Genomic DNA, 249,114 nt, shown 5'->3' with positions numbered 1-249,114 from the left:
AGTTACACGTGTGGACAGCGGAGTCACTGGCCTCTAGAGCTGCTCGCACAAAGGACTAGGGCTCGTGAGGACACCTCCAAATCCTGGCGTCATCAGCGCTGGCTTGGAAATAGAAGACAACCATTGAGAAACATAGGTTAGATGAGGATTTCCATGGAAACACTTCAAGGAAGTCAGCCTTGAAGTCAGGTGCAGGTTCAGCTCCTGGCGCTCCCCAGCGTGAAGGGCACCACCACCCCACAAGGCTGGAGCAGCACACGTCATCCCCGCCCTCAGGATGGGCGAGCCTGAGGTTGTGCGAGGTTGGCGACCTGCACGAGGACATGCAGCTGGTAAGGCTGAGACCTCGGGTCTCCTTGCAGGGGGCGTGCCTGGCTGTGAACTTGAAACTTGACCTCTGGTGCGAATGTGCGAGCACACTTAGTCATGTCCAACTCTGGGCAACCCCATGGACTGCAGCCCGCCAGGCTCCTGTGTCCATGGGGATTCTCCAGGCAAGAATACTGGAGTGGGTTGCCGTGCCCTCCTCCAGGGGATCTTCCCAACCCAGTGATCAAACCCCCATCTCCTGTGTCTCCTGTATGGCAGGCGGATTATTTACCACTGAGCCATCGGGGAAGCCCTAGTCACATATGGGTGGTCATCTCCCTGGGCCTCCTCGCTTGTTCCCATTCTCATCCCCACCACCTCTTTCTAGCTCCTCCCTAGTATGCCAGCCCCAGCAGCAGCCCTTCACGCTCACCAGGACCTCCAGCCCATTGGTGAGCTCGTCTCACAGTGCCTCACCCCTGGTGTACCAGTCCACCTCCTTCCCGGCTGTACCCCATGGGCCGACGTGCTCTGGTCTGCCCTCCAGCCTCTCTGTCCAGCTTCCCTGCTGAGCCCTGCCCTCTGCTCCTGCACACGGGGCACGGAGCCTGGCTGGCGAGGAGCAGCCACCCTCTGGTTTCTAACACAGCTCGCTCCTGGTGAGGTCGGAGTCCGTCTGGCCTCCTTCCTCAGTGATCGAGGCCCTGTGCTCTCCTGGACAACTTTTCCTCCAACTTCATGGTGCTCTCCAGCCTCTGCCCCTCCCTGCCCCATCCTCAAGGCCCAAAGAATAAGATTTGCCTTGGCCAAGGTAGGGCTTCCCTGGGGGCTCAGCGGGTAAAGAATCCACCTGCAATGCAGGAGACCCAGCTTCAGTTCCCAGGTCGGGAAGATCCCCTGCCAAAGGGAATGGCAACCCACTCCAGTATTCTTGCCTGGAGAATCCCATGGACCGAGGAGCCTGGTGAGCTACAGTCCATGGGATCTCAGAGTCGGAGGCGACTGAGTCCAATGTAGCCATCCTTGAATAAATCTGCATGACTGGGACAATAATTTGACCTTAATAAAAGTTTAGGGAAAAAATGAAAACCAAATCTTTAAAATTCGTATTTCCTGCCTCTTTCTCCCCTTATTACTCTGCCCCAAAGTCTTAACCTAAATAAGGAAGAACTTAGGAGTGGTGAAATGTTTGGAAGGGTGCTAGTGTGTCCATGAGTGGGGTACTGCGTTTCATTGCGCCAGGCCTTGACTTTGTGGTGCACACATAAGATGGCCATCCACAGCATGAATGAATGCCTCTGTGTGTGTGTGTGTGTGTGTGTACATGTGCACATGCGCATCACTGGCCCCAGAGTCAGGAGGCCTGGACTGTGTTCTCAGCTCCATCACCAGCGTGTGACAAGTGCCCTCCCTTCTCTGGACTTCAGTATCCTGACGGCAGGATGAGGTCTCCATGGTTTTGTTGCTCTGTGAACACTCTAGATGGCTCATGACTAGGCTCCTGTAGATCCTTCCAGGGCCAAGAACAGCCTTTCATTACAAAGTTGGAGTGCAGAGGCCAAGAGATTGGGCAGGTCTTCAGAAGCACCCCAGCATCTTAGAGCTGGACGGGATCTTAGGAATCATATCCTGTTTCCATACGGGTCTCCGGGTTCTGTGAGGTCAACGGGAAGTCTTGTTAACAATGCAGATCTTTATCATTTTGCTCCTATCAGAATCAAATGGACCAAATCTGACTCTTGGTCAGGGCCAAGGCCTAGGAACTGCATTTTATCAAGTTTCCCAGGTGATTCTCAGGCAGCTGATGTCAGGACAGTAGATGAAGAGTCTCTGCTGAAGAGTCTCTGCTGTAGTCTGCATCCCTCATCGGACAGACGCCCTGAGCTGGGAAGGGGATGTGCCCAGGCATAACAGCAGCTTCATGTTCGTCCTGTGCCAGGGACGATGGAAACGCTTTACCAGTGTCAACTCTTTTAAACTCCATGACACCCTCAAGGAGATCCTGCGATCCTCCCCATCTACAGATGAGGAAAGGGACCCCCTTGGGAGGTCAAGGAACTTGCCCAGTTCCACTCAGCCAGGAGGTTGCGTCCCAAGGTTCCGGGTGAGTTACTGACCCCAAAACTAGGATCAGACCCAGCCCAGAATGCAGGGCTCATCTGCCAGGAGGTTGATGGGTTTCCAGAGACCAACCTGCTCCTGAAACAAAACTCACCTCTGCCGGGGCTCATCCCACCCTCTTCTTTTTAATTTTTTCTTTTTTCTAAGTGAACGAAACAGAAACATCAGAAAATACAAGAAGTGAAAAGGAAATATATTTCCGTCACCCAGAGGTGACAATGATGTTGATAATGATGACAGATGTGACTCTAGTCCTGACCACAACTGACAGCTGCTGAACACCCCAGCCTTTGCTCTGCACCTCACATGCATTTTCTCATTAAGCCCCTTCAACACCCGAGGAAGCTGAGCACTGTTTACACCTGGATTTGTTTCCTCTGTGGTCAGATACAACATAACTTCGACACATTAACATTTTAAAGATCTGTTTGTACCATACACTCTTCTTTTTGCCTTGTCACAAAACAAATTGTCATAAGCATCAGTTCAGTCATTCAGTTGTGTCCGACTCTTTGCAACCCTGTGGACTGTAGCACGCCTGGCTTCCCTATCCCATCACCAACTCCCAGAGCTCGCTCAAACTCATGTCCATCAAGTTGGTGATGCCATCCAACCATCTCATCCTCCGTCGTCCCCTTCTCCTGCCTTCAATCTTTCCCAGCACCATGGTCTTTTCCAGTGAGTCATAAGCATCATTCCTTGTCAAAAAATGTGTTGACCCCACCTCTCTGAGTCCCCATTTCATATCACACCCACTGCAGTTTGAGGCTGTTTGTGAAGGGTCCAGCATAGTTCTGGGCAGAAGGCAGGTGCTCCACATAAAAAGCTGTCTCTTCCGGAGGAGCCTCGTGGGCTACAGTCCACGGGGTCGCAAAGAGTTGGACACGACTGAGTGACTTCACTTCACTTCACTTCACTTCCATGTAGTTACAAGGAAATCTACAGGCCACCCAGGCTGTTTCATGTCAGGTTTGCTTCTGGCCACCAGATGGCGGTATAGCCCCTCAGAATAAGCTGAGGCTGCAGCTGGGAGAACCTCAAACGCTAAGGCTGCCCCCGGAGACTGCCAGGGCCCCTTGCACCCACCTGAGTCCCTGCCCCTGCCGCCCACCCCACACCACATGGAAGCCTGTTGGTGACCTAACATTCTTCTTCCCCAGTTTGGAGGGATGTGTCCCAGAAAGGAGAGTCGTTTGCTCATTTATTTTTCAACCTTGCTGAGTGCTGACAATGTCCCCCGACTCCAGGGTTCAGGCTTTAAGAGACGTTGTGGTTCACTGGGTTCTCAGTCTCCTCTGTACAAATGGGCTCTAAAAATAGCTCAGACTCAGGGGTGACCTGTGAAAACCTGATGCTGTGTAAAGGAAGCCAGACACAGAAGATCACATGTCTGGCATGGTTCCATTTATATGAAATGCCCAGAATAGGCGAATTCATAGAGAAAGAAAGCGGATGAGCGGTTGCCAGGGCCTGGGGGAGGGCGGGATGGGGAGTGACTGCTAATGAGTCTGGGATTCCCACCTGGGATGATGAAAAGATTCTAGAACTAGATAGTGGTTATTAAGGGCCAAATTGTGTCTCCCTCCCCCCAAAATAAGACCGTAAGTCTGGGACCTGATCCCATAGAACCATGTCCTTAGAAGAAGGGACCCCAGAGGTGATCAGGAGGTGGGGACCAGGCTCCCCTGGCTCCTAAGGGGTGGCCTCAGTGAGCTCACCTGCAGGATCCCTGGACATGTGAATCGGACGCTGATACTGTCTGCCCTCCTCCTTGTGCCTTCAGGACAAAAAATATCCTGTGTTCTGAGCGCCAGAGCCGGCCTCACCATCTCCTGAGAACCCTCTAAGCCGCCTGGGCCTGGCCCAAGATGTGCTGACAGAGAAGAGAAAGGAATTGTGAAAATCCCGTCTCTCTCACAAAACCCTGGCTTTTGAATCTATTGTCTGACTGCAGGATTCATTCTGCATGCCAGAGTCAAAACAGGACCTGGAGCCTTTTTTCTTCGCTTCCTCTGTGACATTCCTAACCCCACCCCCATCCCCATCCCCACCCAAGGCAGATGGATGTTTTTGATCATCAGGGAGGAAGTTCTCAGAGGCAAACAGAAACAAAATGAATAATTTTCCGAATAATATCTTTTAAACATACATCATGCAAAAGTATAAACGTGGTTCAGTCTGGGGCCAACAGCAGTGCAAAATAATTGTTGTCTATAGACAGACCCTCTCCTGTCCAGCAGAGGCCCAGCTGGCTTCTCCCCTGATGTAAAAAGCCAGTCCTGTCTCCATTTCATTTCAATATTCCTGACCTGAAAATAGGTCTGTTCTTTGGATTCTCTGTTGAACCAGCTAGGACATCTGCCCAGCTCCCTCCCTGATTAACGTGTTAAATAAAATCTTCAACACGTATTCATTCTCACCTCTCTGTGAGAGGTATGATTTTTCCATTTTTTTTTTTCTTTTGGAAATTATTTCTGACAGACTTCAGAAAGTAAAGCTTGGTCCAGACATAGACAAAATTTTCTCTTCTTTATTTCGTGCCTGAATTTGGTAGATTTCCAAGCCTAGAGTGTTATTAGTTTGCCAGAGCTGCCAAAACACAGTACTGCAGACTGGGCACTCAAACAGCAAAAATTGGTTTTCTCACAGTTCTAGAGGCTGGGAGGCTGAGATCAAGGGCTTGGTTGATCCCTTCTGAGGCCTCTCCCCTTGGCTTGAAGATGGCCATCTTCTCCCTGGGTCCTCACAAAGTCATTCTTCTGTGGTTATCTCTGTCCTGAATGCCTCTTCTCATAAGGACACCAGTTCTATTGGATCAAGGCCCACCCATATGACCTCATTTTACCTTAATCTCCTGTATAAAAGCCCTGCCTCCAAATACAGTCACATTCTGAAGTCCTAGAGGTTAGAACTTCAACATGGATTTGGAGGAGAAGGGGTCGTAATTCAGCCCATAACATAGAGCAAGAAACAGAACAGGCTGGAGTGCATGGCGCGGAATCGTGCTGGGTGACCCAGCGGAGGGAGCTGGGCCCTTGCCCCCAGGGGCCACAGACAGAATAGTGCTGAGGTACCCACTCCACTCGTCTGCCTGTGATTCCCAGAGACGACAGCAGCAAGGCCAGTGGCAGACCGGTGCTACTGCTAAAGGAGGTGGGTCATTTTACTTTTGGTCCCTGAGATTCTCCAGTTCCTTGGCTGTAGACTGCCTGACCCTTCAACTGTAGGGAAAAGAGAAATGGGACTATGGGCTTTGAGCACTGACGCTGCTTCCCGCCTGCTGACCTGCTGGGGCTGGTTTGGCTTCAGGGTTTCAAGCAGGCTTGGCCATGAGATCTTTAATCCATCACATGGCAGGTGGATGCCCAACCCACAGAGCCGAAGAAACCAAAACGCTTTGATTCATGCAGGGTGGAGCCAGAACCCTGTGTGCTCAGCGTCTCATCCTTCTATGCCCCACCAGCCTTGACCCTGAGGGGGCTCCGTGAGATCCCCAGGGACTCCAAGAAGCACACTGTGGAGATGCCTGCCCTTGGGGACACTGCTGGGCGTGCCACCACATTTCCTGCCTCCTGACCTCTGCAAATCAGCACAGGGTGGTTCCATTACCTCATTAGTTATTAAGACTTGCCTTGCTCCAAGAAGACTACAGAAACACAAATAAATTTCTAAAATATCCAAGGAGACTGAGACAAAGAGAAAATAGAGGCAGGAGATACGTGTATATGTGTTCAGTTCCATTCAGTCACTCAGTCGTGTCCGACTCTTTGCGACCCCATGAATCGCAGCACGCCAGGCCTCCCTGTCCATCACCCACTCCCGGAGTTCACTCAGATTCACGTCCATCGAGTCAGTGATGACATCCAGCCATCTCATCCTCGGTCATCCCCTTCTCCTCCTGCCCCCAATCCCTCCCAGCATCAAAGTCTTTTCCAATGAGTCAACTCTTCGCATGATGTGGCCAAAATACTGGAGTTTCAGCTTTAGCATCATTCCTTCCAAAGAACACCCAGGGCTGATCTCCTTCAGAATGGACTGGTTGGATCTCCTTGCAGTCTAAGGGATTCTCAAGAGTCTTCTCCAACACCACAGTTCAAAAGCATCAATTCTTCGGTGCTCAGCCTTCTTCGCAGTCCAACTCTCACATCCATACATGACCACTGGAAAAACCATAGCCTTGACGAGACAGACCTTAGTCGGCAAAGTAATGTCTTTGCTTTTGAATATGCTATCTAGGTTAATCATAACTTTTGTTCCAAGGAGTGTCTTTTAATTTCATGGCTGCAGTCACCATCTGCAGTATATATGTTACATACATAGAAAGTGAAAGTGAAGTCGCTCAGTCGTGTCCGACTCTTTTCGACCCCATGGACTGTAGCCTGTCAGGGTCTTCTGTCCATGGGATTTTCCAGGCAAGAGTGCTAGAGTGGATTGCTATTTCCTTCTCCAGGGGATCTTCCTGACCCAGGAATTGAACCCAGGTCTCCCGCATTGTGGATAGACACTTTACCGTCTGAGCCATCAGGGAAGCAGACATACCTAGAAGTGTATACCATATAGCATAGAATGTATAACATAACATGTAGTGTATAATGTATATATGTAATATAACAGATAATGTATAATGTTAAGAGGTGTTATGAACTGAATGTTCATGGAAGTGAAAAGTGAAAGTCACTCAGTTGTGTCCAAGTCTTTACAACCCCAAGGACTATACAGTCCATGGAATTCTCCAGGCCAGGATACTAGAGTGGGTAGCCTTTCCTTTCTCCAGGGGATCTTCCCAACCCAGGAATCGAACCCAGGTCTCCTGCTTTGCAGGCGGATTCTTTACCAGCTGAGCCACAAAATGCCCCCTCCCAATTCATATAATGAAGCCCTGGCACCTAATGTGGTTGTATTTGGGGATGGGGCCTCTAATGAGTTGATTAAGGCTAAATAAGGTCACAAGGGAGGGGCCCTCATCCAATGGGATTAGCATCCTCATGAGAGAAGAGACAGCAGAGAGCTCTCATCCATGGAAAGGCCATGTAAGGACACGTCAAGAAGACAGCTACATCCCACCAAAATTCTTATGCTGAAGTCCTGACCCCCAGGACCTCATATATGACCCTCTTTGGAAATACGGTCATTCAGACATAATCAGTCAATTTAAATCAGATCATACTGGTGTTAGGTAGGCCCTAATCCAATGTGACTGATATCCTTATAAAAGGAGAAATTTGTAAACAGACACACAGGAAGAGTGCCATGTGAAGATTACAGTTCTTTTCTTTTTTTTTTTTTTCAGTATTTATTTATTCATTTGGCTATGCCGCATCTTACTTGTAGCACATGGGATCTTTAGTTGCAACACTCACAATCTTCACTGTGGCATGTGGGATCTAGTCCCTGGACTAGGGAGCCAACCCAGGCCCTCTGCATTGGGAGTGCAGAGTCTTAGCCACTGGACCACCAAGGAAATTCTGAAGATTACAGTTCTGCTGCCACAGCTGAGAAGCTAGGAGAGAGATCTGGATTCTTCCTTAGCACCTTCAGAGGGGCCATAGTCCTGCCAATACCTTGCTTTTGACTGTGGTCTCCAGAACTGGGAGGCAATAAATGTCTGTTGTTTAAGCCCCTGGGTGGTAGTTCTTTGTTATGACGACCCTTGCAAACTCTCAATATACACACGGTGCTGCGCTGCCAGTTTACACACGTGAGTGTCACCTTCAGCCATGAGATTCCTGGCGGCCAAAGGAAAGAGGGAATCTGCTACTGGAATCTCAGCATTTCTTATGGGCTAAGAACTGCCGGGGCCAGGACACTCAGCACAGTGCCTGGAAGCCAGGCGGTGCTCAAAGATATATGTTACCTGGCATTTTTATTTTTAATTTTTCTTATTTTTAATTTATTAGCCACCAATTTCCTTGAAATCATCACTTTGGGAAGCAATAGACTAGAATCTAAGCTTCTCTCCAGCTCTGTGGTTTTAAGGTTTTACAGTCCTCTTGCAGCGGTTGGTGTTGGTTTTCATGGCAAGACGAAGAGCTGGTGTAGGAATCCACAGGCTGTGGGCTCAGGCCAAACCACAGGGCCGGGCCAGCCAGGTACTGGCAGGGAGGAGCCCTGTCCCCAGGCATGTGCCCTGGCCAGGCCAGAGTGTTTGCCTCTGCTTGCCCGCTCCACCTGCCTCCCCGCACCTGCACTGGTCTACACATCCCAGCATTCTCTCACTAAGCCGATTTCAGGATCTTCTCAACACCATGTTCTAGGCAAACCGGGCCAACCAGACCAGCTGCACCGAAGAGGAAGGCTGAAATGATCCCAAAGCCCCTGGAGGAGTGAATGTTCTAGAATTCCATCATCTATGTCATGGACGTCCAGACCGTGCTTCTTTAGCCTTTATGCTTTCATTCACGGTCTGGTGGGTCTTAGAGCTGGTCTCCGAGTGTCTGTCTTGCACTAGTTCGTGCCCTCCTCAGAGTGGACGTATGAAGGCACCTCACGGTCCCTGACACCGTCCCCCACTCGCTGTATACCCATGGCCCCCCGGCCTCTGTGGGGCACACGCTTTCACCGTGAAACCCACTGCGGTGTTCCCTTCTCTCCTCCAGCCACCCTGCATGATCCCAAGGGGCTTGGAGCATAGTAAGTGCTCAAAAATATTAATACTTAATGATTTCGTCAAATAGAAAACAAACCTGACCTTACACCCATGAGGATAGCTACTACCAAAAAAAAAAAAAAAGACAAACGTTGGCAAGAAGTGAAGAAATCGAAACCTTTATTCGACGCAGGCAGGACAACCACTAGGGAAAACAGCATGGAGACCCCTCAAAACTTTTTCAATGCATTTAAAAAATTTTAATTAAAAAAAATTTAAAATCGACCTAGCCAACCCACTTGTGGGTATATATCCAAGAGAATTCAAAGTAGACAAGATATTTTGCACATTCATGCTCATAGCAATGTTACTCACGAGAGCTAAGAAGTATAAATGACCCCAAGAGTCCAACAACAGAAGAGCGAATCAATAGTGTGGTCTAGATCTTCCTAGGCCATGGGATATTATTCGGCCCTAAACAGGAAGAGGGTTCCGGTATATGTTACAACACGGATGGACATTGAGGACGTTATGCTGAATGAAATTAGCCAGAATGAAAGGACAAACTCAGTAGTCTTCCACTAGCACAGGTGCTTGGAGGAGACAAGTTCCTAGAAACAGAAGGCAGAATGGTGTCATCAGAGGCTGGGGGAGGGATGACGGGGAGTCGCTTAGTAGGGACAGAGTTTCAGTTTTGCAAAATGCAAAAGGGCCAGCGATCGATGGTGGTTGAGGTTGCCCAACGACGTGAGTGCACTCAATGCAATCGAAGCAGATACTTCAAAATGGTTAAGACGGTCAATCTTATGTGTTTTTACTACAATTTTTAAAAAGAGAAGCACATATTTTTTTAAAAAATCTGATGTCAGGTAAAAGGGGACTTTTTCAGATAGGATCTTGGCAACAGCAGGAGAGACAATCACACGAGCCAGGCAAGTCGCCCAAGGCCAGGCTGGGTCCTCTCCAGGGAAGTGCCAGCATGCCTGGGAAGAGCCGGGTGGGTGGGCTGGGGTGGAGTGATGGGCAATAGATCAGAAGATGTCTTTCCTGCCACCAGCCCAAGGGTCCTTGGGAGGACGTTGGCAGGCATCATTGTACCCTGGCCCCAGGCCAAGGGCAGCCAGACTTCAGGAGCCCAGGGGGAAGGGAGAATCTTCATGGAGGTTCGGTCAAGTCAGATGAATGGACATGTCCAGGGGGGTCAGTGGGAACAAACCATTCAGCTATTTTTTTTGGCCTCACTATCTGGCAGGGAGATGGTCAGGGATGGAACTCATGCTCCCTGCACTGGAATCATGGGGTCCTAACCACTAGACCACCAGGGAATTCCTCAGGTAATCGTTCAGGAGCAAAGGATGAGAATTTGGAAGGTCTGACCATGTCACTGGTAAACTGGGGTGGGGAGAGGATCTGTGAGTCGTACCCGAGTCACCTGGGACGACGGCAGGGGCTTTGCAGTTAGCTGCCTCTGCAGAACACAAAAGGGGGAAAGTCTCTGGATGTTCTCTGTTTTCCGGGAGCAGGTAAAATTCAACATCAATTTGCGTGGGATGGAAGTGGTCAGCGCTGGGGAGGACCTGCTTTTCTGGCATAGAGCAGACCCTCAATAGACACTTCAGTGAACGAATGAGTGAGTTTAGTGGATGAACGAGTTGGTAGAAGGGAGTAAGTGCTGTGGGCTGCTGGGGTCTGAGGAGGCCCCCAGAGAAGGGGAGACCCGAAGCGAGTGTGTAAGATGCACAGGACATTGGTCACCTTGAAAGTGCTAGTCGCTCAGGCATGTCTGACTCTTTGTGACCCCGTGGACTGTAGCCCACCAGGCTCCTCTGTCCATGGGATTCTCCAGGCAAGGATACTGGAGTGGGTTGCCACGCCTTCCTCCAGCAGATCTGCCCAACTCACGGATCGAACCCGGGTCCCCTGCACTGCAGGCAGATTCTTAACCCTCTGAGCCACAAGGGCAGCCTGGTCACCTTGAGAGTCACAGCAACAAAGCAGTTTTAAGGGACAGGAAGGCAAGACCATGGTTCATTATATGTTATACGTGAGGCCCTAGGCAGTTCGGTCAGGAAAACAGAAACCTCCCTGGTTATTTCAAGCAGAAAAGACAAGGAATCGACTGCTTACAGAGCCAGAGGACCAAGCTTCTAGGTCAAAAACCAAGAGCCCTTCCAGAAATGGACACATTTGCCCGAGGTCCAGCTGTCTGCCCAGCGCGTTTATTGCCACTGGTACAGGTAGAGCCTCCTTGAGTACAAGATTCATATGATACAGATTAAGAGGACCAGGCCCCTTGCTGCTGTTGTTCACTAGACCGGATTTCCTAGGCTCAGCTTGCTTGTAATAGAAGCCCAGGCCGGAAAGGAAGATTCCTCTGGATTCCTCACTCCAGTAAGGGGGTGCTGACCTACAGAGCCCTTCCAGGAAAGAGGAAGACAGCGAAACCAGTTTATTGAACAAGAGGCCCCACAAAGGGCAATGGAAGAGAGAATTTGCTTTCTCGTGTCTGCCCCTTTCAGCCTGGTCCCCGGAAGTGGTCCTGGCAGATCCCAGGCTCCCCCCTCCCCCACCCCATCACCCTCTGAGGACGCTCCGTGTGCCATTACCTGGCTGTTAAAGGGCCAGTCCCATCGGCTCTCAAGGCTCCAATCTGACATCTAACTTATAAACTCCACTGCCCCAGGTCTCAGGTGTGGAGCCGTGACCCCAACTTGCCCACTGCTCCTCTCCCCTGTTGCAGGTCTCTGCACCCCAGAAGGCATGTGCGGCTCCCCCAGCAGGTGTGTTGGGCGTGCTGGAGAGAAGACAGGACAGTGTTCCGTAGCTGGTGGAGCTGGAGTTCACTCTCAGCTGTGAAAATCCCTGGGCTGTGGCAGATACCAGGCCTGCAGTGGTTCCATGCCCACTTGTGTGGCTTCTTCAGAACCTGCTCATTCCCGCTGCCTGTCACCGGAACCAATAGCTGCTGGCAACACCTGATGCCTTCTGTGTGCGAGGCCTGGGGGTCAGCTCAGCCATGCCCAGGAAGCCTCCAGATCCTCACCCCTGAACCCTGGAAATGCCACCTTACACAGCAGAAGGGACTTTGCAGGTCTGATTAAGGAACTTTAGATGGGAGCTTAGCCTGGATTTTCTGGATCCATGTCATCAGGAGGGTCTTTATAAGGAGACAGGGGGGGTTGACGCAAAAGAAGGAGGCAATGTGATGACAGAAACAGAGAGATTTGAAGCTGCCGGACACGCCAGGCCCAGCTTGGTGACCGGGACTCAGGTCTCCGGGAGATTACCTTATAGTGGGAGGAGACAAGCAGGAAAACGATTGTCGAGACGGTTTTCAGAGAAGGGTGAATGCTTCGAGGGTCATAGACTGGGGTGGCACGTTACCCACGCTGGAGGGGCCGATGTGGGAGGGAGGCACTTGAATGAGATATCAACATTCCCGGGTCCTGAGCCCCTGCGTGTGGTAAGTCCTCGAGTTCGCCTTAGCTAAATTCAAACGTGAAACGCAGGCAGGGAACAAAGTGCAGGCTTGCCCCAGGGGCCTGGAACACTCGTGCGAGGATCCTGAGTGGTTTCCTGCCTTTCCCAGGGTGCTGATGTTCGCTGTCCATCCATTCTTCACTCAGTCATTCAGTAAACAATGGGCTTCCCTTGTGGTTTAGCTGGGAAAGAATCTGCCTGCAGTGCAGGAGACCTGGGTTCGATCCCTTGATTGGGAAGATCCCCTGGGGGAAGGGAAAGGCTACCCACTCCAGTATTCTGGCCTGGAGAATTCCATGGACTGTATAGTCCAGGGGGTCCCAAAGAGTCAGACATGACTGAGCAACTTTCACTCTTTAAACAATTATCTCTTAAACACTCCTCACCCACTCTGATTGTATGCTAGGCATTGTGCCCTCTGTCCCCTTATTCCAGCTCTGTAGCCTCACCCCAGGCCACCTCTCCCACCAGCCACAGAACTAACAGTATCAGCAAAATGCCTGCCTTCACTTCCTAAGTCTGGCTGTATACCTCCCCACCAACACACACCCACTTCCCACAGGAGAGCCCCACCCTCTCAGGGAAGCTTAGTTGCTAGGTGCGTTCCAGGTCCCGCCCCCTGGACTCTGTCTCCCCAGGTCCAGGTTGAGCATCTAGGAACCTGCAGTCATAACCCACTGGATGCCTGCGTCCTCAGGCGCCTCAGTCACGTCTGACTCTGTGACACTATGGACTGTAGTCCGCCAGGCTCCTCTGTCCATGGGATTCTCCAGGCAAGAGTACTAGAGTGGGTTACCATGCCCTCCTCCAGGGGATCTTCCCAACCCAGGGATCAAACCCCAAACCTGCATCTATTATATCCGCCCTGGCGGGTGGGTTCTTTACCACTAGCGCCACCTAGGAAGCCTGTTGCCAGAGTGCGCCTCGTTTCAATCGAGCCTCCATTATTTGCCTTGCCGCAGGGCTGGGAGGTGGTGGTTAAATGAGATTCTGGTTCAGCAGCAGCTGGGGGAGGGTGGGAGCCTACCTTTCTCACCGGCCCCCTCGCTGATGCCCACACGGCTGGATCTCAGACCAGTGTTGAGGAGCTAAGGGTTACCAGACTATAGCACTTCACCCTAGAGCCCTTCCAACGTGTGGAATAACACATGTAACAGCTCTTTTCTACAGACCCTTCCTGGGAATCTGGGAATGTGCGAAGGGCTTTGCATCAACCCTTCCTTTGATCTAGTAAAAGCCCACTTTTACAAACATAGGAAACAGGCACAGGAGGTTAGAGACTTGCCAAGTCATGGAGCTGAGTAACGCAAAGCTGGAGCCTGGACCCAGGAGATCTGAGGCCAACTCTAAGGTGGCCAAGGAGAGAGAACATTTCTGGGCAGCTGTGTGCATCAGGCCTATGCTGTTTGCTTGTCACCAACTCTGATCCTTACAGAGTCATGTGGTGGACTTGTGGATGTCCTCAACTTACCAAAAAGGAAACCGAGGCCCGGGACGGCTCATAACCAGCCCAGCGTGCCAAGTGGCAGAGCTGGGACTGAGCCCAGCCCCTGATGTCCACGCTGGGACCACTCAGGCCGCCCACCCAGGGTAACCTCTGAGCTGAGCACAGAGCTGGAGCTGCTCAGTGACCTGGCCCACGGCCCGCCTGTCACCCCGCCAGCTGTCCCTGCCCAGCCGTAGCCCTGTGCTCCTTTCCTGCTGCGGCTGGGACAAATTCCCACCACTGGCTGGCTTGAAACAACAGCGCTGTATTCTCTTACAGTCCTGGAGGCCAGAAGTCTGAAGTCAAGGTGTCCCAGGGGCCCTTCCGGCTTCTGGTGGCTCCTTGGCTGAGGTCCCATCACAGTCCCTGCCTCTATCGTCAGGTGCCTTCTGTGTCCAGGTCTATGTCTCTTCTCCTCTTAGAAGGGATTGGGTCAGGGCCCAGCCCAGTCAGCATCGTCTCCTCCTAACTAATGACATTGCAAAGACCCTATTACCAAACAATAGGTTCCGAGGATCCGGGTGATTCACCAGGGTTCCTGGCCTTAACTAGAGCCAGACAAGAAGTTCAGGCAAGGCTTTACTGGGGCCCCTGCTGCCGTAGGGGGCAATGAGCACAGCTAACAGGTTCCCTGGCTTGCTGGTTCCAACACGGGGCGGGTGGAGCTGGTTCCTTATTTGGGGTGAAGGTAGGGGTGGGTCAAGGGGTCGGGCCAAAAGGGTGGCTTAGGTGATTTGCCCCCGCCTCTGTGGTGTTATGTGCAGAGAAGGGGATGCACAATACTGTAACGCTGAGTTGGGGGTGGGGAGCCTAATCCAATACCTGGCTCACTACTGTTTTTTCCCCTGACCCCTTGCTTTTGCTCCTGGCTCTTCAGAAGTGACAGTGGGGCTTTTTTGGGGTTTTTCTTGGTATCTTTTGTCCAGAATCTGCCCCAACTGCTCACGCACACAGATATTTTTAGTCCCATTTTTAGTCTTTGTGTTTTGCTGCTCGAGGAGAGGTGTGTCAGGTGCAAGCATCGTGGCTCTGTGGCAAAGGTCCCCACCTGTCTCGCGGGGAGATGGGAATCCGGGGGACTGTTACTCAATCCAGTACAAGCCCACCATCTGCCCTCAGCCCCAGGCTGCAGCACAAAACCAGGAGACCAGAGAGGCTGGGGGAGCCACTGGCGGTCCCTGCAGCGCCCAGAGCTCCGTCACATGTGGGGCCAGCTGTGCTTTTCCCATCCTGACAAAACGAGGACTTTTGCTCTGGTTTGGTTTGTTGTCCTTTCTAGAATTTCCCCTCCAGGTCTTTTTCCCCTGCCTGTGGTTGGGAGCTGCCAGGCTGTTGCTGTGTTTGTAAGAGGTCAGAAGCAAAGGATATGGACAAGCGACATGGGGCGGGGGTTGGGGGCGATGGGAGGCAGGGGCAGGGCAAGAATGTCACCCACAGGAGGAAATGTCACTAGCTAACAAGCCGGGAAATGCATTCGTCCCCTCTGGGGGTCAAACAAATGCAAACAGACACAGGATACCATTTCTTGTCCTTGAAGTTAGGGAAAGTTTCTTGGGTTTGTTTTTCAATGATAATTGTCAATGCTGACAATGATGTGTTTGAAGCAGTCACTTTCAAGCAAGGCTTTTAGCCCCTTTTGGAAAGTCATGTGATAGTACTCCCCAAGAACTGCCAAGAGTCATGCCATTCTATTCAGTGATTCCACTTCTAATCATCTCTCCTAAGGAAATAATCAGAGATGTGGTCAAGTTTTTTGTACCAAGTGTTATTACAATGTTTTTTAAAAATCATGGTTAAAAAAATGAATTGGAAATAGCTTAAATGTCTAACCATAGGGGATTGACTGAGTAAACAATGGCATATCAGCTTGATAGAAAAGTGTTTACAGAGTTTGTACTAACTTGGAAGAATGCGATGCTAAGTGAAACAGGATACACAATTGTATATCCACAGGACCACAAATGTGTACAAAATTGTGCAGAAAGAAACGATTTGATGTGCTTGTGATAATGAATGTCTTCAGGGAGTCTACGAAGAGAGGGGGAAAAAAGCGAGTTGGCAAGGGGACTGCCTCTGGGACAGAGATGGGCCCTGGGGGAGGGGAGGGAGGTCACAGCCCAGAAATTATCCCCCATGACAAGCAGTGTATGAATGGACATGAGATTTTGAAGCATTCTGAGCAGGTACCAGCCCACCTCGGCCCCATCTCCCCACTAATCTCCTGCAGCTCCACATCCTTCCATCCTGCACCCCAAAGGCAGAGTGATTTTCCAAAACACAAATCTAGTCAGCTCATTCCCATGCCATGAACCCTTCAACAGCTCCCCATTGACTAAAGAATAAATCCAGGCCCAAGTTGGAAGGCCAGGTGCTTGCCAATCAGCTCACCCATCTTCCCAGCCTCACCTTTCTCCCCACCAGTCATAAGCCATGCTCTTCCATCCCTCTGCGCATTTGCTCATAGTCTCCCCTCTGCTCCCAATCCACTTCTCTTTCATTTCCTCCTAGTTAACTCCTACACATCCTTCAAAACCCTAATCAGTTGCCACCTCCTCTCTGACCCTTTCTCTGGCTGTCCCCAGGTGAGCTGGAATTTCCCTCCTCTGCTCCCACAGTCTCTGAAGCTCCCACTTCTCACTTGCTTTTACACTCTAAAGATTCATTTGGCATCCAGTCTCCTCCTCCAGGCTGTGAATTCCTTAAGGGAAAGGGCGGCACTTCTTCATCTAGAATCTTCAGAGCCCAACCGAGGAGCCAGACCACAATAAAGACCCATTGATCATTTGTTGAGTAGTGATTACATGTCATGGCTGACCAAGAAAAAAAGGTTCCAGATGAATTTACTCACTGGAACAACTGTCAGAAATAGGAATTAGGATCCTCATTTAATACCCAGGGAAACTAAGACTTACAGTGCTTAGGGAATTCAGCCAAGACAGCAAGAGGCAGAGCTATCTGAATCCAAGTATCTTGTGTTCTTTCTAAGACACCTGTATCAGTTTTCCTGGGGCTGCTGTAACAAAGTACCACAAACCAGCTGACTTAGAACAACTGAAAGTTGTCCTCCCACAGTTTCCGAGATCGGAAGTCCAAAGTCAAGGTGTCAGCAGCGCCAAGCTCCAGGCTCGGGTATTCCTGCATCGCTCTGGTCTCTGCCTCCATCTGCACGGCCTTGTCTCTGTCTCTCCTCTGGGTGTCTCTTAAAAGGACACCATCGTTGGATTTAGGGCCCACCCAGGTAATTCCATCTGCAAAGGCCCTTTTCCCAAAGAAGTTCACATTCCCAGGTTCTAAAGATTAGTGGGGACATGGAAATCTTGGGGAAGAGTCAGCTTTCACTAATTCAATTCAGTTCAGTTCAGTTGCTTAGTCGTATCCGACTCTTTGAGACCCCATGAACTGCAGCATGCCAGGCCTCCCTGTCCATCACCAACTCCTGGAGTTCACCCAAACCCATGTCCATTGAGTCGGTGATGCCATCCAACCATCTCATCCTCTGTTGTCTCCTTCTCCTCCTGCCCCCAATCCCTCCCAGCATCAGAGTCTTTTCCAATGAGTCAACTCTTTGCATGAGGTGGCCAAAGTACTGCAGTTTCAGCTTTAGCATCATTCCTTCCAATGAATATTCAGGACTGATTTCCTTCAGGATGGATTGGTTGGATCTCCTTGCAGTCCAAGGGACTCTCAAGAGTCTTCTCCAACACCACAGTTCAAAGGCATCAATTCTTCGGCGCTCAGCCTTCTTCACAGTCCAACTCTCACATCCATACATGACTACTGGAAACCATAGCCTTGACTAGATGGACCTTTGTGACAAAATGATGTCTCTGCTTTTTAATGGGCTTCCCTGGTGGCTCAGAGGTTAAAGCATCTGCCTGCAATGTGGGAGACCTGGGTTCGATCCCTGGGTCGGGAAGATCCCCTGGAGAAGGAAATGGCAACCCACTCCAGTACTCTTGCCTGGAGAATCCCATGGGTGGAGGAGCCAGGTGGGCTACAGTCCACAGGGTCGCAAAGAGTCGGACACAACTGAGCGACTTCACTTTCACTTTCACTTCTGCTTTTTAATATGCTATCTAGGTTGGTCACAACTTTCCTTCCAAGGAGTAAGCATCTTTTAATTTCACGGCTGCAATCACCATCTGCAGTGATTTTGGAGCCCCCAAAAATAAAGTCTGACACTGTTTCCACTGTTTCCCCATTTATTTCCCATGAAGTGATGGGACCGGATGCCATGATCTTAGTTTTCTGAATGTTGAGCTTTAAGCCAATTTTTTCACGCTCTTCTTTCACTTTCAGCAAGAGGCTCTTTAGTTCTTCTTCACTTTCTGCCATAAGGGTGGTGTCATCTGCATATCTGAGGTTATTGATATTTCTTACTGCAATCTTGATTCCAGTTTGTGCTTCCTCCAGCCCAGCGTTTCTCGTAATGTACTCTGCATATAAGTTAAATAAGCAGAGTGACAATATACAGCCTTGACGTACTCCTTTTCCTATTTGGAGCCAATCTGTTATTCCACGTCCAGTTCTAACTGTTACTTCCTGACCTGCATACAGGTTTCTCAAGAGGCAGGTCAGGTGGTCTGGTATTCCCATCTCTTTCAGAATTTTCCACAGTTTGTTGTGATTATATACACCCATAATGAGTATATTTATGTCTGGTTTTAATTAGTTTCATTTCTACGCAAAGGGTTTCATCATAATCCAGTCAGTGCTGGCTGGACAGCTGCCATGGACCAAGGTTGGTGAAATTCCATAGATGAAGGATGTGGTCCTCATAAAGGGTCCCTACTTAACAAGGGAGCTGTAATGGGAGAGGGTACAGCTAACTCTCTCTGTAGGCCTGGGGTCGGAGTGGGAGTGCCAGAAAAAAAACCTCTTAGGCCCAGTTGAGTGGTTATTTAGGAACAGCCAAGGGACCAGCTTGTCAAGAGCAAAGCATTGTAAGGGACCTGGGATGATCATCCACGAGGTGGGAGTTGGGGTGGGGGTGTCCGGTCAGCCTGCAGTGGAGGAGGCTGGGAGAGGTGCCAGGCAACCCGGCTGGAGATCTGGGCCAGCCTTGGTCACGGAGGGCCCTGGGGGCTGGGGGAGCTGGACTCTGTGAACTGGACGCAGCCTCCCCAAGGCCTCAGCTCCTCCCATGCCTGCCCTTCAAGGGCTGCCTGGGTCCAACTCTCTGTGGGGCTCAGCTTTCTCTTGACCTAACTGATGCCCTCAGCTGTGCTGGCTGGTGACATCCTTGGGGCCTCCCCAGAAAAATGACGCTGGGTGCCCCGGCTCCCTCTTTACAATAAAGAGAAATGAGTGCTCAGCCCTCAGCATCTTATTACCAAGATTGAAGGGGGGATGTCGCTAAAAGCCTGCCCCAATGGCCTTGGTTCACACTTGAGCTACTGTGAAGGTCTTCTCTGTTCTTCCCCCTCCAGCCCTCCCTCCCCAGCTTTGTGAATCAGAAAAGACAATCTGTAGAGCCGAAGGGCAAACACATAAATATCCCTCCTTCCCTGCCTTTGGACGAATCCCAAAATGTTCCCTGTGTCTAAATTGAGTCCCTTCCACAAGAGCCACATTCTGTCAGGGTCTCCCTCCCATCCCATACCCCACCCCACCCCCCCAGAGCTCCTGGGGTCTGTTTGTTGCTGGAAGCCAGAAGCCCCCGGCTCCCACACTCTGTAACTTTGGACCTTGTCCCTCCCCCCATTCCCTCCCATCCCAGACCTGCACAGATCTTTCTAACCCGGACAGGTGTACTCTGCAGGGCCCCGAGCTCTGACTCTGCCCCTTCCCTTCTGTGGGGCCCCTTGCTCATTTGTGAAATGGGGATAAGAGTCACTTTTACTCCACTGGTTTTTTTTCATTGAGGTAGGGCTTCCCAGGTGGCTCAGTGGTAAAGAACCTGCCTGCCAGTGTGGGTTCGCTCCCTGAATGGGGAAGATCCCCTGGAGAAGGAAACAGTCAACTCACTCCAGTATTCTTGCCTGGAAAACCCTATGGACAGAGGAGCCTGGCAGAGTACAGTTCATGGGGTCACAAAAGAGTTGGACATGACTCAGTACCCGAGCACCCGAGCAGTAACAACAGCAAAGTATATTTAGCGTGGAATTGACCATTTTAACCATTTTAAAGGTGTGAGGGACATTCACACTGTTGTGTAACCATCACCACCATCCATCCCTAGAACTTCGTCATCTTCCTAAACTGAAACTCAGTCCCCATTAAACACTCAATCCCCTGCCCTTCCCTGAGCCTCTGGGCCCACCTCTCTGCCTTCTGTCTCTATGAACTTGTCTCTGCTGGACGCCTCATATAAGTGGGATCATGCAGGGTTTGTCCTTTGTGACAGGCTTATTTTATTTCACATAACATCTCTGAGGGTCATCCGTGTTGTAGCCTGTGCCCAATTTTCTCTTTTAAGGCTGAACACCAGTCCATTGCACAGATAGACCCTGGTTTGTTTGTCCATTCATCTGTCGATGTGAGCATGAATGTTTGAGTCAGATCTGTTGAGACTCATATCTGTTTGAGTCTTCACTTTCAATTCTTTTGAGTATACACTGAGAGGTAGTGTTGAAAATATATCCAGAGGTGGGATTGCTGGGTTATATGCTGACTCCATGTAAATTGTCACGGGACAACCAGAGTATGTTCCCAGCCATTTTTACCTTCACTGCACAGGGCTTTGTGTGCAAATTGAAAGTGAGAGCAACGCTTAGCAAGAACCAGAGGTTGAGAAACGTTGACTGTGGGCCCCGCAACCTGCCCTGCCTGTTACCTTCCAGATGTAACAGACAGGGTGGAGCCTTTGGCTCAGGGTGGAGCTGAACTCCTTTACCTGCATCTAAGACCCCCATGGACTGGCCTTCAGCTTCCCCAGCACCACTTTCTCTGGCCCTTCCTAAACCCTGGCTCTAGCAATTGGGACTGGCTGACCAGTTGGGGTGACCCTGACTGGGGCTCCTTGGGTCTTGGAGCCTTGGGTCTTGGTTTGTGTCAGTTCCTTTGCCTGACCCTCCTGCTTTGCCAGTAGCCAATATTCAATTTGTCAATATTCAGTTATGAATGTTCATATTCAATATGAATTTGAATGAAATTCATTTGAAATTGAAAATGAATTTGAAATTCATTGAAAATGATTTTGAAATGGCATATTCAAGTCAATTCATAATCAATATTCAATTATGGATATTTAATAATATATCAATTATTCAATTAAAATATTCAATTCAATTTGTCAATACTGGATTATGTGCCACCTCCTCCAGGGAGACTTCCTAGTTGTTCACTGTTATGCCCTTCAAGTGAATTCTTGAAGGTCCAAGAGATGCAGGAAGGATGAAGAAGGTCTCAGACCCTGGCACTAGAGACCCTGGGTATCCTGCTCATCTCTTGACGCTGCCAAAAACTGTGTGGGCACAGGGCTGCATCTGGCCCTTCTGTCTGGAAGCCCTTGATGGGCTGCCTCGTGGCGTGAGTCCAGTGAATGAATGAACGGATGAATGACTGAATGAACACATGCAGCCGTGGGCACTCGCTCCAGGCAGAGGTCCCATCCCCATGCATGGAGGCTGGGCAGGAAGGCAGCCTGTTGGGGAGGCTTGGCATGAGGAGTCAGCATTCTGACCTCAGGAAGGTGACCTGCCCTCTCAGAAGCTCACACACCTACCGAGATCTTGTGGGTACCAGAGGTCATGCATGTGACCTCCTGCCCGGGTGGTGCCCTGAGGAAAGGCCTGGGATCTTGTACCTTGCAGATCTCATAGGGGCAGACCATCCCAGGGGCCACTGCCTGTCTCCTTCCAGCACACACAGAGCATGCCTCTCTTACCTAGAGAACATCACCCACGGGGGACAGACTACAAACCCAGAGATCGCAAAAAAAGGAAAAAAAAATGATCTGGGTCTGAGCCCCCAAACGAATGCCACAGTCTGTGGGCGCTGCTGGGGGAACACAGCTCCCTAGTTCCTCATAAGGAGGACCTTGATTCTGTAGGCCCGGGTATCATGATCTGGTCCAGACTTCAACAGATGGGGAGTAGTGAGCGCTACCATTTTCTGGAGTTTTCATTTTCCCCGAGGCAGGATTCCAAGTTATTTCACATTTGTTGCCCATTTAAGCCTTCTCACAACCGCAGGAAGTACATAATTTTCTTAGCTTCTCTATTTGACGCACAGAGAGGTCAATGAACTTGCTCAAGGTCACACAGCTGAGAAGAGCAGAGCTAGGATTTGAACCCAGGCAGGCTGGCTCTAAACCTTACACTTTGACCACTGTGTTCTGGTGAAATAGACGCTAAGGAAGCAGATTTGAGAGCAGCAGGATGTGACAGCGGCAGCTGGGGGACAGAAAAGGTATAAAAAGAAAACGCAAGAACTCAGAAGGTTGGCAGTATGGGGGTCTTTGGTGGAAGGGCCTAGAAACATGAAATCAGGCAGGGTTACAGCTTCTTCCTCTCCCATCCCCACCCCCATCCCCCTCTCCTTGCTGCTCAGAAGGCTCCCCTTGCGCTGACAAGGTGGCCTCCAGCCTTGCCCCCCCAGGCCCTTTCCAGCAGCCCCAGACACTCTCTCTTGCGGTCTCCATGGCCCGAGATGGATGCTACCCAGGGAGCCGGGGTCCCTGCAGCTGTAGGTCAGGGGGTGGGTGCAGGTGGGAGGGGGGCTACTGGCATCTTGGCATCATCACCAAGCAGGGCTCAGCGGGCCTCAGTGTCCTGTGTTAGAGAGGCCAGGGGAGCTGCAGCTATTAAGACGGCAGATCTGGTGCTTGTTTCCCGGGTCCACACTGGCTACCTGGACTCCTTGGCACGAATATCTCAATAAGGAGGATTGCCGCCTTCCCTCAGGATGCAGCCTGGAGGCTTTGCCAAGCAAGGCCCATCTTGCCGGGATGCTCTGACATGGACCACTGGTTCTTCAGCCACATTGGGTCGCTGTGAGATCTCAGTCTTCTAAGCACGTGCCAAGAGCCTTACCAGCCTTACCAGGGAAACAAGGGTAGTAAACCAGGTTCTTCCTGTGTGTCCTGCATCCTCCCTGAAGTAGACCTACGCAGGGAAACTGGGGTTCAGTCTGTGTGTGCTTGTGGGGTTCGGTCACTCCCTGGGCATTGGGCCCAGAGATTCTATGGGACACCCTGTTCCCCTGTGCTCCTCGGGGTCTGGCAGGAGCCTCCCCATCCCACGGGGGGGGGGGGGGTCCCAGCTCCAGATCGTAGATGTGGAAGTCCCCCAGAAACTGCCCTGTGCCCCTTCTGGTCTCAGTGCCCCCAAGACCCCAAAGGTGCTGGGACTGCAGCACCACCCCACTGGGAGAGGGCACCAGGAAAGGTCGTCATTCCACCTCCTTGCCTCCTGCCATGCTGTGCCTGCCCCCCAGAAGCCCTCCAGCCCCACTCTCAGGGGCCTGGTTAACCCCTACATCTGCAGGACCGACAGTGCACATCCTCCTCTCTGAAGTGTTCCCTGACTCAGCAGTTCACGTGTCCTCAGGTAACACACCAGTGAAACAGACACTGGGGTCCTAGGACTCAGGGGGCATCTCTGCACCCCACCAGCCAGAAACACTGCCTGGAATACACAGGCACTCGGTAAGCGCCAGACGAGTGGAGAGTGAAGCCACGGGGTAGGCAAACAGTGGGCTTGGGATCTCCCCTTATCTAGAGTTTGAACCCCAGCTCTGCCACTTGCCAGCCAAGTGGATGTAGATTCGTGGTGTTACCTCTGTGAGCCTCTGTTTTCCCATCTGGGAAATGGGTGCAGTGACCCTTCCTTACGGGTTGGTGGAAGGAGGAATAGAGTAACAAGCATAAAGCGTGAGGCACAGAGCAGAGCTGAGGAAGCGCTGGTCCCCATTCCATGCAGAGAATTGGGGCATTTTGTAATGTCACCTCTCTATACCTCTAAGAAAAACGTCACAAAATGAGGAGGCCACTTAGCGAAAGTTCAGAGCAGGGCCTCTGACACCAGGCTGCCTGGGTCCCTGGGTGGCCACTTATAATCTTAGGCAGATAACTTCTGTGTGCCTACCTCAGTTTGTTTGCAGTAAAAATGGGTCGATGATGGTCCCTCCTCACAGGAGGGTCAGAGGGTCAGATGAACTCATCTTAAATTAGGGGTGGCATGAGCTAAGTTTTGTAGAGCACACAGGACAGCACCTGGTTGAAGGAAGCCCCTCAGAGTGTCAGAGAACCAAGCTTACTTCCTGGGCCTTTGTGGTCTGGGGTTTGGACCTCACTCTGTGTTTCCCTCTGCAAGGGGAGAAAGACCTCGGTTACTCTTAACAGAGGACCTTTGTTTCGCAGATAGAGTCCGGACGCTGATTTTATGTGAAGGCATCCTTTACGGTCTGTGAGGCCGTCACACCATGGGTACCACACAAAGGGGAGGACAGATCTGCAGCACTTGAAGCTAGGTCGGCCAGGCCAGCCCATTACGCAGGATTCATGTGATCCTTCTCTAGGAGTGTGGATGTTGAGCAGCTTCGAAGTAAACTCCTAAATACAGGCTGCAGCCCAGCCCAAGGGCCCTGAGCAATCTGAATCTTCTAGCTCTGTACAGTTCCCACCTTCTCCATGGCAGTTTTCTCAGACTTCTGTCCACTCACCTACCGTCCCCCCAACAGAGAAAAGAATCCAGAGGATATGGGTTCGAAAACCACTTTCCCTGCTCACTGCTGTGTGACCTTGACCAAGTTACTTACCCTCTCTGAGCAGCTCTCATTTTCCTTAAAGTGGGGATAATGCATCATGCTTTTCATGGAGGAGAACCGAGGGGACTCAGTGAGGTTAGGAAGGAAACGGAACTCAGGTCCTTTCTCTGCTTCATCACCTGGAACCTCTCTTTTCTGAGCCGGCCACCTCTGCCTCCGATTGTGGTTAATTTCATGGGAGCTGAGCACCTCCACTTGCAAGTGAGGTCCCCGAGTCAGGATTCAGTGGCCTCCTCCTTGCATCCCCCACACCCAGCCGTGCCTGGGAAATGCTTGCCTCTAGGATGTGCCCCCAAGGGACCCACAAACACCTATCAACATGGATCCTCCCACGAGTGGCTTTTAGACATCTTTGTTAAGAAGTGAATGTTTATCTCTCAGCTTGTTTTATGCTGAAAATGTGAGAGGAGTCAGAAAATCCTCCTGGGACCCCATGGCGGAGCTGGGGGAGAAACATGGAGAAGAGTAGGGCCAGGCTAACGGGTGATGTGGGTCTGGGTCTAGGACCACAGCCGTGCAGTGCATGGGGCTGGGTGGGTGTTCCACGAGCACAGCTGGAGCCCGGCAGGGAGGTGGTGACAACGTGGGTTCTAAGCCAGTGCCAGTACGATGGCTGGGAGCCTGGACACGGCATTCCACACCCAAGGACACTGCTTGTGAGCAGGCTGTGGGCTGAACGGTAGCCTCCATCAAATGTGTCCACATCCCAGTCCCTGGACTCTCTGTTGTCGCTGTCTTTTTGCTCAGTCGTGTCTGACTCTTCGCAGCCCCGTAGACTGTAGCCCACCAGGCTCCTCTGTCCCTGGGGTTTTCCCGGCCAGAATGCTGGAATCGGTTGCCATGCCCTCTTCCAAGGGATCTTCCCGACCCAGGGATCGAACCCCTGTCTCCTGCACTGGCGGGTGGATTCTGTACCACTGAGCCGCCTGGGAAGCCCTCTGAATGCTCTCTTATCTGGCAAAGGCCTTTACAGATGTGATTAATCAAGGACCTCCAGAGGGGATAATCCCGTATTAATGAGGTGGGCCCTGAATCTGACAAGTGTCCATATAGGAGGGAGATTTGAGACAGGAGAAAAAGGCATGTGAGGGAGGGCCAGAGACTGGAGCCACGAGCCAAGGAAGCCCCCAGACACTGGGAGAGAGAGAACACGCCACACCCCCACCCTGAATTCCGACTTCTGGCCTCCGGAACTGTGAAAGAATAATAAATTCTGCTGAGTACAGCTGCTGTGTGTGTTCCCGCAGCTTCCAGAAACTAACACATGAGCTTTGTGACTTTGCGGGAATTCCTTAATCTTTTAAATTTCAGCATCTTCGCTTGTAAATAGCACCTAATTTATACAATTTGTAAAGGATGAACCGAAGTATTGGGCTTCCCTGGTGGCTCAGATGATAAAGAATCTGCTTGCCCTGTGGGAGACCCAGGTTCCATCTCTGGGTTGGGAGGATCCCCTGGAGAAGGAAATGGCAACCCATTCAGTATTGGTGCCTAGAGAATTCCATGGACAGAGGAGCCTGGTGGGTCATGGGGCTACAGTCCATGGGGTCATAAAGAGTTAGACATGACTGAGCCACTAACGCTGATGCTGACTGAACTGAGGTATTTAGGTTGAATCATGTTAAATTGCCATTTTTGCAAGTCAGAAATAATTGGATGCTGGCAGTTTTATTTGCGTCAACCCAGTAATCTATGCAAAGCTCTTAGACTAGCATGTGGCCCACAGAAAGTGTGTACAACTACGGAAACACACTCCCAGGGCCAGGAGAGATGACTCCTCAACTGGGGTTGATAGCTTTCGGTGAAGGGGCATTCACACTGGGCTCTGAGGGATGCATAGGAGGTCATGTGGCAGGAAATGGGGATGCTGAGGGTGGGGGAACACTTCAAAAGGTGGGCCAAGAGGGAAAGGGGGCTTTGGTAGGTAATGGTAGGAGACAGAGGAGCTCCCCTAGGGGGAGGGGTACAGGGATGATGTAGGCACCTACTGAATACAGAACCCCCTGTGCCTGCCCAGCCACCAAAGTGGACTCTCCTCCATCCTATCACAGCATGCTGCTGCTAAATCACTTCAGTCGTGTCTGACTCTGTGCGACCCCAGAGACGGCAGCCCACCAGGCTCCCCCGTCCCTGGGATTCTCTAGGCAAGAACACTGGAGTGGGTTGCCATTTCCTTCTCCAATGCATGAAAGTGAAAAGTGAAAGTGAAGTTGCTCAGTCGTATCCGACTCTTCGTGACCCCATGGACTGCAGCCTACCAGGCTCCTCCGTCCATGGGATTTTCCAGGGAAGAGTACTGGAGTGGGGTGCCATCGCCTTCTCCATATCACAGCATAACTTTCTTAAAATACCTGAGTGAGCCACATCCCTGCTCACACTTTTCACAGAGGAATGTGACCCTGGGGAAGAAAACTTAAATCTCTTTAGCCTACATAGGAGTTTCCTGTGGTTGCTGTAATAGATAACCCAAGACTGGAAGGCTTAAAATAACAGATATTAATTTTCTGACAGTTCTGGGACTCAGAAGTCCAAAATCATGTTCACTGGGCTGAAATCGAGGTCAGTAGGGCCACATCCCATCTAGAAGTTTCCTTGCATTTTCCAGCTTCCGTGGCTGGTCTTCACCAAATGTCTTGGCTGGCAGCCCCTTCCTCCATCTTCAAGGCCAGCAGCTTAACATCTTACTTCCTTGTCACATGGCTTTCTTTCATGTCAAATCTCCTTCAGTGGCTCAGTCAGTGAAGAATCTGCCTGCAATGCGGGAGACCTGGGTTTGATCCCTGGGTGGGGAAGATCCCCTGGAGAAGGGAATGGCAACTCACTCAGTATTCCATGGACAGAGGAGCCTGGCGAGCTATACAGTCCATGGGGTCCTGAAGTGTCCAATTAATTAGAGTTGTTCTGTTAGTCTGAACTACAAACACTAACACTCCCTCTTCAAGGACACCTGTGATTCCATGTAAAGTCTGCCTGTATAATTGAGGATAATCTCTCCTATCCCAAGATCGTTGATGCAATCAAATTTGCAAAGTTCCTTTGCCACACAAAGTCACAAGCAGAGGTTCCGGGAACTGAGACCCACATGCCCATGGGGACTGTTATTCAGCCAGCCTGACTGGCATTAGAAGTCCCGCCTTTTGTTTGGCCTCTGATCCTCGTCTTCCCGCCTGCTCCACCGAGCCCTGCTCAGACACGCCAGGACCTGCTCCCGCTGGAACACTCTCCCTGCCCCTCCGCAGGGTTCCTCTGTCTGGAGATCTCCTTAGTAACACCCATGGTGCTTCCGTCACTGCCCGCCCCCCGGTGCCCCTGGAGGAGTGCCTCTGCACCCATCTCTGGCAGCATCTGAGTCCCAGGCCAGTTCTGGACCGACTCAATGGACATGAATTGGAGCAAACTCTGGGGGATAGTGAAGGATGGGGAAGCCATCACTTCACAGACCTGGAGTGCGGCAGTTCACGGGGCTGCAGAGTCAGACACGACTGAGCGACAGCATGGGAGGGGACAGCAGAACAAGCGCATCCTGGGAGGACCTGCATGCGATCTCAGAGAAAGGAAGGGACAGGTCGGGTGAGAACAGGTGGGGCACTGAGAATGCCCGGAACACAGACACGCCAGGGACTCTCTGCCACCCGTGAGCTGTAGCACGCGAGGCTCCTCTGTCCTTGGAATTCTCCAGGCAAGGATACTGGGGTGGGTTGCCATTTCCTTCTCCAGGGGATCTTCCCTACCCAGGGAATCGAACCCAGGTCTCCTACATTGTGGGCAGATTCTTTACTGTCTGAGCCACAAGGGAAGCCCCGATCGGGCTCTTACTGTTAATACAGCCCAGCCACGCGACAGCGCTCACAGCATCTCCACGAGGGAGAAACTCTCATCAGATCTATTCCAAGGATGAGGAAGTTGAGGCACAGAGAGCTTCAATGACTTCCACAAGGTCACACAGCTGGATCCTTGATCTTGGACTCTAGCTCAACTGTGAGAAAATGCATTTCTGTGGTTTAAGCCACCCAGTCTGTAGTGTTCTTGCTACGGCAGCCCAAGCTGACAAGGACACTCTGTGATTCCATTCATATAACCTTCCGGAAAAAGCATAGCTGTAAGGACAGAGAAGAGACTGGAAGTCACCAAGGGCAGAGGCGGGAGGATTTCACTGCGAAGGGATAAACAGAGGGAATTTGCGGGGGAGGGGGGATGATGGAACTATTTATTCTCTGTGCTCTGAGAGTGATGATGATCACATAGCTCCTAGAACTCTGCTGCTGCTGCTGCTAAGTCGCTTCAGTTGTGTCCGACTCTGTGCGACCCCACAGATGGCAGCCCACCAGGCTCCCCCATCCCTGGGATTCTCTACTCCCTTATAAAACAAATTTTTCTGTGTATAAATTTTAATTTTTAAAAAGTTTATGGCATGCTGGATCTTAATTCCCCAACCAGGTGTTGAACCCATGCTCCCTGCAGTCGATGCATCGTGTCTTAACCAATGGACCACCAGTGAAGTTCTTGTGTATAAATTTTAAAAGAAATAAAAGGTATGCTTTGCTTCACAGACAGAAGGCTGAGCACCGAAGAACTGATGCTTTTGAACTGTGGTGCTGGAGAAGACTTTTGAGAATCCCTTGGATAGCAAGGAAATCCAACCAATCAATCTGAAAGGAAATCAACCCTGGATATTCACTGGAAGGACTGATGCTGAAGCTGAAGCTCTAATACTTTGTCTACCTGATTCGAAGAGCTGACTCATTGGAAAAGACCCTGATGCTGGGAAAGATTGAGGGCAGGAGGAGAAGGGAGTGACAGAGGATGAGATGGTTGGATGGCATCATAGACTCAATAGACATGAATCTGAGCAAATTCCAGGAGATAGTGAAGGACAGGGAATCCTGGTGTGTGAAGAGTTGGACATGGCTAAACAACTGAACAACAACAACATCACAGATAAAAAGAACCCTCTGACTGCTGCTTGGAGAATGGACTAGGGGGGCAAGAGTTGGAGGAGGTTGGACATCAGACAGCAGTAGTGATGGTGAGGCTGAGGGGTAGCCAGGGAGGAGGGGAGATGCGGTCAGACTAGGGCTGTGTTTGGAGGTAGAAGTGACAAGAATTGCTGATGGACTGGCTGGGGACTGGTCAGGAATGGAGCAGAATCAGTGATGACTTCTAGGTGTTGGCTGTGAGTCTGCCTTGGTGGAGAGGATTGGGGGTAGGGTTCCAATAGCAGCCCCAGTGTCATTAGATTGGGTTGGTTCCGGTAGACGCTGCTTTAGTAGCGAACACTGGATTCCAGCTGGAAGCTATGGCCTATGCTCAGAGTTAGCCATGAGTGAAATGATGCTTTATAAGCAATAAATATCCCTGAGCATGTTAAGCATTTCCAAGAGGCTGGTAGGTGTCTCCCTGTGAATTGATCTGGATAAGCCTCACGGCATCCCTCGCTTTCCCTACCACTCAATGAGTTATTGTAAGTGTCTGTCTTCTTGACCATTTGGGAACTCACAGATTGTCATCCATGCTTCCCACTGACTCAGGATACATCTGGGTGAGTCCTCTTATTTAAACCTCATAGCTTGAAAGGAGACTAGAATCCAAACCTTCCTTCCTAGCCCCAAAGTTGTGGTTGAAGTTCAGGGCTTGTCCCCTCACAGGTCCTGCCAGTCCCCCGACCCTGGATCGAGCCATCATCAACTGGAAACTCCTTGGTTTGGAAACATTGTTCCTACAGTCACTGGGAGCTGGCACAGGCCTGCAGGGAACCCCTGTGGGCCTCGGTATCCTCATCTGTAAAGTGGAGACACTCATAGTCATCCCCTAATGTGTGTGTTAGTTGCTCAGTCATGTCCAACTCTTGCGGCTTCATGGACTCTAGCCTGCCAGGCTCGTCTCTCCATGGTCTCCAGGCAAGAACACTGTTGTGGGTTGCTAGGCCCTTCTCCAGAGGATCTTCCCGATTCAGGGATCGAACCTGGGTCTCCTACACTGCAGGCAGATTCTTTACTGTCTGAGCCACCAGGGAAGCCCTTCATTACCTCGTGGGAGGTAGTGAAAATCAGGAGAATCCAAATGAGACACCAAGGACAGGGCCTGACCCATGATCTGGGCTCAAAATAGGCTAAGATATTCTATTGCTGTGCTCAGATGCTCAGTCGTGTCTGACTCTTTGCGACCCCATGGACTGTAGCCCGCCAGGCTCTTCTGTCCCTGGGATTTCCCAGGCAAGAATACAGGAGTGCGTTGCCATTTTCTCCTCCAGGGGATCTTCCCGACCCAGGGGATTGAACCCGCATCATCTGCATTCACAGGTGGACTGGAGAATCCCGTGGACAGAGGAGCCTGCTGGGCTATGGTCCATAGGGTTGCAAAGAGTCAGACATAACTGAAGTGACTTAGCACGCACGCACAAGTACCACCTAGGAAGCCCAAGACATGCAATTACCGTCCAGAAAAAAATCATGCTCCTTCCAGCGGACACAGTGCTTTCGAGTTTGCAAAGAGCTAAATAGATAGCATTTCATTCCCGCTGCGTGGCAAGCCCGTGAAGGCAGATCGCACAGCAGTGTGGCCTCTGATTTGGGGAGCAGGGAGTAGAGCTCTCAGCCCCACGGCAGGGTGCAGGCGGATGGCCAGGGCTCCAGCCTGGAGGCCTGAGATCTTTTCACACTTCTCTGTGGGAGAGACTGGCCAGCTCCTTGGAGACGGAAAGTGGGTCTCTGTGACAGCACTCGGAAAGCAGTGCCTGCACGGACTCACCTCTTTGTTCTTTTTTTTTTTTTTTGTATTATTTATTTATCTTTGGCTGCGCTGGGTCTTCGTGGCTGCTTGTGCTTTTCTCTAGCTGCAGCAAGCGGGGGCTGCTCTCCGGCTGTGGTGTGCGGGCTTCTCATTGCGGTCACTTCTGTTGTGGAGCGCAGGCTCTAGGGAGTGTGGGCTTCAGGGGCTGTGGCACGTGGGCTCGGTACTTGTGGTTTCTGGGCTCCAAAGCACAAGCCCAGTCGCTGTGGCACACGGGCTTAGTTGCTCCGTGGCTTGTGGAAGCTTCCCAGATCAGGGATTGAACCTGTGTCCTGCACTGGCAGGTTCCATTGAGCCACGAGGGAAGTGCTCATCTCTGTGTTCTGATACCACGTGCCGTGCCTGGCTCCAAGCGGAGACCCTCGGTTAGGTTGTTGTTGTTTGTTCTTAACTTTTTAATTCTTCTTTAAAAAATTAATTTATTTTAATTGGAGGCTAATTACTTTACAATATTGTAGTGGCTTTTGCCATACATTGACATGAATCCGCCACAGTGTACATGTGTTCCCCATCCTGAACCCCCTTCCCACCTCCCTTCCCATCCCATCCCTCAGGGTCATCCCAGTGCACCAGCCTTGAGCGCCCTGCCTCATGCATGGAACCTGGACTAGCGATCTATTTCACATATGATAATATACACGATTCAATGCTATTCTCTGTTCTTAATTTTTATTGAAATATAGTTGATTTACCATGTTGTGTTAGTTTCAGCATACAGCAAAGTGATTCACTTACACACACACACACACACACATACACACACATATTCTTTTCCATTATAGGTTATTGCGAGATACTGAGTATGCAGTTCCCTGCGCTAGACAGTAGAGTCTCGTTACCTATTTTATATATAGTAGTTTGTCTATGTTAATCCCAAACTCTTCATTTACCTCTTCCTGCCTCTTTCCCCTTTGGTAACCATAAGTTTGTTTTCTATGTCTGTGAGTCTGTTCTGTTTTAGAAATAATTTCATTTATATCTTTTTTCATATTCCACATATAAGTGATATCATATGATATTTGCCTTTGTCTGACTTCACTTATTATGACAATCTCTAGGTTCATCCATGCTGCTGCAAATGGCATTATTTCATTCCTTATATGGCTGAGTAATATTCCATTGTGTGTACACACACACACACACACACACACACACACACACAGCCATGTGTGTATATATATGGGCTTTCCTGGTAGCTCAAACAGTAAAGAATCCACCTGTAATGCAGGATACCTGGGTTTGATCCCTGGGTTGGGAAGATCCCCTGGAGAAGGGCATGGCAACCCACTCCAGTATTCTTGCCTAGAGAATCCCATGGACAGAGGAGCCTGGTGGGCTACAGTCCAGGGGTTACAAAGAGTCAGACACGACTGAGCGACTAAGCACACACATGTATATACACACCACATCTTCTTTATCCATTCATCTATCAATGGACATTTAAATTGCTTCCATGTCTTGGCTACTATAAATACTGCTGCTACGAACACTGGGGTGCAGGTATCTTTTTGAATTAGAGTTTTCTCTGGATATACGCCCAGGAGTGGAATCACCATGGTGGATTTGTTAAGTGAATGAGCAAATGAATGAGGGCTCTGTATGGTGATTGAGTCAGGGGTGTGAACCATGAATACTGAGGGGCCTGCTTCATAACACTTACTCTAAGCCTGGTGAATGCTGAGCCAGCCTTCACAACAATCCACCACCATTAGTCCCATCTTACAGATGAGAAAACTAACACTCAGAGAGCTTAAGCCACCTGCCAACCATCACTAGGCCAGTGAGTGGTCCAGCCAGAGTAAAATTTAGGCCTAACCGATGCCTGTTACCCTTCCCAAACACCTTCACCCAGGGGTAGGTGAGGGGAGAGCATAGACTTTCAAATCAAGGCCCTATTTTCCATATGAATGCAATCATCCAACTCTTACAAGCTAAAAGCTTATACTACTTATACCAAAATTGCAACCACCTCAACTTTTTCAAAGCCTAGGATACTGGTTTCCCAGGGCTGCCCTCAGGAAGGACCATGGACAGAAGTGTCTTCTCGCGGTTCTAGAGGGGCTCCAGGTCTGCATTACAGGACTGGCTTTGCTGATGAAATGTGACTGGAGGGATGTGCGTCCCTTCCGAGGAGGCACTTTAAGGGTCACCATGTGATCTGGGCAGCTCTCTTTCCCCTCTGCTCCAAGATCAGCAAGTCCCTGAGATGGGCTGCTGCTGTTCTGTGGTCTGGGATGCAGGAGATGAAGGACAGGACCACAGAGGCCCGCAGTAGACATGGATGGGAGTGTTCCTGCTGATGCTGCTGGGATCTCAGCGTTCCTTGTTACAGCAGCATGACTTGACCTCAGCTGACGCTACACACTGCAGACGTCATTTTATGAATTTTAGGGTGTTCAGTGTAGCTCTTCACAGAGATGGAGGGAACCCCTCAGTCCTCAGACCCCTGCGATTAAACTCTACTCACTGCAGTGTTCAGGTTTCCCTGGCGGCTCAGATGATAAAGAGTCTACCTGTCAATGCAGGAGACCCAGCTTCGATCCTTGGGTAGGGAAGATCCCCTGGAGAAGGGCACGGCAACCCGCTCCAGTATTCTTTCCTGGAGAATCACTTGGACAGAGAAGCCTGGTGGGCTATAGTTCACGGGGTTGCAAACAATCGGACACGACTAAGCAGCTAACACTTCCACTTTTCACTTCACTGCAGTGTTCATCTGTTTGTCTTTGACAATATAACTTGGCAGCTGAATCTCTGAAACACCAAGTGGTGCCCAGGCCTCAGCATTCATCAGGATGCCACTTGCCCCATGGCCTGACGGCAATCAGAGGCTGGCCGCTGCAGGCTGGGCTTTGGAAAGAGACGCAAATTCCCGCCTTTGTTCTTCCTACCAACCAGATGGCTATGAGCCAGTTACCAAATTGGTGGGTGAGTGTGTTAGTCTGCTTGGGCTGCTATCATAAAATTCCATAAACTGGGTGGCTTAAATAATAAAAATTTATTTCTCACAGTTCTGGAGGCCAGGTGTCCCAGATCAAGGTCCAGCAAGATCAGTTTCTGGTGAGGGCTCTGGTCCTGCCTTGCAGGCGGCCGCCTCCTCACTACCTCCTCACGTGGTAGAGAGAAAGAGAGCTCTCTAGGGTCCTTTCCTCTTCTGATAAGGTCACCAGCCCTATAGGATAAGCCCTACCCTTATGACCTCAGTTAAACTTTATCACCTCCTCAAAGGGTCACATTGGGGGTCAGAGCTTCAACATTTGGGGGAGAGAGACATAGCATTCAGTCCATAATGGTGTGGTAGGCTGAGTAAAATCCTTCCAAATCCTTCCATGACCTAATTTCTGGAATCTGTGAATGTCACCTTAAATGGGAAAAGAGACTTTGCAGGTGTGATTAAGTTAAGAGTCTTGAGGTGGGCAGTCGCCCTGAATCATCAAGATGGCCTCATGCAATCATGCTGGTCCAAGCGGGAGGAGATGGGAAGAAGAGAGGAAAAAGTGATGATGGAAGCAGAAACTTCAAGAGATGCTCTGAAGGAGGAGGAAGGGGCCATGAACACAGGAGGCCGGGAAGGTGAAAGAGGCAAGGAAACACATTCTCCTCCAGAGCCTCCCGAAAGAACCAGCTCCGCCAACCCAGTGAGGCTGACTTCAGACTTCCGATTTGCAAAACCCTAAGAGAGGAAGTTTGTATTGTTTTGCAACATGTCCTTTGTTGGAAGGACTGATGTTGAAGCTGAAACTCCAATACTCTGGCCACCTGATGCAAAGAGCTGACTCACTTGAAAAGACCCTGATGCTGGGAAAGATTGAGGGCAGGAGGAGAAGGGGACCACAGAGGATGAGATGGTTGGATGGCGTCACCGACTCAATGGACATGGGTTTGGGTGGACTCCGGGAGTTGGTGATGGACAGGGAGGCCTGGCGTGTTGCAGTTCATGGGGTTGGACACAACTGAGCGACTAAACTGAACTGAAGCCAATGAGCGTATGATACCTTGTTACAGCAACCACAGAAAACGAATGCAGCTGCTTTGGGTTTGACTGTGACAGAAAATGCCACCTAAGAGTAGCTCAAAGAAGAGAGCTGGGCACAAAGCCTGGAGACAAGTGGGTCAGGGCTGGGGGCAGGGCTCAGCCGCAAGGTCCTTCGAGCAGGTCCCAGCTCCTTTTAGCTTCCTGCTGCACCAACCTGGCCAGGGCCCTTATCTTCGTGGTCCATGGTGACATCCACAAAGCAGGCAGCGGGGGGAAGGAAGGGGCAAAGGCAACAGAGGCAAGGAGTGGGCACCAGCTGTCCCGAGGGAAGGTTACGAGGAGCTTCCACACAACACTTCCTCCCTTTTTTCTTCCTGCCAGGACTTACCTATGGGCCACACCTCTCCACGAGGGAGGTGAGACAATTGTTCTTACTCTAAGCAGACACGTGCCTGGAGGGAACTTCCAGTGCAACAGAAGCAGGGGAGAATGGGTATGGGAATGGTCCGCATCTGGCACGCTGAACCTGCCTGTGAGTCAGGAATGCGCTCCCCTGAAGGATCAGAAGTCCTGCCCTAATAAGGCTTCAGCAAATTAAGCTTTGCTTTTCCTGAACAACAAGGAGCGTTTGGTTGCTCATGCAGTGCAACCATTGCAAAGATGACCACGCTTTGAGGGTTGGTTTCCATCCTCAGACTTGGAGCCTCATGGACAGAAAAGGGCTGCTGTGGCCCCAAACATCACTTTTATGTTTAAGGCAGGAAGAAGGATGAGGAGTACTGCAGTCTGTGTGTCCCTCTTCAGCAGGAAAACGAAAGCTTCTTATAGGCACTCCCAGAAGACTTTGTATCACAGTCATTGGGCAGGACTGGGGTTCATGGCCTCTCTAGCTCCAAAGGGGTGTGGAAAACCAAGCAGTCAGCTTTTCAGCATATTAGGCAATAGATCTGTCATGCCAATTGTTATTCCATGCAATTGTCATACCAATTGTTATTATCATTATTGTGCACAGACCTGTATATGCCCAAAGATGTTCACTACAAGTGTTATTTATCACTGTGAAAAATCATAAACATCTCACATGTTCAACTGTATAGTTTGGGTCCCAATCGATGAGTTGATCATTCAGTGTCTGGCCCCACCACCTGTGTTACTTCATCTGGAAAACAGAAGAAAATAGGATTATGGATTTTGGAGAAGGATTATTATTTTAGGATTATGGAGAAGAGCAAGGATGGGCACGGAGCTTGTCTGGCACTTAGCTGGTGCTCTGTTGTTGTTCAGTTGCTAAGTCACGTTCAACTCTTTCCTGCCCCATGACCTGCAGTATGCTAGGCTTCCCTGTCCTCCACTATCTCCCGAAGTTTGCTCAAACTCATGTCCATTGATTCAGTGATGTTATCTAATCATCTCATCTTCTGCTACCTTCTTCTCCTCCTGCTCTCAATCTTTCCTAGCATCAGGGTCTTTTCCAAAGAGCTGGTGCTTAGTCAATGGTGCGGAGAAGGCAGTGGCACCCCACTCCGGTACTCTTGCCCAGAAAATCCCATGGATGGAGGAGCCTGGTGGGCTGCAGTCCATGGGGTCACTAAGAGTCAGACACGACTGAGTGACTTCACTTTCACTTTTCACTTTCATGCATTGGAGAAGGAAATGGCAACCCACTCCAGTGTCCTTGCCTGGAGAATTCCAGGGAGGGAGGAGCCTGGTGGGCTGCTGTCTATAGGGTCGCACAGAGTCGGACACGACTGAAGCGACTTAGCAGCAGCAGCAGCAGTCAATGGTAATGTATCCTAACCTCCAGCCCTTCCACCATCTGCCCCTCACCTCAATGGTGAGTGCAGCCATGAAATTAAAGATGCTTGCTCCTTGGAAGAAAAGCTATGACAAACCTAGACAGTTTATTAAAAACCAGAGATATCACTTTGCTGACAAAGGTCCATCTAGTCAAAGCTATAGTTTTTCCAGGAGTCATGTACGGATGTGAGAGTTGGACCATAAATAAAACTGAGCACTGAAGAATTAATGCTTTTGAATTGTGCTGCTGGAGATGACTCTTGAGAGTCCTTTGGACTGCAAGGAGAACAAACCAGTCAATTCTAAAGGAAATTAACCCTGAATATACATTAGACAGTCTGATGCTGAAGCTAAAGCCCAATACATTGGCCGCCTGATGCAAAGAACCAACTCTAGAAAAGACCCTGATGCTGGGAGAGACTGAGGGCAGGAGGAGAAGGGGACGACAGAGGATGAGATTGGTTGGATGGCATCACCGACTCAATGGACATGAGTTTGAGCAAGCTCTGGGAGATAGTGAACGACAGGGAAGCCTGGCATGCTGCAGTCCATGGGGTAGCAAAGAATCGGACACGGCTGAGTGACTGAACAAAAACAACTCCCCAAATGGAGAAATAATCAGTTTCAATGTTTTAAGCATCTTGTTAGAACCATTTCTGGTGGGTTTAGCTTGTTGATCTCAAGAGAGTGAAACTCCACCCTCCGACTCTCTAAACTCTGGAGGGAGAGGTGCCTGTGTGGCATGGGGCTGCGGGGGTGGATGGCACCCGCTTGGGAGCAAGCTGTGCCTTCCTGTGAGGATGGCTTTCACTCTCCTATCAAGAGGAATAGTGCTGACCTCCCAGGCTGTTGTGAGGTTTCACAGGACAAACTACCCCTGGTTACAGTGTCTACAGTCTAGCAAACCCCAAACAAGTGCTAGTCCCCTGCTCCCGACATTAGGCGTTAGAGGAAGCCTGTTGTTCCCAGGCTCTGGGGCATCCTGACATTGGCAGTGGGAACACTGCAGCACGCCAGGGGCTTCTAATCGAGTTTAAGTCTCCCCGGCCTGGCCCATCCAGGGCTCCTGGCTAAAAGGTGACCTAATTATTAACGAAAGCCCCAGAGATGAAAGCTCAGACATAATCCACCCCTGAATGGATTCAGAAGGAGCAGATAATGGGACAATAAAATTAATCTAGTAGAAAAACACAATTAGCTGTATCGTTTATAAATCTCCTCTCCTTCCTCACGGGGTGAAGTGGGGAACAGTGTAGCCTGAGCTGTTCACAGCCCAGCGTCCCGTTTCACTTGGACGGAGGCATCTTTGGCTGGGAAAATATTTCCAATTCACATTCGCAGCACCTTGTTAGAGGTTTGAAAACAGTCTTCAGAAGCCAGGATGACCCAGAGGACAAAGTCAACGTGACGGTCTGTCATCACTCCCATCCCTTCTCTTGCCTGTTTCAAGTCATTTCAGTACAACTGAAGCTCCGTTTATGGAGAATATACCCACAAGGGGCCCATGCCAGGCATGAGGGCGTTAAATGGATGAGCCCCAGCTTCCATCTCCTCAGGGTTCACGGGAGACACAGACCCCAGCTCCCCACCCCCACCACCCAGTGTGTGACCTTGGACAGGTACTTCACCTTAGCAAGACTCCGTTTCCGTACAGGTAACGCACAGAAAATGAGGGTGCCTCCTTCCTCCCGTGGCCTGCCGAGGATCAGGCGGACATCAGCAGAGCCCTCGCCCAGGACTGGCCCACAGCAGCCTCAGCAACCGGAAGCTGGGATGACTCCCACGGCGGGAAGTGTCATTTATTGAGCACGTGCTGTGTGCCAGGCACCGGTAGCTGCAGAGACCTAAGGACTCGGCCCTGGACTCTCACGAGGCCCCCTCGTGGTTCAGAGGAGGGAACTGGGGCTTGGAAAGGGAAAATGACCTTAGATCTACAAAGTGAGCAAATCCAGGTTTGAGTCCAGCTCATCAGGCTTGGAAGCCTAAGCTATTTTCTGAAACATTACTCTATGTGGAGGCGGGTTGTGAGTTGAAGTCTGTCCCCCACATTTCATATGTTGGAGCCCGAACCCACAGTGCCTCAAAATGTGGCTGCATTGGGAGAAAATGCCTTGAAGGAGGTGATTAAGGTAGAATGAGGTCACTAAGGTGGGCCCTGAGCCAATGTGACTGGCGTCCTTATAAGAAGGGGAGATTAGGATACAGACACACACAGAGGGAAGCCCACTGAGGATGGAGGGGGGACCACTGAGGATGGAGGGAAGACCACTGAGGATGGAGGGAGGACCACTGAGGATGGAGGGAGCACCACTGAGGGTGGAGGGAGGACCACTGGGAAAGGAGGGAGGACCACTGAGGATGGAGGGAGACCACTGAGGATGGAGGGAGGACCACTGAGGGTGGAGGGAGGATCACTGGGAAAGGAGGGAGGACTACTGAGAGTGGAGGGAGGATCACTGAGGATGGAGGGAAGACCACTGAGGATGGAGGGAGGACCATGTGAGAATGGAGGGAGGATCACTGAGGATGGAGGGAGGATCACTGAAGACGGAGGGGGACAACTGAGGATGGAGGGAGGACTACATGAGGATGGAGGGAAGACCACTGAGGATGGAGGAAGGACCACTGAGGATGGATGGAGGACCACTGAGGGTGGAGGGAGGATCACTGAGGATGGAGGGAAGACCACTGAGGATGGAGGGAGGACCATGTGAGAATGGAGGGAGGATCACTGAGGGTGGAGGGAGGATCACTGGGGAAGGAGGGAGGACCACTGAGGATGGAGGGAGACCACTGAGTATGGAGGGAGGACCACGTGAGGACATGGGGAGAAGGTGGGCACCCACAAGCCAAGGAGAGTGGCCTCAGGAGAGACCATCCGTGCCCACATCTCATCCCTGGCTGCAGCCTCCAGGACTGAGAACACAGTGTCTGTTGTTTAAGCCCCAGGCTGTGGTGCTTTGTCCAGTGGCTGAGAGGAAGGAGAGAGTGAGCCTCAACCTGGGGAGTGGGGTCGGGTGGTAGCAGAGCTGCCCCTGGGAAGGTGGTCTCGAAGTTCACTAGGAGGGGCCGGCAAAGGCAGCGCTGCTTCTGGTCCGAAGGCCCAGCATCTGTCGGTCCTTCGGGCCCTTAGGCACAGACTGACTTCCTCAGGAGATTTTCTTCTCTCAACCCAGTTCCATCTCGCCCTGGGAAAGGACCCAACCAGGAGAGAGAAGGGCTCCCTCACAGGCCCTCAAGTTCCTCTCATGGGTGTGCAAGATACACACACAAAATACTCACATGCAAACAGGCATGCATGCGTGTGCATCCCCAGGTAGACATGCAAACACACATGTGCATATGCACACATGGACACATGCACACACACACATGTGCATAGATGGGCTCGTGCACAAATAACACACACCTGCACACAGCCGCAGTGTCACAAGCCAGCTGACAGAGTGGTGGAGTGGGTGACTCCTTGGGTTTGAGTCTTGGCCCTGCCTCGGTTTGACATCTGCAAATGGGCTCTAACCACAGTAGCTGCACATACTTCACTGCAAGTACAGTATTTAACTAAGTCAGTGTACAAGGCAATGTATAAAAAGTCTTAATACAGTGCCTGTTGTGTAAACGCTTTGAAAGTGTCAGCAATTAACAGCATTGTGCTTGGAATCATTCTGTCCCCACCCCAACTGCTGATTCACCAACCATTTTGTGACCTGAGCATTCCCTCCCTATTTTAAAATCTAATTCACACACCATAAAGTTTGCCATTTTTTTCCTTTTCTTCCTTTTTTTTTTTTTTTTTTGCTGTGTGTTATGCAGGATCCTAGTTCCCCAGCCAGGGATCAAACCTGCATCCCCTGCAGTAGAAGCATGGAATTCCAACCACTGGACTGCCAGGGAAGTCCCAAGTTAGCCATTTAAAGTGTACAAGTCACAGGTTTTCAGAATGTCCACAAAGTAGTGCGACTACTCAGCTGGTAAAGAATCTGCCTGCAGTGAAGGAGGCCCCGGTTCGATCCCTGGGTCAGGAAGATGCCCTGGAGGAGGATAGGCTGCCCGCTCCAGTGTTCCTGGGCTTTCCTGGCGGCTCAGTCTGTGAAGAATCCGCCTGCAATGCGGGAGACCTGGTTTCCATCCCTAGGTTGGGAAGACCCCCTGGAGGAGGGCATGGCAGCCCACTTCAGTATCCTTGCCTGGAGAATCCCCAGGGACAGAGAGCCTGGTGGGCTACATCCATGGGGTCACAGAGAGTTGGACCTGACTGAGCTACTAAGCACAGAACACAGCACAGAACAATGCAGCTCTCACCACTGCCTAATTTCAGAATATTCTCATCACTGCAGAAAGAAACTGCATTCTGTTAACAGCCACCTTCTATTCTCTCTTCCTTTCCCCATCCCCAGGCAACCACTAATCTTCCTATGTGAACACTGTCTACCAATGGGATGATACCAATTGGTAAGATACCAATGGGATCATACAATATGTGGGTTTTTGTGACCAATTTCCTTCATTCCACATCATAATATTTTCATCCATGCTGTAGCCTGCCTCAGTGCATCATTCCTTTTTGAGATTGAGTCATGTTCCATTCTATGGGAGAGACCACGTTTTGTTTACCTGTTTGTCAGTTAATGGATGTTTGGGTGGCTTCCACTTTCAGCTTTTATGATTCGTGTTAGAATGAACATGGGTGTACTCATTTTTGTGTGAGCATGTGCTGGGTGCATTCCTAGGCCTGGAATTGCTGGACCCTCTGTTCATTCTACATTTAAATTCTGGAGGAACCATCATGCTGTTTTCCATGGCGGCTGCACCATTCGACATTCCCATTGGCAGTGTAGAGGGGTTTCCATTTCTTCGCAACCTTGTCAGCACTTGTTACTGTCTTTTGTAGTAGTAGTAGTTGCTGTTATAGCCAGCCCCCCACCATCTCTGCGTCTCTCTCCATGACCTCGCCCTCATCCCACCTTCACCTTCCCCACGTGGCCCAGTGTGCCACCGAGGGTTTCTAATAGTAGGGCTGACTGCCAGGACTGTAGTTTTTCCCAGGTGCCCCTGATGAACCTCTGTGTTTGCCTAAGTACCTGCAAAGTCTTCCAAGCTGCCCAGGTCACCCAGCAAATATGTTGGAAAGTGCTCTTTCCTTTGTCTGTTCCTCAGTGTCCCCACGTGTAAAATGAGGTCTTAGCGTCTCAAACTCTAGCGCCTCCAAGAGCCAAGTAGGCGAGGTAGTGGAGGTGTAAGGAGGAAGGGGGCATGGTGCGGGGGACAGGCGTTATTTGCACATAGCTGATTTCTGTCATGTAGGAATGCCTCTACTCTTAGCTCCCTCAATTTTCCAAAAGAAAGCAGGAAATTTGGATATTTTGCAAAATCTCCTGGGTTTCCAATATTTCCAACGAAAGCATTTTTTAAAAGGGCACACAATCAAAACATATCTGTGTATCTAGCCTAGCCCAGCCTGCAGAATTCCAGTTTACAAAGCTGGAAGCAATGATTCTGGAACCTGCGTGTACCTGGGAGTCACCTGGAAGGCTTGTTAAGCCAGCATGTCCGGGGGGTGGGGGGAACCCGAATATTTGCACGTGTAACCCGTTCCCAGGTGAGGCCCATGCTGCTGGTCCCAGGACCCCACCTTGGGAATCGCAGCTTTGGACTAATGCTAAGCTCCATCCCAGGTCTGAAAGGCAGGTTCAGGATTCTACACCCCACAGTGCAGGGTCTCCCCTCAAGGGGAGGAAGTGCCACGTCGTGGATGGGACTGTGGACAGGAGTTAGCAAGCTCCTGTGATGACCACCCGGCAAGGACAGCAGCACAGAGCAGGTACCTCCCTTCTGTCAAGCTTTTGTTGTTCGGTCGATCAGGCACGTCTGACTCTTTGCGACCCCATGGACTGCAGCACACCAGGCTTCCCTGTCCATCACCAACTCCCGTTGTGGAAGTTCTTCCCCATGAAATGCTTTGAAAACTCTAAATCAGGGATCCCCCAACCTCCAAGCCAAGGACCAGTACCTCCTGTCAGATCAGCAGTGGTGTCATATTAGAAATGAAGTGTATAATAAATAGAAAACGCTTGAATCATCTAAAAACCACCCCCCTGCCCTGGTCCGTGGAAAAAGTGTCTTCCACAAAACCAATCCCTGGTGCCAAAAAAGTCGGGGACTGTTGTTCAAAAGGGCTTTTTAAAAAATTTATATAGCGCTAGTGGTGAAGAACCTGTCTGCAAATGCAGGGGATGTAAGAGACCAGGGTTCGATCCCTGGATCGGGAAGATTCCCTGGATAGGGAAGATTCCCTGGATCGGGAAGATTCCCTGGATAGGGAAATGGCAACCCACTCCAGTTTTCTTGCCTGGAGAATCCCATGGACAGAGGAGCCGGGCAAGAGTCCACTGAGTCGGACATGAATGAGCGCACACTCCCACAGTCCTGTTTCTCTCTTTTTTAAAAAATTTGTTCTAATAAATTTGACATTTCAGATATTTTGCTCACAGCAAGTTGGATAGAGATAACGGGGTGAATGGTAAGGAGGGCTACCAGCAGCCCCCTGACTGGGACAGAGGCCACAGAGGTGTCAATAATTAGCCCTACACAAGCCCAGGAGCCTGGAGACACCCAGTGTGGGAAGGTTCCTGACTCTGTACCCCCGGTCCAGTTCGTGTAGAAAGCTGACCCCATTCTTCTAGAAGCGGTACAATTCTTTTCAGCATCCTGTGTTTTGGAACACAGGGTAACATACTATCCACATTAGAGTCACGGTGGTCCAAAATGAGCAAAATCTCAATCTTTGGGAAAACCCACCCCCATTTCCCAGCTGGACCAGAGAAACAGGGGAGCCTGTCTGACATAGAAAGGGTTACAAATTATGGATGTAAAAAAATAAAATCACACCACAGCCAGAAGTCCTAGGTCAGCTCAGAGCCTGGGATCGGCTCTGTGCTAATTTCACTGGGCTGCAACTACCCAGCCTCAGGAAGGGAGAGATTCTGGACAGAACAGCCCCACCAGGTCATAGCTGAGCTGCCTGCAATGCAGCTGAGCCTGGCACTGCGTAATCTCCAGCACACTCTGAGGATGCTGTGAATTTTAGACACTCTCCCAGGGACCTGGCTCCACAGAGCGTGGAATGCGTTGCACTCAGCCATCTGTGGGCTTTTTAAAAATTCAATAATTAATTCCAGTATATGGTGGTCTTACTGCTATTAGGATTTGGTCTTTTTGTGGTTCTTTTCTTCGGTAAAGGGCTTTTCTAATCATTTACCAGCTAAATAATTTAATATGAGTTATTGCTACAGGCTGCAAACCTGGCACTTAGCCGGTGCTGGGTGATACGAAAATGCCTCTGAAAGGAGCAGGGGAAGAGCTGAATGGAATTATGTGGCCCTGGTAATTTATTCCCCAGGTCGAGCGCAGTACCTTGCTTGACCTCACCATGCCCTTAGTAATTTTGCTTCTGATTTATCCCGGGGCATTCTTGTCATGGGAAGAGTGAACCCAGTTGGGGCGGAGGTGTCTTTGAAGCAGGAAGGGAATTCCGTTCTAGTCCAGGAAGGGGAAACTGAGGCCCAGGCAGGTTGGTGGTTTGCTCAAGGCCATGTTGCTGGGATGACTGCTGGCCAATGAGGAAAGGGAGTGATGGCGCGTAGCCTCTGGGCCACAGTGTAGGGTTTCAGATTTAGGGGATTTGTCCTCCCCTATTTCAGGTCCTAAGTGGAAACTGAAGGGGGTTAGGGGAGAGCAGAGATGAGCAGCTGGGCAGGGGCTGGGCCTGGAGCACGGGCGGGCTGCAGTTCCGCCGCGCTCGGTCGCTTCAGTCCTGTCCCACTCTTTGTGACCCCATGGACTGTAGCCCACCAGGCTCCTGTGTCCATGGGGTTCTCCAGGCAAGAAAATACTGGAGTGGGTTGCCATTTCCTTCCTCCTGGAGGAGGAAGTGGTAGTTTTGGTGGAAAGTCTACATTTTCACTAGGTTCTTCTGAGCTTTGTCTTTTTTTATTTCTTTCAGCTTAGCTTCTCCTAATTTTATTAAATTATTATTATTATTAAAAATTTTACAGCTATACTGCAAGGCATGTGGGATCTTAGTTCCCAGGCCAGGGGTGGAACCCACACCCCATGCAGTGCAAGGGCAGAGCTTTAACCACTGGACCACCAGGGAAATTCTCTGAGCTTGTCTTAATGACCACATCTCGTCTCAGACCCAGTGGTTTTGTCTGAGAGGTGGAATAATAGAACTGCACACAGTGGTTTGCAGGGATTGATCGCATTCACTGCCTGTTGGCTCTGGTTGATACAGTATTTCTTTTCTCTGTAAAATGGGTATACTTTGAGACTCAACAACAATGACTGCCCCCACCACTTTGGTATTGATGCTTTCAAATGGTAGTGCTGGAGAAGACTCTTGTGAGTCCCTTAGATAGCAAGGAGATCTAACCACTCAATTCAAAAGGAAGTCAACCCTGAATACTCCATGGAAGGACTGATGCTGAAGCTGAAGCTCCAATACTTTGGCTTCCTGATGCAAAGAGCTGACTTATTGGAAAAGACCCTGATGACTGGGAAAGACTGAAGGCAGGAAGAGAGGGGGCGACAGAGGATGAGATGGTTGGATGGTATCACTGACTCAATGGACATGAGTTTGAGCAAACTTCTGGAGATGGTGAAGGACAGGGAGCCCGGAGTGCTGCAGTCCATGGGGGCGCAAAGAGTCAGACATGACTGAGCGATTGAACACACAACAACTTTGGAAATTTTGAGTAGTGAGAATGAAAAGGATAATGGCACACAGTTCTTCACCCAAGAGGTGGTCAGGGCAGGACATGGTGGGTATTTCTGGAGGCTCCAGGAAGGGTCTAGGCAGGAGCAAAAACTTTCTCCATTACCAATTGTATCATGAGTCAAGACGACTAGAGGTAGCAGGTGGCCTGCTAAATGGGATTGTTTGAAGGGGACTTGTCTGCAAAGGTGTGGCCGAGGTCTGGGGCCCAGAAGGTGTGGTCCAGTAGCCTGAGCCGAGGTTGGGGAGCATGAAGGCAGGGCAGGGGACGGGGCTTCTCCTGAGTGACCTCCTGTTAGGGACAGGGACACAGGATCCCATTGGTCAGAGTGCAGGATGATGTCTGCAGGATTAGAGACAGGATGGGACAGTGGGAATGGGTCTGGAGGAAAAAGGGCAGGGGGAGGGGTGCCTAGCACATCCCTGGGGGTGCCCTCCGTGCAGTGGGGGTGCCTGGGAGGTGAAGGGAAGGGATGGGGGCTGGAGTCCGCCTGGTCTGTGAGTTCACTGCGAGGGCTCCCAGGGAAGATGAGCTGCGGAAAGCCCCAGGGACGGGTTCTCCTTCTCGGAGAGGCTGGTGACAGTGTGTGCGACTCCCCCTGGGCCTCGGCTTCCCTGGATGAAAAATGTAAAACCAGGGTGTGGAACTAGAGATGATTCAACCTCTGAAAAGCCCTTGATCCTAAGTTACATTGTCACTTGATCTGTATTTCCTCCCCCGTCAGGACTGTGGAGATGCGTGTTCTGAACTTGCTCCCCTCAAAAAGCAACCACATTGGATGTTCTTAGAATGCGCTGCTCCCCGCCCCCCAGCCCCTTATGTGTGGGGGGTAAGGATGGGCAGGGTGGGGGGGACGGGGGTTATGGGGAGAGCATAGGGTGATGTGGAGGTGCTGCTGCTCCTCCTTCCCCCTCCCTCCCTGCAAACACGGAAAACCTTGGGGTGGGGGATGGAGGGGTCAGTGCATGTTGTTTTAAGTCCCCTCTGCTAGACAGTGACAGGCCTTGTCCTCAGCATCTTTCTACTCTACTGTCTTTGATTTCAGGGTTGGACAGGTTTGAACATTTGAAAGCAGCCTGGGTTGTGCAAACCATAGGAATTTGGAGCTCCCAGCATTTCTTGGAGACAATTGAGTGAGTGAAAGTCACTCAGTCGTGTCTGACTCTTTGCGACCCCATAGACTATACAGTCCATGGAATTCTCCAGGCCAGAATATTGGAGTGGGTAGCCTTTCCTGTCTCCAGGGGATCTTCCCATCTCAGGGATCAAACTCAGGTCTCCCACGTTGCAGGTGGATTCTTTACCAGCCTAGCCACCAGGCAAGCTCAACTGGAGGCTCAACCAGGGAAGGCTACTGGAGTGGGTAACCCATCCCTTCTCCAGAGGATTTTCCCAACCCAAGAATCGAACCGGGGTCTCCTGCATTGTAAGCAGATTCTTTACCAACTGAGCTATCAAGGAAGCCCCAACAGGAAAAAATCAACTTCTGCTGACTTTATGCCCATCAGTCACCCAAAATTGCAATTCTGTGATGGAAAATGCAAAAATTTGCGGGACTCAAGTAGGAAGCATTTTAAAAATCGTATTTTTGGGACTTCCTTGGTGGTCCAGTGGTTAACACTCCATGCTTCCACTGCAGGGGGCATGGGTTCCCTCCTTGGTTCGGGAGTTGAGTTCCCTCATGCCACAAGGTGTGGCCAAAAAATTAAAAAAAATTTTTTTAAATTAAAAAAATGCAGAATAAAAAAATTTTTTTCTTTTATTATATCCCAAATCAGGATGAAAACAAGAAACCTCTGTGATCACTGCCATCATTTTAGATGAGGACACTGAGGATGGAGGGAATCACTCCCCAGATCGCTGTGTCTTTCTTGCTCACAGCCCCCCAGCCCTGCAGCCCTGCCAAGGCCGAGGACCTCAGGGCCAAAGTGAAGTGGATCTAAGAAACATGTGGGGAAGATCAGGAATTGTTGAGCAGTTTACTAAGGCTATACAGGCAACAACAAACAAACAACCCCCCAACTTTCCCTGGAGACTTCTAAAACCCCAAATACCATAGTTCTGTTTAAAATGTAACAGGTCACCTAATGACTTGGAGCCCCTTTAGTCCTGTTTAGTTTCTACAAGTACAGAGAACGGAACAAAAGTATCGCTCATTCATTTCTCAACCATTCACAGAGTCCCTAGTGTGTGCCGAGGGCTGGGGACTACAAACGTGAATGAAACATCGAAACCATCAAAATGACCATATTTATGATTTTGTCTACACAGCATATATTTTAAAACAAGGTCTGACATTTTCCAGAAATGAGCATTGGCAGCAGGGTTAAACCTAGGAGGCGGAATGATGCTACAGGCCAGCCTGCTTTCAGCTTGAATTAGACTGTGAATTTTCTCACGACACACTTGAGCTTGGCTTTACAAACCTGACATTAGGATGTCTGAATCTACTGTGAATGTGAGATGAGTGGGTGCCTATTTCATTTAACATCTGGCTCCTATGCAGTTGCAGTGCGCCAGGCCTTGTTCTAGGCACGGGGGCTGGAGAGATGAGAAACTGAGTTCTTTTGCAGGATTTGCTCCTATGCTGGGGACCAGGCTGGTATGGGAAGCCAGCCCAGTGAGCCTGGGACTTGCCCCACATTTGCGCAGAGCTCTGTGGCCTGGGACTAGGCATTTACTTCCCTGAGCTGCAAAGAGGCTCATCAGGACCCTGGAAGAGTCTTCTTAGTTATTCTGAGCCCTCATCCTACACCCTTGACAAGCCTCTACCTTAGCACACACTACCAAGTACAGAGACCACCTAATGAGAGGTCAACGCTGTAATAAGAGTCGAAGAAGGCACTGTGGGTTTTTAAAATAATGGCTCATTTGATCCTCACGAGACAGTGATGGAGAGACTATTATTATCCTCCCCATTTTATAGAGGGGAAACTGAAGCACAGAGAAGTTACGCAACTTGTCCAAAGTCACACAGCTAGAAATGGGAGAGACAGGACTGGAAATCAGACTGGCTCAGCCTGCCTCCTGCTGTGGCAGTCTGGGCTCCAACAAAGTGGGACCAAAAAAGTTGCTGAGAGGCTAGAACCTGGGGACAGGGTCTCGAGGGGTGGGGAGCAGTAGCTGGCAGCCCTGCCCCATGGAAGGTGGGTGGGTTACTGCAGTCACCTGCAAAGTGAAGGGTCTGTCCCTAGAAGGGAATGCAGCCCTAGAAACGTCCCTGCAAAAGTCATCTGGAAAAACCAAATCCTTGTCAAATATCCTGAGAGGCACCAGGAATTATAGACTGTTGGTGTGAAGATGAAACTGGGGTCCCAGTGAAGAACACGGTGTATTCCATACAGATTTCATTCTGTGTGGACTGTAAAAACACCTTAAATCCATTTGCCTTAAAACTACCAACACAGTGTCACTGATCCCCAGTTCTGTGACTGTGGCCTCTTCAATTGACTCTCTAGCCCAGACCCTGCCCCTCCCAGAAAGCATCTGAGACCCTGAGTTCCCCAATTCCCTGCACCCCTAAAGGCTTGAAGCTTATGGTGGGCTCCATGGTCTTCCCCCCAAACACGTCCAAATCTAACTCTTGGAACCTGCGGATGTTATCGTATAGGGCAAATGATATGATTGAGGATTTTGCAAGAACATTAATTTGGATCACCCCAGTGGCCCTGAAATCCAGTGACGAGTGCCCTAGGAGGAGACACACACAAGAGGGGAAGGGGCGGTGTGACCGTGGAGGCGGAGACTGGAGGGATGTGGCCATAGGTCAAGAAACGGGGGCCACCAAAGAGCTGGCAGGGGCAGAAGAGATTTCCCCCCACAACTTCTGCAGGGAGAGAGACTGGCTGACACCTTGATGTCAGACCCTGGCCTCTAGAGCTGTGAGACCAAACATTTCTGCTGTTTTGAGCCCCCCAGTTTGAGGTAATTTGTTACAGCAGCCCCAGGAACTGATGCCTGCACCTCCACCCCTACTTGTGAGGCCTTCCGCCCGCTCTGCTTTCCCTCCCACCCCCTTCCAGGATTTCACACGTTGTCCACAGTCTCTTGTGCCACCCCCCAGCAGAGGACGTGGTCTCTTACTCCCGTGGGCGCTCTGCTCTGTCCAAAGGCTATTTCATTTCCCTCATCTGTCAGCTGCTGACGGGTGGGCTATGTCTTGTGTGCTGCCCTGCCCGTGTGTGTGCCCTTCCCAGGGCCTAGTATGGCCTGCTAGTGCTAAGTCGTTTGAGTCGTCTCCGACTCTTTGCAACCCCATGGACTGTAGCCTGCCAGGTTTCTCCATCCATGGGATTTTTTTTCAAGCAAACACACTGGAGTGGGTTGCCATGCTCTCTTCCAGGGGGTCCTCCCCACCCAGGGATGGAACCTGCGTCTCCTACGTCTGCGGCACTGGCAGGTTCTTTACCACTAGTGCCACCTGGGAAGCCCTGGGCACCCAACAAAAAACCCACAGAACAAAACTGCAGAGACCCAATGACCGGCGCCAGCCAAAATCCTTGACAAAATGAGAAAGCAAGCAAACGCATGGCAACTGTCCACTGCTGTCTCTGGGACAACCATGAGTTCTTGTCTTTGTCCTTCATAGGTGACAAAGCCTTGAAGGGGCTTTCGTCACACGGGGTGCAGGAGGCCCACCCGGCAGCTCCCTGTGTGAGATTCTGACTGGTGTGTGTGTGTGTATGTGTGTGTGTTGGGGTTTGTAAAATGCTGGTACCTAAGATGGGGCAAAGCTATGCCCTTGCTTAAGCCCACAAAGTTTCTCATGATCTGTAAGCTTAATCTGCACCTAAACCAGGACCTGAGCAGATTCCCACCACTCTTCCTCACCTGCGGCAGGAGGAAACAAAGTGTCAGGAAGGAGGCTGCCCCGGTTCCACGGAAGACCCTGGACCACACACAGGTGCCTTATCGTGCCACCAGTCCTGCATTCTAAAGCCCTTTGCCAAAAGGATGCTAAGGTCAGGCCCCCAAGGCCAGTGGCAGGGGCCAGTACCTGGGACACCTGCCCCCACCTCTGGGGTCTGCCCAGGGGTATGTGTACGCCAAGAGCCTGGACCCTTTCAGGCTACACTGTGGTCAAAGGCCCACTTGGACCCTGGTGAGGACTTGGAGCCATGTAAGAGGTACCTCATCTGCTGGTACCCTCCAGGGGATTCTGGAACCAAGGTGCCCATGGCCAGGTTCCTAGATTGAGCCGGTGGCTCAAGGCTTGGCAGGCAGAGATTGCTCCTATTCTAGAGGTAGACTGGGGACCAGGAGGTTTTGCGGGGCTGGTTTGCAGGCAGCTGATGGAAAACGCTGGGCTTTAGGCCACAGTCAAGCAAAGCAGAGGCAGGCAAAGTGTGCTAAAGTAAGACTTTAGGGAACACCTACTCTGGGTCCTAGCAGGGCCCCAAGCAGGACACAGGGGCCTGGGAAAAGCCCTTTTTTCCTTGAGCCCCCTTCCTCGGCTCTTGCTCCCACACCCCCGCAATTTCTCTCTGGGGAAGTCCTAAAGCCAGGGTTGGTTGGACGTCTGTAAAATGGGGGCCCTAATCTGGGCAGCTGCGACAGTGGTCCCGCTGCGGAGAGGGTGGGCCAACGGATCGGGTTAGAAACCCTCTCTTTCTTTCCAGGACGACCCCTTTCTGCACCCTGGAGGCGTGAGGCTGAGCTGCCTGGAGCGTCCGGAGCTTTCTCTTCGGATCGGGACCGGAGAAACCCTCCGACGCGGCACGCAGCGCTCTCTCTGCCCTGAATTCCTTCCCTCCAGCTACCCTGGGCGTCCCCCCAAATCCAGGCCCTCTCCCCGGCTCTGGAGAGCGCCCCCCAATTCCTGCACCCCCGAAAACTCCCCCCGCTCCGTACTCCCGCCTCGATTCCCATCCATGCCTCCTTCCACCAGGGACACGCCCTCTCCCGCACCCAGCCACGCACACTAACTGGACGCTCCGGTCTCTGCCGCCCTCTACCGCCTCCTGGAACCCTCCCCGTCGGCCCCTTCCCCATTCTTCAGGACTCCCAGATCGGCTCGACTGCAAGGTGGGGGTGGTGGTGGGAGCACCTTTTCCACTACTTTTGGGCACTGCTTCATCCTTAGCATCGCCCCCCGCCCCTCTCTGGCTTCCAATTGCCTCGCGCCCGGGCCGCCGCCCCGGGATTGCGCAGCCAGCACCTCTCTTGGCCGCCCGCCTCCTCCCCATCCCCGGCTTCCAGCCCTGTGGGCGCCCTCCCGCCGCTCGGAGCCTCCCATCCGGGGTGCGATCCCACCCCTCCCCGGTTCCCCCGCCCCCAGGTCCTAGCGATCGCGGGGTCCCCCGGGGAGTGCTCCCCCCTGCGCCCGGCCCGCGCTCCTTTGTGCGGCCGGTGCGCGCGCTGCGTCAAGGCTGCTGCCGCCACACGCACGCACTCACCGCGCTCAATTAACCCCCGGGAGCGGCAGGAAGGGAGGCGGCGAGCGGGAGGAGGGAGCCCAATCGCACGGTGCCCCCGCCCCGGCCCCGCGCGGCGCCGCCTCCGCCATTGCTGCGAGCGGGAGCGGGCGACGCGGAGGCTCGGAGCGCGGCCGGAGCCCAGACCTGCCGGAGCCGGGCGTGGGGTGAGTGCCGGCCGGAGGGACCGCGGGGCGCCCGGGCTGGACCCTCCCGCCCGGGAGCCGGGTCCAGGGCCGCGCATCACCCTTAGGTGGGAGGGCCGGGGGTGGGGGTCCCCGGGCAGGTCTCCGGCGCAGCGGCGCCAGGACCGGGGACGCGTCTAGACCTCGCGGGCAGGGGCGGCGCCCCCTCCCCGGCGGCTGTGTGCCCCTGCACTGGGCGCTTTTGTCCAGCGGGTGGGAGTCCGTAAATACACCGCGCTCGCCCCCCACCCCTAGAGCCGCGACCTCTGCATCCTCACGACCCCTCCCCGGAGACCAGGCGGGGGGCCGGAGAGCTCGCCGACGCCCGGGACAGCGGGTGGGTCCGGCTCGCGGTGACTCCCGCCCGGCCCTCGCTCCGCAGGCTGGCAGCCTCGGGTCTCCCGGAACCATGGTGAAGTTGGGGAACAATTTCGCGGAGAAGGGCACCAAGCAGCAGCTGCTGGAGGATGGCTTCGACACCATCCCCCTGATGACGCCCCTCGATGTCAATCAGCTGCAGTTCCCGCCCCCGGATAAGGTGAGAGGCCCCCCCACCCCGGCACCCCGCACGGCCCGGTGCGCACCCCCAAATCTCGGGTGGCGGCCGAAACAAAAGGATCGCGCCTCGCATGTGCTGGGGACGGGCTTGGGCGGGGTGGAGGACGCGGCTCGGGGGACAACGTATCCCCGAGGGATTCTGGAGCGGTTGGTCTGCGCCCCCCATCACCCCACCCTCCGCGCCCCGCCTTAGATGACAGCTTCGTGCTGACCCAGGAACTGCGCGGTCCGGGAAAGATCCTTTGATTTTCGTGGGACCCTGATCCGAGAGAGGTCCCTGACCCCTCCGCCGCCAGCCCAGCTCTGCGCCTGCCTGCCACGGGATACCAGGGGCTCTGCTTTGGGGGTGAGCCCAGGAGCGGCTCGGCGGCCCCTCGCGCCTTCCCGGGTGGTGCAGTTTCCGATTTGCCCCTTTGCGGCGGGGAGACCCCTCTCCTTGGCCAGATGGACCCTCCCTGGGGGCCTCCTCCTCTCCCCCCTCACAGACACACCGGTGGTAGCTGCGGCAGGATGCGCGCTCCTTCGCCGCCACCTTCCTCTCTTTGTTCCTTTTGTGAAAATCTCCAAATAAGCTGAACACTCGTGCTCCTCAGTGTTAGTGTAACCGGGGACAGCCATTCATCATCCTCTTCTGGAAGTGGGATTTGTGTGTGTGCGCTGAATTTAAAGAATCCCCTCTTTTCTTAAATACAGTCTGCAATCGAGTGCTTTCTGTCCGTTAAGAGCAGTCTTTACAAGAGTTAACGCTTAGAAAACGTTTAAAAGCCTAGAAAACTCTATCGTGAAACGGAGACCTAAAATTGGGCACTCGCATCCTTTCTGCATGCCTTGCTGCTCTTTAGAAGTCACCCCAGCCACCAGGAAGCGCTCTCTCTTCCCTGAAGTGTGCAGGCATTTCTTGTTTCATTGAATGCCTGGCGGGGTGGTTCTGACTCAGGACTTGTCCTTTATTCCAGCCTGTTGACGATGATGGGTGCCGGGGCACGGGTGGGGATGGGGGGAATATCCCTGCCATGGATCCATCCTCTCTGGAGGATTCCTTTATTCACATGGTGGGCCCTTTGATAGGCTTACTCAGCTCCTCAAGGTGGTTCTGATCCTCCCAACTCTTGTGTTTGGGTAGGTAGAGGGGCAGGGGCTGGAGGGAGGCTGAAACAAGTGTTTCATTTCAAAGAAAAGGATCAGCTGATCTCACCTGTGCGCCTGGGCCATGTGGCACCACTCTGGGGCATTGATGGTCCAAAAGAGGCTTTGAGGGAGGGGCAGGACTGCCTGAGGCCTTGGCTCCCACCTCCCTTTTGCCGTGCAGGTTAGCACAGCCTGGCGCCACCATCCCCACCTTCCCCTGCTGCCTCAGCCCAGGAGCCATGGCAGCCTGTGCCAGGAACACTGCGTGCCCGGGCAGCACCCCTGTCAGGCCCTTCCCTCCACTCGGCCTCCTCTTGCGTCCTAAGTCTGTTCCATTTTGGAAGCGTCTGGCACACGGTTGGCTTATAGCAGGGAGGAGGTTTCAGGCAGGTATGAAGTCTTGACCAACCAATTGGGCCGACAAGGAGTAGCTTTGTTCTTAAGTCACTCAATTGTGTTCGACTCTTTGTGACCTCTTGGACTGCAGCATGCCAGGCTTCCCTGTCCTTCACTATCTCCCGGAGTTTGCTCAAACTTATGTCCATCGAGTCAGGGATGCCATCCAACCATCTCATCCTCTGCCACCCCTTTCTCCTGCCCTCAATCTTTCCTAAAATCAGGGTCTTTTCCAATGAGTCGGCTCTTTGCATCAGGTGGCCAAAGTATTGAAGTAACCTAGGCTGCTCTGAAAGGTGATGAATCTCCCATGCCTGCTCCCAGTTGGGGATTCTAGCAGGAAGTGATGGTTGGGCCAGAAGATTTCTAAGGTCCACAGATGAAGAAACCGAGTCTCCAGGAGTTTACAGGACATGCCCAAGGTCACTCAACTGATGGCCACCACCCTCCAGGATGTGAAGCTCCAGCAAGACCTCTTGCTCTGCCCTCTTGGAGCTAGACCGTGCTCACATGGGATGTCTCTTAACCCAAGCAGTGGCACCGTGTTGCTCCCAGCCCAGGTTCAGGGAGGTGATGTCACCTGTCCCACAGGACACATGTCTGAGGGCGGATAGTGCAGATAGGGTTGTCAATGGACTGTGTGCCGCGTGCCGAGGTTCTAGAGGTGCGACAGTGCGGGTAGTCACAGAGTTGGCAGCCGCGTCAGGGCCAGTCTCTGCTGACGTGTGTTGAATGCTTATTATGCACCAAGCCCTTGTCTGTGTGGTTTACAGCTTTCACTTCCTTTCGTGTTGCTGACATTAGACAGTAACCACCACTGTTGCCCCATTTTACAGGTGTGGAAATGAAGGGAAAGAGAGTAAGGAACTTGGCTGAGGTCAGCCTCGTAGTGGCAGAGGCAGACTGAATCTGGGCCAGTGGGCTACTGAGCAGGTCCCCACTGGGCTGAGGGTCCCAGGGATTCCCTCCTCCTTGCAGTAGCCCAACCAGATGGACCTTGTTCCCATTTCACAGGCCAGTATTCTTGCCTGGAGAATCCCATGGACAGAGGAGCCTGGCGGGCTACAGTTCATGGGGTCGCAAAGAGTCAAACACAGCTGAAGCAACTGAGCACGCAGAGACAGGGGAGAGAGGAGGATGGTGGGGGTTAGACAGACTCCCCAAAAGTGATTTGCTTGAAGGCTGGTTTCCTGTTCCTTCCTAATCCTGGAGGGACACTTGGTGCCCTTGAATCTTCTCATTTTACCCCTGGCAGCATATAAAAAATAAATGTATCCTTCCTCCCACTACCCAGACCCTGAAGCTCTGGGCAGTGATCAGTCAGTTCAGTCTCTCAGTCATGTCTGACTATTTGCGACCCCATGGACTGCAGTGTGCCAGGCTTCCCTGTCCATCACCAACTCCTGGAGCTTGTTTAAACCCATGCCCATTGAGTCGGTGATACCATCCAACCATCTCATCTTCTGTCGTCCCCTTCTCCTCTTGCCTTCAGTCTTTCCCAGCATCAGGGTCTTTCCCAATGAGTCAGTTCTTCTCATCAGGTGGCCAAAGTATTGGAGCTTCAGCTTCAGTATCAGTCCTTCCAATAAATATTCAGGACTGATTTCCTCTAGGATGGACTGGTTGGATCTCCTTGCAGTCTAAGAGATTCTCAAGAATCTCCTGCAGCACCACAGTGAAGGGAGTTCACTGTGAAGGGAGCACCAGGTATGGAGGCGGGAGCCCCAGATACGGAGGCGGGAGCCCCAGGTGCTGGGTGTGCACTGCATCAGGAGTCTGGGGCCCTGCTGACCCCTAATAGGCCTGCTGCCTATTAGCCTTGGCTTCGGAGCTTAGCTTCTCTGACTCTCTGTTGTCATATTTCCCTTCTGGTGCTGCTCCCAGGATTATCAGTGCGTAATTTCTCACTAGTCTTGGCACAGAGGAGAGTTGTAATAAGTGGTGACTGTACTCATTCATTTTGTGAAATACTTCCTGGCAAAATGGTGACTTTGAACACTAGAGTCCCCCCCGACAACCTGTCCTCTTTGGACAGGTGTGTCGGAATGCATGTGGCCATACTCCTAACTGTTTGCTTCTGTTTCCTGAACAAGGTGGTCGTGAAAACTAAGACTGAATATGAACCGGACCGCAAGAAAGGCAAAGTGCGTCCTCCCAAGATAGCAGAGTTCACCGTCAGCATCACTGAGGGCGTCACCGAGAGGTTCAAGGTGAGTGGCCCCGGAGACAGGTGAGATGCTGCTTTTGCCCCCAGGACAGGTCCACTGAGCTCCAGAGCTGACCTGTGGAATGATGGGAACAGAATGAGACACTAATATGGGCTGACTCCAGATATGCAAAATTGACCGTGTGGTTTTCAAAATTTCTTCTTTCTTTTATTTTCAGAAAATGATCAGTATTACCAAGTTTTAATAATAGGGACAACCCAGTCCTCAACTTTCTTTTAGACAGAGGTATATATAGCTTCCTGGGCAGCTCAAATAGTAAAGAATCTGCCTGCAATGCGAGACGCCTGGGTTCAGTTCTTGAGTCTGGAAGATCCCCTGGAGAACGGAATGGCAACCCACTCTAGTATTCTTGCCTGGAGAATTCCATGGACAGAGAAGCCTGGTGGTCTACAGTCCATAGGGTCACAAAGAATTGGACATGACTGAGCAGCTAACACTTTATAAACAGTAAAATCTTTACCTTAAGTGCAGAAGAGGGGCAAACAATAACAAAAAGGCAACCATTGTCCTTAGTTGGTGCAAGACCCAGTCTGAGCCTTTGCGTTGCAGGCTCTTCTGAGCATCGCTCTCCAGGGAGTCAATACTCTCCATGTAACCTGTTTTGCAGATGGGTAACCTGTTTTGCAGATGGGAAGTTGAGGCACAGGGCAGTCAGGGCCAGGAGTCAGAGGTGGTCCACTCTGGAGCCCTTGTGTTCACACTTCACCTATCACCATCCTTGACAGGTGCGGAAGTGTGGGGCCTGATCAGCTCTATACAGTTTGCTGGAAGTGCTCACTTTGGGGAAAGAAACTGCTCCAGACCATTCTTTAGGGAGAGACAGCTACTGAAAGGGTCAGGGTTCCAGCCAAGCCTGGGGACAAAGCCTTCTCCACGGAGTCTGTGTGGCCTCTGAGGGTGGAAGCAGCTGTGATTTTGAGGAACAAGTTAGGATATTGATATTCTGGAAACTTTGTTTCTTTGGCAAACATGAAAGATGGTGAAATGGAGGCCCTCACCTAGAGTCAAAGGAATGATTTAGGAGACATAAGGCATAAGTCACCCAGACCCTGAAGGGTGGCCTTGACTGGCCACCCTGGTTGTCACCCACGTGGATGTGTGAGCAGTGTCTTTATGCTGGGTGCATAGACACCTGCCCACCCCCATGCTCTGCAGTTTCCAAAGCCCCTTTGCATATTGCATCCTGTTCTGTCAACCCTGTGAACTGGTTAAGAGATGAAAGTCAACCCCAAAGGAGTGAGCGGCTTTGTGGGGTGATTGGGTATGCCAGGACATAATTTGGCTTTAAGTCCTTCTTCCCATGCCTTGGTGCTTCCGTCCTGGGCTGGAGGAAGACCATCCGGGGGCTTGCCTAAAAACCGTACAGCAGGTCCCATCAGAGTCGCCGTGTCTTTTGTGTCTGTGGGGCTGTTACTGGTGTCAGCTCATCTAACCCTCCTATCAACCTTCCCAGAGAAGCAAGTACCATTAGTGCAACTCAGTTTACAGATGGAGAAGTCGAGGCACAGACAGGCCTGCGTCTGTGGTTTCTGCTGGTGTCCAGGAGGGTGTACAGGTGGAGATGCTCTTCTGGTGGTTCCTGGCTTGGTGGTTCATCTGTGTTGCGAGGTTCGTGGGGGACCAGGTCAGACTGACCTAAGGTCACCATCTGTCTCCTGCTCTGGCCAGCCGCTTGGCGTGTGCCTCTTCTGGGGCCAGTCGCTCATCCTGTCCTGTCCATACCTGGGGCTCAGCCCTGGCTGAGGCAGAGGTGACCTCATTTTCAAGGTCATGATAACCATCACCATCTGGATCTCTGAGCATGGCTGGGTTTGTTATCCCTGCTTTGAACCCTGCCTCTTCTGGCCCTGGCATTTTGTGTCCCTACAAGGCAGTACACTTTGTGGCCCTTGAACGGCCATCCCTTCGTCTGTGAGTTGCCTGCCAGCTCTGACCCCACGTCTGGGGTCCTTTGCTTGTGCTTTTCCCTCACCTGATGCAGGTCCCCAGGTCCCTTATTTAAGGTGTGGATGACGCACCAGAGCCTCCAGGGCTCTCAGCCTTGGCTGGGCCTTTGTGTGGTTACCAGGCTCCGGTTGCCAAGAACCTGGGCCCAGAAGATCGGTGCTATCCCAGGGGGTGGGCTATGGTGGCAGAGGTCCTGCCTTCTCTGCTCCCACCTCCCAGGGATGTCTAAGAGGTGTTGTCCACAGGTGGTGCTCAGTGGATTTTTTTGCACTGCAGTGGCCTGTTTCCCCAGTTCTATGCGTAAACCAGGCATGTCTGTACACTTAGATTTGTGGCCTTCCTGTGATTCCTGGCCATCCTGAAGGGAGGATCACAGCCCCTTTTGCAGCTGAGGCCATTGAGTCCCAGGAGGTCACCAGGGGGGCTGGGGTCCTCCCCACGACTGTCTGCCTCCGAGTCCAATGCCCTTGCATCACCCCTCCTGCCACACACACTGCTCTGTGGGCCCCGCTTCCAATTTCTAGGCCCGGTTCCCCTTCTGTCACCTTCCAGTGCCAGCTCAGATATCACCTCTGCCGTGAAGCCTCCCAGGATTAACCTCACCCTCCTTGTAGTTCCACTGCCCTTTTTAATGAGGCAATGACAGCCTCTCACAGTAATGGAGTGCCCCCAGGAGCCAGACTCTGGGTCAGGCTAGTTATGTTTATGATCTCATTTTATACTCAGAAACCTCAGGGGGCAGGCACTGTTATTATCTGCATTTTGCACTCGAGGGGGAATTGAGGTAGAAATCTTGAACCTGAGCAGCCTATTCTTGGCTGTAACACCTGAGGTCCAGGCGGCTTCTCCTGCAGGACACATTTGCAGAGGATGCTCTGAGCCCCAGGTGACCCATGTGCTGCTGGACTGACTTGCTTCTAAGAAGCCTTTTCCTTTGTTGATTCAGAACCCTTCCCAGTGCCTGCCGCCCTGTGGCCTCTGTCCGAACACCAGTCACCCTCCTTTCCAGCAGCCTTCGGATATGGGGGCGCCCGTGTACCTCGAGTCCTCCCCATGTGAGCCTCGAATTTCAGCTTTTTATGTTGCGGTGCCCTTTCCCTGGCCCATGCTTCTCTTCGGGTGTGAGGCCTGTGACCTGGTGCCCCAGTGAGTGGGGTGAGTCTGTCCAGTGGGGTGACCCTGCTAATAAGCAAAGGCCCCTTGACCTGAGTTGGTGACCTGGGGGAGGCGGCCGGAGTGTAGTGCCCCCAAGCCACTGTCAGGCATAGTGAAGGTGTAGGGCTCTGGGTGCAGACAGAACTTCGCAGCCCCTCTGTGTCAGGTGGGAGAGGAGCTCCCCGATGCCTTCCGTGGTGCTGGACACACAGGGTGACAGCTCGGGGAAACAGACCAGGCTGCCGGCCCCAGGTGGCGAAGTCTCCAAGGACCCTGGCTTGTTGGGTACATTTGGTGGTAGCTCCCCAGGAAGCTCCTCTCTGGGCCGGGTGGGGATGTGAGTCCCTTATAGGTGACCACGCAGTCAGCAGGTGACACGCCCAGGGCCCCACAGTCAGTGTGAAGCGACCTGGCCAGCTTGACCCAGAGGCCTGTGATCCCAACTCGCTCAGCTCAGTGACCTGTATCCTGCACACTTCCTGCTTTTGCTCCCAAACAGGAAGCAAGTGTAGCTGGTTCCCTGCCTGCCTGCCTGGGGGTCTGGGTGTGGAATGTAGCCTCCTGGTATGGCCTGGGGCCACCTGTGTTGGAATCACCTGAGGTTTGATTGTAGCAGTGAGACCTTGGACCCTAGGGTATTGTGACAACCTCTCCAGATGATTCTTTTGGGTTCGTGACCTTTTGTGGGTGGGGCTGCGTTCTAGCACACGAGCAGGGCAGGCTTAGGAAAGCGGGTGCCTTTTGAAGATGCTGAGAGTTTTAGCCCTTCTAGAATGTTCTCTCGGCCTTTTCCTACCCACTTATGTTTCTCGAATCTCTGAATGCATGCAGACAGTGGGGCGTGCTTCTCTGGTGGGTGGTGTCAGCTGGCTGAGGGCGGGGGGCTCTCTTTTGGCAAATTGGGGTACATGTGGGCAGCAGAGAGGAGGACCTGCATGCGCCCCCCCCCCCCTCCCCAATCACCTTGAAGGTCAGTCACGGCTCTCCTGGGACAGAACGTCTTCCTCGTCCTGCTGGTGAGCGGGCAGCTTCCATGTGGCTCCCCAGCCCAGCCGTCTCTTCATTCTTTCCGGCCCCGTGTGTGAAGGGCCAGAATGAAACCATGCCTTTCAGCTGTTGAAGCAACCAGTAAATAACATGGGCCCTTTTTGTCTGTAACTTGTGTAGTTCAGGAGCGGGAGGCCGCTGCTCTAAGCCTCATCTTTATATACCTTTGGATGGCATCCTCAAGACGAGATGTCTTTTTGGATGTTGCTTTATGATTATCACCCAGGGATTAATCTCTTGGCTATGAGGTTGCTAGGCTGGTTGCTAGGTAACCGCTGGCTGGGGAGAGGGTTTTCTGAGGCTCCTCCACATGGGATTGCTGGATGAGCCACCCAGCGGTGGCCCAGAGTCTAGGCTTCCGAAGAGGTTGGTGTCAACAAGGAAAGCGGCCGCTTAATTAATTGGAGGTGTGTTTATGCCGAGAATAAACATGGGCCTGAGCTGTTTCTCCAATGAACTAAACCTAAACACTGTTCTAATTGCGTGGTCCTGCTCACCCATGCAGAGCAGCATGTCATGGTGTTGTGTGGGATTCTGGAGGGCGGAGGGGCCATAATGAGGCAGATTAAAGGAATATTTCTGCTTGCGACTGCCATGAGGAGGGCTGTTGACACCTCTGACATCCACATGCATTCTACTTGTAAGTTCAGGGTTCGGGTGAACAGGCTGCATCCCAGCCCCTGCTGCCACGTTGCCTTCGGGCCTTTCAGAGATTCCAAGGTCAGCCTCGCCCAGATGGCGCAGGGCTGGGAGAACGTCCTGGGAGGAGAGACTGGATTTGTTTGTATGGGCCCTGGGTGCTGCACTGGAGGGTCCCTTTGCCTTCTGTCCACAAGTGAATCTGTGGGTAGGGACTTCCCTGGTGGTCCAGCAGTTAAGACTCTACGCTCCCAAATGCAGGGGGCAATGAGGGGGTGTTGTGTGTGACCAGTTAGATCCTTGGTTTGGGAAATAAGATCCTGCATGCCACACAGTGTGGCCAAAACAAGAGAGCAAACCAAATGAATCTGTGGGTGGTTTGCATCTTTTCTCGCATCCTTAATGACCTTGAGCTTCCTGTGCTGTCAGTCAGTCTGTTTTTCCACCCTCTCCAATAATCCCCTGGTGTGTTTCAGGATGCATTTGTTAAATATTTATGAATGGTGACATCGTTTCCTTGGCACTCACTGGTGGGGGCGGTCTTCACGAGTTGGCACTGGGGATCCTAGAAATACTTCAGCAGCTTCAGCACCCTGTCACCTCCAGCAGAGCGTCAGGTGGGGTTCCCCTGCCCTGTTTTGCAGTTTCCTGGCCCAGCTGTACAGTGGGGGCTTCACCCAGAATCGAATAATTATGTGGATTGAATCATCTGGGGGTGTGTCTGTGTGTTCACTTTGTGTGGGTTACCTAAAATATTTAAGTGCTGTAAATGCTTGGAGATATCAGGATTCATCTTCTGTTTCCAAGATTCTTTTTTTTTTTTTTAACTGCATTACTCAGCAGAAAAGCACATTTCTCTACCCGCCCCACCCCCTCCCAGCCTCAAGGGTGGGAGGGCAGAGACAGCAGAGAAAGAATGACCCAGCTACCATTGACCCAGTGCTGCCTGCCTGCGCTCTTACTGTCTTGAAGGTTGATCTTCTGTCCTGGTTTTGAAGGTGGGGAATTAAGGTCAGAGAGGACCCCGGCCCAAGGTCAGCCAGCTAACTGGTGGGTAGCAGTAGGATTCAGACCCATGTCCACCTGACACGGAGCCTGCCAAGCTCTGTTTTCCATACTGGCAGCTACATGGGGTTCATGGAATGACTCTACCCTGCTACAGACTCCCTAGTTCCCACCCTAGTTGAGCAGTGACCTCTGGGAGGCCCCCAGCAAGAGAGGAGACCCCAACCAGAAAGAGCAGGTAGGAACACAGCATATTCAAATGCCCTTCAAGCCCCTCGTCTGTGAAATAGGGTGAACTGCCAGTTCCCAGCTCATGGTGAACATTTAGAGAACTGGTACAGCGTCCAGGGCCTTGTAAGTTGCGTGGCTGTGTAATTAATCGCCCAGAGTGGGATACTTTCGGGAGTGGCAGTGGGCCCTGTGCGTTTGGGATGCTGAGGCAGGAACCGTTGTCAGGACTGTCCCGAGCAGGTCCGGCATATGATCCTCTCCTTATAAATTCCTGATAAAGTTCACCCTGAGGCCCATAGCCTATTTGCTGTCCATTCCTGGCTGTTCTTTCCAGAACACACACCTGGGACCCCTCTGGTCTCTGGGGTAAGGCTGCTCTGGCTTGGGATTCCCATCTGTCTCTCTAAGGCCCCTGCCATAGTCTGGCCTCCTGTCTCTGCCTCACCACCCCCCTCACCTTTTATTTGGAGCAAACTGTGTTGGAAGGACTGATGCTGAAGCTGAAACTCCAATACTTTGGCCACCTGATATGAAGGGCTGATTCATTAGAAAAGACCCTGATGCTGGGAAAGATTGAAGGCAGGAGGAGAAGGGGGTGACAGAGGATGAGATGGTTGGATGGCATCACCGACTTGATGGATATGAGTTTGAGCAAGCTCCAGGAGTTGGTGATGGACAGGAAAGCTTGGCATGCTGCAGTCCATGGGGGTCGCAAAGGACAGGGTTGAGCGACTGAACTGATACATAAAATACAATTTACAACTTTAAAGTGTTCAATTTAGTGATATTTATTACATTCACAGTGTTGTCCAACCATCACCACTATCTCCTTTCAGAACATTTTCAGTCGCCTCCAGAGGAGACCCCATACACACTGGCAGTTACTCCCTGATTCCGTCTGCCCTTAGCTCTAAGCAATCACTCATCTCTTTCCTGTCTCTGTGGATTTTCCTATTCTGGACGCTTCATAGAAATGGAATCATAGACTACGTGGTCCACGTTGCGTTTACCTCCTCATCTTATCGATGGGCGTTTGTGTCGTTCCCTCCTTTTGGTTAAGTGTGAATAGTACTGGGATGAACATTTCTGTACAAGCTTCTGTTTGAGCGCCTGTTTTGCATTCTCTTGGGTTTGTACCCAGGAGTGGAATTGCTGGTTCATGTGCTGATGTTTTGTTTAACATGCTGAGGAGCTGCTGTTTTCCACAGTAGCTGCACCATTTTACATTTTCACCCACAGTGTGCAAGGTTTCATTTTGTATCCTCACCAACACCCATTATTTACTTTTATTGTAGCCATTCTCATAGGTGTGAGGCGGCATCTCCTTGTGGCTTTGGTTTACATTTCCTCATAATGGAGAACGATCTTGACTATCTCTTCCTGTACCTGTTCACTATTTGTTTATCTTCTTCGGAGTGATGTCTGTTCCAGTCCTTTTCCATTTTTAATTGGGTTGTTTGTCTTTCTGTTGTTGAGTTGTAAGAGGTTTTTATATATACTCTGGGTACTAGGTCCTTACCAGATGTATCAGTCTCAGATATTTTCTACCATTTTGTGGGTCGGTCTCATCATTTTTTTGCTTGTGTTCTTCAATGCACAAAATTTTAAAATTTCAGTCAAGTACAAATTATTTTTGTTGATTGTGCTTTTGGTGTTATATCTAAGATATCATTGCCAAATGCAGAGTCATAAAGATTTACCTCTTATGTTTTCTTTTAAGAATTTTAAGGCTTTAGCTTTTATATTCAGGTTTTTATTCTATTTCGAATTAGTTTTTTTATATGGGGTGTGGTCAGGGTCCAGCTCGATTCTTTCACGTGCAGACAGCTAGTTGTCCTGACGCCGCTTATTGAAGAGACTCTTCTTGCCCCATTAAATGGTCTTGGCACCCTTAGAGAAAAGTCAGTTGACCATGAACACATGGTTATAGTTCTGGACTCCTCCATTCTATACCATTGATTTATGTACCTATTCTTACGCTAGTCCCATACTGTTTTGATTACTGTAGCTTTGTAGTACGTTTTGAAATTGGGAAGCCTGAGTCCTCCAGCTTATTCTTCATTTTAAAGATTGTTTTGGCCATTCACAAACCCTTGTAATTTCCATTTCTAAGGAGAAAGTCTATTGGGATTTTGATAGGGATTGTATTGAGTGTAGGTCAGTCTGGGAAGGATTCTCATCTTAGCACTAGTGTCTGTCCATCCGTGGTGTCATTCCATTTATTTGGGTCTTACTTTAATTTCTTTCAGCAGCGTGTTATATAGTCTGCAGTGGACCCATTCTTTCACTTTGTGCAATCAGCTGTGGAAGTAGAAGTCATACTTGTGATTCACCAACACGAATCACCGGTGTTCTGTGTATCACGCTGCAAGTGACATTGAGATTTCGGGAAGTGTTCAGTCTCATCATTCGTTTGAAATCATAGTATTGTAAGAGCTTGTTGTTTGATGTATTATATCACAAATCTACATTTTGGCAATGTTTTCATATTAGTATTTCAGTATCCTTGGTTTTCTTTCCTGTGTATTGTGTCTTATGCACTTTTAAGCATGAGCCTGAGGATTGATACGTTCCATGTGACTGCCAGGGGCACAAACGTGATGGAAACCCTGCAGCAGGCTGTTCCCCAACCCCTGCTGTTCCCATATGCTGTCCCTTAAAGCCACAGCCCACATCGGGGGGTAAGGGCCACCATGGGGGGCATCTGGCAGAGAACACGGGGCGATGAGTGGAACCACGCACAGTAGCTCTAATTTCATCCCACTGTCTCCTGCTTTCGAGCTTTCATTGACAGCTGCACGAAAGTGATGTCAGTTTAAGGAACATGTAGAATCTGCTCTAACACACACACACACCACACACACGTGTAAACTGATGGCAAACATCTGTCCTTCAGGCAGCTGGTGACACCTCCCAGGGCTGTGAGAAACGCTAATTTGGGGTATAATAGAGGGGCAGCCACCTCCTGGAATCCTGCAATACCCAGGATGCATCTGGGCTTCCTCCTCTTGGTATGACGGGCTTCCCAGGTGATAAGGAACCTGCCCGCCAATGCAGGAGACGTAAGAGATGCGAGTTTTGATTCCTGGGTTGGGAAGATCCCCTGGAGGAGGGCACAGCACGCACTCCAGTATTCTTGCCTGGAGAATCCCATGGACAGAGGAGCCTGGTGGGCTACAGTCCATGGGGTTGCAAAGAGTCGGATGCAGCTGAGCGGCTTAGTGTGCACGCACCCTTGGTATGACGCAGGGGGTCCTTTGTCACCCAGCCCGTGGCCCCTCTCCTGCAGGACATGTGATGCTGCGGGCACACCAGCTGAACTCGCTGTGTCTGGGGCCTCCGGACTTTGGCACAACCTCTTTCCGTCTGAGAATAACCCTCTTTGCCGAGTTGTCTTTGGTCAGCTCCTTGTCCTTCAAGCCTAGACCCCTTTCCTGGACATCTGCCCTCCTGGGTGTGTCTGCTCCTACCTTTCCCCTCCTGGTTCTCACCCTGCACTGTAACGAGTTAACACCACTCTGCAGAGACCAGGGCCGACCCTGCTGGCCAAGCTCACTCCAAGGTGGCCGCTGTCAGGCCTCCCAGAAACATCCGCCAGCCACTGGGGAAGCTGATGACCAAGGAGGGCAGGGTCAGGGGGCCCAAGGTGCTTTTCTACCTTAAAAAAAAAAGTCTTATGATTGCCTTGGACCAAAGATGAATATAATCCAGGCTGGGTGCATTATTGTTTATTCATTATTTTTTATTTTCTGTTTTTTTAAAAAAACAAAAGTTAAAACCATTTTCTGGGGTCACTAAAAGCATTGTGGGCCCCAGCACTGGGTTTCTGCACCCGATAAAGTCATCGACCCTGAAAGAAAGGCCCCGTCTTTGAGGAAACACCCTTCCACCAGCCAAGGGACTCCCTGGCCTCCATCCCTGGCCTGCAGCCCACCCCAGAGAGGACACCTTGGGTGCTGCCCATCCACCTGGGTCTCAGAGCCACCTGGGGTCCTGCCTCCTTCCCATGCACCATCATTTCTATAGTAAAACCCAGGCAGACAGTGCCTCCACAGGCTGCATTTATGTTGTTTGATGTGTAGACACTCTGGCTTGGCTCCAGGTCCCCAAGGGTTGCCCTGTGACTCCTCACTGGGGGACAGGCCACCTGCACCCGCTCACTCATTGTTCGCTGAGTTTGGGAGGCTCCTCTGTCTGCCTGGTGCTTGGGTTTCAGCCTTCCCTGCAGGGGCTCGGTCTGTGGAAGTGGATGGGCTTGAAAGGAGGTGAATTTGTTTCCTGGGGAGGCTGTGACAAGGACCGGCAGCTGAGAGGCTGGTAGCCACGCATATCTGGAGGCCAGAAGTCCTGAGTCAGCCCTCCTGGCTGCGCTTCCTCTGGGGTGCAGTCTCCTTGCCTCCGCAGCCCCTGGAGCTGTGCTGCTCACATTCCTTGCCCTTCAGCCCCTTGTCCGTCTCCATAGCCTGCAGCACAGCCTCTCCAGTGTCCCATTGCCTTCTCGTCTGTAGCCGAATCTCTCGGTCTCCCTCTCGGAAGTTCACTTGCCTGTGACTCCACTCCTGGAAAGTCCAGGAGAATCTTCTGTCTCAAGATCCTTGACTTGATCCCACCTGCAGAGTCCCTTCGTGCATGTGAAGTGGAAGTGTGGAAGTGCTAGTCACCCCCAGATGTGCCCCTAGAGGAGGGGCCTTCCTTGCCTCTTCTGGGCCTGGGGGGCGGGGACCGGGGCTTGCCAGCCGTCCTTGGCTTGTGGCTGCACCACCTCCATCCTCCGTCTTCATGTGGCCGCCTCCCTGAGCGTGTGCCTCTGTGTCCAACGGTCCCCTTTTCACGACCCAGTCATCCTGGATTAGGGCTCACGCAAATGACCTCAATTAATGTAATCACACCTGCAAGGACCCCTATTCTAAATAAGGTCACATTCACAAGTACCTGGCTTAGGAGGGCACAGTTCAGCCTTGACAGGGGCCCAGCACGTGGGGCTGGCCACGTGCTCTCAAGCCCTTGAGCGCTTACCGTCTTGGTAAACCTGTCAAAGCGTGGGGCCTTGTTCCCTGCTTCAGAGGAGAGATGCACAGGGGACCTGCTGTCACGCAGGTGGTGGGTGGCAGAGCCGGGTCCAGTTCTGAGCCAGGTGGGGATCTTCCCAGAGAGGCCCATGGTTCTCTTCTTGGTCATTGGTGACCACGGGGTGGGCACCATGCCCAAGTAGTGAAATGTGAACTGAGTTGTGAAATGTGAACTGGAGTAGTGAAACGTGAACCTTTATTGCTGCCCCCACCCGCCCCATACGGTGCTTCCCAGGTCTGAGCAGATTCTGGGGCCCAGGAGAGGTTCAGGGTTCACAGAGGCATGGCGGGGGTGGGGGGTGCGGAGTGAGACAGCCTATGGGTGTGGGAGGCTTTGCCATGCCCCACGCCTCCTGCTTCCCTTGTAGCTCAGTCAGTAAAGAATCTCTCTGCAGTGCAGGAGACACGGGTTCGATCCCTGGGTCGGGACCATCCCCTGGAGACAGGAATGACAACCCACTCCAGTATTCTTGCCTGGAGAATCCCATGGCCAGAGGAGCCTGGCGGGCTACAGTCTATGGGGTCACCAGAGTTGGACACGACTTAGCGACTGAACCACCACCACGCCCCCTGCTGACGCTCCGGGGATTTATCCCTTTGCCCTCTTCATTGGCTGCTTCGGGGACTGTGGTGTTTTCATTTAGTGCTGAGAGCACCTTGGCCATCGAGCCCAGGAATCCTGGGTGAAAGGTCCAGGCGTCCTCTTTCCTCGGAGGAGAGCCCTTAGGAGGTGCTTCCCCACGGCCCCGCGGAGAAGGGGTTATTTTTACACCTAAACAGATGGGGTGCTGTGAACCAGACTCCATGTGGCTTCCAATCCAAGGGACAGGATTCAGAATGTGTGTCTTTCCAAGACTTATCATCATCTTCTTTTTTTTTTTTAAAAAAAATTGAGATGTAATTGACATAGAGCATATTAGTTTCAAGTGTGCAACAGACTGATTCAATATTTGTGTGTATTGAGAAATGATCACACTCTAAGTCTAGTTAGCGTCTGTCACCACACACAGCGAAACATTTTTGCCCTTGTGATGAGAACTTATAAGAACGCCTGTCTCAGCAACTTTCAGATATGCACCGTAGTGTTTTTAACTACAGTCACTGTACTGTATACCACATCCTCTTGACTTCATTTTGGTTCAGTTCAGTTGCTCAGTTGTGTCCGACTCTTTGTGATCCCATGGACTGCAGCACGCCAGGCTTCCTGTCCATCACCAACTCCCGTAGCTTACTCAAACTCATGTCCATCGAGTCGGTGATGCCATCCAACCATCTCATCCTCTGTCGTCCCCTTCTCCTCCTGCTTTCAATCTTTCCCAGCATCAGGGTCTTTTCCAGTGAGTCAGTTCTTCACATCAGGTAGCCAAAGTATTGGAGTTTCAGTTTCAGCATCAGTCCTTCCAATGAATATTCAGGACTGATTTCCTTTAGGATTGACTAGTTTGATCTCCTTGCAGTCCAAGGGACTCTCAAGAGTCTTCTCTAACACCACTGTTCAAAAGCATCAATTCTTTGGTTCTCAGCTTTCTTTATGGTCCAACTCCCACATGCGTACATGACTGCTGGAAAAACCATAGCTTTGACTGGACAGACCTTTCAGCAGAGTAATGTCTCTGCTTTTTAATATGCTGTCTAGGTTGACTTATCTATCTTTAATTGAAAGTTTGTATCTTTTGACCTCCTTCATCCATTTCTCCCACCCCAGCCCCCTGCCTCTGGCACCACTAGTCTGTTCTCTGTATCTTTGAGGTCAGTTTTTTTCCTGTTTGTTTTTTAAGATTCCACACTTAAGTGAGTTCAGAGCACTGTTTGTCTTTCTTGGTCTGACCTATTTCACTTAGCGTAAGGCCCTCAGGGTTTACCCGTGTTGTTGCAGATGGCGAGATTTCCTTCTTTGTGCGGCTGAATTATACTTCATTGAATACATATGCCACGTCTTTATCCATTCACCCATCAATGGACACTTCGGTTGCTTCTGTACCTTGGCTGTTGTAAACAATGCAGCAGTAGACATGGGTACAGATGTCTTTCCAAGCAAGTATCTCCATTTCCCTCAGATAAATACCCAGAAGCAGGATTGCTGGACCATATGATAGCCCTATTTTTAATTTTTTGAGGACTCTCCATACTTTTTCCATAATGGCTGCACCAGTTGACATTCCCACTAATAGTGTAGGAGAGTTCCCTTTTTCCCGTGTCCTTGCCAACCATTATTTCCTGTCTTTTTGAAAATTGCCATTTTAATAGGTGGGCGGTGATATCTCATTGTGATTTTGATTTGCATTTTCCTGACGAGCGATGTTGAGCACTTTCTCATTTACCTGTTGGCCATCTGTATGTCTTCCTTGGAAAAATGCCTATTCAGTTCCTCTACCCATTTTTGTTGGATTGTTTGGCTTTTGGCTCTAGAGTCATATGAGTTTTTATATATTTTGTATATTAGCCCCTTATCAGATACATGATTTACAGACATTTCCTCCCTTTTAGTAGGTTGCTTCTTAGTTTTGTTGATGGTTTCCTTTGCTGCACAGAAGCGTTTTAGTTTGATGTTGTCCCACTTGTTTATTTTTGCCTTTGTTGCTTTTGCTTTGTGGGCCAAATGCAACAAATCATTGCCAAGACCAACGTCAAGGGCTTATCACCTATGCTTTTTTCCTAAGAAAACTCACGTTCAAGATTTTAATCCATCTTGGGTTAATGTTTGTATATGGTATTAGGTAGTGGTTGAATTTTATTCTTTTGCTCAAGGCTCTCCAGTTTCTCTTCTTTATTGAAGAGACTGTCCTTCCCCATTTTATATTCTTGGCTCCATTGTCATAAATTAATTGATCATATATGTGTGGGTTTATTTCTGGGCTCTCTTTGCTGTCTATTGGTCTATTTGTTTCTGTGCCAATACCATACTGTTTTGATTACTATAACTTTGTAATATTGTTTGAAACCAGGGAGCATGATACCTCCAGCTTTGTTGTTCTTTCTCAAGATTGCTTTATTTATTTGGAGGCTTTTGTGGTTCCATACAAACTTGAGGATTGTTTGTTCCATTTCTGTGAAAAATGGAATTAGAATTGTGATAGGGATTGTATTGAATCTGTAGGTTTCTTTGGGTAGTGATAGTATGGACATATTAACAATATTAATTCTTCTGATGCATGAGAACAGAATCTTTCCATTTATTTGTATCTTCAGTTTCTTTTATCAATGTCGTTTTTAGTGTGTAGACCTTTCACCTCCTTTGTTAAATTTATTCTTGGATATTTTATTCTTTGGGATGCAATTATAAGTGGGATTGTTTTCTTAACTCTTCTGATAGTTCATTTACTAGTGTATAGAAATGCAAAAGATTTTTGTATGTTGATTTTTTATTCTCCAACTTTAATTTGTTGATAACTTCTAACAATTATTTGGTGGAGTCTTTAGGGCTTTCCATAGAAAATTTGTCATTTGCAAATAGCAACAGTTTTACTTCTTCCTTTTTTAATTTGGATGCCTGTTTTTTTTCCTTGCCTAATTGCTCTGGCTAGGATTTGTAATACTATGTTGAATAAAATTAGCAAGAGTGGGCATCCTTTTCTGTTACTGATCTTGGAGTTTAAGTTTTCAGTGTTTCACCATTTGAGTATGCTATTAGCTTGGGCTTATCATATTTGGCCTTTATTATGTATGTTCCCTCTATACCCACTTTATTGAGAATTTTTATCATGAATACATGTTAAATTTTGTCAAATGCTTTTTATGCATCTATTGGGATGGTCATATAATTTTTATCCTTCCCTTGGTTAATGTGATATATCACATCTGCGGATGTCGAACCATCCTTGCAACCATGGGATAAATTCCACTTGATCGTGGTGTATGTAGTTAACGTGTAGTTGAATTCAGTGGGGTGATATTTTATGGAGAACAGTCTAACAACGCTTGTTAACCTGTTGTATGCCATAGACCTTTTGGAAAAATTTCAAGTGCTCCAAAAGAGAATATAAAGGGTTACGGAGGACAGTTACTTTAGATACAGCTCTCCCTACGGACAACCCTGCTGTTCTAGACTGTGGGAAGAGCTGCCCTCGCTGCTCCCAGGGGCCGCCAGCAGGTAGCCGGGTCCCAGGCGGGGCAGATTTGGGTGAGCAGTAGCCAGGTGGATGTGGGGAGGAGGGCTCAGGGAGGATCAGACATCGGGCCTGGGTGGGGGGCTGTGTGTCTGGCCTGAGAGCCCAGCTCCGCATCTGCTGGCCGCGGTGGCAGCTGCAGCAGCAGTAGCAAACGCCTCCTTCCGGAGTACCCACTGTGTCCAGTTCTGTCCTCTCATCATTGCACTGAGTCAGTCCTCCACCGTCCCACCAGCCCTGGGTGTGGGTCCTCCCACTGCTATTGGCTGGCAGGAGCCTGGGCCCAGAGGAGCTGGGTGACTTACCCAGGGTCTGGCCGCCCCTCCCGGGCACTGTAGGCAGGCTGGGTTGCCGCTCCTGTTGGAAAGCCCTGTACATGCCCCATTGCTGCCTCTGCTGACACATGTCCCAGGGCCACTGCGCCCACCTCTTCCCACCTCCTTCATCATCCAGCTCCATGCTCGGCCGCCTCCGCTGTCCCCCTAGGCTGCCCTCCTGAGCCAGGTGGTCTCGTCCTTGCCTGTGTGTAGCTGCCACCAGGATCCCCGATGGCACCTTCCCTGTGGCTACTTTGGGTCCCGAGGCAGCCATGGCTCCACCCTGTGTTGGAGGTGGGGACTCGTGGCTGGGGCCCGCATGGCCAGTGGCCAGGGTGGCCGTGTGGGGTGAAGGGAGAAAGCAGTGGGTCTGGGCCGGGGACCTGGGCACGGCTCCTGGTCACACCTCCTGACCTGACATACAGTGCCTTTGCATGCCCTTTCTGCCCAGGATGGACGCTCGCCCTGCCCAGCGGCTCCCTGGCCTCCAGGGTGTGCCTTTGAGGTCCAGAGGCAGCATCATTTTGTCTCCCGATCCCTAGACCCTGCAGCAGGGGACGTCTCATCACCTGGCCCAGTCTGCTCAGGGACTGTCACGTGTCCACCTGCAGACATCCCTGGGCCCATCCCGCGGTCCGGCCAAGCTGCGCTGGGTGCTCCACAGATGGCGGTGCAAAAAGCCAAGTCCCATGCTTATGGGGACCACCCTCCAGGGAGGGGCAGGCTCTCCCTGAATACTCTTGTCCAGGGTGGAGGTGATGGGGGCCCTGGAGGGTCTGCCCTGCTCAGCTGGTCCCAGCTCAGGGGTGGGGTTGGCATCTGGGACTCAGGGGCATCTGTGAGACAGCTGATTAGCCAGTGACTGGTGCATCACCAGGGTGACTGGCAGTGTCAGAAGGGCAGCTGCACCCACAGCTCCATGGCATGTCCAGCGTCCCTGAGGCCCAGTCATAGGTGTACCCAGGCTGTCTATACTGGGCCCAGAATACAACAAGTGGCCAGTTTACAAAGAAGGTGATACGTGGATGTGACAAAAAATGAACATGGTACAGAAATTGTCCAGTGTGGAGAGGCTGTGCTGACCTTCATCCCCAGAGGCCTCCTGCGTCCGTGTTCTATGCCTTCCAGACACAGCGCCTGTGTGCCCTGGCGTGGGCTCGTGTGTGTGCATCTGTGTGTATGTGTCTGTGTATGTGTCTGTGTGTGTGTCTGTGTATATGCTACTGTGTGTGTGTCCATGTCTGTGTGCATGTTACTGTGTGTGTGCCCATTTCTGTGTATATGTTACTCTGTGTGTATGTCCATGTCTGTGTGTATGTTACTGTATGTGTATGTTACTCTGTGTCAATGTGTTACTGTGTGTGTCTGTGTGTTTGTTACTGTGTGTATGTCCATGTCTGTATGTGTACGTGTCTATGTGCATATTACTGTGTGTGTGTCTCTTTGTTACTGTGTGTGTATGTGTCAGTGGGCTTCCCTAGTAAAGAGTCCACCTGCAACGCAGGAGATCCTGGTTTGATTCCTGGGTTAGGAAGATCCCCTGGAGAAGGGATAGGCTACCCGCTCCAATTTTCTTGGGCTTCCCTGGTGGCTCAGACAGTAAAGAATCCACCTGCAATGCGGGAGACCCGGGTCTGATCCCTGGGTCAGGAAGATCCTCTGGAGGAGGGCATTGCAACCCACTCCAATATTCTTGCCTGGAGGATCCCATGGACAGAGAAGCCTGTTGGGCTACAGTCCATGGGGTTGCAAAGAGCTGGACACAACTGAGTGACTAAGCATAGCACATGTGTATGTTTATTACTGTGTGTGTATATCTGTGTGTATGTGTCTGTCTGTTTCTGTGTGTATCTGTTTGTATGTTTCTCTGTATGTATCTCTATATATGTTTCTCGCTGTGTATCTGTGTGTATGTATGTTTCTCTCTGTGTGTGTATCTGTGTATGTGTCTGTATGTTTCTGTGTGTCTCTCTGTGTGTATGTTTCTCTATGTGTCTGTATGTTTCTGTGTGTCTGTCTGTTTCTCTGTGTATGTGTATGTATGTTTCTATATGTGTCTCTGTGTCTGCATGTTTCTCTGTGTATGTGTGGGTATGTTTCTCTATGTGTCTGTATGTTTCTCTGTGTATCTCTGTGTATGTATGTTTCTCTGTGTATCTGTGTATGTATGTTTCTCTATGTGTCTGTATGTTTCTGTGTGTATCTGTGTGTCTGTTTCTCTGTGTATGTGTATGTATGTTTCTATATGTGTCTCTGTATGTTTCTCTGTGTATGTGTGTTTCTCTATGTGTCTGTATGTTTCTCCGTGTCTGTATGTATGTTACTGTGTATGTATGTATGTGTCTGTATGTTTCTGTGTGTCTCTGTGTATGTATGTTTCTCTATGTGTCTGTATGTTTCTGTGTGTGTCTGTTTCTCTGTGTACGTGTATGTATGTTTCTATATGTGTCTCTGTGTCTGCATGTTTCTCTGTGTATGTGTGTGTATGTTTCTCTATGTGTCTGTATGTTTCTCTGTGTATCTCTGTGTATGTATGTTTCTCTGTGTATCTCTGTGTATGTATGTTTCTCTGTGTATCTCTGTATGTATGTTTCTCTATGTGTATGTATGTTTCTCTGTGTGTCTGTGTTTCTCTGTGTATGTGTATGTATGTTTCTATGTGTGTCTCTGTGTCTGCATGTTTCTCTGTGTATGTGTGTGTATGTTTCTCTATGTGTATGTATGTTTCTCTGTGTATCTCTGTGTCTGTATGTTTCTCTGTGTATCTCTGTGTGTGTATGTTTCTCTATGTGTATGTATGTTTCTCTGTGTGTCTGTGTCTGTATGTTTCTCTGTGTATGTGTATGTATGTTTCTATATGTGTCTCTGTGTCTGCATGTTTCTCTGTGTATGTGTGTGTATGTTTCTCTATGTGTATGTTTCTCTGTGTATCTATGTGTATGTATGTTTCTCTGTGTATCTCTATGTATGTATGTTTCTCTGTGTATCTCTGTGTCTGTATGTTTCTCTGTGTATCTCTGTGTCTGTATGTTTCTCTGTGTATCTCTGTGTGTGTATGTTTCTCTATGTGTATGTATGTTTCTCTGTGTGTCTGTGTCTGTATGTTTCTCTGTGTATGTGCATGTATGTTTCTATGTGTGTCTCTGTGTGTCTGTAGGTTTCCATGTGTGTCTGTGTGTGTTATTGTGCACACGCACTACCTCATCAGCGGCCCTCATCCCCGGCCCCCTGCTGCCCACAGGTGTCCGTGCTGGTCCTCTTTGCCCTGGCCTTCCTCACCTGTGTCGTCTTCCTGGTCGTCTACAAGGTGTACAAGTATGACCGCGCCTGCCCTGACGGCTTCGTCCTCAAGGTAAGCCCCCAGCCCCTGGGGCCCCCAGTGTGTTTGCATCTTACCCCCCTGCTTTAGTCGCGGCTCCCAAGGGATGGGCCTAGAGTGGTGGGAGCTCCCGGTGGGGGCCCTGCGGGCAGGGCATGGAGTGCGGTGGGGATGTGGGGTGAGCCTCCTGCCCGGCAGGCCCAGTGCAGCCCCTGGGGGTCTAGTGAGGGAGGGAGGGACATCCGTGGAAGTGGAGGTCCTGGGAGAGGAAGACCTGCACTGCCACGCGGGGGTCGGGAGCCTAGCCCCCCTTAATGCACGTCCCTGCTCTGCCCACCGCAAAACACAGCTGGTCTCTCTTTGGACAGACGCGATGCTCGCTTTGCTGAGCTGTGTGACGCCTCTTTCTGCAGAGGCTGCACGGAAAAGCAGACGCAGGAGACTGCAGGACTAAAGGGAGAACAAGGGTGGGGCTGGGGTGAGGGGACACGCAGGAGGTGGTAACGCGCACTGGCCGCGGGCTTGCTCCCGAGTCCCCCACAGTCGGATCTGGGCCCTGTTTGGTTCTGAACTTCCTGGAGCCAGTATGAGGAAGACCCCGTGGGTTCCAGGACTTGGTGCTGCTGGAATGAGGCAGGACCCGGTACTGAGCAGGGGCTGACCCAGCCTGGTCGCCACCGTCACTAGGCGCCCTTGCTTTGGCCGATGCTAATGTGAGGGCCGCTGGGCTCTTGTATGTGCTCCTCCTCTCACAGCTCCAGAGCTCCTGACATTCTGTGCCCACCACGTGGGAGGTCTGTGAGGGCGCCCTGCAGGTCCCTAGGGAAGGACTCCAGGCTGGCGAAGCCCCCCTGCCCCTTCCACCAGCCCCTGTGCACACTCTGGGTGGGGCCCAGGCTGGAGGAGTTGATGGTTTGTTTGTAGGCTCAGAAGATGCTGGGGTTTAAAGGAGGCGGATCCAGAGGGCTGGGGTCCAGCAGGGCAGAGCCAGGTGGGTCGGTGGGGTGGTGGGTAGCTCCCAGGTACCTGCTGGCTGGTCCATTCATGGCCCACCTGGTGGGGCAGCCAGCCGTGGCTAGACTAGAGTGTCGACCAGAGACCCCCGGGGGATGGGGGAAGTGATGGGACAGTCACTCGGGTGGCTGTGGATTCTGTGGGTTGGAAGGGAGTGACAGGGGGCCAGTGAGATGGCCCAGGAGGCTAGTAGAGGGGAGCAGGGGAGAGATGGGGGACTGGACAGGTTGGGGTTCTGAGGATGGAGCAGGAGTGACTCTGGGAGGCAGGGGCAGCAGGGCAGGAGGGGCGGACCCGGGGGTCATGGAGGAGCCAGGGTGACATGGGAGCTGTGCCCTGATGGAACCTGGGTGCGCGGAGCACGGCTTCCTGGGGACCAGCGCCCTCGTCCAGGTGGACTGCTCACACATATCTGTGGCCACAGCCCCCCTTGGGGCTTCCTTCTGGCTCATTCTCTGTGACCCCGAGTGCAGAAGAGGGCGGGTCCGAGCTATTTTCTCCATCTTGCATGGCCGGGTTCTGCTAGATTCGCTGGTCCAGGTGGGGTTGGGGAGATGAGGGCCAGTCCGTGGGCTCACCGCAGCACTGGACGGGGCAAGCGTGTGCCCGTTTAATAGATACTGTAGGTTGATGCTGGGGCTCAGCTAGCCTTGGGGATTTAGAGCCCCAGGGAGATTGTTCTGAATCTTCATCCGCTGGGACTTGGCAGTCTCCCCTGGCATCTGAGGGGTGGTGTTTTTCCTGGAGAAGGGGAGCCTGGAGGGCCAGGGAGCTGCTGACCTGTTTCCACTGCCCTCGGGCTACGGCTGGAGCAAGGAAGGTGTGAGTGTGTCTCCTTCCTCCCTTTCTGTGTGTTCATGCATATGATCAAATGCCACCACCCAACAGTTTACAAGGGGCTTTTAACTCAGATTTTTGATGCTCCCAGAAACCCTGTAGGGTAGGTCTCATTAGACCCCATTATACCAACAGGAAATTGAGCTCAGACATGTCCGTGGTACCCAAGGTTACGCCCTGCCCTTCATTCATTACTCAGTGCATTTGAAGGGCCCCCTTCTGTGTGCGTGGTGGGGTGCTGGGTGTGCTATGGGGCAGATAGGCAGTGCTGGGTGCCTGCCCTTGAGCTCCCGTTCTAGCAGCAAGCCAGCAGACAGATGCCCAGACAATGTGCATGCTGCCAAGAGTTAGGAAACAAGGAATACAGGGTGACTGAGCATCTGTGGCCACCTCTTCCAGTAAGACCACAGGGCTTGTCTGGCAGGGATCTAAATGAGGAGGGGGCATTGGTGTGGACCAGCTGTGGGCAATGCTTGTGCTGGGGGACAGAGTGGCCTGGGCCCCCAGGGAAGGGCTGATGGGCACAGGTGCCCAACTTCTGGGATGCGTGGAGGGGCGGGGACCAGCCCCTTGCTGAGGCTGGCCCCAAACTGAGGAGTGTCACAGGAGATTTCAAAGGGCAGATGTGCACTGCAGAGGACCCTAGGTTTCTGGCTTTTTTAAAAAAATCATGAAGTCAGCGTACGAGCACTATAGAAAGAGGAAGAGATAGGGAAGCTACCTGATAAAGAATTCCGAATAATGACAGTGAAAATGATCTAAAATCTTGAAATCAAAATGGAATCACAGATAAATAACCTGGAGACAAGGGTTGAGAAGATGCAAGAAAGGTTTAACAAGGACCTAGAAGAAATAAAAAAGAGCCAATATATAATGAATAATGCAATAAATGAGATAAAAAACACTCTGGAGGCAACAAATAGTAGAATAATTGAGGCAGAAGATAGGATTAGTGAAGTAGAAGATAGAATTGTAGAAATAAATGAAGCAGAGAGGAAAAAAGAAAAACGAATTAAAAGAAATGAGGACAATCTCAGAGACCTCCAGGACAATACTAAATGCTCCAACATTCAAATCATAGGAGTCCCAGAAGAAGAAGACAAAAAGAAAGATCATGAGAAAATACTTGAGGAGATAATAGTTGAAAACTTCCCTAAAATGGGGAAGGAAATAATCACCCAAGTCCAAGAAACCCAGAGAGTCCCAAACAGGATAAACCCAAGGAGAAACACCCCAAGACACATATTAATCAAATTAACAAAGATCAAACACAAAGAACAAATATTAAAAGCAGCAAGGGAAAAACAACAAATAACACACAAGGGGATTCCCATAAGGATAACAGCTGATCTTTCAATAGAAACTCTTCAGGCCAGGAGGGAATGGCAAGACATACTTAAAGTGATGAAAGAAAATAACCTATAGCCCAGATTACTGTACCCAGCAAGGATCTCATTCAAATATGAAGGAGAAATCAAAAGCTTTACAGATAAATATAATGGGAACCGCCCCAGACCCCCATGAGGTGTTTACGCTTGGGCGTTCCTTGTACACTTCCTCTCGGGGAGCCTCCATGTGAGGTTTAATAGCTGACCAGGGCTGTTGGGACACTTTTCCTGGGCCCCCTCACCCATCTGGTTGTCGTTTCATGTTTAGAGGCTCCATGACCTCCCCACACTCACCCCTGACAGACACGTGGCTCTGCTAGGGTCTCTCTGGCCCAAGAGGGCCAGGTCACAGCTTCCTGGGAGCCCTGGCCCTGGCCCCATCCCACTCCCATGTGGCTCCCACGTGCCCCCCAGGGTCTTGCCTGCCACCGGCTCGCCCCCTTCCCGCCCCTGTGGCGCCTTCTGAGCATCCCTGTCTTGCTGCCTTGCTGTGTTGGCGGCAGCAGGACCGTCTCGTTTTCTTTGGCCTGGGCACCTGGAGAAGCAGGAGTACCTTGTCCTGTTTGGAGGCCCATCTCAGCCTGGAACAAAGTCACTCGCTGCCCACCAGGTGCTGGAGACTTCAGAAGGTTGCGGCCAGACCCTGTGCTGGTGGCGTGGACAGAGTGGAGGCGAGGTGGCAGTGCAGGTGGGGGCGGAGGATGGCTGCTGGCTCTCTGGATGGGGGCCAGTTCACCTGCAGCCTGGCCTGGGAGTGAACAAATGGTTCACCCCTGCAAAGCGTCCCTGCTCCAAGACACCCAGGTGTAGCTGGAGGTCAGGACACCGGTGAGAGGTCAAGACATCAGAATCTGCCTGCAATGTAGGAGACCCAGGTTTGGTCCTTGGGTTGGGAAGGTCCCCTGGAGGAGGGCATGGCAACCCACTCCAGTATTCTTGCCTGGAGAATCCCATGGACAGAGGAGCCTGTACAGTCCATGGAGTTGCAAACAGTCAGACATGACTGGGCAACTAATGCTATACACAATGAGCACAGCTGTTCTGATAAAAGTTTTGGGCTTCCCTGATAGCTCAGTTGGTCAAGAATCCGCCTGCAATGCAGGAGACCTGGGTTCGATCCTTGGGTTGGGAAGGTCCCCTGGAGGAAGGCATGGCAACCCACTCCAGTATGCTCGCCTGGAGAATCCCATGGACGGAGGAGCCTGTACAGTCCATGGAGTTGCACAGTCAGACACGACTGAGCAACTAATACACACAGTGAGCCCAGCTGTTCTGGTAAACTTGTAGGGCTTCCCTGATAACTCAGTTGGTCTAGAATCTGCCTGCAATGCAGGAGACCCCAGTTCGATCCCTGGGTTGGGAAGATCCCCTAGAGAAGGGATAGGCTACCCACTCCAGTATTCCTGGGCTTCCTTTGTGGCTCAGCTGGCAAAGAATCTGCCTACAATGTGGGAGATTTGGGTTCAGTCCCTGGGTTGGGAAGATCCCCTGGAGAAGGGAAAGGCTACCCACTCCACTATTCTGGCCTAGAGAATTCCATGGACCATATAGTCCGTGGGGTCGCGGACTCAGACACGACTCAGACACAGAGCGATGTTCACTTCACTGCACTCCATCTTCACTAAACCAGCAACAGTGAGTCTCGCATCTCTGAGGCGAGGCAGTAGCTACAGCAGCCGCAGCAGGGAAAACACCCATGGAGGCTGCCTGGGCCTCACAGGGTCCTGGCTGGGGAAGAGGTGGCTGGATCTGCTGTCAGAGTCAACTTATTTACACAGCTCCACCAGACCCCAGAGCTCTCTAGACCCCCTGCCCCCAACCACGTCCCATCCTTCACCCCCAGCCCTCTTCCCAGACCAGGAGTGATGAAGCTGCAGCTTGGCAGTTGCAGCTGGACCAGGTGTGGTGCCCTCCCTCTGCCGAGAGCCCATGCCCACCCCTTCTTAGTGTAGGCGGCAGAGAGGAGGCCTTGGGACAGGCATGGGGCTGCAGGCCCGGGCTCGGCAGGTCTGTGGATCCCCAGTGCCTGGCCCAGAACTGGCGTGGTGGCTCTGCACCCTATGGGCAGCCTGCACCATGGGAGAGCCCCCGACCCTTGGGCTGACACGCCGCTTCGCAGACAAGGTTGGTGTCCTCTGTAAGAACCGTTCAACGTGGAGAGGGAGCCCCGGGTCACGCTCCTTCAGGCTTCTAAATGGGCTCAAATGGGAGCCTTTCTAAGACCCGGATGTGGTCCCTTTCCCCCCACAAATCACTTGTTGAGCCCTCTATGACTGCTCCTGACACCAGGCAGTGGTCCTGCACAGTGGGAAGGCCTCCGGGTCCTGAGGGTGGCGTGACCGCCTGGTGCCCAGAGAGGGCCTCGTGAAGGCTGTGGCATTCGCCAGGTTCCCGTGGTTCTGGCTATAGGAGCAGCTCCTCCCGCCAAGCCCTGTAGACAGAGCACCACCATCCCCACCTCTGAGGCAGCCGCGGGCCCAGCGGGGACCAGGCCAATGGGCTGCTGGGGCCCGATGAATGCTGGCGGAACGTGAGGCTGCCGAGGGTACAGCCCTGCCCTGGTGCCCTGGGGACCTCGCTGCCTTGTTTCTCATTGTTCTGCCTTTGGGCAGAGTGTTCACCGTCGGCGGCTTTGCGGGTAGAGTCCAGAGTGCTCTGAGCAGAGGCCCTGGGCTGGAGCTGGCTTCTCACCCAGGTGGGTCTTGCTGGCCACATCTATGAAATGGCACTAACGGATCCCAGCTCATGGGGAGATCCTGTGCCCACAGGGTGCTTGGCCGCTTGCTCAGAAGGAACCAGTTTGGTGGCCAGGCCGAGGTCTGGTGATGGGCCTTGGGTCTGTAGGATAGACCCCCCCAAAGAACAGCCCCTTAACAGGGAGGCAGAGCTAACCTGCCTTTAGCTTCTGGAGGCTGAGGAAGCCTGCGTTGGGCAGGGACGAGGCTCTCAGAGGAGGTTCCCCTTGTGTGTCCCCGGATGGCGCTCACGTCCACCGGGAGCAGCTGCCACCTGCCATGCAGGGGACCATCGGAGATCCATTGTGGTCTCCACGCTGGGCCCATGCAGGGAGGCACAGGAGCGCTTTGAACAGCTGGGGTCTTGCTGGGTGGGCCCTAGGGGATCCCGCTGGTGCGCTTGCCCGTGAGTTGGTTGAGGTTGAGACGCTACTTCAGGGTTATCTGACCGCTGGATCCTGCGGGCGGGGCTGGGAATCCAGTTTAAAACTCCCTGGTGACCGTGATGTGGCCGAGTCTGGGACCCCCGTCACTTCACGCTCCCTTCACCATGTGGCAAGGAGACGGTGGCGGTGCTGTGATGCTTCTGTCGTTTGGAGACACAGATGGTGTATCCCGCCAGATGGAAGGCTCCTCCCTTGTTAAAGCCGCAGCTGGCAGGCAGTGGGGCTCCAGGAAGACCTCCTGTTCTGTCTTGGGCAGCGCTGCCAGCCCCTGGGGGTGTTGCCCCATTCCTGGCAGGGACCAGTCTAAGAGGTCAAAGCGGCTGAGAAGGGGCCGCAGGAGCCGTGGAGGGCAGGCAGCTTCCCTGTTGGCTCCCCTTCCAACCTGCCTCTGCCACACCCCTCACACCCATTGGTCAGAAGTTAGTCCCGTGGAGGGACACACCCCTCACATCCCATTGGCCAGAAGTTGGTGCTGGGGGCTGGGAAATGTCCTGAGCGGGGCGCTCTGTACCTGCTGAGCTCTGGGAGCCCGCCACCCTTCCTCCAGGGCTTGTGTGTGTATTTGGGGGGGGGGTGGGGGGTGGGGGGGAGGTGACAGTGGGTGGTGGCTTAGCCCGGCTTCTGGATGGACGAAGAAAGGCAGCTTTTGGCGGGGGTGCGGTGGGAGGTGGGGGGTGGTGGTGCTAGACTCCGGGTGAGCTGAAGAGAGCCAGGGATTCATGTCTCCACTCCCAGCCTGCCCCGGTTCCGTGGTCGGTAGGGAAGCGCTTCTTCCCTAGAGGACAGCTTCCCCGGGAGAGCCTCCCTCTCAAGTGCCCTGGTGGGATCCCCGTGGCTTCCTGCTGCTCTCTGGTTCTCAGGGTCACACCAGTCCCTCCCGACTCCCTGACCCTTGCCTTCTTCTCCAGGCGTTTGTGTCCTGAGGCTCTTCGCTCTCTGCTGTGGCCAAGGGGCCTCTTTCCAGCCTGTGTTCCGGGTCCTCCTGCCCCCAGGCCCAGCTCACGTGCCCTCCAGTGTGCCTCCCCCAAACCCCCTGGCGCCAACTGGTTCACAGAAGCCTTTCTTCACTGTTGCATCTGGTGGACATGTCAGAAGTTCCATTGTTTTCTAGATTTAAAATGGGCTTCCCTGATAGCTCAGATGGTAAAGACTCCACCGGCAATGCAGGAGACCCTGGTTCGATTTAAAATAAATCGCGAGTGTAAGATCTTTAGAGCAATAGGAAGGACTGCTAAGTCCCATCACTGTGGCCTTACAGACGCCCCACCTGTTATGATGCCATCAGCACCAGGCGGTCAGCTCAGCATTGAGTCTCCCCCAAACCTAGGGAGGTACTTGGTGACCACGTGTGTTACCTGGAGACTCACGGGCCGCCTCCTGCGTCAGTGTGTGTGTCTCAGGGGGCTGCTTGTCTTGCAGAACACCCAGTGCATCCCAGAAGGCTTGGAGAGCTACTATGCTGAGCAAGACTCCAATGCCCGGGAGAAATTTTACACCGTCATTAACCACTACAACCTGGCCAAGCAGAGCATCACCCGCTCCGTGTCGCCATGGATGTCCGTTCTGTCAGAAGAGAAGCTCTCGGAGCAGGAGACGGAGGCCGCCGAGAAATCCGCTTAGCGAGATGGACAAGTTCCTTAACGGTGTCGCTTGAAGGTAACAAGGGGACTTTGAGGGACATTTCATCAAATATAATTACTGATAATTTATAGAGGTTACTCATGTATGGTGCAACTGCTTCTGTTTGCTAATTGCTGCTTTGCAAATACAACTTGCTGCGGACCATTCACGGGCATAAAGTCAAGTGCATATCAGCACTGCTTAGGGAGCTCTGCCACCACTTTCCATGTTAGGGAATCTTAATTTAGTGACTTTCCTGGGATTTATTGGATGCTGTCCAAAAAAAAAATTTTACACTGGATATGCAAGGGATTTGAACTTCAGATAAATAATAATGCATTTTATGGAATTTTTTTTTCGTTTAAACCACCTTGCTGTTTTGCAAACCCGACTCCACAGCCGTATCTAGAGTGATCCTGCTGTGCTAAGGGCAAGCTGTACTTCACATTTCTTCCCACCTCCCAGAAGGGTACTCCGATAGGCCAAGAAGCCCATGCCCCATAGTGAGTGGTGGAGGACGGTGGGAAGGAAGCAGAGAGGCCCCGGGTTGAGGGGGTGGCGGGGGAGGCTGTGCCCTCCTCCCCCGCGCTCACTGTGGAGTGCGCCGGCGCTGCAGCAAGGAGGTGGCTGCCTCTCTGTACAGAGGGCGCTGGCCGGGCAGCGGAGCCAGTGTGGCCCCTCAGTACCTGTGAATTGGGTCAGAGCACGTGAGGTGGGGACTCTGGGAGGAGGGGACCCCGGGCCACAGGCTGCAGATTCCCGTCTCCCTGTAGGTAGTCTGTTCTGTGATGGGCAGAGTAGGAATGAAACCCAACCAGCCCTTTTGTCCACGTCTATTATGAACAAGTTTGCACCGACATGCCCGTGATAGCAGGTTAGTTTTGAAACACTTAGTTGGGTGGGAAAAGTGAAAAGTGTAATTGCTGGTATAAGTCAAGGCTATGTTGATTTTTATTTTGTGGGACAGATGTAACTCCTTTGATGTAAGAAACAGGCTGGAAAGGCTGGGAGGGGGTGCTGCAAGTCCAGTTATGACATTTCCATTCACAATCTTTGTAAGACAATTACATTTCAGCCTGAATCTTGACATTAAAAGTATATGTTTACAGAATTACCAGTTAGATAAACCAAGTGTGTAAGATGATTAAATAGAAAGAAAGACATTCACAGACATCTTCTTCCGTGTTATTTGAATGTGTTGTTCCTGGTGGACATGTCAGAAGTTTCACTGTTTGTTTTTTTAGATCAAAAATAAATGACAATAGTGCAAGCTGTGTTGTGAACAAGCATGGTGGTCATGGCCATCTCCGTTCCTGTTCCCTGAAATGTGCTTCCGAAACATACAGTGTATTTTAGTATCAAGGGTGCGTGCAAACAATGACCATGACCTTGGGGCATGGGTGGGCACGTACAGTTGTGGACATGGTGAGGCTGTGGGGACGCAAAAGAGCAGTAACTGTGCCAGAACTCCTCCTGTGTAGAGAGGATCCATCAGCCAATTCCAGCCCATGTCAACGCAGTGCCAAGGCAACTTTGTGTTTTCTAGTAGATGTGTACTTTATTGACTGTAAACTCGCTCACGTGTAACTTTGGACATTCTCACTCTGTGCAAATAAAGAACACAAGGATCCCTGTGGTGCCCCTGGACTGTCTTGTGCAGAGCCCTTGACCATACCTTGGGGCCCACAAGTACCTGGGACTTTCTGCACAGATGTGGTTGCAGATGCCTCACTCATCTGTACCAGTGGCTCTTCCCGACTCCTGCAGCCTGGGTGGGAGGAGAGGCCCAGGCCCTTCTCTGGACGCAGCTTCTGGGGGGCCCCAGGGGCAGGAAGTCAGGCCTCCCCTGCCTGCCCCCCCTGCCACAGGAAAAGTGCTGTGAGGAGCCAGGCCCCTGCCCACATTTCTTCCCTGACAGGAGGCAGCTGGCCCGCAGTGACATCCTAACCTTGGACCCACCAGTAAGACAGTAAATGGCTGCGGTTTTATTACTAGTTTTCCAGGGTGAATGAAGGTGAGCCGTTTTTCCCTCTGCTCGGGAGTCTGTGCATCAGTTGCTCAGGCACACAGGAAACCACAGGGAGCACAGGTCCTCTGCCCTGAGGAGCTACTGACCGGCGTTCTTCCTGCCAGGGTGGGGCATGGCTGCTGCCTCCTCTGAATCGGACACGTTCGTGGAGCAGGAAGCCCACCAGGCCCCCTCCCTGGGGCAGCCCCTACCCCCCAGCAGCCCTATCAGGTGCAGGAACCACCCCCCAGCTCCTCCCCTCTGGCCTCAGGATTGCAGCACAGACCAGTTTCAGTTCTGTGGTTTTCTTTTTCGTTACTGAATGCTTAAGCCACAGGTCTGGTGTCCCTTCTGTGAGCACACGTCTCAGCCCCGCTCCCGTCAGTGGCTCCGGTGCTGGGCGCCGTCCGCCAGGCCGCCTAGCTGTCGTACCAGTCAAGGAAGAGCAGGGAGAAGGAGCACATCACCAAGAAGAAGAGCACCCATACCCGGAAGCCGGCGTTGTTCTTGATGGCCTGGGGGAAGAGGGGAGGGGGGTTGGTCCGAAAGGCCCGAGTGTGTCAGCTCGCGCTCCCCCTGCAGGGCTGTGACTGTGAGGGCAGCTCCAGCCTGTGCCTACCTTGCACGGATGGCTTAGTTTTTAAGCAAAACCGAAAGGCGGGTTTAAGATCTATTAGAAGACAGACGGGGTGTCTTGCCCTTGCTGGTTAGCCACCATGTGGCGCCTCTGCATGAGTCCCCCAGGAGAAACGGCTCACATCCACCCACACAGGCAGGCTCATTGTGCATGTCTGCTACCCTGGCCTGTGTTTCCTGGCAGTGCGATGGCAGTGGTGGCCCAAGAGTGGTCCCACATCAACCCAAACCTGAGGACTGCACCCAGAAAATAAAGTCCACTCGACAGAGTTGACTCTGGTGGTCCCATCAAAGACCAGGGCTCTGGTCCAACAAGCTTCTCCAGTGGCACCCAGCCTGGACTTAGGGAGTGGCCCCTGCACCCTAGAACGGCTCCTCTGCAGAGCAATGAGCAGGCCCTGGGCTGGGCAGGATGAAACTATGGAACTGGTCCATCCACTGCATGGTCTCGTGACCCCTCTGTGTGTGCGGCCCTGACAAGGTGACCACCACCCTGGACTCAGTGCCTCCGAGTCAGACTCAGGGCCTAGAGTACCCACCTCTCTTATGTCTTCATTGCCCTCCTTGATATTTTCAGTTGCTCCAACTACTAACTGGTGAATACTGTCAATCTCGGCTTCCTGTGGAGGACAACAGCAGATAAATATAACTGTCCTCCTTCCCCAAGTGTCTGTCACAGTAGGAACAGCAGCTGCTGCATGCAAAGGGCAGGGGCTTTACACACATGAACTCACAGGTTTTCACAGCACCCGGGAGGTAGGCAACACTCACATTTTACCAAAGGGAAACTTCCGGCTCAGAGAAGCTTAGTAACTTTCCCGGAGACACACAGCACCCAAGTGGCAGGACTGGGACTGGACAGAGGCCTGTGCTCCCTCCACCCCCACTTGCCGCCTTCCTGTCCACTCACTGGACAGGAAGGGACGAACATACGAGCTCAGTCAGAGAGTGGCTGCCACATGCCAGGGCGTTCAAGGTGCACGTGGCTTTAAAACACACACAGTAGCTTCAAAATGGTGCTTTGGTTTGCAAAATTTTAGTCAGAATACTCGGAAAGCTTACATGTGGGCTCCTGGGCTTACACAGAAGCGTCTGGCTAATAACCCACCCTGCACCCCAACACTGCCCTCTAAGGGGTAGGGCTGGCTGTCCTTCCCTTCCCTCTTCCTCTGGGGGGGGGGGTGGGAATGTAAACAAGCTCGGGTTTTAGGGAAACCAGACTGACATGGAACTGGTACCGCAGAGAGGAAAGTGACCTTCAGCCACCTGCTTCCCAGCAGTGAGAGCCACACAGTGTAAGACCCAAGGGCCAGGGACTGCCTTGTTCTCTAACTGTGTCTTGGAGACGCTCCCGCTGGGGGCAGGTGCTCCCATGAGTGTGTTGTGAGAGCCACTTTGCAACACAGATGAGAAACCCCAGACACACTCAACTCTTTTCGTCTTAGAAATCCTGAGAAGCCAGGTGCAGCTCAGTCTGTGCTCTGCAAGCCCCTCCCAGGTCAAGCCCCGGAGCCCTGGGTGTGATGCAGGCTGGGCCTTGCTCCCACCCCACGGGGTGCCTGTCCAGAACTCCAGGACAGCTGCTTTGTGTCTGAGAAGCAGCCCCCTAACCAGAAACAACTGAATGGCAGTCAGTGCTCCTCGGGGGCTGGGCTAAGAAGCAGACACAATGGTTGTGGAAGTAAGAGCTTCTAGTGCACTCAGCCATTCAAGACCTGAGTGTTTCTCGCTGCACGTAGGCTCCGCCCACTGGTGAAGCTCTGGCTGTGCCAGTGAAACAGGGCATCATCCACGTTGGCCGCAGCCACACCCACAAATAACAACGGTTCCCAGTTCAGTTCAGATCGAGAGCCCAGGGTGGGCCGGGCACGTCCTATTCTCTAGCCGAGAGGGACACGCATGACCTGGGCCCATGTGCAGAGGGGGAGGGGGCTAGGGAGTACCGCAGGTCATACAGTGAGCAACGGGGAACCAGGTTGGGGCTGGCTGTCTGGCTCTGCTGGGGCTCAGAGAGGGAGACATCTGGTTGAGCTGTCTTCTGTGTTAGGTGGCTGAACTGATGACCATTAGGCTTCTAAATGGAGGCTTAACATATATGGACTAGAATAGTCCCTGCAATATGCTCGTAAAAAGAGCAACTCCTGCAAACCTGAACAACCTCATGTGCCCAGTCTGCAATGATCTGACTCTGGCTGTGTGGTTTAGGGGACATTTTGTGAGTGGAGTCTCTTAAGTCAAGTGGCCCAGTTTAACACAGTGGAGAAAAATGATTTGTCTTTCAAACCCTTCCAGTCTGTGGATGCTGAATACAAACGGGACATTTTACCAGGTGTTTTCTAAAAACTTGGTCAGTTAGTGGCTAGAAGAACTTCCGAACAGTAGGCAGGTAGAAATGTCATGAAAATCCACTTATGAGAACAGTCACACTTGCTGTGAGGATGAGACACCCGAGGTGGCAGGGACCTGGCATCTGTCTGGGAGGGCTGAGCCTGAGCCTGCAGCACTGCTGACTGTAAAGCTACTACCCATCAGGCACTGTGCTGGGCACTTTCCGTGGGTTATGTCTGTGCCTTACGACAACCATACAAAGGCTGCTCCCTTTTATAGATGGAAAAATACTGTGGCTCAGAAAGGCTCCCAAGCTTTCCCAAGGGTATCCAGAATCGTAACCTAGCTGCCTCCCTTGCCCACGGGCTCTGCTGCATGGGGCTGGGGTGCGTGGAAAGTTGTCCCACAGTCCATGGAATTCTCTAGGCCGGAATACTGGAGTGGTAGCTGTTCCCTTCTCCAGAGGGTCTTCCCAACCCAGGGATTCAACTCCTGCACTGAAGGCGGATTCTTTACCAGCTGAGCCATCAAAGAAGCCCAAGAATATTGGAGTGGGTAGCCTATCCCTTCTCCAGGGGATCTTCCCAACCTAGGAATCGAACTGTGGTCTCCTATCCCTTCTCCAGCAAATCTTCCCAAGCCAGGAATCGAACCCAGGTCTCCTGCACTGAAGGCATATTCTTTACCAGCTAAGCCACAAGGAAACAGTTGCGGAGGCCTGATGACTTCAGGAGAAATGTCCCAAGTTCTGAGTAGATGTCCCTTTAAGTTAAAACTGAAAACATTATTTTTTCTTACTTGCTGTAAAACCTTCTCTGTGAAGATCTCTTGGAGTCTGGAGATTTCAACCACTTTCCCTTCAATTTGCCTTCATTAAAAAAAAAAAAACCAGATATACATTAACTGTTAGTATGTGGTGATCTTAACAGCAACGTCACACATTTCTAAAGAAGTCATCTCTTCTAAGTGAAGGCATGGGAGGGAGGGAACACCATGGTGACTCACGGTGGCCTGCTCAGGACGCAGGCTCAGGAGGGCAGAGGCTCACGCTCCTTACTGGTTCCCCTTTAACACCCTTCAGCTTTCTGGGTGTACTGGATGGTTTGGAAGCCCACCCCTACCACTTCATAAGCTGACCCCCAGGAACCCTGACTCCCAAGTCAGTGTGGGGTCAGGAGCACGTGGCTGTACCGAGTAGTTACAAAAGGCAGAGTCTCCTTTAATGCTGAGCCCTGTCCTGGCAACACAGTCACACGTGGTGAGGATTCAGAAGAAAACGCCAGAATACGCTGTCACCCAAAACTCTGTTACCACTCAGCAGGTTAGAGGAAAGGGTACATTCACCATTCAAACCAACTCTGTGGAAGGGAAACCTCCTTTGATTCCGGCTGAAAATATCCCATCTGGGTTCAGCACCAGAGCATGTGGGCCTCTCCTGGTTGCCTGGGCAGCACGGGTGACCCTGGGGTGGTCTAGCGGGTGTGCGTCTAGAGGCCGAGTTCCCAGCCCAGGAGGAAGCGATGTTCGGTGGGGAGATGACTCCCCCAGGCCAGGTGAGGGAAGCAGAGGAGAGGAGAGACGAGTGAGGAGGAGCCGGGGCGGGAAGAGCACCGTCTTGAAGAAGGACTGGGAGGCCTGCCTGTGAGGGCAGAGGCCGCGGAAGAGCCCAGGGCGGCGGTCAGGGGAAACCCTGTACTCAGTCTCCAGGGCTGCAAGGCTGACCCGTCAGGAAGCCTCTTCTTTTGGGAAGTGGCCACGATGCAACATGAGTTTCAGCACGTCTTTCCAGAACACGCCTGGCACTCCCAGGGCAGCAGGCCCGAGCGCTTTCACCGGAGGGCTGGATCGCAGCCCTATGTGTGCGGGCCATGGCCACGGGCCTTCTGCGTGGCTGATAGCCTGGTCAGGGAGCAGCCAGACCCCAGTGGAGCCCCCTGCAGGGCTTCCCTCTGCCAGCCGTCCCTGTTGCTGCTAAGTCGCTTCAGTCGTGTCTGACTCTGTGTGACCCCATTGACGGCAGCCCACCAGGCTCCCCCGTCCCTGGGATTCTCCAGGCAAGAACACTGGAGTGGGTTGCCATTTCCTTCTCCAATGCATGAAAGTGAAAAGTGAAAGTGAAGTCACTCAGACGTGTCCGACTCTTAGTGACCCCATGGACTGCAGCCTACCAGGCTCCTCCGTCCATGGGATTTTCCAGGCAAGAGTACTGGAGTGGGGTGCCATTGCCTTCTCCGGGCAGCCGTCCCTATCTACACTTAATTAACCCCTTTCATCTTAGGGTAGCTAGATGCAGACAGTCCCCTCCTGGCAGCCGTCATGACACGTGCCATCATGACCTCTCAGATGGGGCTGCAGCACCTGGGAGCCTGGTAGCGGCCCACAGAGGGTACCTTGCAGGCCCACAAGTTGAGGGGCAGTGAATTCGGGCAGCTTCCTTACAGAGGGCGGGAGCCTGAGGGCAGGGGTAGCTACATTTGGCCCAAGGGCTACATGTGGATGCCTGAGCACCACACTAAATGAATAAAGTTTCTACTTTCTGGGAAAGTTGTAAACTAGGCCATTTGCTCACCCAGGAACCCCATACACATACCTCACTTCATCAAACAGGCTGTTCATTTCACCAATCAGGCGCTGATTTTCTTGTTCAAACTGTAAGGAAACACACACATTAAAGATAATGTCACACTGAACTTGAGTCTCAAAGCAACCCAGCCAAAGGCAAGTGTCTAGCACAGCGAGTCTGTGCAGAACTCTCTGATCCGCCCTCTGAGAATCACGCCAGAGCCCCTCTTTCCAGCACGGAGTGAGTCAGCGTTGCTGGAAGACCTTGAGCATTCACGTGAGGATAGCCAGGCTGCAGGAAGAAAATGAAACCCCGCAGTACAGCGGGGCTGCCTGAGGCCAGACTTCTCATCTCACTCGTTTGAACCGCAAGCATACAAGCTGACTTTAATGACTGATGGCGAGCGTGGAGAAGTGTGGGTCATCCCCGTGATGCGTGTACCACGTTGTGTGTGTCTCCACCCTTCTGTTTGACTGTGAGCTGCCTGAGGGTGGGAACCGTACTGGACCCACACACCTGTTCCAGCTGCAGTCACACCTGCAAATGTTCTCTGAGGCACCTCTGTGCCGGGCACCGTGCAGGGAAGAGAAGGGAGCTCTTGGCCTGCAGAGGCTGGAAATGCAGCTGAGGACCCTGCCTTAGTACAGCAACAGGGATGAGGAAGATGAGGGGTGGGGGCTCGGCTCACCTGGGCGCGCTGTGCTCTGCCTCTGCCGGGGAGCAGCCGTGCTATCCTGGCTGGCGCCTCCCCGCGCTGCTCTGCCAGGTTTCCTCTGCACCCTTGCTGGCTTCATGCCTTCCCTGCCATCTAAGGCCCGCCCTCACATCTCTCTCCCTGGGTCTGCCCTCCCTCCCTTTTGGTCTAGGTGATCTGGTCCGTTCCACCCCTGTACCATGAGCATGGAGCCGCTCCACACACAGGCCTCCACTCCAGCCCAGACCCACCGGGTCAGAAGATGGAGAGGGGGTGGCAAGGGGTTGGGGGAGTGCTGGGGAAGCCCCCCCAAAGGGCCACCCCAACCACAGCAGGCTGCCTTGCCAGCTGCTGACATGGTACTGAGATGGCCCTCCTAACTGTGCATCAAAAAGGCGATTTAAGAGACTGTAACTTCACTCCTGAGTCTGAAAGAATCAGCTCCATTAATTGTCAGCAGTCTAGTATTTAAGAAAAAAAATACAATTACTTCAGCATGTGGGTGCTAATTTGACTAATTCTCTCAGGTACTTTATTCAGGTTTTGGATTTTTCCTTTTGGCAGGGGGCATTTTCTTTGAATTTTTCTAATGACAAAATATGGGCCTAACCTTTTAAATCTACAGTCCTTTCATGCTTTTGAACTATTCCTTAACAAAATTAACTAGTGGTTTGAGGTGGTTTAACACTGGAATGTTCCCTGGGAACAAAGCTTGCTTCTTCTCCCTCCCCAGCTGAAGGGCATGTGGCTTCCATTCAGGCCTTTGTGTTACTGTTCCTTCTGCAGGGCTCCCGGTTAGCTGTGTCAGGAGTGGATCACATTCTGGCTCTGACTTCCTGCCAGATGGGTTCTTAAAGTTACCTGAGAAATGCCCCGTCCCTGGAGGAAGTGAGAGAAACAAAGGCCTGAAGGGAGCAAGCAGTAAGGTGGGATGAGGGGAGAGGTGTGCTTATGGCCAGCTTTAAGGAGAGCAGGCTCCATTCACAGGGCGGGAGTTACAATGAAACTGCATTTACAAAAAACAACAGAACCTGCTTCCCACAGCCCAGTGCCCGGGAGCCTTTTATCTCGATCTGGCCGGTCGATGAGGCAGTGGCCAGGCTGCTGCCCACAGTCCCCTGCACAGGCAGGGTGGTTTCCGAGGCTGTCTGGGCACCAAACCTGTACACCTCCTCTCTCATGTGCTGAGTGAGGCAGGGAGCCACCAACACCAGGGGAGGTGGGGGATATGCCAGGGGCTCCAGTGACCCATTTCCTGTGTCCTCAGGGGGACTCCCTCGCTGACCCTGGACCGGCCACTGGCCTTCTGTGTGGCGGTCAGTTTCTCTTTGTGAACAGACATGGTGGGTAATTCGCATCCTTTCTGCCTGATCCTGAGGGTGGGGAGGGAAGACTCCTCTATCTTCTAAGCTGTTTGCCCTTGGGCGGGTAACACCCTCTCAGTGCCTCTGTCTTCATCACTAGACTAGGGGTAACTGGAGTACTAAATAGAGTTGGTAACAACTTTACCTCTATGAGTGTTAATTCTTGTTACGTCATCTCTCCAGGACTCAGATTCTGGATATGCAAAATGAGTCATTAAAAGCTTTAGAGGCCCCGCCCTGGGCTTCCCTGGTGGCTCAGTCGGTAAAGAATCCGCCTGCAACGTGGGAGACGTGGGTTCAATCCCTGGGTTGGGAAGATTCCTTGGAGGAGGGCATGGCAACCCAGTCCAGTCTTCTTCCCTGGAGAATCCCCATGGACAGAGGAGCCTGGTGGGCTACGATCTACGATCCATGGGGTCGCACAGAGTTGGACACGACTGAGTGACTAAGCATGCAGCACCGCAGCCCGGTCTCAAGTTCGAGAGGACCACATGGCTCCGGGTCCCTCCAGTCTCTCAGGCGTGAGGAGTCCACGCACAGCACTCACAGCGGGGCTCCCGGGCACCACACAGGCACCGTGCAGCCACAGCCCCACAATCAGCACCAAGGACAGGCAGACCTCCAAGCCCTGGGAAGACAAACCTGCCGGTGTCTTCCTCCATCTCTGTGTCCCTGAAAAGGGGGCCGAGGGGCCTAGATGACGGGGAGGTGGGCAGGCCCAGCCCGGGGAGAAATGACAGCAGCCCGCTTGCCTTTCTGGGCCTTTCCACTCTATACTGTTTAGGTCTCACCCCAGAATACAGCGCTTTCCCTCAGTGCAGACCCCCAGCAACTCTCAACAACAGTGGGTGGTATCGCGGTTACAAGTCCCTACCACATGGGGCGTCTAAACTAATAAATGCTCAAGTGCTCAGACACTGCTGGGCATAGCAGGTGATACGACTTAACTGCTTTATTCCATTTAGAAGTCGGTCAGACTTTCCAACAGGACCTCCCAAAAGGGTTTATAGTCTGGTTTAAAGGCTGCAGATCCACACTGTGCATACGTTGTTACAGAAATCCTTTTCTAATCCAGAAAAAGAAAATCACTCCTCCCAAGGCCTCTGAGTGTCAAATGAGGAGAAATATCTGCGCTGCAAAGACCTAAGAAGAGTTCACTAGAGCAACATGGTGGACCCACGGGGGGCTTGGCCCAGAGGGCAGCCTGCTCCCTCAGCTTGGAGCCCACTCCCCAGACCTGCTCGGGGCTCTTCCAGTTACATTTTGTCTGTGCCAGACACCTTCACACCTATGGCTCCGTGCCCCTCACCCTGACCTCCACCTGGGCCCCAGTGAACCTTCCCAGGGTCTAGACCCCAGCTTTCACCCGTGTGGCGCTCAGATTCTATAAACAATGCTCATGTTCCCAGTGTGTAAGCTGAGTATGGCTACAGGCCACAGGCCCTGCAGCCACCCACCTGGGGCTTCCAGGCGCCTGCCTCATGGCACAGGGGCAAGGGGCACTTTTCAGGCAAACTGAAGAGCAGAAGTCACTCTCATTTCTTTAAAACTTACCCCAAAGAAATATATTACTAAGTGCAGTGGTTTCACTGGAGGTAAGTGAAATGAAGGTGGGCTCAAAAAGGAGGTATTTTTCTCTGTGCAAGAACAGAAAACAATTTGGTTCCACTCAGCCTGACCACAAAACATCTGCTTATAGTAACCCAGGGGTATTAATATACCTGTACCACGAGTGATGAATGGAAATGTGTGAAGAATTACATAATGCTCCGCAGCCATTCTGGAACGAGTATCAACAGCTCATGTGGGTGAAATAATGGATTTAATTGCTATTATAGAGCTTAATTCATTATTTTACCCTGAGGAAAAATTCCAAAACAGTGACTATGAATTATGACCACAAGTTGCTATAACACTTTCCAATTTAAAACCAATAGTGTGGCATTTCTTTTCCTTCATTTTTCAGGGTTGAGCCTTTTAAATAAGATTCGGGTCAGTCGGACTGTAAGGTATGGTACTTGGCTATGAGCCCCCATTAAGAAAGGAGTGAAGTGAACATCAAACAGCCTGTCATAACAGTGCTGAATGGAACAGCCTTCTGCCCCATCCTCTTGCAATAACGCAATAAAAATTAGGGAGGGAGGCCCTGCTGGCTCTGATCGCTGGGGTCACTGATCTCGTGACGCTGAGGTAGTTTGAATGGTCGCTGGCACATTTTTGGACAATACTTCCGTCAAGACAGCACAAGGAAAGGCACGCATGGTGCTCCAGCCGTCATTATGGAAAGACGAGCCTCACAATGTGAACGTGTTTCTCATACGCATCAGTTACATCACCCTCTGAACATGCAGGGAACGCAGAACCTCATGGGCCCAGCAATAATCTCTCACTGTTGGCGAGGAAATATCCGCTGAAGCAGCTGCTCTGTGCCCTGCACTCCGCTGGGCGCTCATATATACATGACCCCATTCCTGACAACCCTGTCATCCTCCCAGGCTCAGGTGCGGTGAGGCTCAGCCTCTTGCCCCAAAATTACAGAGGCAGTAAGTGATACAGAGGATTCAACACTTGCTCTGTCTCACAGCTCACGTTGCTGCCTCATCTCTCCCTGGGGCCGAGCATCTGCTGATCACAGATATCCTAGCTGCCAGCCCTCCTCTGGTCCAGCCCCTGTGCAGCCAACAACTTCTGAGCCCACACCTGTGGACGTTAACAAGCCGCTGCTGCTCACCACTGCCTGGTGAGGGTGGGGGGAAGGCAACAACTGGCAAACAACTGCCTGCCATTCCTCTAGCTACTTCCTTTATGAAGTGGGGCAGCATATTTAAAAAAATAAACCCTGAAATAGAAGCTAAGTTCTGCCTAAACACATATGTATTCTTTCTTAATGAAGGGACAGTGCTGTACATATTTTTATCTCTAGCAAAGATAGGGTGGTCATGTTACATGATCTGGGGGAACACACGACATCATTTTCAGTTATAAACTTATTTTGTATAAACTGAAGAGGAACTATGAGGTTTCAGACAATTTGGCCATCATCTAGCTATAGGGGAGCATGATCAAACTGCCCTTTAGTCTGCTGGCTTCTCCGCCTTGACCTGCTCCAGCCCTGTGTCCCAGGTGGCGTGTGTCTCTCTCCATTGTGGATGTGCTTTCAAACACCTGCTCTCGGGGGTCTCCCACGGTCACGTCTCCAGCCGGAGCCCCAGGCCCGGGATCCCAGCGCCCACCAGACACCTCCCAGGACCCAAACCTGCCCCCGACAGAGGGCATCACCCCTTGACTGCTGGCATCCTGCGTCCCCAGGCTAGAAACCTCCCGGCTCTCTCCTCCCTCTCTCTCTCATGCCCAGCTGCCCTCCTCGGATCACCAAGTCCTGCCCATTTCCCGTTTCTCATCTCTGCCCTCACTGCCCGCCCTGGCCGTCACCCTCAACCTCTCCCAACTGGACTGGCTAGCGAGGACTGCGGCTTGGAGTCGTGTGCAGGCCTCTGGGTGGCATGCTTGCTGTACTGGGGAGCAACGAGCATGTACCCCACACTGGAGGTGCATTTGGACCATGACAGAAGCAGGGGCCTGGCAGGCTGCTTTAAGGCATCCAAGTTACTTCCTGAGCTCAGAATTATTTTTGTCTATCAAGGACACAAGGAGCTCTGCCTTTTGTTCCAAAGAAAGTCCCACAGCCTCTGAGGGAGTGCCCCCAGAGCAAGTCCCAGAAAAGTCGAGGCTAATGGTATCACTGGAATCAGTGTCACACTTCTGAGATGATTTAAAGGGAAACTGCTCATCCAAGAGAACAAATGTTTGTCAAACAGCCCCGAGTACAAAGCATGTATGAGGCTCCAGTGAGCAGCAGCTACCATCCAATGTGGCCCTCTGATCCTGCCATGAGTACAGCACGCACACCACAGCTCTTCTTCTGCATGCACGCGCGTGTGCACGGACGCACGCACACACACGCACACACGCACACACACGAGGGCACGGCCCAGCTCCTCCTCCCCTGCCCCGGGCCCTGCTGTAAACGGACTAGACTGAGGCTCTGACCAGGTCTATCACTTTTCTTCTGAAATTCAACCAGAGATGATAAGCTGCAGTTGGCAGCTAGGGGATGGGTAACTAAAAGGTGATATTAGCAGCTAAAGTGGTACTTGTCATTTGCAGTCATTACTTATGCTTTCTTCACATTATCATATACCAGCAGTTCAAACAATTAAAAAGCACCACAGCAATGATTATAAAAGATTCATTTAGAAGACTATTTTACTGCTGCCAAAAAGACATCTAATATTAGTAATGTTATTCTAAGGCAATTTCTTCCTTAATTATGCTATTGCAAATTTAAAGCATATGAAAAGTATACTAAGAATTAGGAAATCAAGTGGAAAATTGTATCTAAACTATAATTTTTAAAACTCAGCATAAAAGTAAGGGTAAGAGCATTTAGGATGACCTTCTATTCAATGAAATATTCTTCCTAAAACTAGTTAAAAACACAAGATTAGGAAGAGAATAGCATTACCATTTGTATTTCCTCTGGGGATAATTCATCTTCACCTTTGCCATCTCCCCAGCTTCCCAATTCAGGTTGTGCTTCGACTGGAACCTTTTCTGTTTAAAAAATAAATAAATAGATAGAAAGTAAAATAGTCACTTTAGAACAGGTTGGCTTAGGAGGCAAGCATATTAAAAAACCTGAGATGAAGCAAAATCGTAGAGCTTTGTCCATCCATATTCGATTATCTCTCGGTTAATATTCAAGTACTGTGGCGCGATCCTTTACAATGTTTGGGCCTGTGCTGTGTCTGTGCGTGCGTGTGTGTGTGTGTGTGTGTGTGTGTGTGTGTGTACGTGTGTCAAAAGGGGACCCACATACAGTTTCAGTATTGCCGTGATCTCAGCAATGGTCACAAACCATATGGATGTTTTTCAGGACCAGTTTTCAAGTGGACTTTACTTCAAAACACATACTCACACACTTACATCCTTCCCTCTGCTTTTTAAAGACTGTCAAATGTATGGGCAATTTCATTAAAATGTTTCCTGTATTTCACTAAAATACAGGAAATGACATACCATCCCTCATGCCCTTCCCTCCCAGAAGTAATCACTCATTGGTGCTGTGATGTGGCCTCGCAGGCTGTCTCTGGCATGTTCACATACCAATAGATAAGCAATTCCCTGCCTCCCCTGCCTCCACGCCAGCCCAGAAATAATTTACAGTTCTGCGAGTGTGGTATTAATAATTTGCTTTTCACAGGTATATCAATGGTAACATACTGTTCTAAAACTTGCTTTTTATAAATTCACAGTGCATCTTGGTGATTTTCCTATGTCACTCCACATAGATCTCCCTTGTTCTTTAACTTTTAAATATTTATTTATTTAGCTGCACCAGGTCTTAGCTGCAGCCTGTGGGATCTTTAGCTGCAGCATGCAAAGTCTTGGTTCTGACACCTGGGGGTCTAGTTCGCTGACCAGGGATGGAACCTGAACGCCCTGCACTGGGAACATGCAGTCTTAGCCACTGAACCACCAGGGAAGTTTCTACTTCATTTTGTTAAATTGCTGCATAATATCCCACTGTAAGGAATTCTCTGTGTAACTAACTCCACTGGTAATCCTCGTACTTCTGCTAGTACGTGTGCCAGTCCATGCTTTGGTGCAGTCTGATGTATTCCAGGACAGGAACCTGGTAACAGACTGCTGACTGGTGGTGTAGGAACATTTTAACCTAGAGAACGTTTTCATCATGATCACATAGACATGGACCAGACCTCTGAGGCAGCAGACCAATAGCACAGCTCCCAGAAGGAGTTGTCTGCTGTCTCAGCAGTGCTTCTGGGCTTATGAGCGGGTTGCCAAGTACTTAAAAGGCAAATACTGCTTCTTTCCCTCCCCGATCTCAGTAAAATTCCCATGGCTGCTCTCAGTCCCATAAGACAGGCAGAAGTCCAGAGTTTTTGTCTGGAGACTGATAAAGGAAAAGAATATAATGATGGCGTCAGTTTACAGAAAGCAGATGAGGCAGATCTGTGTACAAAGTACAGTTATTATTCTGGATATGTCATCACAAAAAAAGAAAATTAAATGTGCATTAATTTTTTTTAACACTATCCTTATAGAGAAGGGGGAAAAAAAGAAGCAAATGAGAAAAATATGGGAAACCTACTGAAAATATGTCCATGACTTTGTGCATGTTTTTAGAAAATGGCTGTTTTTTTCTTTTTTTGCCAGAACTATCATCGTATTTATAAATGACACATGTACATCCCACCCCCACCAGAGCCCAGGCTTCCCTGTCCATGGAATTCTCCAGTCAAGAACACTGGAGCAGACTGCCATTCCCTTCTCCAGCCTCTACCTTGTACTTGACCTCATTATGGTATCCATCTTGAGCTTTTACTTCTATGTGTTTTAAGGATAAGAACGCCAAAATTAGAAACAGAAACATCACTCACATCAGAATCAGGTATAAACCATTCTGAGCTAGAATGGGAAGTCTGTTAAGAGAACTCACGCTCTCTTTTGCACCCACCTGGAGCCATCCTGACCTGTAGCAGTTAAGAATCAACTTGAAGCATGGCACCCCAAACACCAGTGCTTTGCCCAGACCTCCCGCCTGTCCTGATGCCGAGAGACTCAAGTCCCGGTTCTGTGGTCCAGCACTCAAGGCCCCCTGCATTCTGGCCCCCCTGACCTCAAGGCCCACTCCTCCTCCCCTTTTTGTGACTTTTACTGACCCAGAAGTGCTCTCCTCCACTGACTGCATTCCACACCTCCCCTGTGCTTTGTGGCCTCTGAGTATTTACTCATGCTGTTCCCTCTGCCTGGAACATTCTAAGCTTCCCCCTTTTTCAGGTCCAGACTCATTTCTCAGGACCACCACCACCTCTTGAAGTCCACTTTGCCCATTTAAAAACTGGGTTATCATTTTCTTACTGACTTATAAAAGTCCTTTCCATGTTCTAGATACAGATCCCTTATTAGGTCTGTGATTTTCAAATATTTTCTCCCATTCCACGGGCTTTTTTCACTTTCTTTCCTTGTTAATAGATACAGATCCCTTATTAGGTCTGTGATTTTCAAATATTTTCTCCCATTCCACGGGCTTTTTTCACTTTCTTTCCTTGTTAATAGATACAGATCCCTTATTAGGTCTGTGATTTTCAAATATTTTCTCCCATTCCACGGGCTTTTTTCACTTTCTTTCCTTGTTAATAGATACAGATCCCTTATTAGGTCTGTGATTTTCAAATATTTTCTCCCATTCCACAGGCTTTTTTCACTTTCTTTCCTTGTTAATTCTTTGTCAAATCTGAGATCAGGACGATTTAGCCCTGGTTTTTGTTGTTGTTGTTTTGTTTTTAACAAGTTTTAGGGTTTTAGCTCTGTAAAGGCCTTTGGTCTATTCTGAGTTAGCTTTAATGAATGGTGTGACTCAAGTGTCAATCTTTGTTCTTCTGCATGTAGGTATCCAACTTTCCCAGCACCAATTGTTAAAGAGACTGTTTCTGCCCACTTGAAGGAAATCAACTGGCCAGAGCCACATGGCGTTATTTCTGGATTCTCAGTTCTGTCCCCATTCATCCATGCTCATCCCTGTGCAGGCATCCCTGACCTGATTACTGTTGCCCTGTTGTCTGTTTTGAAACTGGGAAGTGTGAGACCTCCTATTTTGTTCCTTTTCATGACAGTTTGGTTTTCTTGAGTTCCTTACTCTTCCTCATGATTTTAGAATCAACTTGTCAATTTTCACAAATAAATCAGCTGGGATTCTGATAAGGAATGCACTGAAATTACGGATCATTTTGGGATGTTCTACCATCTTAACAACATTAATTCTTCTGATTCATTAACTTGAGATGCTTTTCTGTTTGCGTGTGAGTCGCTCAGTCATATTCGACTCTCTGCGGCCCCATGGACTGCAATCCTCCAGGCTTCTCTGTCCAAGGGACACTCCAAGCAAGAACACTGGAGTAGGTTGCCATTGCCTTCTCCAGGGGATCTTCCCAACCCAGGGATTGAACCCGTGTCTCCTGCGTTGAAGGCAGATTCGTTACCGTCTGAGCCACCAGGGAAGCCCCTTTCTATTTGTTTCGGTTTAGTTCAGTCGCTCATTCTTGTCCAGACTCTCTGCGACCCCATGGACGCCAGGTTTCCCTGTCTATCACCCACTCCCAGAGTTTACTCAAACTAATTTCCACTGAGTCAGTGATGCTATCTAACCATCTGATCCTGTTGTCCCCTTCTCCTCCCACCTTCAATCTTTCCCAGCATCAGGGTCTTTTCCAATGAGTCAGTTCCTTGCATCAGGTGGCCAAAGTACTGGAGTTTCAGCTTCAGCATCAGTCCTTCCAATGAATACTCAGGACTGATTTCCTCTAGGATTGACTGGTTGGATCTCCTTGAAGTCCAAGGGACTCTCAAGAGTCTTTTCCAATACCACACAGTTCAAAAGCATCAATTCTTTAGCATCAATTTCTTATAGTCTAACTCTCACATCCATACATGACTACTGGAAAACCCATAGCTTTGATTAGACAGACCTTTGTTAGCAAAGTAATGTCTCTGCTTTTTAATATGCTGTCTAGGTTGGTCATAGCTTTTCTTCTAAGGAGCAAGCGTCTTTTAATTTCATGGCTGCAGTTACCATCTGCAGTGATTTTGGAGCCCAAGAAAATAAAGTCTCTCACTGTTTCCCCATCTATTTGCCATGAAGTGATAGGATTCAATGCTGCGATCTTATTTTCTGAATGTTGAGTTTTAAGCCAACTTTTTCACTCTCCTCTTTCACTTTCATCAAGAGGCTCTTTAGTTCTTCTTTGCTTTCTACTATAAGGGTGGTGTCATCTGAATATCTGAAGTTATTGTTATTTCTTCCGGCAATCTTGATTCCAGCTTGTGCTACATTCAGCCCAACATTTCTCATGATGAACTCTCCATATAAGTTACATAAGCAGGGTGACGGTATACAGCCTTGAGGTACTCCTTTCCCTATTTGGAACCAGTCTGTTGTTCCATGTGCATTTCTAACTGTTGCTTCCTGACCTGCATACAGATTTCTCAGGAGGCAGGTCAGGTGGTCTGGTATTTCCATCTCTTGAAGAATTTTCCAGTTTGTTGTGATCCACATAGTCAAAGGCTTTGGCGTAGTCAATAAAGCAGAAGTAGATGTTTTGCTGGAACTCTCTTTCTTTTTTCTTTGATCCAACGGATGTTGGCCATTTTATCTCCGGTTCCTCTGCTTTTTCTAAATCCAGCTTGAACATCTGGAAGTTCACAGTTCACGTACTGATGAAGCCTGGCTTCAAGAATTTTGAGCATTACTTTGGTAGCGTGTGAGATGAGTGCAATTGTGTGGCAGTTTGAGCATTCTTTGGCATTGCCTTTCTTTGGGACTGGAATGAAATCTGACCTTTTCCAGTCCTGTGGCCACTGCTGAGGTTTCCAAATTTGCTGGCATATTGAGTGCAGCACTTTCACTGCATCATCTTTTAGGATTTGAAATAGCTCAACTGGAATTTCATCACCTCCAATAGCTTTGTTTATAGTGATGCTTTCTAAGGCCCACTTGACTTTGCATTCCAGGATGTCTGGCTCTAGGCTGGTGATCACACCATCGTGGTTAAATGGGTCATGAAGATCTTTTTTGTATAGTTCTTCTGTATATTCTTGCCACCTCTTCTTAATATCTTCTGCTTCTGTTAGGTGTATTTGGATCATGTTAAATTTCTTTCAACAATGATTTGTAGCTTTCAAAGTATAAGCCTTACACTTCCGTTTAGTTTATCCTTTTTGATATTATCATAAGGGAGTTCCTGCTTTTTACATTTCATTTCTGGATTGTTCACTGAGTATATAGAAATGAAATTTTTGTTTAATGGTGGTTTTGTATCCCACAACCTTGCTGAAACTCATTTACTACTTGTCTTTACTGGTGGAGCTCTTGAAATTTTCTGTATACAATACCAGGCTATTTATTAATAGAAAAAACTTCCTTCCTAATTGCCTCTGCTATCTTGGTCAGCCTATTAATCCACTTTCAATGTTCATCCGATAAAGAATCCTGCCAAACCTCAGTGTCAAGCAATGGATCGCTTCATAGCTGGCTCCACAAACCAATGTGCCAGACACTGCTTAGCCCTTTATACTAGGCTCCTGAAGTGCTCACAACAAACCGTGGCTATGTGATACTGTAAAAAAGTGGTGGCTCAGAGTTCAAGTAACCTGTCCACGTGCAGGACAGCGGCCAGACTGAAAGCAAGGTTCACAGTCCTTCCATGACATCATGCTGCAACCAAATGCTTCCCCTTCTCTCACTCAGAAGGAAGGATGGCACATCTCCACGCACAGGAAATAGATAAAGGTGGGGTGCAGCAATGGTAAAGTTTTCTTTCAGGAGAAACAGACAAAATGAAGCAGAGAAAGCTTGTTATACATGCAGCAACTTGTACATAAAGTGCGCACATTTTTAATGAGCACCAACTCAGATTTTATGACCCTTCGGGACTCTAAGGGTCATAAAATCTGAATCTACAGAGAAGGCAATGGCAACCCACTCTAGGACTCTTGCCTGGAAAATCCCATGGACGGAGAAGCCTGGTAGGCTGCAGTCCATGGGGTTGCAAAGAATCCGACACGTCTGAGAGACTTCACTTTCACTTTTCACTTTCATGCATTGGAGAAGGAAATAGCAACCCAGTGTTCTTGCCTGGAGAATCCCAGGGACGGGGGTGCCTGGTGGGCTGCCGTCTATGGGTTGCACAGAGTCGGACACGACTGAAGTGACTTAGCAGCAGTAGCAGGGACTCTATGTAACCAGGAAAGTGATGACTGTGAAATAAGCATCAGCTAACGACCATGGATGAAAGGGTGGCCGGGTGGAGCTGTGGGGACGGTGAGGCCAGCAGAAGCAGGGGCCGGGATGCCTGGGGAGAGAGAGAGGCCTGACCAAGTGGTGGTGGAGGTGGAGAGGGGAGAGTCCTGAGATGCAGGGGTCTTCATTTAGCAAATGGGGGAACTGGTGCTTGGCAGTGCCACTAACTGCTGCAGCTTGGATGCTGACGGCCTCCAGGGAGACACTCTTCACACCACTCGGCTCCTACATGTGCTGGTCAAAAGCCAAATGGGAGCGCGCGCTCTGAATATTTTGTGGGGACGGCTTAGTCAGGAGATAACTGCATGATTATAAAGTATCCAAATAGTGAGTGTAAGATAAAGACATAAACTGTGAGGAATGACGCTCTTTCACTCTGACCATTTGTTTTCTACCACCCAGAGGCATTAAGTTCCTTTTGCTTCAGGAAATAGTTCCGCAGCAACTAAAAGCAGTCAGTGTTCCAGACAGAGGCTTCATTCATTCTTTCAGTTGCTCACTTGTTCATTCATTCTTTTCAACAAAGATTTAACGAGCACCTCCTATGTGCTAGGTATTGTTCTGGGTACCAGTGTTACAGCAGTGAGCAAAGCACATACAGAAATTTCTGTCCTCGTGGGACTCAGGTTTAGCTCGGAAGACAGACCATAAAGAGTATAAATGAGAAAAACATGTAGAAGGGTAGAGACAAGTGCCGGGGAGAAACAGCAGGGAGGATCCCAAGTGGCAGGAGGCACAGCCCTTCATCTTCCTTCTACCAACCCTCATTCCTTGGGGCATCCCAGCCTGTCTCATGTGATCTACAGACCTGGCCCCTGGCCTCCAGCTGCAAAGACCCACCTCCCTGTTCAACCTATGGGCCGGGCAGCCCCTACCCTGTCCCTCCTCAGCCTCTCACATCTCAGTGAAGGGCAGCCACCTTCTTCCTGCTGCGAACAACCACGGCACCCTTCCTTGACCTGTCTCCTCCTCATGCCCCACATCCAGGAAGCAGATTCTGTGCTCGACTTTCAAAATATATCCAGAACTCTACCCCTTCTCCCCCAGGCCCTGGCTACCCATGCTTGGTGTAATCCACCATCATCTTGTTTCTGGGAGACTTTAGCAGCCTCTTGCTGCTGCTGCTAAGTCACTTCAGTCGTGTCCAACTCTGTGCGACCTCATAGACGGCAGCCCACCAGGCTCCCCTGTCCCTGGGATTTGAGTACTGGAGTGAGCCATTGCCTTCTCTGTTAGCAGCCTCTTAACTATCCCTCTTTTGCTTCCTGAGCCCCTGAACAATCTGTTTCTACAGAGCACCTGGAGGGACCCTGTCCAAACGTAGCCCTCTGTGCAATGGTCCTCTCAGAGCCTTTTGGAAGGCTCATCTTAAGAAAAAACAAGTTCATGAAATCCATCTGAGAGGGCTGCTGTAAGGATGGTGGTGACGTCTATGAAGGTTCAGGACAGCACCTAGGTAGCACCTGGGAGGTGTGCAGTAACCAAGTGCCACTGTGAGAGTACAGGAGGGGAGGCAAGAAGGGGAGGTGGGGAGACTCGTGGGCCTCAGCATCCTGGGATCCACGCACAACAAGAGCTCACCCCGCTGCCCAGTGCCGAGGTATGGAGCACACTAAGCATGCATCCCCTACACATGCTGCCACCCCTACAGACACAGGGACTTAAGATGTCCCCAACGGCGCTCTGTACACTCGCCTGTGTTACAGGCTGTACAGAGACACTGCGTTTATCCAGCATCCCGTGTGTGTCAGGAGGTGCTCTAAGTTACAGGCTGGCCAGCAAACATGAAGACACGAAGCATATAAACCCAGACGTGCGTTACACTGGCTCAGTTGGCTGATGGAGCCTGCTGACATCACACACCCCACCCGAGACAGGATGGTCAGGTCCACATAAGGTCAGCGCTGACACGGGCGCAGGGGAGGCAGCGCCCTACCGTTCCTGAGACTGACAAGCAGAGATCTCTGATGTTCCTCTGGGTTCTAAGGCTCCAGTCCCCACCCCACTGGTGCGTGGAGACTCAGGCCCTTTCTTTAGACCCTGCCAGCACCCAGGTGTCCGGGGGGCCCCTCCCGTCCCACCCTTGAAGTGGTCATTAAGATCCAGCTGTGACCAGAAAATGGCTGCCGCTGCCACGTTTCCTTGCCTTCATGCAAACGCAAGCACCACAAGAGGTTCGGGGCTGTGGTCCTTCTTGTTCTGCTTTGTATTTTTGCCCATACGTCATAAGGAATAGATGCAAGGCGTGATTTTGATTTTAATTCATACCTGGATATTCTTCAGGGATAGGTTTTTCTTCAGAGTCTTTTGATGGACTCTGTGAAACTTTCTCAGAAGACATGGATTCTCTTGTCTTTGCGTTTGGTTCTGGTTCCAGCTTAGACCTAAAGATGAAAAATCAGCAGTTATATCATTTACTTACACAGCACGATTTCGCCTGAAAACAGAGAGGAGTCACAGAGGAGCCCTGCACCCTTGCCTGCACCCTCAGCTGGAGAGCAGAACCATGGCGTTGGGCCCAGCAACCATCCTGACACAGTCCAATGGGGGTGCTTATCAAAGGGCAGTCGGCACACCCCCACGACAGCCCGCACCCGGAGGAGTGCCGTCAGCAGGCGTCAAAGGAAAGGACGCAGGAACCCACCCTACCTCCTGACCCCACACTCAAGATGTGGCAGCAAGGGCCAGCCCACTGCTCCAAGTTCAACAAACCCAAGAGCTGGTCGTGCACCAATGCAGAAGTGGGGCTGAATAAATACACGCACATGTTACATAACACACGATACCCAAGTATCATCTTAAAACTGAACTGTAGAAGCACGAGTCTTCACACACCCACAGGGAGCAAGGCCTTGTCTCAGGTCTCTCAGCCTCATCGCCAGCCCTGACCCAGGGCTTGCTCCCACAGTGTATTCTCTTCCATCCCCAGGGCCAGGAGACATCCCGCCCACCTTGTCTCACTCTCCTGCCTGCAGAAGGCCTCCTCTGGCCACTCCGTGCCCCAGCGCCTGTCTGTCTTTTTCCCAGCAGTCACTGCGGGCTGGGGTGACCTTGCCCTTTCATTTGGTTACTGTCTGTCTTGTTCCACTGGAATATATGCTCTGGGAGCAGGGCCCCTGACTATGTTAAGTCGTGGCTGTTGTGCGGCCCTGGGTTCGAGATGAGTGTGTGGCGTTCAGGGTTTAATAAACATAGGGTGAATGAATGGATGCTTTATAATTCTCAGTGCATTGTTCATAAGAGGAAAAAAAAATTGGTTATGAGATAAGGGGCCTTGTATTGGAACTCATACAACACTATGAAAATTGTAGGCAGATTGCTAAAAACGATCTATGATAACTTCCATGTTATGAGGCAGAAAGACTCAAAAAGAACAATGCAAATGCGTATCAGGATGATATGATTAATGCCAGTTAACATTTATTGAGGGCTTCTCAGGTACTGGGCACTCTTCTAAGCACCTTTATATGCATAAACTTAAGTTAATGCCATACATCCCTATGAAAGTGAAGTCGCTCAGTCGTGTCCGACTCTTTGCAACCCGTGGACTGTAGCTCACCAAGCTCCTCCATCCATGGGATTCTCCAGGCAAGAATACTGGAGTGCGTTGCCACTTCCTTCTCCAGGGGATCTTCCCAGCCCAGGGATTGAACCTAGGTCTCCCACACTGCCGGCAGACGCTTTAACCTCTGCACCACCAGGGAAGCGGCAGTTACTAATATTAACAGTCTTTTCACAGAGGAGGAAAGTGAGGTGCGGGGAAGTCAGGAAACTTGCCCGGGCCAAACAGTGAGTACATGGTGGGGCTGGGATGTGGCCTCAGGGAACCCATCTTGGAGGCCACACTCTGAACAACTAACTGCCCTGTGAAGAGGAGGTTCTATCCACCAGGTTTTGTAAGAAGGGACTGCAGTGACCAAGAGAGGCTGAGAGAGTGGACTCAAAGCCGGATGGGTACTTGACTCTGCAACTTTCCAGAGCTGTATATATTAAAATACACACTGAATTTCCAAAAAGGATGTCTCTTCCAAATAACCTGACCACAGAGGCCATTTTCATTGTTTTTTTTTTTTTCCCAAAAGACTAGTGTTCTAAGAAAGGCTGTTTATAGGAACTGCTCCTCTACAACAGTAACAAAAGAATTGTCGAGTAATTATATGATCAGTCACGCTAAGGGCTCCAGTTACTGAGGCTGAGTAACAGCTACTCTAAAATGTATGCACCTTGAAACAGTAACAACCACTTGACGTGGCTCAGTGGTAAAGAATCTGCCTGCAGTGCAGGAGACCTGGGTTCAGTCCCTGGGTCAGGAAGATCCCCTAGAGAAGGAAACACCACACACTCCAGTATTCTTATCAGGATAATCCCATGGACAGAGGAGCCTGGTGGGTCACAGTCCACGGGACTGCCAAGAGTCAGACATGACTGAGAGACTAACATTTTCACTTTCACCATCTATTGCTGTTTCTGGGGTCAGGAATTTGGGAGCAGCTTGGCCGGGCGGTTCTGACTCATGAGGGAACTGCTATAGGGTAGAGGGCCCCACCACCTGAAGGCTTGCCTGGGGTTAGAGGAGTCCCTTCCAAGGAGGCTCATTCTCACGGCTGTGAGACAGTGCTGGCAGGAGCCTGGTCCCTTCCTCGTGGGCACGTCAGTGTGTCACTGGGCATGGTAGCTGGCTTCCCCCAGAGCAAGCAGTCTCAGAGACCATGGCAGAAGCTTCAGTGCTTCTTTATAACAGTCTCAGCCTCCGTTTACAGCAAACTGTCATTTCCGTCATATCCCACTGTCTAGGCAGTTGTGACGGTCCACTCAGGTTCAAGGAGAGGGAACACAGACCACACATCTCCCTCTCAGTGAAGCAAGAACAAAATCACATTTTAAATAAGACCATGTGGGATGGGATGTTTGGGTTCAACCGTCTTAGAAAAATACATTTGACATTCTAAGTATCACAGATATGTACAAAGATGAACAGAATTTCACAGAAGACATAAAAAAGGTCAATAAAGCAGAGGAAAAGGTGTCCAACAACATGGAGTAACAAAACGATAGTCAGATACTGTGACATTGCCACTAGAATGGCTCAAAAAAGTTACCATCTCCAAACCCTGGTGAATACAGGGAGCAACACTAACTCTCACACATTGCTGGGAGGAGGGTGAAATAATAAGCCCACTTTGGAAAACCTAAAACAGCTTAAGGAACATCTCCACATTGACAGAACAGCTCCACTTTTAGGTATTTACACAAGAAAAATGAAAAGATATATCCACACACAGATCTATCCAAGAATGTTCATGGCATCCTTATCCATAACAGCCAAAACAGTAGAAGCAACTCGAATGTCCACCAACAGGTGAATGGGTAAACCAACTGTGTGGATAGAACGGAGAGACCACCAATTCATGCAGTACAATGCTATTCATTAATAAAGAAGAAAAAGCTTTGGATAAACACAACATGGATAAAAAATTGGTTAAGCAAAAAAGCCAGTTGAAACCATAACTGAAAAGAAAAACACAAAACAAGGGCCTATCTTGTTTAACATTAAATGTATAAATATGATTATTTATTACTTATTTCCTAACATTTTACCTCAAAGATGAGTTCTGGGATTTAGTATGTGGCAACCTGACACCCTGGGCTGCCCAGGCGATGAGACTGGAAACACGCCTGCAAATGCAGGAGACATACGAGACGTGGGTTCAATCCTTGGGTCAGGAAGATCTCCTGGAGCAGGAAACAGCAATGCTCTCCGGTATTCTTGCCTGGGAAGTTCCAAGGACAGAGGAGCCTGGCGGGCTAGAGTCCATGGGGTCGCAAAGAGTGGGACACGACTGAGCTACTGGGCACGCATGCATCCAACCTGACACCTTAGCCATGTTCAAACTAGTATAGCATGAATAAGACATCCATTTGTCAGAATTTTCAGATTTTTTTTTTCAGTAACTAAACAACAAGTGACAGCATTTCTTAGCCTGTTTTCTCCTCTGTAAAATGGGACTGTAAAAGCATCTTTCTACTGGTTTACATGTAAATCTTTAGCACAGTCTAGGGCAAGGGATGAAAAAATTAGCTATTACTACCACTCTTGCTACTGCTACTTGAATCACTGTGTAACGAGAAAAGGCAAAGGGGTTAGATAGTCTTGAGAAACCCTAAAGAAATAAACATTTTTTTTAAAAGATTCTGTCAAGATACAAATCAATGGAGGAAAAGAAGGAAGCAGCTGGCACAAGCCATCAATAATTCAAAAATCTCAAGAGATGGGAGAACACTGCTGCTATCAATGTAAGGGACTCAGTAGGGTCTTCAGTCATGGGCCAACTAGTGCTCATCTTCCAGGCTGGTGCTGTGGAGAGGGAAGGATCTGAGGAGTCTTGGTAGATCAGCAGAGAGGAGGTCTCGGGGTGGTGGCCATGCCTCAGTGGCAAGGCAGCCTTGTCCTCGGCCACGTTCCTTGGTAGGACTGGCCTGATGTCCTCTTGGATGGTTTCGGTTGACAGGCTACTCCAGTAATTCCACAAATCTACGGCGGATGGGGACACAGTCCTTAAACTATTGGCTGACTGCCCATCTGTCTGAGAAAGATATGCTCAGAAATCTGTTTGGAGACAAAAAGTGGGTTTGGATTCTGGTCTGCCACTTGTCTGCAATGTGACACTTTCCTGTTGTTGTTTTTTTCAATCCCCTGAGATTTCTTCATCTGCAAAGCACTTTTCTACAAAGAAGAATCTTGCAAACACTGCATGAGGTCACCTGTGACAATGTACTTAGCACAGAGGTTGGCGTGAAGCACGTACTGCTCTGACTGCTCTGGCTGCTCTGGCTCACCTTCTAAGTACTGGGCCTCAGTTTCTGCATTTGTAAAGTCGCTTCCGGTATCTTTTGTTCTGACCAATAAAACAAGGTTCATTCTGCCTTTCTCCTTTCACTTCTTTGAGAATGAGAAACCTGGCTTTTGGTACCTTTCCAATATTAATACTCAAAATCACTGCAAAGACCAAATGATGCACTAGACCAAAGAAAAACAAACAAACAGTATTACATCAAAGGTAAGTACTTTAAAAATATAACTGCTATTAATTCAAAGAGTAGAAATACCCAGGGGCTTCTCAGGGGAGGTATCACTTAGGCAAGCTCTTAAAAGAGGAGTAAAGTTTTGCCAGGCACAGAAGAGCAGAAAAAATATTCTAGGCATAAAGAACAAAGGTGTGGAATTGCTGGGTCATCAGATGGTCATTTAACTTTGGAGAACTATTTGGGTGTTTAGACGGTCAACACCAAAATCAGATTGATTATATTCTATGCAGCCAAAGATGGAGAAGCTCTACACAGTCAACAAAAACAAGATCAGGCGCTGACTGTGGCTCAGATCATGAACTCCTTATCACCAAATTCAGACTTAAGTTGAAGAAAGTAGGGAAAACCGCTAGACCATTCAGGTATGACCTAAATCAAATCCCTTATGATTATACAGTGGAACTGAGAAATAGATTTAAGGGCCTAGATCTGATAGATAGAGTGCCTGATGAACTATGGAATGAGGTTCGTGACATTGTACAGGAGACAGGGATCAAGACCATCTCCGTGGAAAAGAAGTGCAAAAAAGCAAAATGGCTGTCTGGAGAGGCCTTACAAATAGCTGTGAAAAGAAGAGAGGCGAAAAGCAAAGGAGAAAAGGAAAGATATAAGCATCTGAATGCAGAGTTCCAAAGAATAGCAAGAAGAGATAAGAAAGCCTTCTTCAGTGATCAATGCAAAGAAATAGAGGAAAACAACAGAATGGGAAAGACTAGAGATCTCTTCAAGAAACTTAAGAGATACCAAGGGAACATTTCATGCAAGGATGGGCTCGATAAAGGACAGATATGGTATGGACCTAACAGAAGCAGAAGATATTAAAAAGAGGTGGCAAGAATACACAGAAGAACTGCACAAAAAAAGATCTTCACAACCCAGATAATCATGATGATGTGATCAGTAATCTAGAGCCAGACATCTTGGAAAGTATAATCAAGTGGGCCTTAGAAACCATCACTACGAACAAAGCTAGTGGAGGGGATGGAATTCCAGTTGAGCTATTTCAAATCCTGAAAGATGATGCTGTGAAAGTGCTGCACTCAATATGCCAGCAAATTTGGAAAACTCAGCAGTGGCCACAGGACTGGAAAAGGTCAGTTTTCATTCCAATTCCAAAGAAAGGCAGTGCCAAAGAATGCTCAAACTACCGCACAATTGCACTCATCTCACATGCTAGTAAAGTAACGCTCAAAATTCACCAAGCCAGGCTTCAGCAATATGTAAACCGTGAACTCCCTGATGTTCAAGCTGGTTTTAGAAAAGGCAGAGGAACCAGAGATCAAATTGCCAACATCTGCTGGATCACTGAAGAAGCAAGAGAGTTCCAGAAAAACATCTATTTCTGCTTTATTGACTATGCCAAAGCTTTTGGCTGTGTGGATCACAATAAACTGTGGAAAATTCTGAAAGAGATCGGAATACCAGACCACCTGACCTGCCTCCTGAGAAATCTGTATGCAGGTCAGGAAGCAACAGTTAGAACTGGACATGAAACAACAGACTGGTTCCAAATAGGAAAAGGAGTACGTCAAGGCTGTATATTGTCACCCTGCTTATTTAACTTACATGCAGAGTACATCATGAGAAACGCTGGACTGGAAGAAACAAGCTGGAATCAAGACTGCCAGGAGAAAGATCAATAACCTCAGATATGCAGATGACACCACCCTTATGGCAGAAAGTGAAGAGGAGCTAAAAAAGCCTCTTGATGAAAGTGAAAGAGGAGAGTGAAAAAGTTGATTTAAAGCTCAACATTCAGAAAATGAAGACCATGGCATCCAGTCCCATCACTCCATGGGAAATAGATGGGGAAACAGTGGAAACAGTGTCAGACTTTATTTTTGGGGGCTCCAAAATCACTGCAGATGGTGATTGCAGCCATGAAATTAAAAGACACTTACTCCTTGGAAGAAAAGTTATCACCAACCTAGATAGTATATTCAAAAGCAGAGACATTACTTTGCCGACTAAGGCCCGGCTAGTCAAGGCTATGGTTTTTCCTGTGGTCATGTATGGATGTGAGAGTTGGACTGTGAAGAAGGCTGAGCGCCGAAGAATTGATGTGTTTGAACTGTGGTGTTGGAGAAGACTCTTGAGAATCCCTTGGAAGGATTGATGCTAAAGCTGAAACTCCAGTACTTTGGACACCTCATGCGAAGAGTTGACTCATTGGAAAAGACTCTGATGCTGGGAGGGATTGGGGGCAGGAGGAGTAGGGGACGGCCGAGGACGAGATGGCTGGATGGCATCACGGACTCGATGGATGTGAGTCTGAGTGAACTCTGGGAGTTGGTGATGAACAGGAGGCCTGGCATGCTGCAATTCATGGGGTCGCGAAGAGTTGGACACGACTGAGCGACTGAACTGAACTGAATACAAGGCTTCCCTGGTGGCTCAGATGGTCAAGGATCTGCTTTCAATGGAGGAGACCCAGGATCAATCCCTGGGTCCAAGATCCCTTGGAGAAGGGAATGGCTATCCACTCCAGCATTCTTGCCTAGAGAATCCCATGAACAGAGGGGCCTGGCGGGCTACAGTCTGTGGGGCTGCAAAGAGTCAGACACGACTGAGTGACTAGGCGTGCACGCAATACACAGTTACTTTATACTGCCACCAGTCATAAACGAGAGTTCCAGCTGCTGCACACCCTCCCTGAAGTGTCACTTTTCTTTTAGCCTTTCTAACATCTGTGAGACGGGATCTTTTAGCATTTTATTTTCTTGTGAAATAAATATAGTCACAGGCATAGTAATCTGAAGGACAGTATCGAGAATGCTTTTCACTGAACCACTGGAGAGTAATATGCCAACCTGATGCCCCTTCACCTCTGAATATTTTAGTATTTCCTAAAGATGAAAGTTGAATATTCATTGGAAGGACTGATGCTGAAACTCCAATACTTTGGCCACCTAATGCAAACAGTCGACTCACTGGAAAAGAACTGATGCTGGGAAAGACTGAAGGCAGGAGAAGGGGTGGCGGAGGATGAGATGGTCAGATGGCATCACTAACTTAATGGACATGAGTTTGAACAAACTCCAGGAGATGGCGAAGGACAGGGAAGCCTGTCCTTTGTCTTTAATTTGGTCACCGGCAGCTTTCAAACTGGTTTATGTCCTTTTTGCAGTCCCCATCACTCTCTGAGCCTTCCCTTGCTTTCTGGTACAACAATATGCTCCAAGTTCATTTTATACTTTCCCTGACCTAGCCCCAGACTCAGTCATTTCTGCAAGGAGCCCAGTTCCTGGAAGCTGAAATTGCTACTTAGAAGCCAAGATCTGAGTGCTAAACATGCTTATTACCTCTGGGATGTCAGTGTGTCCAGGCTCTGTCAGCCAGACAGAGCCAGAAAAATTGGTCTGCTTTTGCAGAACTAGATATGCACACACGTTTACGACCACATTTCATTTCTATGTCCACCTATGTAAACTGGAAACCATGAGTTCACACCAGTCCTTTTCATTCTAATCCAACTTCCCTTTCACTCCCCTGAGAGTCTGAACCTGGCTTCCATTATCCTTCTGTGTTTATTATTTGATCGATCCCCCTGCATAAAACCAATCTGCCTCTTCCACCGCCTCTCCTCCCGTCGCGGCGCAGGCTCTTGCTGCCCATGCTGAGCCAGACCTCCTCAGCTCGCTCAGGCTCTGAGCTGCCCCGGGAAACGTCCCCATAGCTGTGGACACCCCCCCCTCACTCTGACCCACTCCATGGCTGCAGGACTTAATTGTTCAGGAAGGAGAGGGGCTTAACTGACTTTTAAATAAAGGTTTCCATTAATATCTGTCACCCTTTGTGTCCAGAGTATGCTAATGTGCCAGTTTTTAATTTAAAATGAACAAAGGACTGCAATGCAGCAGACTTAGACGAAGTTGAGCGCTTTTTTCGCCTTTTTTTTAAGTGATAAAAACAGATCTAATTATACACAGAATGTCTACTGAAATCCTCAGGGAAATTACAAATTAACTAGTTGAAGGCAATTTGAAAAAAGCAATTTTTTAAAAAAGTCATCAGAAAGATCAGTTTATGCTCCATGATTTACTTTAATTGATTTCTCTAACTGAAAGCTGAGCATTTCATAACTGCAATCAAAACAGTTTCCACCTGGCCAACATCTGTTTCCAGGTCCCTTATTTGAAAAACTCTGGGATTTTATATAAAATTTGGGAAGAACAGAAGGATAGAGAGGAGAGGGAGAGAAACACTTTTTCCAGGTCTGAAACAAGAAACTACATGGAAGAAGTTCTTTGAAATCCTTAGATAAAGCCCTACACAAATATTAGAGAAAAGTGATAACTATTTCAGAGTGCAAGGAGATCAAAACAGTCAATCTTAAAGGAAATCAGTCCTGAATATTCATTAGAAGGACTGATGCTGAAGCTGAAGCTCCAGTACTTTGGCCACCTGATGCGAAGAACTGACTCATTGGAAAAGACCCTGATGCTGGGAAAGACTGAAGGAGGAAAAGGGGACGACAGAGGATGAGATGGTTGGATGGCATCACTGACTCGACGGACATGAATTTGAGCAAGCTCTGGGAGTTGGTGATGGAGAGGGAAGCTTGGTGTGCTGCAGTCCATGGGGTTGCAAAGAGTTGGACGAGACTGAGTGTTGTTGTGAAAAACAACAATCTCTCAACAAAGGCTCTAGGTAGAAAGGAGAAAACCCACACTGATCCTTAGTACTGTAGTACTCTCGTTTCAAGGATGGCTGTCGGACTAAGGTGTCCACCAGGGCACAGGTCTCCTGGACTCCCCTGGACTCCCCCAGAGCAGGAAATGCATCATATCATCTAAGCCATCTTCACACTTACAGATATTTACTGGGCATGTACTTCATACTGAGTGATTTTCAGGCCAGTGCTACTCAAGTGTGATCCACAGACCAGTATGAGACTATGAACTGTTTGTTACTGGCCTGCTATGAGTAAGTACAAAAATGAAGAATAACTATTTAGAAACATCTATGGCAATTTGATACTGCTGTTTGATCAGGGGACTCCTGTCTGCAAACAGGGTCTAGACCAGTTCAGGTGTTATCAAACTACAGTGGTGGGTCACCTGATTGGGGGAAGAGGGACAGAGAATATAAGTGTGTATGTATGAAGGGCATTCTAGGCAAAGAAATCAGAAAGGATGAAGGCACAAGAATGTCAAAGGACACAAGTAGTCAGCTTTGGTCAGAGCATAAATCCATGGGGACCAACTGAAAAAACAAAGCATTATAGGCCTGGAATGTCACGCTATGACGGTGAGCTCTGTAAGACACTGGAGAAAGGGAGTGCTACAAGTATACACGTTTTAGGCAGGTGCCTTCTGGGGTAAGGAGAGGAAAGAACTAGAAGGGAGGGCTGGACCACGCTGAGGCGGCTCACACAGTTATCTCCCTCAAGGTCCTCTGCTCAAAGTAATTGGCACAGGGCAGCTATCTGACAGGAGATGAGGCTGAACTTCACAGCCTAAATGAGAACAATTCCCATCTGACTGATCTTAATTTGTCCAAACCTCTGCTGAGAACCAGGAACTGAGGAGGCAGCAGCAAGAGCCCCCCATCTTACCTTACTCAAGGGACCTGCTAGGTCTCAAGGGTCAGGGACCGCCTGGGATCAGGAAGCAGAAGTTAGCATCTCTTTCTGGTGGGTGTGAGACCCAGTGACCACACCCCATCTCGACAGCACACAGAACACTGTCAGAGCCCTTGTTTCTTCTCCCAGGACCTGCTTTGGGCAAATACTGCCTGCCCTCCTGCCTGAGCCATTCTTCCTTTCTGATCCTTTTTTTAAAAATATAAATTTATTTATTTTAATTGGAGGCTAATTACTTTACAATATTGTATTGGTTTTGCCATATATCAACATGAATCCACCACAGGTGTACACCTTTTCTGATCCTTTACCCAGATTATTTTCATTCAACCTCCAACACAAAGCCCATTGTTTGAGATAACCCTGGTTAATCTGACGTTCAAATCTGGGTTCAGCTGTGTGACACTGGGCAAGTAACCCAAATTTCTTGAGTCTCAATTTCCTCTATAAAATGAGATACTAGTAGTTACTAACAAAGTGGCTGTGAGGATTAAATGAAATAAACAACACTGCCTGACACATGGCAAATGCTTAACAGCAGACAACAGTACAAGTTAACATGTGTTAACCACTCACTCCTCCTTGGAAGAAAAGCCATGACAAACCTAGACGGCATATTAAAAAAAAGAGACGTGACTTTGCCAACAAAGGTCCATGTAGTCAAAGTGACGGTTTTTCTGGTAGTCATGGACAGATGTGACAGTTGGAGCATGAAGAAGGCTAAGCACCAAAGAACTGAGGCTTTCCAACTGCGGTGTTGGAGAAGACTTCTGAGAGTCCCTTGGACTGCAAGAAGATCAAACTAGTCAATCCTAAAGGAAATCAACCCTGAATATTCATTGGAAGGACTGATGTTAAAACTGAAGCTCCAATACTTTGGCCACACTGACTCATTGCAAAAAACCCTGACGCTGGCATTCAGAAAACGAAGATCATGGCATCTGGTCCCATCACTTCATGGCAAATAGATGGGGAAACAGTAGAAACAGTGTCAGACTTTATTTTTTGGGGCTCCAAAATCACTGCAGATGGTGACTGCAGCCATGAAATTAAAAGACACTTACTCCTTGGAAGAAAAGTTATCACTAACCTAGATAGGATATTCAAAAGCAGAGACATTACTTTGCCAACTAAGGTCCGCCTAGTCAAGGCTATGGTTTTTCCAGTGGTCATATATGGATGTGAGAGTTGGACTGTGAAGAAGGCTGAGCGCCGAAGAATTGATGTGTTTGAACTGTGGTGTTGGAGAAGACTCTTGACAGTCCCTTGGACTGCAAGGAGATCCAACCAGTCCATTCTGAAGGAGATCAGCCCTGGGATTTCTTTGGAAGGAATGATGCTAAAGGTGAAGCCCCAGTACTTTGGCCACCTCATGCGAAGAGTTGACTCATTGGAAAAGACTCTGATGCTGGGAGGGATTGGGGTCAGGAGGAGAAGGGGACGACCCAGGATGAGATGGCTGGATGGCATCACAGACTCAATGGACGTGAGTCTGAGTGAACTCCGGGAGATGGTGATGGACAGGGAGGCCTGGCGTGCTGCGATTCATGGGGTCGCAAAGAGTCGGACACGACTGAGCGAATGAACTGAACTGGGAAAGACTGAGGGTAGGAGGAGAAAGGGGTGACAGAAGATGAGATGGTTGGATGGCATCACTGACTCAATGGACATGAGTTTGAACAAATTCTGGGAGATGGTGAAGGACAGGGAAGCCTGGCGTGCTGCAGTCCATGGGGTCACAGAGTTGGACATGACTGAGGGACTGCACAACAACAACAAAGGATATCCAATGGTTCCAGCACTCATGTTAAAGAAGACCATCCTTGTTCCACTAAAATTGCTTTGTACCTTGGTGGAAAATCAACTGACCAATATATGTATGTCTCTCTATATGGACTCAAATTCCAGTTCTGCCACCTCCTGGCTAAGGGACATGGGTGAGTCACCCCACTTCCCAAGCCTCAGCCTCCCCATAAAGTACCTGCCTCCTGGGGCTGCTGTGAGCTAGAAAAGTGTCCAGCACAGAACGTGCCCAGGGAATCCTGGTCACAGCAGTTCGTGAGGAAATTGAAGCTTTACAAGAATCAAGCTCTATAAACTTTGGGCTTCCCTCGTAGCTCAGTTGGTAAAGAATCTGCCTGCAGTGCAGGAGACCCAGGTTCGATCCCTGGGTCGGGAAGATCCCCTTGAGAAGGAAATGGCAACCCACACCATTCTCTTGCCTGGAGAATTCCATGGACAGAGGACCCCGGTGGGCTACAGTCCATGGAGTCACCAAGAGTTGGACACAACTTAGCAACTAAATCATCATCATCTACAAACTTTAGCTGCTATTATTATCATTACTTTTGTTAATTAAAGAACACCAATGAAGACAATACTCACAATCTTTTCTTGTCCACCACTCGCTTGACTCGGATGGCTCTTTGTTCTGAGTAAAGTTTACACACTCCTGTCCAGGGAAAAATACCAGAGACCATTTAAAACTGCTTCTCAGGCAAAGGTATCATTATATGCAGTGAGACATTACAGTCTTCAGCTAGCAAAGCTAAAGGTTGCATCCCACCTATTGTGAAATGCCACATGTGACCTTTAAGATAAAATGAAATACTTTTTAAGTAATCTTCAATGAAATCCAAAACGGCAGTCCTGTGCTCCTTCACTTGCTGAGAGTGTATCTCCTTGTGGGCTGAAAGAGAAAAGGACAATATTCAGGGCTCTGTATTCAATTACACTGAAGAACAATTCATCAGCTTCCTTACAACAGCTTCTTTATTAGATGTATTCTTAAAAACACAGCTATAAAACAAGTCCTGTGTCAAGTGACATTTCATTTTTAAAAGAGTGCGATTTATGAGGTTTTGCGAGAGTAAAAGATTAAACCTGCAGAAAAACTACAGTCAAATAATTTACGGTTTATTACGAAGGGATCGTGCTTGACGTGGGCCATTTCTTGAGAGCTGACCCCGTGCGTGTTAACAGGATCCAATGCTCAAGCTGACCTTCAAGGACCATTTTAAATCAAACTCAGAGCACACACTCCCCTCTGCCTGCCCGGTTGCCTGTCAGCTTGGGCTGCCCTGTCCTCTTCCCTCAGCCACTCACATTCACCTCCGACACTGAGTGAAACCTTCCTTCTCTGGGAAACCTTGACTCTCTGAGCCATGAGGACGCCTTTCTCCTGTGAATCATCACTTCTTCTTAGAGTCTGTGCCAGTTATATTTTGGTAGAGGCTGGGTACCTACAGTGTGAGGCACCCTGCCAGTACTTTACACAAAATACTGCTAATGGCCCAAACAATGCAGAAGGCGATTATGATTATGCCTGTTTTACACATGAGGAATTTGGAAGGAGCCCAGGGTCACATGGTTTGGTACTTATTTCTCATTGTATTAATGTGCATGTATTTTCAAGGTATCTCAACGAATGTCCTTAAGGGTAGGGGACGTGATCTGTTTCACCACAGGGCTGCTGCTGAACCTGACGTTCACATGGGGAATTCAACGGATCCATAAAATTATACACAAAAGTTGATGCACCTGCATATTTTTTTGAGGCAGGAAAGTCTACAGTTTTTATCACTCTCCAGGTGTCCATCAGGGTTCAAATGGAAGCTACCCAAACAAAAGTCTGGGTAGAGCACAGCAGCATCTGACCACTTGAATTCCACGCTATGTAATGTAATCTGCATCTGCTTAAGGAAATTAAAAGAGAATCAAGGTAGACACCTAACTTGGGAAGTCGACTCAGTGCCCCAGTAAAAATTCAACATCAATGAAAGTGAGATGATGGTAGTAACCCTAAGGCTAGCTGTTGTTCTCAGGGTGCTAGGAGAATTTAGTTCTCATGGTGACGCCAAGAATGGGCTTCCCCGGTGGCTCAGATGGTAAAGAGTCTGCCTGCAATGCAGGAGGCTTGGGGTCAATCCCTGGGTTGACCCCAAGAAATATGCCATATAATTGTCTCCATTTTATAGATGAAGAAACTGAGACCCAGGGCGACTAAGTGACTTGCCCAAGGCCACATGGCCTGAACACGTGAAGCCAGCCTGGGTGCAGAAGCAGCCAAGGCTCCAGAGCCGTCCTCTTTACCAAGAGAGTCTGTCACTACAGTAGACGCTCCAAGTGGAGAGCTGAGCCCCTTCGTGCGTCCTCGTTCACATGCCGTCAACTGCTGCCCTACTCAACGCTGCCCAGAGCACAGGCACGCCCGCACACACCTCCACACTCGAGTCATCTTCTCTGACCCTGGCCCAAGGTAAACTCTTGCTTCTGTCTGGAGAGGTCCTTTCCACCTCCCTCTTCCCATCCGTTTAACTTGAATCATGGCCTTTGCATGATTTTTTAACAGCTTAGGTTAAAACACTACTGACGAAAAAGACGACTTTGAAAGCTCTGAGACCGAAACCTAAATAAGAGCACAAGAGAGAGCTTTAACTGGCTGTGCCACACGCGTTCTGTGAGTACTTAATCGTGAAGAGGCTGCCGGCTGCCCCTTTCAGGGCACGCACCTTGTGTTCTCAGCTGCTGGATCGCTTCTGAGCAGGTCCTCATGAACGTCTGAGCGTCTTGGTCTATCTGGTCTCGTTCTGTGTCCGTCATTCTCCCATATTCAGACATGACATGACTGACGGAGAGAGAGAGGACAGAATGAAGGGGCAGCAGCAAATGCCCACACCTGGAGTCTGGATGGGGTGTGAAGGGGAGCGCAAAGCTCCCTGCTGAAATGACTGCTAAGCTGAGACTTAAAGGATGAGGAGGAGCTGGCCAGGCTAAGAGGTGGGAGATTGTTCTAGATGGTGGAACCAATGCATCTGAAGCTTACAGCCCCAACTCCATTTTCCTGACCAAACAGCCTTTTGCCCTGATACCCCAAATGTGGTCTTTACTCTCCAAGGTCACCACTGGGGTCATCCTTCCCCCCAAGGTACTTTCCACCCACTGGACAGTGCTGATAGCTCCCCTTCCCTGATCTGCTCTCTCCTGTCTCCTGACTACATTCTCTCCTGGTTCCCTCCCACCTCCTTGGCTGCTGGTTTTCAGGTTTTTTGTTGACACCTTTTACCCATGGGTTTCCCTGGTGGCTCCAACAGTAAATAATTCACCTGCAATGCAGAAGACCTGGTTTCCATCCTTGGGTTGGGAAGATCCCCTGGAGGAGGGCGTGGCAATCCATGAGAAATCCCATGGACAGAGGAGCCTGGTGGGCTATAGTCCATGGGGTTTCAAAGAGTCGGACACGACTGAGTGGCTAAGCATAGCACACCCTTAGTCCCTGAATATCTCTGTTGTCCACACTGCTCTCTTGGTGAGTATGGCTAGGCTAGTGGGTTTTTTTTTTTTGTTAGTTTAACACTTATAAGTCCCAAATTTATATCTTTAGCCTGAACCTCTCCTTGAACTTGAGAAGGATATATCTAACTGCTGGTTCAGTATCTCTATTCAGATGTTTAATCTGTATTGCAAATACGCCCCACACTGAGCCTGCAGCCACTCCCAAGCCCACTTCCCACTTGTGTCGCGGGCAATTCCATTCCTTCTAGCTGCTCAGCCTCAAACCTGGGGTCATCCTGGCACCTCTTTTTCTCTCAGTTCACAACTAATCTATTAACAAATTTCATTGGCTCCACCTTCAGAACACTTCCAGAATCTGATCTCTTGTTATCCCACCCACTGCTAACCCCTCTGGGCCATGTCACTGGGATCCCAAGGCTAGACCGTTAACTGCCACCGCCCAGCTGGTCTGCTGTGTCTGGCGAGCTCCTCCTCCGATGACTCAAATGCACCAGCCTTACCATTCCTCTTACACAGTCAGTCAGATCCTATCAATCCTCCATACAGATGTCCAGTGCTTCCCACCTAAAAGCAGAAGCCAAGGCCCTTACAAGAGCTGCACGAGCCTTAAGGTGACTCACAAGCTCTGGCTCCTGCCCTCTCTGGGCTTATCTTCAGTTGCCCACCTCCCCCTGCTCCAGCCGCCTTGGCCTCTGAGCACTTCCTGGAACACTACAGCTGTACCCCTGCACCAGGACGTACACTAGCTGGCTGTCTTCCTCTTCGGGGATGTCCTTTCCCTGGTTGAGATCTCTATGAACTGAATGCTTACTTCTTGCAGGTGTTTACTCAAAGACCCTGCATCTTAATAAGTACTTCCCTAAGCTACCTTTATTGGAGAAGGCAATGGGCATCCCACTCCAGTCCTTTAGCCTGGAAAATCCCATGGGTGGAGGAGCCTGGTAGGCTGCAATCCATGGGGTCGCTAGAGTCAGACACAACTGAGCAACTTCACTTTCACTTTTCACTTTCATGCATTGGAGAGGGAAATGGCAACCCACTCCAGTGTTCTTGCCTGGAGAATCCCAGGGACGGGGAAGCCTGCTGGGCTGCCGTCTACGGGGTCGCACAGAGTCATACACGACTGAAGCGACTTAGCAGCAGCAGCAAGCTACCTTTAAACACTTGTATCCACCCTGACAGTTTCTATTTTCCCTTCTTCACTTCCTCTAAAAACATTTACTGAACTCCAACATTCTATGTTTTAATCATTTTGTTTCTTTTCTATCTTCCCCTCCAAAATACACATTCCATAAAGGTGGGGGCATTTGTCTGCCTGTTCACTGCTGTATCCCCATCATCACCAGCAATCCTAGGATTTAGTAGGCTGATAAATCAATGGAGCAATAACCAACTGCTTTCAGAATGACCTCACTTAGTGCGTGAGGCCCATGTGAGAAGTTTGACACACAGCTACAGCTGTGCTCCTTAACAGGTCCCTCCTGGTCTGATTGCACCCCTTCCCCTGAGACCTGCAGACATCCCACTTCCAGAGCCTCCCCTGGAAATATGGAGATACAGAGGCCCCAGGAATGTGTCCCTCCTAGGACAGGCCCCCAAGAGAAGAGGGAGGAGTAAGGCTGGGGCTCTCCTCAGGGCCAAGCAGGAGGCCAGTCTCCTCTCCTCTCCTCCTTCAGTACCGGCAAACCCCCAAACCCTCTCCAAGCCCAGCGTCCACACTTTCTGGGCGAGCACTGGAAGGAGGAAGGCAGCCCGTAGGTTCCAGGGGAAGGGATGGTCTCCAGCCCTTCGCAGGGTCTTATTTCCTTAACTAATTTGGCTTAACACGGTAATCCTGACAGAAATGTGCTCTGAGCAGGAAGACCCCAGGGAGGGGAAGGGGGGCAAGGGCCGGGCAGGCAGGCTCATCAACCCTCCCCACAACTCCCCAGTCTGGCACAGGAGGACAGAGGGCTGGGAGGACGAAGAGCTGTGAGCACACGGGCGCAGTCTGTACCACCCCTCAAGAAACTGGCTCAAGGAAAACCGGAAACGGAAATGGAGGCTAACGGGGTTGGGGCGGATAAATGAGACCAGTGCTCACTTCCGAGTGACGAGGCACCCCATGGACGGAGTCGATCTATAAAATGACCAATTTCAGGAACGTGAGGTTAACGTCCTCCTTCTCTATTTTGACTTAATGGAAACTCAGTTCAGTGAAACTGAAAAAGTCTAAAGGTTAATTTGATAAAACTGATTATACTCAATTAAAAGGTGCTGTTCATTTATGATACATTATATATTAACCTTTTAAATTGGAAATTGCCAGTATGGTCATTCTAGTAGTAGTAACGACAGAAACCAAGAAAGTTTCTCCCCCCAGGTGGTACTGTTGTGTCGTCAGGATATTAAGGGAAAGGTCTATCTACCAGAGGTGGAGAAATTATTTTTAATTAAAATCATTCAAGAGATCTAGCCAGAGGCTACTTAGGTTGCTTGCTGTTCTGCTTTAGTAAAATGTCATTATTATTTTTTTTAATTAAATGGGTCAATAAAGTCTGAGTTCTACATTATGGGAAAAATTATAGCTTCCTAATTATGTCAAACCAACATAGCCTTCTGGGTCTGAAGGCAATATTTCTCTCAATTCCATGATCGCCCTCTATCCAAAATGTTCCCAGTGAGGCAGGAGATAGATGGGCCCACCAGGGTGAATAGCTGGAGTCCTTTCCCGACACTTCAAGATGAAAATAGCAGGACAATAGGGAGAGGAGGCTGGGCACTGCCCAGATGAAAGACAAGAAACCACAGATTTCTCATTCTCAAAGTCAAGGAGACCTTCCCGACTAGAAAGCTCCTTAGTGGTCAAAAGGGGAGGCCTATGGGTCAAGGTTACCCACAGGCCTCTTTGCTGGAATCCCCCTTGGCTGTGAGATGCACGTGCATACATGGGAGGATGTGGAGATGCACCAAAGGTAGACTCAGAACCAAAGGAAAATTACTGGCCAAAGGAAATCTGGAAGAAATGCCCCACATAAGTGATTTAAACCACCTCAAGGGTGGGACACTCTCTGAGTCCACCCATGTGTCTACTATCCACAGGTACTGTACTCTTCTCCCTCCTAATAAACACTTTCCTTGTTTCACTACTTCCGCCTTTGTGGGAATTCTTTCCTGCAAAGCCAAAGGGCCAGGGCTTTGTCATTGGCCACTGGTCTAGTGGCTAGGATTTGGCGTTCTCAATGCTACGGCCTGACCTCAGTCTCTGGCTGGAAACCCAAACTTTGCTTCAAGCCAATGAAGAGCAGGAGGGGAAGGGGACGACAGAGGATGAGATGGTTGGATGGCATCACTGACTCAATGGACATGGGTTTGAGTAAACTCCGGGAATTGGTGATGGACAGGGAGGCCTGGTGTGCTGCAGTTCACGGGGTCGCAAAAAGTTGGACAGGACTGAGTGACTGGACGGAACCGAACTGAAGAGCAAGGCCACCAGAGATCACTAGGAACAGGCCAAGGCCAGCACCCTGCACTGGGAGGCACAACAGTAAAACAAAGAAAAGACTTTAAATAGTCTACCACCTTTGGGAGGGAGAGTGTGATGGGAGAAGATAAGGGTGGCCCTTCTCCCTCTGGAGAGAATGTTGGGTGTGTGTGTGGGGGGGGAAATGCTTATTCCCTGGTCCTCCTATTTCTACCAGAGAATCCACACCTCTCATGACACCCTCCCTCCCTCCTCAGTCTCCTCCCTCCTGCCCCTCCCTTGGGGCAGGGACTTCTCTGACTGGCAGCCTGGCAGAAGGACCTGAGCAGTGAACAGGCCTCCAGCCATGGCTCTGCTCTCTCCTCTCCTCTGGGATCTCCCTGTTTAGTGGCAGTGGAGGTTCTGTTCTGCTCCTTCTCTCATGCACTCTCAGGGGCCTCTGTGCTCTCTGTGCTCTGGGGCTGTGACCGCTCCGTGGCACTAACGGCTGAGTGCACCTGTCTAATTCAGGAGCCTTCAGCAAGGCCACTCGCCCGCAGATCTCACCTACGCTGCTACCCCAGATTTCACTGGTGAGCGAGCTTTGACTATGTCTATCTGTGTCACGTTGGCTTGACTTCGGCATCCTCTCTCCCTCCCTCCTCTCTCTGGCAGGAAACAGAGGTGCTTTCCTTCTTTTTTTAAAAATAAGCTTACTTCCTTAAGGCTGTGCTGGGTCTTCACTGTTGCTTGAGCTTTTCTCCGGGTGAGGTGCTCAGGCCTCTCATTGTGGCTTCAGCTGTTGCAGAGCACAGGCTCCAGGGTTCACGGGCTTCAGCAGCTGCAGCACACGGGCTCAGCGGGCTCAGCAGTTATGGCTCCTGGACGCTACAGCACAGGCTTAGCAGTTGTGGCACATGGGCTTAGTTGCTCCGCATCACGTGGAATCTTTTTGGATCAGGGATCGAATCCATGTCTCCTGCATTGGCAGGTGGATTCTTTACCACTGAGCCCCCAGAAGCCCTGAGAGGTGCTTTCTTTATCAAATGGCCACTGACTCACCTGCACCACAGGTTAAATGGGGTTCCAATTCAATAACCATTCACCAAGGGACTTACATGTGACAGGAACTCTCACACACATCTCATTCAGTCCTCATAAGAACACTGCACGTGAGTGAGCTCAGTCATGTCTGACTCATTTCGATCTATTGACTGTAGCCCACCAGGCTCCTCTGTCCATGGGATTCTCCAGGCAAGAATACTGGACTGGGTTGCCATTTTCTCCTCCAGGAGATCTTCCTGACCCAGGGATCAAACCTGCATCTCCTGTGCCTCCTGCACTGGCAGGAGGATTCTTTACCCACTGAGCCACCTGGGAAACCCCTTATCCACATTATCCATACTTTATTTAAAACCAAATGAAAACTAAAGCACAAATATCTGAAGTGAGTTGTGTATACTTAATGACTAATACTTGGTGGAGCTGGGACTAGAACTCAGGTGACTGACTTCCAAAGCCCTGCTCTTTCAGAGGAGCCAAAACAGGGGCAGGAGCGGAACTTGGAGTCCTCTGGGTACTGATGAAGTGCAACTGGGAGGAGGACTCAGTGGGGTGATGACCCGTCAAGACTCAGGAAGCCTCAGGAGCGCTAGTTGAGCTGACACTGTAGCCATACAACCACTGCGTAGACAAGAGTGGAATGGGCCCTGGGGACCTCGTGCTCCCTCCCAGCGTGTGCTGCCACAGTGGCTGGGAAACGGGGAAGCCGAGGCCAGCTACCCGCTGTCCTGAGAAACATGAGGACTTGGAGTAAGTCCACGCTGTGCTGCTCTGGGAACACTGACAGGCAGTGTTGTGAGCTGATCTGTGCTGTTTGAGGAGAAGTTTAAAACTACTGCAAAGTTACAGAATAGCTGCCTTATACAATAATCTTTTTATAAATCCACTGCTTTTTTTCTTTTCTGCACAGCATTTCAGCTGCACCGTCTTGTCTGAATCTAACTAATAGGCAACTGAGCATCACTCTCGTTATTTAGAGCAGGACTCCTCAAAGGTTTTCTGAAAAGGGCCAGAGTGTAAATATTAGACTCTGAGGGCCATACAGCCTGGGCACAGCCGCTCAGCTCTGCTGCTGAGGTGTAAAAGCAGCCATCCATACATAACATGGAAATGAATGGGCATGCTGGTGTTCCAATAAACTTTCTTTATGACACCAAAAATTTAACTTCATTTAATTTTCTTATGAGGTAAAATACTATGATTATTGGCTAAGATGGTAAAGTGTCTGCCTGCAATGCGGCAGATTCCTGGGTCAGGAAGATACCCTGGAGAAGGAAATGGCAATCCACTCCATCACTCTTGCCTGGAAAATCGCATGGACGGAGGAGCCTGATAGGCTACAGTCCATGCGGACGCAAAGAGTCGGACACAACTGAGCAACTTCACTTCACTTCATGATGATGATTACGCTCCCCATAGCCATTAAAAAATGCGAGAACTATTCTCAGCTCACAGGCTGTACAAAAACAGGCAGTGAGCTGGACTTGGCTTATGGTTTAGAGGAAGACATTGCCTTCTACAAGTTAAGTGAATTTCTCAGGTTCGCATGGCTAATAAGGAGACAGAGTAGCTTGAACTAAACCAACGTTTAAAGCATTCACTTTAGCTGGATGCCTTTTGAAGGCAAAGGGAAGTTAATAATGGATTTCCATGAGAGATCTCCATGACCACTTATGTAACCTGAGATGTCAAGTACTAAACAAAGGAGCTGGAAAATGATAGGCTTACACCAGTTTTGTTAAGTTTTCCAAAACAACAGTCACTTCCATCTGTACAGACTATAAAATTAGCATCTGATGTACATACATACCTTTAGAAATAAAATTTATACTGCCATCTAGTGTTGACCAACTATTTTAACTGAGAACTTTAAAATAAGGTTTACTTGGTATGAAGCACTAGAATAATAATTTTACTATATTCCAAAACTATGTAAATGAAATACACTTAAAAGCATAAAGTAGACAAAGTGGTAGAGATTATTTAAAACCCACCTGGGGCATAATTTTTTTCTCTGTTAAAAAACTGATATGAAATATTTCCATTTTTGCACATATTGATTAAAGTCCTTTTATAAATTCAGAAGATTTATTCCATATTTTCTAACTGTGTGATAGGAAGGCTTCCAAAGGGCAAAACCCCTTATTCTATAATGATGGAATCCTGAACAGATGCTTCTAATGATGTCGTTTCCTGTATCTAGTCCAACTTTTCCACTGCTTAGGCACTACAGTTGAAGCTGAATCCTATGGGAGATATGCCACACGAAAGCCGGGTGCAAACAGAGGTCAAGGAAGAGCAGGAGGCATGACATTTGCACTGCAGTACAGTCCTGAGTTTATTGAGAGCCGGAGCCCATTCTAGAAGTGCTTTTGGAGGTCGCAATCAAAATGCTTTTCTTTTTAAAAATCAACCTAACAAAAACCCTCAGGGAAGCAAGAGTTCTCATCTCTCCAAATGGCATTTTTATGTGTCTGGCACGATCTCTTCATTTGCTCAGCAGTAATGCATTCAGTGAGACACTGCCCCATCCTCTCTGCATGCTTCAGAACATATATGGCACGTACAGAGCTGCAAACACGTGTGCGCCTCAGGGGACACTGCTGTGGGGCTGTGGTGACTTTAAGGATGTGGGATATGGCTACACTTACCCTGGCTGGAGGAGCCCCATTCTGCTCTGCAGGTTTTCTTTTACTGTCAAACTGATCTTCCCCATTAAAACCCGGAGTTAGTATACAGTGAGGACGAAAACCTCACAAGGAATATAAGGCAAAGAACAGTCACCAAAATCATGATCTAAAAAACAGACACTTACCTATAAGCATTAATATAATCTTTTCTATGTTCCAGAAGAAAATCTCTCAGCTTGCCAATGTGTGAAATCTGTCATAGAAAGAAAGCAAAAGGTTTATATGGATAAATATGTTACACTCATATGCAACAAATTTTAAATTAGTAGAGAGAGAGAGTGGCATGCTCTCTCTTCAAGTCTTCAAAGGATTCTGAAGCTCCAAACCGGACACTTCTGATTTTAGACTCCTGTATAATCACTGACTTGTCAAAGTCACCCACATTCCTGGGCCTAGGTCTCCTGCTTAAATCACAGATCGCAACAATTAAAGGAAGAAGGAAAGAACCAACAGCAGTGAAGAGGTGACTCGAAGGGACTTTGAGATTCTATGAGATAATGCATATGTCTAGTAACTGCACAGCATATGCTTAATAAAGGCCAGTTCCCTTCCTTCAGCATTTTCTACCTAAAATTTTATAGACAAACATTCCTTCTTCCAAGTGTTCTAGGGGATGGATTCTAAGGCTGGAGCTATTAAGTTTATAAACAGGGTCCATGCAGAGCAGCAGAATTAAACAGAAGATTCGGGAGCAGTGACATATCCCTACACAGCACATCTCCATCTTCTCCACTTCTGTGGATGAACAAGAGAGGACACAAAAGCACAGGGGACTGAACTCCTGATGGCTCATTTCTCGTGCGAAAGCCCCTACCATGTGTCAGGTGCTATGTGTGGAAGGAGGGATTAAGAAACAAAACAACAAGAGGTAGGAAGAAGACTGGGAACATGGTCGACATGGACAACAGCGCTTCCAGGAGAGAATGATTAGCTAAGCTGGGGGCCTGCGAGGTTCTGTGACCACAGCTCACGCTTGCTTCCTCCTAATGCCCTTTGTATTTATTCCAAACACACTCAGCCCCAGTCTCAAAGGATCTGCTGAACTTTCATCTTTTGCATGAAAGTTTTTCTGTCAAGGCCAACTCAGGCCAATTTTCACTTCACTCTGAACTTAAAAGCATGTCTGCATCCCACCCACTGGGCACTCAGCTACACACAGCCACATCCACTGGCTTCACTTTTGCGCACATGCCTCTCTCAGGGGTTAGGAACCATGTGAGGAGGGGGCTGCCCAGCTTCTCCCACAGCCCCACGCACAACATGGAGCCCGGCATAGGGTCAGTCAGTACTTGCAGACAGAGTAAACGTCTAAATACAAAAACAGTATTTACCACTAAAGAAACATTCAGCAATTGTCTGGGGATAGGTCAGTCGGGGTTCAGTTACATTTCCCAGGGTCTAGACTAAGAAAAAATACGGTTCAGAAAAGCACCCTCAGGCATCTTAAGAGCATGAATTAAAGAAAAAAATGAACTGTGGCCACATATTCATTTATTTACCAGATTACAAAGATTACTGAGACTGTTCGGCAACCCCGGCTCCATAAGGAACCTCCACACACACACACACATGACCTCCTTCTTCCCCAGTGGCCCGTTGAGGGCACTGACGTCACTGTGCTTACAACCAGGCTGGGAATGTGAAGCTTGCAGAGGCTACGTGACTCGCCCACAGTTACATGGTTAGTGTCTGGTGGGGGTTGGAGGCAAGCTCAGGACTCTCGAGTTCATTTGGCCTGTCTTCCACTAAACCACAGCTGCCTGCTTCATCCTCTTATTCCAATTTTCCACTTACGCTGCATTTTAAAATCTGACTTTTAAGACTGTTGGGAAAAAAAAATTTAGATCTGCAAACTAGGTGCTTACTATACCACATATGAGATATAATCAAATTAACTCTCCTGTTTAATATGCTTCAGTGGTTCCGAGCATCAGGGTCAGAGTCCTTGATGCTAGGAAGATTTAAGGGCAGGAGGAGAAGGGGGCGACAGAGGATGAAATGATTGGATGGCATCACTGACTCAATGGACAGGAGTTTGAGCAAACTCTGGGAGATACTGAAGGAGAGGGAAGCCTGGCATGCTGCAGTCCACAGGGTCACAAAGACTTGGACACGACTGAGCAACTGAACGACAACAACAAAGAACAATGGTTCCCATTCCCTTCCCCAACCCCTGTCTACAAGGGGCCAGGCAAGCAGTGAGAGTAAGGCAGTGGGAGCAGAGGGGACAGGGCACTCCGGAGGCGTGAATTCTGGTTATGGAACACCCTGCAGTCAAAGGAAGCATCTCTCCCAGACGACTTGCCAGAGAGCAGCTAATTGTCATCTCTGCGCCTAATCAGCGGGGTCAAGCCCAAGCCCCAAACGCAGCACTCGAGGCCCTTCACAGTGCAGCTCCAGAAGTCCCGAGGGGCCTCAGTCCTGCCACGCTCCCCACCGACCACAAAGACCACAATGACTCCTTACCGATTAGCCTCCCTTCACCAGAGCGCCACAAGCTCCTAGAGGGTAAAGGGTCCTCCCCTTCCCCCAGAGCCTGTCAGGCACAAAAACTTTCACTGCCTGTTGAATAGATAGTGGGCACTGAATAATGCAGGCTTCCCACGTGGCTCAGTGGTAAAGAACCCACCTGCCAATGCAGGAGACGCAAGAGATGCAGGTTGGATTCCTGGGTCTGGAAGATCCCCTGGAGGAAGAAATGGCAACCCACTGCGGTATTCTTGCCTGAAAAAGCCTATGGACAGAGGATGGGCCCCAGTCTCATGGGATCACAAAGAGCTGGGCATGACTAAGTGATTAAGCACACATGCACTGAATAATACCCTAAGGATTATACCTACTGTGGTAGGCAAGGGAATGCTATACACCCTCCTCCCAAAGATGTCCAAGTCTTATCCCCAGAACCTGTGAATTTATTATGTTACATGGCAAAGGGGAATCACTGTGGCAAGAAGGTAATAAGATGCTCATCAGCTGAGCTTAAAATAGGGAGATTACCCTGGATTTACGCTGGAGTATCCGGGGAGGTCCATGAATGGAGAATAAGGAAGCAGAAGAGAGAGTCAGAACGATGCAACGCGAGGACTCGATCCAACACTGCTGGCTTTCAAGACAGAGGAAGGGAGCCCAGGGATGAACGCCACGTCTGCATGCTGGAAAAGGCAACTTAGTGGGACCTCCCCTAGCGGCTCCAGAAGAGAACAGAACCCTGCCCACACCTTGATCTCAACCTAGGGAGTCCCATTGTGGACTTCAGACCCACAGAACAAGAACACAATACATTTTTGTCATTTTAAGCCACTAAATTGATGGTAACTTGTTACAGCAGCAACAAGAAACTAACATACTGTGTCTCAGTTTGGGCTGCTATAACAAAACACCACAGGTTGGGTAGCTTACACAACCAACGCCTATTTCTCTTGGTTCTGGAGGCGGGCAGGTCCTGGCCAACGTGGCGGCATATCTGGGGCCTGGGGAGGGCTCTCACCCTAATTTTAGACAGCTGCCTTCTTGACGAGTCGTCACGTGGTGGTCTCGAATCTCTTCCTCTAAGGACACCAATCCCATTCAAGGGGGCCCCGCCCTCATGATCTAATTAGGCACCGAAGGCCTCACCTCCATACCATCCCGTTGGCTATCAGGGCTTCAATTCTGGGATGACACAAACATTCAGTCATAGTGTATCTGACATAGCAGAAAGCCTTATATGAAACAGCCTTTTTTTTTTTTTTAAAGGAGTCATAATGTTTTCAATAAAGCTTTAAACGTCCAAGGGAATCCACTGCACAGTCTAGACACAGAAGCTCCCCTCTTTAAGTTCCCCCTCCCGCATCTTTAGCTAGGTTCAGTCTGCCAGGGTGGAATGGTGTGTGGGGGTGAGTGCCAAGAACAAGAAGCCCCTCAGAAAACTTGATTACAAGAAGTTTCACTTAAAGTATAACAAATGTGATCCCTATTTCTTATGATACCTGGGATTTGCTTGAATATAACATGGATGGACAGTAACACCTGAAAGAGGATCAGTCACGAGTTGACAGCTGAGTGGGGGTAGGGGCGGACTCCTTATAAATACTGTCTACTTCAATACACACTTGATAGCTTTCTTAACGAAACATTATTTTTTAAAATTTCCCATTTTTCGCTCTCTTTTAACATGTTTGGTGATTCTGAAGTACAGATTTTCTGCTGCCAAACTAGTAATAACCCATACTTGAACAAGCAACCCAAGCCACCTCAGATCTCTAGCTAGTTTATTTCTAAATAGACTTTAGCAAGTTTTTGCTTAAAATTCCACTTAAGACGATCAATACCACTTAAAAAAAAAAACAAACACCCTACCAACCCCAAAACCTTCACCAAGAGTTTACTATGTGCCAGGCTCTATTCCAAGATCTCTGCATGAAATGCGTTAGCTCATGGAACTCTCCCAGCAATCCCGAGATGAGTAACATCATCACACCTGTTTTAACAGATAAGGAAACTGAGTCAGAGAGCTGGTAAGTAATCTGCTCAGGGACACATGGGGTGAAGCCTGGATGGAACCCAGTATTCTAAGTTATCAGACTGGAGTTCTTAATGTATGCACAGATTCTTGGCAGGTGGCAAGTTCAGTTTTTCAGCATAGTAGTCACGAAGGGGGATGCTTGGGAATTCAGAAAAACACCCAGCGAGCAACATCAGGCTGTTTCTTCATGCATCTGTATTCAACAGTGCGCTGCACATCTGACGTCACCCCACAGTGATGGGCACTTACAGAGCGCCCGCTGTGTGTGCCAGGAAGCTAGCGAAATGCTTGCTTCGTGCTGGCATTGGCTCCCCAAAACCAATCGGATGAATTAGACGTTGCCCCCATTTCTATTTTATAAACATGGAAACTGAGGCCCACGTGAGCTAACAGGCTAATAAGGGGCAGGACTGGCATGGATCACAGGTCTATATGACTCAAAGGCTAAGTTATTTATGTCATCAAAAGGTCAATGAACTGTTACTACTTATCTTATTTAATTTTGGCTTTTTTTTTCACAGAAATATAAACTGGGTTTCATGTGAGAGTTATTTATAGACACTGATTTTTAAAATGTTTTCAACTATAGTGGATACAGAAAGCTCTACAAGAGAGATTTTTTTGAATGTTTCCACACAGAGCACTCATTTTAAAAGTCACTCAAAGTGGGAACATGCACATATATATCCAAAGCGACTGTTTTCCCCACTGAAGTCTCCTCCTCCAAGCCCATCTGTTATTCCCAGTGTTGTCAACACAGGAGGCTTGGAATTGCTAAGTACTGTCGGGATGCTGGGAGGAAGGCCCACAGATGTGTGCCAGGAACCAGGACGGTCATAGAGACTGGTGGTGCCACGGTAACTGTTCACCCTGAGTACCAACCATCAAACTGCCATCAAAACAAGGTTTAAACAAGGAATGAAGGCAACCTCCAGGGCTGGGTCTCTTCCCCCTGTCTGAGTTCATCTACCTCCACCCATAGTGCAGGGCAGGATATCAGCAGAGGAGCAGACTCCTGGCAAAAGACTGTGGAGTTTGGGTGGAGCAGGGCAGACAGCAGAGAAATGGGTAAGAAATCCAGGGAGTTGGCTGAGCTTCTTGGGTCTCATCTCTGCTCAGTCTCTGCTACTTCCTCTGAAAGGGACACTGATGCCCGCCTCGTTAGGCTTTGAGGGACCCCAGCTGGATGAACTTCCTCTTCTGTTTCTCAACCCCTCCCTCCCATTTCCGAGGGACGAGGACTGGCTGGGGTAGGGTCTGGAGAGGGCAGGGAGCAGGCTCCGCTCGCTCTCGCAGCCAGGCAGCAGAGGGTGTCTGCTCCAGCTCCACCCACATCTGGCCACAAAGCTACAGCCTGGTTCTCCGTTTGGCTTTTTCACGTTCTGACTGCTTATTTCTTTCAGGTAGCTCCAAAACTTGCTGGGGGAAAATGGGTGTTTTTAATAAAATCCCTAAACTCTTAACCTTTGCCAACTGAAATTTTGAGCAAGTTGCTTAATCTCTCTGAGCTTTACTACAAAGGGAGGGCAATAAACATGCTTCTTTAAAAGCAGAAGCAGCAGCACGAGTTGACAGAGAACTCTCATTACGTGCATGCTGTGTGGCAGGCACCAGCCGAACGCTGTCTGTCCACCAGCGCATTTGTTCGCTCCTCCTGATAACCTCTTGGGACAGGTTTCGCTATAATCCCACTTCACAGATGAGAAGACACTGAAGTAACGCATTTCATATAAATGGTTCAAAATAAACGGGGGACTGTGATGCCCAACCCAAGGACCTGTGTGCTTTCAGCCTCTACAAGTCCACCCATGAAGACAGCCCTACCGTCCCATCCAAGCACAGGGCATCTCTGAGGGCCGCTTTCATCACAGGGCACACAGAACGTTTTGAGATCAAAAGTACTCAACGCTGAGATGCCCTGTTCAGGTCAAACGCAATGTCAACAGCTACGGGTCAGTGCAGAGCCAACAGCCACCCTCCAAGGCCTGCTGGGATCTGGCTTCTCCACAAAGCTGATACTCAACCAAGCAATTGTTTAAACTCCATTCTAAAATGACAGGCATTCATCTGGCCCATCCTTTTCTTTCTCTGAAGATAAATCAAGTTCATTCTTAAGTGACTGAATTTTAATAAGGCTCATTTCAAAAGTCATGAAGACATTGGACTTCCCCACACAGCACATCTACCATACACACAGAGTGATTATAAAACAGTAGCCAGTGGTCCCAGTGCATCTGACAGGGAAAAACATGCTCACATTACCTGATATCACACATAAAGCTTTTACCAGGAGAGACCAAGCAACAGTTAGAACTGGACATGGAACAACAGACTGGTTCCAAATAGGAAAAGGAGTACGTCAAGGCTGTATATTTTCACCTTGCTTATTTAACTTCTATGCAGAGTACATCCTGAGAAACGCTGGGCTGGAATAAGCACAAGCTGGAATCAAGATTGCCGGGAGAAATATCAATCACCTCAGATATGCAGATGACACCACCCTTATGGCAGAAAGTGAAGAGGAACTAAAAAAGCCTCTTGATGAAAGTGAAAGAGGAGAGTGAAAAAGTTGGCTTACAGCTCAACATTCAGAAAACGAAGATCATGGCATCTGGTCCCATCACTTCATGGCAAATAGATGGGGAAACAGTGGAAACAGTGTCAGACTTTATTTTTTGGGGCTCCAAGATCACTGCAGATGGTGACTGCAGCCATGAAATTAAAAGACGCTTACTCCTTGGAAGAAAAGTTATGACCAACCTAGATAGGATATTCAAAAGCAGAGACATTACTTTGCCAACAAAGGTCCGTCTAGTCAAGGCTATGGTTTTTCCAGTGGTCATGTATGGATGTGAGAGTTGGACTGTGAAGGAAGCTGTTCAGTTCAGTTCAGTTGCTCAGTCATGTTTGATTCTTTGCAACCCCATGAATCACAGCAAGCCAGGCCTCCCTGTCCATCACCAACTCCCAGAGTTCTCTCAGACTCAACGTCCATCGAGTCAGTGATGCCATCCAGCCATCTCATCTTCTGTCATCCCCTTCTCCTCCTGCGCCCAATCCCCCCCAGCATCAGAGTCTTTTCCAATGAGTCAACTCTTTGCATGAGGCGGCCAAAGTACTAGAGTTTCAGCTTTAGCATCATTCCTTCCAATGAACACCCAGGACTGATTTCCTTTAGGATGAACTGGTTGGATCTCTTTGCAGTCCAAGGGACTCTCAAGAGTCTTCTCCAATACCACAGTTCAAAAGCATCAATTCTTCGGTGCTCAGCTTTCTTCACAGTCCAACTCTCACATCCATACATGACCACTGGAAAAACCATAGCCTTGACTAGACGGACCTTCGTTGGCAAAGTAATGTCTCTGCTTTTCAACATGCTATCTAGGTTGGTCATAACTTTTCTTCCAAGGAGTCAGCGTCTTTTAATTTCATGGCTGCAGTCACCATCTGCAGTGATTTTGGAGCCCCCAAAAAACAAAGTCTGACACTGTTTCCACTGTTTCCCCATCTATTTGCCATGAAGTGATGGGACCAGATGCCATGATCTTCGTTTTCTGAATGTTGAGCTGTAAGCCAACTTTTTCACTCTCCTCTTTCACTTTCATCAAGAGGTTTTTTTAGTTTCTCTTCACTTTCTGCCATAAGGGTGGTGTCATCTGCATATCTGAGGTTATTGATATTTCTCCCAGCAATCTTGATTCCAGCTTGTGTTTCTTCCAGCCCAGCGTTTCTCACGATGTACTCTGCATATAAGTTAAATAAGTAGGGTGACAATATACAGCCTTGACATATTCCTTTTTCTATTTGGAACCAGTCTGTTGTTTCATGTCCAGTTCTAACTGTTGCTTCCTGACCTGCATATAGGTTTCTCAAGAGGCAGGTCAGGTGGTCTGGTATTCCGATCTCTTTCAGAATTTTCCACAGTTTATTGTGATCCACACAGTCAAAGGCTTTGGCATAGTCAATAAAGCAGAAATAGAAGTTTTTCTGGAACTCTCTTGCTTTTTCGATGATTCAGCAGATGTTGGCAATTTGATCTCTGGTTCCTCTGCCTTTTCTAAAACCAGCTTGAACATCTGGAAGTTCACGGTTCACGTATTGCTGAAGCCTGGCTTGGAGATTTTTGAGCATTACTTTTGTAGCGAGTGAGATGAATGCAGTTGTGCGGCAGTTTGAGCATTATTTGGCATTGCCTTTCTTTGGGATTGGAATGAGAACTGACTTTTTTCAGTCCTGAGGCCACTGCTGAGTTTTCCAAATTTGCTGGCATATTGAGTGCAGCACTTTCACAACATCATCTTTCAGGATTTGAAATAGCTCAACTGGAATTCCATCACTTCCACTAGCTTTGTTCGTAGTGATGCTTTCTAAGGCCCACTTGACTTCACATTCCAGGATGTCTGACTCTAGGTGAGTGATCACACCATCATGATTATCTTGGTCGTGAAGATCTTTTTTGTAGAGTTCTTCTGTGTATTCTTGCCACCTCTTCTTAATATCTTCTGCTTCTGTTAGGTCCATAGCGTTTCTGGAAGAAAGCCGAGCAGCGAAGAATTGATGCTTTTGAACTGTGGTGTTGGAGAAGACTCTTGAGAGTCCCTTGGACTGCAAGGAGATCCAACCAGTCCATTCTGAAGGAGATCAGCCCTGGGATTTCTTTGGAGGGAATGATGCTAAAGCTGAAACTCCAGTACTTTGGCCACCTCATACGAAGAGTTGACTCATTGGAAAAGACTCTGATGCTGGGAGGGATTGGGGGCAGGAGGAGAAGGGGACGACTGAGGATGAGATGGCTGGATGGCATCACTGACTCGATGGACGTTGAGTCTGAGAGAACTCTGGGAGTTGGGATGGACAGGGAGGCCTGGCGTGCTGCAATTCATGGGGTTGCAGTCGGACACGAGTGAGCAACTGAACTGAACCAAACAAAAACACCCCAATATGTGCAGCCTTGAGACCGGCTCCCGCGGGTGAATGTGTTCTATTGACATGGACTCGGCTCCGGGGACTCAACCCCATGGTTGGTTGCCCACAAGCATGCCGGTGAATGGGGTTGGAAAACCAAGGTTGCCCTCAGCATGTACTTATGTAAAATATGTAAAATGCAGACTTAAAGCTGTATCCATACAGAGAGAGGCATCTAAAAGACTGCTCATCAAAATATTGATGGTTGGGTGGTAAGATTTAGAGACTGTGCTTTTTCCTATTTATAAGACCTTTTCATACCTTAACATCTTTCTACAATTTGTATGTATAATCCTTGTATCCGACAGAAAAGTATTTTTAAACAAAAATGTAAATCTTCCTACATCCTTCCCTGACTAAGAGTGTATACGGACCCCTGAGACCCCTACAGGACCAAGTCCAGTTCTGTGAGCCCAGGGCATCACCGACTCGATGAACATGAGTTTGAGCAAGCTCCGGGAGTCGGTGATGGACAGGGAAGCCTGGCGTGCTGCAGTACATGGGGTCGCAAAGAGTCAGATACAACTGAGTAACTGAACTGAACTGATGAAGGGCCCACCAGTGTCCCTGTCCCTCCTGACTTCTCGGGGTTCAGAGCCCTCTCCGATCCTCCCAATCCCGGTTTCCTGACTCACTCCTACTCTGCTCATGGGGTATACCTCCCAGAAGTCTTCTCTGCCATTTTAGGCCAGGCTAACAACCCCTTGCAAGCACAACCCTCTTTCAGTGATGTCAGCCTCTTGTTTTGAAATGTTTTCATGTCTCTCTGACACAAGCTGCTCAGGCATAAGCTTAGCCCAAAGCAGCTCTTAAAAGACGACTTAGTGCTCCTAATGCAGGAAGTGGGCCACATTTTGCATCACCCACTAGATGGCAACACCCAAGTCTTGCAGGAGTAGAAATATTAGGAACTCTCAGAAATAGCAGTCTGGTCTTTTTGTCCCCAAGGGCTTTACAATATTCTCTGGTTCTGTACTTCTGATCTGGAATTAAAGGATTATTAAAGGTTAATTGCGTTGCTCAGGCTGAAGCTGAAATGACATTGTTTTGAAATAGACATGTGCACTTGGACAAGACTAAGGTTTTATTTTTTTTATTTTTTTTTAATTTTTATTTTTACTTTATTTTACTTTACAATACTGTACTGGTTTTGCCAAGACTAAGGTTTTAAAACACTGCGTTCCCAGCAGGATGGACACACAGGCAGCTCCCAGGCATGGCTGCCATCTGCCACCCCCAGCTTTGCTTACGTGTGTCACCCAGAGCACAGACCTGGGTGATTTGTGAATCACCCAGAGCAAGGTAAGACTGTAAAACAAAAAACTCTGGTATAAAATGGAAGACGACTGCATGTTCACAGTAGGGGCAGTTCGGAGCAGTCACCGGTGTCTTTGGCAGATCACAGCAGCGGTTGGACTTGCACACGCCTCCCCGCCCCCCGCAACCCCCATGATAGGAATTCTCTGCTGGCACTCACAACACGTCCAACAAAGACCTGATTGAGTAGGAAACACTGAGTACCCATTTGCATAATGTGCCTCTGCAAGAAACAGCCATTGTTCAAGATTAAAGAGACTCCAGTACGGCCTCTGGCATATTGTAAAAAGGTCCATGTAACACAGAATCATTATTTTTTTTTAGTTCAATCAGTGGACACAGCTTACTGTTCAGTTTAAGTAGGCAGCCAAAGGCACAGTCGGAACAACCGCCGCTGTATAAATGTTTGCCAACCACTGATAAGCTGACATGACTTTTCACAGGGGTCATGTTCCCAAGTCTGATTTGGAGGCCCGCTAAACTAAATTCCGAATCCACTCTCTCAGTCATGATTGCAAAGGGCCTCAACACCAATTACGGCGGAAGGTTCAGAACGGCTCGCAGCTCTGGAGTGCGATGACCCCACTGAAGTCACAGTGGGCGCTGTCTGAGTCCTTGTGCTAGGGAAGTTCCCCGTGACCAGTCACCCACAAAAGAGCCTGGCACAGCCACAGGCATTCCTTTGGCTTTGGGGTCACAGCAGGGAGGGTGTTAAGGGATTACACGTATGAACTGTGCCTTCTCGCTTTGTCTCCTTTCAGCAATTGTTTAGTCATAAGCTGAGCCTCCTCCCATCGCTCCCTCCCTAATTCCTACTGCTGGAGGCCGCCCTTCAGCGGGCACAGGGCCTGCCGTGGGCAGCCCTGCTCTCCAGTCCTCGCATGAGCCCCTCCTGGAAGCACAGTCCTGCCAGAATCTCTTCCTAAACCTCTGACAACTCTGTGTCACCTTCTTTCCTTGCCTCCTCCCACCTCTGCAAACCTCTGAAACTTCAGGAATCTCAGCCCTGACCCACTCCTCCTACCCATAACTTAATGTACCATCTACAGAAAACTTGTCCACTGGCCCCCTGCTTCACTCCTGTGTCCTGAGGGTGAATTCAACTGTCCACTGTGTGTCCCACAGGTGTCTTAAAAGCCACATGTCCCAAAGCCTGAGTCATCCAACCACTCTCACTCACCCCCCTCTCCCTGCCATGCTGACTTACTAGGTGTGACTTATAGGGAGAACTTCCAGGGGTCCCTGTCCCTGCAAAGAAAAAGAGCCTCTCTCTTCTGATTCCCAAGTTAGAGAACCCCAGAGCATGCGGACTCTCTTTTTCACTCCACAAATGAAACTGGTCAGCCAGGCCTGTCCACTCCACTGGTTGAACAGCTGCCAGAGGAATGGGCACCCACGGACCAGCTTCTCCTCCTGTTTACCCATGTCCACCCAGGAGTCCAGACCCTCAAGAAAGAGCAAAAACCTAACCTGTTCTCAACCTTTTCCTCTTCAATCCTTCTGCCACAGCTTTCTCTTTCCATCTCATGGTCTTCATGCTCAGACTTTAACCTCAGGGCTTCCCTTGTAGCTCAGTTGGTAAAAAATCTGCCTACAATGCAGGAGAATGGGTTCGATTCCTAGATTGGGAAGATCCCCTGGAGAAGGAAATGGCAACCCACGCCAGTACTCTTGCCTGGAGAATCCCATGGACTGTAGCCTGCCAGGCTCCTCCGTCCATGGGATCGCAAGAGTTGGACATGACATAAGTGACTAAACCACCAACCACCACCACCACCAAACACATTCTCTGGCTCCCCCAAATGGCACTGGGGTTGCTTCGCTGGAGCACAACCTCCGTTCCCAAAGCTGGGTCCACTCCCGGCCTATCTGACTCTCCTGTTTGCTCACTGACGCTGAGTATAACCCTGCTCCACGTGCATGGAGGGAGCCCCTGCATCTTCCAGACCCTGGACTCCACTTCATAGGACACAGTTCTTTTTCACTCTGCTCGAGTGCAGCTGTTGTGTGGCCCCTGTGAGGAGGGTCTTCTCACTTCTGTAAGCTACATGTCTTCAATCCCTTCCGGAATTCTTCACATGAAATGCACTTGTGGCTGCTGGTCATACTTATTAGTTTCTGAATGCAGGAATTTATTGGCCTCAAAAAATCAAATGTGGTTCCGAGAATGGACTCAATGCTCCTTTCAACAGGAGGTGGAGAGCAGGCAGAACTTTCAGCTACACTCTTTCAGCCTCTGGGCTTCTAGTAATGCCACCTAAGAGGGTGTTCAGGCTTCCCAGGGGGGCCCAGTGGTAAAGAACCCGCCTGCCAATGCAGGAGACATAAGAGACACGGGTTCGATCCCTGGATTGGGAAGACCCCTTGGAGGAGGGTATGACAACCCACTCCAGTATTCTTGCCTAGAGAATCCCATGGACAGAGGAGCCTGGCGGGCTACAGTCCATGGCGTCACAAAGAGTCGGACGTGACTGAGCGACTGAGGAAGGCACAGCAGCAAGAGGGTGTTCACTTTCAAGTCACTGAGTCAAACTGACTTACCATCGACTACAATTATTTTTTTCATGAAGACCTATGTCTTCACTATATTCATATTCCCCCCTTAGCCTCTTGCCATTTGCCATTCTGATCATTCTGCCTCTAAAGACATCTGTTAACTAAAAATTATCAGTTTAAAAAATAGAATGAATATTGGGCTGAAAAAGAAGCATAGAGTTACAGACCCCTCCCAGTGGACAGCCAGCTTAATGAGCCACAGACATCCCTGCAATCCAAATAATCAGTCCATTAAAAAAAATGTTTCCTTGGGACTTCCCTGGTGGCTCAGCGGTTAAGACTCTGAGCGTCCACTGCAGGTGATGTAGGTCTGATCCCTGCTCAGGGAACTAAGATCCCACATGCTGTGTGGCACAGCCAAAAGTAAATAAACAAATAACAACATTGTAAATCAACTATACTCCAATAAAATTAAAAAAAATTAAAAAAAAGTTCATCCACAAAAGCAACACAGTGAGATCTGCTAACTACCCTGTGAAATCAGGTCTCCTCGCCTGCAATGATTCAAAAGTGCACAAGACTGGGGGGCTGGGGGGGTAGGGGTCGTGCTTCGGGAATGTACTGGTTCACTATCACTCCTTTCTTTCCTGTGGGCTTGGAAACCTTCCTTTTATTTGTTTTCAGTGAACAGATTAAGAGCAGGTACGGGGCAAGCACATCAAGGAGGGAGGTAATGAGGCAGAAGGGAGGGGAGGTGGGTGGACAGACAGGGAGTTCTGACCCGGGGCCGGCGTGGCTTTGCACTGCTTTTCAGACCCCAACCCAAGCCCAGCTGGTCTGGAGGCTGTGTGCAGAGCGTGTGTGTGGAGAGGGCACGTATCTTGTCTCTCTCCACACTCTCTCCGCGGGGTAGTGCAAAGCATGAACTCCAGAGTCACAGAGACCTGTGTTCAGATCCCGGCGCCATCCCTGATTACTGCAACTCATTTAACTTCTCTGAGCTTTAACCTCTGATTTGTAAACTTGAGACGGTAACTCTGAAGGTGACTACAAGTCTTCAGTGAAACGCTGACAGTCTGACACTGTATCTGGCACAGGACAGGTGCTCAGGGAGTCGAGTGCCCCGACTCCCCTTCATCACTGTCTGGATCTTACCCATGAGGCCAGGTCTTCCTGGATGGGGGGCTGTCCTGGGGCAGCAGATGGAAAGGTAGATGGAGGGACCTGGGCTGTGCTAAAGGGCTGTGACCTTTAAGGTCATTCACAAGATCATAGTGCTGAGGAAAGCAGAGAGCTACGGAGTCAGACAAAGAAAAGAAACTGGATTTGGCACAAATCCAGCACACGTGGAGGACAGGTGGTGGCAACACTAGGTAATATTTATTGACTGCTTACTTACTACATGCCAGGCACTGTTCTAGGAGCTTTATGTATATCTAACAATGAAGGCAGGAGGAGAAGGGGACGACAGAGGATGAGGTGGTTGGATGGCATCACCAACTCAATGGACATGAGTTTGCACAAGCTCCAGGAACTGGTGATGGACAGGGAGGCCTGGCGTGCTGCAGTCCATGGGGTTGCAAAGAGTCAGACACAACTGACCGACTGAACTGAGCTTATTTAACTCTCCTGATGACCATATGAGACAGGTACTGTTACTACCCTCTATGAAAAGAAGCTGAGGCCCAGAGGGGTTATTTCACTGCCAAAGGCCCCACAGTGAGCCTATGACTTATCACTATCTGGACCCAGAGGGTCTGGCTGCGGAGCCCAACTTAAACTGCCACGGTGGCAACAGGAGGCCCCCACGGGTACCGAGGTCAAAAGCAGAGAGTGGAGAGAGGAGTGGCAGGGACCCCCTGATGCAGGTTCAACCCCAGGGCGGTGGGGCACCTGGAAGGTCTTTCTCGAAAGCAGCTTGGAAACAAGTCCCGCCCTTCCTCAGGCACAACCAGCTCCTATAAAGGGCTGGCCGTGGACAAGCACTCTTTGCTTGTCCTTGGTACTTGTGCCTCCAAAGTGGAGTGCACCTCATGGCGGCCTAACTTCTGAGCACAGGGTGAACCTCATACACACCCACCCACACCCACAATCTACACAGCATTTACAAAGCCCACCCTGAATCCCAACATAGGCTCTTACACTAAGTTCAAGACTGCTCGTTCCGCCAGAGCTGGAACAGGTGCTGTCTCTTCAGCTGTGCATCAGAGGATGTGGCTGGTTTGAGTTTTTAAGAGCCACAGTGAGAGCAAAAATGCTTCTTCTTAGATGCTAGACTCACAGGCAGGACTCTTGTTGCAAAAGGCCCCAGGAAACCACAGAGGAGAGAGCAGCAATGCCCTCCCACCCTCACTGGGGCTTGCACGTGCAGAATGGACAACAGGCACTGGTGAAATCGTCTCTTCCCTGCCAAGCACACGGAGCTAACTCCTGCCAGTTCGGTATCTGTGATATGCGCCTTGAGGTTGCGGGCAGCTCCATCATCCCACCCATTCTCCTCTGCATCTTCTCTCTGCTCTGTGATCAAAGAAATTAACTGCGGCCCCAGAGCTCACCTCCATGGCTGAAGAGGGAGCCTCCAACTGCACATCGCTGGACCAGGTCTTGACGCACTGGCCTTGAGTGTGAGGGAGGGTCCCCCTCCTCCCTTCCATCCACCTATCAAACACTAACTGGGAAGTCAGTACTCTACTTAAAATTTACCTACCACCTCTCTGACCTTGACAAGTAATAAACAATGCGTGGGTGCTCAGTTGCTAAGTAGTCTCCAACTCTTTGCAACACCATGGACTGTAGCCCACCAGGGTCCTCTGTCCATGAGGTGGGTTGCCATGCCCTCCTCCAGAGGATCTTCCCAACCAAGAGATTGAACCCAGTCTCCCACATTGCAGGTGGATTCTTTACTGTCTGAGCTGCCAGGGAAGCCCAGGAATACTGGAGTGGGTTCAGTTCAGTTCAGTCACTCAGTCAAGTCCTACTCTTTGCAACCGCATGGACTGCAGCATGCCAGGCTTCCCTGCCCATCACCAACTCTCGGAGTTGCTCAAACTCATGTCCATCGAGTCGGTGATGCCATCCAACCATCTCATCCTCTGTTATCCCCTTCTCCTCCTGCCTTCAATGCTTCCCAGCATCAGGGTCTTTTCCAATGAGTCAGTTCTTCGCACCAGGTGGCCAAAGTATTGGAGCTTTAGCATCAGTCCTTCCAATGAGTATTCAGGGTTGATCTCCTTTAAAATTGGCTGGTTTGATCTCCTTGCTATCCAAGGGACTCTCAAGAGTCTTCTCTAACACCACAGTTCAAAAGCATCAATTCTTCGGCACTCAGCTTTCTTTATGGTCCAACTCTCACATCCATACAGGACTACTGGAAAAACCATAGCTTTGACCAGACAGGCCTTTGTCGGCAAAGTAATGTCTCTGAGTTTTAACATGCTGTCTAGGTTGGTCATAGCTTTTCTTCCAAGGAGCAAGTGTCTTTTAATTTCATGGCTGCAGTCATCACCTGCAGTGATTTTGGAGCCCAAGAAAATAAAGTCTGTCATTGTTTCCATTGTTTATCTATCTATTTGCCATGAAGTGATGAGACTGGATGCTATGATCTTAGTTTTATGAATGTTGAGCTTCAAGCCAGCTTTTTCACTCTCCTCTTTCACTTTCATCAAGAGGCTCTTTAGTTCCTCTTTATTTTTTGCCACAAGGTTGGTGCAATCTCTGTTTGTTTCCAACTGGAGTGGGTAGCCTAATCCCTTCTCCAGGGGAATCTTCCTGACCCAGGAATCGAACTGGGGTCTCCTGCATCGCAGGCGGATTCTTTACCCGCTAAGCTACCAGGGAAGCCCGGGAGGCCCTTACATAGTACTTAGTACATGCCAAGAAGAGCCCCAGGGCTTTGTCCAGATGACTCCATTCATCCCCGGTACAGCCCTCCAGGGGAGGCACCATCATTAGTTCCCTTTATGGGAGGGAGGCTCACCGACTGGCTCAAGGTTTCTTTAGCAGGCGACAGTGCAGGATCTGAAGCCAGGGGCTCTACGCCAGAGCCCGAACTCCTAATGTTTCCTTGCTCTTATTGTTCTTCAGAACTTTGACAAGATGAGTGAAGGGGAAAATGGTCCATCTATATTTGAGTTCCTCAAATTAAAATCTCAACTCTATCTTTAACATTCCAATTTGAGTTTCATTTTATAGGAGGGAGTTATAGTATCTTTCATTTCATAAGTGGGCTTCCAGAAAGAATTGTGAATTTCAAAGGTACAGGTCTCGCTTTCAGGGGGCATAGATGCCTTTGAGACACTAACCAAAGCTACGTATCTGATCTGTTCCCTTAAGAAAATGAATTTTCCCACAGATGCAAAAGAAAACTTCCTGCCCACTGTTCTGAGCTTCAGAGGCTCTTGGCTCACTGGAGCTCAGGTTAAAATGTAATTCAACAAACAAATAGACAAACACAGGAGGGCACAACTTTTCTGTAAACCTTCTGTGCATAAGAAAGCGCTTCTAGCTGGACACCTGGGGGCAGCTGCCGCCTTCCGTCAGCAGACTCTGTCTGCATGGTGGTAACAGTAACCCGGGAAGGGTGGGGGCGGCAGGGGAGTGAGGCCTGCAGGCATCAGGGAGAGACCGAGTGTACTGTCATAACCACACACACGCTGTCTGCCTTACAGCATGGAGCAAAGGCAAGATGGAAGAGAAGAACCGACTGAGCACGGCCACCGTCGGATGAATCGCCATCATCATCAGTGTTTACCGTTGACTATGCTGTTGCATGGACGATCTCATCTAATTCTCCTAACACGTGAGAAAACAGAAACTGAAGCACAGAGCGGTTAAGCAACTTGCTCAAGGTCACACAGCGAGCACGCTGAAAAGCCAAGGTCCGTTACTTCAAAACAGGTTCCACAACCTGTGATCTATGTCTCCAAGCTTAGGCTTTTCGAGCAAAAAAAAATGTGAGCTGAACATCCAAACCAAGGAAGAGTTACCAGCATCTTTCGACAACCTCCCACACACCGAGCTCATTAAAAGAAAAGCCATCGGTTTTATTTATCAGCTCCTCCAAAAGTCCTTGTTACATATCTTTTAAATTCTTCTTCCAGTCACAGCAGAAAATACCAAGCAAATAAACACATTGATACCCCATCGTAGTACATGCCACATCTCAGGAATATGTTCCCTCTCTTCTGTTGTAAAGAATTAAAAGAATTATGTTGTATTTGTTTCAGATTCCCAAAGTCTGGCAAGGATCCTAACTCAACAAGTGTCTGTAGAACAAGTGAGGCATTTTATTACGAATTTGTCATTCTGAAATAAACATTAAGGAAGGAACAGCTGCATCTCAAACAGGTGGTTATGACGGATTAAAAAGTGTTTTTTTTCAACACAGATTTTTCTCACACTGATTTTACAGATGTGTTAGTACACTCTGAAGGCACACACTCTCTGTAACAGACAGGCCATGAATTAGGAGCCAGCTGATAATCAGCAGCAACTCCTCTCCTCCTGCTGCTGCTGCTAAGTCACTTCAGTCGTGTCCGACTCTGTGCGACCCCATAGACGGCAGCCCACCAGGCTCCCCAGTCCCTGGGATTCTCCAGGCAAGAACACTGGAGTGGGTTGCCATTTCCTTCTCCAATGCATGAAAGTGAAAAGTGAAAGTGAAGTCACTCAGTCGTGTCCAACCCTCAGCGACCCCATGAACTGTAGCCCCCAGGCTCCTCCGTCCATGGGAGTTTCCAGGCAAGAGTACTGGAGTGGGTGCCATCACCTTCTCCCCTCTCCTCCTAAGGTGAACCAATTCTATCCAACCAGTTCCAGCCAAAGGGAGACTCCTATCACTAAGGTTAAACACATACACTCCAAAACACAAACTCTCCAAAGACTGACTGCTGCCCTAGTGACATTTTTTAAAAAATGATCTTTATTTCATAAAAACATCAACTATGAGGAGGGACTATGTTTGTGACGATGGCAAAGATTAGCACGTACACCTACACGTGTAGGGAACCACAAATAAAACCGACATGTCACAGCTTCTCCCAATGTCATTCTCCTGGGATCCTTGCCCTGGGTAGAAATTATGAGCTGGGAACAACATAAAACCTCACTTATTTGCAAACCAAGGTCAAGAGTCACGTCAACACAGACTCGCTCTCTAAACTCTGTACCCAGAGCAGCAAGTGCACGTCCCGTCCACTAGGTGGTGCTCTCTACCACACTGTGCCTCACAAACAATACCGTATATCAAAATGACAACAGCCTGGCTTTAAGATGATTTGTCTCTTGAGGATATACATTTGGTTTAAGTTTCCACTGCAACGTTAAAGTTCTTAAGATAGGTCATGCAGATCAATTGCTCCTGTAATCTGAAACTCAAAAGAGCAAGTAATATCTAAACAAGGGGAGGGGGCAGCCCTGAGCTTATAAGGTTCTCTAAAAGCCAGGAGACAGTCAGCCTGGCTACCTCTAATCTCATCATCAAAACTGTTACCTTGTCCAGTTTCTGCTTCACATCAGCAGAGAGAAGAGTGAAATCAACTGTGGGCGGTACAAAGGGAAAACATACATTCAACTTCCATACTGCTTGATAGATGCCAATAATTTACACTCAACAGAAAACACTGCTTGATAACATTTGAACCCGCAAAGTGTAAGTGCTTTGCTCTATTAAAACACATTCCTCTCCCCCCATCCCCCGCTTTATTAGTGAAAACAAAAGCAAAGGAATCGATGTGCGTTTTATCACGAAGCTCTGGGAAAGACAGCTTGGTAACAAGATACACAACGTTGCCTCCAATGTCATCTTTCAACTGAGTGATGGGAATAAAATGCAGAGCATGCCGGCCTCGAGCAATAACACAAGTGTTCAAATTCCAAGCAAAACCCAGGGCCTGTTTCATCATTCCCAGTCCTGCCCAAAATATAGATTCTTTCCCCTCATTATGGTCCTCTTTGGAGTCAATAAGGCATAAAACTGAAAGTGAAAAAAAGGCAAAAATATTATTTCAAGGAATAAGATACAAAACATTCTAACAATCTCTTTGCTTGAAAAAAAAGAAAGTAAAATTGAGTTGTTTTCAGGATTTAAAAGAACTGTAGCAAATTAGCTAACTGCTAAGTTTTATAAAATGGGGACGAGCCTGATAAAAATTGATTAAACTTACATGTTCAAAATAGCAGAAAATATGTAAGTTTCTAACATTGGGCTGGCCAAAAAGTTCATTAAGGTTTTTCCATAACGTGTTATGGAAAAATTTGAATGAATTTTTTTGCCAACTCAATACAACATTTGCTAGAGAAAAATCTGTGTGTAATAATAACTAGAAAAATAATGGTTAGATCTTGAGCTGTATATATAGATCTTGATTTTGAGAATCAAATTATACCTTTTCAGTCTACTTTTAAGATTTATTTACTGTTTTATACTCAGACACCTAAATATTTAAAAGCTATACTTGAATTTTACATTGAGAACTCAGTTGAAAGCTTTAAAAGTAAAACAAGTATACATAATTTAAATTCCTTTTAAACAGTTTTTCAGATCATTAGGTAAAGCATTTGAAACACTATGCAGAAAGAATTTTCCATTCTTATCCTAGCAACAAGTTTCAGTTAAAATCACATATCAATTTGTAAGCAATAAAATTGTCATCAAAATGTAATACTAACCATTCCCCACCCAAACACATATACTTTTAAGGGATATATATAGCAGTGCATCAAAGAAAGGAAAGCAAAAATGTCTATATATAATAGGTGCTAAAGTGATATCTTTTTACACTTATTGTACCATTACATTAAAAAACGGACAAATTTCCCCAAGAATTCGTATGAACTAAAAAATATTATAAAATGCCAATATGCAATTGTGAAGTTAATGTGATGACAATGAAATTTAAATCAAATCTTAGACTAAGGTTTTTAAATTTTATTTGTATTTATACTGCATATTGTGATATATCTCAATAATTAAAAGAACTAAGACATTTTTCCGCCTTTCAAAATTAGGAATCGTAGTATATACTAAAATTTAATGCTTCTTTTGTAAAAATTAGTTTAAATTTTCCTGGCAACTACGTATGCACTTTGTGTTTTAAACAAAAATACATATGTAGGTTTGGTGCCCATAATTGGAGGGGGACATTTTGGGGACTCAAACAATCAGTATGGCTCTTAAAAAAGAAAAAAAAAACCCAAGATTTCATACAGATTGAAGAATTCATATTTAGGCCTTATTTTCAATTATAGCCAAAGTCTTTATTCTAGAGCACATAATAACCACCCTTCTCCCTGAAAATGAGTTTTCAGAGACAACATTATTAAATGTTACATCTGACTTTAATAGAGTTTCCCAATTTGCTTTTGCATGTTTATTATCAAACTCCAATCATGACTTTCCCAAACTTATTTATACTTTCACACAAACTTCCAAAGTTTTCCAAACTTAAATAAAAGCCCACAAGAACTGTGGGAAATGTTTTGCTTGAAAGATAAAAGGAAGTTGGTTCAAATGTACATTTGCAATAATCAATGTTTACTCTCATTGCTCAAACATTCAGCTTACGGCCCTTTCAATATCTGCATTCAACTTATTTTTTTTGTCTCGTTAAAAAAAGTGGGGGAGGGAAAGTAGTTTTCTTTCCTCTTATTTTGCTCTCAAAATATAAAGTCATTTAATGCAAAGCATTCCTGAATCAGGCACGTTTTATACTAAAAGCATATCTAGTCCCAACAGCATTCATATTACATATGAAACACTATTTCTCTCAAAACTTGTCTGAATATTTTATAAGCCTAATTTCACCTTTCTTAATAAAGTGAAGACATTTTACTATGTAAAACCTTAAAATTTTTAGTAAATGAAAATACCAAAAGAGCGGATACTATAATACTAAAGTAGAAGGAAGATAAGTATTAATTCATTTACTTGGAAAGGTGAAGGGTTTTTCTTTAAGTGTTCCTACTATAGATTTTGCACTATATTTATTAAAATAGGACAAATCTTTAACCTGGGAACAATTTACCAGTTAACATTATCTGCTGAAAGAGGAAGTATACTTTGGATAAGTAAAACACTGGAAACTATTTGTGCTGCCCTGTTTAAAGTTGCTTAGAAAACTGGGCTATATACTTTTAAAAATAATCATTAAAAAGAGCTTAAAGAGTAACTGTGATACAGTTAATCCACAAGCCAACTGAAGCCACCTAATTCTAGAGACAGAAGTCTGTCTTTCAAGGGGGATCTAAGACACCCATCCATGTGATGAAACCATACACACTTCCTAATAGAATGAACATATTTTAAAGTCTGTATGACCGGCAATAGAAAAGTTTTGGGTTTTTTTTAACCATTAAAAAAAAAAAATCCAGACAAGAGAATCTGGTTTTGAAGTATGTCACACCTCAGTTCCCCAACCACGAATCCAAGTTCATTTTTTAAAATGAGGTCTATTTCCTGTAATTTTAGATATTTTAGAGCACAATTATTTTACATTTTTATGATGCCTTTGGGGTATCATTACAAATATTTTTATATGTTTAAACTTAGGAAAGTAAAATTAAGTAATAGCTTCTCTTAAAGGGAGCTGTCAACTCTCTCCTAAACAAAAATCTTTGTTTTAAAGCAATCTAGAGATTTATATCCCCAGTAACCATAGAAATTAATCTTAAGCTTTAGGAAAAAAAACTGCATAAAATGCTCTTTAATTAAAATCAGAGCTCTGCTCTTAGAAATAAGGACCCTCTTTTAAAAGGAAAGAACTTTCCACAGAGTAGAATTGTTTTTACTCAAGGTGGCACTCTTTGTGATAAATTAATCAAACATGTTTAACTGACTCATGAATCCGTGTGCACAGAAAGTTAAACACTTTGTTGGAAAGGAAAGGATTTGCTGAAAACTTTTAGCTAAGAAGAGAAAATGAAACACACAGGATCCAAACAGTATTTGCAGATTATCTAAGTGTGAGCAGGAAAAGAGACAGCAGAGCAAAAGAATTTAACAATAACAATTAGGAGAATCACTCAGAACGGAACTCAACTTTGTTTTCATAAGGAAACTGAAAGTATCATTTATGGTGCCTTAATATGAAGATCCATCAACACATCATAACTCAAATTTCACTCTTGTGAGCACGATCACTTTCTATCTCACATGTGCTAAAATAGAGACGCGTTCTGAATTCTGCTTATCACACAAGACTGAGAAGTTTCTTTCAGTTTTAGAAACCAGTCAGGGCTGCCTCGGGGAGTCGGCAACGCTCTTCCGTGCACTTTCTTCCTGAGTGGTCTGAAAGAATGCGTGCGTTTGAGGATGGGAAAGGCAAACTCCTCAAACATTTTTAAAACATCAGAGTCTTCAAGGCTTATGAAATTCAGGTTTTGATGAAGGCTGTGCACAACCAAATCTGATTAACTTTCATGAGATTTACATTTTATAGCTTCGGGTTTTTCTCTGTATAATGAATCATTTTAAAAGCTAAGCCACATTGTTTCCATTACATTTTTAAAAATCCACCCATTTGGACTTTTCTAAAAAAGAAGACAAAGACAAAAAAGGATCAGAGCTTCATATAGAATCAGGAAACAAAGATAACAATTATCATGTCAAAAAACAAACATTAAGTATTTGTAAAGTGCTCATACAGTAGTATATTGTAAATCCTAAGTAAAGTCCAAACTACAAATGTTTCTGCTTTTAGACAACCGAAGTCTTTGAAGGGGCCTGAAATAGGTATTTTTCTGCATGAGTTTTGGCACTGCTAAGAATGCTAAACATTTATCACCATCTTCTCTAAGCAAACCCACTTTTTGGAAAAGTCACAGGCATCTCCTCCCCCCACTGTCCACGGCTAATTTCAGGGTCCTACAAAGAAAAACTTTCCCAAGCATTTAAGGGAATCAAGACCTCTTGGCGTATGTAGTAAGCTGCAAAACAGGGCAGAAAATGAGGAAATGTAAATGATTTGACACCACAGTGTGCTCACCTTGGTTGTTCCAAAAACTATCCCAACAACAACAACAAATGTGTTTTTGCAGGAGGTGGAGGGGGAGATGACAGGAGTCAAGAATTTGAGTTCAGATACTAGAAAATGACACATCTTATTATCTTCCTGTCTTCACTACAGGCTGGATACTTCCCTAGCAATTACATCCCAACTTAAACAAGACATATTATATGTCAGCGAGCTGAAGGACTTTTAATTCAATCTGTAATAATCAACATTAATAGAAATCTAAAACATCTATTCTAAGGCATCAATAGGAGATGATATTTATAATGGTTTAAACATTATATCAAAGCATGATGCCATTTTTTTTTTCATGATGCCATTTTGAAGCTTTTACAACCTGATGTTGAGTAAAAACAAAATACCAACATTCTACCAAGCATAGTTGGAATAACTTCATTCCCCTCCAATATCAACCTTATACATGCAAGAACTGATGAAAGATAAAAGAGCCCCATTTTCCTGGAAAACAGAGGAAGTGGAAAGAGGTTCATGGGCTTTCAGCCATTTGCTATTTGTATATTTTTAACTCTTCTCCTTCTTGTTCAAAAACATCAAGGTAAATACATACTCTTTCCTTGTACCCCCTTAACCCCGTACATGGTGGCTTGTTTAGGACTTTATCCAACAGGCAAAGCCTTCCGCTGGAGTCAGGCGCTGGAGGCCCAGGGAGTTGCTTTGAGGGGTCCGTAACATACACAAGAGTGCACTGAGGTGACCGTGCAAACACTAGGAAGCAGAGGCGATGCCAGTCACAGCGGTAAGACAGCGTCTGGACTGCATCTGGGCTCACAGTGTGCCCCTGGCCCAGTCCTTTCTTTATGCTCCCATTTCCTCACTTGTATTTCAAATTAAGGGGCTGCATTCCCTGATCCCGAAGGTCTATTTGAGCTCCAAAAACTTCATGACTTCTTGCATCTGACTGAAAGCTGAACAGCACATTTTCAAGTGATTTTTCCTATTCAAACTGTGCTTACTTTACAAAGAAATAATTCAGCATTTATTTCTGATTTCCTACTACAGGGCTTCCCTAGTGGCTCAGATGGTAAAGAATCTGCCTGCAACGTGGGAGACCTGGGTTCGATCCCTGGGTTGGGAAGATCCCCTGGAGGAGCGCATGACAACCCACTCCAGTCTTCTTGCCTGGAGAATCCCATGGACACAGGAGTCTGGTGGGCTACAGTCCATGGGGTCGCCAAGAGTCGGACACAGCTGAGCGACTAAGCGCAGCACAGCACTACAGGACAGAGCAATTCCATATTTTCACATATCTCATTTCATCTTTACAGAAGTCTTCTGACAGTATCACCTTTACAATTTTAGAGGTAAAAAAACTGAGGCTCTGATATACTAGAGCTGGCCAAATTAGATCTGCCCAGTTAACTATCCATACTCTTTCCATACATCCCAGGATCTCCCCTGATGTGATAACAATGATAAATAAAGTGATGTGATGAGGTGATAACAGTACGTTGAAGCATCCCCTGAGGGATTAACACTCAAGTCCTGTGTATGTCTATATCGCTGTGCTGGGCACCGGGCCAGATATACACAGGGAGAAAGGATGTCCCTGTCCCCTTGGGCCCTACCTTACAGAGTCAAACCACAGAGCTCTATGCCCTTCATTGTAAAAGGCCATTAAAAACCCTACTAAGTGTTAGTCATGTCCGACTCTTTGTGACCCCATGGATTGTGGCCCTGCCAGGCTCCTCTGTCCATGGGATTCTCCAGGCAAGAATACTGGAGTGGGTAGCCATTCTCTTCTCCGGGGGATCTACCTGACCCAGGGATCAAACCCAGGTCTCCCACATTGCAGGCAGATTCTTTACCATCTATATGTCATGAAATGGGGAAAAGGAAAGAGTCTAATGGATTAGAAAAACAGGGAGAGAGTGATCTTTTTTTCTAAAAAAGGGAGAAGATGGAAGATTTGATTGGGTCTCAGGTAGGGCCAGGTAAAATGTCTCTCTCTGTCCTCGGCCCTCTTGGCAAGCTCTCCAGATGAGTCTAACGGACAAGCAGGCTAAGAACCAGCAATGAGGAGGGGGCACTGGGGAGCAGAGTCTGCACTCAGACTGCCTGGATCCAATACCAGCTCTGACAGTCACCAGGTGGGAGGCTCTGCCCAGATTACTTAACCTATCTTTGCCTCAGTTTCTCCTTTTGTAAAAATGGGGAAAATAATATTATTAGTACACACCACACATATATGAGAGTGAAATGCATTATTTTCTGCTCAGAAAAGAACGTGGCATATGAGAAGTCCTATGCAAAGATTGGAAGGCCTTTAACGCCCAGTGAAGGAACTTCTGGAACCCAACAGGGTTAAGATTCTCTCATACTGCCAAGGCAAATTAGCCTGTATCTGAGAGGACCTCATAGCCCCTAGAAGAACCAAGACACAGAAATGAATTCCATAAAACCAGCAATTGAGCCAACGCAGGGCTGTGTCAGTTTCTGAGGACTGAGGTCGGCCCTGCCATCCCAGATACAGGACTGAGGAGGTTGGCAAGGGGAGTGGATGATCACAGACGTGCAAGTGGACCACTCACTGCCCTGGCACCCCCTCAGGCTCCCCAGAGCCAGGGGAGCCACAAGGTCGACAAGACCCCTCCAACCCCCGCCCCCAGTACCTGCACCAGGCGGCCAGCTCGAGGCTTTCAGAGGGCGTGACCTCTGATTAGCTCCCAGGGGCTCAGGCCGAATTCCCGGGATTACTGCACAATATGCCAATAAAGAGCACAGACTTCCAGTTTCTAAGATGTTTATAATGAACCATCAGTGCAGAAAAACTGGGGCGCTGCAGGGGATGGGAGTAGGACGAAGGAAAACCAGAAAAAGCTACATCGCCATTCAACTCACGCAGCGTCAGCCACCCAGGCCCCGGACCTATAAAGGGCATCTTATAATTCAGAAACATCAACCGGTATCAAGACACCTATCACACACTCACTACTGCCCATGCAGCGCTCCGCACCAGGCATGGTTTTATTCTACAGGTATTAACTCACTTAATTCTCCTTAATCTATGAGGTGAAAAGTAGTAGTATCCCTATTTTACACATGAGGAAAAGGAGGCGCAGCAAGGTTGAACACCGTGCCCACGGTCACTTGGCTAATAAAGCATAACAAGATTAAAACCTGGGTAACGTGGCTCCAGATCCTTTGCTCTTAACTAACATCTATACTTCCTACTGTGTGAGAATTTGTAAGATCTGTCAATGAGAAATGAGTTCACCGGCCCTCAGAATCACCCTGTCATAGCTTCCTGAGATACCTAGAACAAAATGTATACTGTGCCTGCTGAGTTAAACGAAGACTAATTTTGGGAGACAATATGCTGTGGTCTGAACTGAACTGATGCTATGGTTAGGAAAAAATGTACTCCTAGGTGTTCACATCTGAGGGTCTATGGTATGTGTCAAAGAGAGGTGTGATCACTGGTTGCTGTAAATGAACAGATGTCTTCTATGAATTAAAATAAGTCACATAAAACTTCAGTAACAATATGAACCGGGAAAATCAAACTTAATCACTCTTTTCTATAAAACGAGAAATCTTGTTCCATAGAACCTCATATTGTTTTCACCACATAAATTTACAACTCATTTATATACATCTTCCCTAAATTTGCAAGCTTTTTTTAGAATGATTTTTCTCTGGAGGGAAACACTTCTGGGTTTGGGGGGGTGGGGCAAAAAGCAAATAGATCGGAAGCCACTTTTCAACTTCTCTGCAAAATAATACTGGAAAATAAACCCATTAACAACAATAAACCCCAAATAATGAATGATACTATCACTGCCAATATATCGGAAAGGTCTTCCTACTAGACTTGCTGTATTCTGAAGCACTTAATCTCATCCTTTTTTGTGGGGGAGAGGTGGGGAGTGGACAGTATCTTCAGCCACCAGTACAACGACTGACACACAGTCCTGGTATCACACAAATATCTAGTAAATTGCTAAATAAATGTAAGTTTATGTGTCTGGACTATTTAAATCATTGGCCCAATCCATTATCAAAGACTTCCTAACCTTTCCAAGAAAAACAGTTGTGTGATAGCAGTTCACTGGTACATAATGCTGTTGTTAGGACAAAACAATCAGGTAATATACAGTCAGTCAGAACATTCAGGGAGGATAATAAAAATAATTTGTTTATATCCATACAGATATAGATTAGTACTCCAAAATATGGGGAAAATAGCAAAAGAGCTTAAGTTTAAAGAAAAAGATCTATGTTTCACACCAGATGGAAAAAAAGGAGAGAGAAAAAGATAATGGTCAATCAGAAACACAAAGCACTGGAAAGACTGCGAGACACATCCTTCTCTGAAGGCCTTTAAGAAAAGACACTCATCAAAGGGCTTCAGGTTATTTTTGCAAAAGACAGAAAGCTCACCGAAGCAGCTTATTCCAGCTCTAGAGTTCCTTGGCTATTGCAAATGTGGCAAAGTAGACAACTAGGCCGAACAGGCAAATGAGGGAAAAAAAGACGCCACTTCTTCGCAGGAGAATAACAAATTGAAGCTATCATGAACTTACATACAACAAACATCTAAAAAATGAATCCCAGGGCCTAACAAACTTTCTTTAAGAGATCTTTTCTTTTAAATTAAAAACAGTAGCTTTATTAATGCTCAACCCATTGCGAACTTGAAACACAACTCTAAGCCATACCTTGTGGACTGGAAAGCCATAATTGTAATGTGGAATGAGACCAACTGAAATCAATATAAGAAATTTGAAGTAAGTAAATACTTTCCCCCCCCCCACCCAGGGGGGTTAGTATGAAACGTATGAAATTACAGTAGTAAGAAGTTATTAATTTTAAATTATAAAGTGGAATCGAAGACTTCAAAATATTCATAGATTTTTTTCAAAGAATTCTGGAAGCAAAGAAAGCCATACCATGCCTTAGGAAAGCTTACCTTTCAGACAAACAGCATTTAATTCGCCCTGCTGCTCGACTATGTTGCATGTACAGCCACTGTAACATGGATCCCACCAAGACATGCACTGATTATAAAGTGGTGTTTTCAAGTTCACAGGCATTAAACTGACTGGCTTCTCCACAAACATGCATCATTTAATAGCTAACCCCATTTAATTATTAACCCTGAACCAGGTAAGAACAGGAACTGTGCCAAGTTACCTGTGCACCACAAGACTCTGGCAGAGAGAATTAGCAACATTTCAACAATCACTGGGCAAAGAGTCACTAGCAGCAGAATGTTACCTTCAAGTCAGAAGAACTAACTAGTGGGTACTCAAAAATGTTTGCTAATGAAAGAATAAAGGAATGTTCGTTCGACAGGGGAAATGGCTTTTCAAATTTTTTTCCAAATAAAATGACCGCTGATTAAAACAGCAGTTACTTGTGGATTCCACCCCATTGCCCGCATTCCAGATGGGTCACTACCCCTGCCATTAGGATTCCAGCCATGGGGATGGGGATGAGGGTGGGGCAGCTGTATGTGACTTAACACAGCCCAAGCACCAGAGACTCTCAATGAGCCTGTCCTCAGTGGGATTTTAAAGTGGGTTTTTCCAGCACTTGGCATTTGAAAAAAAAAATTGCCTCTTCAACTACATTTTAAACTCCTTTTTTAATAATCTGATTCTCTGCTAATCATGGAGTTGGTGAAATAAGCAAAATAAAAAGACAATAAAATCAACTCATCATCACCTAGAAATACAAACTCCTTTGTCACTTTGATGTATGATCCATTTTATAAATAAATTTCCTTTACGTAAGGAATCATATTATATATACAATCTTATATTCTACTGATTTTCAATGACACTACAAATAAGCACCTTTCCACATAGTTAAAAAATCTTCTAAAAATTACTTCGATGTCTATATAATATTTCATTGTTTAAATATACCATAATCTCACTATTTCTCTACCACTGGATAACTGAACTGCTCCTTCTGATTTTCCACAGGATAAATTATGCTGTAAAGAACATCTTTCTGCTAAACCATACCAGGCTATTTTTGTACACTGAATCTTTATCTGATTTTGTAATTCCTTAAGACAAAGTCTTAAAAGAGGAACCGAGAGCTTGACAGTTACAAAATCTTTTAAAATCTTGACGCATCTCGCCAAATGGTTTCCCAGGCAGGGAAAGGAATTATTGGCCTCACGTGGCACCCCAGTCCTAGGCTCGGCACACAGCAGTCCACCAGCAGGCCTGCTGAGACCCCCCTCCTTTGGTTCCCTTGTTCAGAATGACTGCCTTTTAAAACACTAAACAACACGATTATCTTAATACCATTAAACCTGATTTCTTCTGCCTCAGGTCAGTGATCATTTTCTATATATAGGGCAAAATAGGACCTCGGTGTCCTCATCTAGAAACTACAGAGTCAAAACTAACCCATCTGTAAGGTGCTTGCTGAGCACCAACAGTTCTTATTTTGCAGTTCTTATCTGTCCTTGGGCAGACACCATGTGCATAGGTTCACGGGACACTGAGAGAAGAATAAAACATAACCTACTCACTTAAAGCTGTTCAGCTGTTCAGTCTTGTTTCTCTTGGAGCAAATCACGAACAATAACGCTGCAAATTGGAAATACTTAAATACAATTGCCATACTGTTTTAGAAAAAGAAAGATAACATTCACTTCTGGTATTTAAATACATAACCTAGTTTTTGATTTTCAATTCAGGCTCCATAAAACAAGATGCCAACAGCTGGAAATTCTGATTCAAAATTATGACTTCACAGAAAACCAGATGCTATAGCAAAGATAAGGTTTCCTGGAGAAGTGTAGCATTTTAAGAGGCAATCGAAAATCTGTATTAGATTTTCTGCAGAAAAGCAGAAACCTCCAGGATACTAAGCATTAAGAATCTGCACATTAACAGAAAGGTGAAGCTGCCAATCTGCGGTTCGTATTTCTTAGCAGCAATACAGCCTATTTGCATGACGCAGGCACACAGACCTCTACTGCCCTATAGGTGTAATATGCCTAAAAGTATCTCCCAGATACCTCAAAATCACTGCAGGTAAAAAGGAAACAAATGACAATTATTTTTTCCTAAGGTTTGAAAATTACATTAGGATTAAAAGCACCCCAAAAAATTATTTCCATGGAGAATTCAAGCAGAACCTTATTACTTGAAGAACAGTAAAAGTTCCTTTTAACAACAGTGTAATTGGGAAAATAGAGAAAAGGGATTTAGGGTAAGTAGTATAATCATCGCTAGCAGGACAGCTACTGAGTCAAAAGCTTTACTTGTAAAAGAACATTTTATTCTTGAAAATTAAAAATGAGTTCCAAAGCATACAATATTACTCAGGAATAAAAACATTTTCCCTTTGTATCTTTTCAAAGAAAGTATAAAAGATGAACAAGTTCAGATTTTACACAAAAATTTTACATCAAAATTTTACATGAAAAAAAAATTTTTTTTCCTGGATCAGTGAGAAAATATATATTAAGTTCTTCTTAATAGGAGTTCTGCGTTGAGGAGATGGAGGTTGGTTCTTTGCCTGACGAATGCTGAAGCAATCGTCCACGTGGCAGACGGATGCATACTAGGAAACACAGGATGGACTGCTAAGGTGCATCAGGCACACATGATTTTAAGGAAGGCGATTTCTGGAGCTTCGACATCTATGTACACTCTTTCCTGAAGCGACTCTTCCTGCGAATCTGTTGCTGATCCACATCCTGCTGGTCTACTTTCCCACAAGCCCTTCACAAGTACATTTTCTGCTTCTTAAAGTCAGAGCTCTACCATACCTGAAGCTTACTATGGTGCCCAGTCTTAGACATAAAAACCTCTAACAAGGGACACTTAGAAATCCTGGGAATGAGACTTATGACTGAACAACAAACCCTTTCACAAGCTTGGGGGTGGCAGGATGGGGGGGTTCCAACATTTTCCACTCAACAAAATTAACGGAGGATCTAACTCAGTTTTCATCTGGCAGATCATTTTTAAAAGTTTTGATGACAGTTTGGGCTTATAATGCAGAGGAAGTTCAAACAGAGAGGAGTGGCGGCGCTAACACAAAACTCCTTCCATTCATGTCCGTTACGTGTGCAAACAAGGTTTCCAAGGTTCTTAGCTCTTATGTCACAAGAAAGGAAAACTAAGAATGCAGCTGATATGGAATAACTGTTATGATCTAGAAAAAAGAAACATTCATCTACTTGCACATAATCCAGTTAAAAAAAAATCTGTTTCCTTAAGAGTCTTTTCATGTCAAATAACATATTTTTTTGTTTTAATACATGTACACTGATAATAACTACCAAAGTAACTAAACACAGAATAAAATTCAATACAATAATTCAACAGAGAACAATTACAGCCTTTTGGTTATCACTAGAAATACTTTTAAAATTAAATTTCTACTTGCATACCTATTTCTGTTGCAAAGAAGTAGAAGAGAATGAACAATAAAAGATTTCAGCAATAACCAAGGAAAATGAGATGGAGTTTATGAAGAAAAAGAAAGACTGTAAAATTTATGACTAAAAAAAGGAATTTTTAGGGATTTTTTTTTTCCCAATAAATGATGGTGAGCATCATATGCAGTATTTAGATTCCATGGGATACATTTAAAAGAGTGACCAAAAGTTTAACTTTAAAATGTCAAGTTTTATAGCATGCTGGAAATTATATCCTTTGCAACTATTTAAATTTATAAAGAAAAAAAGTGTACATGTCAGCTTGAAATATATGTACAAGGTTACTTGGCTTTGTCCAAAATTCTTTTAAGAGACAAATAAACAAAAATATTTAAAGGTCATTGGTTTATGGGTTGGTATGGTGAACACACTTAATTATAAATAATTAAAGTTTTGTTAAGTAAAAACACAGGTACACTATGAAACAGAGGCACCCAACCTAAACTGGGGCAAGGGGGAGAGGGTTTCTCTCACGAAAGGTAAGCCTCAAGAGGATAAGGGATTGTGTTTGTCTTATTTATTCTCATATTCCCCGAGTCTAGAATGAATGAGCAAAGGCAATGCTTGAACTAGGAAATAAATAAATTAGCCTGGCAGAGAGAGTGGGAGGAAAAGTGCTTGAGACAGAAGGAACAGCACCTGTAAAGGTTATAAGGCTGAGGAGAACAGGAAATGTTCAAGGAATCAAGCTGTATCATGACTGGCTTTACCATCTATATTAGAGATTTTTTTTTTTAAGAGTATGTATAGGAAGGAAATATTTTAATCAGGTTTACTTTCAATATATTATTTTCTTTCAGGAAAAAAAAACTTGTTGCTAATCAGTAAGAAGAGGGAACTCATTCATTCATCCATCAAATATTAACTGCATATCTGTTTTATGCCAGATATTAAGCACTGAGGGTACAGGAGTAATCAGACAATGAAACCCTGAGAACTTGGAATTCATCAAGAAGTACTGAAGAAAGTAAAAAGACGAGCTAATCAGGAGAGGAAGAGAAAATACTTGCAAACCACATACCTGACAAAGGACTTGTATTCAAAACATATCAAGAACTCTCGATCTTCACACTAAGAAAACAAACAACTCAATCATAAAATGAGCTCAAGACACGTACAGATTCCTCACTAAAGAAAGCAGATAGGCATATGAAAATTATTCCATATCATTAACTAGGCAAATGCAAATGAGTAGTGAAATATCACTACACACCTATTAAAAGTAGCTAAAATAAAAAATACTGACAATACCAAGTGCTGGTAAGGTTTATGTGAACACCTAGACCTCCCACGCTTTGCTGGTGAGAATACAAAAATGTAGAGCCACTGTGGAAAAGAAGTTAGCAGTTTATTATTTTTTTAAACAGCTTGTGTGTTCAGTTGCTAAGTCAAGTCTGATTCTTTGCAACCCCACAGACTACAGCCCCCCAGGCTCAGACTCTGTCCATGGGATTTCCTACGCAAGAATGCTGGAGTGGGTTGCCATTAAACAGCCTTACCAAGATATAATTCATATAGTATACAATTCACTCATTTAAACTGTGCTATTCAATGGTTTCTAGTATATCTACAAGTGAGGCAGCCATCACTTAAATCAATTTTAGAATGTTTTTATCACTCTGAAGATGCAATATCCATCAGCAGTCACTTCCCGTATCTACCCAATCTCCCAGCCCCAGGCAACCATACTATGTTCTGTCTCCACAGATACCTCTCTTCTGGACATTTCATAGAAATGGAATCATACAAGTGGTCCTTTGTGACGGGTTTCTTCCATTTAGCATATTCTCAAAGTATATCCTTGTTGTAATAAATATCAGTACATTTCTTTTTACTGCCAAATAATACTGACTGTATAGATACATCAGATTTTATTTACCCATTCCTCAAGTTGATGGACATTTGGGCTATTTTCACTTTTTCCTCATTATAAATAATGCTGCTAAGAACATTTGTACACAGGCAGTTTTTTATAACATATAGTTATCATATGACCTATCAGTCCCACTTCTGGCCATCTGCCCTAGAGAAACAAAAATTTATTCTCACTCAAAAACCTGTAGACAAATACGCAGCAGCTCTACTCATAATCGCCAAAAACAGGAAACAACCTCAATGTCCTCAAGAAGTGATGATCATGGTGCCTCCAGATACTACTGCTCAGCAATAAAGAAAGAGCTATGAATAAACACAGCTTAAAGGAATCTCAAAGGCTTTATATTAGGATTGAAGGCTTTGTACTTGAGAAAAGAAGTCAGTATCAAAGGATTACATACTACATGATTCCATTTACATAAAATTCTCAAAAAACCAAAACTATAGAAGAAAGAACCTGTTATGGCTGGAGGGGGCTGGCTACAAAGGGATAACATGAGGGAGATTTTAGAGGTAATTGTTCTGTATTCTGATTAAAATGGTTATACCAAAAGAGAATACATATGTATGTATATATACATTTATGTTGGTAAAACATATATGCATGTGTATTAAAATTAGAACTGAACAGTATAAAAGTCAAATTATTGTATGTTAATATTAAACTAAAATTAAGAAAAAAAGAAGGCAACTAGAAAGATACACAGACTCTCCTAGCACGTTATGCTCCAGTCCCCAAAGTAAGCATTGGTGGCTCAGATGGTAAAGCGTCTGCCTGCAGCGCGGGAGACCGGGGTTCCATCCCTGGGTTGGGAAGATCCCCTGGAGAAGGAAATGGCAACCCACTCCAGTACTCTTGCCTGGAAAATTCCGTGGACTGAGGAGCCTGGTAGGCTACAGTCCACGGGGTCACAAAGAGTCGGACACGACTGAGCGACTTCACTTCACTTCACTTCCCGTCTATCAGCCCATGCCAGAGAGCCGATCACAGAACAAAAACTTTGGCCATCTGAACACAGATATAGAAGTCCAAATGGGGGGTGTATTTTAAATACTAGCTGGCCTCCCATGACTGCTTAGGAGAATTATGAATTATCATCAAATAAATGTGTCACAGCTGACATGCCTTCTAGACTATAAGATGTAGAAATGCTCAAGTGAAAAGCACCTGCTCCTCGGACTTTCAACTTGGGGCTCAAATCCCAAACCACCGTTGTCTTTGTTTTTGTTTTCTGTATGTTCATGGTGTCTTAAGAGTCTGTCATTTGGGTCTCTCCATTCCCCACTGAAGCAGCTCTGGAAGAAAACTGCCTCTTCTGACTGCACGTTCTCATCTCTCATTTATGCTACATAGCCTGTACTTCCCTTTAGATCATCCCAAACAAAGCCTCCAAATTCGGTGAAAATCCAAGAGGTTTTGGTGTTGCAGTCAGAAACAAATGTCACTTTAATTATGTAGGCTATACAGGCTTCCCTGGTGGCTCAAATGGTAAAGAATCTGCCAGCAATGTGGGAGACCTGGGTTTGATCCCTGGGTTGGGAAGATCCCTGGAGAAGAGCATGGTAACCCACTCCATTATTCTTGTCTGGAGAATCCCCATGGACAGAGGAGCCTGGCGGGCTACAGTCCATGGAGTCACAAAGAGTAGGACACAACTGAGTGACTAAGCACAGCACAGCACATATACAAAATTAATTATTTTGAAACAAAGACTTAAGCCCAACACTTCAGGAGACCAGAAATATCAAGGCCATTCTGAAGTCAAAACAAAGAAGCTGATTTGTAACAAAAACTGAATTAAACTTGGGAGTCAAAAGATCCCAGTATGAATGATCTTGGCTCTGGTTACAATTGAGCCAGAGTCTAAACAGGTAATAAACAACAAATATAATAAATATATTAAAATTAACATATAAAAATAGGTTTGTCAATAAAGTATATTAGTTGTTTAGTCACTGAGTAGTGCCCAACTCATTTGCGACCCCATGGACTACAGCATGCCAGGCTCCTCTGTCCAGGATTTTCCAGGCAAGAATACTGGAGTGGGGTGCCATTTCCTTGTCCAGGGGGATCTTCCCGATCCAGGGATCAAACCCTTGTCTCCTGCAGTTGCAGGCAAATGTTTTATCCCTGAGCCACCGGGAAGCCCCAGTAAAGTATATCAGATGGTGATGAGTGTTATGGGGAAAAACAAGAAAAAGTAGAGTAAAGGAAGAGAAATCTAGGTAGAGTGTGGGGGAAGAGGTGAATTATAATTTTTAAATAGAGGGGTTAGGATGGCCCCATTGACAAGATAACATATAAGGACATGCTTAAAGGAGGGGAGCTAAGAATTCTCCTGACAGATATTCTGGGGGAAAGCATTACAAGTAGAGTGAACAAGTACAAAGCCCCTAAGACAGGAGTAAGACAGGGGTAGACCTAGCATTTGCGATGAAGAGCAAGGACACCAAGGGTCTATTGGACCTCCGAGCAAACATGTCAAATAGGCAGCAGAATGTAGTGTCTGAAGAGAAGTCTGAGCTGGAAATAAAAATTTAGAAGTTAGCAGAATTCAAAAACAGATATGCATTGTTCTTCGAGCAAACATTTAATGAGTCAACTATGTGCCAGGAAGAGTGGGAGAGGGAGAGAGACAGAGAAACTAGCCTCACAAAATGCTCCGCAGTTCAACCCCAGCTTAACCAGAGCGATGAGGGAGGCCAAGGAGAAAGAAACTGAGGGCAAATTTCCAGTCTCGGTTTTTAGAAGACATTAGTCAAAGAAACATTTAGTGAAAAATGTAAGAAATATTAAGTCTGATTCCTAATCTACAAGATGAACTGGAGGACTGTGAATTCTCGCAGCGAAGTCATTACTAACATTCTTTTCATCGAGTTGTCATTAAGAAACTCCTGTATATGAGTCTGAAGATGAATTGGAGGGTACCTTACTTTGCAATAGTTTCAAAGAGGGAACTTCGCTTGCCCCACCCATGTTAATACAGATGCTGTAGCTCCCTGTATTCAACAAGCACGATCAAGGCCCTTGTAAGACAGTGTTTTGTTCCACATAGTTACTCCTAAGAATGGATATCTCATCCCTTACATGGGCTGAATATAAATCTCAAAAGGAATCTTAGGGAGGACAGCATAATTTTCATGCAATCCTAGCAGCAATTTATATGAATAGGTTATGCATCAAAAGTTTTCAAGTTTAGAATATATGTTGCTTGGGTACACAAGAGAGGCTATAAGTGTCCATCTGAACCCCTGTGGTAGGTGAATCAACAGTCCCCCTAAGTCTGAGTGATAGGGTTCATCAGGTTACCTGTGTACCGAAAAATCTTAAATATGGGACTAAAATGTGTACTGATAACAAACAACACTCACAATTAGTTCACATATACCCCTAGATTAGCTAAGGGTCTCTTCAACAGAAACTAGTTCTAGCTAGCATTCCAAAAATGGGGAGTGGGGACTGAATGGATACCAATGTTATCCAACATGTTTGAAAGAAGGATTAAAATTCAGGGTTTATCACCCTAAGCTCTACTGACATTTTGAGCCAGATAACTCTTTGTTGTAGGGAAATTATTTGGGGAATAGGAGCCGTCCTGTACACTGTAGGACAGTTTAGCAGCATCCCCCAAGCAACATCTCTAGACATTGCCAAATATCCCCAGGAGGCTGAATTGCCACCCGTTAAGGACAACCGTTAAGGCACAGGGAGGGCAAAGCCACAGCTGGCCCTGAGACAACTGGAAGCAGGTATTTAAAAACTTTTCTGTGAGTCTGCCTGAAGGTTTATCTTAAAAAAACAAACAAAAAACACCAAAACAAAAGGAAAAAAAAAAAACAGCTCATAGTTTAACCAATCTTTTCTATTGTTTGTTTTGGTGTCTATTTCATTTATTTCTGCTCTGATCTGTATTATTTCTTTCCTTCTACTGACTCGAGGTTTACTTTGTTCCTTTTCTAGTCCCTCTAGCTGTAAAGTTGGGTTGCTCATTTGAGACTTTTCTTGTTTCTTGAAATAAGGGCTGTACTGCTATAAACTCCCCTCTTAGAACTGCTTTTGCTGCACCCCACCGATTTTGGAAAGCTGTGTTTGTACTTTCATTTGCCTCCAGCTACTCTGTGACCTCCTCTTTGATTTCTTTGTTGACTCACTGGTGCTTTTGGTAGCATGCTGCTTAGCCTCCATGTCTCTGTGTTTACTCCAGTTGTCTTCCTATAACTGATTTCTAGTCTCATGCTGTTGTGGTCAGAAAAATGCTTCAAACGGACTCTTCTTAAATTTATTGAGACTTCTGTGGCCCAACACGTGGTCTATCCTGGGGAAGGTTCCGTGTGCACTTGAAAGGAACGTGTATTCTTCTGTTTGGGGATGGAATGATGCTTATTATCAGGGAAATGACAAGCAAACCCCAGGAAGATGTCACTTCACACCAGTCAAAATGACTGTCATCAAAAAGACAAGAAATAACAAGTGGCCCTAAGGATGTGGAGAAAAGGTAACCCTCAGGCACATCTGATGGGGATGTAAATTGGTTGCAGTCACTGTGAAAAATAGTATGGAGGTTCCTCAGAAAATTAAAAATAAAACTACCACATACTCCAACAATTCACTTCTGGGTATTTATCCAAAGAAAACAAAAACAGTAATTCAAAAAGACACATGCGCCCCGATGTTCGCTGCAGCATTATTTATAAAAGCCAAGACATGGAAGCAACCTAAGTGTACCCATCAACAGATGAATAAATAAAGATGTGATACACACCTACACACAATGGAATAATACTCAGTTATAAAGAAGAATGAAATCTTGCCATCTGTGACAACACGGAAGGACCTAAAGGGTTTCGCACGCTAAGTGAAATAACTCTGACAGAGAAAACAAATACTGTATGTTTCCACTTATAGGTGGAGTCTAAAAAACAAAACACACAAATACAATAAAAAAGAAACAGACTCACAGATGCAGACAACAAGGTAGTGGTGGCCAGAGGGAAGGAGGCGGGTAGGGGTGAAATAGGTGAGGGAGATTGAGAGGTACAAACTACCCACCAATTATAAAGTAAAGAAGCCAGGGGATGTACAGGACAGGGGAACACAGTCAATAATACTATAGAAACTTTGCATGATGTGAAATCTATAAAGATACCAAATCACTGTGTTGTATATCTGAAATTAATATTATAAGTCAACCATACTTCAATTAAAAATAAATTAGTTTAAATAAAAAAAAAAATCCCTCGAGAGCTCCCTTGATTTCTAACCCCTTTTCCCCCCTCTGTATTTCAGCTTCAATTCTCTCACTGCAATTCAGCAATGGGAACATGGTCAACAGCTCCTTTTATTTGTTAAAATTCAGGCCTCTGGACAAAGAATGACTCTTTTCTCAAAATCCAATTTTTAAGAAATGTTTGTTGTTGTTTGTTTTAATCGCTCAGTCATGCCTGAGTCTTTGCGACCCCAGGGACTGTAGTTCGCCAGACTCCTCTGTCCGTGGGATTTCCCAGGCAAGAATACTGGAGTGGGTTGCCATTTCCTTCTCCAGGGGATCTTCCCGACCCAAGGATTGAACTTGCATCTCCTGCACTGCAGGTGGATTCTTTACCACTGAGCCACCAGGGAAGCCCAGGAAATCTTAGGGAATGAGTCTTATTGTCCTGACTGGAGCCTGACCCCTGCCTATGGTGTGTGACCTGAAGGATGGAGGATGTTACATGGAAGGACAGCAGCTTCTGCTGAAACTACATTTGAAGTCAGAGGCAGTATCAGCTTCCAAAAGGAGGAAGGTGCTATTGTTGATAGAAGAGTGGTCTGGGAACAAAAACCAAAGAAACAAACCAGGCATCCACCACAACCACTTAATAATGAATAATAAGCATATCATAGGGCAAACAGTCAGCAAATTAATATTTCCTCATTATATTGAACTAGGTTTCCTTTACTACATTTGGGCACGTTTGTGAGCTGAGTATTCTGGGAAGCATCTGAATCCACCGGGAGATGAGTAGGATTTTTAGGTAGGTGGGGAGGCACAACATCTATGCCTGGCTATTTTGTCACTAATGTATTTTAGAGTGAGTTTCTAGATGACATATTTAAGTAATCCACAGATGAAATTCTGGAATATTACTACTGCTGTAAGATTACTGCCCACAGGCAGACATGACAAAGGACTGACAGTTGGTGTGCTTTGTGGGTTACTAGCAAAATATACTTTTAACATGTGACTGCCTAAGTCAACGGCAGACCATAATTGAACAACCATTGCCCAATTTGTGGGCTAACAGAAAACCAAATGTTTGCCTTGAAACTTTCCAACTCGGTTCAAGAATAAAATCCAAGAATATGATAATATACACATCAAATGGACATGAATGCATTCAACTCAAAATTTAAGGAAGGATGCAGTGTAAGTTTAAAATTTTTCAGAAGTTTCCCAAATACTAAGAGGAGATAGGAGACAGGAAACCTTTCCCTAGTTCTCCCATTAGCAAATCCCAGAAATTACATTCCATGTTAATTCAGAAGCACTGTACCTTGAGAGTAAGATCAGAAAGAACCTAGATGCCAAATCCCAGCTGTAGGCACGCCACCCTCTCAGGGCCTCCCATTCAGCTGTGATCTCACAGAAAGTAGACTCAAAGACCTGACCGCAACATTACCCTAGAAAAAGCAACCCTGCATAGAGCCACAGGCCAATCCTAGTCAAAGGAAGGACAGAGAAAAAGGTTGAAGTGATGGAGGAGCGTGGGGGACTTCAACCTGCAGAATCGTCTCAGTCAGCTTTCTGGGAGATGGGACCTCTCTCCTCAGTTCCTGAACTTACTGTGTTAGCGCTGACTTTAGGGGCTACATTTGCCAGCAGAACACAGGAATGCTGACATTAATATTTTCAAAGTCCATCAGTAGATTACTTAAACATGGCACCTTGAAAATCTCTTAAAAATTCCAAGGTCAATAAAAAATCACATTTCTACATTTTATAACAGGCACCCAACAGAAAGGAACAACTGATGAGATTCTTAATCCTCTGATGAGTAAAAAGTACCCCAGCACTCACCACAAAGCCAGAGGTCTGCGGTGTCTCCTTGCTAGCACAGGAATAACATGCTGGTTGGCTGCGATGAGACAACCATAAACTTCTATCTTTTCTTAGAAAAGACGGGTGTTCAATCAATGCTTTTATAGATGACATAAATTTTTTTTTAATTTTTAATGTCAATCTGAGGGCAGGGCTATGATGAAAACATTGAGGACCTGGAAGAAAACCATCCAGATACGTAATGGTTCACTACTGGAGGGAGAACTGTGAGATTCCAGCTCCCACTGAGGGAGAGTAGGGGCCTGAAGGAGACATGGTGATCAAAGGAGCTGTGGTCAGCCCTCAGCCTTCACGGCCCATGAGGCCAGGAGCTGTCCATTATGACGTCTCTGCTTCGAGCAGCACCTTGAAAGTGCTCAGGAACTCTTTACTGAGTGGTCAAGGAAAAGCTTCAAGGCTTCTCTACAAATCAGGAGGACTTGTATCATACACAAATCAAAGAAACGTTTCTCAGTCTTTTCACGGCAGATGAGGAAAGCAGTTGCATAAACATTATCATAAGTTAAGCAATCAGTTTGTCGAACACAGCCACAGACAGTGCAGTCTGAATGCAAAGCAAATTTTGTGAATGAAATTCATCCTATCATTGTTCTCATTTTTAAAATATTAGAGTAAAAACAAAGTTCTTTCAGCCATTTGGTTATGGCAGAAAGAGAGAGTTTCAGAGTTAGATATGATTTCTATGAGCTTTTAAAGCTCTTTCACTCCTGTCTTTCAATACTAAGAACCCTGAATGGATGGTTCACTTTGCCCTGATTTTTCAAGACACTGGTTTATTTATTCTTAAGCTCTCTGACCTGTCTTCTTTCAACGAAGTCTTCAACGAAACTATTCTCTACATGATAACCAATTAATACAGACAACCCTCCTGGTCTTCCCTCTGTTGCATGGTACTTAACCAATTATTTAATCAAAATTCTCTCCTCCTCGGGAACCAGGATATTCTGATCCATATCCTTTACTCTCTGAGGGCATGGCCCAGGCACTGCCCTTCGCTCCTGTCTAAAGGAGCACCTAGCACCCTTCTCCTCTGAACTTGACATGCAGAATATGCAAACATCATACACATCCACGTGGCAGAGTGCACAGACAACACTGGGCATGTTTTGCTGCGTGAACATTCTCCTGCACACCAATGCTCGGCTCCTCCACTCAGCGTTCTCAAGCTGCCTTCATGCAATGTGAGCTGCTCAAATTACGCAGCATCTCCTTAAGAGTTTTCCACTATTTTTACTGACAGGAGAAGGAAATAGCAACCCACTCCAGTATTCTTGCCTGGAGAATCCCATAGACAGAGGAGCGTGGTGGGGACTACAGTCCATGGGGTCGCAAAGAGTCAGACAGGACTGAGTGACTAACATACACACAACAATCTCAATTATATTTATATGTGTATTATATTTATATTTATGAATGCCTGTCACCAGTGGTCCTATGTAGTCTGTTTAAACTAAAGCTAATATTTATTGAGCATTACTATGAGTCAGATACTATTCCGAATGTGTGTGTGTATAAACATCCCTACAAGGCAGGTAGGATTATAATCCCCTATAATTATAATCATATAATTTCAGATGAGAAAATTGATGCGCACAGAGGCCAAGTAATTTGCTTGGGTCACATAGCGAGAAAGTGCCACAGCCAGGGCTTGAAATCTGGGCAAACTGGATTCTAGCCTCTCTGGTGTTTACCACCACGCCATACTGCCTTTGTAGCAGAATGTTTTAGATATTATCTACCTCAGTTAAGGATTTATTTTTGATTGCATTCCTCACACTTGATACACTATGCACGCTACATCACTTCAGTCGTGTCCAACTCCTTGCAACCCTATGGACTGCAGCCCACCAGGCTCCTCTGTCCATGGGACTCTCCAGGCAAGAACACTGGAGTGGGTTGCCATGCCCTCCTCCAGAGGATCTTCCCGACCCAGGGATCGAACCTGCATTTCCTGCAACTCCTGCACTGCACGTGGATCCTTTACCTCCGAGCTACCAGGGAAGCCCTGATACTCTATATTCGCTCAACAAATGTTCTTTGCCTTTCTACTATGACTGCACATTGTGGACTGAAAACAGAATAAGATGAGGCCAGTGCCCTTAAAAAGCAAAAGTCAGGGAGACAGTCACCCAGCTGCAGTGAGCTCAATAAGTAATACAACAGACACAACTATGGGCTGCATCAATTCAGTCAATGAACAAACCAACAGTTTCCTATGTGTAAAGAATGTCTGCAAAGATAGAACATATTTTCAAATAATCTTGATGTTCCAGAAAGAGTTTATAGAGTGACAAAACCCTGACCTGAATCCTTGTCCTGCAGCTTTGGGGTTTATGAGTCAACCTGGGTTCTCTGACTCGTATCTCTGAAAGAGGGAGGACTTCCTTAAAGGATTGTGAGAATTGAGTGAAAACAACCAGTAAACTGGAATGCTGTAAAGAAATACTGGGTATTATTCACACTTAGACCTCATGTGGGCCCCATAACAACACAGCCCAACACAGACTAACTGCTCTGTATCAACAGATCATAAAGAAATGTCCTCAACCATAAAAATAACTTTTCCAAGGCTATGTTCAATCAAGTGTAAATACCAGGCAAGTACAAGTATATAAGAGGAGGTGTAACTTGGAGCAACAGTGCTTCTGAGGAGTGGATCACCTTGTAAAAAGAAGAGTAATTGGTTGGCTGAAAGGAAAATGGTGAGGAGTTTTTCAGGGCAGGGCACCAGTGTGGCCAGAGTTATTTGCTAAGAGAAACAAGATCTATATGTGGAAATGACACAAAAAGAAAAGGAGAGAAGATTAACACTGGGTTAAGAGACGCTTGGGTGATCTGAAAAAGAGTGTGGATATGGTGACTAAGTCAGGGAGAATGGGATGAAAGAGAGGCAGACGGTGCATTCACCCATCACTCGGCCAACAAGAAGCGAATGTCTGCCACAAGCAACACTGTGCTTGGTGCTGGGAGACAACAGAACATAGCACACGTCCAGCCTTTGATCTGAAAGAGCTTACAGTCCAGTGGGAGCTGCATAAAACAGGTTAGTAAACAAACACAAAAATCCAAGTCAGGCTAAATGCCATGAAGGAGGGCACTTCAGTGGCCCAAAAAGCACATAAGGAAGCAGCAACTAGGAGGGAGTGCTGGTCTAGGAAAATCTGGGTGGAGATAGGAACATTTTAAGTAGGATCAGATCAGGGAGGAAATGAGACAGGATCCAAAGGGTATCTCTGTTAAGTTCCTACTTAGAAAGACTAATCTTTAACCTTCTCTGTGAGGACCCTAAGAAGCATGGGGACTGGAAGAAGGTAAAAGATATCACACTGTTCTAGAGTAACTGAGCAAATGTCTTACGGAATTATTAAGCATACGGTATTTGAAATTCTCTTCAAGTTTCATTTTCCTATATAATTCTCAGAAAGTTCATTCATGCAACCAAATAAAACTATTTCCCTCCCCTACGACAGAATCTTTAAAAACGTCCCAAGAATGGTAAGACCTAAATAAACTTAAAAAAAAAAAACCCACACTAAGAACGGTCATAAAGTTTCTAGAAAAATTCACGATACAATATGCAATGATGACTCCAATAAATACCTCAGAACATTGGTTTCCAATGCTAACTGGAATGTGAATGACTTGATTACTAAATAATGGGGGGGGGGGGGCAGGGGTTGGAAAGAGCTAGGACTATTGCATAAGCATTCTAAAACCTGTGGTGATCTTTTGTTTGTCTTGTGTTTTCTGAAAAACTTTAAGTGCCAAAATTCCTGGATAAAATTTGAATATTTTGAACTAGCTGTGGCAGCTCATGGTTAATTCTCACACAAAGATTCATCAAATGATAAACTGACTTGAAAAGAAATGGTCTGAATGGATTTTGAAATCTGTACAATGTCTTATAATAGATACCTGCCTGATGGGCAAATGCAATAAAAATGTATAAAGAGAAAAACAATTGTAAAATACCTTTGATAAAAGAAAGACAGATTTTAGCAGTTTACATGTATTTTTAAAAACATCTTACTAATTGTATATAACAATTTAAAATGATCTCAACTATAGTTTTCTAAGAGGAAAATAAATTATCTTTTCCTAGCACATAAAAAAAGTTAGAGTCAGCAGCAACATTTTAACGGCTACTTTAAAAAAATACTGCTCTCGAGTATAACTCTCTCCCTCAACCCCCATGCAGTCTTTTCTCCAGTGCAAATTATTAATTTCCAGACAAAAGTATTCAGAAAACACATATCTGACTATAGCATAAGCTAGCGATGGTACACAAGCTTTTGTGATGAGAAAAGGCAATATCTCAAATCTAAGAAGGTAGAACACCAAGTAGCAAAAACGAATCCTTTAAGAACTATCAAACCAAACAAAAAATAAAATTAGATATAAATCCAAGTTTTAGACTGTGGTCAATTGAGGTCTAGACAAAACCCTATGTTTGTTCACTGCCTAGTCTCCAGTCTGCTCCAAGTTTGAAAAGGTAATTGAACACAGTCTATAATTACTGGATTAGACACAGATGGGCTCTGTACATTTCAGGGGGAAAAAAGCACTGTTTCGATTGATTTTATGATTGCCTGTAAGGTCAGACTTTTCAAAATGTACTTTCATCTGTTAAATGGTTTCTCAAATTCCCTAGGGTAGATCTTCAATAACTGTGATGTTTTAAGCAATTTGGGCCTATCAGACCCTGTCTTTGAATGTAACTAGCTGCCCATTCTCTAGTATTATAAACGTGCATGGAGGTTAATTGCTACATCTCTTTCATATTTTCTGAAGTTGCAGTTTTGGGGAAAAAAATGAAAACATTGTGCCCCTTCTCTGACAGGAACTGGTCACATTGATGAGGATTTGCACCTAAGAAAAAAAGAAAATTCAGCTATTTAATAACAAATCGTTTACTGTCATCTAAAGTCCATGAAAAATATTTTCTGATTCAAGTGAAAAACAGAAACAAGGACTTCCACATTTTGGACCAAAGTCGTAAGCAAAGTGTAAGGTTAGATTCCTTCCAACCGAGTAATTTGTAAAACAAGATAACACACAGTTGCCTCTTCTTATGCATTTTTATTTTAATAACTGTAAATGACTAGGAAGTATGCTGTCTGTGCAAACACACACACAGACAAGGAAAATCGATTTCCTAATCTAAAAAAAGAAAACTCCTAAAGATAGCAAATCTTTATCACTTACGGTAATAATGATGCCATGATACAGCAACGTATCATCAGTTCACAGAGGAAAATAATATCTAACTTGGAGAAGCCAGTATTTGGTCCTTTCAGCGTCCTGCCTATCCTATTCCCAACCATCTCACGTTAAAACAATTTAGTCAATAGAGCTAGACACAAGGTTTTTAATTATAAAATTTGTGGCATAACCAATAGCTTCAGTTAAAATGCCACAAAAAGTCCTCCTTGCTTAGTGCACTGAACCACAGAAGACAGATTCTCAGGCTAAAGACTTGGTCACAGGGGCTCCCAAGTCTACCACAGGAGCCCCAGTCCCGACAAGAGCTGGAAGGCCGAGGGCAGTCCTGTGGCAGCGGCAGCGAGGCTACAGGCCTGTCAGGACAGCCTTCATCTAGTTCCCACCTTGCACGGTATCACATTAGACTCTCCTGTTTCTTATTAAAATCTCCTTCATTTTCTATTTCCCAAACTCATCTTAGTTGGCCACTCTGCAGCCTAGATAGTATAGAAACACCTCAATAATAGAAAAAAAATTTTTTTTAAAGAAAGAGGGTAGAGTAAGAAATAATTCCAAATAGTTTTGACATGTTTTAGGAAGTTGGTTTTGTGTATGTTTTAACACACATGAAAAAGAAGAATTTACAGTCACCTAATAAAACCTAAGTTGATATTCTTCATGAAATTGTACATGCAAATAGCAAGTATTTATACTTACAGAAAGATTTACAGCCATGCTCAAGAGAATTTAGCAATTTTCTGATGCTCTCTTCAAGATGCATAGATATAATCCACTTATAACCTCCTCTTGTCACAAAACCAAGGAGTTTCTAAACCACCGAGATAATCTTGGGTTTTTTTTTTTAAAACACACTAAAATAAACAGAAAATTTTGCAGAAGCAAATGTTTATGTGACTATTTACATGAACACAGTAATCATCATTTCATTTATAAGTGTTCCCATAAATGTTGTTGCAACTGTAACAACCTCACATGCACTAAGGAAGTGGTTTTTAAAATTAAATCTATTCTATACTTGTTCTATCTTCATGCAAAATGAACAGCTGCCTCTATTTTATATTTCACATATGCATGGATTTTCTTACCAAAATTTCCTAAACATAAGATATATCTGTATTAAGTGACTAGAAGCTCAGAGTACCATGTAAATGCTGTAGAAAATTATTAACAATTTCCGTCCTTGCTCTCCATCGAGCTCATACACAAAACCAAGATAATATCGGCATAAGGCATTTGTACAGAAAACCATGACAGAACTTTGGCCCTGTTACCGTGCTGTTCTATGCTTTCTTCGCAAGGGTGTATATAAATTGAGTGCAACAAGCCAACCGAAATGGTGAAACTGCCAAGGAGGGAAGTTTCTCTAGGTAAATCTGTTTGTGAAATTAAATATGTGTTTCACAAGACTGGTTACCAAAAACTGTGCCTTAATGTCGACCACAGACACACAGCTACTTAAGAGAACACAAGGGTTTTTTAAAAAAAGATGTACATGCGGTGAGTTAATTCCGTCCTTCCTCCCCTCCCTGCTTCCTTCCTCCCTCTCTCTTTTCCCTTCTTCCTTAATTTCATTTCCAAAGTCACATGAAACACATTTTAAAATATTACAGTGTATTTGGTACATCTTATTCTGCATCAACACCCGGTTTTAGCCCAGCCCTAGCTCACAACCATCTTTACTCACACACTCATGCATTTTATTTTTTAACATTAATGCTTTAAATAAACTGAGCTTAAAATCATGAAGCTAACTATAAGAAACAAAGCCTGGAAAGACTTCTTCTTAGCCTTTCTCAAAAAAGGCCTTTCCCTTTTTAAACAATTTACATGATGTTTTATGGTCCTTTTAGAAGAGATTATAGTGAATGGCACTCCAAGTGGGTTGTGTGAACCCACAAACCACTCCTCATAAAAACTGCTATAATTTTCCAGGACAGGGACAATAAAATATCATACATAAGCCAAAGCTAAATCACGGTGTGACCACAGTAACAAACACATTATTTTCATGAAAATTAAGCATGATAAAGCTAACAAAGAAATGACAAAGAGAAAGCTTCTGACAGATCCTTCTCAATCTAGCACTTATACAAGCGTTTACAGAATTTTCCTCCATTTCCTAAGTGGCTTGAAATGCAGGTGCTAATTCAGTTCCCAAGTTTTTGTATGTAGTTCATCTATTTTCAATGAGATTAAGAAAATAAGTAACTACAACTATAGCTCAAAGAACACTATAAATAAGTCAATCAACCTACCTAAAATTATTAACATTTTTGTTTCTGATGAAATGTTAAGCTTTGTGGAAAGTTCATATGAAATTTTCCAGGGATGCATTTCTCATTTCAGACCACTAGGGACCAATGAGGGTCTTCCATTTCCCAATCAGTAACTTCACACAGTTAAGAGAATGAAGGCTGCAAACACTAGCAATGTACTCTGTCTCCCGAACAGAACCAAATTCATTATCTGCGAAACGGCTGAGAAGATCCAATCACTATACAGAGAAAAAGGGGTGATCGAATGAAATGTTCAAAAGACGGAAGGAATTCAAACAGTGTAATTCTTTCATCATCACCTATCTTGAAAAGCTTCCCACTTTCCTTTTTCCTAAGACAGAGTTATTAAACATTAAAACTGAAAAACAATATGAAGATCATGCTTTTCTACCTCAGGGGTGGGAGAAACTGCAATACCACACTGCCACAGAAAATAAAGCCTGCCTAATACAATTCACTGTAGCTGATCATAGCAGCTTATTGCTAAGTCAGGCATAATACTGAAATTAGGATCGGCGAGCCAGGCCAAAATATCTATAAAAGAATATCATTTACAGAGAGTTAGCTTATGATGCAGTAAGAATAGTAAAACGAAACAGCATTTTCTACGTATATCTGGTGGTATTAATTCTGGTTAGACAGAACTATTTAAAATATTTACAACTCCCCTTCACAGAAAAATATTGGAAGAGAATTGGAATGAAATAATACAAAGCTCTGAAACAAGCTAACTGACAGAAACCTTAACAGATACGTTTTACTGCTTTTCAGAGTCTTATGATAAAAAGGATGGCTCTAAAATAACCAATTATGCTAAATTTATATAGTACTTGTGCATATAGCTCCAAAGTTCCCAACTCTTTCCAAAAGGGTACTGTTAATTAGCATCACAAATTTCTAGGAGAATACGGCAATGATTCAATTAAATCTGCTAAGACATCAAACACAGAGATTTGCTCTCCTTTCTTCTACACACAAAACAGAAAATACTACTTCCAAAACAGCGATCCAAAAAACAAAAGGCGAACACCTGAAACACATACTTGTCAAGTCCTTTCATATAAAAAATGCACTTTTTTATAAGAAGAAAATTATTGCTTCTAAATCAAACTTTAACAAATAGAACATTTAAAAATGACTTACAGTTAGATATTGAGAACAAACAGTCATGTTTAAATAGTTTGCTATTAAAGCTAAATTCACTATTTTTGAGGTTAAAGTTTTGTATGCTAAAATATGTCATTATATTTGTTCAGACAGTCTAGTGAGCCTTTGTGTTTATTGGAAATGCCTTCCAAATACTAGGCCCCAAAACAGAGCTTCCCAAATGGAATCTGCAAAGAAAAAACACTGATTCCAAAATGAAGACTGTGCAAACAATACATAGTTCCAAGATAAATAATTCTACCCAAACCAACTAGACTGTTCTCCAGGTTAATCAGAGACTCCTGCCCTGTGACATGTATCCTTCAGAAAACTTAAGCTGTCCACATGTCAGACTTATCAATTAAAATGATCTTCAGAACTAAAAAATTTCATCGGCCCAAACAAAATGAACGATTTATCTAATCGTGCAAATAGATATGAAGAAGCTTTGAAGATACAAAACATCTTCACCTCATCCTGCAAAATCTGACCTGACTCCTCCTCCATTTACCAAAGTCCACTCACCTACCCAATCCACCCTTTCACCTCAGCCCACCCCATCCACTGCCCCTACTACATTCTAGGTTATACGGTGAAATCCTTGTAAGCAGAAAGAGGAGTGTACTGTATCTCATTTCGCTCCACGGCCTTGTTGCCTTTAGGTCCCCTCACTGACATGTCTTTGGCCCCACAGCACGGGGGTACGGCCGGATCTGCGTGGCTGGCTCTACAGACGTATCATGCATGAAGCCTTCACGACTGACCACACAAACACAACACCACAATGTAGGTCAACCTGTGCGTGCAAATGCCAACATGACACTTATACAGAAGTAAACTGCAGACATAAACCTCAAAGGGTAGAGTTCCACTCAGTGATCCTAAAATTATTTCAAGGAATCAATCTCCAAGAATGCATGATCAAATCAGAAGAGCCCAGTCAAGCTTTAAGACGAGGAGCTGGGGAAGACGAAGAAAGAAAGAAAAGGAAAGACTTCAGAAGAGGCAGCAAAGGTTTCACCAATCATTATATCACTGAGAGGGCTCAAACTACAGATGAAGTTAGAATACAGAAGATTGTAGAAAGGGCATTTAAAATTATTAACTGATCAAAAATTTGTAGTTGTCATTTAAAAAAAAAACAACTTAGCAATTCAATTCAGAAAGAAGAATATCCCCAGAAACATACACATCTGTTTAATATTACAAGCCAACTGTCAACATCCTAAGTGAAGTTTTAATTTAATATTTTTTCTTTCTTGATGTTTTACCTTTAATCAATGCCTCATGAGAGTATCAGTTTTCTATAAGAAACTGTTAAATATAAAGAAATGTTATTGTAGCATGTTTATAAAATCATAGTTCGAGAACTTTTTATTTTTCCAAAGCCTGACCACAACTTAATTATCTGCAGGACATTCCAGGCTCACAATTGCAAGCTCCAGTTCCCAAGCAATTTTAAACAATATCTACTGTACAGGACAGAGGGTACACAACAGACCGCAACATGGTTATATTTCCAAAAGTCAGCATTAGGCCCTTTAGACATGGTTTTTATTTTCATTAAACAATATCTGTTTCCTCACTAATCATTAAATGGTTTTCATCACTATCGCCTGTTTTCCTTTACACATGTCAGTTGTTAGCATCAATGTTTGTGTTCGTAATAAATAAAAAAGTGATCCACCCAGTTACTTAAAAATGAACACACACGACGTCTGGTTCAACAAGTGTTAGAGATTTCATGACAAACTCACACTCTTAATACTGTTCTATTTTAATGTAGACTCTGAAAGACTTTAATGGAGTAACAGACTGTACAATACTGCTTTAAATCAGATTTAAGCTTCATGCCTGCTTATGTTATTGTGGGCACATAGATCTAATCAGTGGTTCAAGACATTTACTTGGGAAAATGCAAAAGGAAGAAGAAAAAGACAGCGAGGTCGTATTCCTGACCATAATGGAGAGGAGTTGAAAATATTGCCAATTTCTACAGATGGATGAAAAAAGTAGCCTGATTAAAAGTAACATGCCAGAAACTGACCAAAATGCGGGGGTGCAACTAAAAGGGCATTCCAGAACTTTATAAGAATGATTCTGGGGAAGAAAATCTGGAGAAAACAAGAGAGAGGGAGAAAGAAGAGAAAGTTACATGCAGTGAGGTTATTAGGAACAATTTTAAAACACATCAAGTGTGGAAGAAACAAAGTACATCAAAGTCAGAGGTACATCAAATTAATAGCCAGTATAATAATAATAATAATCCAATACATAATCTGGAAAACCTTCAAGAAGTCAGATACTTGTACTGTTTACACTGGAACCACCAGAGTTTTCAGAAGAATAAATTATTTAGGTCCAAACAAACAAATTTTGGATTTCAGATTAACTGGCCGGTAGATAAGTAAATTCAGAGGCAGACAGACCACAAATGCAGGGCACGTGCACTGACTGATTTCTATGTCTATTTATCAAACACTTTATAACATTTCCCATGTGCCAAGCACTTTCAAAGTGATTTACTCATTTAATCCTCTAAAATTTTTTCTTCAGGGTCTTCCTTGGTGAATCAGACAGTAACAAATGTGCCTGCAGTACAGGAGACCCGGGTTCGATCCCTGGGTCAGTAAGATCCCACAGAGAACGGAATGGCAACCAACTCCAGTATTCTTGCCTGGAGAATTCCATGGACAGAGGATACAGTTCAAGGGGTTCTCAAAGAGTCGGAGACGACGGAGCAATTGACGCTTTCACCTTCACTTACTCCCACCATATAGATCCAGAAACGAAGTAATCTGCCCACAAGTCACACACCAGTAGGTAGTAGAACCCAGGGTCCATGTGCCTAACCAACCACCATGGCATCAATCTCCCAGGAGACACTGCCTTTATTAAGGCAAGAGGAGGTCTATTATTTGGAGAGACCCAGATGCCTAACTTCTCCATGGCTTCCTTCTCTGATTCCTTATCCTCTCTTAGACTCTCAAATGTTGCTCTTCCCCATTCCCCAGCCCTCTTTTCCTCTCATTTGAAATTCCCCTTGGGTAACCTCACTCCTTCAAGGAAGAAGTGATATCTATACTCCACCTGTACTCGGATATCTCCCATCTATGTCTCTGGCTCAGAGACTTTCCCTGAGGTCCCCTTCTGTATTTACCATTGCCTGACAGACATGCGTCCCTTGCTGGGTGTTCAGCAGGCACCTCAAAGAACCACAAAGATGAACTCATCTTGAACTGAACTAAACTCATCTAGCAGTCACCCACAGCTGAAACCCTGAATTCATCTAGACCGATTGGTTTTCATCTCCTACACTTAATAAGTCCCAGATCCTGTCAGTGTATCTTAAACCTGTCCTCTGTCCCTATAGTCCCTGACTCAGTTCAGGCCTCCACTGGGCCTGGCTCAGACTTGATTATCTGAACAGTCAATGGATCTTTCTCCTCCCTGCCAGTCCTTGCCTCCACTGAATCAACCAACGGCCAGCAGAACCATCTTTCTAAAATCCATACCTGATCCTGCCAGTTCCCTGCTGGAAACTTTTTAAGGTCCTCCATGGCCTTGAGGATAATGCCTTTCTTTCTCCATTCTAGGGAAATCCTTTCTACCCTTCAAGGCTTAGCTCAAAAGTCACCTCTCCTGTGAAACTCTCCCCTTTCAAGCCCCTCCCACTGAGTCTCTCACTTCCATTGTCACTGAAGGGGAGTGAAGTTGCTCAGTCATGTCTGACTCTTTGCGACCCCATGGACTGTAGCCTACCAGGTTCCACCATTCACGGCATTTTCCATACAAGAATACTGGAGCGGGTTGCCATTTCCTTCTCCTGGAGATCTTCCCGACCCAGGGATTGAACCCAAGTCTCCTGCATTGTAGGCAGACACTTTACCGTCTGAGCCACCAGGAAGTCAGTATCCACATACATTCTGATAACAGCACTTATTACAACAGGCTTTAACTATTTGCCTATTCATCTGTCTTTTCCATAGATTAAAAGTTTCTCCTGGTCAGAGATTGTCTCCCTCGTGGTTGTACACACAATACCTAGTTGCATGCCTGGCATACTCTATCCAGAGTGTTCAATAAAGAGTGAGTGAAGGGTTCATGCCGGAAACATCTCCAGTTCAAAGCAGTATTAATAATCTGTCTAAGGCAGAGTGAAGAAGCACAATTTCAGAGCGATATACATCGATGGCCGGCCACCCACACCCACTGCCCTCCTCCTGGGAACAGCTCCCCAAGTTTCCTTGGAACATTCTTCCCCTGTTTGCAGCCATGTGTGACACTGCTCTGGCTGCAGAGCTGGGTCCTAAGCAGGCCTCTGGGGATGGGTTTAAGGAGCATCCGCCTCAGCGCCAGGATTCCAGCGGGTCTCCCAGGAAAAGTGCTTCTCTCTTCCTCTGGGTGGGGTAGTCTGGTGAGTAAGCTCCGCATGTGCAGCACATCTACAGCCACCACGAAGCCGGAGCCTGGAGGGGCCGGAAGGGAGGTGCTAATACCAACAGAGAGAGCGAGAAAACAGCGCTTCTGGTGACACTGTTTTGTCCCCGGGGCGCAGCCACGCTGGAGGTTAAGTCGTATTACCAGACTTTTCAGTGATATAAGCCAATAAATTCCCTTCCATCACTTAAGCTAATTTGTACTGGGTTCTCTATAACTTGTAAGACTACCAATACAGTAAGTTAGTGTTTTGGGGAAGAAAATCAAGCTACACATTTGAAGAAATGCACTGAAAAAGGAAAAAAACCAGGAGAGGGCGAGAGCAGATGTCGAGTTACATCTCACCGGCAATGGGGAGAGAGGTTAACAGGGTACTCCAAAGCGCAAATGATAGGAGATCCAAGATGCCTTCCTTTCCAGACAGCATTAATCAGTTACTCGCAGGGGCATTCTATACGGTACATTTATGAAAAGAATAAAGTTTTATAAAGAGGTAGAAAAAGAAATAAAAAATAACAAATGCTTCTTTCTGAAAAGTCCTTTATGAGAAAAAGAAAAGGCTTTGGGATAATTTAATCTAGAGAAAGCAAGTCCTAAAGGCAATTTAACTTGTTGAAGGGTTATTTATAAGGAGGTGACTAAACAGCTGTTCTCCAATTTCACAGGGGAAAGAATGAGAGGAAATTGATTTGCATTTCAGTATGAAGCAAAAGGCAGGCAAAAGGAAGAAGTGCTGGAGGGAGAACTGTTAATGGTGAAAAAAACTAAATGAGAAACTGGATTTTTATGGCTTTTCAAAGATGGAAAATCACCCATGTTGATTCATTTAGCTCTGGGTCAAACTAGTAAACAAATATTTGAGAATGTTTTTGATTCATTTAGTCACATACCATGTTCTGACTGCCCACTATGGGCCAGGCGCTGGGCTGGGCGCTGGGAAAGCAAGCATGAGTAAGTTGGGTGATTATCCTGCCTAATAGCTCCAGCCCTAGCTACACCAAAGCCACTGAAGGAAATATTTAAAAGAATTTAGAAAGATGGTAACGATAACCCTGTATGCGAGACAGCAAAAGAGACACAGATGTATAGAACAGTCTTTTGGACTCTGTGGGAGAGGGAGACGGTGGGATGATTTGGGAGAATGGCACTGAAACATGTATAATATCATATAAGAAACGAATCACCAGTCTAGGTTCGATGCAGGATACAGGATGCTTGGGGCTGGTGCACTGGGATGACCCAGAGAGATGGTATGGGGAGGGAGGTGGGAGGGGGGTTCGGGATTGGGAACACGTGTACACCCGTGGCAGATTCATGTTGCTGTATGGCAAAACCAATACAGTATTGTAAAGTAAAATAAAGTAAAATTAAAAAAAAAAAGACATCCAGTCACTCGTACCCTTTCCTTTTCCATCTCCCGTGCTCAAAAGTAAATAACATAGTTTGGAAGACAATACAACGGCACTTGGAAGGCTAAGCAACGATGCAATTATTAAATAACAATATGTGAGTGCCTGTCTCTCAGCTAGACAGGATACTGCCCGATTCATCTTCACAAAGTAATGACAACAACAAAGAAACAATAACGCAAAGGCTATCATAAGCTGCCCAGAGATGCTGGGCTAACGAGCAATACAGGCAGCAAATGCTCTGCATTGAGAAGAGATTCCTCTTCTGCCCTTTTAAGACGGGTAGCATATGAGTTAAGTGAAGATGGGTGAGCCGTCGAGGCAAGAGAAAGAGCAGGAGTTTCAGACAAGGAGAAGAGCGTGTGGAGAGAGCCCCTTGATCAAAGCTGGTGGACGTTATGGAGGTGTGGGGTGTAAACTGGAGAAGTGGGTGGGGCTATGCGCCTTTGAACACCTGCCAAATAACAGAATCCACCGTGTGAGGAAGGAGCAGTGCTGAACACTTCCGAGCTCAGGGACATAATGAGCATGGCACTTTCTGCACAGCCGCGTGGCTTTGAGAGAGGGTGGCGGTGTGGGAGCCCTCGGACCTGCTGTTGCCTCAGCTCAGGCTCAAGATGGTGAGGGGGCGAGCCCACGTGGTGGTAGTGGGATAGATGAGAAAGAGAGGAAACGCAAGGCCCTAGTTAACGTCACAAACAGTGCTGAGCTCCGCACCGTGTTTGCAGGGACCCAGTCTGTCCTCTTGGGCCTGAGATTTCACCAGGCAGGGGAGGCCAGCAAAAGAGAAACTGAGATGACTGCAAAAATGGCAGTCAGCGTGGCTGAGAGCCCGGGAGGCTCTGATTCCTAAAATTTTAGTCACATGAGCTGAACAATAACACAAAGTCAAAATATAAACAGAAAAACCAATCCTCCCAAAATATTACCTCCTCTGTGTATCTGGGAGATGCTGATTTTTTTTTTTTTTTCCTGCCAGTTGAGTCATGGAAAAGTATAGAAGCAATGTGCGTGTATTGACTGAACTGTACCAAGTAATGAATACCAAAAAGACTTCAGAAAAGAGAGAGAGTTCTTTTTCAGGACTGAAATGTTTCCAGATTTCATCCTTTGACACAACTGAGAGACAGTCACAGATCTCCTACTTAGCCACAGATAAGTATTTAGAAGCCTTCAGAAAATTCACCACCTCTCCTGATATCTCTTTTTTTTTTCTTCCTTCCCTTAATTTAATTTTGATTTAACTTCCTCTTGTCACTGCTTGCTTACAAATCATGGCCTCTATGTCTGGAGTCAATTAGGGCTATAAAAGACCCCACCACGCCTTCATCTGGGGACTCATTTATATATATTTTCTTATTTCAAGAGGTAGAGCTAAAAGCCTGTAACTCCCAAAGTTTCCAATCGACCATCACATTCTATTCTTGGGAAAAGTATGTTTCTCTCCACAGTTAGGATGATGACTATCAAACTATACTTTGTAAGAATATTTCCTCTCCACCTGTATAAAGATGAATTGTGCTTTGGGAATTCATTTGCAAAAAATGGGTTGAGTGTGTAATACATGCTTAATAGCAATAACACTAAAAAATCTATCATTTAAAATTAAATGTAATTTCCTTATTACTTTAATGGAATCCTTTGGAGTTGGTATTTAACTAGTCCCTCTCACATCAAGTATTCATTATATAATTCCCTCTTAATATTAGGTATATTAGGTATGTAAACTGTCCATTGACAGAATAAAAACACACATTTCATTGAAACAAAAACAGGAGAAAGGCAGGCAGATTGATTCAGAATCTGATAATGGGTTACAGATTCCATTCCAGCGCAGATTTATAGTCAGAATGCCATGAGAGCCGTTTACCACCTCTAGCCTTTCAGGTCATTTCTGGAAGAAAAGTATGAACAGCCACATCACTAGGAGAAAATCTGTTTGAGCCTAAAATCTGTGACATTTCCCTATTGTAATGTTGAGGGAGAGAGAGAAAGAGAAATATATCACCTTTAAAAGCTACCTTAAATAAAAAGGCAAAGATGAACCGTCCAACATTCTATCCAAGGGGATGAATTCCCTTTGTCATACTCGTTCAGGGTCACCCCTGAGTGGAGCTGCACTGCAATCCTGTCTATTGCTGGCTGGTACCAGACTATTTGCTAAACCCATCCTAACCTATGGGATGCTCGGCATACACAGGTAAAAAGTGCTGGGGCTGGTGGGCAGACACCTATGAGCAGACACCTGGCCCTTGTGGACACAAAGCCCGGCTATCCAGTTCCCAAACCAACTCCTGCCTCTTCCAGCCCTCCAGTCTCCTGCTGGAGCCTCGCACCGACTGCACCGTCAGAAGCCAGAGAACAAGGACACCAGCCACGCACTCCATACAGACGGGCCTCCTGAGGCACGCAGAGAGGAAAGGACAGGGGCCAATGGGGTGATATGCTGGGCTTCCCTGGTGGCTCAGAGGTTAAAGCATCTGCCTACAATGCAGGAGACCCAGGTTCGATCCCTGGGTCAGGAAGATCCCCTGGAGAAGGAAATACCAACCCACTCCAGTATTCTTGCCTGGGAAATCCCATGGACGCAGGAGCCTGGTAGCCTACAGTCCACGGGGTCGCAAAGAGTGGGACACGACTGAGCGACTTCACTTCACTTTTAATGGGGTAATATAGAGCACACCCCGCTGCCTACTTCTCACACTCTTTCCAGGGAAATGAGCTTCCCTCAGACTTTACCAATCCAGTGCTTTCCCCCTCCGAGAGCTTTTATCATGCGTCCCATTCTGCATCTCCTTTCTCCGTTTCTACATGTGGAAAATCTGGGAGGCCCACCTGAATGTCATCTCTTCCATAATACCTTCCCTCCAACCTTACCCAAAAGTAATCTCTCTGTTCTCTGAATTATCAAAGTTTCTCTTCTGAAGATTTCTATAATTATCTATGAGTATGTCTGATGAGTTTATTTATGACTACCTGACACTCTTGAGAGTCCCTTGGACTGCAAGGAGATCAGTCCTGAGATTTCTTTCGAAGGAATGATGCTGAAGCTGAAACTCCAGTACTTTGGCCACCTCATGCGAAGAGTTGACTCATTGGAAAAGACTCTGATGCTGGGAGGGACTGGGGACAGGAGGAGAAGGGGACGACAGAGGATGAGATGACTGGATGGCATCACTGACTCAATGGATATGAGAGTGAGTGAACTCCGGGAGTTGGTGATGGACAGAGAGGCCTGGCATGCTGTGATTCATGGGGTCGCGAAGAGTCGGACATGACTGAGCGACTGAACTGAACTGACATCAGTATTTTTTTCATCTGTTTACTTGTTTACTCTAAGGTTTCCACTAGACGATAAGCTCCACAGAAGTAGGGATTTTTGTCTGTCTTATCTTTGCTTGGGTGGCTCAGTGGTAAAGAATCCACGTGCAGTGCAGGAGATGCAAGAGACACAGATTCGATCCCTGGGTCGGGAAGATCCCCTGGAGTAGGAAATGGCAACCCACTCCAGTATTCTTGCCTGGAGTATCCCATGGACAGAGGAGCCTGGCGGGCTACATTCCATGGGGTTGCAGAGTCAGCCATGACTAAGCACACACAGATCCCCAGGATCAAGGACAGTGCACAGCCTTATAGCAGATGCTTGATAAATATTTGTTGATTGAATGAATGCCTTCTTCTAGACTGTTAGCTTATTAATGAGCAAAATAAAAGTCTCATTCATCTTCAGAGTCCAAAGAGCAATCTAAGTGCCTTCCTTGTTTATGGGCAGATACTCAATAGGTATGGCAACCCACTCCAGTATTCTTGCCTGGAGAATCCCATGGACGGAGGAGCTTGGTGGGCTACAGTCCACAGGTCGCAAAGAGTTGGACATGACTGAGCGACTTCACTTTCACTTTCACTCAATAGATATAAGCTGATAATAAAGCAGTTGCCATTTAATGAGTATCTCTAATGTATCACATACAATGCTGGCAGTTTTACATGAAATATCTCATTCAGTCTTCACAACAACTCTAAAATAGGTAGTGTGGCAGAGCTGTGCCTTCAGGATGAAGGCTCTCATTCCCCCAACCTCCATAAAAACTGCTTGTTGATGCCTCACAGCTGAGTCTCTCTCAAGGCACTGTTTTCAGCAGAATGAAGCTGCCCCACCCAACTCAAAGGCCTCTCCCTGGGGGAAGCCCTCTCCCTGGGGGAAGCCCTCTCCCTGGGGGAAGCCCTCTCCCTGGGGGAAGCCCTCTCCCTGGGGGAAGCCTTCATCCAATGACTGACCAGTGGTTCCAAAGGCCTGGGCCTTTGCCTCACCTCAACGTTTCTGGAAAGTCATCTCAGCTTGAGTCCTCCATGGGACTCACTGTTGAATAAACAAATAAATAACAAAAAACTGTCCCAACAACAGAAAGGGGAATTATACTTTCTCAGACTCTTGCCTGGAAAATCCCATGGACGGAGAAGCCTGGTAGGCTGCAGTCCATGGGGTCGCTAAGAGTCAGACACGACTGAGCGACTTTACTTTCACTTTTGACTTTCATGCATCAGAGACGGAAATGGCAACCCACTCCAGTATTCTTGCCTGGAGAATCCCAGGGACAGAGGAGCCTAATGGGCTGCCGTCGCACAGAGTCGGACACGACTGAAACGACTTAGCAGCAGCAGCAGATGTATATAATGTATACATTGTATATATAATGTATAAAAATCCTTCCTTCTCAATGATTTCACTAACTAAAACCACATCCCTTTTCCCCTTTGCCCCAAAACAGACCTCAACACTGCCTCTAAGAAATACAATTGTTGACTAAAAAAAGAGTTTGCTTTGGAGGTAGCTGTATTTCCCCAAATGCTAGTCAGGCACTTTCAAATACCTGAGATTTATAGAGCAAAACACGCTCCCAAAGACAGCAGATGATATGACAATATGCTAGGAGAAAACCACCAGAGATCCGGCCTGCGCAACGCCAAGTGGAGCCCAGCTCCAAAGTCCCGGCACAGCACTCACATGCACACACAGTCCTGTACTGAGAGGTGTGTGCATGGAGAGGTGGCAGATGTCAGGAATGGGGCGCAAGCCCATCAAGGTGACACCACCCTGGGCAGGGACTTAACCTCCTGAACCTTGGTTTCTTTATGAGTAAAGGAACCTAACTTGCAAGGGTAGCCAACCAAATGATAAAGCTCTTAGCAGAGTGCCAGCTAGCATAGGTGCTCAACAAGTGGTAGCTATTATTATCGGTTTATTATTTTTTAGAATAACAACCAGAAAGCTAAGACATCAATGGAACATTTGTGGATGATTTTCTTGTACAGATTAAGAAAGTCCCAACTGAAAATCCAGCTAAGTTACAGGAAAATTACTCCCTTTACAAAAGATTTACCACAGACTCCCTTTAAACAGGGGCCCTCTCTATTGTGCATTTAATATATAATTAGATACTGCTTATTCATGACATTTTTCCAATCAAAAGATATTAATTCTTTTCCATTTCCTTTCACAGCAAATAAAAACTCATCGGCCTGGAAGTTTACTTGTTCTGTTTCATTTCTCATTTCAGTAGTAATATGTGCTCATTAAAGAAATTCAGGAAGATAGAAACAGAAAAATAAATCACTCATCATCTCATTAGCCAGCAACAGCCATTGTTAACATTTCAGTGTATTCTCTTCTAATCAATATTTGCATGCCTAGAGCTTTTTGATTTGGTATATAAAGTTTTAATTGTGTGTGGTTTGGGTAGTAACTTTTTAGTATGAGCATTTCTTCTCATGCCATGACAAACTCTTCAGTATGCATATTTACCCAATAGTTTCTTATACTTGGGAATAATGCTATAATATCTCAGTGTAAAGGTCTCGTGAGAGCTGCCATCATCAAAATCAATGCCATTATTAAGTCCAGTGCTATGAATTTTTAAACTCAGAAAGACCTCCCGCTTTTAGAAGATAGGTTAATTTTTGTTTTCTTCAGTTTGGCTTTTACAAGTAAATCTTTAGTCCACCTAGAAATTTAATGTGTGCACAGTAAAAGATAAGGACCTTAAAAAAAAGTCTTTTTTGCAGAGTGCTAACCAATTATCCCCAAATCACTGAATGAACCTTTTTATTATAAATCTTACTGATGTACAATACAAGATAAAAATTACACACACACACAAATAAATCATATATGATCCATACATGTATACATTCAGCTTTGGCTTTAAAATGTTTTAATATTTGGTAAGGCTAGGACACCGACCCCAACATGTATACTCTTCCTCAAAAAATTAATTAGCTATTTACACACATCTTCTTTTCTAGATGAATTTCAAAGCAACTTTCTAGACAAATTTCAGAACGACTTTCTGTTGGAATTTAGGTTAAAGCCGCACTAAACCTGCAAATTAATTTAGGAATAACGATGTCTTTATAGTACTTCCTCCCTTCCACATATACAATATGTGTTTCTATTTATTCAAGTTTTCTCTCTCTACAAAACTGTGAAGTTTTCTTCAAATGAGGTATTTACATTGCTTATAAAGGTTATTTCTAGACATGCTTTTTGTTACTACCTTAAATAATCCCAGGGACGGGGGAGCCTGGTGGGCTGCCGTCTATAGGGTCGAACAGAGTCAGACATGACTGAAGTGACTTAGTAGTAGTAGTAGTAAATGATTTTACTGGATTGTAAGTGGTCATTAGATTTGGATGGCCACTGATTTTTGTACATTTATTCTGTATAAAAGCTCAGGAGGCCTTCTATAGTCTGTAGGCCATAAAGCACCTCCCCAAGTTTGTTTCACGCCACCGACCAAGAAGCAGCTACCTGGCCCAGTTATCCAGTGTCCTTACTGTCACTGAAACGCACCACACTCATGCTCACCATCTACCAGTTTTACTTGCCCTTCAAGGCTCCGGTCTCACGCCAAAGTTTTCCTGATTAGCCTGCCCCTCATTACCACCTACCTACCCCTACCCCTTTTCTATTCCCCCGACCCCCAGCACCAAAATAAGTTCTAATACATGTAACATTTCCCCCCAAATTAGGGATAATTTTCTTATCATATTAGGGCATCCGATTCTTTATATTTGAGAAAAGATTAAACAGAAAACAAGTGAAATGATATACATTTTTGCCTTTCATCTTGAGAGTTTATAAATTTGAAACAAATTTGGTAAAAATGTACTATTTGTTTAAAATAGTGATAAACTAAAAGCAGCCTAAATATCTTCCAACAGTGATTCAGGTAAATAAATTATAGAATATAATTATTCTTTTAGGTAAGATATTTTCACTCTGTAGTGTTATTTTTAATGGTTATGCAGCCAAATAAATTGGCAGCAAGAACAATATGTACTGACATAGAAAAAATTTCACAATATGTTATTAGGTAAGGATGGCAAAAAAGTACAAAAAACATCTTCACGACCCAGATAATCACAAAAGTGTGATCACTCACACTCACCTAGAGCCAGACATCCTGGAATGTGAAGTGGGTCTTAGAAAGCATCACTACGAACAAAGCTAGTGGAGGGGATGGAATTCCAGTTGAGCTATTTCAAATCCTGAAAGATGATGCTGTGAAAGTGCTCCACTCAATATGCCAGCACATTTGGAAAACTCCAGCAGTGGCCACAGGACTGGAAAAGGTCAGCTTTCACTCCAATCCCAAAGAAAGGCAATGCCAAAGAATGCTCAAACTACCGCACAATTGTACTCATCTCACATGCTAGTAAAGTAATGCTCAAAATTCTCCAAGCCAGACCTCAGCAATATGTGAACTGTGACCTTCCAGATGTTCAAGCTGGTTCTAAAAAAGGCAGAGGAACCAGAGATCAAATTGCCAACATCCGCTGGATCATGGAAAAAGCAAGAGAGTTCCAGAAAAACATCTATTTCTGCTTTATTGACTATGCCAAAGCCTTTGACTGTGTAGATCACAATAAACTGTGGAAAATTCTGAAAGAGATGGGAATACCAGACCACCCAACCAGCCTCTTGAGAAACCTATATGCAGGTCAGGAAGCAATAGTTAGAACTGCACATGGAACAACAGCCTGGTTCCAAATAGGAAAAGGAGCACGTCAAGGCTGTATATTGTCACTCTGCTTATTTAACTTCTATGCAGAGTACATCATGAGAAACACTGGGCTGGAAGAAGCACAAGCTGGAATCAAGATTGCTGGGAGAAATATCAATAACCTCAGATATGCAGATGACACCACCCTTATGGCAGAAAGTGAAGAGGAACTAAAAAGCCTCTTGATGAAAGTGAAAGAGGAGAGTGAAAAAGTTGGCTGACAGCTCAACATTCAGAAAATGAAGATCATGGCATCTGCTCCCATCACTTCATGGGAAATAGAGGGAAAACAGTGGAAACAGTGTCAGACTTGTTTTGGGGGGCTCCAAAATCACTGCAGATGGTGAATGCAGCCATGAAATTAAAAGACGCTTACTCCTTGGAAGGAAAGTTATGACCAACCTAGACAGTATATTCAAAAGCAGAGACATTACTTTGCCAACAAAGGTCCGTCTAGTCAAGGCTATGGTTTTTCCTGTGGTCATGTATGGATGTGAGAGTTGGACTGTGAAGAAGGCTGAGCACCAAAGAATTTATGCTTTTGAACTGTGGTATTGGAGAAGACTCTTGAGAGTCCCCTGGAATGCAAGGAGATTCAACCAGTCCATTCTGAAGGAGATCAACCCTAGGTGTTCACTGGAAGGACTGATGCTAAAGCTGAAACTCCAGTACTTTGGCCACCTCATGTGAAGAGCTGACTCATTGGAAAAGACTCTGATGCTGGTAAGGATTGGGGGCAGGAGGAGAAGGGGACGACGGAGGATGAGATGACTGGATGGCATCACTGACTCAATGGACGTGTGTCTGAGTGAACTCCGGGAGTTGGTGATGGACAGGGAGGCCTGGTGTGCTGAGATTCATGAGGTCGCAAAGAGACGGACATGACTCAGCGACTGAACTGAACTGAACTGAAAGAAGGCAAGATAAGACAAAAAAAAGTTGGAGCGGGGGGCAGAAAACAGTATTGTAGAAAAATTCTGGTTTTTTTTTTAATAAGAAAAATGTCTGAAAAAAATATATACCAAAATTAAAACAGTGGTTATTTCTGGCCATAAGAAGTATATGTGAACTTCACTTTCTTTTCTATTCTGTTCAATGAGCATTTACTATTTTTATAGTCAGATTTCAAAATCAGTCAACTTCAAAAACATACCCCACTGATAAAACCCATTACAAGAGTACATAATCACTACTAAATCAAATACATTCGTGGAAACATACCAAATGAGAACTCTGAAAAAAATTTTTTTTCTTTTAATCTAGGTGAAAAATTCGAAGTACACAGAAAGTCAGGGAGGAATATCATCAGGTGCTGTAAAAAGCATTTAAAAATATATTCTGGGACTTTCAGAAAGAAGAGTACTGATCATGGAAAGATTCTTAACGATGATCTAGTGAAAGTTCCTCATTAAACAAACAAGTAAAGTGGGGGGAAAAAAAGCAAACCAAAAAAAACAAAAATAGAGGTTAGGTGAGTTCTCCAAGATCAGATAATTAATTACTGGCAAAGTCCGAACGTATTTATAACTCAAAACTTATGCTTTTTAATTCCTTTCTCAATTTCTCCCAGCCAAGATATGCAGCAACCTGTCATTTCTACTTAGGCTATAAAAAAACAAACGTTGATTTTAACCAGGATTTTCTTATCGTGTGTCCAAAAAAGTGAACAGGAATGTGTACAATATTATGAAATGAAAAGACTCACTTCTCTTGGTTAAATATAGCTTACGAGCTCTGTAAGAAAGTTCTGACAAATAGGCATATGTTAGACTGTGGCAAGTAGAGGGCAGATTCTAGTATTTATAGACTCTGAGAACCTGAAAGTCAGGAAGAAAAAAGTACTGCTGAGTTTAAAATTACAAGTGTGCGGCAAGCTTTTCATAGCCGAGTTATATGAGTTCATTCAACACATTATACTTTCACGTCTCTGGTTTATTCACTTTCTTTTAGACGGTTCAGACGGGGCCTCTTCTTACATCAATTTTAAAGTTAATATGTTTAAAACACAGTAAGTTTTTCATAACACAAGCCATAATTAACCATTGTAAACGTCACTGTTTCTTTGCCCACCAGAGGGAGCCCATAAAGATTTCCACGTAACAAGAAACCTCAAACATCAAGTTCATATGAATACTAGAATTATATTATTCATAACACAATCAACATTGTAAAATAACTTAATAATATTATACTTCTATCCCTCTAAACAGAGAAAAATTAATTGAGATCAGGTATGTAAAGCCCTCAGCAGAGTTCCGGACCTATAGAAGCTCAAAAATAACTGACTTTCTAAAATTTGGATCCTTCTGAGTATTAGTTATAGCATTCAAAGTAAATGAACAATCTAGTATTCTGTCTTGTACACAAGCTGCTGTGAGCTCTGCTGATACCTGCCCTGAAAATGGTTCTTTCCTTGGTACGTTGACAAATCTCAAGTCTCAAGTTCTGGTTCTCAAGTCTGCAAGACAGAATCAGACCCTGGACAGGAAGAATTCATTCCAAAGGTCACCCTGAGAGGACCTGCTTGGGCAGCCCTATCCTAGGAGGTGATACACTGAACTCTTTACCTGCCAATGACAAATTGAGAAAAGAGGGAGCTCTTTGACCCTTTCCAGATTTTTCTTGGAATAAAGAAGAAAGTTAACTGATGGACTATCCCTGAGAATCAAACTTCTACAATATGCATGTCGAATACATAAGTGATACTATCATTACCACAAAGATGAATTTCTTTCAAGAATAAAGAGAGCACAACTGAGAATAAGTCTGTATAAGATCCTGGAGTCTAAATGTGAAAGTCGCTCAGTCGTGTCCGACTCTTTGCCACTCCATGGACTATACAGTCCATGGAATTCTCCAGGCCAGAATACTGGAGTGGGTAGCCTTTCCCTTCTCCAGGGGATCTTCCCAACCTGGGGATGGAACCCAGCATTGCAGGCGGATTCTTTACCAGCTGAGCCACAAGGGGAGCCCCTACTGGGCCCTGCTGAATAGCCCATCTGCAGTCTGGCGCTGAGAACTTGCCTTGGGTCTGCCACCATAATGAGGCACAGCGTTCGCTGGGCTTGTGAGGTAATGGCTGGGCACATGTACTAGGTGTCTGTTTTAAAGATTCAATCATCTCCAAGTTCTAAGTATGACAAAACTAGAGGACCCCACTCGGTTCCAGCTATGCTCTCCAATCCAGCTTTTCCAAGAAGCAATGCCACTGGGGAGTCACCCACCACCTGTTGTCTCAATGGGCTTCCCTGGTGGCTCAGCGGTAAAGAATCCACCTGCAATGCAGGGGACCTGGGTTCGATCCCGAGGTCAGGAAGATCCCCTGAAGAAGGGAATGGCAGCCCACTCCAGTATTCTTGCCTGGAGAATTCCATGGACAGAGGAGCCTGGTGGGCTACAGTCCATGGAGTCACAAAGAGTCGGACACTAGAAAGCTGGGAATTGTTCTACCTCCTCTTTCTAACCCCACCAACTGCTACATTTTTAAAAGATCGACTTTCTAGATATCTCCTTCATCCAGTCATTACTCCATCCACTAGCTCATCAGCTCTCACCTGGATCACGGCAATAGCCTCCTAATGAGCTTTTCTATGTCAGTCATGTTAACATTCCAAACCCATCTGCAATATTGCTGATCATCTTAAAATACAAATATGAGCTCTCCTGCTCACACTGCTTAGAATGTAATGTCCAAAGTCCTCAGCATAGGTCTGGCCAACGTTCTATCTGTCACTATAGCACAAAACTATCCACAGCCTAAAATGAATATGATCGCATTCCATTGAAACCTCATTTATAAAAACTGGCTGCGGCTGGATATGGCCTGTGGCCCAAAGCTGATCGACCTCTGATCTAACCTCATCCAACACAGCCTCTTCTCCTGCCTCCCCGCCCCTCTCCCAGGCCCCCAGGAAAGGGCTCCAGCCGCACCAGCATTCCCCCTGCTCCCCTAGTCACCCTGCCCTTGAACACCAACGCCCTTGCTCACAGTCCCCCCTCTGCTAGGAAGGCGATTCAATCCGCTTCCTTTGTCTGGTAGAATGGCTCTTGTCTTCAAAGTCCAGTTTGTTTTTCCACTGATTCTCCCTCAAGGAGCTTTAGTTGCCCTTCATCTGTATTTCCTAAAAGCCAGGACATAGATGTCATAACTTTTTAATGTCCTCACAATGACTGACACGTATCAGGAGTCTAATGATTACAGGAGATAGAATAAACCAATTAGTATTGAATAAATGTAATTTTAATAGCTACAGTCTTCATAAGCCCTGGAAAAATTCTTAAGTGCAGTCCCCACAAAGGATTCACTATTTATGTCATGAAAAGTCTCTGGCACTGAGTCCCACTTACAGTTTACACTTGGTTATTAAGATCCATAAAAACACAGCATCATGAAGTTAAAAGAGGCCCTGAAGAACATTAACACAGTGAGACTGTGTCTCTCTGAGCCCTACAGGTGGTTCCAAAGAGGATCCTCAAGGAGAAGGGGGGGGACGGTGCAGAGGCAGCTGACTAATTAACTTCTCTTTTCCCAGCCCTCTCATCCCAGCCTTAGAGAAAACAGCTCTTTATATCAGTTGCAAAAGGACTTCTACATTAACTTTTAAAAAGTCTATATGATTTAACAGACTCTGTTTGGAGCCTGCCTCCTAAATCCACACTGTCTCCTGATCTATTCCTGTCCTGTGAGGCCCTATCTCAAGCTTCTCACTGCAGCACCTGTTGCCTGATACTGCTTCTTTGAACATGCTCTCCTCCACTGGCACTCTATTTAAGTAGAACTACACTCAGTCCTTGAATAAAGTCTATTTCCAGCTACTCTGGATAACAATACTACTACTCTGGATAATAATCCTGTTCCCAGCTTCACTTATGGCTCCAAAGACTGGCACACAAGGTCAACACTACATCTCAGAAGAAAACTGAGAAGGACCGGGGTATCAATGTTTGGTGTTACAGTTTTCACGTCTACTTGAGTTGTTGTGGTATTTATGTGTCCGCTTCTCCATTTGACTATAAACTCCCTGAGGCAGGAATGAAATCTTAATAATAAAAGCTACTATTTATTCAATGTTTACTCCAGACACTGGATTAAGTTTATGTGTGTGCATGTCAGTCACTCAGTAATATCCGACTCTTTGAAACCCCGTGGACTGTGACCCACCAGGCTGCTCTGTCCACAGTATTTCCGAGGTAAGAATACTGGAGTGGGTTGCCATTTCCTTCTTCAGGGGATCTTCCCAACCCAGAGATGGAACCCAAGTCTCCTGCACTGCAGGCAGATTCCTTACCATCTGAGCCACAAGGGAAGCCCCTAAGTGTGTACACACATGCTATATAATATTAAGGAATCATGTTAGGCTCACACATTTTCTGGAATTGGAAGGAGCCTTAGACAGAGATCAACCAGCTCCAAAATTCAAAGCAAAGTAACACAGTAAATAACATTCATTCATTCATTCAAGAAACATTTACTGAGAGCCTATCCTGTACTGCTCTAAAACCTAAGGAGTCTTTGTTTTCATGAAGTATATGTTTCAGTGGATAAACAGGTCGATGGATACATAGTATGTTAAATAATAAGAATAAAGCAGAGTAAAGAAGAGAAAAAGGATGCTCTTTCACACAGGGCAGTGGAGGAAGGGATCACTGAGGAAACACATAAGCAGAGGCCTAAAGACCAAATTACGTGGCATCTGGGAGAGAAGCGCTCCAGGTCGAGGGAACACGCACAAAGGTCCTGAGGTGGGGATGTGCCTGGAGGGTGTGAGGAGAGCAAGGAGGGAGGTCAGGGCAGCTGGAGCAGGGTAAGAGGAGAGGCGCGCGGGGCAGCAGCAGGGAGCAGACCATTTGCCTTTGGGCTGCCGTAAGAAGTCTGATTTGAAGTCAGGAACTCAAGATAATGCACTCCTACAAAAAGAAAAAATAAGTGACACTTGGCTTTCACAAAAGCAATGTATAACGAACACAGAAAAACTCATCTGCATGCTTAATCTGAAAACAGAACTCCCAACAAATCCTCAGAGCCGATGTTTATCTTAGGTTATCTCTGCTTTATAAGAAATTGTTACAGTCATGGCCAAGCTGTCAGTTTTACCAAGGTGGACACTGAGGCGCAGAAAGACTAGGTCTGCCCCTCGTGGCTGAACGTGGGCCAGGACACAGGTCTCTTGACGTCGTGTAGGCTGGCTCCCGCTGTTCACGCACACTCAGTTCGGCTGCTTAGAGGTGTCTTGGTTTACTGCATGTTGCTTCCCCTGGCCTCTGTAACTTTAATAAATTAGTAAGAGAATGAAAGACCTGCCCCCAGGAGACACCTCCGGACACATTCCCGCATGAAGCCTGTCATTACAAACTCCCACAATTCTAGTTTTTTCTTCCCCACGGAGCGGAAGACTAGGCACGTAATGTGAAAGCAGGTCAGGCACTGTGCTAGGGACTAGAAGGAACATCTGCGTTGGTTTTGCCTGCCCAGTATCCCTTATTCCCTGATTTTTAGACACAGTACTCCCTTTTCCAAGGTTCTGGTGGGACAGCCATCACAGCATTCAAGCCATAAGGAGGGCTTCCCTGATGGCTCGGACGCTGAAGAATCTGCCTGCGATGCAGGAGACCTGGGTTCATTCCCTGGGTCGGCAAGATCCCCTGGAGAAGGGAACGGCAACCCACTCCAGTATCCTTGCTTGAAGAATCCATGGACAGAGAAGCCTGGTGGCCTACAGTCCATGGGGGTCACAAAGAGTCAGACACGAGTGAATGACTTTCTAATGAGGGCTCGGGACCCAAGTAGAACCAACTAGAGCCCTTTTCTGGAGTTTTATGGATAAGAGCTAAAGAAAGAAGCTCCTCCCTATGTTTCCCAGGTATATAAGCCAAAACATTCCTGTTTTCCTCAGGTTGGTTTACACAGTGCTGGGTGTTCAGTTGCTCAGTCACATCTGACTCTTAGTGCAACCCCATGGACTGTAGCCCACCAGGCTCCTCTGTCCCTGGGATTTTCCAGGCAAGAATACTGGCGTGGGTTGCCATTTCCTCCTCCAGGTAGTTTACAAGAAGCTACCCTTACTTGCAACCAGAACATGTCATACTCATGCAAGCACTTGCACACCTTTTCTCATTTCATCTGCATAACCACCTTATCAACTTGCTATGACTCACTCTATTTTAGAAGTGAGGAAATTGAGGTTAAATAACTTTCCCAAGGTCTTGCAATAAATAAGAAGCATTCAAATTCAGGACTTTCTGCTCCAAATCTTACTCAGTATCCAGTCATGAATTCAGTATTAATTCAGGAAGAAGAAACTCAGCTAAGGAATTTTTGCTTTAAAATTAGAGTGGAAATGCATGTATGGGATGGGAAATAAACAACATTCAACTGGGGTCAAAGGACCTGGCTTCTTCCACTGGCTCTGCCCTTTGACCTCATTAATTATTACTCTGGGCAAGGCATTTTACTTACCTGAGTATTAGTTTGCCCATCTACAAAATGAGAAGCCTGAACACAAACTTCAAGTCCTTTTAAGTACTAAAAAGAAAAAAAGTCCATGGTTCTGCCTTAGGCACACAGATTCTATTTTTACTATTAATATATATTAGATAGGATGTCAGTAAATTTCAACTTGAATGTCAGATCCAACAACTGGTAATAGCTGCCTGGGGCAGTGTTGCACGGGATTCTGAGCAATAGGGATCTGCTGGGAAATTAACACCAGCTTCCACAGTCCCAGGGATGGGGGGAGAGAGGAAGAGCTGCCCGCTTGCCGCACATTTGCTATCGCCAATAGCTTCACCTTGACAGAGGAAAGCTGCCGTCTCCTCTAGTGCTGCTATTAGCACGTGCACAGGGTTTTCAGGCTCCTTCATGAACTGACTTGGTTTCCCTTTGCAAGAAAGAATGAAAGTGCAAGACAGGTAAGTGGTGTAAGGGACAAAGTTTCAAGACACTGATGAAAATACGTCTAAATGGCCTACCTGGAATCAGGGTAGGGGGTGAAGAGCAACAATAATAATAATTATAGCTCTTTACAATATGTACAATGTCTCATAAGATCCTAATAATTAGCTTGCCAGTTAAGTAGGGTATTATCATGCCCATTTTATAGAAAGGGGATGTGAGACATAGGTAACAGGACTTGCCCTAGTCACCCACTTCTAAGTAGCAGACTAGAATACAGTTCTTCTAAATTCAAGACCCAGTTTCTACTCCCAAGATCCCCATTAACCCCACAGTCCAAATGAGTCAAGCTCCTGTTGCCAAGAGCCATAATTATCACTGTTTGGAATTGTTCAGCTATGAAAAATTCCTCCTCCCAGAATCTGAAATGCCATTACTAATCTGTAATTCAACCAGTAGACACATTGAGTATAAATAAGTTGAGCATAACGTTACCTAGCTTCACACCTTTGTGCACATGCTTCTCTTAGCCTCAGAGGCCCTTCTCCACCCTGTCTGCACTGGAACCAACTACTGTTCCTACAAGATTTGTTTCAGGCATCATCTCCTCTGTAAAGCCTCTCTTGGCCCTGAGGTTTAACTGAACACACTTTCCTTTGTGTCCCACATGACATGTACAGGGCTTTATGACATTTCTTTTGGTAATATGTCTGCCCACCATTCCTTTTAAATCACATTATTCTAACACAATGGTGGTCAGAAAGTAGGCACTTAATAGATGCTTTCTGATGGACTAAATATATACATCTGGACCAACTTTCCTTCCAAGGCTTGAATATCCTTTGCAAACTGCCACTCCCTAATTCATGCATACATATATTCATTGAAAACTGTGACTGTCTGCAAAGTACCAGACACTGCATGCACTGTGTATCAAACAGAAGTGGATTTACCAAGAAGTTTAAGCCTCAGGGCCCCTCCCTTGCACCTCCCAAAGCTCTGAACCTTTTATTGTGATTTTGGATTTTTATTTCTTAAAGAGAACAGGCAGAACTGTATAAGCTTCAAGCTCCACAAAAACTAGATCCATTCTTGGTGGCAAGGATACAAAAGTGAACCTGGCAAACTTTCTCTCTCCCCTTACAGAGTTTCCAGTGTAGCGGGGAAGACAGACAACCGTTTGTTCATTCATTCCTTCAACAAACACTTACTAGGCAATGTTAGGAGTCAGGCTTTGGGGATTCTGCGGTGAAGTCAACACTGTTCCTGCCCTTAAGGAGTAGGTCACGGCTCTCCTGAACATAAGTCGGCTGTGTTCAGGAACCAGAAAGGAGTTTAGATGACTGGAATAGAGCATGCTTGTGAACGATCACCCTAAACTAGACGGTTCCTAGCCTGAGTCTTGATCTATTGCGAGAAGCTAGGGGAAGTGAGAGATCAGTTGAACGCGACCTGTGATCTCAAGGCGGGGCAGGGAAGGTGAAGGCGATGAGACGAGTAAACCAAATAAGTAATACACCGTAGTCAGTGCTGCGACAGGAAAGCAGAGGACTATGGGGGAAGCCTCGCCGGCGCTCAGGTCTGCAGAGTGACAGCGAAATCACTACCTCACGAAGCAGCCCATGAACTTGACAGAGTTCCGAGTTTCCAACATGCGTCCCCATTCTTCGACCCAAAGTGAAGTTCGCTCTTTGCGAGCCCATGGACTGTAGCCTACCAGGCTCGCTCCTCCGTCCATGGAATTTTCCAGGCAAGAATACTGGAGTGGGTTGCCATTTTCCCTTCTCCAGGGGATCTTCCCGACCCTGGGATCGAACCTGGGTCCTCCCGCATTGCAGGCAGACACTTTACCGTCTGAGCACCAGGGAAGACCCAAGATTGTTCGTTTCCCGAGACAGCCGTCAGCTCTCCGGGACCAACTCTCCCGCCCCACTCTTCATACCACCTTCCCCAGGCTCTTTGACACACTGTTCTACCAGACACAGACAGCCCGGATTGGGGGTCCGCGCCCCCCGCTATCCAGCCCGCCGTTTCCATAGCAACCAGCTCACCACTTCGCGCGCTCGGCTGGAGAAGTCGCCCTTGGGCCTGGGGCTCCGGCGAAACAGCTCGTCGCGGCTGCCCTCCACCCCGCCGCCCACTGCCACTCCCAGTGCTTTGTTGCGCGTCTTCACGGTCTTGACGCTGGCCCTGAACAGCAGTGTGATGTCCACCGCCATGGCGACCCGCACCCACTCTTGCCCCACCAAGCCGGCCCACGTCAGCAGCCGGCGACCGCGGCGCGACGACCCGGCGGCTGGAGGACCGTTCCGTTGCCCGCACCCCTCCGCCCGACAACAGCGACGCGAGAAAAATAGTTCCGATTCGAGCGGGGCTGCCGCGGAGAAAGGAGAAAGGTTCCGGCCTCCGGCCGCGGGCGTGGACCGATTCCCTCGGCGAAGATCACACCAGCGCCAGTTTCCCCTCCCGGCAAACCTCGGCGGACTTGGCTGCGCGAGGAAAGGTCCCGGAGTCCCGAGTTCCCCGAGCCCGCTTGCGGCGTGCAGGCCCCGGGAGCTAGGGGATCGGGAAGCTGGATCCCTTCTCGTGGCTCCGGGCGTTGCCTGAGCCCGGCCGCGCAGGTTGCCGGGGTACGGGAGGCGACCCAGCCTGACTCAGACCGCATCGACCCACCTTGTGCGGGACGGAAGCTCATAGATGGTGACCACCTGGGTGTAGTAAGTGGTAGGGCAGATCAGGTGTGCAGGGCACAGCGCTAGAGGTCTTTCTTTTCTAGTCTTCACCCACCTGATCTGTAAAGTGAAGCCAGCACCTTCCTCAGTGTTAGTGTGAAAGTTAAGCGAGATAACACGTGCACTGTTTTGGCATTGCTTGAAATAAAAAGGCGCTTACTCCTTGGAAGAAAAGTTATGACAATATGCTAGACAGCATATTAAAAAGCAGAGACATTACTTTGCCAACAAAGGTCTGTCTAGTCAAGGCTGTGGTTTTTCCAGTAGTCATGTATGGCTGTGAGAGCTGGACAATAAAGAAAGCTGAGCGCTGAAGAATTGATGCTTTTGAAATGTGGTGTTGGAGAAGACTCTTGAGAGTCCCTTGGACAGCAAGGAGATCCAACCGGTCCATCCTAAAGGAAATCAGTCCTGAATGTTCATTGGAAGGACTGATTCTGAAGCTGAAACTCCAATACTTTGGGCAGCTGATGCGAAGAGCTGACTCATTTGAAAAGACCCTGATGCTTGGAAGGATTGAAGGCGAGAAAAGAAGGGGACGACAGAGGATGAGATGGTTGGATGGCACCACCAACTCAATGAGTTTAAGTAAACTCCAGGAGTTGGTGACGGACAGGGAGGCCTAGGGTACGGCAGTCCATGGGGTCACAAAGAGTCAGACATGACTGAGCAACTGAACTGAACTGAACTGACTCCTTGAGACCAATGACAGTTAGTTACCTTTATTAATAATAACATTATTTCTATCATTCTCGTTATTAATTACTGTAAGGAAAGCTCTATAGAGAAGCCATCACTCTATAGAGAAGGCATCACTCTATAGAGAAAGCAGATTTGAAGAATGAGTAGGAATTTACGAGTTGGAGACAAAGATGGAAGAATTTGGCTGGTTTCTGTTCATCTTCATGTATGCTTTTTAAATATACCATCTTAAGTCTTAGATATTTAAGTTGACTGCACGTTAGCCAATGAGTTCTTTCTACAGTTTGGTTCAAGGTTCAGATTTAATTCAAGGTCTCTTTGGTTTCATTGTTTGTTTTCTTTTTGAGAGGATGCACAACTAGAATATGTATTAAAATGTGGTTGTCATAGTGGTAGGCAAAATAAAAATTATTTTCATCACTTCAGTTCAGTCACTCAGTCGTATCCGACTCTTTTTGACCCCATGAATTGCAGCACGCCAGGCCTCCCAGGAGCATCACCAACTCCCGGAGTTCACTCAAACTCAGGTCCATCGAGTCAATGATGCCATCTAACCATCTCATCCTCTGTTGTCCCCTTCTCCTCCTGCCCCCAGTCCCTCCCAGCATCAAAGTCTTTTCCACTGAGTCGACTCTTCGCATGAGGTGGCCAAAGTATTGGAGTTTCAGCTTTTGCATCATTCCTTCCAAAGAAATCCCAGGGCTGATCTCCTTCAGAATGGACTGGTTGGATCTCCTTGCAGTCCAAGGGACCCTCAAGAGTCTTCTCCAACACCACAGTTCAAAAGCACCAATTCTTCGGCGCTCAGCTTTCTTCACAGTCCAACTCTCACATCCATACATTTGTCTTTTAGTTCTTTGTCTTGCATGAACTGCGCACAGTTGGGTTTCCTAGAGGCGGGTGGCTTGTGATGTTGCAAAACACTGTGCAGAACAGCTGTCTTCTATTAAGTCAAACTTTAAAAGAGATTTGCAAAAATATAAAACAATTCTCATTAAGTTGTTTTGGTAATATATTTGTTTCACCAAAAAAAAAAATGCCACTTGTGTTAAGATATATCCATTCTTTGCTTTTAACTGAATGAATATTTGACACAAATAGTTTTAGAGCCCTTAGTAATTTTTTAAGAGTGTGAAGCATTGCTGAGAGCAAAAGTTTAAGGCCCTCTGTGTTAAATAAGTTTATCACAAATAGATGTCAAGAAAGTACATAAGTACCTGAAAGGAAGAGGGAAAATAGTATTTGAAACCCAAACTGTAGCTACTTCAGCCCTCCTGTATGACGAAAATAAATTTTCATATGGCTTTCTTCTACCAACAGAGTAAGGGAGAGAAATTGAGAAAGAAATTACAAAATCTCTACCAATGATTCCGTCTCGCAGAAATAGCCCCTTGTTTTATTGAGACATTGAGTCTCTGGCTTCTGTGAAGTTAAGCCTGGGGCAGAGTAGAAGGAAAGAAGAGTTAAAGCACCCTGCATAATAAAATGAACGGGATTGAATTGAGAGTTAGAGGGAGGAACCAGAACTCAGGGAAGGGGCCAGGAGAGGAGAGAGTAGCCCATTGTGTAGACTTTTCGAGTGGAAGGGGGCCAAACTACAGCAAGCCTTCAGTAAGTAGTGTGCTGGGGTTGGGTTTTTTGGTTAAAAGTTCTGGAGAAAAGTCTAAGTTTTTTTTCTCTGCATCTGCAAAGAGCAAAGGGGATTATGGAGATGAGACCCAAGTGAGCTCAAGACATCAGGCTCTAAAGCCACAAGTGACCACAAGCACATCAAATTCCTAGAAAAGTTACAAAGATCTTTTGTATCCCACAGACCATAAGATGAAAGATGTTGCATTTTTATTATCTTATTTTACTCCTCTAACCTCAAAGAGCAAGGTCACTTCAGTTGACCACGGACTTAATAACTATTCGAAACCTCGTAAAGCCGAGAGATGTAAATAAAAAGGAAGCACAGAAGCATAATGGAAGTGTATTACAAACTGCTGAGTGTGAAATGGTACCTAAATTATGTTTCATTTGTAACAATGCTTCATTCATTAGACTAGGCTCTCTTCTCTTGAAAAACAGTGAGGCATATTGAAATTCTTGAAGATAATCAATAGTTCCCTGTAACAGCACCCTCCATACAATTAGGATAGATGAAGGCAGCTTAGAATCATTTGGGGACTCATAAAAGCCATTAAATGCAGCCTCTGCCAAAAGGAGGGTATTCTGGCCCATCCAGATACCCAAGTCACGACCGAACTGTGCTGTGAGTGAGAAATAAACTTGCTGTCAGCCGCTGAGGCTTTGTCATTGCTGCGTCCTTTATAGAGATGTTGGTTTTATTGCCCTACCACCCTAGTAAGCAGGCATTACTGCTGTATGGAGGGTGCTCAATGCCTGGAAGTATAAATCCCTACAAGGCAGTACAGAGAGACCAATTTTCTGTGTATATGAAATCATAGACTTGCCACAGTTGCTATTAATATATAAACAGTAACTGGAAACCATCTATTTTATTGTTCAGTCATATTCTTGGCCCCTCCAAGGGGAGGATTATAGCTCCTTGGCCTATTGATGACTAACATGATCGGGTAATTCCTTTCAGCTTAGAAAAGTGACAGGTGTTGGTTCTGGGCAGCACATTTAAGAGTTCATGTGTGATACACTGTTCTCGCTTTTGCCTCTGCCATGGCAATCTGTGACTTACCGCTGGGTCATGAGTCTGGGTCCCTGAGTATAGAGGACGCAGAGCACAGCCAACCAAGGACGTAGAGCACAGCCAACCAAGGACGTGTGCTGGCAGTGAGAAGTAAACCTTTGCTCTTGTTGTCCACGGAGATGTGTGGTTGCTTGTTACTGTAGCATAATTACCTTATCCTAACTGATATAGCCTATATCAAGATATCTTGTAAAATAGTCTATAGGGTGCATTCGTCACTTACCATCATGACAGTGTTATCTTTCAGTAGGTAAAGGACAGAGAGGAAGGACCTGTTAGGTTATACCTAGATCTAACCAACAGGACATGAGTTTGAGTAGGCTCCAGGAGTTGGCGATGGACAGGGAAGCCTGGCGTGCTGTAGTCCATGGGGCCGCAAAGAGTCGGACATGACTGAGCACTGAACTGAACCAATAGGAAAGACCTGATTAGGAGGATTAGAGTGACAAGCCCTGGAAGGCTGGCCATGCCATGGTGGAACTCACAATGCCAAGAGGAGAGAATGTGGAGACTGTGTGTTTTCACTTTAGGATGTGGACCTAAAGAAAGTCTTCAAAAAATATTTTTTCTCAGGGGCTCTAAAAAAGGACCATGACTCTAGGAATGAGAAACTCAAAGAATAAACTTTTGTTCCTAAAAAGGAACCTAGCTAAAGAAGTCAGGATGATGGAGAAATTGGAACCCTTGTACACTGTTGATTGGTGTGCAGAATGGTGTAGTCACTATGGAAAACAATATGGAGTTTCCTCACATTAGAGACAGAACTACCATATAATCCAACAATTCTAATTTTGGATGTTTAGCTCAAAGAATTGAAATTGGGATATCAAAGAGACAGTTATACTTCCATGCTCATAGCACTATTTGCAAGCACTCAGACATGGAAGCTATCTAAATATCCATTAATAGATGAGTGGGTTCAAAAAAGGAGCATGATATATACATACAGTGGAATATTATTCGGTCGTTAAAAAAGAAGGAAATCCTGCAATATACAACAACACAGATTAAACTGGAAGACATTATGTGAAGTGAAAGAGGCCACTCACAGAAGAATAAATACTTCATGATTGCACTTATATGAAGTATCTAAAATAATCAAGGGCTTCCCTGGTGGCTCAGATGGTAAAGAATCTGCCTGCCAATTCAGGGGATGTGGGCTCGATCTCTGGGTCTAAAAGATCCCCTGGAAGATGAAATGGCTACCCACTCCACTATTCTTGCCTGGAAAATCCATGGACAGAGGAGCCTGGTGTGCTTGCAGTCCATGGGGTCACAAAGAGTGGGACATGAATTACTGACTAAGCAAGAATAACAACAACATAGTCAAACCCATAGAAGGATAGAAAAGAATAGTGGTTACCAGGGGCTGGGGGAGGGGCTTGCTAATTAACAAGTATAAAATTTTAGATACACAAGATAAATAGGTTTCTGACAACGGCATCACTTTTCTTACAACCTATCATTTGACAACACCAGCTCTGCTCCTCTCTCGTCTATGTTTAAGAACGCTTGTGATTATATTGGACTCACCTGGTAGTCTGAAATAATCTCTGTATCTGGAGGCCAGGTGATTAACAACCTCAATTCCATCTGCAACCTCGGTTTCCCCTTGCCAAGTACTCACACGTTCCAGGGATTGAGACCTGGACATCCTTGGCGGGCTATAATTCTGCCTACCACGGGGCTTCCTGGTAGCTCAGTTGGTAAAGAATCTGCCTGCAATGCAAGAGACCTGGGTTCAATCCCTGGGTAGGAAAGATCCCCTAGAGAAGGAAATGGCAGCCCACTCCAGTATTCTTGCCATGGGAAATCCCATGAACAGGGGAGCCTGGCGGGCTACAGACCATGGGGTCACAAAGAGTCGGACACGACTGAGCACAGCACAGAGCAGGGGGTTCACTCCAACAGAAAAGAGAGCTGATTATGAGCTGAGGAGACGCCTCTTTCTGTCTTCCTGGATGAACAGAGAGATCCACCTCTTCTTTTTCCATTTCTGGAGCAATGTTTCTAGCCCTGCTCCTAACACTCCAAGGGACTACAGAAATAAGGAAAACAGAATCTCTACCCTTAAAAGCTCTAATCTAACAGGAGGCTTCCAGGTATCTCAAGTACCAAGATTTCCTCTGAAATCTTCTAGCCTCTTTCACCTCTTTTAAGGAGTGTCCCACTTTGCTTAACCCGTTTCAGAGAACACAGCTTGCAGCAATGTAATCGGCAGCTACCAAAGTTCAAGCCCTCTCTCTCCCCTCTCCCCCACAGGCTTGTATGGTGGTGCCACTTCCTCCCAGTTCTCCCCCCCTCCACCCCAGGAGTTTCATAAATCACTTCATAAAAACTCATTTACTGGTTTTCCCCACGTAATGGCAGACATAAACTGCTCAATACACACTTGGAAGCTCCTTCCAGAAAACTCGCGCATCATGTTGTTGGCGTGGCATCTTGGTTTCCAACCTAAATTTCCACCGCCTTTGCTTTCCTGACAGTATCTTCTGTAATTAACATGGCTGAATCCTCCCCTTTTTATTGAGTTGGACGGCAAATCACAGAGTAAATGCTTTCCCTTGCACTTTAAACGGATTTAATAGGAAAATATTTTTCTTACATCCTGTTTCAAGGGGAAAATGTGATTTTAGGGGACATTTTATAGCTCACAACAGGATATTGAAGGGCATTTGGTTTTGCTTAGTCTATTATGACTGTGTTTCTCCAGCATGAAGTGGTGTTTTTTGTGATTATTTAGATAAGCCTGATTAAGGGAGGTAGATAGCCATAGAATTATGGGAAGTTAGGACAGAAAAGGGGCTCAAATACCATCCAGGCCATTCCCCTCATAATTCAGATGAGAAAACAAGTGACTTGTCCAAGGTCGCACACTGAGTTACAGGGGAAAATGAGATTCAATTCTTTATCTCTCAACTGTTCGATGCTCCCAAACCAGCTTTGTAGAGGGGTTGGAGGTGGAGGTGGAAACAGAAGAGAGGAGTTTATACAAGGGACCCATGTGTTTCTATATGTATCATATAAGTACTTTTATGTATCATATAAGTACTTTTGATTTGAGAATTGGGGTGATTAGTAAGTATGGATTTGTGTGTGTTATATCCACCCATCCATTCAGGCAGATTCTGAACACATTTTTAGTGTCTACTCAATATATGGTACCATGCTACGTACTGAAAAGGTAAAAACAAAGCTGAAGTCTCCACCTTCTGTTGTTTAGTCACTAAGTCTTTGCAACCCATGGACTGCAGCACCCCAGGCTTCCCTGTCCTTCACCATCTCTCAGAGTTTGTCCAAACTCATGTCTATTGAGTTGGTGATGCCATCCAACCATCTCACCCTTTGTTGCCCCTTCTCCTGCCCTCAATCTTTCCCAGCATCAGGGTCTTTTCCAAAGAATTGACTCAGCATCAGGTGGCCAAAGTATTGGAGCTTCAGCATCAATCCTTCCAATGAATATTCAGGGTTAATTTCATTTAGGATCAATTGGTTGGATTTCCTTGCTGTCCAAGGGACTCTCAAGAGTTTTCTCCAGCACCACAATTCGAAAGTATCAATTCTTTGGCCCTCAGCCAAAGTCCAAGCCTCCCATATATATATATGACTACTGGAAAAACTGTGGCTTTGACTATACAGATCTTTATAATTAAATGTAGTAAGTGCAATAACAGAGTTCATTGTTTTAAACGAAATGTCTGAAGAATGAAATTCTCCAGGGCTAGGAGAAGATCAGCATGAGTGAGAAAGGGGACTCAGCTCCAGGAATAGGGCGGTAGAGAAGATATTCTTATGGTCCTCCTTTCTGGCCATTTCAGTCATCCCAGTCTTGATGAGACTCTTTGGAGCAGAAAACAGATCTTAGCCTGGCACTGTGGCAAGAGTCCAGGCTCTGAGTCTGACACTCTCGTGTTCAAATCCCAGCCACTTATTAATAGTGAGATCTTTAGAAGTTATTTCTTCATCTGTGAAGTAAAGATAAAAATATCCAATAGAATTGTTGCATGAGAGTCATGTCCAACTCTTTGTGACCCCAGGGACTGTAGCCTGCTAGGCTTCTCTGTCCATGGGATTCTCCAGGCAGGAATACTGGAGTGGGTTGCCATGCCCTTCTCCAGGGGATCTTCCTGACCCAGGGATCAAACCCAGGTCTCCTGCATTGCAGGCGGATTCTTTACCATCTGAGCCACCAGGGAAGCCCAACTGATCTATATGAAATGTATAAGGCAACATCTGGCACAAAGCTAGGAATAAAAGTACTGCCATTATGTCAATAAGGTTGTTGAGGATTAGATTTCATGGCTCATGGGGTTGGGGAAACTGGAAGTTGTGGCAAGTCTTCTTCTAGTATTGGAAGGAGCCTTGGTTTACTTTCCGGTCTCTGCATCACACAGCTAATGGGCACTATTCAAGGTTGAATAAAGGCCAAGACGGTACCTTGGGTCAGTGTTGGAATTAAAGGAAGCACTCAGAAAGTAATTGGACACTGTGGTTTGGGTCAGTCTCAGAGAATGTTTCTGGGAGTTTGACTATTTATTCTGGAGAAGAGAAGACTTAGGGGATGGATGAAGTAAAGGTCTTCAGGAGCATGAACCAATGGATGGAGAGCAGCTGTTCCCTATTTCTGTTTTGGACAGAGTGAGAGGAAATGAGCTTACCCTGAAGCATGAGGGACTTAGGCTAAACATCAAGAAGTATTTCCTGGCTGTGGGTGTTGTTGGACTTGGGAATGAGTTACCAAGGTGTTTAATATCAGGACAGTGTCTCTTCCGGCCACAGATTTTTACACGTGGGAAGATTGGCTCCATGTAGGAATGGCTACACTCTCAAGCTCTTTCCAAACTGAGGAGTCCATGTCACTCACAGAATCCTTTAATACAAGAACAGGAGTCTCAGCCAACCTGAAACCACTGTCCTACACCCCCGCCTATCCTAAGACAAGTTGTGATAGAGGCTGAGTGATCACCTCCAGCAATCTGCCGTTTTGACATTCCAGAAATACCACAATTGCTTATGTAGGCTACTCCAGTGACCAAACACCTCCCCTCTCTGAAATTTATTAAGAAATTCTCTGTAGGGCTTCTTTTACCAAAAGTGCATTTAATAAAGCTTGGAATTTCCTCACAACACATTTATTCCTGATGATGTATTTTTAGGTCTCCATTATTACTTGTCTTCACCTTTCTTTGCTTTGTAGGCATAAGGCAGGCCAACCCAGCAGGATTCCAAAAGTTATCAATAACCAGGAATGGGCCACACTGCTGGAACTCTCCCCAAACCGAACTAGGAAAGCCAAGTTTCTCAGCGTTAATTTAGGAAGCCTTTAAGCCAGCCACTGGTTTTAATAATAGCTCATTAAAAGGGCAGGCAAATTACAACTCCAAGTTAAAATTTGAACATGAAAGTCTCACTGTGAGCATCAATGTTGAAGTAGTTTTGAGTTATTTCACCACAAAACCTGTGATGGGTTAAGTTTGTGTTTTAAGGGATTTAAAGTCGAGTGGCTATAATCAGGAAGAGGTTTTTAAGAAAGAACCTGTATCAGTCAGTCACTGAGCAGTTATCACATGCACCCCTATACACTCCAGAGTGTTCTGTCGAAAATGTCAAATTCATTATAATAATCCACTGATTCAATTTATGAAGTCCCTAATTACAACCAAAGAACTTTCGCATGTTAGATGCATCCTGACAGACCCCCAGGACTCGGCAGGTTATGAAGAAGCCAGGGCTGGCCTTCCATCCCCCACCTGTAGAAAGAAGAGTCATGGTTTTCATCACTGAACAGATGATGCTCACATCATCTTCCACACCAGATTCTCACCCCCCCCCCCCCCCGGGACTGGCTGAAGGCAGAGAGGCAGTGGCCGCTGTTTATCCCAGTGTGAATCCCGCCCACCATAGCCAGCAGGACTTCCGCTTTGATGGCTGCCCTCCCAGGTTTGCAGAGAGACCTTCTCCCCTCAGACCTTTCTGTTCTTCCCTCTCCGACTCCTTGGTCTATTGAGGCCCTGGAGCTCCCCCGGGGTCCGTCCTCTTCCAGGGCTGTTGTTCATCTTTGCTTCTGGGGCCCATGCAAGGACTTAAGGGATATCTCCTCTGCCCCACTGCGGGGGAGCCGTGTAAACGACTTTCGTTTGTGCCTCTGGCATGAGCTCTGCCACTTCCTTCTCTACCTCAAGTCTCCCTCCTCTTCCCCTTTGAGTGGTAATGCCTTCATTTGTCTTGGCCTTGGAGAGTGTAGGTTCCAGGAAAGGCGGATGAGAGTGGAATTGGACATCACCCGTTCCCCACAAGTAGATAAACTGACCTTCCTCATTGCCCTGAACAGAGATTTGTTGTTGTTTCACTTACTAAGTTATGCCTGACTCTTTTGTGACCCCTTGGACTATAGCCCATCAGGCTCCTCTGTCCATGGGATTTCCCAGGCAAGAATACTGGAATAGGTTTCCTTCTTCAGAGGATCTTTCAGATCCAGGGAATTAACAGAGACAGAGAATGATCACGATGCCGGTGATGAGAGCAAATCCTTAACGTACCACTTACTAGCTTACTTAGTCTTATCATTCCCATTTTATAGATAGGAAAAATCAAGGTACAGAATGGTTAAGACACTTGCTAAAAGTCACACAGCTAATAAGCAAAGAGCAGAAGTGAAACCCAAGCAGCCCAGATCCACAGTCTGAAATGCCACCCACGGAGAGAGCAGTTATGCCGGAAATGCCTGTAGGGGCCGGACAGGCAGAAGTACAGAGCAGCTGCAGGAACTCTGGCTTTGAGACCAGAAGCAGATTCAAAACAATCTAGGGGCTATCTCTCTCCCTGGGCTCCTGGCCTCCAGACTTTCCCACGAGGCCGCCCTTCTAGCTCTGCCTGTTGGCTGGACCAACATCCTCTCTTTTCTCCGCTTCACTCACTCTCCCCGGAGCATCCTCCTTAAGTCACCCAATCTCATCCCAGGCAGCTCCAGGCTTACTTTATACGATACTTTCTGCCCTTGGAGTTATTCCAGGTGCCAAGCGTTCTGTCTCACCACCATTCTGTTGCCTGCCCATCAGATTTCTGGCTCCCCCTGCACATGAGCATCCCCAAAGTCCACCTTTATTTACATACAGCTTCTCTAAGAGGAGTTTGATTTAGAGTTGAAAAGCAGATGCAGTGACAATAACTGTCTCCGTGGGCAGCAGTATTTTTCCCAGGCGGTTGTTTTCCTCTGTCCTGCTCTGCCCCGTCTCTGCTCTAGCTCGTGGAGCTGGAAAATGTGAGGGCTCCACTCAAAGAATATAATTTCCATAAAATACTTTCCAAATTTATTAAGGGAGCAGACAGCAAAAGGAAACCCACAATTAAGGAGTTTTTGCGTGCACTCAGTATCTTTCCACTGGCTGGAGTATCATCTTCCTGAATTGATGAGGTCTGGCAAAAACTGTAGTGAAGTGTGCTCCACTTTCAAGACTTCACAGGGTTTGCAACCCCGGGTGGGGCATAGGACTGGCAGGGAAGAGTTAGAGGCCAATCTATTTGGTTAGGATGTGTTGCCAGACTAAAATTGCCAGGCTGATACTATAGGTACAGACAGAGAGGGAGCCTTTGTGTGCAGTTGCCTATTCACCCATCAATTTCACTGTCCATCTTCCATCTGTCATTTAGCTCACTCTCTATCTACCCACCAGCTTAATACTTATATCCTATCTTGTCTTCAAAAGCATTGAAAAAGGTAGCCAGAGATCTGGATCCAAGAATAACTAGGGGACGAACAGATTGGGCAGGTGGCTGGTAACACCCAGGCATGACTTGTTCTGAATCCTAATATTCAGTTACCACTGACTAGTTCCTTCATATTATTTCTTTGTGTTTAACATCAGAATCACACTTAACCATTCTGGTGTTGGTAGATGAACTAGTACTATTAATAATGTGCTCCTTGTGTGATATTTATCACTGAAGCAGACAGTAATGATTCTATCCATTCTCTGAGTATTGACTGAGCCCCTACTGTGGGTCAGACACTGCTTTAGCGGCAGGAACTGTGATAGGCAATAGAGAGCTCCCCGCCCCCCACCACCACTGAAATTTCTTCAAGCACTTTTTCCCCTCCTGCTCATTACAAACTCTTACACAAGGACCTCCCTGGTGGTCCAGTGGTTAAGACTTCACCTTCCAATACAGGGGGTGCGGGCTCTATTCCTGGTCAGGGAGCTAAGATTCCACATGCTTCAAGGATGAAAGTAAACCAGAAGCAATATTGTAACAAGTTCAATAAAGACTTAAAAAACAAAACAGAAAACCCTTGCACAGGGAATTCCAGTAGTTAGCGAGTGAAAGTGAAGTTGTTTAGTCATGTCCGACTCTTTGTGACTCCATGGACTGTAGCCTACCATGCTCCTCCATCCGTGGGATTTTCCAGGCAAGAATACTGGAGGGGGTTGCCATTTCCTTCTCCAGAGAATCTTCTCCACCCAAGGATCAAACCCAGGTGTCCCGCATTGTAGGCAGACACTTTACCGTCTGACCCACCAGGGAAGTCACCAGTAGTTAGGACTCTACCCTTTTCTTTCTCAAGGGTTCAATCCCTGATTGGGGAACTAGGATCTTGCAGGCTGCAGGGCGGGACCATCACCACAAGAGCAACAACAATGAAAGCCCTTACACACAGCACAAGATCAATACACAATTTTTCTAAACCCTGGAGACCAAAGCAAGTAAAATAAAGGCTATCAAGACCCAGAATCTCAGAGGTACATGCTCACACGATTTCTTTACAAATAAGTAACGAGATGTTTTGCTGTTTGTTTTTTGTTTTTTAGGAAATGTATAGTTGCTTACAAACCAGCCAAAGTAAATGCGACCTGATGTTTCAGCTTCAGGCATCGCATCCCAGACATTTCTGAAACCCACAGAGGGTCGTTTTTACTTCTTCCGAGTGTCACCCCACCTCCCACCCCCATCTGCCTTCCTTTTTCCTCCAGCAGAAGAGTATACACAAACTCTGCCTAAGAATATTGTATAAATGATATGCCACTGTAGAAAACACATTCCTAACAAAGTCTAAAGAGTGCAGGATTCATCCATCCATTCATTCAATGCATGTTTACTAACAGGTACTGTTCAAGCAGTACCGTGTGAATGTTGATGGCAAAATGGTACAAAGCAAATGCAGCCAGACCTCCAGGAAGAGAGGTTGTTACACGTGAACCAGGCAGAGGCAGGAAAAACACAGCACAATGAACACTCTTAGTGAAGGGGTGCACCAGGGGTGCGGCCAGGGAGGGGTGCCTTCCTCTTGAGAGTGGGGAGAGGGGAGTAGTTTCAGGGAGCTCACAGCCCTCACACTGGTTTGTTCTTCATCCCTCCCTTCTCTTTGGGAACCACTGATGAAAGAGAAATACAGTCTTAGAGGCAGACTTTAATATCTTTGTTGTTGTTTAGTCACTCAGTTGCATCTGGCTCTTTGTGGTGCCGTGGACTATAGCCCTCCAGGCTCCTCCATCCATGGGATTTCCCAGGCAAGAATGCCGGAGTAGGTTGCCATTTCCTTCTCCAAGGGATCTTCCCAACCCAAGGATCGAACCCAGGTCTCCTGCATTGGCAGGTGGGTTCTTTATCACTGAGCCTCCTGGGAAGCCCTTTAATATCTAGACTTATGGAATAAGATGCTCAGGACATAGATCTTTAGCATCTATTCCAAGCCCTTATCAGATGCTTGGATCTCTCCTAGGAAAACTCCAGCAAGGGACCATCTATTTTGTACAGATACACTCTTACGGATGGAGAACTCTCCTTCGTGGGAAAGCTCTTTCGTTTTGGGATGCTCCAGTTTGTCCATTCAGGAACTGTTAAACAGAGCCATGAACGTGTCTGGCTGTGCATCAGGCACAGGGAATACCAAGCTGAGTCAGACATAGCCCTTGCTCTCCAGCTGCCCCCCTGCAGCCTTCCGGCTTCTCTGAGGCCACATCTTCTGCCCTGCTTGCCACCCCAGTTCCCTTTCCTGTCACGTGGCTTTTCCTCTGGTCCCCATTTGCCCTTGTTTCTTCCCAGAACTGAGCCCTAGACTTCAGGTGTGGTCTGACTCTCATGCCTCTGGGGTCTCCCGTTCTGAAAACTGTGCTTGTGTTACAGTGGCTCAGAAACTCATTAATATTTTGGCAGCCAGGTCCTACTCCAGAGTCACAGGAGCTGGAACCAGGCTCCCCTCTCCCTTTCCTTCCCCCACGCCACCCTCATCCCCATCTTTGTCATCCTTGCTGCTATTAAGCCTTGCCTTTCCCATCTCCCCCTGTGTGAGGCAATTGTGGACAAATGTTTAGCATCTGACATCAGCCTTTGGTAAACTTAGTCTTGTTACATTAGCACCCTTGTTTTCACCTCTCGAACTTCTTAAGTTTGTTTCTGCTACCTAAGACCTCAAAAGCTTTGCATCTCCTGTTAGAGAGTTTGTGTGTGTGTATGTGTGTGTGTGTGTACACACACCTGGGTTAAGCTCCTCAGCCCACCAGTAAGTTTCTGAGCACTCCTTTATGAATGCAGCTCATTCATACACAAGCGTATTCATGCTATAACATTTATTCAACATCCCCTAATAAAACTTCTTTTCTTTGAGAACTTTTTGCCTACATCTTACAAAATTGAAGCAAATAATCCATACTGAGGAGTGAAGGATTGATAGTATTCACCTTCTTCTTCACCTCCCAGGATGTTTGCTTGTTAACCCAAATGACAACCTTAATGGTGAAATAGCAGACCGTAGTATCAGAAGCAAGTGGAGGTTTGTATCATTTGACTGACTCTAATGGGGAGCTTTGAAAGCACCACCCACCCTGTCCTCCTTTGGAGCTTCTAGAGAAGGAGACTGGCTCTGCCCAGGTCCCAGAAATGTTCAGAGAATCCTCAGCGTGCCTTCTGTTCATCCCCAGTATCCACCAGTAAACTGCATCACGGTCAGAATGGCTGTGGCAATCCCAGAACCCTAAGATTCCCAGATCTTTTTCCAGCCTCAACTCACCAGTTCCTCCCTTGTTATTGGATGGAGGTCGTGGATTCTGGCTCACATCTGTTTCTCAAAGCAATTTCTTGCTTAGACCACATCTGGGTAGAGTAAAACTCCAACTTACTGTGTTGGGGTGAGTGCAAATGGACTACAGTCTGCTTTTCAAGAGTCAGGGCAGAACTGCAAAAGCAGAGCCTTAGCAGATAGAGCTTGTGAAAAAAATTCTTACATGGCAATAAAACCACTTTCTCATAGAATTAATACAAAGATTAGATGGCATGATGGCTATAAAAGGCTTGGTCAACACAAAACCCTCCTAACAGCAGCTTAAACAGAGAGGGGGGTGATTTCCCTCAGGTAGTAAGATGTCTATAGATAGGTCTTAACAGGCATTGGTTCAGCAGCTCATGATGATGGGGTCACTGTGAAATTTGGGGCCATTCCCTCATAAATGCAAGGGAGCTGCTGTAACTCCAACAATCACATCTTGCTCAAGCCAGGAGAAACAGGAAAGACTGGATTAACCACATCTGATCTCTGTTTTCAGCAAAGGAAAAGCTTTCTCAGACGTTCTGAGAAGATTTCTGTTTAGAGTCTGAAATGGACAAGAAGCGTTCCATTATTGGCCGGCTTGGGGGGAAGATGTCCCCCCACCTCTCACCAAAGGAGCTGACGTTCACCCTGAGCCCCGACTCCCGCGCCCTCTCGGTGTCCCGGGCGCGGCAGGGCAGGAACAGCCACCGCGCCCTCTGGGACCGCGGGGCTCGCCTTCGGAGCTGGAAGGTCGTGCACACTTTGAAGTGCGGCCGGGCCTAATGAAGGGCTTGCTGGGCGGCTGGATCAAGTGGCAGGGCCGCCCCCAGACGCCGCTGGGCGGACAAAGGGCGCTCGGCCGCCTCGGGGCGCTGGGAGGAGCGCGCGGCCGGCCTCGCGGAGCGGGACAAAGGCGGAGACGCGAACGCTGCGAGGACCAGCGGGTGGCCGCGCCGGCCCCGCGCGCTCCCCGCCCGGCTCCCCGGCTCCCCGGCGCCCGGTCCGGTAACCCCGAGCCCCTCAAGCGCCTCCTGGGGCCGGGAGCTGCGGCGCGGGCTGCTGCCAACTGCAGCAAGGTCGCGCCTCTGCCCAGCCCTGGCCGAAACCAAATTTTGGAGACAATGTGACCTTGGCTTTCTCCTATGACGTGTGAAGTTCCCACCGAACGCAATGCTTTCTTTTCACGGTAACAGTAAAGATTTAAAGCGCCTACCTGCCACGCACTGTTCTAAATCCTTTGCTGCTGCTGCTGCTGCTGCTAAGTCACTTCAGTCGCGTCCGACTCTGTGCGACCCCATAGACGGCAGCCCACCAGGCTCCCCCGTCCCTGGGATTCTCCAGGCAGGAACACTGGAGTGGGTTGCCTTGGTAGGAATATTAATCGCTCAGTCGTACCCGACTCTTTGCAACCCCATGTACTGTAGCTCGCCAGGCTCCCCTGCTCATGGGATTCTCCAGGCAAAAAAATCTGGACTGGGTTGCCATGTTCTCCTCCAGGGATTTTCCCAACCCAGGAATGGAACCGGAGTCTACCGCATTGTGGGGAGATTCTTTACCATCTGAGCCACCCCATTTCTGCTCCTCCAAACTCCTCCAGTTGGGAAGATGATTAGCCTTGTCCCTCAGATAAAGGAACCGAGGCATGAAGGAACTGTGCCACCAGTACCAAAACTAGAATGGTCCCTCAAGAATGGCCAGCCCTAGTATCTGATGGTACTTTCATATTTAGTATTTTGCTCATCTGCCTTCTTTGATATGTGCATTAATTTTGCTTTTAAAAAGTCAGTTCAGTTCAGCTGCTCAGTTGTGTCTGACTCTGCGACTCCATGGACTGCAGCATGCCAGACCTCCCTGTCCATCACCAGCTCCCAAAGTCTACTCAAACTCATATGCATTGATTCAGTGATGCTATCCAACCATTTCATCCTCTGTCGTACCCTTCTCCTCCTGCTTTCAATCTTTCGCAGCATCAGGGTCTTTTCCAATGAGTCAGTTCTTCGAATCAAGTGGCCAAAGTATTAGTTTCAGCTTCAGTATCAGTCCTTCCAGTGAATATTCAGGACTGATTTCCTTTAGGATGGACTGGTTGGATTTCCTTGCTGTCCAAGGGACTCTCAAGAGTCTTCTCCAACATCACAGTTCAAAAGTATATTGCACTAACTTATTATCTTGGATATTGAGCTATTTTGCCACCCATTTAAATTTTGCTTCCCAGCTAGTATCCATATTTCTCTGCCTGACATGAATTCTCACAACAGGCTCCCAAAGTTGGGGTTTCTGACTCCCCTGGATGTTTCAGAATCTCAGAGTTGCCAAGTGACTTGCCCAAGGATTTATGGCCGGCTAGTCTGCCACCAGCCCTGAGCCGGTCAACATTCCAAAGTATGCAGGCCCTTAAGTACCCCTGTTTCGGAGGTCTCAACCCTCATCATAGCAAACTCTTTAAAAAAGCAACATCCCACACATTATGCAGAGCTTTTTTATGATAAAATCTTTGAAAGAATTTTTTAATAATTTTAATTTTGCTTTACTTGGTTACAAGGCCCTAATTTATAATGGCTGCCACTTCTTAGGACTGATTGGGTGAACTGGGACATTCTTGCAAAGTGAGAAAATTGAAATTGTTTTCACATGTAGTGAAATTTTTAGGAATAATTAATTTAGCAACTTAATGATGTTGACACCGTGCTACCTTCTGTAGACCTTTAATTAAATATTTATTAGTTTTGACTTTGCCGCTTGCTTTTCTCAAGGTGGAGCCAAAAATTACTTTTCCAGGTCTCCAACATTTTTGTTGGAACGCTGTCCTCCAACCTTGAGAGCAGACTGCTCTTCCCTAGGGTACCCAACCCCTAGAATGGTCCCACCCGCTGGACTCCCTGCTCATTCCAGTCCCACCCCACACATTGCAGGGGGTGGGGGGGGGAGCCGCCTCCCATCCTTTCACTGTTGCAACTTTTTTTTTTCTTTTTCTTTTTTAATTGAAGGATAATTGATTTACAGAATTTTGTTGTTTTCTGCCAAACCTCAACATGATTCACCCATAGGTATACATATATCCTCTCCCCACTGAACCTCCCTCCCATCTCCCACCCCATCCCACCCCTCTAGGTTGATGCAGAGCCCCTGTTTGAGTTTCCTGAGCCATACAGCAAATTCCCATTGGCTATCTATTTTACATATGGTAATGTAAGTTTCCATGTTACTCTTTGCATACATCTCACACTCTCCTCCCCTCTCCCCATGTCCATAAATCTGTTCTCTATGTCTGTTTCTCTATCGCTGCCCTGTAAATAAATTCTTCAGTGCGATTTTTCTGGATTCCATATATATGTGTTAGAATACGATATTTCTCTTTCTCTTTCTGACTCACTTCACTCTGTATAATAGGTTCTATGTTCATCCACCTCATCAGAACTGACTCAAATGTGTTCCTTTTTATGTCAGAGTAATGTTCCATTGTGTATATGTACCCCAACTTCTTTATCTATTCAACTGTCTATGGGCATCTAGGTTGCTTCCATGTTCTAGCTATTGTAAATAGTGCTGCAATGAACAATGGGATACATGTGTCTTTCTCAACTTTGGTTTCCTCAGGGTATATGCCTAAGAGTGGGCTTGCTGGGTCATATGGTAGTTTTATTCCTAGATTTTTAAGAAATCTCCATACCGCCTTCCATAGTGGCTGTATCAATTTACATTCCCACCAACAGTGCAAGAGCATTCCCTTTACTCCACACCCTCTCCAGCATTTATTGTTTGTAGACTTTTTGATGGTGGCCATTCTGACTGGTGTGAGGTGATATCTCACTGTAGTTTTGATTTGCATTTCTCTAATAATGAGTGATGTTGAGCATCTTTTCATGTGTTTGTTAGCCATCTGTATGTCTTCTTTGGAGAAATGTCTGTTTAGGTCTTTTTCCCACTTTTTGATTGGGTTGTTTGTTTTTCTGGCATTGAGTTGTATGAGTTGCTTGTATATTTTGAAAATTAATCCTTTGTCAGTTGTTTCATTTGCTATTATTTTCTCCCATTCTGGGGTTGTCTTTTCACCTTCCTTATAGTTTCCTTTGCTATGCAAAAGCTTTTAAGTTTAATCAGGTCCCACTTGTTTACTTTTGTTTTTATTTCCGTTGCTCTAGGAGGTGTGTCATAGACCTTGCTTTGATTTATGTCACTGAGTCTTCTGCCTGTGTTTTCCTCTAAGAGTTTCATAGTTTCTGATCAGATCTTTAACCCATTTTATCTCTGTGTATGGTGTTAGGAAGTGTTCTAATTTCATTCTTTTACATTTAACTGGCCAGTTTTCCCAGCACCATTTATTGAAGAGGCTGTCTTTGCCCCATTATATATTCTTGCCTCCTTTGTCAAAAATAAGGTAACCATAGGTGCATGGGTTTATTTCTGGGCTTTTTATCTTATTCTATTGGTCTATATTTCTGGTTTTTTGTGCCAGTACCATACTTTCTTGATGGCTGTAGCTTAGTAGTATAATCTGAAGTCAGGAAGGTTGATTTCTCCAGCTCCATTCTTCTTTATCAAGAATACTTTGGCTATTTGGGGTCTTTTGTGTTTCCATATGAATTGTGAAATTTTTTGTTCTAGTTCTGTGAAAAATGCCATTGGTAATTTGATAGGGGTTGCATTGAATCTATAGATTGCATTTGGTAGTGTAGTCATTTTCACAATATTGATTCTTCCTACACAGGAACATGGAGTATTTCTCCATCTGTTTATGTCACCTTTGATTTCTTTCATTAGTTTCTTATAATTTTCTGTGTACAGTTCTTTTGTCTCCTTAGGTAAGTTTATTCCTAGATATTTAATTCTTTTTGTTGCAGTGGTGAATGGGATTGAGTCTTTAATTTCTCTTTCTGATTTTTCATTGTTAGTATATAGAAATGCAAGTGATTTCTGTGTATTGATTTTGTATCCTACAACTTTGCTAAATCCTCCAACATCTTTGTTGGAAAGCTGTCCTTCAACCCTGAGAGCTGACTGCTCTTCCTTAGAGTACCCCCCCCCCCTAGAATGGTCCCACCCCCTTTATACCCTGCTCACTCCAGTCCCACCCCACACATCACGGGGATGGGGGTGGGGGGAACCACCTCCCATCCTTCCACTGTTGTGACTTTTTAAAAATATATGTACTTATTTCTTTAATTTTGCCTGTGTTGGCTCACGATTGCTGTGCAGGTTTTTCTCTAGTTGTGGCAAGCAGGGGCTACTTTGGTCAGGGTGCTCAGTGTTCTCATTCTAGTGGCTCCTTTTTTTGTGGAACCCAGGATCTAGAGCACCCAGGCTTTAGCAGTTGCGGCATGTGGGCTCAGTAGTGGCTGCTCTGGGCTCTAGAGCACAGCTCAAAAGTTGTGGTGGCAGAGACTTGGTTGCTTTGTGGCATGTGAGATCTTCCTGAATCAGGGATGGAATCTGTATCTCCTACATTGGCGGGTGGATGCTTTACCATTGAGCATGGAAAGCCCATGGTTGTGACTTTTAAGTAAGCAGAGTCTCCTCTGGCTAAGCCCCTGCTAAGCAATGAGCTTCCTCACATCTGGAACTAACCATAACCAAGTCTCAACCACCCTCCTACCTCCGATAGAGGGAGAAACGTGACAGTCAATATTGAATTGTGACTTAGTCTTAGAAGAGGGGTGAGAAGGATATGATATAGGAAGGGTTGCAGACAAAGGGGCGGAGAGTCAGGATGTTACTGCTAATGCTGTGTGTCCCCTGGGAGGCCTCTGCCCCTCTCTGGGTCTCAGGTTCCTCTTCTGGGAAGTGAAGATGGAATGGTTGATTTCTAACTTGATGCCTTTTTCAGTGTTGTCATTCTTCAACTGATACGGTTCATGGGAGAAGAAGTTGGTGTCACCCAAATGAACACCAGGGAAAGGGAAATCTCCAAAGCTTGGCTTTGGCAAGTGGGGCCCAAGAAATATTTCCAACAGTGGTGGCTTGTGATTCTCTGTGTTTTTTCTGGGTGCAGTCTCCCCACTGCCTCCCACTTTTTCCTTAGCAGACACCGAATGACCTTCCTGTGTCTTGTGACCCCCAGGCTTGGAAGCACATGTGACTCTTTACAGAGGACCCAGTACCATGCAGTTCAGGTGCCTCATCACTATTGTCAGAGGAGAGCTCTGATTCCAAATGAGGAGACCGAGGCCCAAAGAGAGGAAGTGGTCCATCCTGGAAACAGCCCAGCTCCTGTAATGTTTCTGTACCAGCTTCTTGGGAAGAGGAGGATTTTTTTATGTTTGCAAGCTGGGTAGACTTTGCTATCTGTACCCAAGGCCCAAGCTCAGTGAGGTCACCGAGGGACCTTGTTTTCCTACTAGGACAGCTTTCAGGAGAGAAGACAGAGAACTTTTCTCTTTACTTGGGAGGCTCAGCCCCATTCCACTTCCACCCATCTTAACCAGAGGCTTCTAGCTAAAGGCAGCTGTGTGGGAGCCCTCAAACCTGGGTTCCGGTGCTGACTCTGACTCTGGTGCAAACATGTTGGGATTTGGGGCAGTCTCTCACCCTCTCTGTGCCTTTGTTTCCTCGGCAATAAACCATCAGTCTGGAGAAGAGAAGTGGTGCTCAGGCACATCATCTGAGGTTGCTGTTAAAACTCAGTCTAATGCTGTTCAAAGCAATCTCGGGTGGGCATTTCTAACAAACTCCTGGGTGATGCCATTGTTCCTGCTAGTCTTTGGACCAACTTTGAGTGGCAAGGACGTAGAGGGCTTTGGTGGTCACTTCTGGTTTTGAAAGACCAGATCTTAATTCCCACCGGCATTAGGTACCTGGAGACTGACAACAGGTTGCCTGGATTTGGGCCAGCGAGGACAGTGCAAAATGCAAAATGATGCCAAGAGTTCTTTAAACCAACAGTTACAAAAATCGTCATGTCACCATCATCATCATCAACAACAACAACAAATATTTGTGCAGTGCGTTTTGTTGTCCAGAGCAGCTGTCACATCCTTGAACCCAGCTGACCTCTGCTTGCACCCTGATGGGAGAGGAGGACACGGCTGGGGAACTCCATTCAGACCTAGCCAAAGGATCTGGGCCAGAACACAATAGTCCCCAAACAATTGTTGCCCAGCGGCCCTTTGATTTTCTCAGCTTTTTTTTTTTTTTTTGGTGTCTGCTCTCTGACCCCTTTCTCTTTTGTCTCCAAATGCACCTCTTCAAGGTTCCTAATTCTCCCCTCTCCCAACACACTCAAGCACAATGTCAGGCGGAGAAAACCAGTGTGTCCACCCCCAGATTTCCCACTTTTGATCCTCTCTCCCCTCTGACCGAACAGAACCCAGCTTCAGGGACTGGAATCTTGGCTCCTTTCAGGCCGACCTAGGACAAATCAGTTCATCTCCTTAAAATCCCCTCTTCTTATTTGTAACAATTGTAACTTTCCTTAAAGTGACATTTGTTGAAAATTTATGTATCTTGAGACACTAGACTCAGTGACTCCATCCTTACTATAACCCTCAGTTCAGTTCAGTCGCTCAGTCGTGTCCGACTCTTTGCAACCCCATAAATCGCAACACGCCAGGCCTCCCTGTCCATCACCAACTCCCGGAGTTCACTCAGACTCATGTCCATCGAGTCAGTGATGCCATCCAGCCATCTCATCCTCTGTTGTCCCCTTCTCCTCCTGTCCCTAATCCCTCCCAGCATCAGTCTTTTCCAATGAGTCAACTCTTCGCATGAGGTGGCCAAAGTACTGGAGTTTCAGCTTTAACATCATTCCTTCCAAAGAACACCCAGGACTGATCTCCTTTAGGATGGACTGGTTGGATCTCCTTGCAGTTCAAGGGACTATCAGGAGTCTTCTCCAACACCACAGTTCAAAAGCATCAATTCTTCAGCACTCTGCCTACTTCACAGTCCAACTCTCACATCCATACATGACCACTGGAAAAACCATAGCCTTGACTAGACGGACCTTAGTCAGCAAAGTAATGTCTCTGCTTTTGAATATGCTATCTAGGTTGGTCATAACTTTTCTTCCAAGGAGTAAGCGTCTTTTAATTTCATGGCTGCAATCACCCTAGGAACTATGAATATCTCCACTTGGTGGATGGGGAAGCTGAGGATTAAGGGAGTTTACCAGCTGGCTTAAAGCTCAACATTCAAAGAACTAAGATCATCCAGTTTCATCACTTCACGGCAAGTAGAAGGGGAAAAAGTGGAAACGGTGACAGAATTTCTTTTCTTGGTCTCCAAAATCACTGTGGACAGTGACTGCAGCCATGAAATTAACAGACATTTGCTCCTTGGAAGGAAAGCTATGACAAACCTAGACAGCATATTAAAAAGCAGAAACATCACTTGGCTGACAAAGGTCCATATAGCCAAAACCATGGTTTTTCCAGTAGTCATGTATGGATGTGAGAGTTGGACCATAAAGAAGGCTGAGCCTTGAAGAACTGATGCTTCTGAATTGTGGTGCTGGAGAAAACTCTTGAGAATACCTTGGACAGCAAGGAGATCAAACTAGTCAATTCTAAATGAAATAAATTCTGATTATTCATTGGAAGAACTGATGCTAAAGCTGAAGCTCCAATGCTTTGGTCACCTGATGCGAAGAACTGACTCATTAGAAATGACCCTGATGCTGGGGAAGATTGAAGGCAAAAGGAGAAAGAGGTGGCAGAAAATGAGATGGTTGGATAGCATCACTGACTCAATGGACGTGAATTTGAGCAAACTGGGAGATAGTGAAGGACAGGGAAACTTGGTGTCCTGTAGTCCACGGGGTTGCAAAGAGTCGGATACAAATTAGTGACTAAACAACAACAATCTGCCAAAAGTTACCAGAACATCAAACCTTGGCTGACTGACATCAAAGATCTTCATAGATTCACGTGCAGTTCCAAGAAATCCTACTGAGAGAGCTAGTGCAACTGCTTTCCAGTCTTCCCCAGTGATTTCGTTGTTCAGTTGCTTAGTCATGTTAGCTCTCTGCAACCACATGGACTGCAGCACACTAGGTTTTCCTGTCCTTCACAACTCCCAGGGTTTACTCAAGCTCAAGTCCACTGGGTCAGTGATGCCATCCAACTATCTCATCCTCTGTCATCCCCTTCTCTTCCTGCCTTCAGTCTTTCCCAGCATCAGGGTCTTTTCAAATGAGTCGGCTCTTCACAGCATGTGGCCAAAGTATTGAAGCTTCAGCTTCAGCATCAGTCCTTCCAATGAATATTCAGGACTGATTTTCTTTAGGATGGACTGGTTGGATCCTTGCAGTCCAAGGGACTCTCAAGAGTCTTCTCCAACACCACAGTTTAAAAACATCAATCTTCAGTGCTTAGCCTTCTTTGTGGTTCAACTATTATATCCGTACATGATTACTGGGAACTATGACTATCTCCATTTGGAGATAATGTCTTGCACAACTATCCTACAATATCAATCAAAATATTGACATTGATGCAATCTACCAAGCTTGTTTATATTTCACCTCAGTTTTACATGTACTTAAGTGTGTATACAGATACACACACCCACATGCGCACACACACATATGTATTTAATTCTGTGCAATTTTAGTGTATTTGTAGGTTCATGCATTTAACATTGCAGTCAAGATACAGAACAGCTCCATCATCATAAGGCCCCTTCACCATATACAGCCATACTTACTTCTCTTCCCTTACTCCAAATAGCCCACCCCTGCAACCACAAATTTGTTTTTCAGCTCTGTAATTTTGTGATTTCAAGAATGTTTTATAAATGGAAGCATACATTTGTAAGATTTGAGGACTGGCTTTTTTCACCCAGCATTACTCCCTTGAGACTCACCCAAGCTGTTTCATGGAGCAATGGTTTGTTCCTCGTCCCTGCTGAGTGGTGTTCCAAGGTATGGAAACATTCACCTGCTGAAGGATGTTTGTGTACAGATGTTGGTGTGAACACAAGTTTTCATTTTTCCAAGACAAATGCCTGAGAGTGTAAGGTCTTTGCTTTTTGGCCCCAGCTTTGTGTGGCCCTCAGGTTGGATGTAAAGATAATAACACCAATGGGAAAAAAAAAAGCAGTAAAATCTTATTAAGATTTTACTATATATTTGGCACTATTGTAAAAACTTTCCTGGATCAACTCATGAGTCTTCAAAACAACCTTAAACTTGGGTACTGTTAATAGTATTATCCCTTTTGGGGGCTTCCCTGGTGGTACAGTGGTAAAGAATCTGTCTGCCAGTGCAGGGGATGCAAGAGACGTGGGTTCAATCCCTGGGTTGGGAAGATCCCCTGGAGAAGGAAAGGGTAACCCTCTCCAATATTCTTGCCTGGGAAATGCCATGGACAGAGGTGCCTGACAGGCTACAGTCCATGGGGTGGCAGAGTCAAATGTGACTGAGCGTGTGCACACACACACACACACACACACACACACATTATCCCTATTTTACAGATGAGGAAATTGAGGTACAGAGAGGGTTATCTCAGAAAACACAGGTTATAAGTGGTTGAGCCAAGATATGAACTTGGGGCTGTCAGACTCCAGCTCTGTCTCTTTAACCTCTACCCTGTGCTGTGCTGTGCTTAGTCGCTCAGTTGTGTCCGACTCTTCGTGACCACCTGGGCTGTAGCCTGCCAGGCTCCTCTGTCTATGGGGATTCTCCAGGCGAGACTACTGGCATGGGATGTGGGATGCCATGCCCTCCTCCAATTAGCCACTATCCTACTGGCCCAGAAATTAAAGGTTCTACTTTTTAGGAATGGGGGGCAAACTTTTTATGGAGTTAAAACATATATCCAGCCAGTTTTGCAAACCTTAAGCTCTAAAGTTTTTTTCAAAATGTTGGATACTCCCTGAAAACCACCACTCAGATCAAGATACAGAGCACAACTGACTCCTGGAAGTGTCCCTCATGCCTGCTTCCAGTCTTTATCCCCCACTAAGTGGAGCTGCTATTTAGACAGCTGCTTCTGTCAGCATAGATTATTTTTACTCACTTTGGCATTTTATGAAAATGAAAACACAAGTGTGTTGTTTATGGTATCTAGCTTTCTTCACTCATCCTTGTGTCTGTGAGACATCCATGTATAGCTGTGTTCTTTTTTCTTGCTGTGTTAAATTCTATCACACAGATGTAATGCAGTTGGCCACTTGATGTGAAGAGCTGACTCATTGGAAAAGACCCTGATGCTGGGAAAGATTGAGAGTGAGAGAAGGGGGCAACAGAGGATGAGATGGTTGGATGGCATCACAGACTCAATGGACATGAGTCTGAGCCAGCTCCGGGAGATAGTGAAGGACAGGGAAGCCTTGTGTGCTGCAGTTCGTGGGGTTGCAAAGAGTCAGACATGACTTAGCAACTGAACAACAGCAACACAGTTGATGTCTTTTCCATTTGAAGGATGTATGGTTTGTTTCCAGTCTTTGGCTATTGTGATTAGCGTTGCTATAAATATTCCTGGCAGTCTCTACTGGTGTGCTTATGTAACACATTCTTGTTGGATTGATACTTGGGGGTGGGGTTTCTGTATCTTAGGGTACGTTTTCGGAAGGGTACGTTTCTGCCAATTTCGCAAAGTTTTGGTACCACTTTATACTGTCCCTGGCTGTATGAGAAAATTTCTGTTGTTCCACTTCTCATCAACACTTGGTATTACCACTTTTTACATTTTAGCGAATCTGGTGGATGTAATTGTGGTAACTCATGGTTTTAATTGCATTTCTTGGTGGTTTATAACATTTAGTAGGTGTTCATACATACACTAGCCATTTGAGTTTTTTTTTATGATGATTTTTGCTTTCAGTTTTAAAATACTTTTCTGTAGTTTTAAAATATTTTCACTAAATATGTACAGCCGTTTTAAGCAGAAAAACAAAGTAAAATGATTTTCTATTTACTTCTTTGAGAATTTTTATTTTAATTTTCAGGTCTGTGTAGGATTTAAAATTTTTTAAATTTTACATTGGAGTTTTTTAAAACTGTGTATTCTGTCCTCACACTATATCTCATATCTTTAAAAAATTTTTATGTAGTTAATTTACAGTGTACTGATATTCTGGCAATAAGCTTCCTAAATTTTTATTTGTATAAGTGAAAGTCACTCAGTTGTGTCCCACTCTTTGTGACCCCATGGACTGTAGCCCACCAGGCTCCTCTGTCCATGGGATTCTCCAGGCAAGAATACTGGAGTGGGTTGCCATTTCCTTTTCCATATTTGTATAAAATGTCTTTATTTCCCTTTTCGTTAAAAAGTGATATTTTCCCTGGATATGGAATTCTAGTTAGGTGCCCAAAAGATGTCATTATATTGTCTGTCTTCCATCATTTCTATTGAGAGGTCTTATCACTGCTCTTTTTAAGATAAAGCATCTTTTAAAGGTTATACTCTTTGCTGCTACTTTTCAGTAGTTTGACCACAATTTGCTGTCGTAGAGTCTCTTTGTTTTGATGTTTGATGAGCCTTCAAGCCACCTCTCCCTCTTCCCACTTTGCCTCACATCTGGGCAAGCTCAGAAAACCTGGGTGCATCTTCCCTCTGTGCCAGTGGGAAATCTGAACCACACAAATCGGAACCCTGAGTGGGAAGCCTCATCCCAGCTCCCTCCTCTAATAACTGTAACAACTGAAGCCAGTGTTTCCCCGCCACCCCCCCACGCCCCCCCACCCCCGACTTTCTTGGTTGTTTTTCTTTGTATTTATCCTGCTTGGCATTTGTAAAATTTCTTGAATCTGTGTGTTGATATCCTTGTAAAACTTGGAAAAATGCTGAGTCATTTTCTCTTCAATGATTGATCTTGTCTGTATTAGAGTTCTGCAGAGAACTCTAATATATATACATAACATATATATTCTCTATCTATATATCTATAGATATTTATAGATACAGATTTATTGAGAGGGACTTTTTAAGGAATTAAATCACATGATTGTCAGCACCAATATGTCTATTGAGGGAAAACTGGCAGGCTTTGATTCTTTTTTTAATAGGTGCCAGTTTCTGGTGATTTTCTCCATCATTTCTTCTATTTTGGGGGGCATATTAATCGTACCTCTTTTAAAGTTTATGTCTGAAAACTCCAACATCTGGTTCCTCTGTAATCTGTTTTCATTCTTTGTTTTTCTATTTTTGGTATTCAATGCTGTTTCTGTTCTGCCTGGTAATTTTTTATTGCATGCTGAAAATTGTGTATGAAAAATTATGGAGCTTCTGGATGAAGTCTTATTCTTCCAGAAAGGGTTTGATTTTCTCCTTATTGATGGATAAAGTATGGGTACATCATCTTCATCGAGTTGTGTCTGGCCTTACCGTATTCTTAGAGGGTAGCCCTTTAGGGTTTCAACTGAAAGTCTGAGGTGTTTATTAGGAATCTTTCTTCTGATTTACCGTGAATTCCAATTTTTGTTTCCCCAAATCCATGAGAGTGCCAGAGTCTGTGTTCAGCCTCTGAGCAGGTGCTTTCCAGTTGGGTTCTCTGTCTCTCTCCCTGTGACCTCATAGTTTTAAAACTTGGTGCATTTCTTGCAGAGAAATTCAGTGTGGACTGCAGCACTCACTTCCTCGTGGTTCCCTGTTCTCCGGTACCTTGCCCTCTCCATCATAGGTGCTTGTTACTCAGGTGTCTGTTTCTTTTTCCTTATCCTTCTAATCTGAGTAAGTAGCTGCCCGATGTTCTAGATTGCTGCTTTTGATTCGGCTTCTATGACTCACATTGTGAAAAATACCCCAGGAGTTAAAATCAACAGAGGAGGTAACACTTATTCAGTGTGTTCCTCTGGGGTTTTGACTGACTGGGATATTTCTGAAGGCCTTTCAAACAGCTCTTTTTAAAACAGAGATTCATCCTTCATAGTTCTCAGTGAGTTTAGTTTGAATACTTTCATATAGCTACTTGCTTATAGCAAGGAGCAGAGGAAGTCTGAGTTAAATTTTGGATAGGATTTGCATAAGAAAGTTTCTAACTCCATGTGGGTCCTCTTCTCTAGTGAAAAACGGTTAGTGGTTTGTCTGATGGTGACTGAGAGGCCCCAGTGTTCTCTACTCACTCGAGATAGCAGTTAATTGTTGAGAGTGAAGAGAGGGGAGTTTCTATGTTAGTGCATAAGACCAGGTGGGGAGACTTGAGGCTGGCAGGCACTACTGATGCCGCCTGGGCTTCAAGGCCCCCTCATGAGTGTTTCTTAGTGGTTAGGAGAGGCCTCTGAAATGGTGTTTTCCACCATCTGTGGTTTTATCAGATTTCTAAAGGGGCTAGGGATAAAAAAAGGCAAAGATTCGTGACCTGGTTGGAGGTCTGAAGCAGCCTGAGGAGAGGTGTATTAGTTCACCCAAGTCACCACAACAAAGTGTCATGGACTGGGTGTCTTAAAGGACAGTTATCGTCTCATGGTTCTGGAGGCTGGAAACCCAAGATCAAGGTTGCCATTAATGTTGCTTGCTGGTGAGGCCTCTCTTCCTGGCTTGTAGACGGCCCCCTTCTCACTGTGTCCTCACATGGCCCTGTGTCTCTGGGCTCGGAGACAGACAGCCAACTGTTTGGTATTACTTCTTCTTCCCAGATGGTGCTAGTGGTAAAGAACCCGCCTGGCAATGCAGGAGACATGAGACATGGGTTCACTCCCTGGGTTGGGAAGATTCCCTGGAGGAGGACAAGGCAACCCACTCCAGTATTCTTGCATGAAGTATCCTAGTGGCCTAGAGAAGCCTGGTGGTCTATAGTCCATGGGGTCGCAAATGGTCAGATATTGTTAGGGGATGCATGCTGATTGAAACTGCCCACCCTGGCCAGGCACCATAGTAACCATTTGCAGAAGTTGTTTTACGACAGGAGGTCCTGGTAAGGAGCACAGAACTAATAAGCCACCACCAACCGGAAGAGTTCGGGAGAAGTCAAAAGGAGACACCACAAGTCCAACCACCTCCCGGAATCCTTCTCTCTGGCATCCATCTTGGCTAAACAAGGCATACACCACCAGGAAGGACTCTGAGTCAGAATGATTGGCTAAGACAATCCATATACTAATCCCATCACCATGAAACCTGAGACTGCAAGCCACATGGCAGAGCTGTTCTCCTGGGTTCCCTCACCCTCCTGTTCTCCACTCAGGTACCCTTTCCCACTAAAATCTCTTGCTTTGTCAGCACATATGTCTCCTTGGACAATTCATTTCTGAGTGTTAGACAAGAGCCCAATTTTGGGCTCTGGAAGGGGCCCACCTTCTTGCAACAACATGACTGAAGTGACCTAGCACGCATGCATGCTTCTTCTTATAAAGACACCAGAACTACCAGATTAGGGCCTCAACCTTATCAACTTGGGGCTTCCTGGTGGTGCTAATGGTATAGAACCCGCCTGCCAATGCAGAGATTCAAGAGATTCAAGAGATGCAGGTTTGATCCCTAGGTCAGGAAGATCCCCTGGAGAAGGAAATGGCAACCCGTTCCAGTACTCTTGTCTGGAAAATTCCATGGACAGAGAAGCCTGGCAGATTACAGTCCATGGGGTTACAAAAGAGTTGGACATGACTGAGCATTCACACTTATAAATTCATGCGTGCGTGCTAAGTCACTTTCAGTCGTGTCCAACTCTTCTCGACCGCATGAACTGTAGGTGGCCAGGTTCCTCTGTCCATACTGGAGTGGGTTGCCAGGCCCTACCTCCAAGGGATCTTCCCAACCCAGGGATCAAACCCATGTCTCTTACATCTCCTGCATTTGCAGGTGGGTTTTTTACCTCTCACACCACATTTAACCCTAATTATCCCCTTAAAGACCTTAAATATGTAAAAACATATTTACATCCTGAAGTTCTGGGTGTTAGGACTTCAATATATGAGCTTGAGTGGGATACTTCAGGCTGTAATGTCAAGGGTATCCAAATCATGGCTCATGACAGACCTGAGGATAAAGATGGAGCATACTCTGGTACCTTCCTGATCCCCAGTGATGAACTTCTCATCAGAATGGTACGTCTGCTCATATCCATGGCTTCTGTGCATCTCAGAGCAGTTGCTCAACAAATATCTTATAGAACTGAGTGAACCCTAGGGGTTCTAGCTGGGATCTCTTCTCAGTACAAGATGTCACTCTTCCCTTCCCTAGTGTAAAAACTAGCCCAGTAAGGGTAGAGGGTTGACCTGTGATCACAGAGTGAGATAGTAGCAGAGAATGGCCCAGTGCCCAGGAGTCATGCCTCCAGACTCATGCCTATCCCAGGTGGGCCTCTTCCACTCCTGGAGTCCTTGCTAAAACCAGAGAAAGTGGAGCGAATCTGCGAGCTGAGGAGTCGACAACGACTCATTTCCTCTCACAGGATATTTGTGTCTAAATCTCTGTGCCAGGCCGAGGAAGAGAAATCTAAGCCATGTGTGCGTGCGTGCATGGGCTCCAAAGGGCTGGGTAGGTGGTGTGCTGAGGTCTGCAGACAGGTCACCCAGGGGAGACCTGATTTGCTTGGCCTCTCAATTTTCCTGCCTCCAACCCTGACTTCATTTTGCGATACCTGTGTTTGTATCCATGTGCATGCAGAAATCTTGAAATAACTGGACTGAATCTGTCTCTCTAGCCCTATAGTGTTCCAGACCAAAATCCCAATTGAAAAGCAGGCCAAATTAGCTCACGTCTTCATATCCAAGTTATAATTTGCAAAAATAAATGAAAGTGAAATGTTCCTCAAAATGTTAAGGAAAAAAAAAAAGCTTAGTTTCCAGGAGAGAGTTTGAAACAAACCTGCCTCAGAGAGCACAACTTTCTGTGAAAAGGAACAGATTTCTTACTGATGGCTAAAGTTGCTGAGAAAGCTTCTGGAAACTTCTGGGTCTGGCTAAGAGTGCTATTTCTGACCTTGAGAGCCACTGGCTGGCTGGTATTTGACATGCCCCTTGTTCTCTCTGGGCTGTAGTTTTCTCATCTGCACAAATTTGTTCGTATGGAGGGATGACCGTTTGTCTCTGTTTGCATTGTGGCATTTTATCTATGCCCACCTGTCACATGGGTACCGTGACCTCCATTCAATAGGAGAGGGAGGAGGTAGGAAAGGTACTGAGCTATGAGCGACATAGCTGAAAAGCAACACCAGAGCTTCAGACTGCACGGAGGTCTTCGCACTCTGAGTAAGGAAGGCTGCGTGGCCTTGGACAGGTCTACCAACCTCTCTGTTCTTCTGTTTCCTGCCTGTAAGGGAAGGGAAACACAATATTGTCCACTCTAGAGGAGTGTCATGAGAATCAAATAAATAAGGCTCTGATGGTGCTTGCTGTGTTAGCCCAGCCCAGAAGTCTCAAGAAACATTCTTGGCGACTAGAACCACCAGATTTGCTCCCTTCCATGGAAAGTTCTTAGCTTTGTGAAAGTATTGTTTTAAAATGTATCCTACAAACGGAAATAGGTTTTTCTTACCATCCAACAGATTTTCTCTGCTTTGGCTCCAAAATCACTGTGGATGGTGATGGCAGCCATGAAATTAGAGGACGCTTGCTTCTTGGAAGGAAACCTAAACAGCATATTAAAAAGCAAAGACATCGCTTTGCCAACAAATGTCCATATAGTCAAAGCTATGGTCTTTCCAGTAGTCATGTACGGATGTGAGATTTGGACCATAAAGAAAGCTGAGCACCGAAGAACTGATGCTTTTGAACTGTGAGTCTGGAGAAGACTCTTGAGAGTCTCTTGGATTGCAAAGAGATCCAACCAGTTAATCCTAAAAGAAAACAACGCTGAATATTCATTGGAAGGACTGATGCTGAAGCTGAAGCTCCATTACTTTGGCCACCTGATTCGAAGAACTGACTCATTGGAAAAGACCCTGATGCTGGGAAAGATTGAAGGCAAAAGGAGAAGAGGGCAGCAGAGGATGAAATGATTGGGTAGCATCACTGACTCAGTGGACGTGAATTTGGGCAAACTCTAGGAGACAGTGAGGAACAGGGAGGCCTGACATGCTGCAGCCCATGCGGTTGCAAAGAGCTGGACATGACTTAACAGCTGAACAACAAAAACAACATCCTAAGCACTGAATTCAGTGTAAGCTATGGACACTACTTCTAACTGTTGTTCAAATCAGCACTTTGGAGACAAGGCCTTTGGGTTGCTAGCAACAAGCACCAACTCTGGCCAGCTGAAGCAGATAGGCCACTTCTATGACGATGACAATCGATCATGGCTGAGGCAGGCTCTGGATGGACAAAATTCAGGGCACCTGTGGGGAGGCAGGGGATGCGAGTCACAGGAAGCAAGTAGCCAAGCTGATGCTGGGGAACTGGCCATAGCCCCCTTCTGTGTTACCTTACTCTCTTCCAGATTGAAGTTTGGGGGAGGAAAAAAGTGTCTATAGTAACAAATTACCACAGACAAGGGGCTTATGTGTGTGTATGCTGAGTCACTGAGTCATGTCCAACTCTGTATGACCCCATAGACTGTAGCCCACCAGGCTTCTCTGACCATGGAACTTTCCAGGTAAGAATACTGGCATGGGTTGCCATTTCCTTCTCCAGGGGATCTTCCTGACCCAGGGATTGACCCACATCTCTTGCATTGGCACGTGGATTGTTTACCAGCTGTACCACCTGGGAAGCCCTAACTAGTGGCTTCAGTTCAGTTGAGTTGCTCAGTCATGTCCGACTCTGCGACCCCATGAATTGCAGCACGCCAGGCCTCCCTGTCCATCACAAACTCCCGGAGTTCACTCAGACTCACGTCCATCGAGTCAGTAATGCCATCCAGCCATCTTATCCTCTGTCGACCCCTTCTCCTCCTGCCTCTAATCCCTCCCAGCATCAGAGTCTTTTCCAATGAGTCAACTCTTCGCATGAGGTGGCCAAAGTACTGGAGTTTCAGCTTTAGCATCATTCCTTCCAAAGAACACCCAGGACTGATCTCCTTTAGAATGGACTGGTTGGATCTCCTTGCAGTCCAAGGGACTCTCAAGTCTTCTCCAACACCACAGTTCAAAAGCATAAATTCTTCGGTGCTCAGCTTTCTCCACGTCCAACTCTCACATCCACACATGACTGCTGGAAAAACCGTTGCCTTGACTAGACAGACCTTTGTTGGCAAAGTAATATCTCTGCTTTTGAATATGCTATCTAGGTTGGCCATAACTTTCCTTCCAAGGAGTAAGTGTCTTTTAATTTCATGGCTGCAGTCACCATCTGCAGTGACTTTGGAGCCCCAAAAAATAAAGTCTGACACTGATTCCACTGTTTCCCCTGTTTCCCCATCTATTTCCCATGAAGTGATGGGACTAGATGCCATGATCTTCGTTTTCTGGATGTTGAGCTTTAAGCCAACTTTTTCACTTTCCTCTTTCACTTTCATCAAGAGGCTTTTTAGTTCCTCTTCACTTTCTGCCATAAGGGTGGTGTCATCTGCATATCTGAGGTTATTGATATTTCTCCCAGCAATCTTGATTCTAGCTTGTGCTTCTTCCAGACCAGCGTTTCTCATGATGTACTCTGCATATAAGTTATATAAGCAGGGTGACAATATACAGCCTTGATGTACTCCTTTTCCTATTTGGAACCAGTCTGTTGTTCCATGTCCAGTTCTAACTGTTGCTTCCTGACCTGCATATAGGTTTCTCAAGAGGCAGGTCAGGTGGTCTGGTATTCTTCTCTTTCAGAATTTTCCACAGTTTACTGTGATCCACAAAGTCAAAGGCTTTGGCATAGTCAATAATGCAGAAATAGATGTTTTTCTGGAACTCTCTTACTTTTTTGATGATGCAGTGGATGTTGGCAATTTGATCTTTGGTTTCTCTGCCATTTCTAAAACCAGCTTGAACATTTGGAAGTTCACGGTTCACGTATTGCTGAAGCCTGGCTTGGAGAATTTTGAGCATTACTTTACTAGCATGTGAGATGAGTGCAATTGTGCGGCAGTTTGAGCATTCTTTGTCATTGCCTTTCTTTGGGATGAAAACTGACCTTTTCCAGTCCTGTGGCCACTGCTGAGTTTTCCAAGTGTGCTGGCATATTGAGTGCAGCACTTTCACAGCATCATCTTTCAGGATTTGAAATAGCTCAACTGGAATTCCATCACCTCCACTAGCTTTGTTCGTAGTGATGCTTTCTAAGGCCCACTTGACTTCACATTCCAGGAGGTCTGGCTCTAGGTGAGTGATCACACCATTATGAAGATGGTCGTGAAGATCTTTTTTGTAAAGTTCTTCTGTGTATTCTTGCCACCTCTTCTTAATATCTTCTGCTTCTGTTAGATCCGCACCATTTCTGTCCTTTATTGAGCCTTTCTTTGCATGAAATGTTCCCTTGGTATCTCTAATTTTCTTGAAGAGATCTCTAGTCTTTCCCATTCTGTTGTTTTCCTCTTTTTCTTTGCACTGATTGCTGAGGAAGTCTTTCTTATCTAAGCCAACACAAATGGAGGGATGAATAGATGAAACACAGGATTTGAGGGCAGAGACTCTTCTCGTATGATACTGTCATGGTGGATACATGTCATCATCCACCTGTCAAACCCATAGAATGTACAACACCAAGAGGGACCCAGGTGTAGACTGTGGACTCGTGGCCAGTGGAGTAATTTGGTCCACCTGCCTACCTCTAGTATCAGCGTATGCTGGAGCCACCGCGAGGGCTTACCGAAACACAGCTTGTGGGCCCCAGTCCCAGGCTTTCTGACTCAGCAGGTTTGGAAGGGCCCTGAGAATGTGCATTTCTTACAAATTCCCAGGTGATGCTGATGCTTGCTGCTGGTCCCAGAATCTCTCTTTGGGCTCAGAGGAGGCAGAATCCCATGACTGACTTTGTCACACAGACCGTAAATAGTGGGAAGAGAAACTTCCTGAACAATCATGGATGCAGATGCCAGGTGTGATGGCAGGGAACACAAATGTCCAGGTAGTTAGGGGCTCCTGCTCTGAAGAAAGTATGTGATGCAGTCACAAGGAAGGTGTGCTCAGAGCTGACGGAGGAGTCAGTGTTCATTGCAGCGCTGTTGGCAATAGCCAAGACGTGGAAGCAACCGAAAAGCCTGTCGACAGAAGAACGGAGAAAGATGCGGTACATACATACCATGAAATATTCTCCAGCCATTGAAAGGAATGGAATAATGCCATCTGCAGCGGCGTGAATGGACCTAGAGATTGTCATAGTGAGGGAAGTAAGTCAGACAGAGAAGGGGAAACACTGTATGACATCCCTTTTATGTGAAATCTAAAAAGAAATGATACAAATGAACTTACTTGCAAGACAGAAAGAGACTCACAGGACTTGGAAAATGAACTTTTGGTTGCTGTGGGGATGAGGGGGAGAGTAAGAGAGTTTAGGATGGACATGTACACACTGCTTGCTGTATTTAAAATGGATAACCAACAAGGTTCTACTGTACAGCACATGGAACTCTGCTTGAGGTTATGTGGCAGCCTGGATGGGAGGGGAGTTGGGGGGAGAATGGAAACATGTATACGTATGGCTGAGTCCCTTGGCTGTTCACCTGAAACTATCATAACATTGTTAATTGGCTATACCCCAATACAAAATAAAAAGTATTTTAGAAAATGGTAGAGGAGGGTAAAGAGAGGCTGGCAGAGGTCATACTGGCCGTTGAGACCCACAGGCTGGTGGGTCCGCACTCCTGTCTGAGTGTCTAGTGGCCTGGCCACAAAGAGTTCCACGGCAGGGACAAAGACTCAGGGGGCCTGCATAACATGTGCTCCCAGTAGAGGTGCCCGGTAGGGACAATTTTACCTGGATCTTGGAACCAGAGAACAAGCTGGAGGGAGAATCTGCTTTTCATTCTCAGAAACAAGGAGCCTGGATCAAATGACCTGTGGGACCAGCTGACCGGCCCCGTCTGCCATCCTCTGCAATTGCGTCCCAAAGCTAATGATGTCATAGCCCTGGGCTGCGTCCGATCTGTGTAGTTGGGTTGATGGGATTAATCAGCTCATGTTAACATGCTGATGATCATGAAATAAAGACGACCATTTCAATAGGATACTCGGGGCTGGCAGGGACCAAAGTGAAATCATTTGGACGTTCACAGAGGTCACGGTTGAATTATCACAAAACTTCCTTTACTCAAAGCAGATGCTTATTAAGATTAATTTAGTGTGAAAAGTGAACCAGACTGAGTCTCAAAGACATTGTCTCCTCAATTATGTAACAGGACCCCTCCTCATTGTCCTCTGCTCATTGAAGATGATTGTGTGTTTCCTCCGGGGACGGTTCAGCACGCCGATTGCAGTCACTCTTTGGGGGATGCTCAGTGAGATCTCAGTGTTCACACAGAGACAGAGCGCATAGAAACAAAAGGGAGCAGTGACTGGGAAATAGGGGCTGCAGACAGAACCCATCTTTCTGCTAAAACCGTGTATTCAGCAATTTCCAGAGATGTGCCTTGTCTGAAGACGAGAAACAGACATGGGGAAATGACTTCACCTTCTTGAAAGGTAGTAGATGCTTGTGTGATGATGGGTCCTGGTGATTGTGCAGGTTATCTGGGTCCAGAGGAGGAGCTCTGAGAAGTATAACTGGTGAGAATCACATTTATTGGATCTGTGAAGGGTTTAACCTTCCTCCCAGATGCTTGTAGAGCTGTCATCATGTCCAGCCTTCTTTCTCATTTAAGCAAATGAGATCCAGTTCTCTTGTTTGTCTGTCAGTGGTAAAGAATCCACCTGCCAGTGTGGGAGACGCAGGAGATGCAGGTTCGATCCTTGGGTCAGGAAGATCCCCTGGAGAAAGTAGTGGCAACTCACTCCGGTATTCTTGCCTGGAGAATTCCATGGACAGAGGAGCCTGGCAGGCTTCAGTCCATGGGGTTGCAAAGAGTTATACACAACTGAGCATGCATACACCTTGTTACAAAAATATTGTGAAGATTTTGCATTCAAAATTTTGCATTGTAAATTTACATTTTTTATTTTTTATGGATTTATTTTTTATTGAAGGATAATGCTTTACAGAATTTTGCTGTTTTTTTATCAAACCTCAACATGAATCAGCCATTACACTTATGTTTTTAAATCTCCCACTTTAAAATCTTTTCCTTTGGTTTCCAAGACCCTCTGGAGCCCTGATCTGACCCTATGTCTGATCCTTTCCTATTCTCCTTTCTGCCTCCTCTTCCAAAGGTAATTTCTTGACTGTTGCTCCTCCCCAGGGCTCAGCTCTCTGGAAACTCACTGGAAACCCTCTCTTCCCAGAGTTAGTTCATCCAGTCCCATGTTTTAAATGATCACTTGAAGCCTAGAGATACCAGGAAAGCAGGCTATCTGCCCTAATCAAATCAAATCCAGAGCCTCCCAGATTAGCCCAGAGAGGAGAATTTTCTGATGGGAGGGGGCAGCTGGCCACACAGCCCCTGTCTGAGTTTTCTTTTCTTTGGAATTCTTGCTTGTTCCTTCTCTGGGGAATGTCAGGAAGGGCCTGCTTTCCTGCAAATCTCTGACCTAAGAGTGAACAAATCCCTTCCTCTTGGTTTTCCTAAAGCACAGCTGACACAAGAAACCTTTTTAATATTGTTATGGCTACATTCAAGGACTTCTGTAGTGGCTTAATGGTAAAGAATCTGCCTGTGATGCAGGAGACGCAGGAGATGTGAATTTGATCCCTGGATGAATTTGATCTTCCTCCAGGAAGATCTCCTGGAGAAGTAAAATGGCAACCCCCTCCAGTGTTCTTGCCTGGAGAATCCCATGGACAGAGGAGCCTGGTGGTCTACAGTCCAGGGGGTTGCAAAGAGCTGGACACAGTTGAACAACTAAACACCAACAATGAATGAAGGAAAAACTCAAGGGGAATAAGGGTAACAAGACCAAAGAAGGTAAACAGCTTGGCTTATAAGGTCTGAACCAATAGAGCTGCGTAAGTTTTCTCACGCTAGGTAACAAATCAACTCAAGCTGTAGTGGTATGACAGTATCATTTGTTATAGTCATAGTTTCCATGGGGCAGGAATAGAGGAAGGCATCTCATGGACAGCCATTTGTGAGCTCTCTTGTGGTTGCACTCATGTATCAGTTGGGGCTGCATCATCTGAAGGCTTGGCTGGGGCTGAAGGATCCACTTCCAAAGTAGATCATTCAGATGGCCGGCAAGTTCTTTCTGGCTATTGGTTGGGGTTGAGGGGGGAGCTCTCAGTTCCTCTGCCAGTGTGCTTGCCACAGGACTGCTCGAGTATCCTCCTGGCATCGTGGCTGGTCGTCCCTCAAGCAAGTGGTCATTGTAATGCCGTCTATTTAACCTCAGAAGTCACACATTTTCAATTCCTCAACATTCTATTGGTCACCAAGAGGCAGCCCTGGTTCAATAAAGGGGTTGACTACATAGCGACTTGAGTGCTGGGAAGCATGGATCCCAGGGGACTGTCTTGGAAGCTGGCTACTGCAAGGGCCAACCTGTTCTCCAGGATTTGTGGGACTGTGTCATGCCATGAGGATCCATATAAAGAGGGTTTTAGGGACCTTCACTTTTTGGCTTCACCCACTGCCTTAGATGAATCACTGACTTGGCAAGAGCGTACAGGGCCACCCTTCTTCCAGTTTTATCTGAAGAAATCAGAAGTGGAGAATTTGATCCTACTCCTTAGTTCAAGGCATACATTCATCATTGCCCTATGGGAGGCTTCTGTTTGCTTTATTGATTTATTCTTTTTTATCTCCATTGCACATCTGCACTCTCTCCTCTACACCCCTTCTCCATGACCACCACAGGCAAGCACTTTAAAATGTTTGTTGAGTGCCTTAGCCTGCTTGGGCCGGTATCACAAAATGCCGTAGACCGGTGGTTTAAACAATAGACATTTATTTCTCATGGTTCTGGAGGTTGGGAAATCTAAGACCAAGTTTTGGTTCTTGGTGGGGGCCTTGCTTGAAGACGGCTGCCGTCTCATCGTGTCCACACGTATGTCTCACTGTGTCGCCTCTTCTTGCAAGGTCACTAATCTCATCTTGGACCCCAGCCTCATGACCTCATTACCTCTTGAAGGTCCCATCTCCAAATACTATCACATCGGGAGTAGGCTTTCAACATGTGAATTTGAGGGGCACAAAAACATTTAGTCTATAACAATGGGTATCCTTATATTATGTATACTTGGAAAATATATACTCGGAGAAGGCAAAGGCACCCCACTCCAGTACTCTTGCCTGGAAAATCCCATGGATGGAGGAACCTGGTAGGCTGTAGTCCATGGGGTTGCTTAGAGTCGGACACGACTGAGCGACTTCACTTTCATGCATTGGAGAAGGAAATGGCAACCCACTCCAGTGTTCTTGCCTGGAGAATCCCAGGGATGGGGAGCCTGGTGGTTTGCTGTCTATGGGGTTGCACAGAGTCAGACACGACTGAAGTGACTTAGCAGCTTAGGATACTTGGAAAATAGGTAGTGTTGCTTTGTCTGTTCATGGATTTTTAATATCCATAGAGGTTATCAGACCAAAGAATTTGCTCTGTACATCATTTGACTCACTTAGCATATACCTCCTCTGAGGTGGATTTCTGCCCCCTTTTAGTCATCCATCCTCCTAATGATGAATAGACACCCAGATCACCTCCAATCCTTCCAACATAAATAATGTTTCAAAGAAACCCTTTCCCCTTTAGTCCTGAATGATAATTTCCCTGGAGTCTCCATGCAGGTAAAGGTCCCTGGTTCATAGACATACATATATTACTTAATGTGACTACACGGGAGCAGGGAGCTCTCCAGGGCACGTTTTGGTCTCCTGGACTCCAGGCCAGAGAGAAAGTGTGTCTTCTTATCTCCCTTCTTCAGGCATTCCTGCCCAGGTCCAAGGTTTTGATTGAGAAACCTACTGCTTTCCAGGAAGCCGGGTGAGCTGTAGCCCACACTTACAGGTCCATCTGCAGAACGTAGCCTAATGCGGTATCCCAACGTTCCAAAATAAAAAAAAGCTGTTATCACATGGTCTGCAAGGTCATGTCATTGCACAGCTCAGTTCATGTCTCCGTCCTTCACCTTCTTGCTGAGCATCAGATCTACTTACTCTGTTACCTGCAACACACCCCTCCTTGGCTGTTCCAAAGGCCCCCTCCAACTCAGCTTGTCTGTACGCTCTTTATTTCCATGACCACTGCCTCCTCATCAGAATGGTACCACCAGCTCCTGCTCAGTCAGTCACGTGGTCGCCACTGATGTCAACACTGCCTTCTCTCTCTGCTTCTCTTGGTGAGGTTCTGCTGGGATCATCCCCTAGACACTTCTGGGGTCTGCTGTTCCTTTTCCATCCAGACACCATTATTCTTGGCTTAGATGATTTCGCCAGTCTCCTGGTTCAAAGCCACATGGCTCACGCACAGGAGGCTCTGTGAGCGGGAGCCACGTACCATGTGGTTGCCAGTGCAGGTTCCTGACCTTGACACACAATTGGATCCCTGCACCAGGGGAGGAAGGTTGAATCAGTTGAATCAGAACCTGAGGGCGGAGTGTGAGGCTGGTATTTCTAGCTTTAAAAGTTGCACAAGCTTATGGTCACCAAAGGGGAAAGGTGAGGGGCAGGGGATAAATCAGAAGGTTGGGATTAACAGGTACACACTACTATATTGGGGCTTCCCTGGTGGCTCAGCCAGTAAAGAATGCACCTTCAATGAAGAAGACTCAAGTTTGACCCCTGGGTCAGGAAGATCCTCTGGAGAAGGGCATGACTACCCACTCTAGTATTCTTGCCTGGAGAGTCCCACGGATAGCAGAGCCTGGTGGGCGACAAAGGGGAAGCAAAGAGTCGGACATTACTTAGTAACTAATATACACATTATTATATTTAAAATAGATAATCAGCAAGGAAAGAACTCTAGCACAATATTCTGTTATAACCTATATGGGAAGAGAATCTGAAATACACATACATACATATACATATGCATGTGTGTAACTGTATCACTTGGCGGTACACCCGAGACTAACATAACATTGTAAGTCCACTGTACTTTAATATAAACTAAAAATTAAATTAAAAAATAAGAAGCTGTACCCTGATGCTGGGAAAGATTGAAGATGGGCAGAGAAGGGGACGACAGAGGATGAGATGATGGTTGGTTGGCATCACAGACTCAATGGACATGAGTTTGAGTAAGCTCCGGGAGTTGATGATGGACAGGGAGGCCTGGTGTGCTGCAGTCCATGGGGTCACAAAGAGTTGGACATGACTGAGCAACTGAACTGAACTGAACTGAACAAGTGATTTGAATGAACAGTCTGGGTTGTACTCACTGCTCTCATGAAGTGCTTCTCAAACCTCACCGAGTAGATGAATTACTTGGGGATCTTGGCAAAATGCAGCTTTTGATTCAGGATGTGTGTAGGTGCTGTGTTTCTAACAAGCACCCAGAGGCTGCTGATTCTGCTGGTCGGTTGACCACACTTTGCGGAATACATTCTAGCTCACACAGGGCCTAGCACACTGCCTCCGTCGTACCAGTGCTTGAGAAATGCCTGTTGGATGCTAATGCATGAGTGAGTGAGGGGACACCAGGCACTTAGGCGTATCATTTCATCCCATTTTCACATCACACTGAGTGGCTATATTCTTTATTAATCCCGTTTTACAGCTGGTAAGTGGGAGGCAAACGGCTGTAGCAATTAGCCTGTGTGCTTGAGATGAATGATCATGGGCACACCTGTTCACTCTCTCAGTATTTATTATAAAAGAGGGAGAATAAAAGTAATTGCTTCATAGAATTATTGAAAGGGACAAATGACATAGTGAGTGGAAAATTCCTGGCAGAGTTGCTGATGCTTCCTAAGAGACCAGTAAAGGGTAGTTTAAAAAATGGTGCACAATTTCCCACCTATTGGGATGAGTAGAGTCAAAAAGACAGATGATGACAAGGCTTGGTGAAGATGTGGAGAAGTTGGAACCCTCGTACACAGCTGCTGGGACAGCAATGGTGTGGCTACTGTGGGAAACAGTCCAGAAACTTCTCAAAAGTAAAACATAGAATTATCACAGGACCCAACAATTTCACTCCAGTCTACCCAAAGGGTGGAAAAAAAGATGCCTACTCTAAAACAGGTACGCATATGCCCATTGCGGCTTTGCTCATAATAACAGAAAAGGGCAAATAGGCCAAATATCCATGGCTGGTGAGTGGATAAACAAAATGTGGTCCATCCATACTATGGAATATTATTCAGCTATAAAAAGGACTAAGGTGTTGATTTATGCTACAACATGGATGCATACCAAAAACATGTTAAGTTAAAGAAATCACCCATTGTATGATTCTATCTATGGAACATCTGTAAATAGTCATTGCCTCTGGTTGGGAAAGTTGGGGGACTAGGGGTAATAGGCAAAAAGTATTGGGTTTCTTCATAGCGATCATAAAAATGTTCTAAAGTTGACTGTGGTGAAAATACTAAAAACAATTGAACTGTACCCTTTATTTTTTAATTTATTTTTTTGAAGTATAGTTGATTTACAATGCTATGTTAATTTGTCTTCTACAACAAAGTGGTTCACTTTTATATATGCATACATTCTTCTTCATATTCTTTCCTATTATGATTTATCAAAGGATATTGAATATAATTCCCTGTTCTATACAGTAGGACCTTGTTGTTTAACCATCCTACGTATGCTAGTCTGCATCTGCTAATCTCAAACCCCATCCATCCCTCCCCACCCCTGGATTACGCACTGTAAATAGGTGAATTGTATGGTATGTGTAGGATATCTTAATACAGCTGTTACCCAAATAGTGGTGTGCTTAGGATTCAAGCACTGGTTTGGGACTTAAACCTACGGCTCCTCATGGAGCATATTTATTTAATGAATCAAGACTTGGATGGACCTCGAGACCATCATACAGAGTGAAGTAGGTCAAACAGTGAAAAAAAAAATTGTATATTAACTCGTATACGTGGAATCCAGAAAAATGGTACAGATGAACCTATTTGCAAAGCAGAAATAGAGATACAGATGTAGAGAACAAATATATGGATACCAAAGGGGAGAGGGAGGGTAGGAGGAACTGGGAGCTCGGGGTTGGCACATATACATTATTGATACTATGTATAAAATAGACAACTAATGAGAATATACTGCATAGCACAGGGAACTTACTTAATGCATTGTGGTGATCTGACTGGGAAGGAAGACCAAAAGGAAGGGATATATGTGTATTGTATGGCTGATCCATTTTGCTGTATGGTAAAACTGATACAACATGGGAAAGCAGCTGTACTGCAATAGAAATTAAATTCAGAAAATGACCTCTCTGAGAGTCTATGATGCTGACTTCCAAATCCTGTGACTCTGTGCACTCCCCTCTACCCGGAGAATTAGACACCCTGAAGGATTCTTTACCCTTCCTGCTGCCCCAGTAGCAAGCATTGGCTCTCCGTGTAATAGTTGCTCAGTAACTGCCTAGCGAATGGCATGGAATAGGTGTTTAAGAAATGTCAGCATATTAAGATGACTCCCCTAATATTGAGCATTCAGAAGTGGAAGGCTCCTCGTGAAGAAGGTACATGTACGGGCCCACAAACGGCACAGTGAGAACTGCCTTGCAGCCGTGGAGGCCTAGGGGGAAGGAGGCTGTGGTGAAGTCACGCTCTGGGCCGGGAACACCATAAATTGAATGGAAAAGCGACCAAAGAGCTGATGGTGTCGTTCCAGTCCAAATCTGAAGGTCTGAGAAGCAGGAGAGCCAATGGTTCCAGTCCAAGTTCAAGTTCAAAGGTGGGAGAAGATGGATGTCTCAGCCTGAAGAGAGGCAGAGAGAATGAATTTTTTGTTAGTGACCCTTTTAGGCTGGTTAGGCCTTCAGCTGATTGGAGAAAGCCCATCCACACTGTGGAGGGTCTCTGGTGGTAAAGAACCCGCCTGCCAATGCAGGAGACTTAAGAGACATGGGTTCAGTCCCTGGGTTGGGAAGATTCCCTGGAGAAGGGCATGGCAACCCACTCCAGTATTTTTGCCTGGAGAAACCCATGGACAGAGGAGCCTGGTGGGCTTCGGTCCGTGGGGTCGCAAAGAGTCAGACATGACTAAAGCGACTTAGCCCACACTGCTTTACTCAGTCTACATTTGGGTTTAAGCTCATCCAGAAACACTCACCCCACTCCCAACCCTGATATACTCAGAAATAATGTTTAACTGGGCACCTGTGATCCAATTAACTTGATAAAATCAGCCATCACAGTGAGCAAATGTGCACACCAATGTCTAACCCTAATGTGTCTGGGTCCTTCTTCATTTGCTGAGTTAATGTTGTTGACTGTTTGATGAATGACCAGATGCTCCAAGGGGTAGGTGTATCAGTTACCAGATGCTGTTAGGATGTGGGATTTGAGACAGACAACCTCAGGGTAGACTGGGAGTAGTCCTAGTCCTAGGAACCAGTATATCTCTGTACTGATTTGAATGCTATGCTATGCTAAGTTGCTTCAGTCGTGTCCGACTCTGTGTGACCCCAGAG

General features: G+C 47.0%; 2 protein-coding genes and 1 non-coding gene across 4 annotated transcripts; 2 read left to right on the top strand and 1 right to left on the bottom strand.

The window, feature by feature from the left end:
- Nucleotides 1–52,509: 52,509 nt before the first annotated feature.
- On the top strand, nucleotides 52,510–107,488 carry NSG1 (neuronal vesicle trafficking associated 1). The gene is made up of 6 exons (XM_069593244.1): nucleotides 52,510–52,605; nucleotides 53,006–53,161; nucleotides 56,799–56,915; nucleotides 75,691–75,801; nucleotides 83,608–83,844; nucleotides 106,710–107,488. Exons 2-5 carry the CDS (start codon nucleotides 53,033–53,035, stop codon nucleotides 83,806–83,808), a joined length of 558 nt encoding a protein of 185 aa, XP_069449345.1. The 5' UTR covers nucleotides 52,510–52,605; nucleotides 53,006–53,032; the 3' UTR covers nucleotides 83,809–83,844; nucleotides 106,710–107,488.
- Nucleotides 84,738–203,942, bottom strand: STX18 (syntaxin 18). Of its 2 annotated transcripts, none has more exons than XM_069593242.1 (11): nucleotides 203,642–203,942; nucleotides 129,568–129,635; nucleotides 121,465–121,580; nucleotides 119,565–119,642; nucleotides 119,339–119,405; nucleotides 106,552–106,667; nucleotides 97,927–98,015; nucleotides 91,371–91,429; nucleotides 89,579–89,648; nucleotides 86,992–87,072; nucleotides 84,738–86,331 (listed from the first exon to the last, which is right to left on the bottom strand). In XM_069593242.1, the coding sequence occupies exons 1-11, from the start codon at nucleotides 203,807–203,809 to the stop codon at nucleotides 86,236–86,238; spliced, it is 1,008 nt and encodes a 335-aa protein (XP_069449343.1). In that variant the 5' UTR covers nucleotides 203,810–203,942; the 3' UTR covers nucleotides 84,738–86,235. The 2 variants fall into 2 exon arrangements, with proteins under 2 accessions (XP_069449343.1, XP_069449344.1); XM_069593243.1 differs by lacking the exon at nucleotides 203,642–203,942 and adding an exon at nucleotides 158,664–158,844 and having other exon boundaries at nucleotides 85,341–86,331.
- TRNAC-ACA (transfer RNA cysteine (anticodon ACA)) lies at nucleotides 188,090–188,162 on the top strand. The gene has a single exon. It is a non-coding gene; the product is annotated as a tRNA-Cys (tRNA).
- Nucleotides 203,943–249,114: the final 45,172 nt, after the last annotated feature.

This window comes from Ovis canadensis, chromosome 6 (assembly GCF_042477335.2).
Source record: "Ovis canadensis isolate MfBH-ARS-UI-01 breed Bighorn chromosome 6, ARS-UI_OviCan_v2, whole genome shotgun sequence".
Taxonomy (NCBI): domain Eukaryota; kingdom Metazoa; phylum Chordata; class Mammalia; order Artiodactyla; family Bovidae; genus Ovis; species Ovis canadensis.
Note: the sequence above shows the minus strand (reverse complement) of the source record. Positions and strands in the feature narration are given on the sequence as shown.

Bases quoted from the DNA above. Each gene is read 5' to 3' on its own strand.
- STX18 (XM_069593242.1), bottom strand. From the start codon at position 203,809: ATGGCGGTGGACATCACACTGCTGTTCAGGGCCAGCGTCAAGACCGTG. The intron at 121,581-129,567 runs GTAAGTGTCTGT...TCTCTCCGTCAG, and splicing joins GATTATATTAATGCTTATAG to TCATGTCATGTCTGAATATG. The intron at 119,406-119,564 runs GTATTTCATTTT...TTCCCTGGACAG, and splicing joins CATTGAAGATTACTTAAAAA to GAGTGTGTAAACTTTACTCA.
- NSG1 (XM_069593244.1), top strand. From the start codon at position 53,033: ATGGTGAAGTTGGGGAACAATTTCGCGGAGAAGGGCACCAAGCAGCAG. The intron at 53,162-56,798 runs GTGAGAGGCCCC...TTCCTGAACAAG, and splicing joins AGTTCCCGCCCCCGGATAAG to GTGGTCGTGAAAACTAAGAC. The intron at 75,802-83,607 runs GTAAGCCCCCAG...CTTGTCTTGCAG, and splicing joins CTGACGGCTTCGTCCTCAAG to AACACCCAGTGCATCCCAGA.